Below are 264,309 nucleotides of genomic sequence, written 5' to 3'. Positions count from 1 at the left end.
TACCAATTTCCAATTTTTTGTGTGTTTTGGGGGTGGAGGAACCTGTGTGGTTTTTTGGCCTCTATGCACTACTAAGTCTTTAACCTATCATTAGCGTATCATTAACCATGTATCAGTGATTTGGTCATCTTAGTATTATTGATTTTTGTGAAATGTTACTATGCAGAGGGCACAGGGAAGGACATCTTTTATGATTGTGTATATGATGAATTTCATAAATTTGGAGATGGATCAACTATGTGATTTTAGGTATAAGTTTACTGAAATATTGAACATAATCCATCCTGCTTTTCCCATGGTTGGAATATATAAATATTGAAGGATTAATTACTATGTTCAGCTCAATTTAAAGTGGAAAACCTAAAACACAATCTTGGTAGAAAAGTGTAAAGCAAAATTATTCTTTGTGTAGTAATGTAGTAATTGTACAAATTTGTGCAAAATTTATCTTCAGATATTTAGTCTCATTAAATGAAATAATATATGATAGCTTATGATAAAATGTTTAATATGAAGTAGATGATCAAAAATATTAATGCCTCATAATATTATGGAGAAAATTTTCAACATAAAATAACAGGTATCAGTCATACCAACAACCAAGAAAATCACAACTTGTATAAGAAAAGACAATCGACTGATTCACCACAGATAAATCAGCTGTTAGAATTATCTCAGCGTTTAAAGCAGGCATCTAAAAAATGCTCTAATAACATGCTATAAATTCTCTTGAAATAACTGAATATCGGAAAATATCAGTAAAGGAAATGAAGTTATTTTTTAAAGTGCAAATTATAAAGTTGGAAAATATCATAGCTACTCTACTGGGTGGGCCAAATAGTAGAGTGGAGATGACAGAGGATAGAACCAGTGTCCTTCAGGACATGTCAATAGAATTTACCCAGTCTGAAAAACAGAGAGGAAAATAGACTAGGAAAAAAATGAACAGGGCCTCAAGGGCCTGTGGGACAATAACAAAATATCTAACATCTGTATCATGAAAGTCCCATGAGGGGAGGAAGAGAATGGAACTGAAAGAATATTGGAAGAAATAATTGCTGAAAACTTCCCAAATTTGTTAAAAGACACAAACCTACAGATTCAAGAATCTGAGCAAACCCCAAATGATAAAAACCTAAAGAAATCCCTTCTAAGATACACCATAATTAAGCTTCTTGAAACCAAAGACAAAGAAAAACCGTGAAAGAAGCCAGAGGAAAGTGACAAATTACCTGTAGGACAACATCAATTTGAATAACAGATGATATCTCATCTAAAACCAGGGCGAGCAGAAGGAAATGGCACAAAATTTGTGTGTGTGTGTGTGGTTTTTGTTTTTGGTTTTTTTTTTTTTTCGGGGGGGATGTAAATAACAAATTTATTTTCTCAAGGTGGCAGCAAAATTGGTTTCTGGTGATACCCCTCTCCTTGGCTTGGAGATGGTGACCTTCTGTGTCCTCACATGATCTTTTCTTCTCTTCTGCTGTCTCTTCCTCTTCTTTTTGTTTTTAAATTGAAGTATAACTGACCTGCAACACTGTTAGTTCCAGATGCACAGCATAGTGATTCAATATTTGTATAAATCACAAAATGATCACCATGATAAGTCTAGTTATTATGTCATCATACAAAGTTATTACAATATTATTGATCATATTCCCTATGCTTTACATTTCACCCCCATTACTCACTTATCTCATGACTTCTCTATCTCTTCCCTTTGAGCCTATGTGTGTCCTTACATCAGAAGAGTCTCTTATAGGCAGTATATAATTGGTTCTTATTTAGTTTTGTTTTGATCCTTTTGACTGGTGACTTCAATCCATTTACATTTAGAGTAATTGTTGATACCTAGGGATTTACTGATGCCATCTTATTAATTGCTTTTTGGGCCTTTTGTAATTCCATTGTTTCCTCCTCCCCTTGTTTTTGCCTATCTTTGTAAATTGGTGATTTTCCATGGTGGCATGCTCCATTTCCTCTATCTTTTGTGAATCCACTCTAGGTTTTTGCTTTGTGGTTATCATAAGACTTCCGTAAAACTTCTGATAGATAAAACAGTCTATTTTAAGCTGATAGAAAATTAAATTCAATCACATATAAAAGCTCCACACTTTTGCCCTGGCCTTTTATATTTTTGATGTTATACTTTACCACTTTTTTCAATTGTATATCCATTAACAAATATAGTAGCTATAGTTATTTTATTACTCTGTTCCTTTAACCTTTATACTATAGTTAAGGGGTTAATATACCATCCTATTACAGAATTAGAGTTTTCTAAATATGGTTGTATATATAACCTTACCAGTGTGTTAGATACTTTTGTATGTTTTCATTTCACTAATTAGCATCTTTTCCTTTCTGCTTGAAGTACTCCATGTAGCATCTATTGCAAGGCAGGTCTGGTGGTGGTGAAGTCCCTCAGCTTTTGTATGTCCAGGAAAGTCTTTACTTCTCCTTCATAACTTTGATGGATAGAGTATTCTTGGTTGGCATTTTTTTTCCCCATCAATATTTTGAATATGTCATTCCACTCTCTCTTGGCCTATACAGTTTTTCCTGAGAAATCTGCTGACTGACTAATGGGGTTCATTTTTAGGTTATGATCTTTTTTATCCTGGTTTCTTTTTAGAATTCTGTCACTATCTTTGATTTTTGACAGTTTCATTATAATGTGTCTTGGAGAAGGTTGTTTTGCATTGAGATGATAGGATGATGTCATGAACTTGGATGTCCAATTCTCTACCCAGGATTGAGACATTCTCAGCTATTATGTCTTTAAATAAACTTTCTGACCACTTCTCCCACTCTTCTCCTTCCAGAACCCTAATTATTCTAATATTTGTACATTTGATGGCATCCCATATATCACATAGGGTTTCTTTGGTCTTTTTCATTCTTTATTCTTTGTTTTCCACTGATTGTCTTGTTTCAAAGTTCCTGTCCTCTGGATCATTTATTCTGTTTTCCATTTGGTCTACTCTGCTGTGGATACTCTCTATTGCGTTTTTTGCTTTATTCGTTTGTTGTTTTTTTCTCAGCTCCAGGATTTTTGTTTGGTTCTTTTTTATTATTTATATTTCTGTTAAATATCTCATTTTGTTCATGTATTATTTTACTCATTTCATTGAATTGTCTACTTGTGTTTTCTTTTAGCCCCTTGCATTTCCTCAAAACAGCTGCTTTGAATTCTTTGTCAGTTAGATCACAAAATTCTGTGGCTTTGAGTCTGGTTATTGGAGGATTGTTATCTTTTTTTCATGACATGTTTCCTTGGTTCTTCATGTTCCTTGTAGTTTTGCATTGCTGCTTTCTCATTTGAAGTAGCAGAAAGCTCTTCAACTCTTTACTAGTTGCCTTCAGGTGGGATATACTGTTTGTTGGCCCTGTTATATCAGAGATTTTTCTCTGACCTTGTACGGATACACCTGCTATGCACTTCTTGCTCTCTCTCATGGTAGGACTCTTAGGCCTTTTTTGTCTTCTCCCGTTTTTTGTTTTCTGCCTCACCACACAGCTCGAAGGATCTTAGTTCCCCGACCAGGGATTGAACCCCAGCCCACGGCAGTGAAAGCCTGGAGTCCTAACCACTGGACTGCCATTCTCCCAGTATTTATATCTCACCAGGCTGGCTGCTGAAAACTTCTCTTTTGTTTTCTAGAAGGTGGAGCTACAGCTCAAGTTTGTGGTTTCTCCCTTGCCCACAGACCCTGGTCTATTTTTTTGGACAACGACTCTGCCAGACAGAGCTCACCCTCACTGCTGCATTCAGGAGTGCACACAAGGAGCCAGCCACAGACTTGGGGGAGGTGTGGGTTTAGCACACAGGGCATTGGTGGTGCCCTTGGGCCTAGTGGGGGAATCCTAGGGTGAGATACTCCCAGAGGGTCTTGGGTGGAATTCCTACAGAAATCCCGGGTGCAGTCATCAGGAACTGTGTTCCTTTAATGCCTTTTGATATTCTTTATCTTTCCTGATCTCCCTCCCCCCAGTCACGGACACCCCACCTCAGTACTCTGCATGCTACTGGAGAGAAACGGGTTTCTCCAGCAGCGTCCCATACAGCTGGAGAAGCTGAACACTCAAACACCACTTTTTTCTCTCCGCTATGGGAGGGGTCGCTGCTGGCTAGTTCTGCAGTGTCACCTGGGGGGAGTGGTGGCCCTGGCAAAGTTCCTCTTACCATCTCCTATGTGTCCAAACTCGTATGTGTTTATATTTTTTTGCTGCAACTGTGTGCTGGAATCTCCCTTTGGGAAGGTTCACTTCTACAAAGTCTCTGTTGTCTCTGGGTTTCTGCCCAAGTCAGCACTCTTTAGGTTTTCCCAACTGCAGCCTAGAAGGGGTTAAGCAGGTTCTCCGACTCTTGCTGTTCCTGCAGCCCATACTGAGGACTGTCTGCCTATCGCCATAGGCACAGGTGCGCAAGACTCCTACCATGTCCCGTGGCAGATGGCGCTGGATCCCTCAATTTGCAGAGGAACTTTTGTTGATGGATGGATGTTTAACTAGTTGTTAAAAAGGACAAACAAGAGACATGTCTTACACCACCGTGATGCTGATGTCACTCCCCATATAAACTTTAGAATCAGTTTGTTGTTATCCATAAAATAACTTTCCAGGATATTGGTTGGAATTGCTTGAATCTATAGATCAAATTGGGAAGAAGCATTGTTACTTTTATTTTAAAAGAGTATTTACAAATTATGAAGAATTTGAGTCACTCAATAACAATGAGCAGCTCCAGGATACAGATTATAAGGTTCTTTAGGAGTTGAATGAATTCTGTATAGTATAAACTATAAACCAGTATTTAAAGTATTGTCTCAGCTCTACTTTTTGTGTTTTTTTTTTTTGCGATACGCGGGCCTCTCACTGTTGCAGCCTCTCCCGTTGCGGAGCACAGGCTCTGGACGCGCAGGCTCAGCGGCCATGGCTCACGGGCCCAGCCGCTCCGCGGCATGTGGGATCTTCCCGGACCGGGGCACGAACCTGTGTCCCCTGCATCGGCAGGCGGACTCTCAACCACTGTGCCACCAGGGAAGCCCTCTACTTCTTTTTTTAAAAATTTTTATTGGAGTAGAGCTGATTTACAATGTTGAGTTACTTTCTGCTGTACAGCAAAGTGAATCAGTTATCCATATACATATATCCACTCTTTTTTAGATTCTTTTCCCTTATAGGTCCTTGCAGAGTATTAAGTAGAGTTCCCTGTGCTATACAGTAGGTCCTTATTAGTTATCTATTTTATATATAGCAGTGTGTATATGTCAATCCCAATCTTCCAATTTATCCCTCCCCCCGCTTCCCACCCCCGACCCCCCGTAACCATAAGATTGTTTCCTACATCTATAACTCTATTTCTGTTTTGTAAATAAGTTCATTTGTACTATTTTTTTTAGATTCCACATATAAGCGATATCATACGATATTTGTCCTTCTCTGTCTGACTTACTTCACTCAGTATCACAATCTCTAGGTCCATCCATGTTGCTACAAATGGCCCAGCTCTACTTCTCTGCTTCACTTCTTATTCTTGTTTTTCTTTGGCTTAACTGAATAAGCATCAACGGATGATCTAATAAGAGTAGTCTACTGTGTAGTTTTATGGAAATGACAGTGATAAATAAAACACAGTCCTTACCTTCAGGAGCTTCCAATTGAGCTCCTATGAAAATAATTAACTGTACAACTATGTGGCATGATGAATGTAGCAACTGTTCTGGGGAATGTTTTGGAGTGAGTAAGACAAAGTTTATTATTTGAGGTATTTCTCAGAGAGGAAATATGTGCCGGAGAAGACTAGCTGAAACTATTTTAAGCCTAGTGGAATTATGTGGATGAGAGATATTTTCATTAACTTTTTACTTTGGTAAATTTCATGCATACAGAAAAGCTTAAAGAGTATTTCAATGAACATTATATATGCCACACATAGGCTTAATGATTATTAAAATTTTGCTACATCTGCCTCCTTTCTTTCCCCTTTCTCTCTCACATATGTATCTGTGTATATATATGCCTATATGTGTGTTTGTGTGTTTGTTTGTTTTGTCCAATTTGGGATCCAACTAGGATTCAAACATTCCATTTGGTTGCATGCTTTTATTTTCTAGATTAACCCCTCTTTTTTCCATATGACATTGATTTATTTTATTTATTTTTAATTGAAGTATAGTTGACTTACAGTGTTGTGTTAATTACTGCTGTACAGCTAAGTGATTCAGTTATATATACATATATATATATATACATTCTTTTTTTATATATATTCTTTTCCATTATGGTTTATCATAGGACATGTTGTTTATCCATTCTATATATAATAGCTGACGTCTGCTAACCCCAGCCTCCCACTCCATCCCTCCCCCAACACCCTCTCCCTTGGCAACCACAAGTCTGTTCTCTATGTCCATGATTCTGTTTCTTTTTCAAAGATAGGTTCATTTGTGTCATATTTTAGATTCCACATATAAGTGATATCATAGGGTATTTGTCTTTCTCTTTCTGACGTACTTCACTTAGTAAGATAATCTCTAGTTGCATCCATGTTGCTGCAAAGGGCATTTTTTCATTGTCTTTTTATGGCTGAGTAGTATTCCATCATATATAGATACCACATCTTCTTTATCCATTCATCTGTCAATGGACATTTAGGTTGTTTCCATACCTTGGCTATTGTGAATAGTGCTGCTATGAACATAGGGGTGCAGGTATCTTTACGAATTATAGTTTTGTCCGGATATTGCCCAGGAGTGGGATTGCTGGATCATATGGTAATTCTATTTTTAGTTTTCTGAGGAAACTTTATACTGTTTTCCAAGTGGCTACACCAACTTACATTCCCACTAACAGTATAGGAGGGTTCCCTTTTCTCCACATCCTCTCCAGCATTTATTTGTAGACTTTTTAATAATGGCCATTCTGAGTGATGTGAGGTGGTACCTCATTGTCGTTGTGACTCGTAGTTCTCTATGACATTGATTCTTGAACAATCCAGCAAACTTGTTTTGTAGAACAATCTACATTCTGGATTTGTCTGGCTGCTTCCTCATAGTGCTGGTAACTGTATGTTGAATTTTGTGTGTCAACTTGAGTGGATCACAAGGTGCCTGGATATTTGGCCTGGATATTTTTTCTGGGTGTGTCTGTGAGGATGTTTCTAGAGGAGATTAGCATTTGAATTGATAGACAGTAAAGCACATTGCCCACCCCACTGTAGGTGGGAATCATCCAATCCATTGAAGGCCAGAAGAGAACAAAAGGGCAGAGGAAGAGAGAATTCACTCTCTCCGTCTGAATGAATTGAGACATCAGTCCTCTCCCGCCCTCCGGCTGGGATTTGTACCATCAGTGCTTCTTTCTCAAGCCTTCGGACTCAGACTTGAACTACTTCTCAGTCTCTATATTCATATAAGCCGACTCCTTGTAATAAATCTATCTATCTATCATCTATCTATCTATCTATCTATCTATCTATCTATCTATTCTTCTAACAAAGGGTACGACAGTGGCAGTGGGACGTCTCTTCCAAGATCAGGTTATGGAAAAAACTGTGACGTGGGCTCCATCTCTCTGTCTCTCCTTTCATGCTGGGATAGCGTGGTATGGGGAGAATCTGAGGCCCTCATTCCAACAATATTTAAGAAACTGAAGCCTGATAACAATTTTGTGAAAGAGCTTGTGAACAGGTTCTGCAGTGCAAGTAGAGTTTCGAGGTGACTGCACCCCTGGCCTACAGCTGTTGCAACCTCATGAGAAACAGCGAGCCAGGAAAACCCACCTAAGTCTTTCCTGGATTTCTGGTTGGCAGAAACTGCAGGGTAATAAATGTTGCTTATTTTAAAGATGCTGAACTTGAGTGTTACTTGTTTTCCAACAATAAGTATTTACCCAAAACTGTTCATCTCATGGTTTTAGCATCCACTAACAATCACTGCCTAACTCTATGTTTACCAGTTGCTATTCTTCTGTAAAGAAAGCTTTCTTTTATTTTTTTTCTGAGTTGAAAGATAATTACATCTTATTTGAATCAATAGTGTTATTTCCACTTCGAAAGCAAGATGGCAGATTCGGAGGTTCCAGGTTTTGGTACCCCTCACAGAAAGACCAATAAGCAACTATTCACAGACACAACTCTTCTTGGGTGGGGAATTCCCTGGCGGTCCAGTGGTTAGGACTCCATGCTTTCACTGCGAGGGCCGGGGTTTGCCCCCCCCCCAAAATTACACCTGTGTGAAAATCCTAGAACCCAGGGTTGAGGATGAAGCACCCCTTGAACAACAAAACTGAGAAAAGCCACATTAAGTGGGTAAGAGGAGTGGTTTCACTTTGACCATGTGCCTGCCCCTCCCCCAGGCTGGAACAGTGCCACACAGACAGCGTTCCCCTGCACCTACAGTTTCTCCAGCGGGGAAAAGAGAGCCCGAGGTTGACATCCTGCTTGGCAGGTATTCAGAAGTGCTTCCCCGGGGGCACGCTGCTGTCTCATCTCGTAGGAAACGCTGGGTGAATCAGCAGGGCTACACCAAATGGGGTCAGCTAGAAACAAAGTAGGAGGACAGGGCTCATAGCAACCAGTGCAGGGATCATGCTGTGGCACGGTGTTCCTGCTGGTGAGGGCGGCCGATCAGAGCCCCAGCTAGTGACTCCATCCACCCACGCATCTGAGCTAGTTGCTCCCCATCTGGCCAGGGAGCACAGTCAGCAGCTCTATCCAGTTTTGGTACACAACCAGCAGTCCCGCCAGGCCATGGAGCTCATTCTACCACCCCAAGGGCACAGGGAACCAAGCTAGCAGCCTTGCCCAAACGCAGAGCGTGCTGTCTCTCCCCCCCCATCCGGAGGAGCCTGTGTAAGGCGCCTGCACAGTAACCCTGTCAATCTGTAGAGCCTAGCCTTCAGCCCCGCGTGAATTGCAGCCTGTGGCCCCGCCTGTTTGTTGAGCATAGCCTGCAGCCGAACCTGGACAGAAAGCCCCGGTTAGTTACCCTGCCCAACGGTGGAGCAGAGCCTACAAACTCCCCACCAGGGAGCCCAGATAGTAACATTGTCTGACTGCAGAACAGAGCCCGCCCCCCAACATTAGAGCACAGGCAACAGCCCTGCCCAGTAGAGACCCCACAGCAAGCCCTGCTTGCCTGTGGGTGCTACCAGCTGACACATGCAGAACCCCAGACTGGGCTGTCTGGCGAAGGGTTTCTCTGCCAAAGTAAATCCGTAGGCTCTGGAAAAGGAGAACTCTTCCTCAAATATGCAGATAACAATGCAAGGATTCAAGAATCACAAGTAATCAGGTAAACATGACACCATCGAAGGAAACTAATAAAGCTCCACTCACCCTAAAATATTTAGAGTTATGAATTGAATAACAAAGAATTCAGAATAAACTCTTAAAGAAATTCAGTAAATTAGGAAAAAAACCACAGAGATAACTAAACAAAAATAGGAGAACAGTACATGAACAAAATGAGAAGTTCAGCAAAGAAATAGAAATCATTAAAGAAAAAAAATCAGAAATCCTGGAACTCAAGAAAGCAATGGCTGCACTGAAATATTCAATAGAGAGTTTCAACAGTCAGATGAAAGAATCAGTGAACTTGAAGATAAGCCTTCTGAAATTTTCCAGTCAGAGGATCAAGAAGAAAAAAAGAAAAAGAGTGACGAAAGCATACAGGACTTATGCAATACCATCAAAGGAAGCATCACTGACATTATGGGAATTCCAGAAAGAGAAGAGAGAGAGAAAAAGGCAAAATAAAATTAGTATAAGTATCTCTTCTGACCACAACAATATGAAACTAGAAATCAATAACAGGAAGTAAACTGGAAAATTCACAAATATGTGGAAATGAAACAATACACTCCTGAACAAATATGGGTCAAAGAAGAAATCAAAAGGAAAAGTCAAAAAGTTTTAAAGACAAACAAAAATAGATATGCAACTTACCAAAACATATGGGATGAAGTGAAGTAGTTCTTTTTTTTTTTGGCTGTGGCACGTGGCTTGCAGAATCTCAGTTCACCGACCAGGGATTGAACCCGGGCCACGGCAAAGTGCCGAATCCTAACCACTAAATCACCAGGGCACTTCTGAAAGTAGTTCTAACAGGGAGGTTTATAGTGATAAATGTCTAAATTAAGAAAAAAGAACTATCTCACATAAACAACCTAAAGTCGAACTATACCTCAAGGAACTAAAGAAAGAACAAACTAAACTGAAAGGTATGAGAAGAAAGGAAATAAGCAAGATTAGGATAGAAATAAATGATAGAAACTAGAAAAACAGACACCATAATGAAGTGGCAGTTATCCCTGGGATGCAAGGTTGACTTAACATACACAAATCAATAAATATGATACAGCACATTAACAAAATGAAGGATTAAAATTATATGATCATCTCAATCAATACGGAAAAATATTTGATAAAATTCAAATGACCCGATTAAACAATGGGCAAGGACCTGAATAGGCATTTTTCCAAAGAAGACATACAAATGGCCGACAGGTGTACAAAAAGGTGTTCAACATCACTAATCATCAGGGAAATGCAAATCAAGATCACAATTAGCTATCACCTCACACTTGTTGGAATGTCATTAAGAAAATGAGAGATAACAAGTGTTGAGGACGATGTGGAGAAAAAGAGAACCCTTGAGCACTGTTGTTTGGAATTTAAATTGGTAGGGCTAATATGGAAAATTGTATGGAGGTTCCTCTAAAAGTTAAAAATAGAGCTACCATGTGATCCAGAAATCCCACTTCTGGGTACAGATCCAAAGGAAATCAAGTCAGTATTTTGAAGAGGTATCTGCACTCCTATGTTCACTGCAGCATTATTCACAATAGCTAAGAAGCAGAAATAACCTAAATGTCCATCGATGGATGAATAGATAAAATAAATGTGGCATATATATAGAGAATGAAATATTAGCCACAAAAAAGAAGGAAATCCTGCCATCTGCAACAACATGGATGAACCTGGAGGACATTCTGCTAAGTGAAATAAGCCAGACACAGAAAGACAAATACTGTATGATCTCACTTATATATGGAATGTAAAAATCTCAAACTCATAAAACCAGAGAGTAGTATAATGGTTGTTGCCAGTGGCTGAGGGTGGAGAAAATAGGGAGGGACTGGTGAAACGGTACAAAATTTCAGTCGTAAGATGAATAAGCTCTGGGGATCTAATGTACAGCATGGTGACTATGGTTAATAATAATGTACTGTATACTTGGAATCTGCTAAGAATAGATCTTAAGTGTCCTCACCATAAAAAATGTATAAAGGTAACTATGTGAAGTGTTGGATGTATTAACTCACTTGATTGTGGTAATCATTACACAAAATATATTAAATCATCATGTTATACACCTTAAAAATCATGTTGTATGACCTTAGCATATATATAATTTTTATTTGTCAATCATACCTCAATAAAGGTGGGGGTGGGGGAGAAGTGTGTTGTTTAATCTTCAAGCATTTTGAGATATTCCAGAAATTCTAGGTCATTATTGTTTCACTTTTTTAAAAATTTCTTTCTCTCTCCTTTCCTTCTAGTATTCCTCCTGTGTGTATGTGACACCTTTTGTAGTTGTCCCACAGTCCTTGGAGATTCTGTTCCAGTTTTTTTTTTTCTAGTCTTTGTTCTCTTTGCTTTTTATTTTTATTTATTTATTTATTAATAGATTTATTTATTTTTATTTACTTATCTTTGGCTGCGTTGGGTCTTTGTTGCTGCTTGCGGGCTTTCTCTAGCTGTGGCGAGCGGGGGCTACTCTTCGTCGTGGTGCACGGGCTTCTCATTGTGCTGGCTTCTCTTGTTGTGGAGCATGTGCTCTAGGCATGTGGGCTCCAGTAGTTGTGGAATGCAGGCTCAATAGTTGTGGCTTGAGGGCTCTAGAGCAGAGGCTCAGTAGTTGTAGCGCATGGGCTTAGTTGCTCCACGGCATGTGGGATCTTCCCAGACCAAGGATCGAACCCATGTCCCCTGCATTGGCAGGCGGATTCTTAACCACTGCACCATCAGGGAAGTCCCTCTTTGCTTTTTAGTTTTTGGTTTTGCTTGATATATCTTCAAGCTCAGTGATTCTTTCCTCAGCTGTGTCCAGTCTACTAACAAGCCCATAAAGGCCTTCTGCATTTCTCTTATGGTGTTTTTGACCTCTATCATTTCTTAACTTTTCTATGCTTCATTAAGGTTTTTTTCTTGAGGTTTTATCTTGTTCTTTTGTTTGGAACACATTCCTCTGTTTCTTCATTTTGCTTGACGCTCTGTGTTGGTTTCTACGCACTGGATGAAACAGTTACCTCTCCCAGTCTTGCAGCGTTGGCCTTGTGTAGGAGATGAGCTTTATTGTTCTAGCTGTCCTAGCTCTTCATTGTCTCAAACCTTTGTGAGCCAAGCAGTTTATTTTACCTTTAACAGCTCCCCGTCACTGAGGCTGTACCAAGACCAGTCAGTGCCAAAGGAGAGGAGTCAGGCTGATTAGAAGCCAGACCCTCAGGCAGCAGCTCTTACAGAATGCAAACATACACAGTCCCTTGTCGGCAAGCATAAGCCCCACTGGCTACCAGAGCCAGGGAACCTGGAGGCGTCCTCGGGGTAGCAGTCACAAAAATCAGGGCTCCAGACAGTGCATTAGTTCCTTTCTAGGAGATACCCGTGAGCTGTGGCGAGGCAGAGGGACAGTATAAGATGGCGTCCCCTGGCCTTGATTCCTTGAGCCCCTCCGTAGCCTCTAGATGCATGCCAGTTGTAAAGCCTGCTCCTAAGCCAAAGCTCCAGGACAAACGCGTAGGCCTCTTTCACAGAAAGCCCGGGGGTGTGTTTCAGTCAGCCGTTTGGGCAGTGCCCTGGCGTGGTAGCCTGCCAAGAACTGTCTATGGGATTGTTGCAGTTCTGCACACGTGCAGGAGTGCAAGCCGCCCGGCCACCAGAGCCAAGGAATCAAGCTGCCAAAACCAGGGCACCAGATGTAAACACGGGCACCAGATACATAGAAGAGCTCCTCTCCGAGAGATGCTGGCACACTGGAGCAGGGCAGAGGTAAAGCATGAAGATAGCATGTCCTCGAGGTCTCAGGGAAGGTCTAAGGTCAGCCTTAGATGTGTCATTAATCAGAATGCCCCTCAGGCTGTGGCTATAATGATAAGGCGATAGGCTTCTCCAACTTGCTGTGGGAAAGACAGACCTCCTGGGCCTGTTGCCTCCTGCCGTGCCCCAGGGGTGGTAGGAGTTTATAAACTCTTTCTCCTTGGTTCCAGTTGTAGGACTCCTGGAGCATAAACCCCACTGGCCAGCAGAACCAGGTGATATAGAGGTGTCTCCTGGCAGCAGCCACAAAAGTCAGGGCACCTGACAAGGGTATAAGCTCTTTATGGGAAGATACCAGTGAGCTGGAGCAAGACAGAGGGAGAAAGCAAAGATTGCATCCATGGGTCTCCATTCCCTGAGAGCACCTCCATAGGCCCACATAAGTGAGCCAAAGCAGAAGCCTGTCCCTTAGGGCAAAGATCCTGATGAAGGGAACAGGGGGACTTCCCTGCTGGAGCAGTAGCTAAGAATCTGCCTGCCAAGGCAGGGCACACAGGTTTGATCCCTGATCCGGGAAGATCTCACATGCCGCAGAGCAACTAAGCCTGTGTGCCACAACTACTGAGCCTGCGCTCTAGAGGCCGTGAACCACAACTACTGAGCCCGCGTGCCACAACTACGGAAGCCCACGCGCCTAGAGCCCATGCTCCGCGACAAGAGAAGCCACCGCGGTGAGAAACCCGTGCACCGCAACAAAGAGTAGACCCCGTTTGCCGCAACTGGAGAAAGCCCGCATGCAGCAATGAAGACCCAACGCAGCCAAAACTAAATAAATAAATAAATAAATAAATAAATAAATAAATAAATAAATAAATACAAGTAAGGAAACAGGCCTCTTTCTCAGAAAACCTGGGGAAGCATTTCAGCCTGCTATCTGTGCAGCGCCCTGGGGTGATACCCCACCAAGAACTGTCTCTCTGTGGGACCCAGGAGCGCAAGCCCCTCTGGCTTCCAGAGCCAGGTTATCAAGGGGCATCCCTTGGGTGGCAGCTGCAGAAACCAGGTCACCAGACATACAAACTGGGGCACTGGACATGTATAGAAGTTCTTCCCCTTTGGGAGATATTGGTGCTCTGGAGAGCAGCAGAGAGGGTGGTGATGCACCCACTGGCTGGAGCAAGGTGGGGCGGGGGGGGGTGGGTAGTGCAAAGATGGTACCCACCAAAAAGAGAAAAAAGGGGAAAAACAAAAAAAGAAAGGAAGGAAAGAAGGAAGGAGGGGAGAAAGAGAAAGAAAGAAAAGAAAGAAAAAAGAAATGAAAGTTAAAAAAAAGAGGGAGAGCCAGAATATTGCACCCGCCAGCCTCCATCCCCAGAGAGTTTCCCAGCAGGCCTCTACCCCTCAGACCAACACTGTCAAAAGTAGCAAGTGAGTCCTTTTTCACAGAAAGCCTGGGCACTTTTCAAAGGGCTGCTTCTTTGCTGGGCCCTGGTACCCATGGGTCTGCGCACCAGCCCTGTTTGCTACAGCCCATGAGTCTCCCGTGTGCAGGCTCTGCTGGTCTTCTAAGCCAGATATTTGGGGGCTTGTCTCTTGGGTGCAGGTCTTAAAGGTTGGGGTGCCCAATATGGGGTATAGACCCTTCACTCCTCAGTGAGACGATTCGGGTTTTGAGTTCCCTTCTGTTGCAGATCCCTGCACTGGGGGTGGGGGATTTATGGTGAGATTCTGCCTCAGCCTTTCCCACCTGCTTCCATGTGGCTTCCCTCTCGTTTACCAGGTGTGAAGGGCTGCTCTGCCAGTTTTTAGCTTTCTTTCAGAGGAAACTGTTCCACATAAATTCGGTGTGTCCATGGGAGGAGGTGAGTTCAGGATTTTCCTATGTCACCATCTTGAACCAGAACCTCTATCATTTCTTTTTGGTTTTTTTCTTAGGATTTCCATCTCTCTGCTTACATTGCCCATCAGTTCCTGCATCCTGTCTATTTCATCCTTAGAACCCTTAGCATATTATTTATAGTTGTTTTCAATTCCTGGTCTGATAATTCCAACATTCCTGCCATGTCTGGTTCTGATGCTTGCTCTGTCTCTTCAAATTGTGGTTTTGTGGGCAGTGGAGCTGAGGTCAGCATCAAATTTGAAATATTTAAAGTGGATACAGAACTGTTTCAGCAACGCAGACAATTAAGTGTGTTGTCGGCGACGGTGCTGTTGGTAAAACATGTCTCCTGATACCCTACACAACAAACAAATTTCCATCTGAGTATGTACCAACTGTTTGGTTTTTTTTTTTAATTTTTTTTGCCACACCACACATAGTATGCAGGGATCTTAGTTCCCCAGCCAGGGATAGAACCCGTGGCCCCTGCAGTGGAAGCATGGAGTCTTAACTACTGGACCACCAGGGAAGTCCCTGTATGGACCGTTTTTGACAACTGTGCAGTCACAGTTATGATTGGTGGAGAGCCATATACTCTTGGACTTTGTGTGTGTGTGTGTGTGTGTGGTACGCGGGCCCCTCACCGCCGTGGCCTCTCCCGTTGCGGAGCGCAGGCTCAGCGGCCATGGCTCACGGGCCCAGCCGCTCCGCGGCATGTGGGATCCTCCCGGACCAGGGCACAAACCCGTGTCCCCTGCATCGGCAGGCGGACTCCCAACCACTGCGCCACGAGGGAAGCCCTACTCTTGGACTTTTTGATACTGCAGGGCAAGAGGATTATGACAGATAACCTCTGAGTTATCCACAAACAGATGTATTTCTAGTCTGTTTTTCAGTGGTCTCTCCATCCTCATTCAAAATGTGAAAGAAAAGGGGGTGCCTCGGATAACTTACCACTGTCCAAAGACTCCTTTCACGCTTATTGGGACCCAAATTGATCTCAGAGATGACCACTCCACTATTGAGAAACTTGCCAAGAATAAACGGAATCCTGTCACTCCAGAGGCTGCTGAAAAACTGGCCAGTGACCTGAAGGCTGTCAAATATGTGGAGTGTTCTGCACTCACACAGGAAGGCCTAAAGAATGTATTTAACAAAGCAATATGGGCTGCCCTGGAGCCTCCAGAACTGAGGAGCTGCAGGTGTGTGCTGCTACGAACGTCTCTCCAGAGGCCTTTCTGCACAGTTGGTGTCGGCATCATACTAAAAGCAATGTTTAAATCAAACAATCTTAAAAATTAAGATTCGTTTGTGCAATAATGACAAATGCCCTGCACCTACCCACATTCACTCCTGTGAGACAAGGCCCATAGGTATGGCCCCATTCCCCCTCTCTAGTTAATTTTGAGTGATTGTGCATTGTCAGAAAAATGATCAGTACTAGTTTTTGTTTTGTCATTTCAAAAAACTTTTTTGTTGTTGTTGTTTTTTTGTTTAAAAGCAAGGCATGCTTGTGATGACTCTGTAACAGACTAATTTGGGTTGTTGAAACAGTTCCCAGTTTCCACTCTGGAGAGCAATCTGGGATATCTAGCTTTTTAAATTTTCCTTTTTTGGGGGGGTGGGGCAGGGAGGTGTGTGTGGGATTTGTTTTTATTTAGTCATGTTTTTTTAATTCGTTAACCATTGGACAGCCCTTAAGGGGAGGAGGATGGATTGATTTCACATTCTACTTCCTAGATCTAGTTTAGAAAACATGTTCCCCACCTGGTGCTCTCAGGAAGGAGTATAGTAAACGCCTCATTTAACAATATACTCCTTTTTGGGAATTCCCTGGCGGCCCAGTGTTTAGGACTCGGTGCTTTCACCGCCGTAGGCCTGGGTTCGATCCCTGGTCGGTGGAACTAAGATCCCACAAGCCGCGCAGTGGGGCTAAAAAAGAAAAACTTTACATACATACACACACACATATATATATATACTCTTTTTGAAAGTTGCCTTTTCTCTTGACCCTTGAATAGGTCCAGTATTTGACGAAACTCATGAAAAGTGGTTGGAATCTGTCTTGCCCCTCCTCTGTTCTAGGATGCGCTATATATGTGACCCTGACTCTCAAGGAAATTGGTTTGCCATTTGCCATTGATTTTTTTAAAGTTAATTTCTAACTTTTTTCACTGACAAATGAAGAAAAGTACTGCACCTTCTGAAATACACAAAATGGATTGAGTATGCAATTAAAAAACATTTTTTCCCCTATCAAAAAAAAATTGTGGTTTTGCCTTTTAATTTTTTGTTGATATTGGGACCTGATGTGCTGGGTAAAGGGAGCTGCAGCAAATAGGCCTGTAGTAATGCAGCCGTGAGGAGTGGGGAGGGGAAGCCCTATTGTTCATGATTAGGTTTCAGCCTTTTAGGGAGCCTGTGCCTCTGAACTGTGAGCTTTAAGTGTGTTTTTTACTGTTTTCCTTCCCCTTAGGTGGGACAGAGTGGGCTGGAGTTGGGTATTTCCCTTCTCCCACCTGGAAGGCTATAGTTAAGTGGAGCTGGGTATTTCCCTTAGTCGGGCTCTTATAAGACCCCAGCAGATTAGGCTCTGATTAACTAGTTTCTCCTGAGGGCAGGCCTGGTGTGAGAGTGCCCTGGGGTATTTAAAAACAGGCTCCATTTCCCCTCTCCCTTCGGAAGCACGAGGGGGTTTTTCTCCCATGTTTACGTGAAAACTCTCAAGCTCCCAGAGTCGGAGGCCCCCCCTTTGATTGGGTCCTCTGGAGCTTTTAACTTCAGAGTTGTCTGCCCTGAGCCTCTAGCAATTTGTCAGTTGTGTTTGGAGTCTTCCTACCTCAGCCCTGCTTCCTGCCACGGTTCCTGCCCCTGCATCTGCCCTCCCGGTAAGCCAGTACTCCCTGTTGTTGCGTCTCCAGTCTTGGGAATAGCCGTGTGCCCTGTGTCCTCCCCTCTCTTATGGATCCAAGAAGAGTTGTTGATTTTTCAGTCCATTCAGCTTTTTAATTGTTGTTAGGGTAGAGTGGTGACTTCCACACTCCCTTACATGAGAAACCGAAATTGTTTTGCTTCTTTTTTTTTTTTTTTTGCGGATGGCATCTTTTTCTTTTTTGAAGTGGTCACCAGTTCTGAGCGCTCTACCAGTGACCAGAAGGGAGGGTTTGGGGGAACATCCTTCTCTCTTTTTTTAGTTGGAGGAAGTCAGCTGCCCTCCTCCCAGCCGCGCACGCGAACGTCAGCCGGGGCCCATGCAGGAATAATGCTGCTGCCTGTTCCGGGGGTGCCTGTTTTGCATTTTTTAATCGTGACACATAAAGTACATGTTGTACCCCTTGTAGTTTTGTGGCGGTATTGGTGGTTAGGACACAGTGTAAGATCCCTTCCACTGGGATTCAAGGTTGGTCTTTTGGTGGTATCTTTTCCAGAAGAGGGAATTTCCAATTTGAAGGTCATGTAGGGTGTGTGGTGGGAAAGGAAACCTGACCTGTTGATGATAAATATGAGTGTATTTAATAAAACTTTAACAATATTTAAGGATAGATATTATTTTTAAAAAAATTTATTGGAGTATAGTTGATTTATAATGTTGTGCTAGTTTCAGGTGTATAGCAAAGTGATTCAGTTATACGTGTGCCTATATTCGTTCTTTTTCAGATACTTTTCCCACATAGGTTATTACAGAATATTGAGTAGAGTTCCCTGTGCTGTACAGTAGGTCCTTGTTAGTTATCTGTTTTATATATAGTAGTGTGTATGTTAGTCCCAAGCTCCTAATTTATCCCTCCCCCCACCTTTCCCCTTTGGTAACCATAAGTTTGTTTTTGAAATCTGTGAGTCTGTTTCTGTTTTGTAAATAAGTTCATTTATATCATTTAAAAAAACTAGATTCCACATATGAGTGATATCATATGATATTTGTCTTTCTCTGTCTGACTTACTTCAGTGAGTATGATAATCTCCAGGTCCATGCATGTTGCTGCAAATGGCATTATTTCATCTTTTTTTATGGCTAATATTCCATTGTATAGATGTACCACATCTTCTTTATCCATTCCTCTGTCGATGGGCATTTAGGTTGCTTCCATGTCTTGGCTATTGAAAACAGTGCTGCAGTGAACATTGGGGTGCATGTATCTTTTCGAATTATGGTTTTCTCTGGATATTTGCCCAGGAGTGGGATTGCTGGGTCATATGGTAATTCTATTTTTAGTTTTTCAAGGAACCTCCATACTGTTCTCCACAGCGGTTGTACCAATTTACATTCCCACCAGCAGTGCAAGAGGGTTCCCTTTTCTCCACACCCTTTCCAGCATTCATTGTTTGTAGACTTTTTGATGATGGCCGTTCGGACCAGTGTGAGGCGATACAAGGATAGATATTAGATCAAATTAGGGTCACGTAAGGTCCAGAAGAGGTGAGAAATCTTCATTGGCCTGCCAGTATTATTTCATAATACATAATTATGCATAAGGGAATAATCAGTGTTGACTGGAGGGGGAGGATCTGAGGATCTCCAGGACCAAGTACAAGATTTGGGGCAGGTTGGGTGCCTCAGAGAGTTTGGCTAGTTTGAATTTAAGAGCACTGTTGGCCTGCTTTATTTTTCCAGAGGATTGAGGGTGGCTAAGACAGTGAAATTTTTGTAGCAGTGGAAGTACTTGTTGAATATCCTCAATAACCTTACTGTTGAAGTGGGTTCCTCTGTCACTAGAGAGGAACAAAGGGACCCCCACGTAGGGAAAATTCTTTCTGGTACCAGCTTAGCTACAGTTGTGGCAGTAGCCTGTTTGCAGAAAAAAAAAGCTTCTAACCATCCCGCAAACAAGGATATACATGTCCTTCTTTTTTTGTGTATAAAAAGGGAAAAGGGTAACGAGTAATTGAGGGGTCCAAAGGTGGAAGAAGAGGATAGAGTTTTTCAGGTTTTGAAACACAGACGTGGAAGGAGTCCCAGTTCGAGGGATCAGTGTTGGTTCCTTGGTCGTGGCATAGAGAGGCGAGGCGATCGTGAAAAAGCTAGGGATCCGGCTCAGCAATAGGCACCTAATCCCAGAAACCCTCAGGGTTGTCTTGGTCTCAGGGAAAGTGTCTTTTTTTTTTTTTTAATTTTTATTGGACTATAGCTGTTTTACAATGTTGTGTTAGTTTCTGCTGTGCAGCAAAGTGAATCAATTATTCGTATACATATATCCACTCGTTTTTAGAATTCCTTCCCATTAAGGTCACTACAGAGCTATTAAACAATAGCTAGCAACAAAACCAAACCAAGAGGGCTTCCCTGGTGGCACAGTGGTTGAGAGTCCGCCTGCCGATGCAGGGGACACGGGTTCGTGCCTGGGTCCGGGAGGATCCCACATGCCGCGGAGCGGCTGGGCCCGTGAGCCATGGCCGCTGAGCCTGCGCTCCGCAACGGGAGAGGCCACAACAGTGAGAGGCCCGCGTACCGCAAAAAAAAAAAAAAAAAACCAAAACCAAACCAAACCAAGAGATGGCCCCCAAAACCAAAATCAAATCCTTACCGTGCTACCACAGACAGTTTTCTGCAGCACATGGATCAGGGGCTGGACTCCAGCCTGAGATCCCTAAATCGCCCTTCAGGGAAGCGGCACAGGGGCTCAAAAAGCCTCAGGACCTGGGTGGAGAAGATGGGGGCCCAGAGGTGGGCTTCTAGTTCCATTCCAGTAATGGCACCAAGCTGTCAAAGACAAAAACCAAACAAGTAAGGAAACTGAGTTTATTCAGAATATTGCCATCGTGGAGAACAGTTCAGAATCAAAGGCAGGGTGAGTTTGCCTTAGACTGTTATAGGGAGGGTTTGGACAAGTTATAGGTAGAGTGGTTTACAGTTAGAATTGCTTTTGTAACTAGGGGAAGTCTTGGTCGGCTGACTAGGAAATGTGTATTTTGGTGTCTAGCTAGTTTGGGCGCACCTCTTTTTTTTTTTTTTTTTTTTGCCTCACAGCGCATCTTGTGGGATCGTAGTTCCCCAGCCAGGGATCAAACCTGGGCCTAGCAGTGAGAGCACCGGGTCCTAACCACTGGACCGCCAGGGAATTTCCATGGGTGTACTTCTAATCTCAGTTAATCATTCATGAGACAAAGGACTTGGAGTTAGAGACCCTGTGTCTGGCCTTGTTGGCAGGTTCAGGCAAAAATGGAAAGGTCTGTGTTTAACCTTCTCACAGGTAAATAAGGGGCTCCTCTGTGAGCCCTATGGTAGTCATGAGAAAGAGTAGACAATGACTCTCATCTAAGTCACTCGGGAGAAGGTGGTTTGCCGCAGTTACCTATTTCCAATCACAAAAGGATAGGATCATCTCCAGGGAGAAAAAAAAAAAAAAGGTTGAAGGGATTTCTTAATCATCGCTGTTTGCCCTGTGACACAGGGATTAGGTAAAGTTCAACAGTTGTCAGTTTCAAGGTTAATTTTTTTCCATTATGATCCAGTTGTTTTGGTAACATTTGTTGAAAAGATTTGTTGCTGCCAATGCTATGTTTCTAAAATGAAAACTTCAGTCCTCAGTTGCATTAGCCACATTTCAATTGTTTAAGAGCCACATGTGGCTAATGGCTACCATAATGGATAACCCAGACATAGAACATTTTCGTCCTCACAGAAAATGTTACTGAACAATACTGCTGTAGGCCTTACAGCACAGTGTCTAATAAATGTTTTGAATTTTGTGAAAAGCAGTCGAAAGCAAATTACACTGTTAGAGGCCCATATGAAAAAGTTAAAACTCAATGACTGAGCACAATTTATTTTGAGGATTTTATAGTGAAACAATGTTGATAAATACAAATATAAAAACACTTTAGTAAAGCGTACATTAGACCAGACTAATTCAAGGGATGTTTGGGTATGTATGATGCTGAACTCTTAGGATCCCACACAGTACAGGGTCTCTTTGTTAAATATTTTTATTTAAAATTCTCCTTAATAACTAGAATTCCAGAATCTTCAGTTGATTTGGGGATGGTAGTGAAAGGAGCTATACTGGATTAGTTATGAACATTCATATCAAGAGAATTAATGAAAATACTTCAGCACTACTTCTGGAACATGAAATATAGACTTTGTGAGACCACCAGAGCATCTGTTAATATTCTTGATTTGCGTATTTGAGAAAATTCATACATACTGCTGAGACCACAGTTGAACAGCCCTGCAGATATTGCTAGATGTTTAAAATATGATCAGATCCTTCAGAGTTTTCTCCCAGAGAGGCAAGTTTAAAGGCTGTACAGTGTAAAATCCAAAATACTGACAATACCAAATGCTAGGGAGGATGTGGAACAATAGGAACGCTCATTAATTGCTGGTGGGAATGCAAAAAAGTACAGGCCACCACTTTGGAAAACATTTTGGCACTTCCTTACAAAGTTAAACATAGTATTACCATGTGATCCAGCAGTCACAGTCCTTGGCATATACCAAAATGAGTTGAAAACTTATGTCCATGCAGTAACCAACACGAGTGTTTATAGCAGCTTTATTCATAATTGCAAAAATGCAAAGCAAACAAAATGTCATTTAGCAGGGAAATGGATAAGTAAACTGGTATACGTACACAATGGAATATTACTCAATGATAAAAAGAAATGACTATCAAGCCGTGAAAAGACATGGGAATCTTAACTGAATATTACCAAGTGAAAGAAGATATATTCCAACTGCAAGACACTCTGGAAAAGATAAAACTAGACAATAAAAAGATCAATGTTTCCCAGGGGCTGGGGGGCAAGGAAGGAGGCATAAGTAAATTGAACAGAGGATTTTTAGGACCGTGAAACGATTCTGTATATTACTGTAATGATGATAGAGGTACACGACATACATTTTTCAAAACCCATAGACCTGTACAACACAAAGAGTAAACCCTAACATTAAACTACACGCTTTAATTAATGATATATCAGTGTTAAGTTCATCACTTGTAACAACGGCACACACTAATGCAATATGTTGTAAACAGCGGAAACTGAGAAGGGGTGGAATATGTGGGAGCTTCCTGTAGCTTTCTGTTGGATTTTCCAGTAAACCTAAAACTGATCTTAAAATCCATTTATTAAAAAAACAAAACTCCCAAAACTTAAAGGTGTCTCTGCAGAAACCTGCAGGGTTTTTTCCCATTTTCCTACAGGCTCATGATTTCAAATGAGAGGTTGCTACATCTTTCATAAACGTTAGAAGAAAAGCTAAAACTTATTGAACCTTTACATTATGGGTACTACGTATAAGTATGTTATTCTACTAATCAACAAATATTTATTGAGAGCGAGTATATCCAGCCTACGTTTAGAGGTATATCACCTATGCAATTTAGTTCAATCGTCACACGCTATGAAATACTATTGCTATTAACGTTTTCAAAAACAAGAACTCTGAGAAGTCAAACAACTGATAAACACTAGAACGGGTATCTAAACTGAATTCCACACCGAAAGTTCGAAACCATAACACCGAAGAGAAGAGAATTAGCGATTTCTAACTCCGTCATCCGAAACAATGAACAGCCGACAATCTCGCGATGTTGTTGCGGCTACTACTACTCCCAACATGCAAAGCGGCTACCGTGCCGCAGCCCGTGCCGCAGCTGGTGCCGCAGCCTATGCCGCAGAGTCCGGAGGGCCCCGGCGTGCCTCGAGGCGCGAAAGGTAACCTGGGAGCCGTAGTTCTCCTGGACGCCTACTGGTGTTGCCAGCGCGGCGGTGGTGGATCGCTCGGTTCCAGCCAGTAGGTCCTGTGAGGGCGAGCTGAGGCGGAGAAAGGGCGTGGAACTGGAAACGGGTGAGTCGGACGCGGTCTACGCGGTCGAGGGAGGCGGCACCGCGGCTTAGGGTTGACTTAAATAAATGGACCCGTGCTGCAGTCTCTCCGGAGACACCGCGGTCTTAGCGTCAGCGAGCAGAGGGTGAGGAGGCGCCAGAGCCCGGTCCTTGCACCCGTACTCGTCCTCAGCTCTCCGCCAGCATCTCCACCATGCAGTCCCGGGAAGAAGCTTCGCGCTCTCGCCGCCTTGCCAGTCCCCGGGGCGGGAAGCGGCCCAAAAGGGTTCACAAACCCACGGTTTCAGCTTTTTTCACGGGCCCGGAGGAGCTGAAGGACACGGCCCATTCCGCAGCCCTGCTGGCCCAGCTCAAGTCTTTCTACGACGCGCGGCTGCTCTGTGATGTGACCATCGAGGTGGTCACGCCTGGCAGTGGGCCTGGCACGGGCCGCCTCTTCCCCTGCAACCGTAACGTGCTGGCTGCCGCGTGCCCTTACTTCAAGAGCATGTTCACCGGCGGCATGTACGAGAGTCACCAGACGAACGTGACCATGCACGATGTGGATGCCGAGTCCTTCGAGGTGCTGGTCGATTACTGCTACACGGGTCGTGTGTCTCTGAGTGAATCCAACGTGGAGCGCCTGTACGCCGCCTCCGACATGCTGCAGCTCGAGTATGTGCGTGAAGCCTGTGCCTCCTTCCTAGCCCGCCGTCTTGACCTGGCCAACTGCACGGCCATCTTCAAGTTCGCCGACGCCTTTGGCCATCGCAAGCTGCGATCACAGGCCCAGTCGTTTATAGCCCACAACTTCAAGCAGCTCAGCCAGATGAGTTCGATTCGGGAGGAGTCTCTGGCAGATCTGACCCTGGCCCAACTTCTGACTGTCCTGCGCCTGGACAGCCTAAACATCGAGCATGAGCAGACCGTGTGCCACGTGGCGGTGCAGTGGTTGGAGGCGGCTCCCAAGGAGCGGGGTCCCAGCGCTGCAGAAGTCTTCAAGTGTGTCCGCTGGACACACTTCACTGATGAAGATCGGAATTACCTGGAGGGGCTGTTGACCAACACCATGGTGAAGAAGTACTGTCTGGACCTTGTTGAAGGGGCCCGGCAGATGCGATATGGTGACACGTTGTGCAAGTCTCTGGTGCCAAAGCCAGAGAGCAGCAGCGGTGGCAGCAGCAGCGGCGGCGGCGGCGGCGTTAGCAGTGTCGTTAGTGGCGCTGGTGGCGGCGGCGGCGGCGGCTGCAGCAGCAGCTCTGTTGTATCGGTGGCAGAAAATCCACCCCAGAGGCTGGGTGTGTATGCCAAGAAGATGGTGATCTTCTTTGGACATCCCAGAGATCCCTTTCTGTGCTGTGACCCATACTCGGGGGACATTTACAAAGTGCCATCACCTTTGACCTGCCTTGCTCACACTAGGACTGTGACCACCTTAGCTGTCTGTGTCTCTCCAGACCATGACATCTATCTGGCCGCCCAGCCCAGGAAAGACCTCTGGGTGTATAAACCAGCCCAGAATAGTTGGCAGCAACTTGCTGACCGTCTGCTCTGCCGTGAGGGCATGGATGTGGCATACCTCAATGGCTACATTTACATTTTGGGTGGGCGAGACCCTATTACCGGCATTAAACTGAAGGAGGTGGAGTGCTACAGTGTCCAGAGGAACCAGTGGGCACTGGTGGCTCCACTGCCCCATTCTTTTATTTCCTTCGATCTGATGGTAATTCAGAACTATCTTTACGCTCTCAATAGTAAGCGCATGTTCTGCTTTGATCCCAGCCACAATATGTGGCTGAAGTGTGTTTCTCTGAAGCGCAATGATTTTCAGGAAGCCTGTGTCTTCAATGATGAGATCTATTGCATCTGCGACATCCCTGTCATGAAGGTGTACAATCCAGTCAGGGGAGAGTGGAGGCAGATTAATAACATTCCCTTGGTGTCAGAGACTAACAACTACCGGATTATCAATCATGGCCAAAAACTGTTGCTGATCACCTCACGCACCCCGCAGTGGAAAAAGAACCGGGTGACCGTGTATGAATATGATATTAGGGGTGACCAGTGGATTAATATAGGTACCACATTAGGCCTGTTCCAGTTTGATTCTAACTTTTTTTGCCTCTCAGCTCGCGTTTATCCTTCCTGCCTTGAACCTGGTCAGAGTTTTCTCACTGAGGAGGAAGAAGTGCCCAGTGAATCTAGCACTGAGTGGGATTTAGGTGGATTCAGTGAGCTGGACTCTGAGTCAGGAAGTTCAAGTTCTTTATCTGATGATGATCTGTGGGTTCAGGTAGCCCCTCAGTGAAATGCGCAGGGTCAGCAGAGTGTGTTATAGATAAGCTGAAACACTAAGGTGTTTTTACTGCTTTGGAAGGTATCTTAAAGAGACCCTTTCGTTTTGCTGGAAAAAAAAAAAAGAAAAAAAGTTGATTAATTTCAGGTTTGGTTTAGAAAGGGTATTGTTTGAAATACTAACGTAATTTAATGTTACAGAGTTTAAACATTAAAAGAAATCAACCTATTTAATAATTTACTGTTCTAAAAGTCCAGTGTTGATTGTTTAGTATGTTTATGTTTGATGACAATATAAGTTAGTTGTAATCAATAGTCTTCTATTATTAAATCTTACATTCTGTCTTGTGCCACAAATACTTCAACTTGAATTTTAATTTCTACAATAGAAAAACTGATTGGTTAGGAATTATTAGAGAGGGTTGGAAAGCATATATTTTCCTTCAGAACAGTGTAGTAGATTTCCAAAACTTTAAACTAGTGGGTTTTTACAAAATGTGTTCTAACACATATAGTCTGCTAAGTTTTAGTTCAGTTTTCTCCTCTTTTGTGAAAAAAAAATACATATGTTTAATGTGACTGAATGGTGATTTCATTTGTGATAATATATAGGATGGTCATAAGCTCACTGAAAGTAAAAACAAAAAAACAGGATTCTACTGTTTGAAAAGAAATTTCAGTTTTAAATCTGTAATATAACGTGTATTTGCAAATAGTGACCAATTTTCCATCTAAAAAAATTCCATTCTAGTAGTGTCACCAATCATCTAAAAACCTTTTAAAAAAAAAACAACCCAGTAACTTGCTTTGTAGGTTCATATTTTAAATCTATACTTGATACATGCTTCACTGAATCAGAGGAATAATCCTTTTTTCACTGGACATGATTGTGAAAATTTTTATCCACTGTCCTAAAAAGTTTATGTGATTCTTAAAATATTTTGGCTGTACAGTTTTGGTGTTTATCTTAGAAGATTTGTCAACAAGATGTGATTATTCTTTACTGTTTTGTGAGTAATATTGGTTTTGAAAGTATGTATTAGTTAAGAACAGTATTTTATTGAAATCAGTAGTTATTGTGTCTGTCAACTATAAGATCAAGTGCCAGCAAAGAATTTTCAAACTCTAAGTTGTGTATAGAACTGTTTTGTGTAGCATTGAAAAATTCTGTCAGTTTTGTAAGTCGCTAAATGTTATTATCAGCTTAAAGGTATTTTTCTATTAAAAGTTTACAGTTCAATAACATAAGTGGATGATAGCATTTGGGGCCAGTAGTGAAAGTATATTTCGTCTAAAATATTTCTCTATGCAGTGGTGTACAAGGCTATTTTATTATGGTATTTGTATCTGTTCTGTGTTTCTCTATGAACCATGCTCCAGTCTTTGTTTCTGTCAGCATATGTAAGGGAAAGAAAGTCCAGAAATAGAGAATAAATCACACAAGACTTACATTGTTAAATACATGAAAACATAAGTGCTTACCTCTTGAGGGTTTATTAGATATAGTTGTTATTGATACATATACATGATAAGTGACCAGATGTTTATGGTGTATAACTTTTTCTACACACAATCAGAATTATCTCCCTGAATCTTCATTCAGTGACATGATAATTCCTCTTCTGTGTTTATTCTCTAGTGACAGCGTGCTAACATTTCTTACACCCGGGCAGAGTACAGAGGAATGTGCTCTTTCTGGTAGGGAACTGGATTTTTTATTGAAATACCATAGGATGAAAACAGAGAGGAAGACGTAAAAGGTTGTTGTTTTTTTTTAAAGATATTTCTTAGCCATTTTGATGGGCTGTTTGAAGATTCTACAAGACATTCCTGTTCAACATTTTTAGTGAAATAAGATGCTTGCTTATCCTACCAGTATGTGTTCCTTCAGAAGGACAGACATGCTTTTAGTTGCCTGAGGCTCAGTTTTGTTCCATTTGACATCAAGGTTGTTTTCGGCACTGTCCTTAACACAAAGCTGTTTCTCAATAGGGTTATTTTTTTGGCCAACTTTTTCTTCACCAGGAACTCTTGTTGATAGCTTTTTCCTTTGTCGGGTTGAAATAGAACAGTGGTGATCTCAACCAGACTATCCTTCTGCAGAATTAAGGTGTGCAACTGATTGATAAAAGACAGATTCTCCAATTGTCATTTTCAACCTTTAAGTTAAGGCCTAAGCGAAAGAGTAGTAATATCTTGGTTTACAGAGAGATTTTCTTGGGAAGAATTTGGTTTCGTGCTATATTTGTGAATTAGAGAATAGTTGTTAATCATTATTTTACGGATAAGTGATTTGTATGTGATTAGTTACAAATAAAACATACTAGAATCTAGACTTTCTGATTTTTTAATTCATTGTTTCTGTTAAATGTATAAAACCCTTGCTTGTACAGTGAATGACAACTAGCAGTGTTGAAATCCCTTCTTGACTGGAAAGTACCCTTGTCTCTGTTTTCCAATTAATCAGCACATCTTTTAATAAATATGTTTGTAGGACTGCTATTTGTAAGATTTAGAATGATGTTAATTATCTTTCGTATCTGTCCCTGTAGTCTGAAAAGCTCAAAGGACCCCAATTTTAAAAAATTCTTTTAAGTTCAAACCATAAGTGGAGTTAGGATTTCCAAAAGGGTAAAGTAGAAATATTTGTACCTGATCTTGTTGAGAATCTGGGGAACACTTTTGATCTACTTCCAAGAAAAAGGCCGGTGTCATAACATCCCTGAAATTATAAAAGTATGACTGCTTCTGAAGCTCATCAGACTCAAGATAAGAGCACTTGTGACAGTCTCTCCTCCCCATACCCGCGTAAAACCTTTAACCCTTTCATCATTCTAACTAACTTTAAAGGAACATTTGTTAGAGCAAATATGATAAAGCAGGGAAGTATGAGGAAGCAACCTTACTTATAGAAAATGTGACTATCAGTAGAAACCTAAAAGAATCGGTGTCATTTTTAGAACCAACTAGAGGGTTAAATATATACAAACCAATTTTTTTTTTTTAATAATAATAAAAAGCAAAAGACACTGTTCACAGAAGTTGCCAAACCTCAGAGTACCATGGAGGCATAGGTTTGTGCAGAATAGGGGGAAGGGCCCCCCTCCTTTACTCTGCGCCCTTTGTCATTCTTATCTGTTTCATCAAACTTCCATTCCTCACATCTTTAACCTTGAGGACTCAACATGGTCCAAGGCACAGGGAGAGTAGGAAACAGATACTGTTGTATAACATTCCATCCATATCTGAGACATTTTGTCCTAAAACAGCCTAGTCTGTGGGGAGTCACCTGTCTATATTGGAGTCACCATTTTTCATTCTCACCTCTAAAGGTAAAATTGCTGCTCAGACCCACTATATCAATCAGGAATATTCTTTTGGGCAAACTATTCATTAATTGTAGGAAAACTAGTTTAAAAGGACTATGTAAATGTCAGGCAAAGTATTTCTTCCAAAACAGATATGTTTGTGCCTTGAAGAAAAAGAAGAGCCAGGACTCTCAGATAAATTAATATCACCTTAATTTAGATCATCTTAAGAAAATAGAATAGAATTTTGCTTTCGCATACTGTAACTGAAAAATTCAGCTGTGGCGCTCACTTCAGGTACAGCCTGATCCAGGGTCTCAATGTCCTCAGGGCTTTCTTTGTACAGAGAAGATATCATGGGGCAATGTGTTCCCTCATTTTGTGCGTTGATTAGAATATAGGGGCGGGTGTATGTAATGGAGACCTGTAATTGTGTAAGTAAGTTTCTCATATGAAATTTCTCATGTGAAAGTCCAATCTGTTGTGTTATCCCTCATCTAGAAAGTTGACTGGCACCCAGGCTTTTCTGTTTTCTTGTTCTGCTACCCTTGGGGTGTTGTCCCGACCCACATGGTCCAAGCTGGTTCACCCTTGTGTCCACATTCCAGCCATTAAAAGGGGAGGAAGGGGGAGGGGAGGACACGACCCTTCCCTGTGAGGGAAGTCGTGAGCATTGCTTCAGTTGCATGACACTGGCCAGATCTTAACTACATGGACATACCTAGCAGCAAGAGTGCCTAGGAGAGGTAGTCTTTGTTCTGGGTCAACATGTATCTAGTTAAACTTCAAGGGTTCCTTCTTACAGATTGAGGGAAAAGGCTATTAGGCTAAACAGCAGTCTCTATCACACCATCTGTCAGGCCAGGTTTTGTCACATGGCGGCCAGAGTGATAACACCATCCCAGCAGTTACTGCAGTCAAGGCAAGATGGCTAGGCCTCCGTCCTGCCCCAGAAACACTCAGAGAGCTCCCTGGGTTCCCGCTGCCGCTCTGTACAGAAGAGGCAAGGACACTTCATCTTGTTTTGATTAAATAAAGCCTTCTAGGCTCAGTGTGTACTGGTACCCTACATCATGAGCCAGTCTTATATTGGCATTATATCGTAGAATGTTCCAACTTCCTAAAAGGAAGGAAAAGAGTACTGAAAAATGGCTCTGTGTAATCGATGGCAGTATTAATTATCTTAAACAGCAAACGTTGCTTCTAATTAAAATGTGAGATATCAATTGTAGAGTAATGATGAAAACTGGACATTTCTTAGAGCAAAATAGGCTGTTTAGCAGCATTGTAGCATTTTCTGTGCCTGGATCATCTTTGCAGTGCTGTGTGAATATAAGCCACTCCTCTCCCCCTCTGTTGAAGCCCAGACCAATTAACCACAATAGTCTATTCAAAACTTAGTTTCTTGCTGAATTCTTTTTTTTTTTTTTTTGAATTCTTATACTGACTTCAGGTTAATCATAGTTCGTGCAATATACACGTATAGTGTCACTTTTTGTGTTTGTGAAAACTTCAAAACAGCTGCCAGAGAACATTTTGAGTAATTGCTTCTGTCAAGTATATAACTTTTATCATCATAATTTTCATTACAGATAGCCATACTTATTTTAAAAAGACTCAAACAACCTGATTTTCACGTGGAACCCTAACGTCCGCCCGCAAGTGAAGAGTAAGTAATACTTGTGTTAGTAGTTGTATTTCTATTAGTACATGAATGAAGAATATGACTCCATTCTCTATTTCATTTCTTGTCTAAAGACAAGATTTTTGATATATGCTGTGACTGGGTTCTTCTCCATATTCTGTACTAGATACTGCTTGTTTAGTATCCCACTCCCATTACTTTCCTGTACGGCCTCCTCACATGCTGGCATTATTCCATGTATTGATCTGTGTATTCTTTATTATATGTCTCCTGAACTAAACTGTGCACTCTTCACGGAGGAACCACGTCTGTCTTTTCCACAGCTCCTAACATAGTGCCGGGCACATCATCCACGTTCCATAAATGTTTGTTGAACAAAGAAAGAAATGTATTTCGTGCTTGTTTGCATTTATATGAGAAACACTTGCATTCAGAGCCCTCATCTTTTTGTCAATTTTCCAGCTATGAGGGAGAGCTATTATTAAACTCTTTTGTCTGGTTGTCATAGCAACCCACTGGCCTCCAGAGCTACAGGTTATTTCTGATGGGCATATTCTCCTAGACAACCAAACACGCAGTGTTTTCAATTATGGAGTAATGATGCTATTATAAATCACATTTCTGACACTATATATTTCTCTATCTTTTATAAAGATGGCAGAGGATTAGAACAGAGACAAATCTGTTCAAATCAACAAAGGCTAGGGGAAATTAAGCAGTATGACTCACATCTCTCAACCCTTTCATATTTCCTCCAAGTTCTCCACCTTTCCATAAGCACCTGTGAATTCACTTGGGTGTTCTGACCAAGTTGTTAAGGAAGTTTTGAAAGTTAATTGCTACAAGACAAACTCTAAAAAAGCTCTGTTACAGCTTAAATAGTTTCTTTTTCTCCTCCTTGTTTCTTCCTTCTTCCGTCCGTCCCTCCCTCCGTCCCTCCCTCCGTCCCTGCGTCCCTCCCTCCGTCCCTGCGTCCCTCTGTCCCTCCCTCCGTCCCTCCCTCCCTGATCTTAGTTCCCCACCAGGGATCGAACCTGTTTCCCCCTGCAGTGGAAGCGCGAAGTTCTAACCACCGGACCACCAGGGAATTCCCAGTCCTTGCTTGTTTCTTAAGTTTCATGTTAAGTTAGCAAATGATAATAGCCTTGCAAAAATTGAGATTTGCTCGGAAAAGTTTCAAAATGAGGTCTTTTCCAACCTCATTCTTCCTTCCACTCATATTTTAGTGGCAAGAATTGAGAAGAGTTTTATTAAACTGGGTTAGTCATCATAGAAAACTCATTATCAGTTCAATAAAACAGGGTTTTTCTGGCCCATTCAACAAGGCATGATTGTACTTTTTAAAAGGCAGAGTCTTCTTTTTTTTATTTTTTTTGGCTTCGTGGCTTGTGGGATCTTAGTTCCCTGACCAGAGAAGGAACCCAGGCCCTCAGCAGTGGCGAGCGCAGAGTCCTAAACACTGGACTGCCAGGGAATTCCCAGCAGAGTCTATTTTCTAATGATGGATACCTTAATGGGATTTTACATGTATGTTATGCTGTATTTTCTTTTCTGTAGGTTTTGGTCACATGCAGTATGGAGAGTCAGTGACCACCTAGTTCCAAGTAGATCCTATTGAAAATACTTCACTACACCCTTTCTCTGTGCAGTTCTAATGCTTGTGTCATACATACAGCTGTGATACCCATCAGGAAACTGTCCCATAACTTTATTTAAAAGAAGTGATACTGCATTTAGCTTACCTACTGGGCTTTGACATTATAAAAGCAGTAACACTTTAGTACATGCAACCATCTTCAACAAATAATATACAATGGGGATACTGTCAGGAAGACAAAGAGAAAGATAAGGAGGGATGGTATCGTCTGTAGTGTCAAGATTGCAGATTTGGGTACCTGAACACCTGGGGTATTTTGATTAACATATATATATGTTTTTAACATCTTTATTGGAGTATAATTGCTTTACAATGATGTGTTAGTTTCTGCTTTATAACAAAGTGAATCAGTCTGATTAACATATTTTTAAGAACTTCATTTTAGTCTTCTAGAAATCTCCATGCACTGTTACTCTTTTAAATAAGCTCTGAATCCTACACATTAGCTGAGATGTCAAAACTTTGAGACAGCTAAACCTAGATATCTGCCTATTGTAAAAATTGAAAATGGCCCAGTGGAAGGGAAGGATTCTCCAGGGCAGGATCAGATGTCCAGCCACACAGATCTTGCAACAATTCTTGACAAAATCACCAATTCCCAAGTCTAGTTCTGTTCTTTAGAAGTTAGGGTATTCAATAATTACTGCACCTTGATTTGGTTGGATTTGGGTACTGAGTCAGATTAACCAAACTATCAAGAAACAAATATACAAAAGCCGTAATATTGGTACATTAACTTACAAATAGAAAATAGAGCTTTTGCATTCAGGAGGGAGCCCCAGTGCCCGATTTTTCCCTTGGGAGTGAAGAGTTTGGACCATGTATCCACAAATTCGAAGGGTGCCACCCAAGGGCCTGCATCCCAAATCACATAGCTTGGGGAGCCTTGGGGAACCGACCAGCCAGACTTGTCATTTGCAAGTCCCCCAGGACCACATTAAAAAAAGGAGTGATGTCAAATGGGTACTCAAGTACTTCCATGGCTATTCCGCTCCCCGGGCTCAGCACAGAGGGGACAGGCAAAAACACTCCTCCTCTAGTTTCTCCCTGAAAGGAGCTTTACTGTATACTTTCCCAGCTACTGCCTGAAGGTCCAGCTTCTAATCAGCTTGTGTATGGATGTTGACTGGGATTCTCCCAGGAGACTGAAGGAGCCCTGGGCAGTCCCCCTGCTTGCTCTCTAAAGCTTGCTCCAACAATACAAACAAGTCTCCAGCTTCTCTCTGGAAGGAGCTTGTCCACACATCCAGCACCGCAACTTATCTGGCTGCCACCTGAAGGACTGGCTGCCAAGGTACCTTGCTCTGGAAGCCAACAGGGCCCAGCTTCCACAGCTACCCTGGAGCCCCATTAAACCAAGGGGCAGTTTGATACAGAAATGTCAGCAGGCTCAACACAGAGAGAACAGACAAAAATGCAAGGCTCTCAGTTTCTCCCTGGAAGGTATTTGCATAATTTTCCAGCTTCTGCCCAAGGTTTGGGCTTCGAATTAGCCCATACCTGAGAGCTGACAAGGCGTATAATTAGTCATCATGTGAGGGTCTGAACGGGCATGTGCATTCTCCTTCCTGTGCCTTCTCCCCACCTAGCTCACCCCGGCCATAAAGCCAAGTCTCCAGATACGCTGTGAAAAGAGTTTGTCAACGTATCTAGCACCCCACCTTCTATGGCTACAAGCTGAGGGACTGGTCCTAAATCTCCTAGCTCTGGATGATGATGGGGCTCAGCAGTTATGAGTCCCCTGAGACCACAGAGAACAAAGAGGCATTTTTATATGGGTGCACAAGTGTTCCCAGCAGTGATTCCCTCTGGCTCAGCACAGAGTTAATAGGCCCAAATACCCAGCTCCTGGTTTCCCTTTGATAGGGGCTGGACTGTAGAGCAAACTCCTGCCTTTCCCAGTTGCTGCCTGAAGGTCAGGCTTCCAATTAGCCTGCACTGGGGACCTGAAGGGACAAGCAATTCGTAGTCGTTGGGGAGCCTGAACGTGTGCGTGGGCATTTCCCATGCCTTTGGAACAATAATGGGTCTTGGCACAACCGAATCTGCTAGAAGCCACCAAGAATAAGGACTGTGATTTGGAAAAGCACAGAAGTTTGAGAGATGGGACTTCCCTGGTGGCGCAGTGGTTTAGAATCCTCCTGCCGATGCAGGGGACACAGGTTCGAGCCCTGGCCCAGGAAGATCCCACATGCCGCGGAGCAACTAAGCCCCTGTGCCACAACTACTGAGCCTGTGCGTCCTAGAGCCCGTGCTCCGCAACAAGAGAAGCCACCACAATGAGAAGCCCATGCACCACAACGAAGACCCAAAGCAGCCAAAAATAAATAAATTAAAAAAAAAAAGTTTGAGAGGCAATCAGGAGCTCAAGCCATGCCGAATGGCAAGATTCATCTCTAACACAAGGCTACTCTTTCTAAACTGGGAGAGGGGGAATTCCCTGGCAGTCCAGTGGTTAGGACTCCGTGCTTCCACTGCTCGGGGTCCAGGTTCAATCCCTGGTCAGGAAACTAAGATCCCACAGGCTGAGCGACCAAAAAAAAACCAACCAAACAAACCAAAAAAACGAAACTGGGAGAGGTGGCTGTTTTATCTGATGCACAGAAACCAACACAGAGAGTCAAAGAAAATTAAGAAACAGAGGAATATTTTCCAAACAAAAGAACCAGATACAACCCCAGAAAAAAGACCTTAATGAAATGAAGATAATGACTTACCTGATGAAGTGCTCAAAGTAATGGTAATAAAAATGCTTACAAGGTCAGGAGAACAATGCATGAACAAAGTGAGAATTTCAGCAAAGAGAAAACGTAAGATACTGTCTTATACTTAAAAATATTTTGATAACTATATTTTAAAACGATTTTGTATGTAATCCTATGTATTTTAATAGTTTTATTGAGATATAATTCACATGCTGTATAATTCCCCTACTTATAACATAATTTAATAGTTTTTGTATATTCAGAGTTGTACAACCATCATTACAATTAAAATTTTTTTTCCATCTCTTTAAAAAGAAACCCTGTATCCATTAGCAGTCGTTTCCCATTTTCCCTCAACTTCACCCCCTTCTCCAAGACCTAGGCAACCAATAATCTACCTTCTGTCTCTATGAACATTTCATACCAATGAAATCATATCATACAAAATGTGGTCTTTCGTGTCTGGCTTCTTCTACTTAGCATAGTGGTTTCAAGGTTCACCCATGCTGTGGCGTGTATCAGTACTTCGTTCCTTTTTATGGCCTGATGATATGCCATTATATATGCCATTATTTGGACGTACCATATTTTACTATACACTCTCAATAGATGGACATTAGGGCTTTTTCCACTTTTTGGCTATTATGAATCATGCTGCTATGAACATTCACCTACAAGTTTTTGTGTGGACATATACTTTCAGTTCTCTTGGGCATATATGTTTACCTTTTTGAGAAAGTGCCAGGCTTTTCCAAAGCTTCTGCATCATTTTGCAGTCCTTTCAGCAATGTAAGAAGGTTCCAATTTCTCCACGTTAACAATTGTTATTTTTCTGTCTTTTTTATTACAGCCATCCTAGTAGGTATGAAGTACATTCTCATTGTGGTTTTGATTTGCATTTCCCTGGCATCAAACGGGTGATGATGTTGAGCATTTTTCCATGTGCGTCTTGACCAAATGTATATCCTGTTTAGAGAAATGTCTTCTCAGATGTATTGCTCATTTTTCAATTGGGTTGTCTTTTTATTAAGTTGTAAGAGTTCTTAGTATATTATGGGTACCACTGCCTTATCAGATATATGATTTGCACATATTTTATTGCATTCTGTGTGTTATAGGCTGACTTCTGTCCTCCTCACAATTCATGTGTTGCAGCCCTAATCCCCCAGTACCTCATTTTGTGTCTGTATTTGAGGATAGGGCCTTTATGGAGGTAATTAAGTTAAAATGAGACCCACACCCAGGATGGACCCTAATCCAATCTGACTGGTGTCCTTATAAAAAGAGTTGATTAGGACACATACAAAAACACCAGGGGTACGTGTGCACAGAGGAAAGTCCGTGTGAGGATACATTACAATGGTGGCCATCTGCAAGCCAAGGGGAGAGGCCTCAGAAGAAACCAAACTTGCTGGCACTTGGACCTCTAGCCTCTAGAATTGTGAGAAAATACATTTCTGTTGTCTAGGCCATCCTTGCTGTGGTATTTTGTTATGGCAGCCTTCCAAACTAATATAGATTTTGATACTGGAACTGAGGTGCTGCTGTTTTAAATGCTTAAAAATGTAGAAGTGGCTTTGGAACTGGGTAATGGGTAGAGGCTGGAAGAATTTTGAGTGCATGTTAGAAAAAGCCTAGGTTGCCTCGAGGAAACTATTGGTAGAAATATGGCTGTTAAAGTTGCTCCTGGTGAGACTAATGCCGAAAACTCAGTCTCTGTACACCGGTGCCGAATTGACTCTTGGAGACAGAGTTTTGGGTGAAGTAGAAAAGAAGAGCTTTATTGCTTTGCCAGACAAAGGAGGACACAGCAGGCTTCTGCCCTTGAAAACTGTGTGTCCCCACCCAGGAGGATTTGGTGAGGAGTTTAATTTTTTATTTTTTAATTTATTTATTTTTGGCTGCGTTGTGTCTTCGTTGCTGTGTGCGGGCTTTTCTCTAGTTGCAGTGAACGGGGACTACTCTTTGTTGCGGTGCGCAGGCTTCTCACTGTGGCGGCTTCTCTTTGTTGCGGAGCACGGGCTCTAGGCACGCGGGCTTCAGTAGTTGTGGCTCACAGGTTCAGTAATTGTGGCACGCGGGCTTTAGAGCGCAGGCTCAGTAGTTGTGGCGCATGGGCTTAGTCGCTCCACGGCATGTGGGATCTTCCCAGACCGGGGATTGAACCCATGTCCCCTGCATTGGCAGGCGGATTCTTAACCACTGCGCCACCAGGGAAGCCCTGGTGAGGAGTTTTATAGCAATGATTCAAGGGTGGGGTTGATAAAACTAGGGTGTGTGCAGGGCCTGCACTCCAGTAATCTGGTCTCAGGTAATCTTTTTTTGTTTGTTTGTTTTTGCGGTATGCGGGCCTCTCACTCTTGTGGCTTCTCCCGTTGCGGAGCACAGGCTCCGGATGCGCAGGCTCAGCGGCCACGGCTCACGGGCCTAGCCGCTCCACGGCATGTGGCATCCTCCCGGACCGGGGCACGAACCCGTGTCCCCTGCATCTGCAGGCAGACTCTCAACCACTGCGCCACCAGGGAAGCCCTCAGTTAATCTTTTGATGAGCTTCTCTGGTTGCTTTAATCTGGCCTCAGGTGGTCTTCTCTGGAATGAAGAATCCTGACATCTTCCATTTGTTGGGGGTTTTAGTTCTGTAAAGGGCTTAAAGATATTGTTATGTGTGTCCCTTGAGGTGGGAACCAGGACCCTGCCCCGAGGCTGCACTCTTGTTTCTTGACTGCTCCTCCCTTGTCTTTGCATCCCCTCCCTTCCCTGATTAGCAACTGTTTGAATCTGCCTTTTGGGACTCAGGGAAAGTCATGGAGGCTAGAGTCTGTTCCCTACAAACAAGAAATGGGGGACATGGAAAGGCTTCGCCAGTAGCCCCACAGGGTGCTGCTTGGTTTCAAGACCTCAGATGGAAATAAGGAACGTGTTATTGGGCATTGGAGGAAAGCTGATCTTTGTTACAAAGTGGCAAAGAACTTAGCTGAATCGTGTTCTAGTATTTTGTGGAAGGTAGAACTTTGAGTGATGAACTTGGATGTTCAGCTGAGGAGATTTCTAAGCAAAGGATTCAAGGTGTGACTTAGGTTTTCCTTGTTGCTTGTAGTAAAATGTGAGAGGAGAGAAACTGAAGAAGAAGGAAATCTTAAGCAAAAAGAAACCAGAAAGTGAAGATTTGGAAAGTTCTCAGCCTATCCTTATTGCAAAAAATTGAGAAAGCATGTTCCAGAGAGAACATCAAGGGTATAGCAGAACAATCACTTGATAAAGAGATTATGGCTGTGAGTCCTGGATCTAATCAGCCATTTCAGCAGAGGCCAGGAAAGGGACAAAACGGAGGAAGGCTATTGAACTTCTGGGATTCGACAGAGGGGATGACAGAGCTGTTCTCTGTGAACATGCCTTATCTTTCAAGAAAAGGGAAGAATGACCCTGAGGGTGATTCTGAGACTGGGAGGGCTGCCACTCCCACAGGGTCCCTGAGTTTCAGCAGGACAGGCTGCCCAGGGCCTCAGGGCTGGAGCTGCTCCCTGGAGCCTGGGCAGGGGGAGTTGGGGGTAGGGCCACTACTTCAGTGGGCCTGAGGTCAGAGTATCAAGCCAAAGAATATTATTCTTGAGCTTTAAAATCAGGGAAGTTTTCCTGCTAAGTTTTGGGCTTGCTTGGGACCCATGACCCCTTTCTTCTTTCCAGTTTCTTCCTCTTGGACTAGGAATGTCCATTGTATGCCTGTCCCACCATTGTATTTTGGAAGCAGATAATTTGCTTTTACAGGTTCACAGCTTAAGAGGGATTTTTGCCTCAGAATGAATCAAACCTCAAGTCTCTCCCACACTTGATTTATTTATTAATATTTATTTATTTACTTTTGGCTGCCTTAGGTCTTTGTTGCTGTGCGCGGGCTTTCTGTAGTTGCGGCGAGCGGGGGCTACTCTTCGTCGCGGTGTGCAGGCTTCTCATTGCGGTGGCTTCTCTTGTTGCGGAGCACGGGCTCTGGACGCGAGGGCTTCAGTAGTTGTGGTACTCAGGCTCAGTAGTTGCAGCGCACGGGCTTAGTTGCTCTGCGGCATGTGGGATCTTCCCGGAACAGGGCTCGAACCCACATCCCCTGCATTGGCAGGCAGATTCTTAACCCCTGCGCCACCAGGGAAGTCCTCCACACTTGATTTAGATTAGACTTAGTTGAAACTTGGGACTTCACGCGGATGCCAGAATGGGTTAAGACTTTTGAGCTGTTGGGATGGGGATGAGTGTCTTTTGCATGTGGGACATACACGAATTTGGGGGTCCAGATGGTGAACTGTTATGGACTGAATAGTGTCCCTCTAAAATGTATATTTGAAAGCTTAATCCCCAGTACCTCAGAATGTGACTGTATTTGGAAATAGGGCCTTGAAAGAGGAAATTCAGTTAAAAAGATTGGATTAGGCCCTCCTAATCCAATCTGACTGGTGTCTTTATAATATAAGGAGATCAGGACACGCAAAGAAACAGCAGGGATGCACATGCACAAGGAAAGACCAGGTGAGGATACAGAGAGAAGGCAGCCATCTGCAAGCCAAGGAGACAGGCCCCAGAGAAAACCAAACCTGCTGGCACCTCGATCCCAAACTGTGAGAAAGTTAATTTCTGTTTTTGAGGCCATCCTGGCTGGGGTGTTTTGTTATGGCAGCCCCAGAAAACTAGTACCTCATGGGCTATTTTTTCACTTTCTTCTTCTTCTTTTTATTTTTTTCTTTTTTGGCCTCACAGTGTAGCATGCAGGATCCTAGTTCCCCGACCAGGGATCAAACCCACACCCTGCACTGGGAGTGCGGAGTCTTAACCACTGGACTGCCAGGGAAGTACCTCTCTTGATAGTGTCCCTTGAAGCACAAAAGGCTTTAATTTTTCTGAAGCTCAATCAATCTATTTTTTCTTTCTTGTGCTTTTGGCATTATGTCTAAGAAGGGAAAGCCCTATCCTTAGGTCATAAAGATTTATTCCTACATTTTCTTCTCCAAAAGTTTTATAGCTTTACATTTAGGTTTCTGATCCTTTTTTTTTTTTTTTTTTTTGCGGTACGCGAGCCTCTCACTGTCGTGGCCTCTCCCGTTGCGGAGCACAGGCTCCGGACGCACAGGTCCAGCGGCCATGGCTCACGGGCCTAGCCGCTCCACGGCATGCGGGATCTTCCCGGACCGGGGCACGAACCCGTGTCCCCTGCATTGGCAGGCGGACCCTCAACCACTGCGCCACCAGGGGAGCCCTCTGATCCATTTTTTAAATTTTTATTTTATTGAAGTATAGGTGATTTACAATGTTGTGTTAATTTCTGCTGTACAGCAAAGTGATTGTTATAAATATATATACATTCTTCTTCATGTTCTTTCCCATTATGGTTTATCACAGGATACTGAATATAGTTCCCTGTGCTGTGTAGTAGGACTTTGTTGTTTATCCATTCTATATATAATTGTTTGCATTTGCTAATCCCAAACTCCCAAGCCCTCCCTGCCCCTTCCCCCTCCCCCTTGGCAACAAGTCTGTTCTCTATGTCTGTGAGTCTGTTTCTGTTTCATAGATAAGTTCATTTGTGTCATATTTTAGATTCCACATATAAATAATATATGATATTTGTCTTTCTCTTTCTGACCTACTTCACTTAGTATGATAATCTCTAGGTCCATCCATGTAGCTGCAAATGGCATTATTTCATTCTTTTTTATGGCTGAGTAGTATTTCGTTGTTTGTGTGTGTGTATTCCACTGTGTGTGTATATTATATATATATATATATAAAATATCCCATTGTGTGTGTGTGTGTGTGTATATACATACTTACATACCACATCTTCTTTATCCATTCTTCTGTTGATGGACATTTAGGTTGTTTCCATGTCTTGGCTATTGTGAATAGTGCTGCTATGAAGATAGGGGTGCGTGTATCTTTTTGAATTATAGTTTTGTCTCAGTATATGCCCAGGAGTGGGGTTGCTGTATATGTTCCATTTTGAATTAATTTGTGTGTATGGTATTATGAAGGGGTCCACTTCATTCTTTTTACATGGGGATATTGAATGATTCCAGGACCACTTGTGGAAAACACTATTCTTTCCCCCATTGAATGGGCTTGGCACCCTTGTTAAAATTCAGATGACCATAAAAGTAAAGGTTTATTTCTGGAGTCTCAATTCTGTTTCAGTAATTTATGTGTCTCCCTTTTGCCAGCACCACACTTAGTCCTGATTTCTGTAGCTCTGTGGTAAGTTTGGAAATCAGGAAGTGTGAGTCCTCTAACTTTGTTCTTCTATTTCAAGACTGTTTTGGCTATTTGTAATTCCTTGCATTTCCATATGAATTTTAGGATCAGCTAAGGATTTTGATAATGATTGTGTTGCATCTAGATCAATTTGTTGAATATTTCTATCTTAACACCATTAAGTTTTCCAATTTGTGAACATGGGCTATCCTTCACTTATTTAGATATTCTTCAGTTTCTTTCAGCAATGATTTGTAGTTTTCAGAGTACATATTTTGCACTTATTTTCTTGAACTTATTCTTAAGTATTTTATTCTTTTTGATGTGGTTATGAATGGAATTATGTTAATTTCTTTTTTTTAGTGTAATCCTATGTATTTTATTTTTGGCATTTATTTATTTAGGCCATGCCACATGGCTTGCAGGGATCTTAATTCCCCAGCGAGGGATTGAACCCGTGCCTCCTGCAGTGGAAACGTGGAGTCCTAACCATTGGACCGCCAGGGAATTCCCTTTATTTCAGGCATTTAAACAGTTCTTCTGAGATGGGATCTATAGAGTTCACCAGACTATCAAATATGTTCAAAGGAAAAAAAATAAAATAAAAAGCCCTACTCTGCGTTGTAGCCAATGAACTTTATAAAACACGAATCTGACCATGTCTCTTCACTGATTAAAACTTGTAACTGACTGCCCATGGCCTCAGACGAAAGTCCAGTTTCCTTAACATAGCTTGTAAGTTCCTGTATGCATTGTCACTGCTTGCCTGCCTTTCTGGCCTGTCTCTGTACCTCTGCCTCATCCTCATACTTCGTGCTCTGATCTTAGTAAACTACTCTTAGATCCTTGAAAACACCCTTCTTCTTCTCCCTCGCCAAGACCTTTGCATGTGCTCGCCCCTCATCCTGTAACCCTTTTTTCTGCACCTCATGGCCTCACTAGTGCCGACTCACTCTTCAGTTCTCAGGTTAGACATACTTACTCCAGGAAGCCTTCCTTGACCCTGACATCTGGGCTGGGGCTTGTCCAATGAGCTCTCTCGGTCTCTAGTGCTTCCACTGACCATCTGTGTGTGTTAGTACTTGCCTGTCTGCTTATCTGTACCCTTACCGGATTGTAATCTTAATAAGAGCAGACATTCTGTCTTTTCCCTCTGTTTTCTCCTATACTCTGCTGGCAGGAACAGAACTTGGTCTGGAAAGTCATTTCTAACTCTGGTGTGTTTTATTATCCTCAAGTTTTTGTAATTTCCTCATTTCTATATATAATACCAAGGTTTCCCCACATTCCAGTCTAAAAACATTGGGACTGTCTGTGATGTTTGTCTTTATTACTAAGTTACAGTTAGTGGTCAAATGAAGTTGAATTTTTGTCTGTATTTTATCTCACATTATTGTTTGGCTCTATATTTCAACACTCAAAATGATAGATTTAGAAATTACCCTAAAAATCAACCAACCAGTTTTGCTTGTTTCAGTTCCACAGCATTCCTGATAGATGATCATTCAGATTCTGCTTGAATACCACCAGTGAAAGAGAGTTCATTATTTTGAAGAAGGTTCTTTTTTTTTTTTTGGCTGCACTGCACGGCTGTGGGATCTAAGTTCCCCCGACCAGGGATTGAACCTGTGCCCCCTGCAGTGGAAGCCTGGAGTCCTAACCACTGGACCGCCAGGGAATTCCCACAGAGTTCATTATTTCACTCTTCTAAATTTGTTTCTCCTTGCTTGGATTAAGAAAAGAAAAGGGGGAGAAAGAAAACCCACAAGATTTTCTAAGTTGAAGAAGAAGATGGAGTCCAGGATTTAGGATACCACTAGACATACCACCAATCCACCTACCTTTTTATTATTTGTTTTACATGAGAAATACTGTCATGTCATCTGCTAAAAATTGTGCAGATATTAGCCACACCATCTACTGGAAAAATCAGGTCAGCAAAGATTTCATGAAATGACTGCATCTGATAATGCTTTTCAATTTCAAGACCTCCTGTGTCATTATTTTAAACAACCCAGTGATTATAAGCCATAATGTAAATAAGTACACCATAATACTGGTAGGCCACACGTGATAATTCAGCATTATGGTTAAATCCCCTGTGGAGCACAAGAGCCCATAGCAAAGTAAGATATTGTACTTCGCATTGAAACAAGTATTGTTGTATCAAAACAAATTAGAAAACTTGAGAGTATTGTATAATAATTTTAAATATATTTTTTTCATGCTATACTTGAGGAAAGATGGATTCAATTTCAGGAGAATGAAGAGGTCTTGTGGGGATTTTCTAGTTTTAGAAATAGACTATACATGAACTCTCTTCAATACTCTGTAATGACCCACATGGGAATAGAATCTAAACAACAGTGGATATATGTATATGTGTAACTGACTCACTTTGCTGTACAGCAGAAACTAACACAACATTGTAAATCAACTCTACTCCAATAAAAAAAATAAAATAAATTAAAAAAATAAAAAAGAAATAGATTATATAGATTCTTTTTGGAGTAACAAGTTGTAATATACCTTATTTTGGGGGCAAAATTAGAATTCTTTTTATGTATATTAAGGAGCTCTTCAAAGACAATAAAATTCAACCTCTCAAAGCAAAATGTTCATACATTTTTTAGTCTATTCTTGATTGCTCACTTGCTTGCTGGATTTGAAGAACATTTTCCTTTTGACTCACAAATGTGTTTCGATGCTTAACCAAAGGTCTTTGCTTCACCCTCATCTAATAAGGGGAACACTCAAGATTTTATAGATTTAGACTGACATGTTCCTTTCATGTTCCAGGTTGGATTATTTTCATTTTGGTACACTTCCTTCCAGTCTTTTATTGAAAGTGTTTTCTTACGTAGATTTTATATATCATACTATAGATGTGATTTTATATGATTTTGCCATGCTTTCTTATTTCACAAAAAGTTCTCCCAACATAATTGTACATGTGTGCAAATTAATATGATAAAGAGGCTATATATATACAAGGGTGCTTATTACCGTATTATTTATAATAGCAAGATATTTAAAACGCCATTAATGTTCATCAGCAAATATTTGGATCCTAAACATATAAACAAAAATTCAGTAAACAGACATTTATACTCGGAATTATATGCAGCCATTAAAAAGAATGAGGTGGATCTGTGCGTTTTGATGTGGAAAGTTGTTGCCATTGAATTTGTTGTTATCTGGACCGTGTGACTTCTGAAACCCCTTCCTGTTTGGACAGCCTGAGACTGTTTGAAGTCGCCTAGGGACAGGGCTTTTCTACAAAAGCAAAAAAGTTTGCAGGTAGGTACTTTCCCAGACTCCTGGCAGAGAGCTTGTGGGCAAAATTTATGAGCATGTATGTTCTTTTCTAGGACTTTGAATCTCAAGAAGTGACACAAAGAAACAGGGTATTTAGAATTCTTTCTGGTCATGGCAGCAGTAGTGGAAAGAACATCTATGTGCTGGGGCAGGAGAGTAACAGCATATAAATAAGACCCTTTAATGTGGCTTTTTACTTTCAAAATTTGTATTACACATTTGTGACAACATGGATGGACATTGGGGGGATTATGCTAAGTGAATATGTGAGAGAGAGAAAGACAAGTACTACTTATATGTGGAATCTAAAACCAAAACAAATGAACAAACCAAACCAAACTCATAAATACAGAGAACAGATGGGTAGTGACCAGAGGGGAAGGGTGTTGTGAGGAAGAGTGAAATGGGTGAAGGGGGTCACTTGTATGGTGACAGATGGTAACTAGACTTATTGTGGTGATAGTGTATACAAATGTCAAATGTGTTACGTTGTACACATGAAACCAGTATGTTATATACCAATTTTACCTCAATTTTTAAAAAAAGAAAGAAAACATCAGTAAAAAAAAAAAAAAGGTATTATATACAGTTGGCTCAGAATTCAGAGAGTACAAAGGAAAGGTCCCGCCTCTTTTCTCCCATCCTTCTTATCCCTGTCCCGTAAACACCTCCTGGTTTTATTTTCCAATGTTCTTAATTTTGTGTGTGTATCCTTTCAGAAATATTTTATGGACATACACAACAGTATGTGAATCTTTCTCTTCCCCCAACCTTTGTTTTTTACTAAAATGGCATCATACTATATAAGCTACTTCTGATCTTGGAGCATATTCTGTATCCTAAGTCGGGAACCTGTTCATTCTTTGTTTTATAGCTACAGAGTAGACACTACATACACACATACAAAGGTATTATAATTCAGTCAGTTTGTATTGGTGGATATTTGGGTGATGTACAATCTTTTGCTCTTACAAACAATGCTGTTGTGAATACCCTTGTACTTGTGATCTTTCATGCCTCTGCCAAAATATCTGTAGGATAAATTTCTCAAAGGATATGTACATTTGGAATTTTGATGAGGTATTACAAAATCCGCCCCCCTCAGAAAGTTTACGCCAATTTATGCTTCCACCAGCAATGTGTAATGGTGCCATTTCCCCGAAATGTGTTATTAGACTTACTGATTTTGCTCTGACTTGATTTTGACTTTAGTTCTAGCTGCCTGAGAAATCTTGGTTTGCCTGCACATTTTCTGAGCTCGTTCTTTGCCTTTCCAACAAATTCCTTTTTCATTCTTTCTTTTTTTTAAAAAATTAACCAGAGGAAGTTTCTGTTGTTTGCAACCAAGAATCTAGACTGGTATGATGTCTATGATACATTGTTCAGAGCAAAATCAAGTTGAGGAATAACATGCTTACGGTGATTCCCATTTTTTTGTTTTGGCCGCTCTGCCTGGCTAGCGGGATCTTAGTTCTCCGACCAGGGATGGAACCTGGGCCCACTGCAGTGGAAGTGTGGAGTCCTAACCACTGGACTGCCAGGGAATTCCCTGGTGATTCTCATTTTTATAAAAACAAAAATCAAAACAAAATCACATGCATGTAGGTGTCCAAAGGAAATATCTGGAAGGATACGTTCTAGACAGTGGCTGGTTACCTCTGGATACAGGAGTTGTCAGAGGAGGTTAGGGAAACACCTTAACTTTCTCCCTCATACACTTGATTATTATTGGAATTTTTTACAATGAGCATATATTACATTTACCTAGAGCCCACACTCCTCAACAAGAGAAGCCACCGCAATGAGAAACCCGTGCACTGCAATGAAGAGCAGACCCTGCCCGCCGCAACCAGAGCGAGCCCACGCGCAGCAACGAAGACCCAACAGAGCCAAAACCAATTTATTTTAAAAAGACATATTTCTAAAAGAAAATATGTCATATTTGTACTATTCTGTACCTGCTTTTTTCACTGCTCATTATGTTTTTGAGATATATCCATAATAGTCCATGCAACTCTGAATCATACATCCCAACTGCTACTATTTCTTTTTTTTCTTTTTTTTTTTTGCAGTACGCGGGCCTCTCACTGTGTGGCCTCTCCTGCTGCGGAGCGCAGGCTCCGGACGCGCAGGCTCAGCGGCCATGGCTCACAGGCCCAGCCACTCCGCGGCATGTGGCATCTTCCCGGACCGGGGCTTAGAACCCGTGTCCCCTGCATCGGCAGGCGGACTCTCAACCACTGCGCCACCAGGGAAGCCCTACTATTTCTGTCTTTAAAAAAGAAGAACTTTCATTGACTTTGCCAGCCACTTACTTCCCTGTTTTTTTGCTCTCTTCACCCTTTTGGCAATAAAATTCCCTGAAAGTGTTGTCTACATTCGCTGACTCTTAAGTTTTCTCTCAAACTCTCTCAACCCACTGCATTCAGGCCCCCTCGATTCCACTAGCAAAAGACCTGGGTGTGACAGCTAAAAATCCTTCCCCTCTAGAGTGGCTGTATTGCTTCATGAACGGCCAACGAGAAGCCTCACGTCTCAGCTCCTGGCAGTGGCTTCCGTGGTGGCCCCACGGCTTTAGAGAACCTTCTTCAGCTTCTCTGGATCTTTAGGACCTGGGGCCAAGCACCCTTGCAGACCGGCTCAGCTCAAGAGGTGATGGTAATTCTGCTGCCTCTGCCGCTGTGTGATAGTCTTCGGAACACGGCACACGTGAAGACGCTGAATCTAGAAGTCCATTCTGACAGCGTGGGATGATTGAGTAGGCAGGCTATTTCTTCCAAGCTGTTCTGGTCTTGCTAGGTCACTTGGAAGAACTTCCAGGGACACCAGATCAATGCTGTTTTTGCTTGCCACCTGTGTTTTTCATTGTCCCTGAAGCCATCAGAAGTCTCCTTCAGTCCCTCTGCTGCCACCAAACTTCACTCTGTATGACAGACTCTAGGTCCATCCACGCCTCTACAAATGACCCAGTTTTGTTCCTTTTTAAATGGCTGAGTAATATTCCACTGTACATATGTACCACATCTTCTTTACCCATTTGTCTGTCGATGGGCATTTAGGTTGCTTCCATGACCTGGCTATTGTAAACAGTGCTGCAATGAACATTGGGGTGCATGTGTCTCTTTGAAATATGGTTTTCTCTGGGCATATGCCCAGTAGTGGGATTGCTGGGTCATATGGTAATTCTATTTTTAGTTTTTTAAGGAACCTCCATACTGTTCTCTACAGTGGCTGTATCAGTTTACATTCCCACCAACAGTGCAAGAGGGTTCCCTTTTCTCCACACCCTCTCCAGCATTTGTTGTTTGTAGATTTTCTGATAATGCCCATTCTAACTGGTGTGAGGTGATACCTCATTGTAGTTCTGATCTACATTTCTCTAATAATTAGTGATGCTGAGCAGCTTTTCATGTGCCTCTTGGCCTTCTGCATGTCCTCTCTGGAAAAATGTCTATTTAGGTCTTCTGCCCATTTTCTGATTGGGTTGTCTGTTTTATTAATATTGAGCTGCATGAGCTGTCTATATATTCTGGAGATTAATCCTTTGTCCAGTGATTCGTTTGCAAATATTTTCTCCCATTCTAAGGGCTGTCCTTTCGTCTTGTTTATAGTTTCCTTTGCTGTGCAAAAGCTTCTGTTTCATTAGGTCCCATTTGTTCTTATGTCCATTACCCTAGGAGGTGGGTCAAAAAAGATCTTGGTGTGATTTATATCAAAGAGTGTTCTTCCTATGTTTTCCTCCAAGAGTTCCATAGTGTCCGGTCTTACATTTAGGTCTCCAATCAACCCTGAGTTTATTTTTGTGTATGGTGTTAGAGAGTGTTCCAATTTAATTCTTCTACATGTAGCTGTAGAGTTTTCCCAGCACCACTCACTGAAGAGACTGTCCTTTCTCCATTGTATATCCCCACCTCCCCTGTCATAGACCAGTTGACCATAGGTGCGTGGGTTTATCTCTGTGCTTTCTATCCTGTTCCATTGATCTATGTTTCTGTTTTTGTGTCAGTACCATATTGTCTTGATTACTGTAGCTTTGTAGTATAGTCTGAAGTCAGGGAGTCTCATTGCTCCAGCTCCATGTTTTTCCATCAAGACTGCTTTGGCTATTCAGGGTCTTTTGTGTCTCCATACACATTTTAAGATTTTTTGTTCTAGTTCTATAAGAAATTCCATTGGTAATTTGATAGGGATTGCATTGAATCCATAGATTGCTTTGGGTAGTATAGTCATATTCACAATATTGATTCTTCCAATCCAAGAACATGGTATATCTCTCCATCTGTTTATGTCATCTTTGATTTCTTTCATCAGTGTCTTATAGTTTTCTGAGTACAGGTCGTTTACCTTCTTAGGTAGGTTTATTCCTAGGTATTTTATTCTTTTTGTTGCAGTGGTGAATGGGATTGTTGCCTTAATTTCTCTTTCTGATCTTTCAGTGTTAGTGTACAGCAATGCAAGAGATTTCTGTGCATTAATTTTGTATCCTACAACTTAACCAAATTCATTGATTAGGTCTAGTAGTTTTCTGGTGTCATCTTTAGGATTCTCTATGTATAGTATCATGTCATCTGCAAACAGTGACAGTTTTATTTCTTCTTTTCCTATTTGTATTTCTTTTTTTTCTCTGGCTGCTGTGTTTAGAACTTCCAAAACTATGTTGAATAGTAATGGCGAGAGTGGACATCCTTGTCTTGTTCCTGATCTTAGAGGAAATGCTTTCAGTTTTTCACCATTGAGAATGATGTTTGCTGTGTGTTTGTCGTATATGGCCTTTATTATGTTGAGGTAGGTTCCCTCTATGCCCACTTTCTGGAGAGTTTTTTTTTATCATAAATGGGTGTTGAATTTTGTGAAAAGCTTTTTCTGCATCAGTTGAAATGATCATATGGTTTTTATCTTTAGTTTGTTAATATGGTGTATCACATTGATTGATTTGCGTATATTGAAGAATCCTTGCATCCCTGGGATAAATCTCACTTGATCATGGTGTATGATCCTTTTAATGTGTTGTTGGATTCTGTTTGCTAGTATTTTGTTGAGGATTTTTGCATCTATATTCATCAGTGATATTGGTCTGTAATTTTCCTTTTTTGTAGAATCTTTGGTTTTGGTATCAGGGTGATGGTGGCCTCATAGAATGAGTTTGGGAGTGTTCCTTCCTCTGCAACTTTTTGGAAGAGTTTGAGAAGGATGGATGTTAGTTCTTCTCTAAATGTTTGATAGAATTCACCTGTGAAGCCATCTGGTCCTGGACTTCTGTTTGTTGGAAGATTTAAAAAAAATTTTTTTTTAACATCTTTATTGGAGTATAATTGCTTTACAATGGTGTGTTACTTTCTGCTTCACAAGAAAATGAATCAGTTATATATATACATATGTTCCCATATCTCTTCCTGCTTGCGTCTCCCTCTCTCCCACCCTCCCTATCTCACCCCTCCAGGCGGTCACAAAGCACCGAGCTGATCTCCCTGTGCTATGCGGCTGCTTCCCACTAGCTATCTACCTTACGTTTGGTAGTGTATATATGTCCATGCCTCTCTCTCGCTTTGTCACAGCTTACCCTTCCCCCTCCCCATATCCTCAAGTCCATTCTGTAGTAGGTCTGTGTTGGAAGATTTTTAATCACAGTTTCAATTTCATTACTTGTGATTGGTCTGTTTATATTTTCTGTTTCTTCCTGGTCTTGGAAGGTTATACCTTTGTAAGAATTTGTCCATTTCTTCCAGGTTGTCCATTTTATTGGCATAGAGTTGCTTGTAGTAGTCTCTTAGGATGCTTTGTATTTCTGCGGTGTCCATTGTAACTTCTCCTTTTTTATTTCTAATTTTATTGATTTGAGTCTTCTCCCTCTTTTTCTTGATGAGTCTGGCTAAAGGTTTCTCAATTTTATTTTTCGCCTCAAGAACCATCTTTTAGTTTTATTGATCTTTGCTATTGTTTTCTTTGTTTCTATTTCATTTATTTCTGCTCTGATCTTTATGATTTCTTTCCTTATACTAACTACGGGTTTTGTTTGTTCTTCTTTCTCTGGTTCCTTTAGGTGTAAAGTTAGATTGTTAATTTGAGATTTTTCTTGTTTCTTGAGGTAGGATAGTATTGCTATAAACTTCCCTCTTAGAACTGCTTTTGCTGCCTCCCATAGGTTTTGGATGGTCGTGTTTTCGTTGTCATTTGTCTCTAGGTATTTTCTGATTTCCTCTTCGATTTCTTCAGTGATGTCTTGGTTAGTTAGTAACGTATTGTTTAGCCTCCATGTGTTTGTGGTTTTTACGTTTTTTTCCCTGTAATTGATTTCTAATCGCATAGTGTTGTGGTGGGAAAAGATGGTTGATATGATTTCAGTTTTCTTAAATTTACTGAGGCTTGGTTTGTGACCCAGGATGTGATCTATCCTGGAGAATTTTCCATGTGCACTTGAGAAGAACGTGTAATCTGCTGTTCTCGAATGGACTGTCTAATAAATATCAATTAAATCTATCTGGTCTATGGTGTCGTTTAAAGCTTGTGTTTCCTTACTAATTTTCTGTCTGGATGATCTGTCTAATGGTGTAAGTGAGGTGTTAAAAGTCCCCCACTATTATTGTGTTACTGTTGATTTCCTCTTTTATAGCTGTTAGAATTTGCCTTATGTATTGAAGTGCTCCTATGTTGGGTGCATATATATGCATAATTTTTATATCTTCTTCTTGGATTGATCCCTTCATCATTATGTAGTGCCTTTCTTATCTCTTGTAACATTCTTTATTTTAAAGTCTATTTTATCTGAAGTGAGTATTGCTACTCCAGCTTTCTTTTGATTTCCATTTGAATGTAATATCTTTTTCCATCCCCTCACTTTCAGTCTGTATGTGTCCCTAGGTCTGAAGTGGGTCTCTTGTAGACAACATATATGTGGGTCTTGTTTTTGTATCCATTCAGCAAGCCTGTGTCTTTTTGCTGGAGGATTTAATCCATTTACATTTAAGGTAATATCGATATGTATGTTCCTATTACCATTTTCTTAATTATTTTGGGTTTGTTTTTGTAGGTCCTTTTCTTCTCTTGTGTTTCCCACTTAGAGAAGTCTGTTGTATAGCTGGTTTGGTGGTGCTGAATTCTCTTAGCTTTTCCTTGTCTGTAAAGCTTTTGATTTCTCTGTTGAATCTGAATGAGATCCTTGCTTGGTAGAGTAATCTTGGTTGTAGGTTTTTCCCTTTCATCACTTTAAATATATCGTGCCATTCCCTTCTGGCTTGTAGAGTTTCTGTCTGAGAAATCAGCTGTTAACCTCATGGGAGCTCCCTTGTACATTGTCGTTTTTCCCTTGTTGCTTTTAATAATTTTTCTTTGTCTTTAATTCTTGTCAGTTTGATTACTATGTGTCTTGGCATGTTTCTCCTTGGATTTATCCTGCCTGGGACTCTCTGTGCTCCATCGACTTGGGTGCTATTTCCTTTTCCACGTTAGGGAAGTTTTCAACTATAATGTCTTCAAATATTTTCTAGGGTCCTTTCTCTCTTCTCCTCCTTGGACCCCTATAATGTGAACGTTGTTGCGTTTAGTGTTGTCCCAGAGATCTCTTAGTGTGTCTTCATTTCTTTTCATTCTTTTTCCTTTATTCTGTTCCATGGCAGTGAATTCCACCATTCTGTCTTCTAGGTCACTTATCTGTTCTTCTGCCTCAGTTATTCTGCTATTGATTCCTTCTAGTGTATTTTTCATTTCAGTTATTGTATTGTTCATCTCTGTTTGTTCTTTAATTCTTCTAGGTCTGTGTTAAACATTTCTTGCATCTTCTCGATCTTTGCCACCATTCTTTTTCCGAGGTCCTGGATCATCTTCACTATCATGATTCTGAATTCTTTTTCTGGAAGGTTTCCTATCTCCACTTCATTTAGTTGTTTTTCTGGGGTTTTATTTTGTTCCTTCATCTGGTACATAGTCCTCTGCCTTTTCATGTTGTCTATCTTTCTGTGAATGTGGTTTTCATTCCACAGGCTGCAGGATTGTAGTTCTTCCTGCTTCTGCTGTCTGCCCTCTGGTGGATGAGGTTGTCTAAGAGGCTTGTGCAAGCTTCCTGATGTGAGGGACTGGTGGTGGGTAGAGCTGGGCATTGCTCTGGTGGGCAGAGCTCAGTAAAACTTTAAACCACTTGTGTGCTGATGGGTGGAGCTGGGTTCCCTCCCTGTTGGATGTTTGGCCTGAGGCAACCCAGCACTGGAGCCTACCCGGCTCTTTGGTGGGGCTAATGGCGGACTCCGGGAGGGCTCACACCTAGGAGTACTTCCCAGAACTTCTGCTGCCAGTGTCCTTGTCCCAACCGTGAGCCACAGCCACCCCCTGTCTCTGCCGGAGACGCTGCAGTACTAGCAGGTAGGTCTGGTTCAGTCTCCCCCAGGGTCACTGCTCCTTCCCCTGGGTCCTGATGCACACACTACTTTGTGTGTGCCCTCCAAGAGTGGAGTCTCTGTTTCCCCCAGTCCTGTCAAAGTCCTGCAATCAAATCCCACTAACCTTCAAAGTCTGATTCTCTGGGAATTCTTCCTCCTGTTGCCGGACCCCCAGGTTGGGAAGCCTGATGTGGGACTCAGAACCTTCACTCCAGTGGGTGGACTTCTGTGGTATAATTGTTTTCCAGTTTGTGAGTCGCCCACCTAGTGATTATGGGATTTGATTTTCCTGTGATTGCACCCCTCCTACCATCTCACTGTGGCTTCTCCTTTGTCTTTGGATGTGGGGTATCTTTTTTGGTGAGTTCCAGTGTCATCCTGTTGATGATTGTTCCGTAGTTAGTTGTGATTCCGGTGCTCTCGGAAGAGGGAGTGAGTGCATGTCCTTCTACTCTGCCATCTGGAACAAATCTTGAAGTTTTAAATAAAAAAATTAGGACCTTAAAAACTCTGTCCCAAATGTCTCAAATCTACAGTGTTGTATTAATTTGCTGGGGCTGCCATAACTAAATACCACACACCGAGTGGCTTTGATAGCAGGAATTTATTTCCTAACAGTTCTGGAGGCTAGAATTCTGAGATCAAGGTGCCAGCAGAGTTGGTTTCTCCTGAGGCACCTCTCAGCTTGCAGATGGCCACCTTCTTGGTATGTCCTGGCATGGTCTTTTCTGTGTGGGTGTGCATACCTGGTGTCTCTCTCTGTATATCCTAATCTCTTCTTTTTACAAGAACAATAATCATATTGGATTATGGCCCATGCTAATTGCCTCATTTTAACTTAATTAACTTAAAGGTTCTATTTCCAAATTCAGTCATATTCTGAGGTACTGGGGAGTTAAGGCTTCAACATATTACTTTGGAAAAACACGATTCTATTCATAACAAGTGCCATTTAAAATTGGTAGAGCCATAGCTTTAACATGTAAAGAGCTTATAGTCATCACTCCAGCCCTCACAAGAAGAAATAAGTTGAACAAACTTAAAAATCAAGAACTTTTCTTAGATCAGTCAGAGGACTGAGGTCACAGGACAATCCACCATTCCCCCAAATTGGAGAGACAGATAAATACAGAGAACAAAAGTCAGCTTACCTGAAGTAGAAGCACTGGAACCAGGACTGATAGAAATATTCAAAAAGTAATTGATGAATTGCTGGAGGCTGAGTGTGGACTAGTTTAGAGTTAACTCCTGGGAGCCCAGTCTTTAATTTTACTCTCCGGGAGCATTGCCTCTTCTCCTGGTGAAGACCTGAGAAGAGTTCCCTCTTGTTTGGTCTGGGAAAATTAATCCTTTTGAAATATGCCCAGGGGAAGAAGCATTTTGAAATATCCCCAAGAGCATCATTTTTCATATTAAGGCCTGCTATCAGGGGAAACCGCTTTACCAGAGCCATAGCTAATGTGAGCAGGGAAGAAGGGAAATATCCAACTCCAGGACCCTCCAATCTTCCTGTATCACCTGCGTGGGGAAGAGGGGAAGCTGAGAAGCATTTGTGAAGGTCGCAACCCAGGGAAACAGGCTCACAAAAAGACTGAGACTTAATCATCAGATTATAGACTGCTTCCCTTGCGCTAAACTTTACCACCACATTGATACGGTTCCAGTATAGTAACAAAGGATTTCAGCTGAAAGAACTGCAAAGGCTCAGATCCTATTCAAGAAGGAATTTCTAGAGGAATTATCTGAACAGGAATTTAAAATAACTATGATTGATGTGCTAATGGCTCTAATGGAGAAAGTGGGCAACATGTGGGAACAGGGAGATGGAAATTCAAAGATTCCAAAGGACATGCTAGAAATAAAAAACACTGTAAAAATGAAGAATGCCTTTGATGAGCTCTTCAGTAGTCTGGGCATGGTCAAGGTAGCAGCCAGCTTGAAGGTATGTCCATAGAGACCTCCCAAAGTGAAATGCAAAGAAATAAAATGAAAACAAACAAACAAAAAACAACCACAGCCACAACACTGGAACAGAATATCTGAGAACTGTACACACCAAGAGTAAATGCTAATGTAAGCTATGGACTTAGGGTGATAATGGTGTGTCAGTGTAGGTTCATCAGTTGTAAACAGTGTACCACTTGGGTGAAGGATATTGATATTGGTGGAGGCTGTGCATGTGTGCAGACAAGGGGCATATAGGAACTCTCTGTACCTTCCTTTCAATTTTGCTGTGAACTTAAAACTGTTCTAAAAATTCCCTTTTACCTAAGAAAACGGAGGCATAGAGAGATTAAATAACTTACCTAAGTCTTAACCAAGGTCTATTAGGTACAGAATAGGAATCGGCAATGAGTCAGTCTGGCACTAGAACTTTTGTCTTCAACCAGTGCACTTTTCTTCCTTTTTTGAATCTTGGCTGCTTCTTTTACCTAACAATGTATCTTGCAGATCAATCCAAAAAGCGCAGGGAGGGCCTCTGCAATTTAACCAGTTTTTTTGTTTGTTTGTTTTTTTATTGGTTGCGCTGCGTGGCATGTGGGATCTTAGTTCCCCAACCAGGGATTGAACCTGTGCCCCCCGGCAGTGGAAGTGTGGAGTCTTAACCACTGGACCGCCAGGGAAGTCCCCTAACCAGTTATATATATATATATATAAGGTGTCATTTCCATCCCTGCAGTCCTCGTGAATATTAAGTGCCTCAAAACACTGGTTTTAAACTTGCTGTTATGGGAACGGCTATAAGGCGGCAGGATTTCTTCATACCTAACTCTAGTCACTTGGGCAACCAGAGCCTTAGAGGAAGTCGTGTTCCTAGGTTGAAATTAGAGTGGAATATGCCAGAACAAACACCCAAAACCTTGGGTCTCATTACTACTTTTTTTTTTTAATTTAGTTTTTATCAGAATAAAGTTGATTTACAATGTTGTGTTTTTTCTAGGTGTACAGCGTCTCGTTCAGTTCCACATATACATATATCTATTCATCTTCGGACTCTCTTCCCATATAGGTTATTAGAGAGCGTTGAGTAGAGTTCCCTGTGCTCTACAGTAGGTCCTTGTTATCTATTTTATATGTATTAGAGTGTATATGTTAATCCCAACCTCCTAATTTATCCCTTCCCCCCAACTTTCCCCTTTGGTAACCATGAATTTGTTTTCTGAGTCTGTGAGTCTGTTTCTCTTTTGTAAATTAGTTCATTGATATCAATTTTGAGATTCCATCTATAAGTGATATCATGTGATATTTGTCTTTCTCTGACTTACTTCACTTAGTATGATCATCTCCAGGTCCATCCATGTACCTGCAAATGGCATTACTTCATTCTCTTTTATTGCTGAGTAATATTCCATTGTATATATATACATACACACACACACACACACACACACACACACACACACACACGTCTTCTTTATCCGTTCCTCTGTTGATGGACATTTAGGTTGTTTCCCTGTCTTGGCTATTGTGAATAGTGCTGCTATAAACAAAGGGGTACATGCATCTTATTTTTTCTGGATATATGCCCAGGAGTGGGATTGCTGGATCGTATGGAAATTCTATTTTTAGTTTTTTGAGGAACCTCCATACTGTTCTCTACAGTGGCTGCACCAATTTACATTCCTGCCAACAGTGGGTTCCCTTTTCTCCACACCCTCTTCAGCATTTGTTATTTTTAATGATGGCCATTCTGACTTGGTGTGAGGTGAGATACCTCATTGTAGTTTTGATTTGCATTTCTCTAATAATAAGTGATGTTGAGCATCTTTTCATGTGTCTGTTGGCCATCTGTATGTCTTCTTTGGAGAAATGTCTATTTAGGTCTTCTGCCCATTTTTTGATTGGGATGTTTGGGGTTTTTTTGTTGTTGTTATTAAGTTGTATGAGCTGTTTGTATATTTTGGAAATTAAACCCTTGTCGGTTGCATCATTTGCAAATATTTTCTCCCAGTCCATAGGTTGCCTTTTCATCTTATTTATGGTTTCCTTTGCTGTGCAAAAGCTTATGTTTGATGAGGTCCCATTTGGGTTTTTTTTGCTTTTATTTCTCTTGCCTTGGGAGACTGACCTAAGAAAACCCTGGTACGAAAACATCAGAAAATATTTTGCCTATGTTCTCTTCTAGGAGGTTTATGGTGTCATGCTTTATATTTAAGTCTTTAAGCCATTTTGAGTTTATTTTTGTGGATGGTGTGAGGGTGTGTTCTAACTTCATTGATTACATGCAGTTGTCCGGCTTTCTCAACACCAGTTGCTCAAGAGACTGTCTTTTCCCTGTTGTATATTCTTGCCTCCTTTGTCAAAGATTAATTGACTGAAGGTGTGTGGGTTTATTTCTGGCCTCTCTGTTCTGTTCCATCGGTCCACGTCTGTTTTTGTGCCGATACTACACTGTTTTGATTATTGTAGCTTTGTAGTAATTGTACAATTACCGTGGTATTGTCTGAAGTCTGGAAGGGTTATGCCTCCTGCTTTGTTTTTTTCCCTCAGGATTGCTTTGGCAATTCTGGGTCTGGTATGTTCCATATACATTTTAGGATTATTTGTTCTAGTTCTGTAAAAAATGTCATGGGTAATTTGATAGGGATAACATTAAATCTGTAGATTGCTTTGGGTAGTATGTCCATTTTAACAATATTAATTCTTCCCATTCAAGAGCATGGGATATTTTTCCATTTCTTAAATCACCTTCAATTTCTTTTATTAATGTTTTATAGTTCTCAGCTTGTAAGTCTTTCACCTCCTTGGTCAGGTTTATTCCTAAGTATTTTCCTTTTTTTGGATGTGATTTTAAAAGGGATTGTTGTTTTACTTTCCCTTTCTGAATTTCATTTTTAGTATAAAGAAATGCAACCGATTTAACAGTTTTATATTGATAGACCCTAAGGTTTTTTCAAATTGCTTATTTAGAAATAAGATTAGCCTTATGCCTGTCATTTCTAACATGTGTGAGAGTACCTATAATAAATTTCTGGAAGCGGAATTACCCAGTTAATAGATACGTGCTTTTAAATTTTGGTATTTTGTTTTGTTTTGTTATTTTGTGGTACGTGGGCCTCTCACTGTTGTGGCCTCTCCCGTTGCGAAGCACAGGCTCCGGACGCGCAGGCCCAGCGGCCGTGGCTCACGGGCCCAGCTGCTCCGCGGCATGTGGGATCTTCCCGGACCGGGGCGCGAACCCACGTCCCCTGCATCGGCAGGCGGACCCTCAACCACTGCGCCACCAGGGAAGCCCAAATTTTGGTATTTTGAAAGCTTTATTAGAAGTTGTATCCATGTGTACTGTTCTACAAATGTGCATGTTGGATATGGAATGGTAAAAGTAGGTGTGGCCACAAGAGACGAGAATGAGGCTTGGGAGGAGGAAGTTTATTATACTCACAGATCTCAGAGAGGAGGTGATCATGTGCCACTCAGGGCTACAGGGGAAACACCAGATTTGGCAGAAGATGGGAGCAAGGGGAAAGTCTAGGCCAATGTCTTCAACAGAGTTTGTTTGGAAGAGGCGATGTAGGGCAGAGTAAAGTTTAGGATTGGCTCATTTGAACAATTCAAGTGGTCTCTGGGCTATAGAAGTGGCCTCTAGTTGCCTGGTATCTGCCCCTGGGATGATTTTAGAGCAGAGGGAATATTTTATTGGTGTGTGAGAATTAGATAAGGAGGTGGTTGGGGCCACAGACTTGGAATTGGCTGGTTTGTATGTGAAAGATGTGCTCCTAGGCAAGCCCTTTGTTCTAAGAAGGGCTAACCTTGGCAGAAGCAGTCTCTCAGCCTGCAAACTTTTTGAGATGTAAAAACATAATAAAATACAGAAAAATTTAAAAGATTAATGCATATACTTTAATAGTGTACAAGATCACCTATTTTCTCACAACTTCACCAACATTAACAAATTGATGTTTGGTAATCTGGTGAAAAATGACATCCAGTTGTAGTTTTGAGTCATCTTATTTCTTTTTTTTGCTCTTTTTCTTCTCTTTTCTCATTCATTCACTAAAAAATATTAACTGCTTACAATATGCCATGTACTTACGATGTGGGCACCCTCAGAAAGCTTACATTTTAAGAAACAAATAGGGCCCATTAGAGAGAAAACTACACAACTTTAGAGAGACCTAAGAAAACTGACTAACTGAAAGGACAATGTTGATAGATGAGAAGAATCAATGTCAAAAACAATTATGCCAGCTATTACCAACTCAGTAGGTGTGGTATGGGATCACAGAGTTTTGGGGGGAAGGCAGAGGTGGCAACTTGAAATAATGAATAGATATGAACATTTTTAAACCGAAAGGTACTATGAGGGTATCTGCTTCACCAGATGTTAAAACATACTATGAAAACACGATAATGAAACCAGTGTGGTGCTGGTACAATAACAGACAACCAGAAACAAACTCTAGTTTATGTATGATGTGTGAGCAAGTACCATACTATTTTAATTATTACAGTTTTTCAATACTTAAAAATCTGGTTGTTTCCCCCAGTACAGTTTTCAGAAGTTATAAAAATTGCATTAAAAAACAAAAACTGCTTTTGACTGTTTGGATTATGCTTCTTTGAATACGATTTCATCCAGAAACCAGACCTCATAGATCCAGGTGTCATAAGGGTTATCCACATATACCCACAATATTAACATGCTTAGCGAAAAAAAACGCAAAACAAAACAAAAACCCACAGTGGCCATGGGGGAGGGGGTCAGAGATTACTGGGACTTTTTTTAAACACTTATTTCTCTATTGTTTAGAATTTTTATATATAATAAAAATACATTGACTTTATAATCTCCTAACCATACAAAAATATAGGCAAAACAACATAATAGAAAGGTGTAATGGTAGACATGATATCAAATATTTAACTTCTGCAAAAATCCAGTAATTGAAGCTGGTATATTCTCTACTTATTCTTTCAAAGCAAATAGAAAAGTATTATTTTTCATGATTTGATTTACTAAAATTTTTGTGTTTGTCAAGTCTTTTCTGAGCAATCCTTAAAACCAGTTTCAGTTTAAGGTGAATTGCCTTTAAACTTCTGAGAATACTGTCTTGTTATAAAGGTAAAGGAGATAATTTAAAGAATGCATCAAAGAGAAACACTTTACATAATGAGGTGTGGTTTTAAAAATGTCCTCAGATTGTTTATTTTGTATGAGCTAAATATGTGGGTAAAATATAGCAGTACTCCATTTATATCTTATTATCTTTTCCAGTTGAGGACAGTCAAGCACCAAAGTGCACTGCTTATTAGCTAGATGACAAATGGGCCTGGAGAATGTAAAATACTTCTCTATAACACTATACATTCGTGAAATAGCCAAGTAAGTATACTGAACAAATATAAAGACAAGTCTCCAAATACTATCTGTCTCACCAATGCTAAGTTGACACTGATCAGTATTAGAAGAAAAAAAAACCAATATTTAATTTACTCTTTCATAAAGTTTTTAATAAGCTATAATTTTCTTACATGTACACTAGTAACCTTAAAAAGACAAATACTACCAAATGTTAACTACTGTACAATTTATAAAAAATATAATTTTAAGAATTTGGAATAATAAAGAGAAGGTACCTACTTCAAATGGATTAAATAAGAAAATGCCACTTTTTAAGAAATTTCACCAGGAAATGGGAAATTTCCAATTTGTCTAAAGGAACACTAAAACCTTTTACTGAAGTCAGAGACCTTGCTATTTTTGTTCAAGAATTCATCTACACAGTTTCAAATAAACCCTAAAAAATATTATCCAGTACATATAAGGCCGCTACACAGAGTACATGACGGGAAAAAAGGACTCCGTCAGAATGAGAAGTCGTGAAGAACAGAGATATGTCTTGCTCACCTTTACATCTCCAGTTCCTAGCACAGTGCCTGGCTCAAGGTGAAAATGCTTAAGCAATGGTTGTTGCTTTGCACTGAACCAGGCAGATACACCCTTCTACCTTTGGTTCGATTTTCATTCCATATTAAGCACGACCTAAGCTTCAGTCCTGGTTCTTGGCCCTTGACGTTAAACTGAATAAAGTAAGCCAATATGCATACACTTTCTACATCAGTTCTTCTGACAGGATCCTCAGGACTGACTCATCACGGGCTGTGAATCTTCTCTTATGTGGTCTAATTCTTATTTCTTGGATAATATCTGCATGCAAAAGTAATGCATTTTCAGTGCGGTACAAGTATGTTCATATGAGTAAGAATGGAATAAAGGCCTTTCTTTTCCATGTTTTAAATAACAGATACATAGCATCTTATGACATAATTAGCAATTTTTAGACACTGAACATAATACACTGTATTACAATGCGATGTGGTAGGCTTCCATTTTAGGAACAAAAATCAATTTCACATGAAAAAAGATTTATTTTACATTTAGAATAAGTCTAAATTTTTAGCATTTAAGTACTGTAAAATAAACAGAGAGGAGCTTTTAAGATGTATTGTCTCCATCCTGTCCAAAAAGCCCGTACAAAAAGCTTTTTTTACAGTTATTGATCATCACCTCGTTGCCTTAAATTTCTAGATTTTCCATTTTCAATTCTTCTCTTTTTGAAGACTGGGGCCACTCCATCTGCCACGACTCCAAGAGAAGTGACTGTTTTTTCTTTAAAAACCACTTTGGGTTCCCCACCAACATCAGCCTCTGAAGTTGATACATATTCATTTTCAGTGCTTGGAAGTTCCAAATCTACCTTCTCACTGGAACAGAAAGTAAAAATAGAGCCATTATTTGACAGAGTAAGATAAACTTTCACCTAATGTGTGAGCCCACCAAAGCCTCAAGGTCATCTTTCTAATGATAATAATAGAAGTTAGAAGCTGGTCGCTTTGGAGTAGGAAACTATTTTAAAACACTGATTTTATAGTATTATTTAAGATACTGAGCACCTGTTTATGTGGACACATGAGGAAAAGTCCCATCTATTCTTTTGCTCCTGTTGGGTGTATCACTGACGGAAATGCTTGTACTTATGGTTAGCAGTATAAGTTACACAGGTGGATAAATGAGAAGTATCTTTGGAAACGGATTTTGCTGTGGACTGACAAGGACTCTGGAGGCTTACACAGCACAAGACGAAAACCATGGAATCCCAATGTTCTGGTGTAGCAGACTCCGTGAGACTGTTTGCCTAGCATCTCTTTTCTAGGACTAGCCCTTCAACTATCCACTTGGTTAGTATGAATAATCAGACGACTAGTACAGAGCTCAGTACCTAATTAACATGAACCTATCATAGCACGCTACCGTCTACATAGTCAACTGGTTTGTGAAAGAGTAAGTCAGTCACACCACACCCATCAGTCCCACCCATGAGCTTTTTGAACATGGACCAGAAAGACCATTATGCTTAATGCTCTAGTGGCTAAGAATGTAAAACCTGTTGGGAACCATATATCCTCCTGTTTAGAGAAAGGAGTTCTGCAGAGATAGAGAGTAAGGCTGGCATACAAAGAAAAGTAGGATGGGAGATGGAGAATCCTGCCAGTGTTTCAGGCCTGGTTCCAATAATTCGTGAGGCCCAATTCCTACCCCTCCTACAACTTGTAGGCAGAACCTTTCTGGGAATCTCTGAACTAATAACCTCTTTTTTCAATTTAAGGTAACTCAAGTTTCTGTCACTTGAAACCAAAAGATTACCTGGTCAGCATGAAAGGAAGAGTGATGACGACAGGGAAAAGGGAATAAAAAGTAAAGGTATGATTTAAATGTTAGAAGTCCCAGATATTATATTTCCCAGTTGAGAAACCCCACCTAAGAAGAGTGAAGATTATACAGATCTACACTCCCCAATCTCAGAAGAACCCAGGTAATGTAGTCATTCAGCTTGATTCTTGGAAATAAAGGGAGAAAACCCTTTCCTGGAGGCCAGGAGAAGTTTGAAAGGTTATGGTAGATCTACAGTAGTAGTTAACTCTAATAACAGCAGCTATAGTGAATGTCTACTATAAACCAGACAATGCACTAGGCACTTGGAATAGAAATATTCTCTTTTTATTTGGGGTCTTCTAGTTAGTGTCTTTTTTAGCACTAGAACACCTTTTAACTTTTTTTCCCTTTTGGGAACCACCTCTTCTCCCTTCTGAGTTTTGAGCTTAATTCAGTTCAGGTCCAGTCAGAATTCACAGTGGTTAGCTCAGGAATAGGAACTGGGTATGTGATGAAAGCTAAGCAGGATCACTTTTGGAACTCGCAAAGCAGCACCTCTTTTTTGCTGGGATCTCTAACTGTAAGTATGATATAAGCCTAAAGCTTTGCTATCAAGTGGGGAGAGCCTGCGAGAAAGGCAGTCAAGTCAGAGGAAAGCAGAGACAAAAGTCAGAGACATTCACAGTGATTTCTCATCAACTACGGCTCTTGACAACTGCAGTTTGGAGATAACATGATTTTTAGGTGTTTGCTTAGAATTTAAATTTAATATATGCTATTCAGTTCAATTATCTTAAAAGTACATGATAACAAATTTGCTTCCCTCTCACACAGACCATGTAGAAAGGTCTGTGGTGGTAGAATTGAGAGATCTTTTTATGTTCCAACCTATATATACATGGGTTAAAAAACAGGTTTAAAAGAGGTCTCTAAGCATTGTAATAATTTTTAAAAATGTAACAATAGTTAGGAAATTTGCTAGGATTGCAAAAAACAAAATAAAGAATATAAGTACAAAGGATATAAGAACAAGGAAAATTTCAAATCAGTCGTGGATAGTTCAAAACTAGAAAAACCAAAACCAAAAACTATTCTATATAATATAAAACTTGAGGAAGAAGCTATCTTAGTAGATCATGATGTTATATAACATTTCCTCAAAATCTGATGAGGGGATGCAAGAAATAGGAATTCTCACTGGAACAGGTCCTAAATTTGATTTGTTTTGAATAGAGACGCCTTCCAAACTTTATTGTATTAAAAATATATGTTAAATGCCATTTTTGTTTGCTTTTCCTACTTCCCTATCTTCCCTTAGATTGCCAACAATGGTGCTTTCCAAGAAGGCTAGCAGCCCCTGAAGTTGATGGGGTATTCATTCTTGGCTTTGTATTTTTATGTTTTTACAGGAGTGGAAACTGAGGCTTAGAGAGAAGTTAAATAACTTGGTCAACTAAACTGTTACGGTAGTAATATTACTTGGATTAAAACCCAGGCCTGTGTTGATCTAAAACCTATATTCTTCCCCCTAGACCACTCTGCTTCTGGGTGAAACTAAGAAATTCCATTAGCCAAGCAGAGAAAGATTTTGAGTAATGAAGAACAGTAGGGTTTGGTCGCTGGACAAATGAACCTCTGTCCAAGAAAATCTATGAGAGACTCATTTAATTTCACAATCTTGGTGTTTTGTGTTGTATTTTGATAAAGTGATCAAGTCATAGTATTACTTCTTAAGTGGGATTACGGGAGAGATAAAATAGAAAAAGAGTCCATTTTTGAAATCATGGTCCTAGGGAATTCCTAAGTGGAAGCTAACAGAAGTGGCAGTGAAGTAGGATATACACCTGTGTGACATAATCAGAGGAAAAGAAGTTTGTATTTGAAAGAAAAGAGTCTGCAAATAAAATATCTTACAGAGAATACACCTTTTCAAATAACTTTAGAACAGTTACAAAAAATAATTACATAAACACTTCCTCAAAACCACGGTCATTTCCAAATTCAAAATGTAAAAATTGTAAAGGTTATAATACTGAACACAATGTAATAAAGGTGGAAAAAACCCCAAAAAACTTCCACCTATGTAGAGATTGAAAAATAAGTCCTTTTGGAAAACCACCAAGTCAAAAAAGAGTAAGCAAAAACACAATATTAAATTGTTCCAAAAACAATGAAATCAAGGAATCATCACCCAAAGTTTACGTGATATATGGACAGAATTATATTCAGAGACAATACAGCTTTGACTATTTTCATTAAGAAATAAGAACAGAGCCCTTCCTTACCTCCTGTCAATAGTCTTAAGTGTTCATCTGAAGAAAGAACAAACACAAAGAAACTTAAGAAAAGTCAGGGGAAGAAAATTACAAAAGTAGAAATGAAGAAACAGAAAATCCATTAATAAATGGATATGTAATAAAATAAGATATGTAAATAAAATGTAAATAAAATGGATATGTAATAAAACAGTTAAAAATAAGAGCTGATTCATTAAGGAAAAACAAATTTAAAAAGCCTTTAGTGGAGACCCCAGTCTTCATTCCCACAAAATGATCAACAATTAGATAGCTACCCATGAAGAAAAACAGCTCTAGGAGAGCTCTGGAGTCCATTTAAGAAATTTAAGCAACACAGTGGAACAAAAAATACCATGAGAATAATTGCAAAAAAAGATAAGAAAGACAACTTCACTTTGCCTGCATCATCCCATCCCCCGAGCTGACACCGCTCAGAGACAAGAGGAAACCTCCCAGTTGGAAACAGTTCCCCTCAACATGAAAAGAATAGTGGGTGGGTGACCAGCTGATGCAGCCTTTTGGGCCACTGCAGGAAGGTCCTGCTTAGGTTTCACTCCACGCACAATGGCGAAGGTGAGACCTACAGAGACTGCTAGGAACAAGGAAAAAAATCAGGGACTACCAAGAACAGCCATGCAGTGGGAGTGACTGCAGTTCACAGTGATCTGCTCTACAGGCAAACAAAGCAGCTTTTGCCACTGAAGAAAGAACCAACAGACACCACAGCTGCTTCAGATGCCCTGCAGATTTCACCAGGTATTGTGCTGCACAGCTATTAGCTTTCACTTATGTCAGCTGCCTCAGTCCCTTTGCCCTTGCCACTGCCAGAGCCCGGGAACCACACTGCAGTCAGCACAGGCCTCTGTGCAAGATGGCAGCCTAGACTCCCATGGCTGACCCCACTGCCATTTGCATGCTTGGGGCTAGCCCCACCAACTCTGCACTTGCATGGTGCTGCCCTGACACCCATCACCAGCCTCTACGGCAGTGCTTACCCCTCAGGGGGAGATTGTGCAGCCATGGGAAAGCACCCCGACAGCCAGGGTCCCTGAAGCTGTCAGTGAACGTGTAGTTGACTCTGGCCCTTTGCTGCCTGCCTGGCCCCTACTACTGTGTGTCTGCAACTGGCCCTGACCACTACATACACAGGCATCTGTAGCTGGCCCCGCAGCCGAGTGCATGTTCACCACCAGAGCCGGCCACCACCACTGCCTGTCCTGGTCTCCAGCTGCTGGACCTGCAAGTGCTGCTGAGGACCCCAACAGCCCTTGCAGCCACTATGGACCCCTTGCAGTGTTTGCCAAGAACCACGCAGTTGTTGGATTCTAGTGACCTGAGCTAAAGTGATGACAACCCCCCAGACCCACTGCTGCCACATGCCCCCTTGGCGGCCGGTACCACCAGACTTGCTCCAGTGTGCCCCACCTGCAGGTGGAAGTTTTCCCATAGTGACATTAGTCTATAAAGTCTACAAGAGGTTATTCCTTTTTCAAATGTGTAGACACCTACACAAGGCTGCTAGGTTCACCAAGAATCAGGGAAAAATGCCTCTACCAAAGGAATACAGTAAACTTCCAGTAACTAGCCCAAAGAAATTGAGACCAGGAACCATCCAACAAAGAATTCAAAAAAACTGTTCTACAGATGCACTGAGGACTATAAGAGAATACAGGCAAACAATTTAATGATATCAGGAAAACAACAGAAGAACAAAACGAGAAATTCAAGAGAGATAAAAACATAAAAAAGAACCAAACGAATTCTGGAGCTGAACAGTACAATGACTGAACTGTAGCATTCAATAGAGAGCTTCAACAGCAGGCTAGACCAAGCAGAAGGATCAGTGAGCTTGAAGACAGATCATTTGAAATTCTGTAGTCAGAGGAGAAAAAAAAGAGTGAAAAGGATGAAGAAACCCTATGGGACTTTTGGGACACAATCAAGAGAAATAATGTATGCATCCTTGGAGTCTCAGAAGACGAAGAGATGGAAAAAGGGGCAGAAAGATTATTTAAAGAAATAGTGGCTGAGGGAATTCCCTGGTGCGTCAGTGGTTAGGACTCTGTGCTTTCACTACCGAGGGCGCAGGTTCAATACCTGATCGGGGAACTAAGATCCTGCAAGCCACATGGTGTGGCCAAAAAAGAAAAAAGAAAAAAAAGAAACAATGGCTGAAAACTTGCAAAATGTGGGGAGAGATTTATGGGTCCAAGTTGAAGTTAGTAGGTCACCTCAAAATTTCAATCCAAAAAGATCTTTTCCAAGACACATTTTACTAAACCTGTCTAAAATCAAAGAATTTTAAAAGCAGCAAGAAAAAAGAATTTCTCTCATACAAGGGAATTTCATAAGGCTATCAGCAGATGTTTCAGTGGAGACCAGGATGATATATTCAAAGTGCTGAAAGAAAGAAAGAAAGAAAGCTAACCAAAAATACTTTACCAAACTAAACTGTCCTTCAGAAATGAAGGTGAGATAAAGACTTTCCCCCCCCAAAATAAAAAAACCCGCTGAGGGTATTCATCATCACTAAAAGTGCCTTATAAGAAATGCTGAAAGGTTGCTAATTACCAACATGAAAACACACAAAACAATGGTAAAGGTAAGCACAGAGTCAGATACAAAACAGTTTAATAATATAATACGGTGTCCTGTTAACTACTTAACTCTAGTATAAAGGTTAGAAGACAAAGGTATTAAAAATAGCTATAGCTAAAACAATTTGTTAATGTATACACAATATATAAAGATGTAAATTGTGACATCAAAATAATACTGTAAATCAACTACGCTTCAATAAAACATTAATGGGGGGGCAAGTGAAAAGGTACTTTTTGTATTCAACCAAAGTTGTTATTAGCATAAAACAGACTGTCATATATACATGATCTTTCATATAAGCAGCATGGTAATTACAAAGCAAAAACCTAAAACAGACTCACAAAAATAAAGAGAAGGAAATAAAAGCACACCATTATGGAAACTCATCAATTCAAAAAGGAGAGAGGAAAAAAAGGAAAAAGGGAACTACAAAACTGCCCCAAACCAATAAGATGGCATTAGTAAGTCCTTACGTATATTAATCTAAATGTAAACAGATTTAATTCTCCAATCAAAAGGTACAGAGTGGTGGATGGATAAAAACACAAGAACCAACTATATGCTGCCTACTAGAGACTCAGTTCAGATTTAAAGACACACGTAAGCTCAAAGTTAAGGAATGGAAAAGGATATTCCATGCAAACAGAAACCAAAAGAGGGCAGGGGTAACTATATTTATATCAGACAAAATAAAACTTTAAGCCTAAAATGGTAACAAGAGACAAAGAAAGTCATTATATAATGATAAGGGGGTCAATTCATCAAGAAGATGTAACAACCTTAAATATATATGTGCCCAACACTGGAATATATTAAGCAATAACTAACAGGTATGAAGGGAGAAATAGACAACAACACAGTAACAGCAGAAGCCTTAAATAAACCACTTTCAACAATGGATAGATTATCCAGAGAGAAAATCAACAAGGAAACATTGGACTTGAACAATACTTTAAACCAAATGGACCTTACAGACATATAGAGAACATTCCGTCCAACAGCAGCAGAATACTTTTCAAGCACACACAGAACATTCTCCAGGTCAGATCACATAATAGGTCACAAAATAAATCTTGGCAAATTTAAGAAGACTGAAATCATACCAGGTATTTTTTCTGACCCAAATGGTAAAAAACCAGAAATCAATAACAGGAGGAAAGACGGAAAATCCACAAATATATGGAAGTTAACACACTCCTGAACAGTTAATGCGACAAAAAAGAAATCAAAGGAACTCAAAAAATATCTTCAAACAAATGAAAATGGAAACACAATATACCAAATCCTATAGGATGCTGCAAAAGCAATTCGAAGAGGAAAGTTTATACTGATAAATGCCTACATTAAGAAAGAGATAGATCTAAAAAAAACAACCTAACTTTACACCTCAAGGAAGTAGAAAAAGAACAAACTAAGCCCAAAGTAGCAGAAGGAGGGAAATAACAAAGATCAGAGCAGAAATAAATGAAATAGAGACCAGAAGAATAGGAAAGATAAGAAACCTAAAAGCTGGTTTATTGAAAAGAAAAACAAATTTGACAAACTTTTACCTAGACTAAGAAAAAAAGAGAAGACTCAAAATCAGAAAAGAAAGAGGAGACATTAAACTGATACCACAGAAATAAAAAGGACTGAAAGAGACTACTGTGAAGAATTATACACCAACAAATTGGATAACCTAGAAGAAATGGATACATTCCTAGAAACATACAACCTACCAAATGAATTGTGATAAACAGAAAATCTGAACAGATCAGTGACAAGGAAGGATACTGAACCAATAATTAAAAACCTCCCAACACAAAAAAGGCCAGGACCAGATGGTTTCATTGGAGAATTCTATAAAACATTTAAAGAATAATTAACGTCAATCCTCCTCAAACTCTTCCAAAAAACAGAAGAGAATATTCCCAAACTCATTACAGGAGGCTGGCATTACCCTGATACCCAAGCCAGATAAGGACACTACAAGGAAGGAAAACTATAGACCAATATCCTCGATAAATATAGATGCAAAAATTCTCAACAAAATATTAGCAAACTGAATTGAACAGCACATTAAAAGGATAATACACCATGATCAAGTGAGATTTATCCCTGAGATGTAAGGACAGATGGTTCAACATTTGCAAATCAATTGATATTGATTGAAACTGAAAGATAAAAATCTTATGATCATCTCAACAGATGCAGAAAACACATTTGACAAAATACAACATCATTTCATGATAAAAATAACCAATTGGGAATAGAAGGAACATAACATCACAAAGCCAATATCATACTCAATGGTGAAAGACTGAAAGCTTTCTCTCTGTGATCGCAAACAGGACAAGGGTGCCCATTCTTGCCACTCCAATTCAACATAGTATTGGAAGTCCTAGCCAGATCAATCAGGCAAGAAAAAAAAAGGCATCCAAATTGGAAAGGAAGTAAAATTATCTCTCTTTGTAGATAAGATGATCTTATATATAGAAAACCCTAAAGACTCCCCATGCGCCCCTCCCCCTCCAGCAAACTGTTGGAACTACTCAATAGATTCAGTAAATTTGCAGGATACAAAATCAAAATACAGGAAATTCCCTGGAAGTCCAGTGGTTAAGACTCTGCACTTCCACTGCAGGTGGTGCGGGTTCGATCCCAGATCAGGGAATTAAGATCCTGCAAGCTGCACAGAGTGGCCAAAAACAAAACCAAAATCAAAATACAGAAATCAGTTGCATTTGCATACACTAGCAACAAAACATTTGAAAAAGAAAAAAGAAAACAATCCCATTCACAATACATCATAAATGATAAAACAGTGATAAATTTAACTGAGGTGGTGAAAGGTCTGTATACTGATAACTACAAGACACTGAAGGAAATTGAAGACACAGACAAATAAAGATATCCTGTGTTTATGGATCAGATCAATTAATATTGTTGTAATGTCCATACTACTCAAAGCCATCTGTAGATTCAATGCAATCCTGATCAAAATTCCAATGGTATTTTTCACAGAAATAGAAAAACAATCCTATAATTTTTATAGGAGCCACAAAAGACCCCAAACAGTCAAAGCAATCCTGAGAAAGAAGACCAAAGCTGGAGGCATCACACTTCCTGATTTCGAACTATACTACAAATCTTTAGTAATCAAAACAGTATGATACTCTCATAAAAACAGAAACATAGACCAATGGAAAAGAATTGAGAGCCCAGAAATAAACACTCACATGTAGGGTCAACTAACATTTGACAAAGGAGCCAAGACTATTCAATAGGGAATATATATTCTCTTCAATGACTGGTGTTGGAAAAATTGGGTAACCACATGCAGAAGAATGACATTGGACCCCTGTCTTACATCACTCACAGAAATTAACCCAAAGTTTATTAAAGACTTAAACATAAGAAATGAAACTGTAAAACTGCCAGAAGAAAACATTTAAAAAAAGCTCTACCTGACACTCGTCTTGGCAATGATTTTTTGGATATGACACCAAAAGCATGGTCAACAAAAACAAAAATCAACAAGTGGGACTACATCAAACTAAAAGCTCTGGGCAGCAGAAGAAATAATCAACAAAATGAAAAGGAAACGTACAGAATGGAAGAAAAGATTTGCAAATCATATATTTGCTAAAGGGTTAACATTCAAAATATATGAAAAACTCATAACCCAATTACAAAATAACCCCAAAGAATCCAATTAAAAAATGGGCAGAGAAAATGAATAGACATTTTCTGAAGAAGACATACAAATGGCCAAAAGGTACATGAAAAGATGCTTGACATCACTAACTGACAGAGAAATGTGAATGAAAACTGCAATATCACCTCATACCTGTTAGAATGGCTAGTATTAAAAAGACAAGAGATAACAAGTGTTGGTAAGGATGTGGAGAAAAAGAGATACCTTCAGCACTGTTGGTAGAAATGTAAATTGGTACAGACACTATGGAAAACAGTATGGAGGTTCCTGATATTAAAAACAGGACTACCATATGATCCAAGATTCCCACCTCTGCATATACATCCAAAGGATATACAAACAGGATCTTGTAGAGATACCTGCACCCCCATGTTCACTACAGCATTATTCACAGTAGCCAAGATATGGATAAAGAAGATGTGGTATATACATACAGTGGAATATTATTTAGCTATGAGAAAGAAGGAAATCTACCATCTGTGACAACATGGAGGGACCTTGACAGCACTGTGCTAAGTGAAATAAGACAGAAAGACAAATACTATATGATATCATTTATATGTGAAATCGAAGAAATCCGAACTTACAGAAACAAGAGTACAGAGGTGGTTACCAGGTCTGAGGAATGGGGGAAATGGGGAGATTGAGCAAAAGGTACAAATTTCCAGTTATAAGACTATTTGGGGGAATCTAATTTATAGGATGGTGATTATAGTAATCATACTGTGTTACATACCTCAAAACTGCTGAGAGACTAGATCTTAAATGTCCTCACCACAAAAAAACCAACCAACCAACCAAACAGAAACATGGTAATTAAGTGTGACATGGAGGTGTTAGCTAACACTATTGTGGTAGTCATTTTGCAACATGTCAATCAAATCAACACACTGCACACTTTACTTATTTATTTATTTTGGCTGCACCATGCGGCTTGTGGGATTTTAGTTCCCCAACCAGGGATTGAACCCAGGCCCTCGGCAATGAGGCTGTGGAGTCCTAACCACTGGACCACCAGGGAATTCCTATGCACACTTTAAACTTACACATGTTATATGTAAATCATAGTACCTTAACACAGCTGGAAAAAAATTCTTTAACAAATATCATCCCAAAAGAATAAAAAAGTTTACAATGTGAAAGGATTTAAAAATTGAAAAATTTAAACATACAGGAAGTTTAATGTATTACCATATGTTTTAAATTTTAAGCCCTTGATGAAACACAAGATTTTAGGGGAAAATGTGAATTACAGAAGCTGACTAGCTGAAGCTATTTCCTACCCCTGCCCCCCAACGCCAGCTGCAGCATGTAACAGTGACTGAGTGCTTAGGTGTCCTAGGCACCGAGTATGAACACAGTGATAAATGTGTTAACTTGTTTTTTTCTAATTTATTCCTCACAATAAATTAGAAATTAGGCAGGAACTATTATTATCCCATTTTACAGATGAAGAAATTGAGGCTCATGTAGATTAGGCAACTTGCCTAATGTCACATAGATAGTATCCAAGAGACTAAAAAAGCTATCAAAACTTACCTCCCCCTAGAACTCCAGGACCAGAAGATTTTACTAGTGATTATTTAAAAAAACTTTCTAATCCCAGGGAAACTCTTAACCATTTTAGAACATTAAAGAAATGGAAAGCTACCTAATCCATTTTATTTAGCATAAGTCAGATACAAAAATCTCATAAAATTATCATACATTTAACGAACAAAAACAAAACTAAACCATAGACCACCATTTCCCAATCAGTTTTCCACATCAGAGCTATGGCTACTGAAATTCACCAAAATCTATTTCTGATAATAATCCTTGAACAATCCAGAAATAAAGCACACTTCCTTAACATAATAAAGATTATCTATCTTAAGCCAATAGTCAATATAATCCTCAACATAAATTTTAGAGACATTTCTATTGATATCAGCAACAAAACAGATGTGTAGAAATGCCCACTCCCCTTATTATTATATAACATTGGGCTTAAAAATGTAACTAAAATAAATACGACATGAAATAAATAGGAAGTAGTATCAACAGAAAAAAATAAAAAATATTTGCAGACAAGTTCCTACATGGAAAACCCAAGACTCAAAAGAGTAAGTCTTAAAAATAATAATCAGCAACATAATTGGACACATAGGCTTTTTCACACCATAATTACTGGTTTACAAAATAATGGAAAAAATGGACTAAATCTGCAATTAAAAATAGCAAAATATATGAAAATTTATTCAGGTACTTAATAAACATGTACTAAGCACCTATTATGTGCCAGTCACTGTTTTTAGTCCTGGGGTTACAGAAATGAATCAAGTAGACTAGGTGGCTACTTAGCTTACATTCAAGAAATGCAAGCATGAGACTTCCAGTACAAAATGACTTGAGTAAAAAGAGGCATGTACAACATTTTTTGATGAAACTATGAAATATTGAAAACACATCAATTTTTGCCAAATTCAACAAGTATAATTTATTTGTAATATTTATATAAATATTGTTGAACACTTGCAAATGATTTAATTAACATGGAAAAAATGGGAAGAGACTACTTAAGAAAATTTGGAAAAAAAAATACAGGGATACACCACCAGATATCAGAACATACCATATAAAAGGATATAGTTAAATCATAATAATTAAGGCTTTATGGTACTGTCACAAAGATAGATGGACCAATGGAACAGAATAGGTAGCCAGAAACAAACGGATAAATTTAAGAATTAAACACAAGATTTAAAAAAAATGCCACTTAAAAATGGGGAAGAATGGTACTGGCAAAATTGGTTTGCCAGGTAAGATAAAAAATTATTTTACAATCTCATCTTGGGACTTCCCTGGTGGTCCAGTGGTTGAGAATCCGTCTTACAATGCACGAGACACCGGTTCGACCCCTAATCAGGGAACTAAGATCCCACATGTTGAGGTGCAACTAAGCCCACTTGCCACAACTGCTGAGCCTGTGTGCCACGACTACCGAGCCCACATGCTCTGGAGCCCACGTGCCACAACTAGGGAAAAGCCCGCACGCCACAACTAGAGAAAAGCCCGTGCACTGCGATGAAGAGCCTGCGAGCCACAACTGAGACCCGATGCAGCCAAAGAATAAATATTTTTAAAAAATCTCATCTCATACAATGTATCAAAATTATTAAAGATGGATTAAATAACTACATAAAAGATGGATTAAATAATTACATAAAAATGTGGGCTTCCCTGGTGACACAGTGCTTAAGAATCTGCCTGCCAATGCAAGGGACACGGGTTCGATCCCTGGTCAGGGAAGATCCCACATGCCGCGGAGCGGCTAGGCCCATGAGCCATGGCCACTGAGCCTGTGCATCCGGAGCCTGTGCTCCGCAACAGGAGAGGCCACAACAGTGAGAGGCCTGCATACCGCAAAAAAATTTAAAAAAAATAATAAATAAGTTAATTAAAAAAATCTCATCTCATACAATGTATCAAAATTATTAAAGATGGATTAAATAACTACATAAAAGATGGATCAAATAATTACATAAAAATGTGGGCTTCCCTGGTGACACAGTGGTTAAGAATCCGCCTGCCAATGCAGGGGACACGGGCTCGATCCCTGGTCAGGGAAGATCCCACATGCTGTGGAGCAACTAAGCCTGTGCGCCACAACTACTGAGCCTGTGCTCTAGAGCCTGCAAGCCACAACTACTGAGCCCGAGCGCCACAACTACTGAAGCCTGTGTGCCTAGAGCCTGTGTTCCGCAGCAAGAGAAGCCACAGCAATGAGAAGCCTGTGTGCAGCAACGAAGACCCGACACAGCCAAAAATAAATAAATTAAAAAATAATAATAATAATTACATAAAAAAGAAGTAAGATTACACAAACCAGGAGGAGATACAAGTATAAACTTGACTTTTGGATGAAAAAGGGTAGTATCAATAAAACAGATCACAAAGGAAAAGAAATCAGACTAAACATTACAAAGTTCTACACATCTAAAACCATTATAAGCACAATTAAAAGTCAAACTACAAATGTGGAAAATCCACCATAACTACTACTAATAAATGGTTAGCGTCTGTACTACATAAGGATCTTATGCAAGTAAGGAAAGACTAATACTTCAATAGAAAAATATGCAAAGACTATGAACAGACAATTCACAGAAGAGTAAATACAAAACACTGATAAATACAGGTATATGAAAAAAATGTTTCAACCTCACCAGTAAATCTACTTAGGAAGTCAGACACAATCCATTACATATTAAACTGGCTGCTGTTAAGAATAATGGCTTTACAGTAAACTTATCACATGGAAAACAAAATACTCAAATTTTAAGAAATCTCAACTTTGAAGTACAGGAGATATTGGTATAGGAAGGCCATCCTATTGTAAGTCACTTAGGAAATCACTTAGGGGCTGAAGTAATCAATGCAGTCTATTATTTCTGCAACTTCAACATATTACAGTCAATATACTTACGGTCCCTGGCACTATGTAGCATTAAATACACATTTCCTAATATTTCATTAAGTAAAATAAGAGCTGAATATTTAATAAAAACATTTTAATAGTTCAAAGCTATATTATGGTACAATATCACTAATGAATCAATTCTTATTAGAACAGTATATAAAGCTGTCCAAAACTTGTATTACTCCGTCTTCTGAAAAAACATGACCTTTTCATTAAAGTACAGTTTTTTGGTTTGTTTTTTTTGGCTGCCCGCACAGTACGCGGGATCTTAGTTCCTCGACCAGGGATCAAACCCAGGCCCCCAGCAGTGGAAGCAGAGTCCTAACCACTGAACCGCCAAGGAAGTCCCCTAAAGTACAGTTTTAACAATGAATAATTTCACTTTAAAAGTATGCATGGAACAGTTATATTACATTACCATTTCAAAGCATTAATGTTTGGAGAAAAACTGCTTAATTCATATAAATACTTTTTTCCCACCTGAAGATATTTTTTAAGCATTTAAGAAACACCAATGTGTGAAGCTGGGGGTGACATTTTCCTTTCGTTGTGTAAATGATCCTAAGACAACAGCTGATATGAAAACATATCAGCTATTGATATGTATGTAAATGTAAACCAGGTATCATCTTTACCATGATCTTGTTTAGTTGATAAAACTGCCATTTTTTGAATAAAAACTTAAAAACTTAGCTAAGTGTCACAAGCCATTTTCAATACAGTAACAAAACAAGAGCTTTTTTCTTGCCTTTAGATAGATCCCATGAAACATGTACTGAATATGCAGGTGTTTGTTTCTCTGATAGAATAACGATGGTTGAGTGTGAGAATGCACATGTGTGTATGGTATGTTAGTGTGGGAATGTGTGGTCAATAGAAATGTCGTGTCTTAGTAAGAATTAAAACAATCATTAGTTTACTTTAAAAAAATAAACCTTAGCTTACATTTTAAAATATTTAATTAGAAAAAACAAAACCATTCTAGAAATAAAGGAAATGAGCTACACTTTTAATGAGCACCTTATTCCTGAAATTAGGTACTGCAATTTATGGAAGTAATGGGACGTAAAATACCTGTAATAACAGTGGCATTAAGTTTCAGGTACTTACCGGGATTCAACCTCTTGTTTAATTTCTTGCCATTCTCCATATGGGTTTGATTTTTTATGAGCTTTGGGTTTTTCTTCACTTGGACCTGATGAATTCTTCCCTTGGGTATTTTTTTCTTTCTGTGTTTCTGGTTCAGTTCCTTTATCACTATTTTTATTTTTTTCCTGAAATGTCAAAGTTAAGAAATAACAAACTTCAAGCAAAACTGCCAGGACCAAAAATTTCTTTAACGTAGTCTTGGTATTGATTTATAAATAATACATTAACTCAGTAGTTCAAATTTGCATGTAATACAACAAACGTACATAAAAGAACTCCTTTAATGCTTGATTAGGTTTTTCATTAAGTCTAAAATGCTAACACATCATGGCCAAGGCTGTTTTTTAAAATAATATAACACGATCCTATTAATGTTCTACCCCCCTCAGAGACATACACTGGCCTTTTTATCCTCTCTTCTCCACTTTACTGGGTCTCTCCTTACTTACATGTCCAACAGACCTCCCTTTATACTGTGCCCCTTTTGAATTTAATGCCATGTCACTGGACCCTTCTATACCCATTATCTATTTAAAGAACTCCCTCAACAAATTAGTGTTAACTGAAATCCATCTTCATGTTGAGGACACTGCCAAAACCTCACTGGCCTGTACAACTGGTAATGATGTGAAATTGGAAAAAGACATACCCCTGAGGTAGAAATACCTCCCAAGGAGCCCCTGGAGAGGGCTGGTGCTTTTATCATCTGGGATAACAAAGCCCCGTGGCCCGGTTTAGCATGTGGACCATGCATTAGATTTCAGCCTCTTCGTAAACTTGCACAACCATGGGTGGCAGTCCTGGAACACTGTTTCGTTTGCAATTCTTTGAATGGATGTTAACTCATTCCCTTATGCTGCTGATATCACAGAAGTAGGAGACAGCATCAGCTTTCTCTTAGCCAACCTGACTGCTTCCAGGCCACGACACTTTTAAAGTGAGGTCATGCAATACATGCCTCCTCCTCTGAGGCTCATACCACCTTCTATATAGTTCTCTTCCATTCTTCCTCTCATGATCTAATGACCTCTGGCCACTACTCCATATATGTGCTTTTTAATGTTCACACTTAATTGTATGTATGTTTTTTCCTTTATTTATTTACTTTTTGGCCATGTGGCATGTGGGATCTTAGTTCCCTAACCAGGGACTGAACCCACGCCCCGGCATTGGAAGCGCAGAGTCTTAACCACTGGACCGCCAGGGAAGTCCCCATTTCTCCATATCAAGCGATGACTCTGGCAACTCTGTATGTTCTCTGTGTTCAAATTCTTGTCCTCCACACTGTAAAGCAACTATACTCTAATAAAAACGAAACAAAACAAAAAACCAAAACTCTTGTCATCCCAGAGCTTAAAAATTCCCTACCCTCAGTTTTGTGACCCACAAAACCAATGACTTAGGCCTTCACTATATTTCAGCCGCCTAATAAGATATTCTCCTCATATGTAGTACCTGGTGCATAGGTACTATTCAAATATTAGATCCTCACACTTATGTTCCTTTTAATTTGAATGAGGTCATCACTCAAAAATGCCCCACTTACGAAATCTTAAACTCCAAAAGCCCACCCTCTGACCACAATGTTATTCTTTTGGCTTTCTGGCTCGCTTACTTCTACAATACCTCCTCTATCCAACATCATTACCATCTCTACTACCTTAATTTCCTGTGTTCTGAGTTTGTTAGTCTCATCTAGACTTTACATTCTTCGTTATCAGGCCCCAGCCCACAGAGAATCACGTTATAAACATTCTTTTGCTAGCACCCTTAAAATATCTTTGTCCCTATGCCTGTCTATCGCGTAGGACCTAAAAATCTCCAACACAAATCTATCCAACCATTAGTTTGTCAAGTGTTACAAAAAAAAAATCACACAACCATACAAACTGATGAGATTTCAGAATTTATGACATCCAATTTCAGCAGAGACTTTAACACTGCTTAGTAATGTGTCTCCAGTTATTTCTTCTCCTGGTCCCCTTAGTGATTATTCAAAATACATATTCAGCTCCACAGGGCTGAATTAATAATTTTATATTCATATCATGGAATACTATCCATCCATTATTTTAGTACATGAAGACTTAACGATGTCTTTGTGACAGATTAAATTGGAAAGTGATAATAAAACCTTATTACAGTATGACTCCATACCTTGTTTAAAGCAATGTACAAGTCTGAATAGAAAATTATAGACCAAAACCATCAAGGTATTATACTGATTTCTCTGGGAAACGGCAGGATTATAGTTTGTCCTTTTTTGTTTATCTGTATTTTGTAATATTTTGTTTGCTTGAAGTTAATAATATCTGTCCCACATTGGATGCTGGGTTACCTAAATTTCACTATAAACATTTTAAGATATCTGCTACACAAGGGCTTTCCTGCTGCTCTTCTATAAACTGGATACATCCCTCACCCTAAGTTCCACCAAGATTTATGGGGCAGGTTGAGAAGTTGCAGGCAATGACAAGACCCTAGGTAAGGCTGGAAGTGCCCTCTCTCCAGCATCCTGGATATTCCTTCACCTCTCAGGCCAGTACTCAACCATGGATCAATGCTATGTATCTCGTCTGCTTTGGCACCCAGGCTCCTGAGTGTTCCTGGAAAGGTCACAAAAGCAGGAGGACTAGCTATACTATTAACACTATAAAAATGTCTGTTCTACTTTCCCACCATGGTTGGGCACTTAGCACCACCACCTGTCAATCCTCTTACTTACTTCATTTCTTCTCCCACCCTGGCTCAGTGATTATTTTAGTCTGTTAATGTTTTCAAGCTCCCCAAAGCTTCTCAGTCTCAGCAAGCAATCTTGATTTCTTTATACATGAGTAAATTGAGGCTAGAAGGCAGGACTCTTCTTTCCTGACAGCAAATCATCCATAGTCATACCTTACAGAAAATGAAAACCTTACCACCTTACAGAAAATGAAAACCTTACCTTCTTACAGAAAATGAGTTTATTCCTTGTTCAAGACCAACCTATCCACTTACCCTTGTTGGTATTCCGTTTCTACCTCCTTTGGAGTCCCTCTTAAGGAAACATCACCACCACAAATCTCTCACAATTAAAAGTCAGTATATAGCCACCATCTTATCATCTAATTTCTACTTTTCATTACATATCCAAACCACATATACACTGTGAAGCACTTTTCATCCTCCTGTAATCTGAGTTTTCCCACCTAAAACTCTGGTATAACTGCTAGAAGGATATCAAGGACTTCCTTACTGCAAAATTCAATGGACATTTTTCCTTTTCTAGACCTAGTTAATCCCTGATGTTCTCTACTCCTTTGGCTTCTGGGATACTGAATTCTTCTGCTTCTCAGCATACCTTCCTAATCATTCTTTCCTCATTCTGCCTTGTGGGCTCCTCTTTCTCTCCTGTACTTAAATGTTTAATATTCCCCAAGGTCATTTTCCTAGGTTACTTCACCCATTCTGAGACTTAAATTACTACCAGTATGTTGATGATACTCAAATTAACATTTCTAGCCTAGACATTCATACTTGCGTGTTCAGACAGCTCTCTGAATGTTACAGAGGCATTTCAAACTTAGGAGGTCTAAAAATGAATTTACTATATTGTTATCAAATAGATATCAATAAATGATACAACCATTTATCCGGGTGCCAAAATGCATCTCTTGGTTTTATTTCTATCTTCTACCAGAAAGCTGAAGAAAGTCTGTAGATCTTTTCATAAATTAACGAACTGCTGTAAAGAGTAAATCAAGAACTTACCTTAAACTTTATTTTTAGTTTTTGCATTTCTGTAGAGACCTCTCCTTTTTTTCCTCCCTTTTCTGCTTCTTGTTCCCCATCAGAATCATTATGTGAATCTGATGATTTGGACTCTTCTAGGGTGCCAAGTGACTTTTCATTGACTTTACTAGAAAGCAGATCGCCAGAGTGTGGAATGAAATCATCAGGTTTTTCCCATCTGGATTCTATTCAACATATTTTAATAGTCATGTTATTTAGTTACCAATTCTATTTAGAAGAATATCCCCAATATAATGTTTCCTGAAACTTACAGTATATTAAGTGACAACACTGCATCTGTTTCACACCATCACTTGATCAAGAAGATAATAAATAAGAGATCCCAAAGGTCTTGCTATTATCTTTCAGAAATTAAATTCAAGCAATCTGGATTCACTAGATGTATAAACTACAGCCCCAATGGAAAGAGACCTAAGAACTGGTAATACTTTCTGAGGACTCAAAATTTAACCAACACCAGTTTCAGAAAACATCGTAATGGGCACACATGAGATTTCCTGAAATTTATTTATCACAAAATTTCCCTGGGATCTTCAGAAAGTGGAATAATATGGCGAAGATCTGAATGAATATAATTTGTCATTTTATAATAAGGGGAAAAAAAAAAAATCTCAGTTGAACTCTACTGCCACCCAGTGGTTTGTTGGGCTTTTAGTAAAATGATAGCAGTTCTAATTATCTGCAGTTACTATTTTTAGTTTAATAAAAGGGACAGGGAATTCTAAAATTTATTGTTCAACTGGGAAAGTTTTAAGAGTAAAGGGGGCTCTATTAATAATCACATTGATCCAGACATAAACTGAAACTGTTGAGGGAAAATCAGTATGTATAGTCCCTTATTAATTACAGGGTTCTTTCCAGCGCTAATGAAAAAAATTACTTTTTCCTTGTCTTTATTTCACACAAGTAATAAAAGAACTTACAAGAAATAATTGGTTAAGCATCTAATATGTACCAGGCACTGTTTGGGGAACTTTAGAGACACATGACCATCATGAACTCACAGAGTACAGGATCAGCTCTACTTAAGAGCAAATATAGGCTCAGTGACTTACCCACAATCATAGGGCTGGTAAGGGAAGCTGTGCGTTGAGCTCACTCAGATCTAACTCTATAGTTATATGTTATTTTATCTTTATAAGGATTCAGTACATCAAGTTTACTGAGGTAGAAGCATTGTCATCATTGGGCAAGCTGGGTATCTACTTGGAGATCAAAAGGGCCTTTTCCTCCTAAAAGACTTAATGCTATGTAGCAGTCTTTGGATAGCAGGAATTAAAAAACAAACAAACAGGGCTTCCCTCGTGGCGCAGTGGTTGAGAGTCCGCCTGCCGATGTAGGGGACACGGGTTCGTGCCCTGGTCCAGGAAGATCCCACATGCCGCGGAGCGGCTGGGCCCGTGAGCCATGGCCGCTGAGCCTGTGCGTCCGGAGCCTGTGCTCCGCAACAGGAGAGGCCACAACAGTGAGAGGCCCCGCGTACCGCAAAAAAAAAAACCAAAAACACAACAAACAAACAAAGCTCAAAGTTACACCAATACTATAGCTATTTTGGTAAATTTAATTGCAGAAGAAACCAACTATAATTACTGGCAAGACTAGTTTTATGAAATTAGATAAAATCTTAATTTGAAAAACAGATAATAATTAGGTAACAATAATTATGCATGTTTTATAAATATTTATGTAACTGAAAATTATTAAATTAGTAAAAGTGAAAATTAGACAGTCTTACTAGCCACTGCTAAAATAGCTTCAGTTCTGCTTTTTAAAATAGGAGAAGGCAAGTTGAATGAGGTGATCTTCCAAGGTAATGATTATATTTCTAAAATAATCCTGATAAAAACCAATGATGGTAGAGAAAGTAAAAATGATTTTCAAAGCAAAAAAATTTGTGAATGCAGTATCACTTGAGAAGAACAACACATGGCTCAGTATATTACAGAAATCTTTTTGCCTTTCCATTGTATTAATGTTTCTAAATTATAAAAAATACATACTTGCTACAGAAATATGTTTATCACTATACTAAAATTCTCAAGTTCAGACAATTCATCAGCAGGCTAATAAGCAGTGTGAGGTACAATTTTAGACAGCTTAAGAGATAAACAAAGGTAATACGTACCCCCTGTTTCTGTATTATAATAATAGGTATAGCCATTTTCACTTAAACCTTCTACCCAAATGGTCTTCACTGCCGTCTAATGGGAGGAAAAAAACCAGCATAAACTGAAGATGTGGTTATATATTAGATAACTAAGGCAGACTCAGCCAGCCTTTCCTTTCCTCTTGACACCTGGCAATTAGGGGTGGTGGTACTGATCATGGCCAGGAAGCTTGATTTGTGTTAATCGTGAGCCACCTTTCAGGGAGGGAGGGAATGCCTTGCCTCTGAAAGCCAGGAACAGTTCTTTGCAGACTGACAGGGACATGTAAATGGCAACTGACTGCAAACCAACTAATAATATTTGCCCTGCGTGGACTTTTAGGGTAGACATCACTTTTCCACCACCATCCACCCTTTTAACAAAAGGACTATAGAAAGAAAGAAACAAAGGGGGTTGGGGGGACAGGGAGGCTTATCTGGAAGTAAATTTGCTTAATCAACCCTACAAAAATCCCAGAAGCCAATCACTTAAAAGGATTTAAAAAAGACTATTAATGTGCTTCAGTTACCTTTTTTAAGTTTCCTTGAAATCCTTCAGGTTTCTCCCACTGAGATGCTTAAAACAAAATATACTGCATTTGTAAAATCTTCCCCAAAAAATTTAATTTGGCAAAAAATTACAAGATATTCAACATGAATGAAACACTACGTGTCTACAGTTTAAAACATAATTGAAAAATAAAAAGAAACAACATACATCCCAGTAGTACTGTGAAGAATACATGTGAATGCTATGTAACCAAGAAGGAAGGACAGAATGAAGGATAAGAAGTTACTGGTACTTCACAAGAGTTATTAGAGCTAGGTAGGGCTTCTCTTAAAGATTTCTTGGAATTCAGGCTTGATAAATTTTGACATCTTGGGGCAGGGGAGAGTGAGAGATGGAATGAATGACTCCAAAGAGGAATAAGATGAAGAATGCAGGAATTAAAAACAAATATTGCTGAGAGCAAGAGTATATAAAGTAGGATGGTGAACAAAGTCAGCAAGGAATAGGCGCCAGAAGGGAGAAAAAATGTAATTAATAAATAATTTCTATGTAAATTTGAGAAAGACTTATAATCCCCAGCATACAATTATTTATGGTTCACTGCTGAACAACACGCACTTCACTTATGGCTCAGTGCAAACTCTCAGAGATTGTTACTATTTCTATGTCGTCAAAAACTGACTGTGATTCTAGAGGTCTTAATAATTCCCATAATACTGGTAGCCCAAGGTTTTCTTCGTGATTAACTCTCTAATCTCATTTCCTACCTTCCTGACCATTCTTACCTTTTCTTCTACCCATTCCTTTAATATATGTACCACCCACCCTTTCTACTTCTTGTTCTCTTCTTTCTCCTTGTGATCTCATACACTCCTAAAAGTTAAAATATTTACAAAGCTTTATTGAGAAAATATAAAGCTATAATTTATTTGTAAGGAACCCACTATTAAGTCTTTAATTATGACCTTGAGTCACTATGAGAAGGGTACCTTTTTAAAGGGCACGTAATTTTTTTACCAGTGGCAAAAACGTAAAGTTAGTCTTTCATTGTTTAAACGTTCCAATATTAACTAAAAGTCCTAACACAAAACAGTCAGTTATCATTCTCTACTATTTTTATGCCTAAATGACTTACCTCCTGTGATAAGATCATAATAGTAATGGTAACCCTCAGAGGTTATGCCTTCTACCCATCTGCCCTTTGAAGGGTCTTTTTTCTTTTTCTTCTTTTCTTTCTGCTGATTTGATGCAGAGGTGGGTGGCATAGTGCTGGTTACTGGTGACACACTTGGATCTGAAATTTCTGAAGAAAGATGAGAGAAGGGTGAAGTAGCTGATGTAAATTTTTTTTCCTGTTATAAAACACTAATAATTTTATTCCAATTAAAAGCCTGACAAGATTCTTTTGGGAACTTGACACGTTATTACAAAGCCTATTTAGAAAGCTAAATATGCAAGAATATAAGAATATCCTGGAGAATTGTAAAAAAGAAGTGATAAAGGGAATCTAGTCCTACTAGATATTAAAACATTCTGAAACTCTGATTAAAAAACCAATAGTGTAAAACTGATCCAGGAGTAGACAAACATATGACTGAAACACAACAGTACAGAAACAGTTCCAACTGTATATTTCTAGTATTTCTTATTAGAGAAAAAAAAATAATTTAACAAACAATGTTGGACTGACTGGTTAATTATTTGGAAAAAAGTAAATTTATTCTCCACTCCCTGCTCCTCCCATGTTTTTACATCAATATAAATTTCAGATCAAAGATATTTACAAAAAAACCAAAAAGTAAAATAATGTTAAATTTGAATGCATAGAAATTCAAATATTTGGTATGGCAAAAATAAAAACAACAAGGAAAACGTAAGACAGACAAATGATAAATCTTTACAACAAATATGACAGAGGATTAATGTTCCTAACAAAGATCCTTTACAAATCTAACATTCTAACACAAAAATGGGCAAAAAGGACAAAGGTACTTTAACACTTAACTTCACTAATATCCAAAGAAATGCAAATACATACAATTTTTTTTGCATTAGATCAATAATACTGAAAAGAATGAGCAATCCACAGTTAGTCAGTATGATCTATCGGATATTTACATGGGTATAAAAAATGGGTAGTTTTTATGGCTTTGCTTTTTTCCAAAGGAATAATTATTCCCAACATTAGTTAATAAAATAATTTTATTTCTAGAAAAAGTATAAATCAGCCCAACATTTGTGGAGACAGCTTGATTTCATCAGTCAATATACAAAATATATTTACACTTTAAATCTGCAATCTCACTTCTAGAAATTGAGCCTACAGAGATAAATGTGAAAACATGCCTACATAAGGGTGCTCACTGAAACACTCTTCCTAACAGTAAAAAACTCCAAGGAACCTAAATGTTAATCAGGAAGAGACTAGTTACATAAATTATGGCATTTTAATGGCATCCTATTATGGCATTTTATACCCTTTATTGAACACTTGTTACAAGTGGTCACAGTAATGAACAATTCATACCATTATGTTACTTAATTTTAGTAAAAATCGAAAGTCGTATCACTAGCAAGAGGCTTATTCTGGTTGACCCCAAAGCTTGTGTTTCTAAACACTCTGTAGCCACTAAAAATAATGTGTATCTTTAATTATTTAAAAGAAAAGACGTATTTGACATATCATTTAGGGAATAAATAAAACCATCCCCAAACAGACCACAGCATAAAATGTACAGTATAACTTTATTAAAAAAATTCTAAAGATGTCTGGAGAAATCTTAAAAGCAGCTAGTTTTAAAAACTCTTTTCTTTGCCTATACTGTTTCACTTTTAAAGGAATACATATTCTATTTAGAAAACAAGGCTATTAGAAACATTTGATAGGAAAAATCCAATTAAATATAAAACACTAAGATTTATTTGCTCATAGGGCAGCATAACAGAATCTCCCGATCTACCTAATTGATGAGATGAATTTTCAACTACGTCTTTAATTCTGCAGGAATGCCTACAATCCTTTTTCCCCTTAAAATGAACATAAAGCTTTAACCTTGTAGAAATACTACTACCCCCGCCTTTTAACTAATAATGTCAAGGATATTTTAAAAGTCTGGTCACGGACTTCCCCGGTGGTGCAGTGGTTAAGAATCCGCCTGCCAATGCAGGGGAGAGGGGTTTGATCCCTTGTCTGGGAAGATCCCACATGCCACGGAGCAACTAAGCCTGTGTGTCACAGCTACTGAGCCTACGCTCTCCAGCCCATGAGCCACAACTACTGAGCCCACATGCCACAACTACTGAAGCCCGTGAGCTCTAGGGCCCACGTGTCACAACTACTGAGCCTGCGTGCTGCAACTACTGAAGCCCACGCTCCGCAACAAGAGAAGCCACCACAATAAGAAGTCCTTGCATTGTAACGAAAAGTAGCCCCCACTCGCCACAACCAAAGAAAGCCTGTGTGCAGCAACGAAGACCCAACGCATCCAAAAAAAAAACTCTGGGCACAACTGTTCTTATGTGATGAGGGCAACGCCAATTAACTGTTACTCTGCTTAAAAAGTTAATCAAAAGCAGTTTTTGTTAGAAAGTAAAGAATACTGTTCCATGTTGACTACTGCAACCATTATGCAAGATCAACAACTGAGATCTGGTTTCAGGATGATGGATTTGTCATGGAAGAAATGCTTTATAGAAAATTACCAATTTAAAGTCTAAATTCAGTGACAAGATAGATATACTCCACTTAAATAATGCCTTTTATCTGGAAATGAGTTATCCTCACACCCTCAAATTATCTACCTTCTTGCTGGCGGGCATGTGGTAAAATGGGAGCCTTCATACACTGCTGGTGAGAATGTAAACTGGTTCAACCACAGAGGAAAAGTATGGAGGTTCTTCAGAAAATTAAAAAATAGGTCTACTATACCATCCACTAATTCACGTCTGGGTATATACCCAAAGGAAATGAGACTGGATTATGAAGAGATATATACTTATTGCAGCGTTATCACAGCTAAGTTATTCATAGCTAAGATAGGAAACAGCCTAAATGCCCATCAGCAGATAAGTGGATAAAAAAAGATGTGGCATACACACACACACACACACACACACACACAATTCAGCCATGAGAAGGGAGGATACCGTGCCATTTGCGACAACATGGATGAACCCTGAGCACATTATGCTAAGTGAAATAAGCCAGATACGGAAAGACAAATACTGTATGGTATCACCTATATGTGGAATCTAAAAAAGTCAAACTTGTAAAAGACAAAGCAAAATAGGGGATGGGGGAGTGGAGGGATAAGACTAATATTGTTTAAGGGTACAAACTTGCAATGAATAGTAAGTAAGCCAGAAGTCTAATGAACAATATAATGAACATAGACAATGATATCATACTATAATTATGTAATATGATAAATATTGCTACAATGGCAATCCCATTACAATAAATGTATCAAAGTAACACACCATGTTATATACATGTCCAATATATTCAATAAAAAAATTAAAAAGTAAAAAAAAAATCTACCTTCTAGTAGTAAAGTCACTTAATTTGTCCACACAAGGTTAATTCACTATAATTCAATTATATAAATAAACATGATTCATAGTTTTGACCATATAGATAAAGTGAACGGGGGTTATAATGCAATGCCAATTTTTTAAATGAATAGATCCATTTAGCCAAATAATTAGAATACATAAAAACTCAAGTGTCTCGGAAATGAACCGCTGACCTACGATAGAGCAAGGACTAGGAAACCCCAAGAGTAACACAGTTGTTGTGAATGGAGGTACTGAAAGATGAAGATTTAAAAACAAAACAAAAGTGCACAAGCAAAAGTCCCACAGTCTCAATAGGGCTGTGATGTACAGGCAAAGCACTAAGAGTATACCGAGTGTACAACCTCTCTATGGAAACAATAAGAGCTCACTGAGCATGACCTCTGATGTTACTTTTAAAACATTCTGGCTCCTTTTTTACCTGACTCTAAGCCAAGCCTTTTCAAATCCTCTTGGTATGCTTTCAGGGCAGCTGCCTCCATTGCAGCAAACTCCTTTGATGCCTTTTCTTCTTCCTTTGCCTTATCCAGGCTTTTCTGTTTAATCTGAGCAAGACACATACAAAAGTGAAAGCTAGATAAAGGGCTGATATTTACATAGAGAAATTGGCAAAGAAAGAAACAAACTAGATTACCTCACTGATCCTCCTTGCCACATTTTCCTTATGATTCTTTCCTCTTTCATGAAATTCAATGCTCTTGAAGATAAAAAAAAAAAAGAAGATACAAAGGAAAACTACACATAATGTTCACAGCAAAGTAACAGTAAATATATGGAACATAACAAAATTGAATTACAATTGGCAGAAAAGATAAAAATAATTCTAATGCAAATTGGTCCTTTTTATCAAATGATGCTAAGGAACTAAACCACATTATTTATTATTATGCCCTCTGACTAGGTTTCCTTTGGTGCTTAAAATAAACTATGATGACCACATTAATAGAGAAATATACAAGGTACCCTTGATGACTAATCTAGTGAATATGATTGTAAAGAGGACTCAAACAAGACATGAAGCCAAAGGAGGAGTGGAAAAAAAAATCTTAACTTCAAGAAACACCTCTCAACATAAAATGTCAAAACCGGCAAATCTCCAGAATTTGTACTGCTCTACTTGTCACATTAGGTAAGAGGCACAGAGAATAAGCAATGATTCTTAGAACCTTATTCTTCCAAATTGCGAGAAAAGTAGATGTTAAAAAACTCCTCCTAAATTGTAAACAAATACTATTACTATGTGGTAATGGTACAAAATGTAAAACTTCTATGCAGGGCAACCTGGCACTATCTGTCAAAATTAGGCTGCTGTAATAGGGAACAAAGAAGCTCCTTATACACTGATGATGAAAGAGCTCCAGCATATGGTGTCCAGTTTAAAAAAAAAACACCTGTGATGCACGGCAGTGTAAACAGCATGCTACCTTCTATGCGTGCTGGAATCAGAACCTGTATCTATATGCCTATAGAAACAATGGAAAATTTAAAAAGTGGTAACCTATGAGGAATGGTGGTAAATGGATGGATGGGGACAGAGTCGGTGAGTGAATGCTATTACCTATTTAACAGCCAGAATGCTCCCTAAATTACAAATGTGTTGTTGTATGCAGTAAGAAATTTCTGGTAACTTTTCAAAATAAGTTTTGTCAGTCAATTCTTATCTAACACATTTCCTGATTATTCTAAAGTACTGCTGTGAATTCCTCTTTAAAGTGTGACTTCATAAAGCAAATATTCATCCTCTATTTTTCATATATTCGTTTCCTAAAGTTGGTTATATTACACAAAGAATATTTAAGGTCTGTTCAAAAACAAATTAATTTTGTTTCTAAAGGTTAAATCAATGTATATTAGCAATTCAAGAAGATGAAGAAAGACTATCCTAGAAGGAATTATTTACTCTGGATTGGTGGTCCCCAAACTTTTTGGCACCAGGGACTGTGGAAGACATTTTTTCCCTGGGGTGGGGGGTGGGGGGTGTTGGTTCAGGCGGTAATGTGAGTGATGGGGAGCGGCTGTAAATACAGATGAAGCTTCACTTGCTCGCCCACCACTCACCTCCTGCTGGGCAGCCCGGTTCCTAACAGGCCGTGGACCAGTACCACTAGAGGCCTGGGGGTGGGGGACCCCTGCTCTAGATCACTCAAAAACACTGAATTGCTTGGATACTTCCAGGGAAGAGACTATCAGTGATTTGTGTAGCTTTTAAAATTTGTGGCTTTTTTTTTTTTTTTTTTTAGGATGGCTAAGTCAAACAAAATAGTCAAGAACTTTAGCAACTATTCAAAAAGACAAAAAAAAAGCAAGACAAAACTGAACAGAAAAAATCCTTAAACTCTTTGCAGATAATAGTAATAAATGTCTATCAAAGAAACATAACACTGTTAAAGATGGGGCTACTGTTCTTCTGTGCATCCCACTCTACCAAATAATAAGGATATGAATATACATTTAAAAGATACCCTACCGTTTATGTACTATGTACATAGAGTATGACATGCATGAGATGGGGAAAAAAACCAAAAATCAATGGTGCTTTTTGTTTCATGTCTTAAAAGCTGAATTTGGACTAAGACATACAGTAATAATGTGCTTAAAGGTTCCTATTTTCATATTCCATGACAAAGGTAACAATGTTCTTTCAAATTTAAGCATTTAGAGATATAAAGCTCTGCATCAAACATATTTAACTATCTCTAAAACAGAAAACATACAAGAAAAAGTACAATAATGTCGCTTCTTTCTACATATTAAGGGCTTTCTGCTTTTACTTTTCTTTGTATACGACAACATTACAAACAGCACCATCATAACGTAGGTGTTTCATAAACATTAATGCGATTACCCACGCAATGTCCAGTTCCTTAATGTGACTGAAGGGCCACAGAGAAATAATTTGGCTTAGTACATAATCAAATTTGGGCTGATGAAAAAGAAGAAGGCTCACAGCTTTCCTACAAGGAATGCAAAGACAACAAGAATTGTTCGATGTTTTGAAAAATCAAGAGCAATGTATATGAAACTGTTTTGTAAGCTCTGAGTTTAGATCAAAAAGGAACATTTCACATGAATACAATATTATGAGAATCTTTAATAGAGAAATTATCATACAGGCCTATTGTCCGCTATCCAGCACTTGCAGTAATCACAGAATTTCTTTGGTTGGGACTTCCAGTAGTCTGCCCTGGAAAAGGAAAAACAAGTTTAAGTTTATTTACAATTTAAAAAGGTAAATTTTTGCATGATTTACAACTTCTTAAAAAGGCCGAAATATAAGCCTCTGCTACTGAATCTTGACTTGTTACACACAGCACCCTGCTTTATTATTTAGCTGACTGAAATCAGTCAACTGAAATTCTGTTGCCAGTAGAGTGGGAAAAGTCTGCAACGGATTTAAAACGCCCTTAAACAAAATAGCTTTTTAAAAAATGCCTCATTTGTTACTGTCATCAATGTGAAGAAATAAGGAACATCTTGGAGAAGATTATCTATTCTTTCCATTCCTTTCTGGCATTTTTGGAGATTACTGTTAATTGAAACATGAAGAAACTCATAAAGTTCACTTTAAATCAAGTTATTTCTACCCAAAGAACAAAACATAAGACACCTCTGGTGGGAGGCCGTGGTTCCTCTGAGACTATCAGTTAATACAGTTTGTTCTTGAGCCTCATGGCAAAAGAGAGTTAGAAAAGCCAAAGGATCCCTCGGCCGGCAAGACCAAAAAATAAAAAATAAATTCATAGGCTAACCAAGGCTGGCCGCTTCTAGTAGGCGGAGGAGGCAGCGGTGGCCGCAGCCCAACCCTACAATTTCACAATACCCCACGGTTCAAGCGCTACAGAAACCAGAAGGATGCTCTCGGCCCCCAACCGTGTAGGTGGCGGGAGCGCTCCGTCGCTTTGCGGCGGCCGTCCAACCTCCAGGGGCCGCCAGCCTCCCTCCCAGAGCCCGTGCTCCAGGCCCCCAGGGCGCTCTTCGGGGTAGCATCCCCACCCCACCCAGAAAACGGGCCCCGCCTGTCCGCTGCCGACCCCGAGCGAGTTAAAGGAGCGTCCGTCACGCCCCCCGGCCGAGGGCGGGGGGAGAGGGGTGGTGGGGAGCGAGAGACCCGGAGGGGGAAAGGGCCGCCCGGAGAAACAAGACCTCGTTGTTTAGAGCCTGAGACCCGACTCACATGACAGGACCAGCCGCTCCGCGGGTCGCTCCGGGCCCGGCTGAGGCTCGCGTTCCCCACGCGGGGCGAGTCGGAGCCCAGCTCACCGCGAGGCCCACCGCAGCCTCCAAGCCCGGACACCTCCCTTCTTCCCTCGGACCAGTGTTCCACGGTTCCCAACTACGGGTGCCCAGACGACTCAATCCGCGTTCGAAATTTCCTCTCCTTCCCCTCCCCCTCCAGGGGCGGTACTCCCGGCTCCGGAGAGGTGGGGTTGCTATAAACGGGTTGAGGTCACGGAGAAGGGGCGAAAGCGCGACGGGACCTGAGCTGAGGGACGGGAAGCTCAAGCCTCACGTCCCCGCGTCATCCCGCCTTCTCTTTTTTTCCCTGAGATCCAGAACCTCCACCCTTCTTCTAGGCTCGCTGGCTCGTGGCCGAGGAGCTCGCGCGCCGCCTCCGCCCCGAACGCAAACAGCTGTTCCCAGAGACGTCGCCGCCCTCAACTTTGCCAACTAGTCCGCACGCACTTTGACCAGCAGAGCAGCCCGGACCTGTAGGCTGGGGGCCGTTGGCGGAGTTAAAAAAAAAAGAGGTGAAACAGCTGGTTTCGGAGCCGAGAGTCGCTTGGCTCGGCCTTGCCTCAGAACTTTCCTGAGGCGGCGGAGCGACCCAGCCCCGCCCCCCCGGACGCCCGCGCGCTCGGGTCGGGCGCGTTCCCTGGCTCGCGAGCGCGTGGGCAGCGGCGGTAGCGACTCGGGTGGCGCAGGGGCGGCGGCGGCTGGAGTGGCGGTGGGCGGTGGAGCTGGGGAAGCGGCGGCGTTTGCGCTTGTCAGGTGAGTCACCGCAGCTTCGTAGCAGCACTTCCCATATGGTCTAGCGGTTAGGATTCCTGGTTTTCACCCAGGCGGCCCGGGTTCGACTCCCGGTATGGGAATGTTGTATTTGTTTTTAGAAGTGGACAGGGGGGACTAACTCATTTTTATTTCCAGTGGCTCTGGCTCTTTTTTCCTGCCCCCTACCCCAGGTGATTTCGTGGAAGACGCGCGTTCGAGTAGTTGTTAGTGACGCCGTGAACTGGGCTGCGGCTTTGGGAGACACGAGTGCCGCGCCGGGCGGGCTGGAGGAGCGAGTGTACTCAGGGTTCCTCTGCTCCTGCCGGAGGCTGGCGGGGCTGAGCGGCGGGGAAGGAGTTTCACTTTCCCCGGGGCCGCCCTCCCGCCCCTCCGGCCCCCGGCCGTCCCTTTCCAAGCGCTCGGGAGGTGATGATTAACTCTGGCCTCGCCTTATCTGTCCCCAGTGCCCCCCTCGGGCCCACACCCTCCTCCTCGGCCGGCCCCTTCTGACGGTCCCAAGCGAAGCGGGGCGTGTTGCTCCCTGCCCTCGGCGCCCGGGAGCCCGCGCCCGGCTTGGAGCCCCGTTGTCTCGGCCGGGTGTTGACTAGAAACACCCCCGACACAAAGCAGCCCCCTGGCAGGGGAGGGGGGGACGCAGGGAGGCGCCGAGGGCTGTCCGGAGATCCTCGGTGCCCGCGGGTGCGCTCTCCTGACCGCGCAGCTGCCCGCGGCAGCCGGATTGGCCGCGTGTCCACCCCGGGCTCCCGCGGCGCCCGAGCCCCGCCCCGAGGCCGGCCTGCGAGGTCATCCCAACTTGACATCGGGGGCACCGGCCGTAGTTCTCAGAAAGTACCCCAGACTCCGGAGCCACAGACTTGAGTGTTTCTGCTCGGGAAGGCCTCTGGGGAAGGGCGTCCGTCCCGTTCTCCGCCCACGTCCGCCCCCCCCCCCCCGCCAAAACACACACACACGCTGTGGAGAAGAAAAATACCACTAGGATGAGATGTCTTTAAAGAAGAAATGTGACTTTCCAAAAGGGTCTAACGTTTTGAGCGCCGCGGATAGAAAATCCTGGGGTGGAGGTGGGGCTTGGAAGAGAGAAAATTGGCCGGAGACTGGGGAGGGGATGTTATAACAAAGTTTCACTGTATTTTTAAATATAGAAGCCCTGTGTTTATTACAAAGAAGGGGCAGCTGTGTCAGCAGCATGTGAGCTGTAAATGAAACAAAAGCGTTATCTTAAATGCAAGCTGAAATTAGAAAATGGGGTGAGCTCTGATGTTTAGTCTATTGGGCCTCCGGGAACAAATGAAGAAGGAAAAAGTGGCTCTTGTGGACGGGTCTCTGGTCAGTGCCATTACGCAGAGCAGAAGGATTAGTTGTTAGTATGTGCCTTCCCAAACTGTGTTTGATAGTTTTAACTGCAAAGTGAATTTTGAAATAATCTGTTAATGTGGACAGTATGATTAAGGATGAATTACTTTCACATTGTAAATAAACTTCCACAACTAAAAATGTTTTAGATCATCTTCATTAGTTCAAATATTTGAACGTTTTCTCTACACCAAGCATCATCAGATAGTCTTGGAAGTTAACTGATGTTCAGGTTCTTCATGTTAGGAGGTTTTGGAGAGAATCCTGCATGGAGTCATATTTTGGCCCTTTTGATTAGCTGTATGACCTTGTGGTAGATCTTTCACCTTCTCTGTGCTCTGGGTTTAGAGCCATAAATTCTTGATGATACATACCACTCACAAACTTGAGAGTTAAAAGAATTGTTGAGCAATTCTTGTGTCGGTAATAAGAGTGGAAAAGTTTCATTTAAATAGAGGATCGGGTCATTGTTCAGAAACCATTTACTAAAGAATTAGGCCTGAGTGTGGAAGGAAGGAAAGATCCTTTTGCCTTAATTGCCTTCAGAAGAGCTTCAATCTTGACCTCGCATTTTGTGACGACTTGGTATCAAATTGTGCTAAAATGGATGTGATTTTCAACTGAGCACCCGGTATAATTGCAAATAGCTTTATATATATTTGAAGGTATGCTGAGAGGGGTAGTTTGGTGACAATATATCTGTCCGAGACATACACTTATATATTGTTGTGTACCAGGCACAGTTGGCTAGGGCAGCATCTGAGTTGCAGAATTCCTTCAAGAGCACATAGGTGAGAAGTCACTTCTACTCAGGGAAGAGGACTAGAGACCAGACAAGGAAGGGAGAGTGTTTGCCCTGGACCTTGAAGAACGGGTTGGATTTCTCCTGGTGGGGAATGTGTATCAGAAAGCTGAGGTTGGGGCAACAAGTGTGAGGCTGGCTAGTAGCCTGGCAGGGTGGGAGCACACAGTGCCTGGAGGGAGAGCCATGGGGGTCAAGTTGGGATGGTAAAAAGGGAATTTTAACTGGATAAATTTTGACTAGGTAACAAGTTGTTTTATGGCATTTATGTCACTAGACTTTTTAAAACATTTTGCGTCTCTTTGAAGAAACTAAATATAGCATAATATGTGAAAAATTCTTTTTTTAATGAGTCAAACAATATAGAAACATGTAGAATATTTTGTGCCCATGGGTTTCATTTTAGCAATTAGATATTAATTTTTAACCAATGGAGTGGAGAAAATCAATTAACATTTAAAAGAATGAAATCTAGGTTTAGATTATTAGAATGATCTGCAACTGTATTCTTACTGGAAATAGTCTAAGACAGAGCTGCTAGTTACTGTCGGTGAAGCATACACCTTAAATTGGTCAGGACTAGGTGATAACTTTGTAAGGATTCATTCATACGCTTGTGCCTTGCTTCCAAAACACCATTGGTAGTCATGTTTTACATGTTCTCTCTTGAGCCACAAAATAAAGTGATACTAAATGAGTGGTGTGGATTACCCAAATAGTCTCTTTACTATTTGTTACTATTAGGTGCAGCTAGAAGATGTACGACAGTTCAGTAAACGTTTGCATAGATGAACACCTGTACGTAAAGAAATATAAGGGTTGGGAAAATGACGATGGCATTTTAAAATCCAAAGACTTTACCGTGGTCTCTGAGCCTAACATTGTCTAGCCTCTACTTGGGTCCTCAACGCCACCTCCTCCCTCCTCTCCCTTTTCATTGTACTTTAGCTGCACTGGCTTCTTGCTTTTTGTTCCCTGAATGTGCCATACTTGTTCTTTTCTCAGTCTTATGTCTTGCTGTTTCCACTGCCTGCAGTATTCCCCCTCCAGCTCTGCACATCTCACTCCTGTCAGCGTTACCTCATCAGAGAGGCCTTTCTGTCTACCCTCACTAGAGACTCCCTTTTCTGGTTACTGTCTGGTTACTTTATGCTGCTTTATTTTCTTCTTTTGCTTAACTGAAATAAACATGTTTGTTCCTGTTTATTTCTTGTCTTATTCTACTAGAATATAAGTTCTGTGAGAGTAAGGATACTGTGTAGTGAGATCACTCTTGTTCTGTAAGAGTCAAACAGTAATGAAGAAGTTGGTACCGTCATAGGTTGCTGGGGGAAATGTAAAATGGTGCAGCCACTTTGGGAAACTGTTTGGCAGTTCTCTCAAAATGTTAAACATAGAGTTGCCATGTGACCCAGCAGTTCCACTCCTAGATGTATACCCTAGACAGATGAAAACATGTCCATGCAAGAACTTGTACACAATTGTTTATAGCAGCATTCATAAGCAGAAAGTGACAGATAACCCTAATGTCTGTCAACTGAGGAATGAATGAATAGAATGCAGTGTACCCATACAATCAAATATTTTTTGGCAATAAAAAGGGATGAAGTACTGATATATACCACAGCATGGATCAGTCTCAAGAACATTGTGCTAAACAAAAGAAGCCAGGTTCAAAAGACCACATTTTGTATGAGTCCATTTATATGAAATGCCCAGAATAGACAAATCTGTAGAGAAAGAGGATAGATTATGGTTGCCTAGGATTGGCCGGGGTGGGGGAGGACGACACGGGGGATGGGAAGTGATTGCTAATGTAGGTACAAGGTTTCTTTTTAGGGTGATTAAAGTGTCCTAAAATTACATTATGATGATTGTTGCACAACTCTGTAAATATACTAAAAAACATTGAGTTCTACTCTTTGTGTGGGTGAACTTCATGGTATGTAAATTATATCTCAGCAAAACTGTTAAAAAAAGATCGAGGCAATCAAAAGATATAGAATATTTGGTCTACATTTTACGTTTATCATTTGGATATTAAATATTTAAAAATAATAATGGAATGATTTAACACTGCAACTCTAGCTCCTGGATAGTCCAGGAATGTAGCAAGAGCTCAGTAAATAACAGACGAAGGAGGTTGAAGTATACAGATAATTATGATACAGTGCATAGTGTGATAAATGCTTAGAGGAGACTAAGCCAAGGGTTACAAGGGTTTGAAGGTCTCTAAAATGTCACATCTGGGTTTGTGTGAAGAGAATGGGGAAAGGCCTCTAGGAGGCAGCATTTGAGATTGGCTTGGAAGGCTGCTTATGCTTTGCTGGTGGAGATGATTGAGCGGGAGACAAGGCTATATATAAGAAGGAAGCAAGCAGGAACAGAGGTCCCTAAACAGTTGCTAGCACATTTTGGCTGAGCTGAGAGTACAAATAGTATACGAATGGACCAGTAGTAGTAGTAGTAGTGTAGTAGTATAGTGTAAGAGTGCAAGAATAGGCTACGGTCTGTAGCAGACAATGTCAGTGCTGGCAGATCTCCTCTGATGTCTTTTTATCATCCCTCCCAACCCCTAGTGTGCTTCTGATGGCTCATACTTGGGAAGAGTTGTATCCCTTGCTGGCCGAGAGCTGGAAGTACCTGGGGGTTTATCCCCCTTCCCCTAATAGCTCTCAACCCGAGACTGTCCTGTCAGGAGAATATCTTTGGAGCAGGGACTTTGACTTTTCCCCCCGTTCTGTATCATCAGCACTTGGGGCAGTGCTTGGCACTTGTTGAGCATTCAGAAAATATTTGAATGAATGAATGAATGAATGAATGAAAACCAGGAAGTTGCAAGGTATATTCAAAGTGAAGTTTATTTCCTAAATCCCCTTGACTCTTGCAGAGCACTTAGGAGATTTTGGAAGGTTCTGATTGTGAAGGTCCTTGAATTTTGGAGTAAGGAGTTTACTTAGCTAAAAGAAGGAATTTCTGGTAATATGATGTGTGTTTTAATGAAATTAATTTGGCAGTAGTGTGCAGGATGAACTGGGGGATGGAAGGGTTGTGTCTGTGGTGTCCACACTGACCGAGGCTGGGGGGTCTTCTGCAGTACAGTAATAATCTAACAACTCTCCTTGCCTCTAGTGTCTCCCTAAATAGGGTGGTGGCAAAAGAATATAAAGGATTAAATAGAAGAGGTGCATTGAAGGAAAAATTTAAGATGTCAGGAGTATAAATACTCCTCAAAGAAATAGGGAAGTTAGGAAGCATAGATTTTTTTGGAAAGGACAGACAATTTTTGTGATTGTTGGCCAGACAGTAAATTATTATTGTCCACCAGTGTGTGTGTGTGTGTGTGTGTGTGTGTGTGTCTGTCTGTCTGTCTGTCTGTCTTTTTGATCACTGAAATTGTACCTTGAATTCAGAGACAAAATTAAGACTGTGAGACTGCCACCCTGTGGACAATATAACTTAGAACTGAAATCCTCAAAAATTATAATAAAACTTGATCCACTTGAAATTAACTATTATAGAACTGATTATGGTTCTTCCATATTGGTATATGTGGTTATGCTCATTAAATAGAAAGTTGAAATTAGTTTTTTTTCTGAACTTTTTCTGGGGCTTTTAAATAAACGGAATTTAAATGAAATCAGTAGCTTTAAAACGTTGCAAAGAAATTCAGGAATGCCTTTTAGATGGCATACTTCTTTCTCTAGAAATTTCTTATCAAAGAGTGTGTTTTTTAAAACATGGTGGCATGTATGCCTGTTGTAAGGTGGTACCTTTTTCTTGTACTTTTTATCCTATTTTATACATATGTCCTTGAGAGTTATATTTCTTGAAAAATATGTGAGGACTTCCCTGGTGGCACAGTGGTTAAGAATCGCCAGCCAATGCAGGAGACATGGGTTCGAGCCCTGGTCCTGGAAGATCCCACATGGTGTGGAGCAACTAAGCCCGTGCACCACAACTACTGAGCCTGTGCTCTAGAGCCCGCGAGCCACAACTACTGAGCCCGCATGCCACAACTACTGAAGCCCACGGCCCTAGAGCCTGCGCTCCGCAACAAGAGAAGCCACCACAATGAGAAGCCCATGCACCGCAACAAAGAGTAGCTCCCACTCACCGTAACTAGAGAAAGCCCGCGCGCAGCAACGAAGATGCAACGCAGCCAAAAAAAATTAAAAAATAATAGAAACACTTGTTTTGAAGAAAATAAATATTTAAAAAAGAGAAAAATATGTGACAGTGTACCACATCATTTTTTTCCTCCTAAGTGAAAGTGGCTTTCCCTTCCCATTTTTATAGAGTAGGATTCTATTGTTAGAAATTCGCCATGCTTTGAAGAATTGCCTTCATTGTATTTTTGTAAATAACTTGGCTTTTATTACAGGTTATTTTTTTAGAAGGGCAGTCTGCTCACAAATTAAACTGGTAAACTAGCTTGAATCAAAATGAAATTGTGGGTGTGAAAAAATTGTTTGCTCTCTGCAACTCAGGAAATGGTTTTGTCTAGAACTCTGCAGAATAAAACTTCCCCAGCAGATGAGCTGCTTACAGCCTAATGTTGTAAATGGCTTACACGCTTGTTTTCCCTGAGGAGTCTGGAGGGGTGGGGTCGCCATTTAGCGCTGGAAGTTTGTGTTAGCGGTAAAGCAGAAGTGGGCTGAAGCCCCATTCTGAGATCACAGTCATGCATCCTTTCTGAATGTGATATCCAGGATGAGGAAGAGAACGAATGGCGCATCTACTGAACCCCTACCCCCTTCACTTTAGGCACCTTATGTTTTGGTCATGGAGAGATTTTCAAATATAATGTTAATGGTTTAAAATATTCAAATATTTCTGAGTTATTTTTCTCAAAAGTGTAGCATGACAAACATGATAATAGACTTTCAATATTAGGTTTTGTTTAACCTTTTCAAAGTAAATAGATGAGATTGTGACTTTTCTGAACTATTTTTTCCTACATTTATATCTTATATTCCACAGTTTATGTATACTGTGTGATTTGAAGTAGACTATTAATGGTGAAAATGCAAATGCTTATCTAGGTCTGCAAGGTACATTGCCATATAAAAAACAGTATTATTTAGGTACTGTTTAAGGAAAGTAACTTTCAAAATACTTCATGGTCTATTTGCTCCTTTCCTAAGTATTGGGACAAAGAGCCAGTAAAATTAGAGGTATATTTCTGTTTTCTAACCTTCTTTAATGGTTTAACTATCATATCATTTTTAAAACTATGGAATTGAACTTATATAAAGACATTTTTAGCTTAATATTTAGCCTGCACTTAAACTTTGTTATCACGTGGTATCTGCCTTTTTAATGCTAGAATGGTGATTCTTTTAGGATTAATGGTAGTTAGTGTTCCCTTTTACTTTCCAAGCATGGGTTCATTTTCATAACTAAGTATAAAACATTTTGTTCTTTGAAAAATAATTCCAGCATAGATGACTTGAATTTTGATAATAACAATAACAACTGTCTCATGAGTTTTGTGTGTCTGTTGGGTGTGTGTTTACAAATCATAATAGGTCTTTTATTTTAGAATGCAAACTATTCACTATTAAATAAATAACTTTGATTTGAACCTTTTTTTTTTTTTTTGGCTTTATTTTAGATGTCTAGGGAGGTACTTAGCCTAGTGACTTCTAGATCCAGAGGGTCTTCTAGATAGTCTTAAATATTGTAGTTTAATCTTTTAAAGTTTCTTTTGGGTTCAAAATCCCAAGATCAGGATACATTTCCGATTTAGGATGTGTTGATATATTGCTTTGTGTGAAGCTTTTTATCTGTTTCCAGATTTAATTAAACACTTAATTCAAGTTTTCAAGGTTGTAATGGGATTTGTTTTGCCCCATCTGTGCTTATCACTGATACCTTCCTATGCCAAGGGACCCAGTGACCCTATTACCTGGGAAGGATGGGGCCCTGCCACTGAGTCATCCCCTGAGTAGGGCAGGCACTGACCCAGTCGCAGAGCTGAAGTGGAAAGGAAGAGTATGACGGGAAGGGTCTGTCCCAGAAAACAGGTGGCAGGTAGGGGGAGGGGAAGCATCCTGATGGAAGGCCGAACATAGGCTTAAGGAATTCAAAACTTCTTGCAGGCAGTTGGCATCAGGAAATTTCAGATATGAGAGGGAATGCCTTTGCATTATTTATTCTCCCTGGTTTTTTTTGCCCTTTCACATGAACCACAATTGTTTTTTAATTAACTGATTTATTTTTTTGGCTGCGTTAGGTCTTCGTTGCTGTGCGTGGGTTTTCTCTAGTTGTGGCGAGTGGGGGCTACTCTTTGTTGCGTTGCACGGGCTTTTCATTGCAGTGGCTTCTCTTGTCGCGGAGCACGGGCTCTAGGCATGCGGGCTTCAGTAGTTGCAGCACGCGAGCTCAGTAGTTGTGGCTCGCGGGCTCTAGAGCACAGGCTCAGTAGTTGTGGCGCACAGGCTTAGTTGCTCCGCGGCATGTGGGATCTTCCCGGACGAGGGATCGAACCCATGTCCCCTGCATTGACAGGTGGATTCTTAACCACTGCGCCACCAGGGAAGTCCCCTGAACCACAATTTTATTGTCCCTTAAATCCTGCTTTGAAAGACTGTTTCTTCTTTTCTATTTTCAATACCTTCTAGAATTGTCTTTTGCTACTTCATGGAGCATATTTTAAGAGGGCTTTTTACAAGTTTGTAGGAAAAAGAAAGCACATAAAGTTTAAATAAAAGTAAATCTGCCACCTCACGCTCATTAGGATAGCTACTATCAAAAAAACCCAAAAAACAAAAAACCAAATAACAAGAGTTGGTGAGGATTTGAGGAAATTAGAGCCCTTGTGTTCTGTTCATAGGAATGTAAAATGGTACAACCACTATGGAAAACAGTTTGGTGGTTCTTCGGAAAATTAGAAATAGAATTACCAAATGATCCAGCAATTCTATTTCTAGCTATATACCCCAAAGAATTAAAAGCAGTCTCAAAGAGATGCTGTACACCCATGTTCTTAGTAGCATTATTTACAGTAGCGAAAAGGTGGAAGTAACCTAAGTGTCCATAAGTGGATAAATGGATAAACAAAATGTGGCATACACTTACATGGGAATATTTTTCAGCCTTAAAGAGGAGGGAAATTCCGACACGTGCTACAACATGAATGAACTTGGAGAACATTATGCTAAGTGAAATAAACCAGTCACAAAAAGACAAATACTGCCATGATTCCACTTACATGTGGTAACTAGAGTAGTCAGAATCATAGAGACAGCAGTAGAATGTTGATTGCCAGGAGCTGGGGAGAGGAGGAATAGGGAGTCACTTAATGGATACAGAGTTTCAGTTTTGCAAGATAAAATGAATTCTGGAGATTGGTTGCAAAACAATATGAATGTATTTGTTACTACTAAACTGTACACTTCAGTGATTAATTTTACCATAATTTTTTTAAAAGGAAAATTTGTATTTGGATATGCAAATTGTAAGAGAGTAAAAAGCATCTGTAAGGAGATTGAAGTTACTTGATTTGGTCAATATTTAGATGCTTGGGATGTAACAACGAAAAAATCAGACAAGATCCTCATGAAGCCTACCTCTTAGTGGGAAAGATAGACATTGATTGAACAAGTAAAAAGTGTGTTTGAGTGTTACATGCAGAACAGGGAGACAGCTAACGAGTAGGTGGAAAGGCGGCTGTAGTGAAAAGGCTTCCCTAAGGAAATGACATTGAAGTGGGATTTGAAGGATGGGTAAGCACTGGCTAGGAGAAAGAGAGGGATGGTAAGTGATGGGAGGCTGAGGGAGTAGCATTATGGAAATGAGGAAAGAAAGGGTATTATGCTTTGGAAAATGGAAGAAGGTGCTGAGGGCTTAATGTGAAATGTGATGGGAGATGAGGATGGCAAGTATCAGACCATATAAGGCATTGTAGGTCATGTTAAGGATTTTGAGTTTTACCTTAAACAGAGTGGTTAGACATTGCTGTGTTTCAAGCCAGGGAGTATGGAGGTGAAATGGAGTGGAAGTAAGAAAAAAAAAAAGTGTCTTTTTATACAGTGTACCCTTTAAATGTAAATTACCTCCTTAATCTGGTGCTTGAATGTCAGAAGGAAAAGTGGTTCAGTTACGTTTATTCAGATGATATATTGGTTGCCAGTGTGGCCTGCTAATGTGGTAAGATGTACTTAAAGGGTGAATTTAAGGGAATTGTCAAGGGTAATTGAGTAGAGGCGATTTTTACCTTTATATTCTGACTTGTTAGTTGAAACCGTAGAAATGGATGAGTTTGCCAAAGGGAGAGTCTGGAGTGAAAAGAGGCTTTTCAACGGAACCTTTAGGACATCCAGTGTTCAGTCATGAGATAGAGGAAGTGGGGCAGAGAAAGCTGAGGAAGAGTAGTGCAGCATTGGGGAAAACCAGGAATGAGACTTACGAGTCTAACAAAACAAGCTCTGAAAGTGTTAATTGGGTTTAGCCCAGTGTGGTCATTGACCTTAGTTAGAAGAGATTTAGTGGCATAGTACAGGCAGGATTAGATTAGATAGAGGAGAATGAGTCAAAGAATGGGTGGGAAATGAAGAAATGGAGTATAGACAAATCTTTGAGGAAGGTTGGCTGTGAAGGGAGTGAGAAAGGATGGTAGAAGGGATTGAGGTGTATGTGACAGTTGGGGTGTCAAATAACGGAAGCTTTTTTTTTTTAAAGAAAAGCTTGAATTAAAATAAAAATCTTCTTTAGATCTGTGAAATATTTGAAAAATGTATTACACACATTGCTGATTCCCTAAATAGGATCTACTGAATACAGATGTGAACCCATTGACTTAATCTAGATATGGTATTGTGGGACTGTGTACACACAGGTGCAATCAGACCTGCCTGGTGAGGTACAAAGGTCTGTTTGTCACTATACTAATTTCTGGTCATCTGGGCAGTAAATATTGCAGAATCCTGGGTTCACTTAAGACCAACTAATTTGAGTCTTTGGTGTAGGACTTAGAAGTGTATGTGTGTGTGTGTCTTTAGATGATTCTTATGCATCTGTTCTGTGGACTGTCTTTGGAGAATCATCCCAAGAATGTTTTACTTTGAAGTCTTCTGAATCCTTTTTTTTTAAAAAAAAACATTTATTTATTTGTTTGTTTATTTTGACTGCACCGGGTCTTAGTTGAGGCATGCAGGATCTTAGTTGCGGCATGCCTGTGGGATCTAGCTCCCTGACCAGGGATCGAACCGGGTCCCCTGCATTGGGAAGGCGAAGTCTTACCCACTGGACCACCAGGGAAGTCCCTGAATGCTTTTTAATAGCTCTATCGTGAGGATTAAATGAGGTATGTATGTCAAGCACTTAGCAAGGAAAGATTTTCATAATTTTGTCTGCCTGTATGATTGGAGTAGTGGTAAAGTGTTTTTGTTTTTTAGCATGAACCTAGCTTGATCTTTTTTCCTGACTGTAAGGGTAATACACATGTCCCCCCCGCACCCCCCCTCCACCCCACTGTAAGTCCTTCTTTAGCCACTTTTCATACTTCTTCTCTCCTCCCTGCTCTCTAAGGGCCATGGTGCTTCCTCCTATTGCCTTGCCTTTGTTCACTCCTACAACTTCCTCTGCTGATAGTACTCTGCCCCAGCCTTTTACATGACTGCCACCTTATCATTCAGGTCTCAAAGCAGCTGTCATGTTTTCTGAGAGGCCTTCCCTTATCTAAAGTAAGTTTTATTGGTCACCCTTTGTCACTTTGTTGATTTCCTTCATATGTGGGCAGGGACTATGTTCAAATTGTTTACTTGAGTCCACAGGTAAACTGACTATATTCTGAGTCTACAGAAGAGTGCCAGGCACATAGAAGCTACTTAAATACCAAATATCACAGACGAATAATACAAATCATAAAAATTTTACTAATGGGCACAAGTACTGTTAGCTTTCAGTTGATCATTACTTCAAATACTGAAATGTGGACCATATATGTATAAATGTCAATTGTGCAGTGATACATACTGTTTCCTGACTTGCATATTTCATGTAAATATATTGTGGAGATTTTTTTTTGGTACACTGTTTTATATAGATAATCATTCTTAACAGCTGAATAATATGGTACGCTCCATATAATGAGATATGGTTTCTGTGACACCTAATTTATTTCACAGTTTGTTTTCAATTTTTTACTGCTTTGAACGATGGTACTGAATTTCTCTCTGTATCTTTGTATATGTTATTTGTTTTGTTAGAATAAATTACTGAGACTGAAAAGGTACATAAAGACCTTTTGGGGACTTCCCTGGTAGTCCAGTAGTTAAGAATCCACCTTCCAGTCCATGGGATGAAGGTTTGAGCCTTGGTCATGGAACTAAGATCCCTCATGCCGCAGGGCAACTAAGCCCTCATGCCATAGCTAGTGAGCCTGAGTGCTGCAACTACAAAGCCCGTGCTCTCTGGAGCCTGTGTGCCACAACTAGAGAGAAGCCCGAGTGCTGCATTGAAGAGCCCACGCGCCGTAACAAAAGATCCCGCGTGCCGCAACTAAGACTGGACACAGCCAATAAATAAATAAATCTTTAAAAAATATAAATTAAATGGATTAAAAAAAAGACCTTTTGGTTGTGAAATTGCCTCTGGAATGCTATTCTTATACTCTCAAAAATAGAGTATGAGACCATTTATTTCCCCATACCCTCTCTAATCATTTTACTTTTTGCTAATAGGTGAAAAATGGTATTGTTTCTCTGCTCTGAGGTTGTGAGAATGAACATCTCTTGTATTTGGCCACATTTTGTGAAGTGCCTCTTCATGCCCAATGCCCATTTTTCTAATAAGAGTGTTTTTTTTTTTCCCCCAGGAAAAATCATTTAATATTCATTTGCCAAGCACAGGGTATATTCAATTTGTGGGTTAACACTTAAAAAATACAGACAAGAGGCAGAAAATATTGATTTTAAAAGAAGAAAAGGGGGGAGGACATTTAAAAATCCATTTAAAATTAAAACTTTTCACAGAATCTCTAAAGTGGATCTAATAAATCCTGTGTCTCAGTATAAGAAACAGGCTTAATAAGAGTGTTTGATTCAATTAATAATAGTGTTTTCTTTCCTCCACATTTTATTACGAAAGTTTTTAAACATGCAGCAAAGCTGAAGTTTTATAATGAACACTCATACACCCACTATCTAGATTTTATCATTAACATTTTATAATATTTGCTTTACCATACTTTTATCCTTCTATCTAAAGTAAATTGCAGGGACGTCCCTGGTGGTCCAGTGGGTAAGGCTCTGTGCTCCCAGTGCAGGGGGCCTGGGTTCGATACCTGGTCGGGGAACTAGATCCTGTATGCATGCTGCAACTGAGAGTCTGCAGGCTGTAACTAAGGCCGGGCGCAGCCAAAATTAATTAATTTAAAAAAAAAAAGTAAATTGCAGGCATTAGCACATTTCCATCTAAATACTTTAGCATGCTTATCACTGACTATAGTTTCAATATCTGTTTACTTTTTTTCCTTTTGAGGTACAATTTTTGTAAGATTAAATCCATGAATCTTTTTAGTTTAAACATTTTATTTCAATTTAAAACAATTGGATGTTCATTGGTCAACCTTTGAAGAGGACAAGGCTGTTTTCTTTGAGAATGAGCTCACTGTTGCATTTCCATATTGTATTGCCTTATATATTGCCTTATGTATTGCCTTTCTTATTGGCTAAGATTTCTAGTTGGTTTTTTAAATGGAGCAAGAACTTTAGTTTTTGTAAAGCATTTGTTGAGTTTCAACAAATGTTTTTGCCTGGGTAAGCCAAACCTAAGACTAGGTTTTGTTTCTTTTTTCTTTTTTTTAAAAAAATTTGTCATATGTTCCCCCTAGTTTATCCTTTGCCTTACCTTTGGTTATGGTGCTTTTGGATTTTTATGTAGTCAAATGTCATTCTTTTCCATATCTTTTTTTTTTTTTGCTGTTTGTGTCATACATGGAAAGACATTTCTTACCGAATAGTATATAAATGCTTATATTTTCTGCTGGTCCTTTTTTTTTTTTTTTACATTTAAATCTAATTGGAATAATGTGATATAGGTTTTGTTTTTTTTTAATGATTAGCAGTGGTTTGAAATTGTTAGCTAATACTGTCTAATGAGCCCTCTTCCACTCTGTGGGTTTTTTTTTTCCCCAGACAAAATAGGATTTAATGTTTTTGTTGATGCTGTTTTTATTATAACCTAAGTTTGTATAGTATCAGATTTCTTTCTTTGGTAGTATCAGATCTCTTTTTAAAAAAAATTATTAAAGTATAGTTGATTTACAGTGTTGTGTTAACTTCTGCTCTACAGTGAAGTGACCCAGTGATACACATACATTCTTTTTTATAGTATTTTCCATTATGGTTTATCCCAGGATATTGAATATAGTTCCCTATGCTATCCAGTAGGACCTTGTTACTTATCCATTCTATAATAATAGTTTGCATTTTTTTAAAAAAAATTCCTCACTTTTCTTATTTTCTTTCAGATGAACTTTAGCAGAGTCTTGAAGGATGGGGTGAAAGGATGGTGGGGAAACAACAGCAAGAGCCAAGGCAGAGAGATCAGTAAATCCTGGGGACTTGTTTCTCTAATTTGTAATTGTCTGAATTCTTAATCTGTGTAACAGATGACACATGCTTATTTTAGTATCCTTAAATTTGGGAGATGTCTCTAGGGTGGTTCAAACTAAATTCTAAAGTTCAAAATGTTTATGAGGTTTTAAAAGTTTGGGATGTTATAGAAAGGGCATAGGATTCTAGGGTGAGAATGGTTTTAAATCCCTGCTTTAAATGAGCAGGTCATAATTTTTGAGCAACTATATGCATCACCTATGCTGTTATTTTTCATGATTCTGTGGGTGGACTGGCTGCTTCTTCAGAGCTGACTCAGCTAGGGCTGGATGCATAATGTAGGGTGGTTTCACTTACATGGCTGGGACCTCTCTGTGTGGCTCTCATACTCTGTGGTGGCAGAAGGGATCCTAGCAGCAAGAGAGGGTAAGCCTCTGTGTGCCTCAGCTTTTCAAGCCTCTGCTTGTGTTTTATTTATTATTAATCCATTGGCCAAAGGAAATCACTTGCCCAATTCTTCATTTAAGGGATGGAGAAGTAGACTCCGCCTCTTAATGGGAGAAGAGGCAAAGTCAGTCATGTTTCACATAGGGAATTTTAAACAAATTAGTAGCTATTACTGCAGCAATTTAGCACAGGAGGTAAAGGCCTTAGCTACCGGGATATCTAACATAAAAGGCAGTGAGAACAGGCTGTGCAAGACCTGGGGGGAGGAATGCTTGATGTGTTCATGGGATAGCAGGGAGATATCAGTGTGACTAGAAGAGGGGGAGCAAGCGGGAAGTAGGAAGAGATACAATCACAGAGGCTGGGGCAGGGTACGATCTTGCAGTCCTGAACAGTTACGAAGACTTTTTTGTGTGTGTGAAAAGAGGCAGTATGGGAGGGTTTTGAAGCTGGAGGGTGATATGATCTGACATATCTTTTTAAATGGATTACTTCTGATTGCTGCTTTGAGAGTAGACTGTAGAGAGAGAAGCAGCAATCAGGAGTAATCCATTTAAAAAGATAGGTCAGGCTGCTTGGACTGCCTCAGTGATTGATGCAGGTAAGAGATATCAGTAACAATGAAGTTGAGTGTTAGGGTTTTATATATATTTTGAACATTGAACCAACAGGATTTCCTGACAGATTGGATGTAGGTATATGACAGTCAAGAAAGCCAAGGTTTCTGGTCTGAGCAGCTAGAAGTATTGAATAGCCACCAAGATGACTGGAGAAAACTGTGGGTGGTAGGGTACTTTTTGAAGGGAACATCAGGAATTCAGGTTTGGATATGTTAAGTTTGCCAATCAGACATTGGAATGGAGTTGTCAAGTTTGATAGAGGAGTCTGTGGTACAGGAGCGAGACCTGGAGATAGAAATTTGAGAACGTTAAAATACTTAGAGCATCATATATGTCCAAGAAGTATTTCATAAAATAAATAAATCTAAAACACTTAAAAAATTTCAAGTTTCATCTGTACAAGTGGTATGGTTTCAAGTATGGGAGAAGAGCAGCAGAGCAGTTTGGATGTAGCTAAAATGTGTCCTTTGTGATGAGAGTAAATTATGAGTTCAAAAAGTCATTAATTGGGCTTCACTGGTGGCGCAGTGGTTGAGAGTCCACCTGCTGATGTAGGGGACACGGGTCCCTGTCCGGGAAGATCCCACATGCCATGGGGCGGCTGGCCCGTGAGCCATGGCCGCTGAGCCTGCGCGTCCGGAGCCTGTGCTCCGCAACGGGAGAGGCCACAACAGTGAGAGGCCCGCGTACCGCAAAAAAAAAAAAAAAGCCATTAATTGTCTGAATGGTGGTGTGAAACATGAATAAATAAAGCCTGTAGTCTAAATATTTTATTTGAATATTCCTCTTTACTGAAACGTTTACCAACTTGTTTCTAATTTGAGAAGTTTATCGACAGGATGCTGTATAAGTAAAAGCCTGAAAAGGACAGAAGACGAAAGTTCAAAGAAAGGGCCACTGATTAGGATAATCAGTCCTAATCTATTGGGGAGTCTCCTCCTTTGTTCTGTCTCTAATTTTATTTGTAGACTTAACATAATGCGATGTTCAGGTGTAAGCACTGGGACTAATCCAGAAGCTGTTCTCCTTTAACAAATGCAGAGCTTCGCTGCTGTGGGCTTGACCATTAAACAGGGCTGCCAGACCCAGCCTAACCAACCTATTCATCGGAATTGGACTGTTCAGGAAAGTGAGAAAGGGGCCTCGCTTTTTGTGTAATTTAGACTTGCAGAAATGACCTGGGAATGGCATGGACTGTGTGGAAGAGAAAAAAGCAGATTTATGATTGAGACAGTATTTAGTTGAACCTCCAAATGTTTTCATTCAGCAAATATTTATTAAACACCGTTGTGGGTCAGGAATGCTATCTGGCTGAAATAAATGACCAATGAGACATGTAAATAAATGATGAAAAAACAAAAAAGAGTGTCTTCACCAGATATTCCAGCAGAGTAATAAGCAAGAGGAATTATAAAGGAAATCAGTTCACCTTTAGGTCCCCGAAAGCTAGAGTGCTTTGCATATTTTAGCAGTGTATAAATGTATGTATGAATGGATAAACAATGTGATTCGTTTGTCTATTAGATCACTTACAAAATACTGTGGGAGCACAAAGGAGGAAGTGACCAGTTCTTCCTTCTAATGGTGAAAGAGAGATTCCCCAGGTGGGGAAGGCCAGCAAATGTGGAGTGAGAAAGTGTGACATGCTCTCAGTTAATAAGTTCAGCAAAGCTGGATTATAGGGTGAATGTTGGGAGGTGGCATGGTCACAGGTGAGGCTGTAATATGGTAGACCAAAGTCAAGATGCAAAAATGTATTGGAATTTACTCTGTGGGTGCTGGTAGGCCATTGAAGTTTTTTGGGTTTTTTTAATAAGAATATTAGGAGGTAGAATTTATGAGAAATTCCTTTAGGAGGACTTCATTCTTTTTTTTTTTTTGGCCGTGCCACATGGCTTATGGGATCTTAGTTACCCTGACTAGGGATTGAACCTGGGGCCCCAGCAGTAAGAGCGCTGAGTCTTAACCACTGGACCACCAGGGAATTCCCGGAAAGACTTCCCTCTTGAATTGGAAAATCAAATGTTGATAGAATTTTTAAAGTTATAAACATATACACTGAAAGTGAGCACAGCTAGTAAGTCATATAATTTATGGTAGAATCTGTTTTATCCCTTTCAGATAATATATATGATCTTAGTGCAGGTAAGACCTACACTAGGTAATCAAACTGCACCAGGGTGATCAAAATATGCAGGATGGCATTGGTTTGTTCTTGAAAGAGAAAGAAATGTATTTTTGCTTTATGAAATTATTGCAAACCTTTTTCTTAAAGATTCTGGCATTTAACTTACTTTGAAATGATTTTAGGCTCATGGAAGAATTGCATTAATAGTAAAGAGAGTTCCTGTATATTTTTCATCCATCTTCCACTCATGTTAACATCTTATATAGTCACAGTACAATGATGAAAACTAAGAAATTAACATTGGTATAATACCGTTAGTTAAACTGTAGTAAGATTTTTTTTTGTTTTTCGCGGTACGCGGGCCTCTCACTGTTGTGGCCTCTCCCGCTGCAGAGCACAGGCTCCGGACGTGCAGGCTCAGCGGCCATGGCTCATGGGCCCAGCCGCTCTGCGGCATGTGGGATCTTCCCGGACCGGGGCACGAACCCGTGTCCCCTGCATCAACAGGCAGACTCTCAACCACTGCGCCACCAGGGAAGCCCTGTAGTAGGATTTTTATAGTTTTTCCACTAATGCCCTTTTTCTGTTCCAAGATCCACCAAGGATACACAAATTGCACTTAGTTGTCATATATCCTTTCAAATCTGTGGTGGTTCCTTGTCCTTTTTGACCTTGACACTTGGAAGAGTACTGGTCAGGTATTGTGTAGAATGTGCCTCAATTTGATTTTGTCTGATATTTTCTAATGATTATGGACTGGAGTAATGAGTTTTTGGGCTACTGGAGTTAAAAACAATTTGTGTTTTATTTTTTAACTTAATCATAAAGTAAAATTGATTCCTTTATTTGCTGTACAATTCTATGAACTTTAATACAAGTTTAAGTTTGTGTAGCCACCAGCAAAATCAGGATATAGAACAGTTCCATCACCTTCATGCTCTGTCCCTATAGTCAGTCCCACCGTCCCCCCAATCCATCCCCTACAACCACTGATCTGTTCATCATTACGGTTTTGTCTCTTTGAGAATGTCATGTAAATGGAATCGTATAGTATGTAACCTTTTGACACTGGCTTCTTCTTTCACTCAACGTAATGCTTTTAAGAGTTATCCAAGTTGTATTTATCAATAGTTAATTTCATTTTATTGCTGAGTATGGATGTAGTATTAGTATGTTTGTTTATTCCCCCTTTTTGGATAGGTATTTGAGAACACATTATGTGTCCTGGCACTATAATAAGCAATTTACGTCAATTTTTTGTGGATTTTCAGGGCTAGTTGCTAACGTTAGTTTCTTCATTTCTCTATTTTGACCAGCAATGTAATTAAGAGAAATTGAAGTTCTTGTTTCTTTAACATATCCTAAAATTCCCCTACTTTTCTGTTTATATTTGGTTCTTTCTATTAAAGAGCAAAAGTAATAGCAAGGTGAATTTTTTTCACGTTGCTTGGTTTTAATCTTCGGGGCTGAGCCTTCTGTGATTCAGGCCTACAGCAAAAACTCAAGCCAAGTAAGTCATTGGTCCACAAGGAATGATGAATTTATATTGAGTGCATTTATTTATAAGAAAGCCATAATACTTAGCTTTTTTATTAGTCTCCTTGTAAGTAGGGCCTTTAATTTGTTTTATAGATAAATAAGAAATATCAAATAAAAATAGACATAGTCTAAATCAGGGTAGTGTAAAATAAGAGGCTTGACCTCTATCGTGTTGTCTTAAATTTTACTAATGGCAAAAGGTAGTTGTCTTTTGTTTTTAAGAGCATGGAGTTTTGGTGTATTTTAAGATGAACTTTTTGGGACTTGTGTTAAAAGTCTATTTGCTTAAATATCCTACTGCTATAAGATAAAAAAATGTTTCTAGAATATTAGTATAGGTTTTCTTTTTCTTAAAACCTTTTATTAGTAAAGTATAATAAGTGTAATTGAATTTTTGGAGGACTTTATAAAGTTTCCAGGTTGTTCTGAATATCTGGTAATTTTACATACTACTTTCAATAAATTATATAAAAATTTGAGGAGGAGACTTCTCTTTTAAATGTAACCTTAATGTGATTTTTGTTTTCAGTTCCTCAAACACTATTCAGAAGCCTCAGAGAGGCTATGGAGTAATAAAATGTCAGAACTAAAATGGATTTTCAGAATTACCAGATCTCTAGACTCTCTCAATATTTTACAAAAAAAGGAAACTGAAATCCCATAGTGGTGTGCAGTAACTTGTTCACAGTCACGGTTGTAGAAGCTGCGTGATACAGTTCCTCCCCTCAAGTGGGTAACTGGTTTATGAATGTAGACACAGAGTTGTACAAAATTAACTGCAATACAAAATGAAATGTTCTGGGCAATAAGAAAGGCAGTGCTTTTCTTAAACAACAGTCTCTCCATCACCCCAAAAATCTTTTCTTGACCCCTTCACAACAAAATTACTTTCTGTCTTTAGTTTCTCACCCCTCATTCTCCCCTAAACTCTATCTGATCAGATGTTTTGCTTGTTTCTTTTTCACCTTTACCACACCATGAAAATTCTTCTTTCAAAATCAGCAGTGATGTCCATGCTGCTAAATCAACTGTCGTTTTCCTCTCAGACCTCATCTCATTTGATCTGTTGTCAGCATTTGGCACAGTTGCTCATTCCTTCCTCCTGGAAGTACTTCTACTTAAATTTCAGGTTAATGCCACATTTGCCTTATTTTCCTGCTGCATTTCTGGGTACTCCTTTTCAGCCTTCTTTGCTAGTTCTACCTCATCTCCCCTACCTCTAAATAGTAGAGTGTCCCCAAGCTTCTGTCATTGTTACCTTTTATATCTGTAGCTTTAACATCAAATAGATGTTAATGACTCCCAAATTATATATACCTAGCCCAGACCTCTACCCTGGGCTTCAGGACTGTGTGTTCAGCTCCAGGACAATAATACCATTTTGACATCTTTACTTGGATAGCTAATGAGCATCTCAAACTTAGTGTGTTCAGTAACTCCTGATCTCCCCCTACCCAAAACCATCGCCATCTGTGTTCACCTTAATGTGTTCAGTAACTCCCGATATCCCCTTACCCCAAATCTATCACAGTTTTGGCATCTGCCGTCTTCCAGTGGCCAGAAACTGAGTTTTGAAGCCTTATTTCCCCCACAACCCACTTGCTGTCCGTTCAGAAATCTCGTTGGATATTCCTTAAAAACATACCCATAATTTACTCATATCTTCTTCTTCTGCCTCTTTTGTCTAAGCAATTATCATCTTTTCTGAGTTATTGCATAAGCTTCTCCTTTCTTCCATCCCTGGCTCACTGCAGGTTTTTTTGCAACACAGCAGTCAAATCTTATGACTCAGCTACTCCAAACTCCCCTGCTAAAGTCTCCAAACAGTGAGGCTCTCCCTTAGTTTCTAGTGCTCTTCCTCCTTCTGTTACTCTCTTCCTTATTTTCTCTACATGAACCACACTGGCCTCCTTGCTTTCCTTGAATATATCAGGCAAGCTCCCTGTTAGAGTCTTTGCATGGGCTTTTTTCTGCCTGAAATGTTCTTCCTTAGATGTGTCTTCATGGCTAGAGGTCTTTACTCAAAAGTCACCTGGCAAAAGGAAGTCTTCCCTAGCTAGTTTGTGTAAATTGTCATATTCTTCTCATTGCTGTTTTATTTTTTCTTATTCGTCCTTATCACTAACATACTACACATTTTATTGTGTCTTTTATTTATAATCAACATACTATATACTTAGTTCATAACATTTCTCTCTTCCTGGCTAGAATGTGAGCATCATGTGAGTAGGGGTCGTTTATCAACAATGTGTCGTCTTCTTCACTGCTGTATAACAAGGGCCTAGAGAAGTGCCTGGCACATAGTAGATGCTCAGTGAATATTTGCTAAATGAATGAGTGCCTAAGAATACCTCAGATCTGTTACTAACTTGACATTGGTCAAGTCACCTCTCTGTAGACCTCCTTTTCCTATTTTTAAATGAGACTAGATTGTATCAGTGTTTTAGGTTTTCTTAAAACACTGAAGACTTAAATGAATGTAGTATCAAGTTTCCTTGAAGATTTTTATAAGAATTCAGTTACTTAACAGAAAAGTTTAAAAACCACTGGACTGAATAGAGGATCTCTAAGTTTCCTTTCAGCCTTGTGGTCAGTTCTTGTAATAATAGTTATAAGTGGGGCAACAGAGGGAAGCCTTCATGTAGAGAAGGCATTTGAACTGAGATTATGAAGGATGGATGAGTAGGCAGAGATAAGGGAAAGGGTAGGAAATAAGGTAAGTGCTTTCCAAGCCCAGAAAAGGCAAACAAATAGGAATGGAGCAATCCAGGTTTCAGTAAGGCTGGAGAGAGAGAGAGAGAGAGAGAGAGAGAGAGAGAGGGAGTGTGTGTGTGTGTGTGTGTGTGTGTGTGTGTGTGTGTGTGTGTGTATGGGGGTGGGGAGGGAGGGAGGGAGAGAGAGAAAAACAGAACCGAGATAGACAGTGGGGAAGAGGTGGAGAGTGGGGAAGATAGGACTGGAAACAGGTAAAGTGAGGTCGGATTGTGAAAACTTTGAACACCATGATAAGTAGTCCAGCTTTTTGCCTCTAGGGAATCAAAGTTTGTTTTTCAGCCATGAGTGATCATCACATCACTCACAGAGTTGTTATTTAGGAAGATTTCTCTGAGAGTGGTGAAACGTGAATTGAAAGTACGCAGTTGGTGGTAGAGAAAGGGACAGTTAAGATGTTGTTGAGATATTATTTTTCTATGATATGTTGCTTTTACCTGAAGAATAGCAAAGGAGGAGCTGAAGTTTCACTCTCATCTCTATAAAAAACAGAAGATTTCCTCTCTACAACATTTGGAGGTTGCTGAATCGTAAGGTGACGAGAGTCTTTCTGAGCGGCTGCTGTGTGAAGAGCACTAACTACATTAGGTTCTAGGGCTCTGTAGCAGCAGAGCAGTGGTTCTCATAAGCCTGGGCTCTATCCACACCACTGAATCTGTTGCTAGGAGTAGGCATGTATCTTCAGAATTTTCTTTCGGTAATTCGGAGGTGCATCCCTGTTTACAATCCACTGAAGTAAAAAATATATTGTCTTCAATATTGAATTTTAAATTGCAAGAGATAATTTCATGGTGATATAAAACTTGAGATTGCACTTAGCATATTACCTGGGAGCATTATAAAGAATATAATTGTACAGTCAAGTCTTGGTTATTTTTGACAAGAAAGGAAAGTCTAACACCCAAAATAACACATACAATAGAATCTTGTAACATAGTTACATGAATTCAACTATATCAAATCATGGGTCAAATCAAACAACCTAAGTGTCCATTGATGTATGAAGGGATAAAGTAGATGTGTATATATGTATACACACACATACATACAATGGGATACTACTCAGCCATAAAAAAGAATGGAATCTTGCCGTTCATGACAACATGGATGGACCTTGAGTGTATTACGCTGAGTGAAATTAGTCAGACAGACAAATACCATATGATTTCACTTATATGTGGAATCTAAAAAACAAAACAAATGAACAAACAACACCAAACCAAACTCATAGATACAGAGAACAAATTGGTGGTTGCCAGAGGGGAAGGGGGTTAGAGGGTAAATTAAATGAGTGAAGGAGGTCTAGTTATAAAATAATTAAGTCATGATGATGTGATGTACAGCATGATAACTATAATCACTAACACTGTATTGCCTTTTTGAAAGTTGCTCAGAGAGTCTTAAAAGTTCTCATCACAAGGAAAAAATTCTATGGTGACAGATGGTAACTAGACTTACTGTGATCATTATGCAGTGTGTACAATATTGAATCATTACATTGTACACCTGAAACTAATATAAAGTTTTATGTCAATTATAACCTGTTTGAAAAAAAATCATGGGTGAAATCATGTCTGTTAAAAATATTTTCAGTGTACAGGTAAAATCCTGATATGCTAAAATTTCCCTTCAATGAACTGTTTGAGAAAAGTTATTCATTCATGTCTGAGTTTCTGCTATGTGTTGGACCCTGTCTTAGTGGTAGGAATACAGTAATGAACAAAGCCAGGCAAAGCTGTGGCCCCTTTTGCCTTTGGTTTGCCTCTGAAAACACACAGACACTTGACCAGGAGGACGTTCTTATGGATGAGTCTTATAATCTGAAGGGGGAAGGGGGAGGGGGTCTTGGTTTAACAAATCTAGTGATAGATAATAGAGAATTACATTTAAGCTCACATTTGGAAATGCTGCACGTTGCTCAGAACCTGGGATTACGCTTTGGAGGTTTTAATATCAACAAAATTAATGCTGTCCCACTGAAAGATTTATAACACTGAATCTTGGTCTTTAAATTTTTATTTTTATATTTCAATAGTAGGGAAGAGTGATTTTGGTCATTTATCATTTTAATGGTTTGATCTTTTCTTCTTCCATCTCTGGATGGAAACATGTTAGCTGCAGATCCAGAAAGATTCAAACCATGCCTTTTTCTTAGCCCAGGGTTCCTAGATATGAAACTTAGACTGTTCTGTATTTTCACGTACTAGAAGTTCTCAAATTTGAGTTCAAGGAGAAGAGGTAAAAATAAAAGGGAAGAAGAGAGTGCTTGCTTACACAGTAAATTCTTTTCATAAGTTCTATTTTTAAACAAAGAAATGAACAGTGTCTTAACTTCAGTTGGCATTTAATAAATTCATTCAGTTGACATCTTTCTCAGCTAATAGTTCAAATATAAATGTTGGCAATTCCCCCAGGTGTGACAGCTCTATATTAAGATATATACTGACTTTGATATATATCTAATTTTAGAAACAAATATACCCACAGTATATACAGGTGCATTATATTTCCATCACAAGTCTAAGATGCCACATTTTATTTACAAATTTAGAGACCTAAAGTTTGTCATCCTGAAGTATTTGATACTGGTTGCTTCTACTATGAAGCATAATAATAACAGCTAATGTTTATGAAGTGTTTATTAAGCGCCTAGTACTGTATTGTACATGAACTGGATTTCTTTTTCAAGTCACATTTGTTGAGGTATAGTTCATATACAGTACAATTTGCCCTATTTAGTTATACAGTTTTGCGATTTTTGACATGTACAGGTATTATAACCAATACCACAGTCACCATATAGGATATTTCCATCACCCCAAACAGTTCCCTTGTTCTCCTTTGTAGTCAACCCGTTCCCCTCATTCCCATCCCCTGGCAACCACTGATATAATTTCTGTCTTTTTTGTTTTGCCTTTTCTAGAATGTCATATAAATGGAATCATACAGTACGTATTTTGAGTTTGGCTTATTTCATTTAGCCTTATGCTTTTAGATTCATCCATATGGTATCATCTGTCAGAAGTGTAGAAGTTAATACCTTTTTATTGCTGATAGCATTCCATCGTATGGATATACCACAACGCGTTCATCTGTTCACCAGTTGGTGGACATTTAAGTTTCCAGTATTTGGTGATAATGAATGAAACTGCTATAAATATTTATGTATTTTTTTTAAATAGACACATATTTTCATTTCTCTTAGGTAAATATCTAGGAGTAGGACAGCTGGATTGTAGGATAAGTGTATGTTTAACTTTATAAAGAATTGCTAAACTGCTTTCCGAATAGGCATTCCCACCAACAGTGTGTGAGAGCTGTAGTTGTTCCATATCCTCACCAGCCCTTGGTATTGTTAGTGTTGTTGTTGTTGTTTTTAATCTACTGTAATGGTGTGTAGTGGTATTCTGACTTTAATTTGCTTTTCTCTAGTGAGTAATGATGCTGAGATCTTTTCTCTGCTTATTTACCATCTGTATCCCTTCTTCGGTGAAGTATCTGTTCAAATAGTTTGACCATTTAAAAAATTGGCTTGTTTTCTTATTTTTGAGTTGTGAAAGTTCTTTATATATTCCAAATAGTAGTATATGAACTGACTTTAATTCTCACAATAATTCTTTGAGTTGGAGGTGGGTACTGTTAGAAGTAATTTCCCAGGATTACACAGCTAATAGGTAGCAGAGCTAGGATTTGAACTCAACCTGTGCTGAACTGTTTGCCAGGTTTTTTTTGTTTGTTTGTTTGTTTGGTGGAGATTGATTTTTGGGAGCTGTGAATAGAACCAGGATCCAATTCCTGTAGGTGGTAGGATAATGCTTATAGAGACACCCCTGAGCAAAGGGGCAATATATTACAGTAGCAGCTCTGGATCGCCTCTTTGGGAACAACTCAGATGTTTGTTTCTGTTGAAGAGGGGTGATTATTTTTACTTTACATCTTTTACTTCACTTCTACATACCGGTGGCCAAAAGTACTTTTAAATTACAGTCCGAATATCTGCCATTATCAAGTAATAAGGTACTTGATACAAAAGGATTTTCTCAATAGCAGAAGCAAACCCTTTTATATATCTATACTTCATAAAAAATTTCACACATTTGATGTTAGTCATTTGTTTTTTAAAAACCTTTATCATAATAATGCTGACTTCTAGGCACTTACTATTTGGTGATATCCTCAGGGAGTATGTAGAACTTACTGACCTTTCAGAGTGGCTTTGGACCCCAGTACTTTTAAAGTTATAGTCATAGTGTTAGATGTTTTTAAAAAATCTTTCATTATCCACTCTGTCACTTGTTGGTTCGACATCATCCTTTCACTAGTCCCTTTTTCACCACTTATAACTTCTAATTCTGATTAGGTAAAAGATAATCAGATTGTTAGGCTTATTTGTGGCTATTATCTAAGATAAATTTTAGCTCTGGGAAACGACTTGGGGGATTTTCCAGTGAAAATTTCCCGTGACTGCTCAGAGGATCTTTTTCCTTGGTGTTTGGGTTCCAAGTAGTCATTCTGGATAAATGAGCTCTAAAGCAAGTTAAATATAACATTTGTCAGTAGAAAATGTGATGTATTTTTCTTTTTAGCATAATTTTTATTAATAATTTGTTAGATCGTGGAGATGATTTTAGTAAAAATATTAGTCAAGCAGTGTTCAGTGGCATGGATAAACAGGTACTTAATGGGCAGAAAGTTAGTTTACAATCATTATGTTTTGTAGCAGTTTGTAAAGTTCCTGTCAGTGACAGCTTGTCCTCTCAGCTGTGCCTCTAGTAAGGCAGAATAATTACTTCCAAGTAATTAACTAAAGGAAGAAAACCTTGCTAAATCTTATTTACTTTTTGTAAAAGATAGGATGAAGCCTAGCTAGTGAGTTGCGCTTCTTCATTTCAAGTACTTTTGGAAGTACTTAATGCTTTTAAGCCATTCTGATCAATTTAAGCTCTTAGAGTAAATTAATAAATACTCGCCCAGAGGACAGAGTAAGTAGCTGTAGTAATTACCGTTTCCACTGCTTGGGCACATTGTCAGATGTACGATGACTTGGAGAGCAAACTGCACTGGCCATATGTTTTGTTGACACCCTGGGGCTCACCAGAGCTGTAACAGGGTGCTTTGCACAGGGTTGGCTTCTATGTGTGGACAGTTTTGTTTGCAAGGTAAAGAAAACTGTGGCTATCACTTGGCAGTAGTAGAGTTATGAACAGTGATTGCATTGATAATTTGTTTCAAATAGAGTTTTGTGAAGCTTGCAATTCTATTTAAAATCATTTTGCTATATTGAACTTCAGTTCCTTTCTAATCCCAAGTTTGCTTTTTTATTCTGAAAACCAGATTAGTAATTCACACTTACTTTTCCATTGAACTTTGAATTTTCTAGTGGATTTTATCTGTTTAGCGAATGTATAAATTTGCATGTGGTATTACAGTGTGCTAGCTTTTCCAGATTACATAGCAATATACCCCTTTTATATGAGTTAATGAGTTGCCAGGTTAGACTCAGCAGGCCATTGTTACATTAAAAGCCAGAAAGTTTGCTGTCTCTCTTCCATTCCCTTCCCTACTTTTTTTTTCTTTCATAGTTTTATTTAGTTGCTATATTAAAATAACTTCTAAAAATGGAGATTTTTATTTTTTAAAACAACATAGAGGTTTTTCATTTTGCTCCCTTACAGATTCTATCTCACTGTTAATTTTAAATTATGGTAATTAATCCGAGCTGAGTAATGGTTTAATCAAGGTAGACCTTGCTCCTTGGCTGTGCCTCTCTCCTTTTTCTACCCCTCTCCCCGTTTTCACCTGTGGATTCGCATGTCTGACCTAGCAGAGTAATTGGGTCCAGGGCAACATGGGCGTGCCTCCCTTAGAAACACTCAGTCTCACATATGACTCATAAGCTGAAGCACAGACACCACTTCCCCAATCTACAGGAGCCATTTTAACAGCACAAAACTTGCCGGATTGCTTTTTACTTTCAAGCCCAAAGGACAGTATCTAAAGAGAACGAGAATATTTGAAGGTAACTTGTTAAGATTTTGCGTGTTTGCTTCTGGCTGTTTCCTGAGCCTGATAAACGGAGGGTGGTTCTTACCTGTCGAAGGACAGGGCTGAATGTGTTCTTTAACTCTCTGGAAAAAATGTGTGTAGTCAGTCACATGCCTGATTGAACTTCACTACTAGGGGGAAACAAAGCATTCAAGTTCTGGAAAGTTTTAGATCTTCTTGGTAAAGCATTTTTTATATTTTGTGTGATTTTTTTTCCCCCCATATGACTTGAGAATAAAGGAGATTTTTCTTACTTTCTTTTTCATACTACAAAGCAAACTAGATCAAATTCCAATTTTTAAAAATGTAATTGTATTTGTGAGGGTACCCTGTAATTTACAATTAAGTAAACTATATTATTCACCTGTGATTTGGATGTTAAGAAAGAAGTTCAAGAGCGAAGATTTTGTTTTGGCGTTTTAGTTAAGGGGAACTTTGGGACACCTCCAGTCATAGGTGTTGCTCATTGACTGTAGTGCCCTTTGTAATATCCTTTTTTCTTTCTTTAAAGTTAATGAAATTGTACTAAACACTTAATTTTGAAAACTATATAAGTTTGAGTAAAATGAATGGTCATTTAGATAACAAGTTAAAGTGATTATTAAATAAAGAGTAAGAAAGGCTAGAATGATTCATTTACTATTAGAAAAAAATAATAAAGTTTTATAATTCACACTGGAAACTTATTCTGAGTAACAGCCTTAGAAGCATAGCTAGTTTCTGAGGAAACGTAGTATTTTGATTTGTGTAAAAAGAAAAAGTAAAGAGTATTAACCTTCTGTCTATACAACTATTCTTAAAATTTGCTTGTTTGGAGTAAAAAAAAAAAATACCTAGAAAAGGTTGCTTAGTTTTTTCCTGAAATATTTCTCATTATTGAAATTAGGAGATTCTGGTGTGCCTTGAAGTTCTAGGTGCTCTGAGAAGCTGGATGCAGCAGTATATTGCTTACGAAAGTTATTTGTGAAACTAAAATTTGAATGAAAGTAAAATTTGAATATGCAGTGATTCCAAATACAGTTTTTAGAAATAAAATTTGCCAAGTCATTTATTATTGAATGTAATGATATTTAGCTAGTTCTTTGGGAATTCGCTGCTAATAAATTTCTAACTGCTTCAAGGCCTGTCAGATGAAAGTGAAGATTTCTAGGCAGTCAATTATTAGTTCTTACTCTTTGAAAGGATTGTTCTTATCAGATCTCAATTTGTGGTCTTATAAGACAGGCACAAGCAGACATTTTACCAGTTCAGCTCTGAGCCATTTGCTGTCATCTTTGTTTGCATATTGCTGGTTTAGTCAGCTTTCGAGTAAGCAGAGGTTGTATTTACTTCTAGTGTGCTCTGTGTGAAAAATCTAATGAAACTTTTTTGCCTTTCTTTCTCTCTTTTTTCCCTCCCTTCCTTCCTCCCTGCCTCCCTTCCTTTTCTTTCTTTCTTTTTTTTTTTTTGAGTTTTTAAAGGCCAGCGACCCACAGAGAAAAATCAAGGGGCACACAAAGAAGCAAATAATTAAGATTTTATTTATTAAAGAGAAGTAGAAGAATTTAGTTTCTTAAAATGAAGACATTGGTGCAATTCAAATAAAAATAAATACCAGTCATATATTTCAGTTTCTTATTATGTGGAGAAGACTGAGGTTGGGCTTCAGGGAAAAGGGAGGAAAAAAAAGCATAGAAGCAAAGGAAGGCCAGTACGACTTATTAGGCAGTCCCCTTCCCATCCCACCCCTTTCCTTTTATAAGGTTGAATATGAGTTTAAAGTGAGTCATCAGAATTAAACTTAGAATTACCAATTTGAAGAACTTAGCGTTAAAAAAGACTGAAGATCATCCAACTGCCTCACTTTTATAGTTGAAGAAACAGTGGCTCAAAGAGGTCTTGTGACTTGCTCAGGGTTATGTAGTGCTTGATGGCAGGCCTTCCAGCCTGGAGCTGCTCCTGCTAGCCCACACCAACAAGTGATGCTTTGTTTGAAATGGTCTGTATTTCCTCAAGAGTAAATAAAGCCTTAATTAAGTTGCTTGGTGATCATTTTGGTGATAAGGTATGACCAAATGAATTAACTAATGATTTTGAAAATGTGTTCAAACTAAGTTTCCTTTTTCATCAGAGAGAGGATGAGCCATTTGTTTAATTTCTACAACAGCTTTTTCTCACTGCTATTAGAATTTTTTCATAGTTGAAGCATTGTGACATTGCATGTTTAAGATGGGCCTCAGGGAGATGGAAATACAAGGACTTGGGAATTTACGTTGAACTTCCAGATAGAAAGACAGGTTTATTTCCACCTTAATTTTACCTCATATTGTTTTGGGAGGGCATATACTGTTTAGTATGATACCTTGTTCTAGTAAAGTGTGTGTGTTAAACTTTGCATATGTTTACAAAAATCTAGAGGTCTCTAAACTCTAACGTAAGTACAATCTTGACTTTAACCTTCCCCTAATTAATAATCTCATTCCATTTGTTGTACCCTACTCTTCTTCTTTGAAAGTTTACTTTACATACCAGGCACTTGAGTCTTAGAATCTGGGGAATACAAAATCTTTGTCTATTCACTTTTTGATGTGTTTTATTATGGTGGTTGAAATTTACTTCAGATCTGCCTTTCTTTAGATTTTTTAAATGCTTTGCATATGACTGTTGAATCTTTTAAATTTCCAAGTCCCCTAACCTAATTCAGTGTCAGATCCTCCACAGTGTGGCCATCATTGTTCTAAGCAACGAACAGGGCACAGAAGGCTAGAAAACCTGGGCTCTCGTCTCACAAACTTAGATTCTTACTGGGAAAACGTAGGTGAAATAAGTAAAGAATGGAACCAAACCACTGAGTTGTTAAATTTCGGTTCAGACTGTTTGCCTAGAGGTGAAAGGTGACTGAGACTTAAAATAGGCAGAAAAGTCTATGAGTCTTTAGGAATTAAGAGTATTGAAGAATGAATAGCGTTTGTGTAGGTTAAGGAGAGTGTCTTCAATAAGAATAAGAATATAAGCTCTTAGAGAGCAGAGATGTTTTATTCTATTTCTTCACCTTTTTCAACCTTTGACAGAGTATCAAGCACAAGTGTATAGGCCGGTGTTATTTGCTGCATTAAACCCTTGGCTGCTCAGTTGGGCAGGTCCTGTTAAAGTTAGTGGTAGCAAATCTTTAAAGGACATGTGGCCTTCAACTTAATCTCTGATGCCTGCACATTGTAACCAAAGAAGTAATTAACACCTGCCGGGTAGTATACTACCTTTAAAGTAGTAATTTTTGACCTTTGGTGTAACAGAGAATCACCTGACTTCAACTTAGAGATTTTGGTTCCTTAGGCCCTGGGGTTTGACTTATCCATCTGCAATTTTAATAAGTACTCTAGATGACTGTGATGCACAGGCTGCCACACTTTCTTGGAGAGTTCGCAGGCTTAAGAGCTGTGAAGAGTGATTAATCAGTTACTTAACATTTTAATATCTGAATTTTTAAGGAACAGTGGTATTTTGAAGCCCACAGCCTGTAGTAAGTAAGAAAAGGCACTAGAACTTATTTAGCCTCGTCTCCCTACCCTAGTTATCCCTTTGTCTGTTCCAGTTTTTTGCTGTGATATATTTTTCAACTTTGTGGCTCTCCCTGTTTCCTTTTCTCTAATTGTACTTTTTCTCCTCCGGCTCCCCATTCACTACCGGCTTGACCACAATATATAATAAAATTAATTATTTTTGTTTTTCAGGTATGATTAGCCTCTTCTTTATCTCTCAGCGAACCATCACACTCTCTCCAATGTTAGTTTTTTTTTTTTAGTTCCCTTTGGTGCTTTATGGTATCTCTCCATTCTGTTTTCCTTGGGTTAGGGCCAAAACAGCCCCTTCCTGATTTAGGGTAGCATTATAGTCTTTGAAAACCCTTCTCTCCTGGGAAATACACTATTAGTGTTTGTAATTGTTTGAGTCTGGCAGGGAGTAACTTTTTTTTACCGTTTGAGTTTCTTTGGACATTTAACTGCATAGTTGATTGCATATTTGTAGGCTTTGCATTACATTACGTCTCATCTAATGGGACATAGGTGTTCACAGACTCTCATAGAAATGGGAAGAAGAGTCCCATCAGTTGAATGGTCTGAATATAATTTTGCTACCATCAGTTGGCCAGAATATTTTGCTCCTTTGCTTAGGAGCTGCCTCATATAAATGGTAGGAATTAAATTAGTAATATCATTGAGTCAACCTAAATGATTAGGGCAGTTTTCAACTGTCTGAGCAATCTTCCTCCCATTAGTAGAAGAGGAACTCCTAAAGAGCAAGTTATTTGTTACCTCTATCTTTGTGTCTTGTCAGACGATCTGTATACTAGAGTAAAAGTGGCTATTGAGCTATACTACAAATGTGTAGGCACCCCACCCTTTTTGAAAAAAATAACTCCTGGGCTGTTTGCTTTGTTGGTAGAGGTAAACTTCTCTTTTCACTTTCGTTCTCTTACCCCTGTAGGAATTCAGAGCTCTTCTTTCATTTGTCTTTTAATGTTGAGTAGCAGGATATCAGCTCTTTTTTATCTCCATATTTTGTAGCTTGAGATTGGTTGCCAGCATCAAAACAAACCAAAAAAAAAGCACAACAGTAAACAATATGAATGCCTTCTGGAGTTTTTATGAAGATTGATTTAATAATTTTTATATTAAAAAGCTATCAAAATGATGCACATTGTTAAAAATCTAATAAAAAGCCTTTAGTGAAAAGCAGCCTCTCTACCCCTTCCCACTCTCAGTCCTGCTGCCTAAAGGCAACCCCTTATACAAGTTTTTGGTTTTTTGATTTTTCAAACTTGTATTTTCTTGGATCTATCTTTTTCCAGTCTTCTACCCCATGGAATAGAAGTTCTTCAAGGTAGCAGGAACCAGTGTGACTTTACATGATATAAAGTCATGTAAAGTTCATTTTCTATGTGATAGATGCTCAGTGGTCATTGTATTTGTGCAGAGTTGTATGGTACAGTTTTACAAATCTAAATTAAAGAAAATTGGTTATTTTCTGTGTTTTACAAAACAGTCCTGTAAACAGTGAAACTAGAAAATTTTACAATTAAAACTATAAAAATGAGGTGTTGATTTAATAACTGTTAGTTTATATGCATCTTATTTTTGATACCAAAATACTAAATGGAAGCTGAGTATTGTAATGGAGCAATTCATTATCCTTTTTTCTTTAAAACTGAAATGTGCATGTAGGGGAATGTATAAAACATACACAGTTTAAATGTAATTACATAGTGTTTACCCATGTCACAACAGAAATAGAGCCTGTTTATTAAGATAGAAATCCCCCAGCGGGACTTTCCTGGTGGTCCAGTGGCTAAGACTCCCTGCTCCCAACGCAGCTGGCCCAGGTTCGATCCCTGGTCAGGGAACTAGATCCCTCAGGCCTCAACTAAAGATCCCGCATGCGGCAATGAAGATCTCGAGTGCCACAACTAAGACCCGGCACAGCCAAATAAATAAATAAATATTTAAAAAGAAAAAAAGAAATCCCCCACTCTGCCCATGTTTGTTTCTCCTTAAAAATAACTATTATCCTGATTTTTGTGATAAGCTTTTCTTTATAGTTTTACCCCTTTGAACTTTATTTAAATGGATCACACCATATATATTCTATAGTGACTTGCTTCTTTCATTTAACTCTATGAGCTTTATCTTACTTAATTTTAATTGCAGTGTAGTATTACATTGTCTGTATTGGAATGTATTTATTCTTTCTTGTTGATGGCAGTAGATTATTTCCAGTTTGGGAACACTCTTGCACATAATTCTTGGAGCATACGTGCAAGCATATGTGAAGAGTTTACAAAGAGTATGGAAAGAATGAATATTTAAGATACTTCAGAGTTTTTCATTATCTTTCCTAGGAACAGATGCCTGCTATTGATGCCTTCCTACCCATTCAGCATCTTACTATGGTGTTTTGCCCTGGGGACTAAAATCTTCCAGGACCCTAAACAAATGGGCAGTTGATGCCTTTAGAGTAAGTTGCAAACATTAGTATATTTGACCAGTAAACACTAAGCAGTTTAGCATGCCTGTCATTTATTGACTAGAGTTTAATTAGTTCAAACATAATTTTGAATAAAAAACAAATTTTGATAGGACATTATAATCCCTATTATATACATAAAAATATTATTATTGATATGTATGAAATAAAGGTATAAAAATATAGACAGTTGGGGCAACATCAATTTTAGAATAGTCGGAGGAGATTGGTGAGGGATATATAGAAGACTCTAACTATATTTGACTTTTTTATTCTTGAGAATCTGAAACAAATTATGGAAAAGTGTTAATGTAATGTGAAGCCGGGTGATGGGTATGTCAATGTATTCTTTCTTTGGTTGAACTATTTCATAGTAAATTGTGCTATATAAGGGGTAGTTTATTTTTGCCCCACATTTACATATAACTGAGAAATAATGTTTAATTTGTTGAGGAGTAGAAGTTGATTTAAAAAAAAAGTGAATAAACTCTACATCAGTTAAAAAAAAAATCACCATTTCAGTGAAGGAGATTAGGTAGATTCAGAATTAAGTTATAATAGGACCATGTGTCTGTCCCACATAACTAACAAGATGGCTCTGGGCATACTTCTTTTTTTAATAAATTTATTTTATTTATTTTTATTTTTGGCTGCGTTGGCTCTTCATTGCTGCGCGCGGGCTTTTTCTAGTTATGGCGAGCGGGGGCTACTCTTCTCTGCGCAGACTTCTCATTGCGGTGGCTTCTCTTGTGGTGGAGTACGGGCTCTAGGCGCGCAGGCTCAGTAGTTGTGGCGCACAGGCTTAGTTGCTCCGCCGCATGTGGGATCTTCCCGGACCAGGGCTCAAGCCCATGTCCCCTGAATTGGCAGGCAGATTCTTAACCACTGTGCCACCAGGGAAGTCCTCTAGGCATACTTCTGATGAGTAAATGATAATTTCCAGTTGAGATCCATTGGAGCTATAGTTTGCTAGAAATAATTTAGTCTTTAGAATCATCACACATTCAAATATTTTTCAAAAACACATTTTAGAACAAAGATTCATAAAACATAATTGATATAGTATTAACTGACACTGATAAACTTTTAAGTAGCTAATACCCAAATCAGACTTTTACATCTAACCAGATTTATTGCCATAATTAGTGTTTCATCTTGCTTCCTGATATGGGTGTCATCTTGTTTCCTTAAAATTCTTACTATAATGATAGTAATTCTTGCATCTTTAGTGACTTTTTTTGTTATAAACTTGATATGGAATCTTTATATAAGATTTCCAAAATTTAATAATGTAAATGTGGGAGTTGTTATAAAAAGGGAAACATAGATCTTAATCCAGTGTTTTGCTTTTGCAGTCATCTCTTGGCTCTCTTTTTTGAGCTCTTTTTCACAGTGTCCGTATAAGTAGTGGCAGGGACAAAGAGGAACAAATGAAAGTAGAAGTCATAGGATTTTATAGTTGGAAGGGTTCTTAAAAGTCATGCAATTCAGGGGGCTCCTGGATTTGTTATTTTTATTATTATGTTCCTTTTCATCCTATATAATTCATTGATTTCATTCAACAATTATTTACTGTCCGTTAGGGAGAATTCTTGATGCTGGGGAGTACAGCAGACAGAGATTTTCTTATGGCAATTTAGAACATATCCATGCTGATGGAACCAATGCCGTATTTTGTGTTTTTGGCCGCACTGTGTGGCATGTGGAATCTTGGTTTCCGGATCAGGGATTGAACCCGTGCCCCCTGCGTTTGACGTGCAGAGTCTTAACCACTGGACTGCCAGGGAGGCCCCCAGTGCTGTGTTGGTGGCGGTGTGTAGCCTGTACCTTTTAGGCAAGGTAGAAAAGGTTAGACCCCCAAGCTTCTTGTTAAGATCTCTACACATGGCATTCCTAAGGTGGGCTATAGCCTTTGTTCTGCAGAAGGTCAGAACGCTTTGTGAGAGGCATCACTGAAGATGGGCTGCGTTTTGCATCTTAGATATTTCTGTTTGTTATAATTGAAGCCTAATAATCATGATTTATCTTTCTTTGGTAATAATATTTTTCTAAGCACTGAGTCCTAGCGAATGTTTAACATTCCTTTCCAGGTAATCTTTGTGTTTATTTAGAATTTTATGTCTTAAAGAAGCTTGTTAAAGCATGCTGGAAGAATATATACAGTATTATACTATTTATATAAGGTTAAATATATACCACACAAAACACACATATATTAAAGCATAAAGAAAAAGAATGTGAAGATTTTAGATTTAAATTAGAATAATCTGAATTAACGTTATATGTGTTTTAGTTTGAGAGACAGTTCATATTTAGAAACAGAAATTTGTGTTATTTGTTTATTCAGAACATTTTATGGCATGAACTGTTAAGCTGGGTGTTATATTTGATCCTTTCGTCTTTGGATCAGAGACAAATATGTGGGCTGTTATAGGATCATTTATAACCTGTTAGTCTTCCGAATAAACTGAAAGGAAGGTGTACTGTTCGTCTGCACTTGGAAGAATAGAACAGCTGCTCACCATTGTTAGCATATTTGATGGTTGAGAAGTGGTAGACGCCAGGTTCTCTGCAGATGTCCTGAGACTTTTCTGACCATTTTCGGGTGGTTCGACCCAAGCATCAGAGCCAGAGGCTGTGGGAAGGGAGCTAATGTGTAAGGAAATGGACAATTCCCTTAGGGTTCAGGGAGCATTTATTCCCTAGATACTGGGGACAGTTGAGGGTAATACATTTACAAGTAAGAGCAGAAATATACTAAAGATATGCTAGGAAGGCACTAGTAGCTCTTAACACTGTTGAAAAGAATGAACTAGATATTTTCATTGAAAAATACTGAATAAAAATGAAATTGTTTTCCAAGATACTCATTTAAGAAATGTTACTTGCTTTAGGAACATGGTGCCATGTTTAAAGCTGATTATTACATGTATATTAAATTCTCTTTAGGAAAGAAAGACCATAAGATGAGCTTACTTGCAGTAAAATATTGAGTCATTGTGGACATTGACCTAGAGACAAATAGCACTATATATAGCCTGGTGAAATTGTAGTTGTGGTAACTTATAGCTTAGGTAAGAATTGACCAATGGAGAAGATGGCTGTATTGTGCCCAAGTTTTTATGGAATATGACGCATATGAGTGATGAATTGAGGTGATTCTTAGGAATTATTAGTTGGGGGGGCAGCTAGGCATGAAGAAAAGTGAGCATCTCTGTTTTAGTTGTAATTAATTGCAAGCTTGCTTAAAATGACTTAAAACAGTAATAAGTATTCACCTATTGGGAATGGAGTTCTATTTGCTTTGCGTATAGTTGGAGAACATATGTGAATAGATAATGTGAGCCATGTTTTGGATATACTGAGAAGAGAGCAAGGGAGTGGAGGTAGTTTGATTGGGGGGGAACACAAATTGTAATCGGGGAGAAGTGCTCACAAGAAGCCATGGTAAAAATGACCAGAGATCAAAGAGGCAAGGTGTCTGTCCTGCTGTTTTGAGTCAGTTGTTCAAAGTTTTTTTTTGTTTTTTTTTTTGTTTTTTGGTGGTAGTTATCTTTTTTGAGAGGTAAAGGCAGGGTGGGGAGAGCATCTTCTGTCTAGGTGGTCACATGTTATTTACCTAACCAGTTGGGTAAAATAGTTTGGGGGCTGTTCTGTTGTTCAGAGACTTGATTTTTTTACTCACTCATTGTGGTTTTCAAGTCTTAATTTGTAAGGTACTTACTCCTAAGAATACTTCTTAAGAAATCTATTAATAACGAGTCTTCATGTGTGTAATGAACTTAGATCCCAACCTCAGAATACCTTTTTAATTGTTCTGTTTTCATAAACACTCTTTACCAATTCTATCTTATACTTCTGACACCAGGCTTTGATACCTTTTCACATAAACTATTGGACTATTTATAAAACAAGACATAAAGATGTAGCAGAGAAGGCAGGAAATACTTGACGTTTGTATGCCATATCTTGTTCTCTGCTTCCTGTCAGTTAAACCACGATGAGAGGAACAGAGACACAGATGTACAATTGCTGCTCTAATTTCCCATTAGGGAGACCAGTTAGGTATAAAGCTTGTTTCATTAAACTTTTGTCACTTGTTGATTCTAGGCATGTTGTAGTCTTGTTTTGTGTTATATGGGTTGTATGGATCACAATTAGATGTTTGATATAGAAAATATAAAATGTGTTTACTTTTGTGAAATTTTTATAGGTCATAAAAGACTGGCATTCAAATTTGTATCTATGGTATACATGCAATATGAAATGATAAGCTAGTATGTTGGTCTCAAAATTTTGACAAGCATTAATTTATTTTTGTATTTTGGTTTATCAGTATTTTTTAAAGCTTTTAGAGCACTTTATGGTTTACAAAGGAAAATCTTACTAGGTACAACTTTAAGATGATGAAAGGAAGGCCACAGAGGTTGACTTATCCAAGAAAATAAAGTTAGTAAATGGCAGGACTAGAGTTTGGATGCAGGTCTTCTGATGCTAAATCTTGTGTCCTTTTAGGAAAAGGTTTGTTTTCATTAAATTACTATTTTACCTATTATTCAGTGATTTAACCTTTTAGGTTTTCCTTAGCTTCTTCTATCTGCAATGTCCCCCCAGCAAATAATTACTGAATAATATGGGAGAATAAGCTTTGTAGCCACTTCTGCTACATCTTTTGTCTTAGCTGATAGACTGATTGCCCGTAGCGTCATAGTGTTTCTTCCCTGTCCTCCCTTACCCACTGGTGTCTGGCAGATAGGTCCCTAGTGAGCACTTGTGAAATAAATAAAAGAATGTAGATAGTACTGATATGATTTCTGAAGGCCACCTAGTATATAGGAAAAGATAATACAGGGGGAATTTTCTCTTCTTCCTTGAAGTGTTTATATTTGTGAAGGGAATGCTTTAAAAAAATTCCAATAAACTTTTTTGGTTGTTGTTAAATTTCAATTAACTCAAAGTCAAATTAAAAATTAAAGTGAAATAGAGGCCCTGAGGTTTGCCTGGAAGAAGTCAGCCATTGGATTTAGCTGTATCTATTTTCACCTCAAATTTTCCCTTCGCCTCTCCTTATGTGCCTACAGATGGTCTGAAAGGTAAGAAATTCTCCCACAACTCTTACTGTCCACTTCGAGTGGGAGAGGTCGCATTTTCTGTGTCTAGTTGCCAGGGATCGAGAGGTAGCTGGAAGTTAGACATGGGAGGAGAGGGGCAGAGTTTCTTCTGTTCATGGGTTGTAAGATAACTGTATTGCGTGACAGTCTCACATTTTTAAAGCAGAATATTTTGAGGGGGAACATCAAGATCACCAGATTAGAAGCCCTTCAAAGGCAGAAGTTTTGGTCTGTTTTGTTCTGTGCTGTATTCCTGCCACCTAGAATAGAGTCTAACATGTTGTAGGTACTCAGTGGAGTGTATGAATAGATGAATGAGCATGAGCTGAAGTCAGACGTGGTCAAACTCTCTCTGAGCATCTTGAGTATTCCTTTGACAAATAGTTACCATGGGCCGTCTGTGTAAGCTGTGGGAGTATGGTGGTGACCATGACAAAGTCCTTTTGCCCTTATTTGGTTGGCTTTGTCAATGCATGGTTATTACTGATATGAAGATTAAATGACAGATATAGCAACATACTGTAGCATAAGGCCTGGCACATGTAAATAGTAGCTATTATTTTCTTCTTATTTATTTCTAATTTGTTATCATCTCTTTCTTAAATTCCTTGAGGATAAGTATCATGGTTTTTTCGTATCTGTGCAAAAACATCAGTGGTTGTAGAGATGTTTAAGAATTACGTAAAGTAGTATATATGTCTTGCTTTATAAATTGTAAAAGCACTTATTAGACACTAAGATATTACCAACAAATGATCACGTAAATGGACCTTATTGTGCTATTGTACAATTTCTGGATGTGTCTTCATGCTAAAGTATTTTAAAAAATCTAATAAGTGCCTGTTATATCTACTAAAGCAACTTTGAATTCTTGAACTTTCAAAGAGTAAGGCAAAGCCATAAAGCAGAAAATACTTCTAACAAAGAGCAAGTTTAATGCAGCTAGACATTTTTACAGGAGTATCTCTCTTTTAAACATCACCCTGGAAGGAAATAGATTCCTTGAAAGTTGGTGATAGAAGTCTCTATTAAGTGACTAAGAAACTTTCATCTGTCATGGATATCATATCCTTCTTCACTAACTGAATCAGCATCATCTTTTCAAAATACTTAATACTAAATGGCAATATACAATCATCCATAGATGCAGTGAGTTCATATATTTCAAAGTTTCACTGGTATCCAAATGGATGTAGGACAATTTTGATGTTCAATTGAATAACTTGTAAGAAAGGTTATATCGTAATAAGTCATATCTTTTTGAAAATTTTATTTTCCTATTTCTCCCTTCTTCCAATCCTTAGGCAGAGAACAAAAAGTTGAAATAAACTAGTGATTTTTGTTTGTTTTAAATAACTTCCCCACACCCTGGGTAGTTTAAAAACCATTGTTGAGAATCTCTATTACAAGTAATTAATGAAGAATTTAAGGAGGACAGTGTACACATCAGTGGCTAGAAGTTATCAGTGTAGCAGTCAAGCTATGGAATGTTTGTTTAAACTGTCCTCATCATTTTTAGATGGTAGTTGCCAGATCCCACTTGCACTGGGCTTTGTAATCTTGGGAGCACACTCTGTTGTTGCAACCGGATATGAAAACCTCCAGGAACTTTGCACTTCTTCTTTCCAAATCAAGCCTAAATTCCACTGCCTGACTTTCAAGACCCTCCATAATTGGTTTTGCTTTGCTTATTTAACCACATTTTCTACTATTTCCCATTGTCAACTCTTAGCTCTGGTCAGGCTGTTAACTATCTCCAAACTTACTTTGGTAGGTTTTGATTCTCTTTATTCTTCTGTGTCTCAGCCTTCTCTCTGTCTCTCTCTCTGTCTCTCTCTCTCTCTCACACACACACACACACACACACACACATGCACGCACATATGTACACATGTATGCACATATAAGCAAACATGCACATACACACACTTTCCCTTTCCCTGTGGTCTCTCCACATCCTATGTCACTTTAAGGTTGAGTTTAAGTCCTTTATTGTCTAAAGTGTTCCCTTGATCCATTTGACCATCCCCTTTTCTGAAATGCTACAGTATTGATCAGCTTTATGAGCGTTTAATTAAATGCTAACTTTTGGTGTTCAGTTGTTTTCTCTCTTGGTCTTGTTTCCTGAACTAGATTGTGAGCTTCACAGGAACAAGCCCATGCAGTATCTCTTTGTCTTTCCCACAGTGCTGAGCTGAGGGGAAGTTCACTAAATAGTCACCAATTTTTTTTTTTACCACCAAGTCAATCAGTAGACCATGGTTTCTTCTGAAAATGGATGTTGTGGAAGGCCTAAAAATTGAACTGTTCTGTATTATAAATCTTTTTTTTTTTTTTTTTTTTTGCCACACCATGCGGCTTGTGGGATCTTAGTTCCCCGACCAGGGATCAAACCCGTGCCCTCGGCAGTGAAAGTGTGGAGTCCTAACCACTGGACTGCCAGGGAATTCCCTGTATTATAAATCTTTATATTACTTGTGAATGATATTTAAAGTTTGCTTCAACTTAAGATATGTACAATAGGAAGATATAAAGTTACATGTGTAATTTATACTAAGCCCATGCCCCTCCACTTTCTCATCTCTCATCTTGTGGTTTTACTGCTTCTAGTTTTTTTGGTGTCATTGAGTTTAGCATCTTAGGTGAGAGCCAGGTACTTAACGAGGATGATTGTAGGAAGAATCCCATTTTAAGGATCTTGACATGTAGCGCCAGAATCGTTTGATTATATCCAAACTTATTTAAACTAGATTTCTATTATTTAAAGAAGAAAAGGGGTATGCTATGAAATTGGGGATATTCTCGCACATAGTGAGCAGGAAGTTTTGTGCACAAGGATCTTTGAGTCCATCAAACTTGTTGGTGACTTGGGAAAAGGTGAAAATGCTTTGCATCTCTAGAGTTTATATCCTTAAGTCTGGTCCCACTGTGACTTGGAAGAGGCCACTAAAATGCCACAGGTATAAAAGGTTATGATCACCCAAGAAGATGTGGAGAGATCTGGATTGAGCCTATCATTCAGCACAGATGAAGCCTGGGAAAGGGTAGTACATACAGGGTGCTGGGGGGAATTGGGGCAGGGCCGACTTGGGCTTCTTTAATTCGGGGGTGGGGTAAGGGGGCCATGAGAGACTATAAAATGCAGAAATGCTGGTGTACCTATTTTTGGGATGGGAGTGAAGAGAAGTAAAAAAATTGTGACAGAGGTGTCCTTTTTAAACTTGGTCCGTGAACATTCCCAGTCAGTCTTCTGGTGCAGGTGATCAGATACCCCGTTTTTACAAATCTGACTGGCTGCATTTTTCTCATACCTTTTGGGACATCATGAAGAGCCACTTCAACCCTGTTAATGAATTTGAAGTTTTTCTTATAGGCAGTGGAAGCCACTGCTTAGGTTTTTTTTAATTAATTAATTTTGGCAGCGTTGGGTCTTTGTTGCTGCACGCGGGCTTTCTCTAGTTGTGGTACATGGGGGCTACTCTTCGTTGCAGTGCGTGGGCTTCTTATTGTGGTGGCTTCTCTTGTTGCGGAGCATGGGCTCTAGGCGCGCGGCCTTCAGTAGTTGTGGCACGTGGGCTCAGTAGTTGTGGCTTGCGGGCTCTAGAGCACAGGCTCAGTAGTTGTGGGGCACGGGCTTAGTTGCTCCGCAGCATGTGGGATCTTCCCGGACCAGGGCTTGAGCCCGTGTCCCCTGCATTAGCAGGCGGATTCTTAACCACTGCGTCACCAGGGAAGTCCCTTTTTTTTCTTTTTAATTGAAGAATAGTTGATTTACAGTGTTGCGTTGATTAGTTTTAAGTAGAGAAGTAAGTTGATCATATTTTCATTTTTGGTTAATTACTCCTATTGCGGGGTGAAGAACCACAAGGGGAGCTAGAGTAAAGGTAGTAATGACCCATCAATTGAACACAGAGCTCCTATCACCTAATAATACAATCTGTGGCCATTAAGCTTTTCATGTAACCTTTGATTTTGTTTTCACCTGATGGTGTGTCTCTTCCTAAGAGTGAAACTTCTCATGACAGAGTAACAGTCTTTTCTAGAAGAGTATTGTGCAGTGTGGGAGTTAGAGATGGCAGGAGCTGTGTCCTGTAGCAAAATCTCCTGTGGGACTTCACAGCAACATCCCTGGCTTTTCCCCTTCACTTTGGGCCAGAAGGAAACACTGTTATTGATGGGAATCTGCCATATTCTCAGGTGAGGGAACCATTGGACTAGAGCATATCTTTTCTCTGATGATAATATTAAACAGGGGAATAAACAACCACAGAAATGAAACAGTTTTCTTGTGAGCTGATTCTTGTTTGTTACAGAAAGGAAAATGTTAACTGCCTGATCAGGTCTTGCTGATAAGCACATTTCAGCATATTTGTGTTCCCGAGCTAGGTGTGTTTTTGTCAGAGTTTAGATTTTGCGTGCTGGAGGGAAGAAAGTTCCTTCAGTCAGTTTATTTGCATAATAAAAACACCAATAAATGACATTTTTGACAATTATCACTTTCAGCCACTTGGGGAAAGTAAATTTTTTTTTTCATGACCAAGGTTAAAAGACTATCTGATTATTGTTGGGTGTTTCTCTTTGGTTTTAAATTCTCTTGTTTTCAGAACATGCTCAGAAAAAGGGTTAATCTTGAGACCACAGGTAAGAACAGGTCTAGGTATGTGATATGGTTTTGCAAGGTGCTACAAATGCTGCCTGAGTGTAATGTGACACCAGGTAGGCCCAAGTGGCCAATGATGGGAAGTGGAGAACAATGTGAAAGAACCGGCCTTTCAGGTCTGGGGAGTGAGTAATTGCAGCCTGTCCTCTGAGTACTGGAACTGTTCTGGGGTGTCAGCAAAAAGGCCAAGCATAGAGAAGTCAGCCTGTTCCCTTGATCATATTGACTTTGTGGGGTTTTTGTTGTTGTTGTTGTTGTTGTTTCACTTTAGCATGGTTGAAGCTAAGGTGAGCGTATTCAGGTTTCCAAGGCCTGCTTTGGCTTTGCATATATCACCAGAATACAAAAAACATCAATTTGTGTTTCATTCACATGGAAATAAAAATATACTTTTGAAAAAGATCTAAGTACTTCACTTCCCCTGCCCTCCCCCTCAGTTTCAATGAAAGATGCCTAAAGCAGCAGAGCTACTTAAAAGATACAGATGGTTATATATATGGTACTTATATGATTCCAAGAACATATTTTTAAACTTTTTCTACATTTTCTTGAATTCCTTGAATATTTGAAATGAGTTAAAGGTGGTAGTAGAGAAACATTTTCTTTTTGAATTAAGAGAACCCTGAATGCAGTAGGGAATGATTTGCTCCTCTGTGACATTTACTTGTATTTTTTCCTCTTCTATTTTGTGTATAGAGTACATGATTTAGAGAGTGCTATGCAGTGAGATTTATTTTACAATTAGTGTCTTTTTTTGTTTGTTTGTTTCCTTATTCAGTAGAAACTGAGGGACTACCCTTGTTGGGGGAGGTTAAAGTCTGGTTACTTAACTGTAACTACATTTTGATGTGTTTATTATTTTTTTTTCTTATCTACAAGTTTTTAGTGTGATAGCAATAGTGTCTTCAAAGAACTAGCAAGAAAAATGTCAATAAAATTTATTTTAAAGTATTTTAATGAGTTATTGTGGTAGCTTTATAAAAAGGCTTACTGATGTTTCCTTTTCACTTTTTTAGGCTGAGTGGAAGGTAAAGCAAGATAGTATGATATGATAGAACTTGGAAACGAACAACAATAGTAAAATTTTAAGATTTAAAGCAATGATAGAAAAATCTAGAAACTCCTCTTTTTCAGTTATTCCACATAAAAATGTGGAAAATGATTTACCAGGTAGCAAATGTGTGTAAGGGATTTCTTATTTGTCCAGATATTCTACTAATGAAAAATACTAATGAAGTTCTATTAATGTAGAGAATTGGGCTGGGAACTGGGGAAAAGTAGAGAATTGTTGCTTTCTTTGTCATTAACTGTCTGTGTGACCTTGGACAAGTCAGACTGGGCTAGGCCCAAATTCTCTTAACTGTTCAACAAATGCATTGTCCTAGGTAATCCTTACATCTTTTTTAGTTCTAAAAGTGTATGATTCCACACTTTTCAGATTGAGAATGGGCAGACCCTTGGAAGATTGTATAGAATTTATCTTGTTACCACTGATTTATTATTTTCATTTCTGCTGGGAGCTAATATAAAGCATTCTACCATACTAGAAAACAACTGGAAAGGCCTAACTATGGTCTGTTACGGAAGAATTCCATTCATTACAGTTTATGGATTTATTGCTTGCTTCTCATTTCTAACTTGAATAGCTTCTCTTCTCTCACGTTTCTTACTCTATTTTCTTTAATTTTTATTGTATTTCTTCTAGTTTCATGGTTTTTCCAATATACTTCCTGTTCTTATGATGGGTGTATCTGTATGCTGAAAAGGGTGGTTTATCAGGTTACCACTTCATATAAAAATACTTTCCGTTCAGGTACTTGGCATCTGGGGTTACTACATAGTTCTAGTTCTTTAGATACTCCTCGCCTTATAAATACACAAACACACACACACATACACACACACACAGTCTGAATACTTTATTAGAGATAGTCATTCAAATTAAAGGTAGTCATTCAACCACCCATTGCTCTAAGTTGGTGTATTTTACCTTCTTTGGGCCAGAACTGTCTAATCTAAAAACTTGTTCCTCTTTTATTTGATTGGTTCCCTTTGTCAGTTTTCATATTGAGCGTAATGAGTTAGTAGCCTAATAACTTCCAAAGGTTGGCAGTGATTATTTAAAAATATCATTATGAATTAATGGGTTTATAGACCCTTGTGTTTAAGGCCCTTTTGAAGGGAACTTAAATTTGCATTCAATTAGGGATTAGAAGGCAAGTGTGAAAAGTATTAAAAACTGATTTTGACTATCATATGTTTATAATACCTGAAATCTTTTATAATAAGTTATATAACAATTAACCATTGAGTTGGTTGTAGTAGCCAGTAATGTGGCTAAGGGTTTTGTATTTACAATCAGTAAATTCATTTTGTTTGGATTAGGGACATAATGGAACTCTGTGTTGAGGGAGCCTTGCCAGACAGGGTGTGGTCCTAACCTTGAAGCAACTGGATTTATCAAACAGTTGCCAAATTTTTAGGCACTGGAGTAGAATTATACTTTTGTTGATAATGGGGCTATAGTGTTCTTTGTTGGAGTCTAGCAAATAGCTGTGGTAAAGGAGACTCCTAGGGAGTATGGAAATGAGACTTAAGGAATAATTTGTTATCTGGCAAGCATGTGTTACATATCTCTTGCACTGTACATAGATTATAATGAAGCTAATGTTTATTGAGTAAAATTTATATGCCAAGCATTCTGCACATACATTCGCATCTCGTCTTCACAGAAACTCTAGATGTTGGTATTGTTATGCCCATTTTACAGAATGAGAAAACTGTGGCTTATACCTATTTTGCAGAAAGAAGAGACTGACACTAAGTAAGTAACTTGTCCAAAGTCACAGTGCAGAAGATTCAAACCCAAGTGGTCTGATCCCAGAGCCTGTGCTCCTAACCGTTTCGCTTGAGCTACTACTTTACCTTAAATTTGAAGCTTGGTTTGGCAATAAGCGGTGAGGACCTCATTGATGAGACATTCCTTTGGCATGTCTCCTTGAAGAATAAGAATATGGTCCTTACTGAGTTGAAAGATATGACAGCCAGCTTGGGGAGTTTTTATTATTTGGTGGATTCCCAATTGGATGACTGCACAAAACTGTGAAGTAAGTTAACTGTCTGTGTCTTTGTGTTGAATTAATAGTTTTCACTTTTTACTTGTTATTTTATAAAGACTAAGTGACACTTTGAAAATGAAATATGTTTGGGAACTATTAATACAGCAAAGTGTTCCTGAATATAATACATATAGCTAATGGTTAGTGATTCAACCAATTTTTAAATTTCCTGAAGACCTTATAATTTTGTTAGAGTAGAAAAAAGGCCTCTGCTTTACGCTGAGTACCCATGTTTTTTCCACACTAGAGCAGATTTGAGGAGTAAAATGATAAGTTTAGTTTTGGACATGTTGTAGACATGTTGACTATGAGGAGCACTGACACGGACTTATCCAGTAGACAGTTTAGTGAGTGGATTTGGACATCGGGAGCTGAACTAGAGAAGGAAGTTTGTTTTTTCTAATTTGATATATGTATTTACTTAGAAACCTGTGTTCTAGGGAATTCCCTAGCATGGCAGTTCAGTGGTTAAGACTCCGTGCTTCCACTGCAGGGGACACGATTTCCATCCCTGGCCGGGGAACTAAGATCCTGCAAGCTGCATGGTGCGGCCTAAATAAATAAATAAGAAGAAGAAAACCTTAAAAAGAAAAAGAAACCTGTGTTCTGAACTATTACAGCATAAAGGATTTGGGTAGATTTAGAGGCTGTGTATTGTAGTCATGGACAGAGTCCTGATTGAGGAGATGAAGATTCTAGTTATAATTCTGTTAATGCTTTCAGATTGTGAGACCCTGGACACAGAACTCAGTTTACTCATGAAAAATTGAATCATTGATCTAGGTGTCCAGTCTCATCTCTTGCTGAAAAAATTTTAATACACTGAGGCTGTGTTACTTAAGTACCTCTAATATGTAAGGGTGGTACCTCTGGATCAGGAATTAGAAAAATTCTTCCCAAGAACCACCTTGGTGCCGTAGGCTGTATAACTACTCAGAGAAGAGGAAGAGCAGTGGGATAGAGTCAAAGAAGACAGAGGGTCAGAGGCCTAATGAAGCCAATAAAATAATGCAGGAGCTTTCCTTTACTTACACATTTTCAGTTTATGAACTTCTATATAGAAATGAACAGAGTAAAGGTATCTCTTCCTATCCTAACAAAGGCTTAGTGATCATGGGCTGTCATTTCAGTTTCGGTTGATTACTGTTGGTTCCTAGTGTGTACTGTAAGATATAGGTATGTTGATTGCTTGTCCTTATTTTTGAGACTAAAAAAAACCATTTATTAAAGAACAGTAGCACTGTGGAAGTGCTAGTAAGAAAAGGTTTGTGACTGCAATGGAAAAGAAAGTGAAACTTTACACAGATGTGTTCACACTGGTCATTGGGACAGTGTCACCTTTGTATTTATGAATAAATGGATTTTGGAATAGTCTTTTGGAATCTAACCTTTTACAGAGAAACTTTTCTGTCAGGAAACATCCCTTGATTCTGGTTATACTTTCTTACTGTGGTTCTTTAAGTTTAGAATAATGATTTCCGTCTTATCAAAAGTATTACAGTAATTCTTTCAAAGAACATACATAGAGCGTAAATATCTATGATAGATTTTCAAAACAATATCTGTCATTAATATTATCCTTTTTATTATTAGTATTATATTATTATCATTAATATAATCCTTTTTATTTTTATTACCAAACCGCAGAGGTTTGGTAGGTACAGAAGAAACTTTAGACGATGGTTATTTACCCAGAGAAGTTTTGCTCTAATTATTTTGGTGCCTGGTACATAGCTTTGCAAACAATAGATACTGAAACACGTACTCAGTTGAATTAGGGGGACGTAATTTTCAAGTGTGAGAAGTGTACAGTTAGTGCTAATTTGGTGGTAGGGGCAATAAGTACTGTATTTTTGAAGGCCCATGTAGGTCAAGGCATAGAGGTTGGGAGGCTCTGTGAAAGAAATGGGACTTGAGCATTGAAAGATAGAGAAGATGGGAATGGGTACTGAGAAGTGGGAGGGGAATTCCAGGAATGGGGAATAGTAGAAGTTGAAAATGGAGGTAAGAATGAATGTAGTTTGTGTGGAGGACCTAGGAAGGAAAGCCTAGTACAGAAGAATTGGGTGAGAGTTTAAAGGAAAATATTGTATGTATGTTTTATGTTTCTATGTCTGTCTGATGAATTTTGGTCAAAGTACTTTCCCCCGCACCAGACATGGTGCAGTACTCAAAAACTACCTAAATAGTAGTGCTAAAAATACTTTCCCAGTGTTGGAGTTGAAGTCTTTATTAAAAGAGATGGAGTGGGTGTGGGAAACTGCTGGATTAGAATTTAGTGAGTAGAAATATTGAATTGAATTGAATTCTTAACTTTTTTTTTTGATTTCCTGTTAGGGAAAGCACAGTCATCCATGATGACCCCCTAGAGTCTGCAACATATACGAAATTGGCTTTACTGAAATTAGGAAAATGAGTATGTGATTTAGCTAACACATACTGGCTGGATTTAAGTTTTCAGGGAAACTGATTCACAAGATCAGCTTCATTCCTGAACTTGTCTCTTTAAAATTAAAATTGTAAATGCTGTTTCAAAGAACTAGGTGTTATTTAATGTGCTTATTTTTATGTCTTTGTCTTTTCATGTCGTATTTATGGCCATAACCATATGAAGCAATATTTAATAAAATTGTGATAAACTTTTAATTTCCCTTTACTTTTGTTAGTAGTGGTAACTTTAAAAAAAAATATTGTTAAATATGCAAACATCTTTGGCAGGCACTCTTTAAAGCTTTTCTCCCTCTGCTGCGAAATTGTTTTCACTCTTAAGTTGCGTTTCTGTTTTTCTATTGTAAAGTGCACTTCTTTGCATGTTCTAATTTGCCATGACGTGGTCAAGTGCTGTTTCCTTCCTGTTGCTTGCAAGCCTGTGCTAGAGATAAGGATACATTTCAGTGCATTAAAAAAGAAGCCACCGAAGACAGGCTTAAGCATGGTAAAGCATTCTACTTATCAGAAACCTTTTTAAAGAACAGAAAGAGTGAGCTTTATTTGTGCTTATTTTTAAAAGCTCTTAAAATAGCACTATTAAACTTTAAATGTATTAGACAGATTTTAAATCCTTATATATATTAGGCCTAACAAGGATACTGTCTGAATGTTTCTATTAAGGCAAAAATATATGTTATGAAATTACTCATGGAGTAGGAATTCCTATGTGTGTGGTTTGCTAGGTTAGTAGGAAGAAGGAAATTGTTTATATATGCTTTATTACAATTACAAAAACCTAGTTATGGCTGGGTAGATTTTTTTTTTTTTTTAATAAATAGTACTTTGTAGTTTAATGGGGGTTCGGGTGGGGGGAGAATGGCTTCAATTTTCAGTAATGAGAGGTGATCTTATCTTAGCAGGAATGAAATCTTAAAAGAAAATATATGTCTAGTTTTTTTTTTAAAAAAAACAACCCTGTATTCACTAGTCATGTTGGCTTTGTTTAAAAACATTAACAAAAAAATGCTTTGGAGACATTGCTGTCTGTATTAACTGTTATATTCAAAATAGTATGATTGCTTTCTCATAACTAACTTATGTTTTTCAGGTCAAGAAGTTCTAGAGAAGAAAAATTTCAGAAAAATTGCCTCAATTTAAGTAAAATCCCAGTGAACCAAGGAAATTTGAAGCACCTTCCTTAAAGAAAACCTGGTATACAGTAACTTCACAGACTTAGCTTGGGTTGTTTACACAAATTGGTCACTGGACTCTGCTGCCTGGTACTTGAACCTGTTTGGAATTTTTCTCATGTGGATCTAAGGGGAATGCTTTATTATGGCTGCTGTTGTCCAACAGAACGACCTAGTATTTGAATTTGCTAGTAACGTCATGGAGGATGAACAACAGGTATGAATGAGACTTAGAGAAAATTGGATTTTTATAAATTTATTATTTTACTTTTTCTATTTGTCTCAAAATTATTTCCTTTAAAAGACAGTAGGAGAAACTTTATTAATGTAAAAATTTAGATATTAAAAATGTGGAGGTAATGTGATTTTATGTGTTAAGTACTAGTTAATTCATTAAGAAAGAATCTTATCCTTAGCTTTGATGTGGTAACAAGGATATAATACTTTTGGGGTTAGCTTGTTTTTCTGTAAAATGAGACTTAACAGGAAATACCTTAAGTAATTATTTCAGAGTACTTTGAAAAGTTCTAGATGACATACTGACAAGACATGTAAATTTTTCTTAGGACTGGTGATTGTAATAGTTGCTTGCAATTACACAGTTTTAATATATGTGGTTAATTAAGATTTATAATCCTGGGCTATTCCTTCAAGGGGATGGAAAGATGTTAGCAGTCTCATTATCAGACATCATTTCGGTCCAAAGCATGTGACTCTGAGGAAGTTACTTAGCTTCTCTAGATCCCGATTTCATCATCTGCTGAATGAAGGGATTGAACTGAAGAATTTCTAAACTGGCTTTCTTTTATTGAATTTATACAAGATGTGTAAATTACTATTTCTAGAGTGTATGAAAGAGCCAAGAGATAATGAGAAAAGGACTGAGTTAATTCTGGTCTCCTCCCTCCCCACGAGAGGTTCTTGGGACTTCATAATTTACTTCATTTTGAACAGGTTATTTGGGAATGTAAGACGTGATGTGAGAGAAATCATGTGTTAGAAAGATTCATTGTACTGGGAAAAATATTTTGAGGGCTAGTAGACTTAAAATAATGTCTAATAAAGTTGATTTAAATATTGAAATAAGCCTAATCCTAAATATCTAACTTTAATAGGCCAATTATAATGTATCATGCTTTTATTCTAGGTGATTCTTACTTTTGGCAGGGTATTGTAATTTCTTAGTTCTTTGTATTGTACTGTTGAGTGAAGAGACAGAATAAAACATTTATAAATCTACAAACGGTGAGAATTTCGATTAAGGTGCTGTAAAATCAAGGTGAGCTTTGGCTAGGGAGGAAAAAAGTGTGAGGGAGAAGATTGCATCCCAATTAAAAATAGTTTATGGATTTAATCTAGGGACAATAGAAAAGACATTTTAGAAGGAGAAAGTGTTTTGAATTTGTTTTAAAACAGTATGTTTCTGTATACGTTAAGGTTTGAAAACCGTGTGTTTACTGTGCAGCCCTCGAAGATGAAACATGTGGTGAGGTTTGTTCTTGGGATGTGGCCACAGGGGACAGAGCTCTAAGCTGCTCACTGGTATATGCTTCCAGTGCACTGGCTTTGACACTCTTTAACCATAAGAAATACGTTTTACATCATGGTGCAGCATTCATACATGTATCTATATAGGCTTAGAATAAGTTTTCCAAGACAGTACCTACCCTTACCATCTGTGATGTACTTAGTTTAACTTGCAGAGGTTATTAATGACTTTGGATAGGGAGATGCATTAACATCACAATGCACGTATATATTTTTTCTTATTTATTTATTTATCTATTTATTTATAAAAAGTTATTTATCGTTTATCTAACAAAATGAATATGTATTAGTTTTTTCAGATATTATTATAAGGACTTAACAAATGTGAAACATGGGGCAAATACTATCATCCCTATTTTACAATGAGGAAATTGAGAGAATAGATAGGTTGAGTGACTTACCCGAAGTCATACATACAGTTGGTAAATATTGGAGCTACAGCTTGAACCCAAGCAGTTTGACTCTCACTAATGATGTTGAATACTCTTGCCATGATGTACAGTGATTGTACTATATTATAATCAGTTGGCCAGGTTTAGGGTTTTTCCAGCTGTGGCCATGAGCACAGCAAACTTAACTTGATGCTTGCAGGGGTAGATCCAGTAGTGTCAGATTTATTAGCATCTTATCTATTAAGTAGATGTAGCTCTACTTTGTTGTTTTTTGTTTCCTTAAATTTGTTTTTGGTATAAAAGTCATAGCATGCCAATTATAAAACAAGTCATCTAATAGAAAAAGAAAGTAAATAGTGAGAGTCTCTTTTCACTTACTGTCCCTAATCCTGTTCTCCCCAGAAGATACCAGTATTGACTATTTGATGTGTAATTTTTTGGACAAAGGCCTAAACAAAAGAACAGTATACATACATACCAACCTATATACACAGGTTGTTTTTAAGATACAAATGAAAGAATGTAATATCTTTTTTGTGACTTATTTTCACTTAATGTATTATAAATATTTGTGTGTTTGTATGCCGGCTCTGCATCATTTATTTTTCCACATGGTGGATGGATTATAATTTATTTTACCAGTATTTGATCATGGGCAATTGGCTATTCCCACTAGTTTGCTAATATATTATAAATGAATATCCTTGTTTGGGAGGCAATAGACCTATAATGGTTAAGAGCTCAGATATTGGAGTCAGAGCACCTGGATTTGAATCTTTGCTCCACTACTTATTATCTCTGTGACCTTGGTCAAGTTACTTAGCCTCCCTGTGTCTTAGTTTCCTTACCTGCAAAACAGGGATCATAATAACAGACTTGATATTGTAGTTAGGGTTGTGACAATTAAATGTGTTGATGTATATAAAGTTCTTAGAACTGTGCCTGGCACATAGTAATATTTACTGAGCACTGTCATTACTTCACGCGCACGCACATGAAGTGTGTAGTGTATCTTTGTACACTTGTATGACTATTTCTGTAGTAAATTTTTAAAAGTAGAATTACTGAGTTTACTAAAAGTATATTCAAAAAACTGTATCAGTTTCTACTACCACTAACAGTATATTTCTCAAACCGTCACTAACAGAAATCCTTTTTTTGTTCAGTCTTTTGGGTGAAAAAAATTACATTAAAAAAATTACATTTTACCATTTAATTTGCATTTTCTTGACTACTAGTATTGAGGTTGTGGGATTGTTCCATTAGCTTTATTTATTGTTGATTTGAATTTTCTTTGAATTAATAATATCCTTTTGCCTGGTAGGAGTTCTTTATACATTATGAATTTACATCAGTGTCATTGTCTTCTAATTCACTGTACAGTTAATGGTTAACTCTCTTTTTATGACATGTGATGCAGATATTTTGCCCCAATCTGGTACTGTCTTTTAACAATATGATATCTTGTGCCCTATAGAAATTTTAAATATTTATGTCATAAAATTTACCAGGTTTTTTGGTAATTTTCGTTTAGGAAAGCTTTTCTTACCCCTAAAACTATTAAATATTCTCTTATATTTTCCTCTAGTATATTTTATAGGTTTAACTCCTTAGTCCATATGAAATCTACTTTTTTAAAAAAAAATTAATTTATTTTATTTATTTTTGGTTGTGTTGGGTCTTCGTTGGCTGTGTGTGGGCTTTCTCTAGTTGCGGCGAGCGGGGGCTCCTCTTGGTTGCGGTGCGTGGGCTTCTCACTGTGGTGGCTTTTCTTGTTGCAGAGCACAGGCTCTAGGCTAGTGGGCTTCAGTAGTTGTGGCTCACGGGCTCTAGAGCGCGGGCTCTAGAGCGCAGGCTCAGTAGTTGTAGAGTATGGGCTTAGTTGCTCCGCGGCATGTAGGATCTTCCTGGACCAGGGCTCGAACCTGTGTCCCCTGCATTGGCAGGTGGATTCTTAACCACTGCACCACCAGGGAAGCCCTGAAATCTACTTTTGTAGGATGTGAGGTATAGGGCTCTGACGACTCTCCTCTCCCACAAATGGGGATATTGGCCCTTCACCATTTATTGAGTGTTTTATGATTTCCACACTTAGACTGCTGCCTCTGTTGTATACTAAATAACCATATGTATAGACTTTAGTTTTGAACTTGCCCTAGTGTGTTTTATTCCATTTACCTGTTTTGTATTGTGCCAATCTCACATTGCTTTCATTAGTATCACTTCATAGATTTGATACCTGATAAAGATATTCTTCCCCCCTCCAAAATTGGGATAGAGTTTTGAATGAATTTTAGAACTGACTTGTTAAGTTACATAACTCTGTTGGGATTTTGACTTTTCAAAGTTAAGAAGTATTTGTATCTTTAAAATAATTTGTTCTGTTTTATGATCCTATATTGGTTTAATTGGTTGGTCTTTATAAAATCACTGTTTGAAGGTATCAGATTAGAATGTATTTCCTGTTTTTAGTTATGGTCTGTGGTTGTTAATGTAGTCCTCTAAAGAAACTGACACCATTAATGTGTGGTTTCCACCACTTTGATCATTTTCCCTTATATCAATTCGTACTCTTTTCAGAATTGCTTGGAAGAACTTTAGGCAGGAATGAGGAGAGGGGTGTTGGAAAAGAAATATCAATATTGTTATTTCTGACAAGCCATTTAGAAGTCTGTTCTTGCTATCCATTCCAAACTGGGCCCATTTGTAGGTGAGAGCGAGGTACTTCTGTGGGAGAGCAACACTGTCAGTATTGAATTACAGTATACTTTTATTTGAAAGTGCCTTGGTTTGACCTTATTGAACAGGTATGTTTGCCTGGTGAATGTATGAGATAAAAAGAAAGCTGAAGGTTGTGGACCTAAGTATCTAAAGAGGAGGAAACTTGACTATATGCTCAAATATTCCAGAAGTTAATTGAGTGAAAAACAGCTGTTACTTTAATACTTTTTATAATTTTGATATATCATTACACTATATGTTTTTTCAGTTGTTGGTTCTAAAAGTAGAACTTAGCAAATCATAGTTATTTGTGCTTAACGGACTTAGCTCACTAGGGAGAACCTTGGTGGCATGCTGGGGAAAGTAAAAAAAATATTTTTATAGAATCCCGTCCCAATGTAAGAAGGTGGTCTTATGACTTTCATTCTTAGGGTGTAAATTGGCTCACTCTGCTGATTCCTAGAAGCTAAAGTGTAAACTGCTGTCTTTTCACCAAGCTGCCCGTTAATTCTCATTCAGTGTTTGGCAATCACTACCCAGTGTAACAGAGGTCAGCACAGAGTGCTGTGGATACAGAGAAAGGAGCCTTTGACAGCACTGCAACTTTGGGAAAGCTTCACCGTGGAAATTACATTTGAACTGGACCTTGAGGGAAGATCCAGTTTGCCTGACAGATGAAGAGGAGGAAGTGTTTCAGAACAGTGGACTGTACCAGAAGTTTTGATGTATTTCTCTTGACTATAATCAAACTAAACACCTTAACTTACGGTTAGAAGCTTTTCATAGTGTGACTGTTTCATGCTCTTTTCTTTCTTGTACTACATTAGTTTTGCCAGCCTACTGTATGATTTTCCCAAATGCTTTTCTGCTTCCCCACTGTTTGATCTTCCACATTCATACCTGTTACCTGTTTAAGTTCTAATCATCTTTCAAGATTCTAGGACAAAACCTACTTATTCCAGGAACTTATCCTAAAATCATCCCTTCAGGAATTAACAACTTTATCCTGTTATTCCTACATGACTTAATGTCATTATCATACATTTGCCCGTTAAATTTTTATATATACATTATTAATTTCCCAGATAAATGCTAAACTACTTGAAGAAAGGGTTGCCTCCCCCCCTTAATATTCCCCATGCCTTTAACATAATTTATCATATATTTATTGGTTGAATCCTCGTAAAGTTTCTTCTTCCTTCTCTTAATCTTGTTGGTAAAATGGTGTGGGACCTATATCTGTTCAGTTATGGCCCTTATTACATCAGAAGCCCTTTCTTTTGGTTTGTTTGTTTTGCTTTTGTTTTGTTAACATCTTTATTGGAGTATAATTGCTTTACAAAGGTGTGTTAGTTTCTGCTTTATAACAAAGTGAAACAGCTACACATATACATATATCCCCATATCTCTTCCCTCTTGCGTCTCCCTCCCGCCCACCCTCCCTATCCCACCCCTCCAGGTGGTCACAAAGCACTGAGCTGATCTCCTGTGATATGCGGCTGCTTCTCACTAGCTATCGATTTTACATTTGGTAGTGTGTGTATGTACATGCCACTCTCTCACTTTGTCCCAGTTTACCCTTCCCCCTCCCCGTGTCCTCAAGTCCATTCTCTAGTAGGTCTGCGTCTTTATTCCTGTCTTGCCCCTAGGTTCTTCATGACCACTTTTTTTTTTTCCCCCATACAGGTCCATCCACCTCACTACAAATAACTCAGTTTGTTCCTTTTTATGGCTGAGTAGTATTCCATTGTATATATGTGCCACATCTTCTTTATCCATTCATCTGTCGACAGACACTTAGGTTGCTTCCATGTCCTGGCTGTTGTAAATAGAGCTGCAGTGAACCTTGTGGTACATGACTCTTCTTGAATTATGGTTTTCTCAGGGTATATGCCCAGTAGTGGGATTGCTGGGTCATATGGTAGTTCTATTTTTAGTTTTTTAAGGAACCTCCATACTGTTCTCCATAGTGGCTGTATCAATTTACATTCCCACCAACAGTGTAAGAGGGTTCCCTTTTCTCCACACCCTCTCCAGCATTTATTGTTTGTAGAGTTTTTGATGATGCCCATTCTGACTGGTGTGAGGTGATACCACATTGTAGTTTTGATTTGCATTTCTCTAATGATTAATGACGTTGAGCATTCTTTCATGTGTTTGTTGGCAATCTGTATATCTTCTTTGGTGAAATGTCTATTTAGGTCTTCTGCCCAGTTTTGGATTGGGTTGTTTGGTTTTTTTGGTATTGAGCTGCATGAGCTGCTTGTAAATTTTGGAGATTAATCCTTTGTCAGTTGCTTCATTTGCCAGTATTTTCTCCCATTCCATCAGAAGGCCTTTGAATGAGAGGTGATATCCTGCCCCACAACTCTCTTGACTACAGTACTTTTTTTTTCTGGGACCTGTGTGTCCACATTCTCACTTAGTGCATGGGCAGTATGGCATGTCACTGCAATTCCAAGACCAGAAACAAATATTCATGGAGTTTTTTTCTTGAAAATTTATTTAGAACTATTGTGTTAAATGTGTTTAGTGAAAACTACCTCAAATAACTTAAGATTTGTTATTGCAATAATCAGTAAGTAAATATCCATTTAGAGTTTTCATGTTTCTTGGGAGACTCGTTCAAGTTGTAGAGAGGGAGTTTTTGACATGGTTGTATCTTGAGAACGAGGTTGTATTTTGTAGACTGAGAAAAATATAGATCACATCAACCTGCCATTTTTTAGCTGAAATGGTAAAATTCTGTTAGGCCAGGGAGTTAGTGTACCTTAGAGTAGAAGGAATGTGTTGACAGCACCAGTTCTGTGTGTAACAGCACCAGTTCTGTGTGTAACAGCACCAGTGTTGTGGAGACAGGAAGTTGGAATGATGCTACTAACCTGTGCGTGGACATGGTAGAGCTTCTGTTATTTACATACAGTTCCAGATTATATTGACCAGTCTATCTGTTCCTGTTGTCCTCATTCTTAATTTTGCCAGGTCAGATTTATCAGACCCATTAAAAGTTTGACCATCTGTGAAACTAACATACAGAGATTGCTTGTTTCTTTTCTGTACATTTGGAAAAGCCTTCATCAAAGGAGTTATGCTATAGAGCCCCCATTACAAGCCTTCTTATCTTTGGGAAAAGTCTGACTTTGCATAAGGCCTAAGGCCCTCTTCAGGTTATATGAAGGGCCAACCCTGCCTGTGGCCTAGAGTTTGGCCTGGCTTATCTCCCTGCCGACTACCGGCAGCAAGGAAGCTGATGGTTGTTAAGAAAGAAGAGTTGGTGAGGGGAGCAGGAACTTACTATCACTCTCTTTTGCAGAGTCTTCCTCTAAGTGTCCCCCAGCCATCACACAGAGGCTCCATGACAACGTCTTAAAAATGAATATGGATGAGATCATTGCATAGGGTAGGACATGGACTGGTCTGGCTCCAGAAACATTCAGTGCTGAATTTTAGTAACTGATGTTTACTTAGCATTTTGTTCTGCGTACTTTGTGCTTTACAGGGATTGTCCTAGTTAATTCTTACAACAACCTGATGAAATAGGTATTCTAATTCTCAATTTACAGAAGAGTAAAGTGAGGTTCCGAGAAGGGGAGCAACTTGTCTGTAAATGCTAAAGCTGGGAATTGCAACCAGCTTGTGCCTTAAACAACTATATTTGGATAATTCCAGCCACTAATACGTGTAAGTGGTAAAAAAGTAGTTTTAAATGTGGAAGAATTATTATACTTGCATTTGTTATGTTAGCAAAAAGAAAATGTTATTCATTGTAATTTGTTAGTGTAGTTACAGGTTGACAGTCTTCATGCCTGATAAACCTGTGTATTTCTTTTTTTAAAACAACAGTTTGTTTTGTTTTGTTTTTGCTTCTTATTTTTTATTTGTTTTGGCCGCACCGCACTCGGAATCTTAGTTCCCCGATCAGGGATTGAACCTGGGCTCTCAGCAGTGAAAACACCAAGTCCTAACCACTGGACCGCCAGGGAATTTCCTAAATAACAGTTTTATTGAGATATAATTTATATGCCATATAATTCACCTATTTAAAATGTGTAATTCATTACACATCTAGTATATAAATGGCATCCATCACCATAATCAGCTTTCAAACATCTTAATTATCCCAAAAAGAAACCTCTACTCATTAGCGGTCGTGCCCTATTCTTTCCCCCACTCCTAGCCATTAGCAACCACTAATCTACTTTTTGCCTCTATGGATTTGACTATTCTGGACATTTCTTATAAATGGCATACAATATGTTATCTCCTATGACTGACTTCTTTCACTTAGTAGAGGGTTTTCAGGGTTGTAGCATGAACAAGTACCTCCTTTTTGTTATTGAATAATGTTCCATTGTATGGATAATACCACATTGTATTTATCCACTCTGTATACCTTTCAGGAGAAGCTATTTTTTCAGTGAGGTTTGTGTTGGTCAGTTTTTTTTGAGGATAGACTTAGCAGTCTCTGTTCTCCCAGATAGCACTCCATCTCCTAGAGCACCCTTGCTAAGTAAGGAAATTAGTACCTCTTTGATGTATCTCAGTTTAGCTATGTAATCTTGACATTTTTTTGCCCCCATTCTGTTTCACTTAACACATAACACGTAAAGGATAAGCCACTATATATACAGGTGGTGTTACTGTGTTACTGGCCTTTCCTGTTTTAAAAGCCATGGTCACCTTCAGTACTATTTAGAGAATACTGATGAAGATAATGTCCTTTGATTTAGTGAAATAAAAAGAAAACTGATAAATTAAAAGAAAAAAAAACTGTTAATGGTTTGTTAAAGTGTGAATTTAACAAAGTGATACCCTTAATAATGTTCATGAATCTAATATGCCTAATATGAAATAAGCTAGAATACAGGCAGGATATTTTTTTTTAACACGGTTATAACCAAAATTCTCAATATTAGGCAATTCTTTTCTTGGAAAGAAGAATTGTAATGACTTGGTGATACATTTGTGAGCTTATCTGTTTCATCTGTTCCCACCTCTTGTCAATTAAGAGTCTTTGTGATGTAGCATCAAGTGTATCAGCTTGGGGATGAGGCTCCACAGCTTACTAGCTGTATGATTTCAGACAAGATTTTAAATTTCACTGAGCTTTGATTTCCTCCACCAAAAGTGAAAGTTACTTCCCAAGGTTATGAGCAGTCAATGTTTATGTAAAACATTTAGCAAGAGCGTAGGGCAAAGGAAGTAGTCAATAAATGTGGCAGTTGCTGTATTAGTGACCTCAGGTAAATCAAGAAAAGGCATTAAGGTTTGTAGTGTTGCACTGTGTACTCCGCATCACTCAGTTGTTTTGGATAAGTGAGGTAATGAAGGCAATTTTTATGACTTGGACACCAGATAGACAAATACATTCACCCTTTTTTTTTGTCTTAAAGTTTTCCTATTTCTTCTTTGATACTTGAGAATGACTGACTTGTTTCTAGAATAAGCCAATAAACTTTTCATTCAGGATTTTAAAAATCTGGGAGATTCATTCTGTAGGGGAGCACTCTCCTTTAACATCGTAGCATGTTAAGTTTATTTTGATGTAGTTTGATCTGGAGTTCAGTTTTTTGCAGTGACTCTAATTTCTGTCATTGTCTGTGATCATCTAGTGTGACTTTTGATTCTGGAAAAGGCTTTGTTGTAGCTAAACTGCCTATGTTCACGGATGCCCTGGCTCATTTTATTCTACGAGTTGTGCATATATAAGATTCTTGTCAAAGTTCATCTTTTAGAAGTAGGAATTACCTCTTTAATTATGATTTTACTTAAATTCTTTGAGTTATACAGAATCTGCATGTTTAAAACATTTATCAGTCTGGTACTGACTGTTGTGATGTTGCCTAGTTAGTTTGCAAGTAAACATTTAAACCTGGTTAAAATTTATTACACCTCCTAAAATTTACCTTTTTTTTTTTTAACCTCGTAATTGATTCTGTTCATACTTAGACAGACAGACAGACACACACACACACACACACACACACACACACCCCCAGTATATTAAGCTTTTAAAGTGGGCACTCTAGTAAAAAAAAAACTAAGATTGTTTTCAGTGATTATTTTACTTTTTTGAGATGCGTGGCCAAGTTGTAATTTATCCTGACTGAAAAAAGAAAACCCTGGGCAAAGACTAAAGAAGGCCAATTGTCATGAAAGACCTAAAATGAGATTAGACTTAGCTAAATCAACTCCACAGGGGTTTACAGTGGAATTTCAGACATTATCTTGGGGAAGTCTGGAGAAAAGACCATTTTACTTAGACCTTTCTGTTTTTCATGGTGCTGTGCAAGAGAAAAGGCTTCTTCAGAAACACTCATCTCTACTGGAGTCAACAGAAATAAAACAAAATTTTTCAGCTGTAGCTTTAACACAGTGTACATTAAGAAAAAACAAAAAATATATATATATATATTTAAACCCACACTTTAGCTGAGATGAAACTTCTATTATGACTATAATTTATCTGTAGGATCCTGTACTTGTGGACTCGAGTCAGATTGCCTGGGTTCAGATTTCAGCTCTGCCTCTGGCTGACCAGTGGCAACAAAACAACAGCACAGTGTTGTGGGTTAACTGGCATAAGCCATGTGAAGTGCTTAACATAGTAACTGCTTTCCTCATCACCACCACCACCATCGCCACCACATTAAGAATATCGTTTTATTTTTACTTTATTCTATTTTATTGTTTAGTGAGGAGCTCTCAAAAATAGAGACTGGAGGATACAACATTGTAATGAGTTCCTTTTTAATCAGATTAAGGAAGGACTTTGACTACGTTAATTACCAGGAATTTGAATCATTTTTCCCTTATACCAAGCCCCTGGCTGTAACATAATATTTATCTACATCATGGTATAAAAGGTACGTAACCCATGAAAACCTAGGATATTGGAGAACTGAGGGGGCTGATAGAAGCATGTATTAAAATTTTGTGCCTTGATGCTGCTTTGGATGTTTACCTGTGTGCCAAGAAAACATTACCTGCTGTATTGTTGAGTAAAGTGTAAAAATAACACTGCCTAACATTTTGTAGAGCCGTTTATAGTTTACAGAGTCTTCTCTACGTACTCTTTGATTCTCACAAATCAACCTGCAATACAGTGTTCTTTCTATTTCCTGTAGTAGACTATTATCTTGAATTTATTAGTGGATAACTAGAAGCACTATATTAGAATCCTGTAATAGAGTCCTAGGGCAGGGTTACAAAGGTACGCAGAGTATTGTTCAAAATAACCTGGCTTATTTACTAAAGGTACCTAGATTCCTATTCTTTTTTTTTTTTTTAAATTATTTATTTATTTTTGGCTGCATTGGGTCTTTGTTTCTGCGCGGGGGCTTTCTCTAGTTTGCGGCGAGAGGGGGCTACTCTTTGGTGCGGTGCACGGGCTTCTCATTGTGGTGGCTTCTCTTACGGAGCATGAACTCTAGGGGTGTGGGCTTCAGTAGTTGTGGTGCACGGGCTTAGTTGCTCCACGGCATGTGGGATCTTCCCGGACCAGGGCTCGAACCCATGTCCCCTGCATTGGCAGGCAGGTTCTTAACCGCTGCACCACCAGGGAAGTCCCGTCCTACTTTAATAACATTCTTTTAGAATATCAGTTAGTAGATGGTTTGTCTTATTATCTGTTTATTTCCTCATTAATTTTTTTGACAGAACTTGATTTGTTTATATTTCTATTAAGAGATGATGCAGAACTGTGTAGGGATTTTATATATTGCTTTAGCTAGTGCATTGAAGTATTTTTAAGTTTTCGGAATGTTAGTAGTCAATGTTTGGTGTTTTGTTTAAAATGAAAATGTACTAGTAACAACAACAACAAAACCTGGGGAAATTGCCAGGGAACAATCTCCATAAGCATAAAACTGGTAGGCCCAAAGCCTTCCGTGGGTGAGTTATCTTAAACTTCAGTGAATCATTTAAACAGTTTCAGTTCAGAGAGAGAAGTTCCCTAATTCATTTTTACAGAGCCAATATAACACTGATGCCAAAAACTGGCACAGTATACGCATACACACATGAACAATAGACTAATTTCAAGACGGATATTTTGGTTAACTATATGAGGTAATATTTATTGTCTCTTAGCTTTACCAAGTCCTGTAGGTGATGTGCATTCTCTCGATCCTCACAATAAACCCTGGTACAGTATGGCAACTGTTTTCCCCATTTTATGAATAAGGGAAGTCTTTGTAAAGAGGAATCTCGAGAGGTTTGAATGAAGGAATGAGTATTGCCCAGAAACACAACTGTAAAGTGGCAGCGCCTGCATTGGAGTTGAGTCTTTGACTTGAGAAAGTCCAAAATCTTAACCATTATGCTAGGAGAGATATAAGAGATAAAAGGAACTTTGAATGAAAGAGAGAATCTGGAAGAATATTAAGTAAATAGCCTTTTATAGGGATTAAAATTGTGATAAATACACATTATTTTCTCCCTAATACATTTACATGTTAAAAAATTTTTAAATTAGATTCATGTACTACACTTTCAGTCAGGAAAACTGTTTATAAGTTAGACCAGTGTGTTGGGTAATGTGCACTGCAGCTCCTTAAGACTTTTCTGCCTGATTGCTAAAACTGCTTTTCATTTTCTTTTAAAATAAGACTAGAAGGGATAAGCTCCTATAAAGAGAACTTGAGTCAATCAACAGAAGTATTCTCATTTGCAGATAATGAAGCTGTTTTAATGACAGATTTTCAAAGTATGCCAGGAATCTGGCTGTGAAGAATCCTTCACAAGAATTTAGTGCTGAGTCCCAGAGACCAGCTATACAATCCTGGCTTGTTTTATGTAATACATTAATTCCTGAAATCATTTAAAATGCACTTTGGAAATTGGTAACAGTGGTAGCTATTGGGGATGGGGAACTATATAGAAAGGGGGACAGTAATGTTTTACACTCTTGGAATATAAATATGTTCATATATAAATCTATTCCCCAAAATAATTTTTTAAAAATGTACCACGGGAACTTGTATGAAGGATTTTAATTTTGACTCATTTCGTTCACCAGTCACCCTAATTTTGTACGTGTATATCCACATAGATGTGCTGTGTCTAGAGATTTTCTTTAATATTATTATGGTTCGTAGGAGGGGATGAAGGAAGACCATCCTAGTGTTTGATCTGGTCCCAGTCTCCTCCCCCTAACTGCTCTGCTTTCACTTCTGCCTGAGAATAGTGCTCAGAGCTGAGAGAACTAGAGTACAGTGAGTTGAAGGTATTTTCAGGTTCTTTTTCTCCCATCATATGGACCTCTGCTTTTTAAGCTTTTTATTGAAGTATAGCATAAACACAAAGATGCACAAATCATAAGTGTACAGTTTGATAAATTTTCACAAAGTGAACACACATATGTATCCAGCTTTTGCTTTTAGTTGGAGCTAAATGGTTGTTGCTGGGAGTAGATGGTTTATGTTTCATGCAGCAGTTTTCTAAAAGGACTCTTCTTACTAAAAACAAAACAAAAGGGACTTCCCTTGCGGTCCAGTGGTTAAGACTCCGTGCTTCCAACGTGGAGGGCGTGGGTTCGATCCCTGGTCAGGGAAGTAAGATCCCACATGCCAAGTGGTGAAGCCAAATTAAAAAACAACACAAAACAAAAAAACATGGTGTCAATGTACGATTGTAGTAAGCCAAGTCCTGCCCCCCCCAGCTTTATTACATATAACATTGTTTAAGGTGTGTACAATGTGATGATTTGTGTGTTTGTATATATGTATATATAGTAAGTCAAGTTTTAAGAGTGTTTATTTTTATCTAAGTCAAATATTGAAAGATTTTGATCATCAAAAAATTCATTGAATGCTTGCTATATGCCATGCAGTATAAGTGATGTGTTTACATGTTATTGAATTTTTACAACAACTCTAGAAGATACTATTATTCGTATTTTAGATGGACACAAAAACCAAATCCTAGAGAGACTGAATCATTTGCCTGAGTTCAAGCACCCAGGGCATGGTGTGCAGTCTGGCCTTAAATAGGATAATTCTGACTCTAGGGCCTGAGTAGTTACTGTTATATCCTGTTCTCACCATGTGTATTTCTGGTGCATTTGCTGCATGGTAAATATTGTCAGATTGTGTCCTGATAGAGTAAGGGGTGGGGTTTTTGTTTTTTACATCAAAGGTGGAGGAAGTCATTTCAAAGCAGTGTCTTCATAGGATGAGGCTTCGGGACAGCATTCTGATCGGAAGAGAGGGCACAAGATAAGTTTTTACAAGTGCGCTGTGCTTAGTTAGTTTGCCTGTTTTTTGGAATGGGAGATACTGAAGGTATCTCCCATACCCCACTCCTGGTATCGCCTTGACCGGAGGCAGAGAGATGGCATAAACTACTGGAAAGGTGCTCATTTAGCATCTTATCTTTAAAGAGGATTATCTCCATTGGGGAATTTTTCTTTTCTTTTTCCTTTTAGCCGCGCCTGCTGCAGGGCATGCGGGATTTTAGTTCCCCAACCAGGAGACCAGGAATTGAACCCGGCCCCCTGCAGTGGAAGCACGGAGTCTTAACCACTGGACCACCAGGGAAGTCCCTCCATTGGGGAAATTTTTAAAGACTGTTTTTAACCAGCTTTTTGTTTAGGAAAACATTTGGTAGATACTTCATTTTAAGCAGTTTCGTAGGCGATCGGCAGGACGTTTCACAACAGCGCGGACCAGATTGAGCTCTGCTATTGGAGGAGCTTGGCAAACAAGTTATTTGAAAGTTCTTTTGCTTTTTTATATCCGAAAACTTGTTGAATAAACTTACTTAATAGAGTTGGAATAATGATCCATAGTTTCTTAAGTATCTGCCTAGGGCTTTGGATCATGGTATACTGAGGAAACAAGCAAGCCTACTCAGGGTAGTAACATATTGTACTGCTTACAGATTGGTCACTTTCCTCCTCTTTTAACTTGATGGTGTTTCCACATATATCATCAGCCACAAATGGCAACTACATAGTGGACAATGTTGAAATTTGGGGAATTGTTTCTCTTTCCTGCTAACACTTGGTTTGATTTTTATTACTGCTGCTAAAAAAAAATTGTTAATTTTGCTTTCATCACATGTCATAAATTTACCTGAAATTAATAAAAAGGGAAACCGGTATACGTATTTTTCTGTCCAGACCTGTTAACACCTTCACTAAAGTTACAAAACAGTCAAAAGTCAGTTTTTCACTACAGTTTAATTTGCTGTGGAAGTAGAGGCTTTAATAACTCTGATCTTTAACAGATTTTAATTCTAAGAAGCGTTCCCTCTCTCTTCTCACCCATCATTTGTGATTTATTTTAGTTCTATTCCAAAAGCAAATGGGAAAATAATCTGCAAGTGCCAAATAGCAGAAGATCTCGTAACATAATAATACAACTGTTTGTCTCTTTGGATTACTAGTATCTCAGACATTGGCATAAACAATCAGAGTTGACTCAATTTAGGGAATGCAGTTTAGAATCTTGTAATTCTTTAGAGCAGTGGTTCTGACCCCTACATACTCATTGAAATCACCTGAGGAGCTTCAATAACATGCTCTGGTTACATCCTTAGATATTCTGATTTGTTTGATCCCATATAGGGTCAGGGACTGATATTTTTAGATGTTTCCCAGTATATAGTCAGGGTTGATAACCACTGGTAGTTTACTGAGATTCCCTGGTTCAAATAAAAGGTACTGAAGAGGCGATGCTTATTGAATCTAATTATTTAAATGAGGAGAGGGTTTAGAGCTGATTTAGAAGATTTGGATAAAAAAATTTTTTTGAGTAGCCAGCCAAATGAAATGTAATATTTTTGTTCGGGCATCAATGAAGTGTTGACTCCCTCATTTCTTAAAAGGAGGTAACAGATCTTATTGCTAACTATTAGAAATGTGGCCATTTTATGACTAGCTCTGACCTTCCTGAAACTCTCTTTTTAAATAAATCTTGGGAAGGAGTCTGGTCAAAATGATATAGAAAAACTAGGTGGATAAAGTTTGATGGTCTTCAGCAAAGAAACTTGAAGAATAATGTCTAACCTTAATTTATGAATAGTAACAAGAATATATATATATCTATCTTTACTGCCATAAGCTGCCATAGGGTAAAGGGAGCTGGTTGTCATATGAGAGATTTAAGCTAAATAAAATGGAGTCCTGTTATGGGCTGAATTGCCCTCCACCCCCAAAATACATATGTTGCAGTCCTAACCTCTGATATCTCAGAGTGTGACCTTGTTTGGAAATAGGGTCATTGTGGATGTAATTAGTTAACATGAGGTTATACTGGAATAGGGTAGGCCGCTAATCCAGTATGGTTAGTGTCTTTATAGGAAGAGAAAACTTGGACACGCACATATACAGGGAGAACACCATGTGGACACGATGAGGGTCATTTACAAGCCAAGGAGAGAGGCCTGGAGCAGATCCTTCCCTCAAAGCCCTCAGAAGCAACCAACCCTGCTGACACCTTGATTTCAGACATGTAGCCTCTAGAATTGACAGACAATACGTGTCTGTTGTTTTAGCCACCTAGCCTATGGTGCTTTGTTACAGCAGCTCTAGGAAACTAATACAAGTCCCAATATTTTATTTATTAAAAAAATTTTAAATCTAGGAAAATTCAGCATTTGGAATTTGGCAATTTTTTCATTTAAGAGGCTAGGGTCCATTTCTTTATATGGAATGTTAGAATGTGTGGTTATGAAGTTTTTAGGTTCCTGATGATTCAGTTACTAGTCAGTCAGTTTAGTCAATCAGTTTATAAGGCAGGAGTTTACCATGAGCCCAGATCGGCAGCTGGAGTTTCTGGAGCGTGTGTTTTCCTTCTGTTTATGGTAATAGAGGGAGAGATTCTTTCCAGTCACCTGAGAGGGGTTTCCTAGATCTATTTTGTATATACAGATTCAGGCTTGTTACCTAAGATTCAGAGTTGGTCTGTTTATTGTATGTGAATTAATAGCACCCTGGAGAAATTAGAGATGAACAACTTTGAATATATATCTCAGTGGACTAGAAAAGAGTGGCCTATGTTTTTCATGAGAGGAGCAAGTATCCAGAAGGAGAAGACAGTATGGCTAAATTGGGAGTGATCCTGGGAAGTCCCTGGGGACCAAGAGGGACTGGCTGTGCCTTCAAGATAGTTTATAATAGATTTGGATCGGAGAAGCCCTGAAAAAAGATAATATTGAAAGTCATACTGCAAACGCAGCTCCTTGCCTATTCTGTTTTTCTAAACAGAGCTAAGTAAATATGCCAAAAAAACAAAAACAAAAACCAATCCCAAAACAAAATGGCACCATGTTTAAGGCTGGTTATAGTAGGGAATAGGTAAAGAACATGGACTCTGGAGTCAATTTAACAGTCTTCCGGGGACTTCCCTGGTGGTGCAGTGGTTAGGACTCCGAGCTCCCAATGCAGGGGGCCTCAGTTCGATCCCTGGTCCAGGAACTAGATCCCACACGCCTGCTGCAACTAAGAGTTCGCATGCCACAGCTAAGGAGCCAGCAAGCTGCAACTGAGGAGCCCACATGCCACAACTAAGGAGCCCGCCTGCTGCAACTAAGACCCAACGCAACCAAATAAATAATAAATAAATACTAAAAAGAAGTCTTCCACTTACAGTAAATTATTTCCTTTCTCCTTGAGACTTCATTTTCCCATGTATAAAACAGATAATCTTATGTGTCTCCTTAATTGGATTTTGTGATGATGAAATAAGGTGGTAATCCATGTGAAGCAATGAGCAAAATGCCTGGTGCTAATAATATTAGCTAACAGCAGTAGCAAAGCCAGAAGGTTTGTGACCAGTTGTGCATGCGACTCCCTCCCCCAGTTTAGTCCATAAGAATGAGTAATCTCTTCTACTGTAATGTTATCAACAGGCAGTTTTCAAATCCATACCTTTAAAATACATCTTAAAAGCCGGAAGTGCCCTTGGGATCAACTGGTGCTCTTCTTTCATTTAAAGTGAGGAAGATAAGATCATGATAGTAGGATTGGAGAAGGCCTTGGGTCTCCTGGTTCACAGTCTTTCTTCTTTACTACAGGTTGCCACTCTCTAAATCACACAGCCACATGTCTCTCTTCATTCTTAAGTAACCTTTTGCTTCCGTGGAAACTATTTTTTTCTCTCTACTTTTTGTGTGTTTGAAATTTGTCTTAAACAGTTTTTAAATTATTTTAAAATTTGAACTGAAATTAAAAATGATTGTTTAACGCAAATTAGAATATGCTTGATTATCCACAGAGTGCCTCTGTTAGGGAACAAAGAAATTGGCAAGAGTGGTTGCTTCCGGAGAGGGGCACTGAAGTAGATGTAGCATTGATTATAGTGGTATATGACAGGGTGTTCTAACACCTGTACATCTAGAGACTAGAGTCATCAGCTCCAATCCAGTTACAGAGTAAGAGAATAGGACAAGGCAGAAAGTAGTAACACGTATCTGTAGTTCTTTGAAACTTGGGAACTTTATAGGTTCAGAAAAAATTTTGGAGATATCCCTCGTAATAGCCACACTCTAAACACTCACTACCCAAACTTAAGGAACCAAATAGATGTGGGTAGGGAGAAATACTTCGCTTTCATTTGAGGGCTTCTCCTGTGAATTGCATCGACCTGCCTCTGTCTCTGACTTAGTGGTGATCTTGGGTAAATTTTTTAACCTAATTCTTTATCTGCCAGTGGATAGAAATGATAAGCCCTGTCCTTACCTGGTACATGGAGTTGTTGCGGCTTAAAATGAAATCATGAGAATTAACGCAACTCTGGGCTCAGCCTTGTCAGAAGACGAGGAGCTTAAGTTTAGCTCTTAGGAGAGAAGAGGAGAAGTGCTGTCAACAAGCATGTGCTCATGCTAAGTTGGGTTGCATGTGCAGCATTCACTCTCAAAAAAGAGAAGGGCAAGCCAATGACTATACTTTGGCTACTCTATATGATACTCTCTCTAGTGCCTCCCTGTGTGTGTTTTACATTGTAATGTTTGAGCCTCTTTCTGTTTTAAAACTTATGATTTGGAGAGCCAGTTCCTTCTAACTTTCCTCTTTTCTGAAATAGGAAGAAACATTTTAAAATAAAGCAATCCAAATATGTTTTAGTATTAATGTTATCTATAAATTTCAGAACATAACATTCTTGAAGGCACAGATAGTATCTGTTTAGTACCTATGATACCATATATTTAATTTAGGTAATTAAATTCTTATATAAGAAGTAATATTTAACTTCTGTGCACTGCTACAAACATTAATTTTAAAAGATTGAGGCTGCTTAGTTATAATGAAATCATAAATAATATTTTCAATATATATATATTTTAAGAAACAGGATATTTACATGAGCTATCTTCCCATAAGATACTTATTAATTATGAAAGGAAAAATAGTAACTTTATGGTAGAGAAGCCTGGTAGACCCCACCCTAACTGAATGATCAAAGTTAATATCACTAGTAATGGGACAAAAAGGTATTTTTTGACCTCCTGATAAGATGTATTTGAAAGGACACAAGATTACTTTTTTTTATTCTAGCCAAAAATGCAGACTGAATCTAATGATGAGTTAATACCACAAAAACCCAAATTGGGGGACATTTTATGAAACAAATGGCCTGTATTCTTCCAAAGTGTCAAGATCATGAAAGACAAACTGAAGAACTGCTCCAGATTAAAGGAGAAGAAGTTGTTCTAGATTAAAGGAGTTGTCATGAAGAAACATGATATTTACTAAATGAAACGTAGGATCCTGATCTCAATTTTTTTCCCCATTTTTTGAAAAAAAAGACATTAATGAGATGGAGAAATTTGAATAAGGTCTATAGATTAAATAATAGTACTGTATCAATGTTACTTTCCTGGTTTTGATAATTGTGCTATCTTTGTATAAGATAATGGTCATATATTTAGAAAATATATACTTAAGTATTTAGGGTTAAAGGAGCAGTATGTCTACCACTTTCAAATAAGTCAGAAAAACTATAGATATAGAAATGATAATATAGAAAGAGGATGATAGACATGATTAAGTGTTAAAATTTGGGGAATGTGGATGAAGGTTGTGGGAGAATTCTTGGTACTACTTTTACAACTTTTTAAATTCTGAAGTTTTTTAAAGTAAAAGAGAAATGTAATGACATCTTAATCGTTTTTTTTTCCATCAATAGACGGTTTAGTGTATATTAGTGGTTTAGGGGATGATGGGGATGATGTGGTTTAGGGGTTTGATGGTGGTTTTTTTTCATCAATAGACGGTTTAGTGTATATTAGTGGTTTAGGGGATGATGATTTGCAGAGAAATGTTGCTATGAAAGTGTAACAAATGAACAGAACCCTTACCATATGACAAGTAGAGCAATATAAAACAAGTTAATAAATGTCAGCATTTTTACTATATTTAAAAAGTAATTCTTTTATAGATAGCCCTTATTATATAGTATTATGATTCATGTATACTTAGGTACATTCAAAACATTTTTTTATTTGGCTTTCACTTTTAACATTGAATTTTTTCATGACTAATTAACTGATTTTTGAGTAGGCTGTTAAAAATCCTCTCTGCCTCAGTTTCCTCATCTGTAAAATGAGATGGCTAGACTAGAGTTCTTCCAGTTCTCGACTTCCCTGATCTTATAACCAGATAGAAAGTGAAAGTTAATTTTCCCATTTGAATCAAAAGCAGTTAGTTGTGAAACACGGCCTGTGTGCCAAGTGACAGTGTAATATTTATTAAGCTCACAGATTTTTTTCTGTCAAAGAAACTTTTGCTGAGATTTTAGTTGTACATTTTATTTGTATGCCATTTCTTATGCATTAATGATGCTAGTTTTTTTAATTTAGTGAGCTTTAAAAACATACTTTTATGGAACTTCCCAATGAAAACTTGGCTGTTAAGACCCAAAATTGGTAATGAAAGTTTTATTTGGTCTTAGTAGATATATATTCTCTGTATCATAGAAAGGTTGTCAATATACAAGTAGCTGATGATGTGAAAACTGAATTGTGTAAAATAATTTGGGTTGTATTTAACAAAAGCAAAACTTTGTTAATCCTTTTTTTCCTTCGCCCCTCCCAGCTTGGCGATCCAGCTATTTTTCCTGCCGTCATTGTGGAACACGTTCCTGGTGCTGATATTCTCAATAGCTATGCGGGTCTAGCCTGTGTGGAGGAGCCCAATGACATGATCACTGAGAGCTCCTTGGATGTCGCCGAAGAGGAAATCATCGATGAGGATGACGACGACATCACCCTTACAGGTGTGTGTGCCTCTGACAGCACCTTCCTTCAGCATAGTTTTAGTCAGTGGGTTAGCCCTGTGATTTGGGGGATATAAAAAGTTCTTGACTCGGTTTTGAGTAACTCCGTTACCGGCGGAAGCTAGAGCCCTGTGGGAAGAAGGAAATGACGTTTTCTTTCTCATCTGCCTGTGCTTCATGGTGCTCGCTTATCTCCTCCTCCTTCTTTCCTAAATAGACAGAGATGAACGTGACGAAATAGAAGGTGTGTAAGAGGAACCAAACCAACTCGGTTCACCAAGTTTTCACTGAGCACTGTTTGTGTGCCTAGCTCTGTACTCCTGATAACAATGAAAGGTTGTTTGCAGGGCAAAAGATAGGAATATTCTTTTGTTACTGCTGCTGCAGGAAGCAAAATAGGAGGCCGTGACCCAAATGTAGGATAAGGTGCCGAGGTTTAAAGATTTGTTCAGTCAGAACTAGTAGGATATTTCACACTGAATGTAAGTGTTGAGGTGGTGCTTTGTTCCATCAGTTTTAGAAACTGGTGCATGCATTTGTAATTTTATACATTTACATTCATATATCTTGGCCAGAGATGTTGGAGGTGTTTGAGAAAGTTAATTACTTAGAAGCAAAGATTATTTGAATATTTATTCTTCTTTTTTTTTTTTTTTTAGTTTTATTTATTTATTTATGGCTGCATTGGGTCTTTGCTGCTGCCTGCGGGCTTTCTCGCGAGTAGGGGCTACTCTTCGTTGTGGTGCGTGGGCTTCTCTTGTTGCAGAGCACAGGCTCTAGGTGCGCAGGCTTCAGTAGTTGTGGCACGCAGCCTCAGTAGTTGTGGCGTACGGGCTTAGTTGCTACACCTCATGTGGAATCTTCCCAGACCAGGGCTCGAACCCGTGTCCCCTGCATTGGCAGGCAGATTCTTAACCACTGCACCACCAGGGAAGCTCTGAATATTTATTCTTAAATTAAAAACCAGAAATTAACATTAGTCACAGTATTATCAACTAAACTTGGACTTTATTCCACGCATTTCACACTAACATCCTTTTTCTATTCCAGGATCCTATCTTGAATCTCACATTGCAATTAGTTGGTAATTTTTCCTAGTCACTTCCAGTCTATGACAGTTCCTCTGTCTTTCCTTGTCTCTCATAACCTTGGTGCTTTTGAGGAGTACTGGTCAGACACTGTACAATGCCCCTCAGTTTTATTTCTGTGATATTTTCTCATGGTTGGAATGAGATAAACCATTTTGGGCAAAAATACCTCCCAAATGGCATTGTCTTCTTATCATTGTATCATATTAACATAGTAGATTTTTTAAAAAGTACAGATTTAATTCTCACAGCAGAAAAAGAAAACTGAAATTAGAGAAGTTAAATGACTTGCTTATGTCATGCACCCAGTGACTGAGTCATTGATAACGTTGATGAACAACACTTAGTTTTTGTACTGTCCTCTTATTTTTTACAAAGCATGTTCTCATATATTCACATTTTTGTTCAGAGCAACCCAATGAAAGTTTTTGATAAATCTATATTTGTTTCTCGCTTATCAATAAGACAGTTGGATTAATCATATTAGAGGTTTCAACTCATCACTGACTGTGTACTTCGTGTTTTGTATAACAGAATGACCACCACTATGCATGTATGTGTTGTGTAGCTAATGGGGTTTTCGCCACAGTGTGTTCTGACCTACTTTCTTGATGCCTTAGGGTAAGGCTATACTCTTTGTGGATTGGGAACCAGGGTCTTCCCTGAAGGGGTGTTTATTCCTGGTTTTAGTCCCTAAGGAAGATACTGGCCCTCAAAGAAGAAGTGGAGACTGGGAAAGCAGATCTTGGATCTTTAGGGGAAGGAATTATTTCTTCCTTCCAGTTGTTCACTCTCTTGGGCTTAGACTTGAAGATAGCTGATGATGAGATGCAGACAAGCTCCTTCCTTCCTGGAAAACAGAACTGGTATGGAATGGATCCAGAAAATAAGCCACATCTTGAAAATCAGAATTGCTATTTGCATGTTTCTTCTCTCTTGCCTTTCTTAACTTCCAACCCAAGCCTTCGTTTAACTCTTCTGTACTTGTTCGAGTCACGTCATGAGAAATGAAAGGATCTTATAGCCCTCCTTAGTCCAGAGTGGGGGAGGGGAGAGTACTGCGCTTTTGAGAAACTACAGGGAAGATGATGATGGGGATAGGACAGTTTATAAACTAATTATGAGACCTAGGTAGCACTTCAGGTGATAAGGAATATTGTTAACATTTTTAGGCATGATGATAGCATTGTGTTAGATTCTTCATCTTTTAGATACATATGCTCAAATACTTAGAGATAGAATACAGTGTCATGGATTCCTTCAGAGTAATCCTGGGGGTCAGGGTGTGTGTGAGGCGACCTTGAGCAGTAAGTGGAGTATGGATGAAAGATCGACTATGTTCTGATAATGATTGATGCTGAGAATGGATATGTGAGAATTCATTATATTATGTCCCATAATTTTGATTCTGTTTTGAAATTTTCAATAAAAAGGTCAAACTACTTTTATGGACTTGAGGGTTATATTAGATGGCAGCTGTCATTGATAACCCCTAATTTCAAATTTTCATGTTCATCAGAACACTTTTTTTTTTTTTGGTACGTGGGCCTCTCACTGTTGTGGCCTCTCTCGTTGCGGAGCACAGGCTCCGGACGTGCAGGCCCAGTGGCCATGGCTCACGGGCCCAGCCGTTCCGCAGCATGTGGGATCCTCCCGGACCGGGGCATGAACCCGTGTCCCCTGCATCGGCAGGTGGACTCTGAACCACTGCGCCACCACCCAAACACTTTCATTTTTATCATTTATTTATCTCATATCAAGTTTGATATAAATTTTAACCTTTAAAATGTATAATGATAAAATACTACTTTTATCTGTTTATATGTTGGGGTTTTATATAACATTTCCTTTGAAACAAGGCTGTGCTATAAAAAATTTATGAAGAGCTTTTGACTATGAGCTTTATCTATGTGGAGATCCTTCCATTACCAGTCTTGAGTCTAAAATTGAAATTATTAAAGGAGATGGACCCCTTTGGACCCCTCAGCCAGCTATCTGGGATCCAGCCCCACTCACAGGTGGGCCAACAGCAGCTTTTAGACACCCTTGACCCCACGGCCAGCTGTATAAGGAACTGGCCCTGCCCACCAGCAGGCTGACACTAGATCTTGGGATCCCGAGCCCCACAACTACCCACTCTAGAACCTGGCTCTGCCCACTTGTCAGCCAACACTAGCCCTGGGACCACCTGGGGTCCCTGGCAGCCTCCACGCAAGGCAGGACCTGGCAAACAACTGGAGCACAGGCCAGCCACACCTACCAGACCATCCACAATAGTTAGCCTATCACAAGAGAAGGGCCCACGCAGTCCACTAGGGAGCACCCCAGAACACACAGCTCTGGTGACCAGAGGGGAGACCACTGCTGGGATGCATAGGACGGCACCTACAGAAGGCCACTTCTCCAAGGTCGGGAAATGTAACCAACCTACCAAATACATAGAAATAAAAAGAGCAAGTTAGATAAAATGAAGCGACAGAGGAATATCTTCCAAATGAAGGAACAAGATAAAACCCCAGAAGAACTAAGTGAAGTGGAGATAGGCAGCCTGCCCTGTAAAGAGTTCAAGATGATGATCGTAAACACGTTCAAGGAACTATGGAGAAGAATGGGTGCACAGAGCAAGAAGTTAGAAGTTTTTAACAAAGAGTTAGAAAATGTAAAGAACAGCCAAACAGATGAAGAGTCCAGTAACTGAAATGAAAAATACACTGGAAGGAATTAACAGTAGACTAAATGACACAGAGGAACAGATCAGTGAGCTGGGAGACAAGAGTAGTGGAAATCACTGAAGTTGAACAGGAAAAGGAAAAAAGTATAGAAAGAAATGAGACAGTTTAAGAGACCTCTCAACAACATCAAGCGTGCTAGTATTTGCATTTTAGGGGTTCCAGAGGAGAAGAGAGAGAGAAAGGGGCAGAGAACATGTTTGAATACATAATAGCTGAAAACTTTCCTGACCTGGGAAAGGACACAGACATCCATGTCCAGGAAGCACAGAGAGTCCCAAACAGGATCAACCCAAAGAGGAACACATCAAGACACATTGTAATTAAAGTGGCAAAAATTAAAGAGAGAATTTTAAAAGCAGCAAGGGAAAAGCAACAAGTTACATACAAAGGAACTTGCGTAAGGCTGTGAGCTGACTTTTTAGCAGAAACCCTGCAGGCCAGAAGGGAGTGGCTCAATATATTTAAAGTGGTGAAAGGGGAAAACCTACAACCAAGAATACTCTGCCCAGCAAGGCTTTCATTCAGGTTTGATGGAGAGATCAAGTTTTACAGACAAGCAAAAGTTAAAAGAGTTCAGCACTAACAAACCAGCTTTACAAGAAATGTTAAAGGGATTTCTCTAACCAAAAAAGGTCACAACAAGAAATATGAAAATTATGAAAGGAAAAATTATGAAAGGAAAAATCTCATTGGTAAAGGCAAATATACAGTAAAGGTAGTAAATCAGCCATGTATAAAGCTAGTAGGAAGGTTAAAAGACAAACATCGTAAAACCATCTGTATTCACAATGAGTAGTTAAGGGATACACAAAACAGAAAGACGTAAAACATGATGTCAGAAGTAGTAAACGTGGAGTTGGGGAATAAAAATGCAGGGTTAAAATGCGCTTGAAATTAAGTGATCAACAACTTAATAGGTATATTGCTATATACAGTGTGGAGAATACAGTAAATAACTAGGTAATATCTTTGTATGATGATGTGTCTTAACTAGACATATTGTGATCATTTTGATCTGTATAGCAATAGCACATCACTATGTTGAGGAACTAACAGTGTTGTAGGTCAGGTGTACTTCGAAAACAAATAAACAAACTCATAGAAAATGAGATCAGATTTGTGGTTACCAGAGGCAGGGGTGGGGGGAATGGGAATTAGACCAAGGTGGTCAAAAGGTACAAACATCCAGTTAGAAGATAAAAAAGTACTAGGGATATAATGTACAATATGATAAATATAATTAACACTGCTGTATGTTATATATAAAAGTTGTTAAAAGAGTAATTCCTCAGTTCTTATCACAAGAAAAATTTTTTTGTGTTTCTTTAACTTTGTATCTGTATGAGATGATGGGTGTTCACTAAACTTATTGTGATAATCATTTCATGATGTATGTAAATCAGATCATGCTGTACACCTTAAACATACACAATACTGTATGTCAATTATAACCTCAATAAAATTGGAAGGAAAAAAAAGCCTTGTGGGTTTTATTGTTGCTTACAAGAAATTTTTGTATTCCATTTAATGAAGGGCAAACATTTTCTCTATATTTTTAAAAGCTTGTACTTTTTTTTGGTTTTCATTCCTGTTTCATGTAGGAGCCACCAATTTATTTTGTATTTCCTGACCTAAGCACTGAAGCTAAGTGGAGTAAACAAAGTTTTACAAATTAGATTACTGATATTAACCACATTAAACTTGCCTTACGTTTTTGAAATTCAGAAGGTAGCATGATTTCTATAGATAGTTGTGGATTGATTTCTATATATAGTTGTGGAATGATTTCTAGTGTATATGAAGTTTAAAAAGCAAGGGTCAGTACAGCACGAATGGTTACCTATTATTTAAGATAGGGGAAAGAATATAAATGATATGTATGTGTTTGCTTACATTTAAAAATAGAAAGATATGGGCTTCCCTGGTGGCGCAGTGGTTAAGAATCCGCCTGCCAATGCAGGGGACACAGGTTCGAGCGCTGGTCTGGGAAGATCCCACATGCTGCGGAGCAACTAAGCCCGTGTGCCACAACTACTGAGCCTGTGCTCTAGAGCCCATGAGCCACAACTACTGAGCCCGCGTGCTGCAACTACTGAAACCCACATGCCTAGAGCCCGTGCTCCACAGCAAGAGAAGCCACAGCAATGAGAAGCCCGCACACCGCAGCAAAGAGTAGCCCCTGCTCTCCACAACTAGAGAAAGTCCGCGCCCAGCAATAAAGACCCAACACAGCCAAAAATAAATAAAATAAATAAATTTTAAAATAGAAAGATAAAAGCAAAAGCTAATAAAAATATTTTAAACTTAGTGGTCACTTTTTTTTTCTTAAACACTTATTTATTTGGTTGCGCCGGGTCTTAGTTGCGGTACGAGGGATCTTTTAGTTGTAGCATGCAGGATCTTTAGTTGTGGCATGCGGGCTCTTAGTTGGGGCATGCGGGATCTAGTTTCCCGACCAGGGCAGGGGTCGAACCTCGGCCCCCTGCATTGGGAGCATAGAGTTTTAACCACTGGACTACCAGGGAAGCCCCAGTGGTCACTTTTGAAAGATCCCATTTATTATTCTGAAAATCAGTAAATAACGGAAAAAGAACCAAGCGTTTAATTTGCCTTTATTGTATGAACCGTAGCTCAGGGTAACCAGATAGTTTATGACAAAGTTCTTCCTTATAGAGAATTCTAGCTAATAAATGCTAGAGGAATGATAAGATTAGAATTATCACCATTTTGAAATCCCTAATGAAACAGTGCTTCTAGGTAACTATCATCAGTAACTTCTAAAGCCATTAGGTAAAAGGCTGATGGAGAATTTTATGCTGGATAGATCAGGTTGACAACACCTGAACCTGCTTCTCAATCCTCGAAGTACTGAAGAAGACCCACCTACCTTCAAAAGGCCCATTGAATCACACAGCATCACCTTTGAAGTATTCTTGCCAAAGAATTGAATGCGAATCAAATCAATCTTCTAGATGTAACTACCAGTTTACGGGAAATACACGGGGGGAGGGATATGGTAAGTGACACCACAGATATATAATCAGCAAAATTTAGAATGTGGGAAACTACAAACAGATGACCCTGTTTCTCCTAAGATAAACAACAAAAATGGAAAAAAGCCAAATACTAAGGAAGGTACGTGCCACCAAATGTAATGCATGAACTTTGTTTGAAATCTGGTTAACAAACCAACTTTTTCAGATTAAAAAAAATCTGAGACAGAAATTTCAATATTAAGTGGATATCTGATTTAAAGAGTGATTTTTAAAAGATGTGATCATGGTATTGTCCATATACTGTAATATTTACGATTGAATGATAGGCTCTCTGGGGTTCACTTTGAAATAATCCCGTGTCTGTGTTGGGCCAGGGAGTATAGATTAAGGAAGATTGACTGTTAAGCATTGAAGCTGGGCCCTTGATACATTCAGTTCATTATAAATATGATTTCCTATATGTTTGTATATGTTTGAAATTTTTCATTATAAAAAGCTTGATAAAGAAGTGATTTGAAATTCTCATTGTATTTCCTTAATTGATAGGCAACTGAATAGATATACATACTAATTTTATCATTTTCATCGACCCAGTAGACTTTAAAATATTTATAAAACTTATTTATATAAATGAACATTTAGAGTTATATAAATGTTTAGAAGATGGTAATTAATTATGGAGCTACCTGTGCCTTACTTGCCTGATTTTTTCAAAAATTTAGTTTTAGAAGGATATTTTCTTCTATTCATAGAATTTCAAAGCCTTGACAGAGGAGCAATATGCTTTTCTTCTTTTTTTTTTTTAAATAAACTTATATATTTATTTATTTTTGGCTGCCTTGGGTCTTCGTTGTTGGGTCTTCGTTGCTGTGCGCGGGCTTTCTCTAGTTGCGGTGAGTGGGGGCTACTCTTCATTGCCATGCGTGGACTTCTCATTGCGTTGGCTTCTCTTGTGGCAGAGCTTGGGCTCTAGGCGCGCAGGCTTCAGTAGTTGTGGCTTGCGGGCTGTAGAGCACAGGTTCAATAGTTGTGGCGCACAGGCTTAGTTGCTCCAGGGCATGTGGGCTCTTCCTGGACCAGGGCTCAAACCCGTGTGTCCTGCATTGGCAGGCAGATTCTCAACCACTGCGCCACCAGGGAAGTCCTGCAATATGCTTTTCTACTATGCCTTAAATCTACAAGATTTTAAATAGGAGGCTTAAGGTTTTAAGAGTAAGTGTTACAATGCCTTATTTTAGTCATTTTGCTAGACTTTTTGAAGTATTTATCTTTTCTGGTTTTAACTATTATGGAGGAATTGGACTTTTAAGCACTTTTTAAAAAAAATTCTTTTAACGTTTTTCTTGGAGTATAATTGCTTTACAATGGAGTGTTAGTTTCTGCTTTATAAAAAAGTGAATCAGTTATACATATACATATATCCCTGTATCTGGCCTCTTGCGTCTCCCTCCCTCCCTCCCACCCTTCTAGGTGGTCACAAAGCACTGAGCTGATCTCCTTGTGCTCTGCGACTGCTTCCCACTAGCTATTTTACGTTTGGTAGTGTATATATGTCTATATATACACTACCACTCTCTCACTTTGTCTCAGCTTATCACTTTGTCCCAGCTTACCCTTCCTCCTCCCCGTGTCCTCAAGTCCATTCTCTAGTAGGTCTGCGTCTTTATTCCCGTCTTGCCCCTAGGTTCTTCATGACCGTTTTTTTTTTTTTTTTAGATTCCATATATATGTGTTAGCATACGGTATTTGTTTTTCTCTTTCTTACTTCACTCTGTATGACAGACTCTAGGTCCATCCACCTCACTACAAATAACTCAATTTCGTTTCTTTTTATGGCTGAGTAATATTCCATTGTATATATGTGCCACATCTTCTTTATCCATTCATCTGTCGATGGACACTTAGGTTGCTTCCATGTCCTGGCTATTGTAAATAGAGCTGCAGTGAACATTGTGGTACATGACTCTTTTTTTTTTTTAATTTTTTTTAATTTAATTTATTTTTTTATGCAGCAGGTTCTTATTAGTCATCCATTTTATACACATCAGTGTTTACATGTCAATCCCAATCCCCCAATTCATCACACCACCACCACCTCCCCCCTGCCGCTTTGCCCGCTTGGTGTCCATACGTTTGTTCTCTACATCTGTGTCTCAATATCTGCCCTGCAAACCGGTTCATCTGTACCATTTTTCTAGGTTCCACGTATATGCGTTAATATACGATATTTGTTTTTCTCTTTCTGACTTACTTTACTCTGTATGACACTCTCCAGATCCATCCACGTCTCTACAAATGACCCAATTTTGTTCCTTTTTATGGCTAATATTCCATTGTATATATGTACCACATCTTTATCCGTTCGCCATGACTCTTTTTGAATTATGGTTTTCTCGGGGTATATGCCCAGTTGTGGGATTGCTGGGTCGTATGGTAGTACTATTTTTAGTTTTTTAAGGAGCCTCCATACTGTTCTCCATTGTGGCTGTATCAATTTACATTCCCACCAACATTGCAAGAGGGTTCCGTTTTCTCCACAACCTCTCCAGCATTTATTGTTTGTAGATTTTTTTTTTTTGCGGTAAGCGGGCCTGTCACTGTGTGGCCTCTCCCGTTGCGGAGCACAGGCTCCGGACGCGCAGGCTCAGCGGCCATGGCTCACGGGGCTAGCCGCTCCGCGGCATGTGGGATCTTCCCGGACCGGGGCACGAACCCCTGTCCCCTGCATCGGCAGGCAGACTCTCAACCACTGCGCCACCAGGGAAGCCCTGTTTGTAGATTTTTTTGATGATGGCCATTCTGACCAGTGTGAGATGATATCGCATTGTAGTTTTGATTTGCATTTCTCTAATGATTAATGATGTTGAGCATTCTTTCATGTGTTTGTTGGCAATCTGTATATCTTCTTTGGAGAAATGTCTGTTTAGGTCTTCTGCCCATTTTTGGATTGGGTTGTTTTTTTGTTTTTGGTTTTTTATTTTGCAGTACGCGGGCCTCTCACTGTTGAGGCCTCTCCCGTTGCGGAGCACAGGCTCCGGATGCGCAGGCTCAGCGGCCATGGCTCACGGGCCCAGCCACTCCGCAGCATGTGGGATCTTCCCGGACCGGGGCACGAACTCGTGTCCCCCGCATCGGCAGGCGGACTCTCAACCACTGCGCCACCAGGGAAGCCCTGTTTGTTTTTTTGATATTGAGCTGCATGAGCTGCTTGTAAATTTTGGAGATTAATCCTTTGTCAGTTAAGCACTTGTTTTTGATAGAATATATAATTAAAATTTAATTGATTTATTTTTCATTATAATTAGGGGAAGTAGTTTCCTAACGAAGACTGTGAATCTCCTAATGAAGTTTTGTGTATCTTGGTATGAAAATGAAAAGGACACCTACTTTTAGAATTAAAAAACTAGTCAAAAATATATTCAGGTGCTCTAGAGTGCTTTTTGTAGTAACTCAGAAATGTGAGCACTGGCCTTAAGAGGAAAAGCTTAAAGCCTTTAAAAGAGGAAGACTCTATAAGGGTTAAATTGCTGTTAGAGAAATCCAGGCTAGATTAAAATCCTTGCCTCTTTTTATGTTGGCTGTCTTCTTGTTCCTTATCCTCCCTGTGACCTATAGATGTTTGGGTTCAAAGATATTAGCGGAGGGAATGGAGCCCAGAATGTTGGAATTCTGCAGATACATCTTTCATATCTGGAAGAAGGAGGTTCTCTTCTGGCTTGGCAGGTTGTGGGTACTCCCAGTGTTAGCCAGTATTTTATGAGAGAAAATGTGCTTTGTTGGGAGTTTTTCCTAATTGAGAGGAGCTGACTAGTATATAATCCAAGATCCAGAACTTCTTTGAAAGCATCATTCAGGAATTGTCTCTGATCTCTGCTCCTTCAGCAGACCATGCCTTCCATTCCTATTGTGGGATTCCTCCCTTGGGGAGGCAGTCAGCCACATTAGTCTATTTGTAAAGCAAATTACTTAATATGCTGTTATTATAATAATCTTTAGCTGTTACACATTTTGCTTTCTAATGGTATAGACTAATTATCTCATTTTCTTTAAATGCATAACACTTCTTCTCATGCCCTTGCTTCTACTATTATTCTTGCTTTAATTTCTCTCTCTTCCTCTCAAAGTATTTAAATCCTAGCTATCTTAAATGACTCAGCCTAAACCCATCTCTTCAGGAAGCCTTCCTAACTTATAATGATATACAGTGCCTGTAGTCAGTCTGCTCTATACTGTAAAACTGATCACTTTGTTATTTTCTTAGACAGTATCTAAGTATCTGTTACCAATAGATAAGGAAAAAGGTCATGTCCTATACTATTGTATCTTCCACATTTCCTTGTACAGTTACTTAAGAGTGATAGTCATTCAATATTTTTGCCAGCTGGGGATTTGCAATCAACGAAGAATTTTGTAGATTCTTGGAAATCTTCAGTCTAAAAGAGAGTGTGAACTGTTTAGGAAATATTTAGGATAATAAATGTTATAATATTCTAATGGAAAGTTAAGGTAAATTTCAAAGAACTACAGATTTCTTGGAAATCTGGTTATAATCTTAATAATGAAGAGGAAAATGATTTTGTTGCTTCTCTGAATTGAATAGGAATAGGGAGAGGACAGTGTATAAATGATCACTTTCATTCATTTGATTGAGAAAAAGAACTTTTGCTTTAAGTACTACGTTTATATTTACTTTCTAATGTTTTGTAAAATTAAAAGGCTTATATTCATTGAGTTATAAACTATCAGTCCAACCCTGAATCTGAAAACCATGATTTTATTTATATATATATATTTTCAAACTTTAAAAAATAACATGTATAATTTTGTCAGTATTGAGGGGAAAATGTAGCAAGTAAGTACAAGGGATTATGGATGATAAATACCACATTCAGGAAACTTGAGTTTATCCATGCAAAGAGAGCATTGGTAGCTCTATTTAGTTTCTTGGTGCTGATCCTAGAACTGAGGGGCTAAAAGCCATTCAAGGAATTCGCTGTGCAGCTATTTCGGACACCTCTCTGGGATGCAGAGAAGTGTCTAGTGTCTAGCATGTATTTGGATTAATTTTCATTTGTATTTTAATATTTTTAAAGAACAAAAAAATAACTTGGACTAGGCACAGTTCACAGTAGGGAAATTAGTGTTCTATGTTACGCATTAGAGAAGAAAGGTACCAGAATACTATAATTATCAAAGAGTGTTTAGATTCTAATCATGTGACTACGACTAAAACTTTTGGTGATGATGGCAATTCACTAATTATAGAAGAATGGAAGAAGATTCAGAAATTAACAGAGACTCATATTCATTCCTGTGAGTGAACTAAGAGTATTGCAATCAGTGTTAGAGCTGAAAGGGACCTAAAACTATCAACCCAGTCGTTTTAAAGTATGGAGTCAACAGAAACAGCATGACCTGCCCAGTGACATCTTAGTTTATTATTCATGTAAATACAAGAATTATCAGAAATGACTGGTGTTTTCCTCCTAGAGTACGAGTTCTATTTTGCTTACTTTTTAATCTCCCAGTGTCTTGCAGAGGTTTTTGGTTGTTGTTGTTGTTATTTTTAATAAAACCCCCGCATCTTGCAAAGTTTTAAATGAGAAATAGTGATTTTCAGTATAGATTTTATATGTTGAGACAAACTATTGTTACCAACCAGAGTATTAAGTGATGTATCCTGGTTCAAGAGATGAGAATCAATGCTTTTTAATTCATTAATTTATTTATGTATTTATTTATTTACTTAGGCCATGCCACACGGCTTATGGGATCTTAGGTCCCCGGCCAGGGATTGAACCTGGGCCCCTGGCAGTGAAAGTGCTGAGTCCCAGCCACTGGACCACCAGGGAATTTCCGAATCTGTGCTTTTTAGAAGAACAAATGTCTTGTAGCTAATTCTGTTTTCTCTTTAAATGTATTGTAGTTGAAGCTTCCTGTCATAATGGGGATGAAACAATTGAAACTATCGAGGCTGCTGAAGCACTCCTCAATATGGATTCTCCTGGCCCTATGCTGGATGAAAAGCGCATCAGTGAGTGTTGTGTTATGACTGTTCATGTTTATATGCTTTTTTTTTTGAAGTATAGTTGATTTACAATATTGTGTTAATTTCTGCTGTACAGCAAAGTGATTCCATAATACATATGTATACATTCTTTTTTGTATTCTTTTCCATTATGGTTTATCATAAGATATTGAATACAGCTCCCTGTGCTATAGTAGGACCATGTTTATATGCTTTGAAAAGCTCTTCTTCCATCTCTCTCTCAGATGATAAATATCAAGAGACCAGAGACTATGTTTTATATTTTTTTGGTCCCAAGTGCATCTTAAGGTACAGTACTAGTTGAGGCACCTTTGCTAAAGTGTTCAGTTAAACAAGATTTTTTTTTTTAATTTAGGGAGTGAGGACATTAAGGATAAAAAAGTAATTTAGTTGTCAAATAGCAGATTATGCAGAATTTCTTCTTAACCTCATTTGTGAAGTATTTAGGGCCCAAACTATTATAATTTAGTGATCTTTAGTCAATATTGATCTTTATTGATCAATAAAAATTGATCTTTAGTCAGTATTCATCAGTGAATAGGCAAAAATCCATTGCAATGTTTTCTTAGACTTGATGGCATAAAATTCACTGCCACATTTATTGATCTGCTTTTAAATCCATGTTCTCCTTTGGATGTAGTCAAACTCATAAACTTAATTATTATTAAATCAATTTAAGATGTTTATTGAATATTTTCTATACGCACAGCAATGTATCAGGCAATAACATGTTATGGAAATGAACAGATCTTGTTTCTTTCCTCAAGCTGACAGTTTTCTTTTGAAGATAGTTGTTTATGTAAATAACTGTAAAAGCCAAAAATAAAGGCCATGAGAGGGATAGCAGAGTGTTCTGGAAGGAGAGATTTCTCTAGCTGAAAACACCTGAGACAGGCTTTATGGAGGCAGTGTTTTGACCTGGGCGATTAGTAACAAATAAGCTTTTCATGGGTGGAAGAGACAGGAAGGGGCATTCAACATAGGCAGAGGCAGACACAGACCTGTAAAAAAAAAAACAATGAAATGTTTGAGATTCAGAATGCTTTGGTATAGCTGAAGTATAAGCTTCATAATGGTTTGTAGATTGTGGAACCTCAGAATGGCATGCTATGGAGTTTGGGTTGTTCCTATCTTTCTTCCCCTGTAAACTATGGGAAGATACGTTAATTTTATTTTTCTTTCTAATCTTCAGGGTGTAAAGTTTTTATAGAGAAGAATAATATGGTCAGGCCAGACTTAGGTTTTAAAGAAAAACTTTAGCAGCAATGTGAAGAATGGAGAAGACAGACAAGATAGACTGGGGATAGGAAGTCAGGTAAGGGAGGCGTTGAATAGTCCCATCAAGCCTGGACTGCCTCAGGGTACTTGACTTAGGGCAGAGGAAATAAAAAGCAGGGACTAGATTTCAAAATCTTATTTCTATTTTAATCTTCAAAGAAACAGGAAATATTTTATGAAATTATTTTGATTTATAATACAAAGTTGATTACAATTAGTTGATTTTATTTCCATTAGATAATAATATATTTAGTTCATCTGAAGATGACATTGTTGTTGCCCCAATCACCCATGTATCCGTCACATTAGATGGGATTCCTGAAGTGATGGAAACTCAGCACGTTCAAGAGACATATGCACATTCACCAGGACGCTCATCACCAGAACAACCTAAGAGAAAGAAAGGTGGGTGGTTAATTTGTTAAGGGAAAACAGTCAACTCTTGATGTGGAATCTAAATATAACTTTTATTCAAGGATATTTCTACCTGAATTAAAACTTACGTGAGAAAAAATTGAATGTACAAAACAGAGTTATTTCTTCGTATTAGATGAATTTAAAGAATTATTTTATACTTTTTTATACATTTAAAATACTTGGTCTATCTCACAGAAAAGGGATTTTCCAACTTTCTAAAGCCTCAATCTTTTATCTAAACTCTTTTATCCAAGCTCAGAAAGAGCTCAGGGGTAAGGGCTGAGGTCAGTTTCCTTCCGCAGAACGTAGTTTGAAAACCACCAGCGTAGATTCCAGTATAAGATTCCAGTGGGAAGAATACAAGTTGGGAATCAGCAGGTAAGTAATTGAAGAGGGAAATGTTAGAATGTGTTAGAGGGAATTTTAAAGTTTTCACAAATTAGGACCATACTTACATTCTAACACTGACACTCTTCCCATTTCATTGCCTTTTGATTCTACTCCAGCTTGTTTGATATTTTGAGTTTAATATCTTGGTTGATGGCATCACCAGCCACCACGTAACCTAACTTCACATGAAAGTAAGGGAAATTCCAAGAGCCAAAAATGCAGAGGAAAATAAGAGTGACCTGACATTGCAACAGCTCTGAGGGCTGAGAAGGACATGTCAGTCTGGATGTCCAAGGGGCTTGGTTTTATTGCCCACATAGAGGCAGATGCTTAAGTCTTGGTCCAGTGCAAGATGGGCTATTAGACAGAGACCTCAGCATATAATTGGGATCCCTTAGCTATACCCTAAGGGGAAAAACAGTCCACCCTTTGGCACAGACAGATGTTAAGAAGCTTGTATTTCTTAGCTGGGTGGAAAAAATTTTTCCTTTGAGAATTCATAATCCTAGGTTTGTCTTAACTTAGGTTTATGATTAGATTTTAAACTGTTACTGACTTTAGGAATTTCCAGTCAAGTAATTAACATAACAATGGCCCCAGGCTGGCAGTAACTTTGGGCACCAGGCGAAGCTCTTGTAAAATTGCTTTGGCACCTCATACGTTTAATCCAGGCTGCACAGTATTTCTTCAAATAAAACCCTGTTGAAGGTGAACTCACATTTCAGTATCACAGAATGCATAAGAAAGATACTTCCTGAATGAGAAGCAGCAGACATAGAAAACCCTAAGGTTAGTTTGCTAAGAACCTCAGATAATAGGATTATCAAATAGAAACTTTCAACGAATATGATTGTAATTATTAATGCAAGGGAATAAAAAGCATTGTCAAAGAATGAGACTATTAAAAAATACCAGGTGAAGCTTCCTCTTCTAGTCCAGATGGAGTAACAGAACCTGACTTGGCAACAATTTTTTGGATATGTCACCAAAAGCACAAGCAACAGAAGCAAAAATTAATAAGTGGGACTACAATAAATGAAAAGACTCTGCACAGCAAAAGAAACAATCAACAACATGAAAATGCAACTTACAGAACGGGAGAAAATATTTGTAAATCATATATCGGATGAGGGGTTAATATCCAAAATATATAAACAATTCGTATAACTCAATAGCGAAAAAAAATCCAATTAAAGAATGTGCAGAGGACCTGAATAGACGTTTTTCTAAAGGAGACATACAAACAGCTAGCAGGTACATGAAAAGATGCTCAGTATCACTAATCATCAGGGCAGTGTAATCAAAACCACAGTAAGATACCACCTCACACCTATAGAATGGCTAGAAAAAGTGATAGAAAAGACAAGAGATAGAGTGTTGGTAAAGATACGGAGAAAAGGGAATCTTTCTGCACTGTTGGTGGAAATTTAAATTGGTACAGCCACTGTAGAAAACAGTATGGAGGTTCCGCAAAGAGTTAAAACTAGAAATACCGTATGATTCAGCAATCCCACTTCTTAGGTATATATCCAAAGGAAGTGAAAACAGGATGTTAAAGAGATACTTGCACTCCCATATTCTCTGCGGCATTATTCACAGTAGCCAAGATTTGGAAACAACTAAGTCTTCATCCACAGATGAATGGATAAAGAAGATGTGATATATAAATACACAGAATGGAATATAATTCAGCTGTGAGAAAGAGGGAGATGTCAGTCAAGGGGTACAAACTTCCATTTATATGATGAGTAAGTTCTGGGGACTAATGTACAAGCATGGTGACTATGGAAATTTCTAAGAGAATAGATCTTAAGTGTTCTCAGAAAGAAAGTGATTATTATGTGAAGTGATGGGTATGTTAACTAACCCTACTGTGGTAATCATTTTGCAATATATAAGTATATCAAATCATCATGTTGTACCCTTTAAACTTACACAATATGTCAATTATATATCAATAAAGCTGGAAAAAAAAAACCCAACAAAAACAGAACCTGGATTTACCCTCCTGTTTGAAACAGCTAAAACCACAGATAAAATATATGAAGCAGTGGTACTAAAGAAAGTGGTGGACATCTGTCAACAAAAGTGAGTGATCCCTGGGAAACAGGAAACCAATGAGGTGAGCCCTATGATTACCCCACCTTCCTGCATGGAGGAAATATTTTTGGAAAACAGTTTGAAAATTCCTTAAAGAACTTAATGTATACTTAACATGTGACCCAGCCATTCTACTACTCAGTATTTACCCAAAAGAAATGAAGCCATACATTTAACAGAAAAACTTATGCATGAATGAAGGTTCTTAGCAGCTGTATTTGCAGTAGCCCCAAACTGGAAACGACCCAAACGTCCATCACCTGCTGATTGGATAAAGAAATTTGTGGTATATCCATACAATGAAAGACCACTCAGCAATGAAATGAAATGTACCATTGATACATAAAACAAAAATGGATGAATTTCAACATAATTATGCTGAGGGAAAGAAGGCAGACTCCCTCCCCCTCTGCCAAAAACAAGAAGAGTATGGTTCTGTTTATATAAAATTGTACAATTTTATATAACTGTAAATTAATCTATAATGACAGAAAATATATGAGTGGATTGGGCAGGGTGGGGAAAGGTGAGATGTGAGGATTACAAAAGGACACAAAGCATTTTTGGGGGCGAAGAATATGTTTATTATCTTTGAGTGTAGTGATGGTTTCACAGGTGTATACATATGTCAAAACGTATCAAATTGTAAATTTAAACATAAGCAGTTTATTGTATATCAGTTATACCTCAATAAAGCTGTTTTTAGAAAGTGAAAGACTAACATCCTATTTAATGGTGAAAGGCTGATATGATAAGGAACCAAATAGAACACATAATATATGGGTTAAACAGCAAATGAGTCACTGCTTAAGAGAATTAGTGAGCTCCAATACAGATCTGATGTAGAATAAAAAATACGAAAGAGTTAGAGATGTGAGGATTGCGTGAAAAGGTCTACATGTTTAATCAAAGCTCCAGGAGGAGAGAATGTGTAGAGTGAGGAAGAGTCAGTATTCAAAGATAATGACTGAGGAATTTTCAAGAATGATGTTAATCCCAGCATGGTGAATCCTGAGTAGCATAACTAAAATAGATCCAAGCCTAAATATGTTATGGTAAAAATGTGGAACATCAAAGACTCCCCTCCACCCCCCGTCAAAAAAAGAAAAGAAAAAAAAAAAAAGAAGAAGCAAACCAACCAGGGAGGATCTGCATTACCTGAAGAGGATTGATTATTGGATTGGCAGCTTACAAGCTCCCAGTAAAGGCTGGAAGGGCTGGATATGTTCAAAGCACTGAGAAGAAATAACTGTTACCAGAATTTCTATACCCAACTAATCTGTAATTCATGTGGAGCTGTGTACATTGCCACCGTGAACAGTAAGGAAGATGATGGAGAGGATGGATATTGGGTAGGCTACTGACAGTATCTGCCATGACTAAAACGAGTGGAGGAAAACTGGGGGATAAAGAAAATATCTATCAGAGCAAGTCAATAAATAGCATAAAGTAAGATGGGAGGAAGGATAGGAGCTAACTGAAGTCTGGCTTCTCTCAGTCCTTACTGTCATGAACACAGTTAGCTAGAAGTCTCGGTGTCATGCAGAGGTTCTCTGCAGATGTCTGCAGTGATGGAAGTTGAGACACCAGGCTCCTACGGTCTACGTTTGTACATCTGGTAGTTTCAAGAGGAACCTGGCCTTAAGAGTGACTTTTTTGACCCTCTTTTCCTTGACTCTTACCTTAACTTCAGAAATGTTTTCCTGGGAATTCCCCAGCAGTCCAGTGGTTAGGACTGCATGCTTTCACTGCCCAGGGCCTGGGTTCAACCCCTGGTTGGGGAACTACAATCCCGTAAGCCACGCGGCATGGGCAAAAAAAAAAAAAGAAACGTTTTCCTATTCAGTTTGTCTTGGGATGTGTTGTCACTAACCTTGTGACTTTAGCTCTAGGATTCTGCTTTTCTAAATTACTGCCTATATTATATTACCCCAGCATTCACCCTTATGATCTAAGATCAGAGAGTCAGCTTCAAGAATGTAGGGGTAAATGGTACTAACTAAAGTATCTATTTATGCTTAATCTTCATTGTCTCTCATATACAGGGTGGTAGTCTGTTCAGACAGCATCATCAGCTTAACCTAAATCATAGGCAACGTTGCTGCCGAGTTGTGGTTCTAGATAAGTGGCAAAAACAGATCACAAACACAGTTTTAGAATAGTTGGTTGACCCAGACTAAGGCTGCACAAAATATAGTTTAACCCTGTTGCATTGGACTTGTTTAGGACTGGATGATGGATAATCATAAAGTAAATTTGTTTGCTGTAAATTGAAAGAAATATAGAAGGATGAGATGTTTAAAAATACACAAGAAAATAAAAATGGACTATGTGGTTCACAAAAATTTAGCCTCACTTACTTTTTATATCTCTAGAAGTTTTGGGTAGTTTCCAGTATTTGAGAACTAACCAAGAGGCAGACAAACTGTGTGGCTTATTTTTTGAGCCCAAGTTTTATCAGCATCAAGAATATTCCCCCAGATTTTAAGAAAGCACTGTCAGTATTGTCACCTCAAAGACAAAATGTAAAGTTTAAACTTAACCTCATTTTTACAAATGAGCCAAAGTATCGTTTTCTACATAGAAGTGTTTGTGATCTAACCTAAGTTAATGTCAAATTTTTACTGAAGTTATTTTCCTTTTAATAAATAGCACTTAGGAGACCAATATATGTGTTCCATGTATAAAATATTTGGCACTTGAAATTTAGGATACATGACAAAACAGCATTTATAAACAGCTAAATTGTCCATTCCCTCTCTCTTTTGAGGGCAAATATTTATGTAGAGCCATTGTGATTTCAGGGAGAAAAACTAAACCACCACGACCAGATTCCCCAGCCACTACACCAAACATATCTGTGAGGAAGAAAAACAAAGATGGGAAGGGTAAGTACTACTACTGTAACTTCCCTATAATACTTATGGGTCAAGTAACATTCAGATTGCTTTAAAATGTCTGCATATTTTAAGTAGAAACCACCAGCTTTTATTGAAATGGATCTTATTGCTGCCACATGCTTATAAGGTACGGTTACCACCTTCTGTAGAAAGACTGGTGATAATGTAGTCCAAGAAATCCATCTAGGAGATTTTCACTTACCTGTCAAAATAATCCATCTTTTCATTTTTTTTTTTTTTTTTTTTTTTTTGGCGGTACGCGGGCCTCTCACTGTTGTGGCCTCTTTCCCGTTGCGGAGCACAGGCTCCAGACGCGCAGGCTCAGCGGCCATGGCTCACGGGCCCAGCCGCTCCGCGGCATGTGGGATCTTCCCGGACGGGGGCACGAACCCGCGTCCCCTGCATCGGCAGGCGGACTCTCAACCACTGCACCACGGGGGAAGCCCATCCTTTCATTTAATAAAGAGCCTCTTGGAAGAATTCAGCCACGTTAGGTTTTCAGTTCATAGACACTTTATTATATTGTCTTGGAGTTTTAGTATTTTCATAACTGCTGCCTAAATTTGAAGAAAATTATTAAGGCTAATCTTCTGGCTCTTTATATAAAAAGAACAACTATTGAAAGGTTTTGTACAACTCTATCTCAGTTTCTTAGGCGTAATAATGGTTCTTAAAGAGGCTGAAAAAAAAATTTGTCTCAAAGTGCTTTCTCCCTGAGTCATTACACATCTAATTGGCAGGATTGCTCTGTTCAGACATCTTATACGGGACTAATAAAAAGATCTATGTTAGACCCTAAAAATTATGACCATTATATCACCAGTACTAACTGAACTGTGTAGTATGTTTGTATAATTATAGATGGAACTTAAGAAGCCCTTTAGTTGTGTTTTATTGTGTTCTTTCAAATGAAATTTTGGGCAGTTAAAAAGAAATTGCTTTTGTTTCAGGAAACACAATTTATCTTTGGGAGTTTTTACTGGCACTGCTCCAGGACAAAGCTACTTGTCCTAAATATATCAAGTGGACCCAGCGAGAAAAAGGCATTTTTAAATTGGTAGATTCTAAAGCAGTGTCCCGGTTGTGGGGGAAGCACAAAAACAAGCCTGACATGAATTATGAGACCATGGGAAGAGCCCTCAGGTACGTGAGGCTTCTGTAGTTCACTGTGTGACCAGTAGCGGTTCCTAAATACTGAAAAGTAGGTGACTTCTAAAAAGTGCGTTGGTTAAAGAAATGGTGAATTTTATTGTTGAAGGGCTGAAACCTCACTGCTTATAGAAATGAGTATTTAAGTTGAAATCTTATTTCAGTCTGGGAAAACGTTCTCCTTCCTCCCCCTAAATCTTCATGCAAACGAGATATTTTATTTATGAAGGGATCAGAAAATGTTAAGCTGTCATCAGAAATTGTAAATTGACCACAAGGCTCACGTTTTGAGTCATTAAACTTAAGTTCAGCACAAAGTAACAACTAGTGGTAATGCAGGTACTGAGTAAGAGGGTGCATTTTTAAACATGAATCTCAGGTATGATGTGTAATATATTGTGTTGGAATAAATTAATGCTTCGAGTATAATATTAGCCATTGTGAAAATGTTGAACAAAAGTATCACTTAAACCCACTTTTAGTTTGTTTTTCTTGTGATCATGTCATTTAGTCTTCAGGATCTGGGTATATTTGAGAAAGATTTATTAGAAATATCAGTGATCTGAGAACTCGGTAAACTTTTAAAACCAGAACTATTTAGTTACAGTTGGCATTTTATTTTTTAACTCACACTTTTTAAGTTCTTGATTTAATTAAAATAAATGACAGAATTTGAATCACTTCTATTCGTACATCATTAAGTTTTATACAGAAAATTGTTTCAGAGTTACTGAAGCAGATTTAAACAGGTTAGGGACATTATAATTATAGTAAGCTATGGAAGAGAAATAAAATAGCTACCCTTCATTTAGAAAGTCTTTTCTCACCTGTTTGTTTCTAGCTTTAAACTTCTGTTTATGATTAGGAAATTTTTATTGTGTTGAAGATTACTTTAGTTTATGTATAACTGAATACAATATTGATGAAATTGTCTGCTTTGAATAGGTACTATTACCAAAGGGGTATTCTGGCAAAAGTAGAAGGTCAGCGCTTGGTGTATCAGTTTAAGGATATGCCGAAAGACCTTATTTATATAGATGATGAGGATCCAAGTTCCAGCATAGAGTCTTCAGATCCATCACTGTCTTCAACAACCACTTCGAGTAGGAACCAGGCAAGTCGATCGAGAGTATCTTCAGGTCCAGGGATAAAAGGAGGAGCCACTACAGTTCTAAAACCAGGGAATTCTAAAGCTGCAAAACCCAAAGATCCTGTGGAACCTGCACAGCCATCAGAGGTTCTTAGGACAATGCAGTCCACACAGACTCCATATCCTACCCAGCTCTTCCGGACTATTCATGTAGTACAGCCAGTACAAGCTGTTCCAGAAGGAGAAGCAACCAGTAGCATGCAGGACGAAACATTAAATTCTTCCGTTCAGAGTATTAGGTGAGAAAATTAAACTTACTGGTGCAGATCATTGTGCGATGTTTCTGACCAGAGTCGTCTTTAAACGTGTCAGGATTCAGAAGTGAAAATAAAACTTATATACATGTCAAGCTAGAATTCTTGGTCAACAGATTGTTTCAGCAGCGTTGCATCAGTCCTGTGATTGTATCAATGATTTCTTATTTTTATTTATTTATTTATTTTTTTTAAAAGCACTCTTTTTTTTTTTTACAAATTTATTTACTTTATTTCTCTTTGGCCGCGTTGGGTCTCCGTTGCTGTGTGTGGGCTTTCTCTAGTTGCGGTGAGCGGGGGCTACTCTTCGTTGTGGTGCACGGGCTTCTCACTGCGGTGGCTTCTCTTGTTGCCAAGCATGGGCTCTGGGTGTGTGGCCTCAGTAGTTGTGGCGCATGGGCTTAGTTGCTCTGCGGCATGTGGGATCTTCCCGGACCAGGGTTCGAACCCATGTCCCCTGCATTGGCAGGCGGATTCTTAACCACTGCATCACCAGGGAAGACCCTATACCTTACTTTTAAACTGTGACATTACTTGATGTTATTCAATCAATTTGAATCAGTTCTCTATAGCTTTGTGTAACTGAATTGATCCATATAAGAAGGGATCCACATATAAGAAAATCCAGAGAATAGTTTCAGATCTTTTTTCAAACAAAGTTAGAAGCTGTAAAAATTTAACATAAATTTACATATCATGACCCTTTGGAATGCATTGAGTTCTAAGAAATCCACATTAGTCTTTGGGAAGATACTATCTTCTCAGATAGTATCCAGAATAGTTCTAAAGTTCAAACAGTTGGAGGCCAATCGAAGGTCCTCTTTTTCGGGCTTTTAGAGTGGCAGAGTTGGAAGAATAGTTTTGTGGTTTAATCAAATCTGCCTCATAACCCCAGAAAAGACATGAAACAACAAATTAGACTGCTCTATTGCAGACACTTGGGACTGGTCTTGACTGATTTAGAATGGGGAAAAGGGAGGAAGGCAGAAAATTAGATGGACATTTTCAGGTTCTGTTTTTCCATTTCTACTGCCATGAATTTCCAGAACATGAATTATAATAAAATATAGGAGCCCCTCCAAATCCAGTAAAAATGATTCTTTGATTATTTTCATTAGCTGACTTCAATCTTACAGTTGTATATTCTAGAATATAAATGCCGGGTTTTTGTTCAATTGATCTTGAAGTATACATTACCTAGAATCAAAACAGACTTATAGACGATTCAGTCTTCCTTGTATGTTCCATTTAAACTTTTGACAAGTTTGATTTAAGAGAATTGAATTCTCTTAAATCGTTGACTTGTAAGGAGTATAAAGATCACATTTTTTCCATCTTAATTAAAGAAGTACTTATTTAACTCTGTATTTTCCCTTTAATGTTTTATTTTCCTCTAAGTTCTGTTGGTTACTTATGATGACTGAATATCTAATGGAAATTATGTGGTTCCTCGCGTTGATTTCTATGCTCTTTGTCATCTTATCATTGTATGTATTTGTGTTGATATGAAACATACAATGGCCACAGCTGATCACTGGGACTCCCTTCTTGGACTGATTCAGTTGTTTTTTAGCATCTCTAATCAAAGTTTCCTTTTTAGACCTAGAGAATAAAAACAAACCAGAAGAAAAACAACAAGAGCAACAAAAACACATACCTTTAGCTCTGAAAGATAGTAAATTGTGTATTATATTGGATAGTTTATTACTCTGAATGTCAATTTCTGAGTAAGACTCACTGCCAGATATTAAAACATTGTAATTACACTCCCCACCTCTGATTTTCAAACCGTCTTTGGTGTACCTTTCAGAATCTTCATTTCCACAGTCTCAGAGTTCTGTGGACTCTCTGCCTGCTTCCTGTTTCTCCTATTTTTTTCTCTGGCAACCTACATGTTACCGATGCATATCATTATGTGATGTTTCTGACCAGAGCCATTCTTTGTTTAATGGCTCAAGAGTCAGCATTCGTGATAGTGCCTTCTTGCAGCTTTTGTTAGATCTGTTTTGCACACAGAGTACAGTTCAATTTCTGTAGCCTCCACTGCCAGCTCTCACTCTACTCATAATTCCTTCCTTGCTCTCCAGCTAAAGCTTACTTCTTGCCTGTACCACATTCTGGTACATAAACCAGGTGTTTCAGGTGACTTTAATGCCTGTCTCCTGCTATACATTTAAATCTGTAGGAGCTAGATTCTATTCATTGTTCTTTTCCTAACACCTAACATAGTCTGACATATAACACACCCTCATATTTATAGAATTTATTTTGAAGTAGTGTATATGATCATTCTTTATCTCCTTTTAGAATAATGAGTTCTCTACGTGGACTACTTATAAAATGAAGAAATATAAAATTTAACTTTTCAAACTTAAAGACAGTTTTTTTCTTTTCTTTTCTTTTTTTGACCATGCTGTGCGGCTTGTGGGAGGGATCTTAGTTCCCTGACCAGGGATTGAACCCGGGCCCATGGCAGTGAAAGCGCTGAGAACTAATCACTGGACCGGCGGGGAATTCCCAAAACACAATTTCTTCTTGTAGAAATTATTATGTATTTATATGAATGTATGTATGTATCCACATACATTCTTTTTTTTTAATATAAATTTATTTTATTTATTTATTTTTTGCTGCGTTGGGTCTTCGCTGTTGCACATGGGCCTTCTCCAGTTTCAGCAAGCGGGGGCTACTCTTCCTTGTGGTGCGTGGGCCTCTCGTCGCAGCGGCACCCCCCATTGCAGAGCACGGCCTCCAGGTGCGCGGGCCTCAGTAGTTGTGGCTCACAGGCTCTAGAGTGAATGCAGGCTCAGCAGCTGTGGCGCACAGGCCCAGTTGCTCCACAGCATGTGGGATCCTCCCGGACCAGGGCTCGAAACCCGTGTCCCCTGCATTGACAGGAGGATTCCTAACCACTATGCCACTGTGGAAGCCCCACATACATTCTTAATCATTCATTTGACTTTAAAAAAAATTATTTTCTCATTTGGTTATATTTTATTCCCCCCCCCAATCCTACTTATTTTCACTGTAATTATCCCAACTTTTAACTATGAGAAATTTCAAAATATGGGAAGGCTGAAATAGTACACCGAACAACTACACCATCCACTTGGATTCACAGTTGATAGTATTTTGCCTTATTTGTTTCCTCTCTATATTTATTTATACCCTTTTTTTCCTGTTTGTCTATTTGTCAAGTCAGTTGACATCACCATGACATTTCACCCCTAAATACTTCAGTGTACACTCTTTAAGAATAGAGACATCCTAAATAATCATATTATCACTCCTAAGAAAAGTAACAGAAATTTGGCTATATCTTTCTTGACTACTTTTTAATAAAATCAAAGACCTTTGAAATATTTTTTTCTATAGTTGAGGGAAGGTCAAATGATTATGACTTAAATTTAGATTATTAAATTAATATACAGCAAGAGATGATACTTTCAAAGAACTCTATATTCATACACTTTACATATATTAATGTATAGAAAATTCTTATTGCTCAGTGAGGTGTAGGTAATATTCCTGTTTTACAGTTGAGGAAACAGAGTCAAGGAGAGGCCACGGAGCCTGGTCACCTTTAGTAAGTGGTGAAGGTAGTGTTTTAATGCAAGCAGTTTAGTCTAAAGCAGTGAACTTAATGAGTTGCCATACTGTCAGTTAATTCACATAATCACATGAATTATCACTTACCTACAATGAAGTAGCAATATATTTTTTCTCAAGTTTTTCCTTTGCTCTTTTCTTTGTATCTCACATAATTGCACATAGAGTTATCCCTCAGTATCCTCAGGGGATTGGTTCCAGAACCCCCTTTGGAGTCCAAAACCTGAGGATGCTCAAGCCCCTTATGTAAAATGGCATAGTATATGCATATAAGCTCCATACACCCTCCCATATACTTTAAATCATCTGTAGATTACTTATAATACCTAAAACAGTGTAAGTGCTATGTAAATAGTTGCCAGCATGTGGCAAATTCAAGTTTTGTGGTTTGGAACTTTCTGGAAACTTTTTTTGGGGGGGCGTGGATATTTTCCACCAGAGAGGTTGGTGGAATCTGTGGATGTGGAGACCGTGGATATGGAAGGCCAGCTGTATCTATATTGAAATTGATTAAATTTCCTTAATTGATTTAGGGTATATATGCTCAGTTTTACAAATTTTAACTTTGGCTTCACAAAAATAAACTTCTGGTAAAATATTTTCCTAAAATTCTTCCTTGGTAAATCTGCAAGTCCATATACCAACCCAGTATAACTTATTTCTCTATAATGTTTATCCAAGTACTAATAGTTTGTCTTAGGGTCTTTTAAATAATTAGCCTCTAAAAATGTATAATGTATACATTATACATTTTAAAGCAGTGTAATGGAGTAGGAAGAATGTGGGCATAACCTTCTCGCCCTCCAGCCTTGTCAATTATTAGATGTGACGCTGGATCACATTAACTAACTATTCTGAGTCTGTTTCCTCCTCTATAAAATGAAGATGATATTATTTAAGCTTACAGGTGGTTGTAACAATTAAATGACACTTTCTGACATCTGATATTCAACAAAAGCCAAATATTATATTGTATATGTTTCTTAGCTTCAGAAAGTTTGAGGAATTTTAAATTACCAATATTGTACCAGTTGGTTACAAGCAGCTTAAGTTTTTTAAAAGTAGTTAACTGTAATATAACCTTTGTTATATAATATAATGAGACACAACTGACAGTTTAATCATTAACTAAGAAAAAAAATAATTTAAAATTCCTGTGTTTAGGAAAAGGCTGTGTAGTATTTAATCCTTTAATCTCTGAATTTTTTATTAGTGAAAATTTATTGTTTTAGAATTTGTTCAAATAAGCTAATATATTTACATTGCAGATATATATATATATATATATATATATATATATATATATGTCTCAGTATATATATTTTCTGGCAGATGGCAGTCAGGTGTTCAGGAAAGGGACATCTTTTTCTGACTTGAATAAAAGCATTGAAAGTCTAGTGATAGCCCTGATGAGCAATAGGGAAATTTTCCAAGTACATTATTGCTCATGCCACATCTGAGAGAAGGAAAGGGGAAGGGGGAGGGGTATGTATTAAAGGTTGTTAACTCCCCACAGTTTAAAGATCTAATAGAAGGTATTCATCTTTGGCTGAAGTTATTCAGGACTTAAGAAGTGACAGTATGTTGTAATGGTTAAGCACATAGGCTCTGCAGTTGAATGACCCCTTTTCTTATCTAACTGCTCACCTTATGCAAGCTGTTCAACTACTTTGTGCATTAATTTTTTCATATGGAAAATTGGGATAATACTTATAGGGTGGCAAGGCTATACATACTTATAGATACAATCTGTGTGCTTCCTATATGCCAAGTTCTATTTTATCTATACATACATGTACATGAACTCTTGGCATGGGAAGCCCTTGGGTCTTTTTTATTTAAAAAATGGTATCTGTCAGCTACCATTTGCAGGCTTAGATTCCACCCAAGATATCCTGATTCAGGTGGGCAGGGAAGAAGGGAGGCACAGTGTATTTTGGAAAAGTGCCCTAGTTCCCGAAGTTATTCTGTATCCTTCCTACTCATCCCTTGCTGCCCAATAGTATTAGTACATCTGGCCATACCCTGCCAGCCTATTAAATCTTCATTACCTGACTCATATTCTCTTCTAGCGGTGTCCTTCAAGAGAGCTGCCGATCTCCTGCTGTAGACTACTCCTCACAGTGGTGACTATGGTGGCAAACTGAACTTGGGAATCAGTATCCTACATGTATGGGTGGGCTGCAGTTACCGTGCGTCTTTCTGCTTCCTTTGAACTTCTTCTGAGTTGTGCTGAGTCATCTTTCCATCTAGCCCATTTGTCTTCTCCTCCAGAATTTCATTTCTCACATGTGACAGGCCACATAATTGTAACTTGCTAAAATTTACCTGTGATAGTCTCCTGGCAATAATTAACATTTGGTTTACGGGGACTAATCCAGCTCCTAGCCATTTGGAGTAGCAATCATCTCTCTTTTGTAAAATAGCTTTATAGAATTCAGAGGAAACACAGTTGAGATCCAGATGCTGAGTTTTTTCAACAGCATTTGTTTTATATTAACAATGGCCATAACTGTAAACTTCACAGCTGTGAACTTTTAAAATTAGATTGACTTATAATATCATTTATGTACCACTTTTCTTCAATAAATGGAATTAAAACCTTACATAAACTGGATTTTACGTTAAAGGATTTTTTTTATTTTTAAAATTTTTTTTGCGGTACGCGGGCCTCTCACTGTTGCGGCCTCTCCCGTTGCGGAGCACAGGCTCCGGATGCGCAGGCTCAGCGGCCATGGCTCACGGGCCCAGCCGCCCCGCGGCATGTGGGATCTTCCCGGACCTGGGCACGAACCTGCGTCCCCTGCATCGGCAGGCGGACTCTCAACCACTGCGCCACCAGGGAAGCCCACGTTAAAAGATTTTATGTTAAAATTGTATCTTTATGACTAAAATTTGTGAAAATTACTTGAGCTGAGAAAACTGCTAAAACACGCCTCTATTTTTGCCAAGGGTTGGCCTTATTTTTTGTTCTATCTGCCAGCCTAAAGAACCCTCATGAGTTAATTATATTCATGACTTGTTTTATGTAATATGAACCGTGAACTATTAAAATTCTTCTAATAATTCTGTCTTATACATTTAAGATTGTTTTTTACTTTAGTTAATTGAGCGTTTTCTCTATATATAGAAAAACAGGTTGAAAACAATTATAATCATGTGAAGTTTGGTAATTTGGTTGGGTATATTGATGACATTACCCCTCAAATATTAAAATGATATTGAGTCCAATATGTTTATTTAAAAGTCCCTAACTTTCTTTCAGGCAGCTTATACATAACTTCCTTGGGAAACATTTTGATACCCTCCTCCCCCAACAAAATTGCTTCCCCATTTGTGTTAATATAGCACTTAGTATAGACTTTTTTTTTTTCCCACCAGATGGTATCATAGTTAATGGACTGAGAGATTTGTGTTGGGCATTAAACATAGAGTGTTTAATGCAGATTCTGGCGCAATGTTTATGTTGTGTTGAAAATATGGGAAGGAGCATTTGAAATGAATAACTCATGTTTTGTCAAAGTGAGTTGTCAAATGTTAAGTTTTAAACAATGTAGAATATGCTAATTTCCTCACTTTTATTTCATAATCTCAATAGGACTATACAGGCTCCAGCCCAAGTTCCTGTGGTCGTATCTCCTGGGAATCAGCATTTGCACACAGTAACACTTCAGACAGTGCCAATCACAACAGTTATAGCCAGCACAGATCCATCATCAGGTGCTGGATCTCAGAAATTTATCTTACAAGCCATTCCATCATCACAGCCCGTGACAGTACTGAAAGAAAATGTTGTGCTCCAGTCGCAGAAGCCGGGCTCTCCTCCTTCCATTGTCCTGAGTCCTGCCCACGTACAGCAGGTTCTTACTAGCAATGTTCAGTCCATTTGCAATGGAACCGTCAGCGTGGCTTCATCTCCGTCCTTCAGTGCTACCACACCTGTGGTGACCTTTTCTCCTCGCAGTTCACAACTGGTTACTCACCCACCTGGCACTGTAATCACTTCAGTTATCAAAGCTCAAGAAACAAAAACTCATATACAGGAAGTAGAGAAAAAGGAGGTTGAAGATAAATTGAAAGAAGGCACTGGGGAAACTGAGCAGCATTCACAGCCTTATGTGATGGTGGTATCCAATGGATTTACCTCTCAGGTAGCTATAAAAAACGAACTGCTGGAACCCAACTCTTTCTAAGTAATATACCAAAGGAATTACAGATGGTGGTTTTTTAATTGAACATTTTCAGTTGTATGCAAACTATTGATTGATTCTAAGGTAAATTCTCCAAATGTTCCTAATTTTATAGTAACTTGTTAAAAATAATAACTTAGAGTTAATTTTGACTTTGTTAGATGAGGGGAGGAAAACCCAGGTGTTTCCTTTTGTTCTTCAAATGTTTCAGAATTCAATTGTGAAGGAACAGGCATTTTATACTATGAAGACATTCTTTTGAGATTTTTTCCAGTGGCTATATCATAAGCATTTTTAAAGTTTCTTTTTAAATTTTACATTGTATTCGCTTTTTTGAGTCTTCTGTAAATACAGTACTTAAATATGACATCAGGAAATTTATATAGGAGCTATTTTCATTCCACTTGTATAGGTTAAGTCTTGACTCTTTCAAATGCAAGACACCTATTTTATGCCTTGTTAAAATTATGATTTCACTTAGATCGACTTTAGTTTGTTGCACTGTATATTGAACTATTACTATGTAAATTATAACATTAAAAATCGAAATGTGCCCATGATATGGCTGAACCTGTTTCAGAAGCAGGATAATATAAAAGTATCAGCCTAAGAGTGGCTCTCCTACTAACTAGTTGTATAACCTTGGGCAAGCCACTTGATCTTTCTGGGCATCATAAGAGGAGGGATGTATTGGATTAGATTAGATGATCTCCAATTTCCTATCTAGTTCTAAATTTTATGATTCTAAGCCCTATGTTTTAAGCTTATCTCCTACTGTAAATATAGCTAAAATATTGCAGAAAAATTAATGACCCTACAAAATTCATTTTGCTGTTACCTGTTAAGATTTGCTCTGAACCTGAATTCCTCCTAAATACTTTGTTCATTAACTCTTTAGGCCACTGTGCACTGTGGTCCACTAGTAAAAAACTTATGTTGCTGAGTGCTAAATGATATACTGCTATTCTGAAAGAGTCAGGGCTCTTTAAGGCCCCAGAAAGCAACCAAGCCTTGGGCTAATCTGGCTGAGTAGTCAGTTGCTATAAAAGCATAATTGCTTTATATTTTGGATCATTTTTTTTTATTGAGAGTGGGGGGAGGGGAATTGCATACAAAGATATACATTATATATCCCAGTTTCTGAAATGCAATAGTTTTTAGATTACTTTTTCAACTGTAAATAATGTACATTTAATTTCACAAGAAAAATTGTTTTCTGCAAATTTTCTAGTATAGCAAAAAGAAATTTTTGTAGTTGAAAGAATCATTATGTTTAGAGGTCTAATGTTATATGTTTTCATGTTACAGAGTGAATTTGTATTTAAACAAAAATTTAAATTTTGGAATCCTCTAAACGTTTTTGTATCTTTAATTGGTTTATTATTAAATAAATCATGTAAAAATCCTGTGTTTTTGTTTTCAAGAAAATGTTCCTTAAGAACAAGTATACAGACAATGTTGCTAGTATTACAGTGTTATTCAGCGTTTATATAACAGCCTCCATTAGTCAGATTAGAATTGCAGAATGTCATCCTCTCAGTTTTCCTTTCTACCATGCCAAATGGCAGTTTCCGGACACGACACAATGGATTACAAAGCTCCAAAAATTAGAAAATAAAATGTTCCCAGCGATAATATTAAACACACTCTAAAAAACAAGTTTTCTAATTAGAAATTAGATCAGTTAATTGTTAAACTTGGAAAACACAGAAACAGAAAAATGTAACAAAATTAAAATCTCAATCCAATACGCCTATACCCAGTAGTAACTTCCACTTATTCATTTCCTCATGTCAGTTAATATTCTTCCCAAATGTGATTTTTTTTTTTTTTTTTTTTGCAATACGCGGGCCTCTTACCGTTGTGGCCTCTCCTGTTGCGGAGCACGGGCTCCAGACGTGTAGGCTCAGCGGCCATGGTTCACGGGCCCAGCCGCTCTGCGGCATGTGGGATCTTCCCAGACCGGGGCACGAACCCGTGTCCCCTGCATCGGCAGGCGGACTCTCAACCACTGCGCCACCAGGGAAGCCCCCCAAATATGATTTTTAAAGGAGCATTCTTATCTCTGAAGATGGAGGGAAACAGAGAAGAATCTGAAGGAAAAGACCTTGCTAGTTTTCTCCAGTTTACTACCTTTAGCTCATACCCTTCTGTTCCATTGTTTTTCTATGACTTTCCATTCTTCATCACACCTAGTATAAAAATGTTCAGGCTTAACCATTTCTTTGAGTCTTCATTTCCTTATGGAGGCTCCCATGTTACAGAAAACTTAAATTTGTATGCTTTTCTTCTTTAATGTCTTTGTCAGTTTGAGTTTTAGGCCCAGGCAGGGACCCTAAGAGGATCAAGGAAAAGTTTTCCTCCCTTAGAACTCTAGCCATGCATCCCCTAATATAATCTCCCAGTACTGAACTCCTGAACAGGGACATAACTCTTACTCAGTACGTGGCCTTTCTACATCAAGTCATTGATTCAACACGTATTAAGGAAGTACCTGCAATGTTACTGTCACTGTCCTTAACTTATAAACCTGCTGCTTTCCTCACTTTCCATTCATTCTTTTTCTTAAAAATTTCATTGAAGTATAGTTGATTTACAGTGTTAATTTCTTTTATACCGCAAAGTGACTCAGTTATACATTTATATATTCCTTCTTTTTTTGGCCACTCGGCATGTGGGATCATGGTTCCCTGACCAGGAGCCAGACCCGCGCCCCCTGCAGTGGAAGTGTGGAGTCTTAACCACTGGACCACCAAGGAAGTCCCTATATCTTTTTCATATTCTTTTCCACTGTGGTGTGCTGCAGAGTATTGAAAATAGTTCCCTGTGCTATACAGTATGACCTTGTTGTTTAAACATGCTATATGTAATCGTTTGCCTCTGCTAATCCCAAACTCCCATTCCTTCCCTCCCCTAGCCCCCCCACCCAACCCACTCCTTGGCAACCACAAGTCTGTTCTCTGTATCTGAGTCTGTTTTTATTTCATAGATATGTTGATTTGTACCATATTTTAGATGCCACATATAAGTGATATCATATGGTATTTCTCTTTCTGATTTACTTCGCTTAGTATGATAATCTATAGGTCCATCCATGTTGCTGCAAATGACATTATCTCATTCTTTTTGATGGCTGAGTAATATTCCATTGTATATATGTACATCTTCTTTATCCATTCGTCTGTCAGTGGTTCTTTAACCCACTGTAGTAGTACATTTGCCCTATTACCCTGAAATTACTGTTGCAAAAGTCACTAAAAAGGAATCAATTTCCATATTGCCAGATTCCCCCCTTCTTCTCTTTCTTGACCTCTCCAATATTTGATAACCTTTTATAACTCACTGTTCTTTTAAACTCTCTATTGCCTTTACTTTTGTGCCCAACTCTCTCCTGTCCTCTTCCTGCCTTTATAATAATTTCTTAATGTTCCTCTTGGGTTGCTCCAGAGACTTTTTCAAAGGTTAGAGTTCTCCCAAGTTTTATCTAAAGATCACTGTTCTTCTCTGTTGTCTTCACCTTGTCCCCCTTCAATGTGTTCTTCCCCAGTGCAACAGGGGTGCACTTAATTGTACCAAACCATTCAGTGGTTTCTTACTATCCTCAGCTGGATTTGAAGCCCTGCATGGTTTCACAAAACTCCTTGATCCCACCAGCCTTATCTTCAAATTTTACTCTCCAAATCATACTGTCAGATAGGATTTGGATGCTTTCAATTGCAAGGAACCAAAAAACCCTATTCAAAATTATTAAATAGTACAAAATTAGAAGTCTAAAGTTCGGAGGTTTCCAGGTTTGTTAATTCAGGAGCACAGTAGTGATATTGAGCAACCAGATTTCTTCCATCTTTCTGCTTTTCTCAGTATTTTGGTTTAGTTTCCAGGATGGCTTCTGCTGTGGTGCAAGATAGCTGCAGTAGTTCTTCTATGTTTCTGTTTATCAGTAAGGAGACCTTTCCCAGAGCACCCTGAGCAGCCATCTCTTCAGAGCTCATTGGCTAGACTGGTCATATATACCCCTTCCTAAACCAAGTGCTGGCCAAGGAAGCAGGATTACCATAGATGACTTAGTCATGTGTTGGGGAGATGGACAGTCAAACAAAATTGGACTCCATAGCAAGGAATAAGGGAGGAATGATGTAGTCTACTGTCATCTATACACAGCCTTCTTCCCACACATATACTTCCAAAAATGCTCACACCTACAGGAAGCATGATTTCTCTCCTAAAGAGAGATCAGCTGAAGTGTCATCCAGCTACTTGATCCAGTTTCATGACTAGGGTCTTCAAGGTGATTTGCAGTCCTCTGTTTCAGATCACCTGTGGCCCCTGCTTTCTTGTCCTCCACTGCCACACCAGCATGAGCACTGGGAATAAATCTCTTTCCAAGGCTTCTCAGCTTTAGAATACATTTCTTGATGGTGTGAGTTTGATGTCCTGTCTCAGGGTCACCATTTTCCCAGTCTGGAGTAGTTGTCTTCAGTGCCTTGCATCCTTTCTTTTCCATCTGGCGGGTGATACATACTAGAGTCTGTTTTATAGCATTCCACTTCCAAATACCAAACTGTCTGTCAGTTTGGGTTCTTGGTCGTTAGCAACAGAGATGGATTCTGGTTTTCAGCATAAAAGAAATTTTATTAGAAGAATATCATGCAGTTTACAGAATAGACAAAAAGACTAGAGAATCGGGGTCAGTCTGAGTCACACAGTTAAACAAATCGCAAAACCATATTGCACAACTGGTCCACTTGTAGCCACTGTTGCCAAGCACCTAAACACCGAGCTTTGTACCACTGTCTCTACTGCTTCCGAAATTTGAGAGAATAGAATTTGCATCTAGAGAGAATAACCAAGGTCCTTCCTTGACTCCTTACGTTAACTAGCTACCAATTTATGTGACTGGTTGCCCAAAGAATGACCGATGTCCTCTATCGGGGCAAATCTAGATTTTTATGGGGTACACAGTTTGGTGGTTGGATGGGTGAGGGGAACTTACTTAGGAAAAACAGAAAAGTAGAATACCAACTTAGAGGGTTTGAAGGGGCTTATGCAAATGAACAGCCCTAAACGCTGTACTTGCCAACTCTTTGAGCTCCCTTTACTTTCCAGACCTCTGCACTTGCTGTCACTCTGCTTGGCACAGTTGCTCTCATTCTATTTGGGTAAATTCTATCTTCTACCTTCAGGCCTCCGCTTAGACATTACTTCCTCTGAGAGCTTTCTCTGAGTTCTTAAAAGTTCCCCACTACTGTCATAGAGCCTTTTAGTTTCTCATTTGGGCACAGATGACACTATAATAATTGACTGCTGGTATGTGTGATTCCAACACTACATTATAAAGAGCCAAGACTGTAGTCATTTTAGTACCCTCAGTCCCTACTGTAGTATCTCCACATAGTAGGTACAGTACTCCATAGTTATTAAATATGTGACTAAGCTACATACATGTTCTCCTTACCTGTTTTTATGTTCGTGTTCTCATGTTGCTAACCACCATCTGTGTGCCAATGACTATCAATTCTTACCTACAGCTCCGAGCTTGTTTTACAAATAGCTTTATAGAGCTATAATTGACATACAATAAGTGGCACATATTTAAATAGAGTATAAAACGAAATCATCGCCATAATCAAGTAGTGAACCTACTCATGTTTGGTGAACATTAGCCTAAAAGTTTCCTTGTGCCCCTTTGTAACCACTCCCTTCCTTCCTGCTGATCTGCTTTCTGTCTACATAGATTATATTAGTTTGCATTTTCTAGTATTTTATGTAAATGGAGTCATATAACATGCGCTATATTTTTGGTCTGGCTCCTTGCACGTAGCGTTAACTTTTTTGAGATTCATCCATGTTGTAGTCTGTATCAGCATATTTTTCCTTTTATTACTGAAAAAATTCCCTTGTTTTCTTATAGTATTCTATTACATGGATATACTAGTTTATCCATCCACCTGTTAATGGACATTTGGGTTGTTTCTAGTCTTCAGCTATTATCATTAAAGCTGTTAGGAATATTCCTGTACAAATCTTTATATTGGACATGTATTTTCATATCTGTTGAACAAATACCTAGGAGTGGTCTGGCTAAGTCATACGATGGTTGTACCATCTTACATTCCCACCAGCAGTGTATGAGGCTTTCAGTTGCTCTGCATCCTCTTCAACATTCTCTTTTATATTCAATATTTTTGCCATTTTAATGGGTGTGTAGTAGTATCGCATTGTGGTTTTAATTTCCCTAACGACTAATGATTTTGAGCAATTTTCATGAGCTTACTTGACATCCATGTATCTTCTTTGATGAAGTGATTGTTCAGGTTTTTTTGCCCATTTAAAAATTCCCTTGTTTTCTTATTACTGAGTTTTGAGAACTCTATATATTCTGAATACTAGCTCTTCATCAGATATGATTCACAAATAACTTCAAAGTGCAGAAACTTCTAAATTTTCATAAAGTTTAATTTATCAACTTCTTTTATGGATCATGCTCTTGGTGTCATATCTAAGAAATCTTTGTCTAACCCAAGGACACAACGATCTTTTTTCTAGAAGTTTTATAGTTTTAACATTTAGGTCCATGATCCATTTTGAGTTAGATTTTGTAGATGGTGCAAGGTATATACTGAAGTTCACTTTATTGCTTTTGTATATCCAATTTGTTGAAAAGACTATCCTTTTCAATTGAAAAGTCTGAAAAGACTATCTTTTTCAACTGTCCTTTCTGCCCTGAATTACCTTTGGACCTTTGCTTAAAATCAGTTGTTCATACACATACGAATCTCTGGACTCTCTTTTCTGTGCTATTGATTTGTCTATCTTTGTACCAATACACAAGATTGATGTGTTGAAATCAGGTAGTGTTAGTTCTCCAACTCTGTTATTTTTCAAAGTTGATTTGGCTATTCTGAGTCTTTTGCATTTCTATTTAAATTTCAGAATCAGTTTGTCAACTTACAAAATGGAAAAAGTCTTTGGGATTTTGATTGGGATTGGGTTGAATCAATAGATCAGTTTGGGAAGAACTGACATCTTAAGTCTGAATCATGAGCATAGAATATCTCTCCATATGTTTAAGTGTCTTTAATTTCTCTCAGCAATATTTTGTAATTCTCAATGTATATGTTTTGCACATCTTTCGTCAGATTTAATTTTCAGTATTTAATATTTAATGCTATTGTAAATGTCATTTAAAAAATTTCAGATTCTGATTTTTCATTGCTGACTTTGTTTTAATCTTTCCCCCTATTGAAGCATAAAGTGCACAAATCTTAAGTGTATAAGTTGAAAAAATTTGATATGTGACTACATTACTGTAATTGTCACCTAGTCAAGATATATAACATTTCCCACATCAGGAAGTCTTTCTTCCTCATGGCCCTTCCCAGCCAGGAGATCACTCTCTGACGTCCCTCACAATGTTTTTTATTTTCATATAAATGGAATCAACCAGGATGTACTCTGTCTGGCTTCTTTAGCTCAACATTATGTATGTGAGGTTCATCCATATTGTTGTGTGTACTGGTAGTTCATTCTTAGTCTTTGATCTCTAGTATTTTTCTTCTGTGAAAGGACATTTAGGTTATTTCCAGTTTTTGCTACTGTGACTAATGCTGCAATCAATATTCTTGTACACAAACTTAAGTATTCTTTTCTCTTGGGCATATGCCTAGTGGTAGAATTACTGGGCAATAGGGTTCATGTATGACTAGCTTTAGTAGTGTCAAAGTTTTCTAAAGTAGCTATACCAATTTATACTCTCCCTAGCAATACGTGAAAGTTACAGGTGTTCCATATCCTTGTCAATGCTTGGCACTGGAATTCCTTTTAATTTTAGCCATTTTGGTGGGAGTGTTTAGTACCAAATTATGATTTTACTGTCCCTGATATAGCTATTGATGTAGAACTTCTTTTCGTATGCATATTGGCCATTTAGAGAACATCTGAAAATCAACCAAAGTAATTAACATTAACTTATTAAAGAAAAAATAAACATGGACATTTCAATAAAGGCAGAAAAAGCATTTCATATTGAATGCTTTCTCCCTAATGTTACAATCAAGATAGGAAGTCCATCATCACTACTTTTACTCAACACTATAGTAGACATCCTTAGCCAGTGACAACCAGCAAGAAAAATAAAAGGTATAATGATTGCACAGGAAGATGTCAAACCATCTATCACAGATCACAAGACACTGTGATGACTGAAATTCTAAAAAAGTCTACAAAGTATTAGAAATAGTAAGGGAACTTAGCAAGATGGTTGAATATAAGGTCAATATGTAAAAACCAGCAGTGTTTCTATACACTAGCAACAAATATTAAAAATTTAGAATGCCATTTAAAAAGCATAAAAACCCTCAAATACCCAAGAATAAATTTAATGAAAGATATGTAAGACTTCTACACTGTAACCTACAAAACACTGCTGAGAAAAATTAAAGACCACTTAAATAAACGGAGGGGTGTATTATATTCATGGATTGGAGGAATCAACATAAAGATGTCAGAAAAAAAAGAAATGGAGGCAACCTAAATGTCCATCAACAGATGAATGGATAAAGATGTGGTATACAGATATACAATGGAATACTACTCAGCCATAAAAAAGAATGAAATAATGCCATTTGCAGCAACATGGATTGGTAGAGAGATTACCATACTGAGGTAAGTCAGACAAAGGCAAATATCATATGATTAATATGTGGAATCTAAAATATGATACAAATGAACTTATTTACAAAACAGAAACCGACTCACAGACATAGAAAACAAACTTATGGTTACCAAAGGGGGAAGATGCGGGGAGGGAAAAATTAGGAGTTGGGGTTAGCAGATACAAGCTACTATATATAAAACAGATAAACTACTGCATAGGATAGGGAACTATATTCAATATCTTGTAATAAACTACAATGGAAATGAAAAAGAATATCCATCTATCTATCTGTATCTGAATCAGTCTGTGTACACCAAAAAGTAACACAACGTTGTAAATTAACTATACTTCAATTAAGAAAAAATTAGGATCAGTTTTCCCCAAATAGATTGATCTATAGATTCAATGCAAGCCCAGTTAAAATCCTAGCAGGATTTTTTGTCTTGGGGGGGTTCTTTTTTTGTTTTTTGTTTTTGTTTTTTGAAATTAACAGGTTCTAAAATTTATAAATAAATGGAAATAAGTTCTATAAAATGTATAAAATGTAAATACAAAGGCCTTTGACTAGCCAAGGCAATCTTTAAGAAAAAGTTATAGGGCTTCAAGACTTATAAAGCTACATTAAGATAGTGCGGGACAAGGTTAGACAGACCAACGTAATGAGAACCTGGAAACAGACCCTCATATATGTGGTCATCTACTTTACAACAAAGGTGCCATAATCATTTAGTGGGGGAAATGGCAAATGACAGCTTTTCAGCAAGTAGGGCTGGGTCAATCAATCGGCTATCCATAAGGGGGGAAAAGGAAACTTGATCCCAACCTCCTACCTTTCATAAAAATGAATAAACCTGTCTGTGAAAGGTAAAATAGTCAAGCAACTAGAAGAAAACACAGGTGACTATCCTCATGGCTTTGGAGCAGACAAGGCCTTACATATGACACAAAAAGCATTGATCACAAAAGGAGAGATCAGCAAACCCAGACAGTTTCACCTCAATTACTTCTGTAATTCTTACGATCCCCTACAATCACTAACCTATTTAAGAGTCACTTGGCCTGTAATACAGCAGTTGTCTCCCAACAACCGTTCTTTTCCCTTTAATCAGTCTTCCATAGTACAGACAGAATAACAAACATAAAAATGCAAATTTAACTGTTACTGCCTTTTTTGAGTAAAAATCCTATAACGGGTTAACATCTTTAAGAGAATTACATCCAAACTTCTCAGCAGATTACAACTAGCCCTTTATGATCTGGCAGTTACCTGCCTCTCCACCACCCAGTCAGTCTGCTTCTAGCTTGAATTTTGGCTCTACCAATTTCAGAGTTCACATTATCACTTTCTAACATTCGGCCTATTCTGCCTGAATTGCCTTTTCCATTTCCTTCACTAATTCGAATTCATCTTTCCAGACTGAGGTTCCGGTACAACATATTTGAGTATTCCATCCGTATACCTTATATTCGGCTGTGTCCCTTGTTGCTATCACATCACTGACTATTGCCCTTCTTTGGTTTTAGCACTTTGAACAAAACTGGCTTTAAGTTCTGGAAGGCGTTAACATCACTGAATCCCAGGACTTAGTTTAGATACTGGATGTGGCAGACACTCGAGTTCAGTTATTTGTTTACCTCTACTAAGAGCCGCTCACTCCCACTCCTTCTTGCTCTGCCCCCCCCCCCCCGGTCCCCGTCCCGTGGAACTTGCTGGAAGTTTCTTCTATCTGAATTGCACGGGTCAAAGGGCGGTGACGGAAGGCCTGACCAAAGAGGTGGAAAGTAAAGCAGCACTGAGACAAATTCAGGCCACCTTTCTCCCTTCAGTGCCTTCGGATGGTACACGTTTTTCTTCTGTCTGGGAAGCCAAGTAGGAAGAAAGCCTGGGCCTGTGTCGTTCTGGGGAAAGGAACAGTCCCCCCGCACCGGAACCAAAAGGTTTCCTCCAGTCCAGCCTCTGCAAGGGCGGAGCGACTTCCGGCGAGTCCGAGTCGTTTAGGGTTCCCAGCGCCAAGATCCCGGCATCGACGCGCCATCCGGAACTCGCTCCCGGAAAAGAACACGTAGCCGAGAACGTCACGGGTCACGAAAAGCTTAGCTGCCTCCGGGAGCCATGATGAGAGCTGCAGAGAAAAGGGAGCTCGATGTGCCTTGTGTTATTATTACTAACAGACATACAAACGACCCCAAACGCCACACGTTCCTGAGCGATAACAGTACGACACAAACGTCCTTTCGACCTACCACCCACTGAGGCTCTGCGGCTGTGTGGGTGCGCGCTGGGACTGGTTTACGCCTCCGCCTGCGTAACCATGGCTGCAGGGGGCGGGGCCTGACAGGCTGCTCGCCGGCCGGGGGTGGGGGCGGGGTGGGCCAGGAGAGTCGGTCCTCCAAGGTCCCAGCCCAACCCGCGCCCGCGCTTCACCTCCCCTCCCCTCGCGGCACGCTACGTGGCTGCTCATTGGCTACGTAGGACGGAAGCTCGGTTGGTGTTTCTCCAGAAGTTTCCCCCTTGGGCGTCGGCGGAGGTGGTAACCTCGGTAGGAGCAGCTCCAGCAGCGGTAACAGTAACTATTAGAGATGGCGGCGGCTGCTGCGGCACCTGCAGCAGCCCAGAGGTGCGTGTTTTTCCTTCTCTTTGCTATCATTTGTATCCCCCTTCGTCTTTCTTTAGTTAGAGAGCCCTGCTGAAGTCGTTGTTTTCCTGGCAGGTTTTTCCGGAGCTTCTCTGATGCTCTGATCGACGAGGACCCCCAGGCGGCGTTGGAGGTGAGAGAGCCGGTTCACTGTGCTCTGGGGAACGCAGCCGCGTTGGGTTCCGGCCCACCCCGCCTCTTCCCTGCACTGTCTTCCTGGGGTCGGGGCTGCTGCTTTTCCTGTCTCAGCCCCGATGTTGACAGACTCCGCCTCTCCCTTCTGTGTCCCGCAGCGGCCCGGTTACGCTTCCCATCCCTAGTCCGTTCCTGCATCCTTGGAGCTGCTTAGTAAAACCTGCTCTCCATTTTGGGGGTAGAGGTAACATTCATAGTTGGTCTGAAAGGGTTTGTTTGTTTTTTAAATGGCATTTGTGACTGAGAGCAAAAAGTGAAATCTAAGGCTTGATGTTTATTCATTCGGTTTTTCGTTTGACAATCATCCTTGCCATTTCTGTGTACCAGGTTTGTGCTGAGTGCGTGTATGAACTCACACTATTGGAACAGAAACCTTTTCCCGTGTGTGCCCGAAAATTTCCAGATGTCCAGTCACTGTTCATTATCCACTCATTTGTTTATTCCTCAAAACAATTTCTTGGGGGCAGCTGTGTGGAAGGCACTGTCTGCTCTGGATTAAAGTCTTATTTATGTATTTGACTGACTTGGAAGGCACTTTGTGTTTGTGTTAAGTGAAAAACTATAACGCTGTGAAGGAAAGCAAAAGAGCAAGAGCTAAATAATAATTTGAAGTAATAAAGAGAGCCCAAACTAAGAATACATGATGTAGTGGGTCACAAAATTTAGCCAGGGGTTTCTTGCTTTGAAGCATAAAAAAGAGGAAACTTTGTTTTGCTCTTATGGCTTAACATATGTAAGGTTAGGAATTTGAGGCAAGAGAACCTTTTTCCTAGCTATGACTTCTAAAAGAAATTTGTTCCGTGGTTAGTAGAGGAGTCATGACATTTGAGAAGAGGCATGAGGGAGTGAGCTTGGAAGCTCTGGGGAAAGATTATTTCAGGCAGGAAGAGGAGTCAGTGTCAGGATGCTGAGGTAGGAATGAAGTCAGCTGTGCAAGGAGCAGCAAGAAGGCCCATTTGGTTAGAATGGGATGAAAGTGGAGTAAGAAATGAGGTGGGGAGGAAACCAGGGCGTGGGTCCTTTGGGGCCTTTTAGGTTGCATTATGCTTTTGGGGCTGGGATACAAACACCTTCAAATAAAGTGGTTAATTACTCGGTAGTGCTGTGATGTTTCCTAGTGATGCTTTTGGGATCACTATTAGAGTAATGTTACCAGAGGCACTGAGAGTTTTTCTCCATAATTCCTTATGTCAGCTAGATAGCTGTTAATTTTCAGAATCTACCTTTGTTATGGTCCTCTTAGGCCCCGTGCCTCCTTTGGAAATCTAGTTTATATAATAGTTGCTATTAAAGGATATTAATGTAATGAATTCTTTGTCACGTTACATCTCAGTTACTTTTAAAATTATTTATTGAAGTGGGATATCTAACACAAATATTAAGTCTGTACTAATGAACTTGAAGTTTTACATGTATGTATACCACCCAGATCAAGATATAGAATACTTCCATTCTCAAGGCTTTCTCATGTTTTTCCCCAGCCAATAATTCCTCTTACCCACCTGTTCTGTACTCTGTCACCATCAGTTAGTTTTTCTTGGACTTCATATAAAAAGTATCATACACTAGGTATTCAGTTGAGTGTAGATACTCTGTCTTGCTTTAATCATTATGGGAGATACATCCATAAGTTGTTTGCTTTTCACTGCTGTGTAGTATTCCACTGTATTAATATAGCACAGTTTATTCTAACAGTGAACATTTGGGATATTTCCAGTTGTTAGCTAGTATGAATAAAACCACTGAATTTTCTTGTACATGTATTTTGGTGAACACATGCAGTCCTTTCTTTTGGGAGTGCATTTGTTTTTTTCTTTCTAGGAGTGAAATTGGATAGTGTAGGTGTGTGATTAGCGTTAGTACATTTGTCCGTAAAGTGTGGCTCTTGGACCAGTAGCATCAGCATCACTTAGGAACTCAGAGAAATGCAAATTCTTGGACCCCACCCCAGATTTTGTTTTTTTTTTTTTTTTGGCTGCGCTGCAGGCATGTGGGATCTTAGTTCCCCAAACAGGGATCAAACCCGTGTCCCCTGCAGTGGAAGCACGGACTGCCAGGGAATTCTCCACCCCAGATTTTCTGAAAGTACTTATGACTCCAGTAGGCCAGTACTCCTTACCCGTGCCTTTTACAGAAGAAAACAGACCAAAAGAAGTCCAAGTGATCTGTCATAGAGATGTATGCGGCCAGTTAGAGGCAGAATAGGGGCCTCAGGACACGTTTCCTGATTCTTAGTCTAGTGCTGTAGAATAGCGGCTTTCAAAAGCATGATCCCCAGACCTTCTGCAGAAGCATCACCTGGGAATTTGTTAGAAATGCAGATTCTCAGGACCTACCACAGACCTGAATCAAAAACTGGGGGTGGGGAGAATGATCATGATAAGAACCAGCTTGTGTTAAGAGGAAATGTTCTTTTTAAAACTTAAGATAACCTTCTCACAGAGATAAACAGGCAAATGTTAATTACTAAGTAATTGGTAATAATGAGTAGGGCCGGAACCTTGATGAGAAGTGAGAGTCTGTTTCCCTCTAGATTTTCCCAAGGGTTGGTTTAACAGTAGCTATTTTAAAATTAAGGTCGCTTGATATTACATCAGTTAAAATGTCACATTTTTATGTAAGACCATCAATTAAGAATAAAGAGAAAGTGTATCAAGCTGATTACATTTTTCACTCATTAAACAAACAACGTTAGTGGCAAATGCTGTACTGGGAGCCAGCGAGCTAAAGATGAAACTACTGTAGTGAGGGAGTTTGTAGTCTAGTGGAGAGAGACAGGCAAGTCAACAGATCATTAAAATATAAGTACTCCAGTGGAGTGGTGTATCAGGTACAGTAAAGAGCATAGCAGAGGCTAACTGGGGAAGTAAAAAAAACTTTGCAGAGGAAGTCTCAATTCAGTAGAGGGAGAAAACATATATGTGGATTATGAGAATCTTTTGAGGCCCAGTGTGAGTAGTGCTTAAGAGCATGGGCTCTGGAATCAGACTGCTTGGGTCCATATCCTGGTTTCAAGAAAGTTCCTGCTATCACTTTTCTGGATCAGATTTCCTGTCTGTAAAATGGGATTAACTAGGACCACTTGAAAGGGTGATTATGAGGATAAGTAATGTAAGGTACAAGGGTGAGGCCCTTGAGGTAGACATCTTATAGATTCTTCTCTAGGTTCTAGCCACGCTGGCTTGCTTTCTGCTACTCAGATGTGTCGAGCTCAGTCCTGGTGCAGGGCCTTTGGACTTGGCAGTTCTTTTGCCTAGAACGTACTCTCTATTGACTACCTCTTGTTTTGCTTGGAAATGCTCATCACTCTAGATTTCTCTGAAATGTCACCTTCTCAAGGAAGATGTTTTCTCTGACGACCTTATCTGAATTGGGCCCCAATGTAAGCTTCAAGAGTGCAGGGGTTTTGTGTATCTGTTTACCACTGTGTTCTCAGCGTAGTGCCTGGGATGTAGTAGGCACTCAGGTGTGTTAAATGACTCCTACCACAATTCTTGGAACAACTGTGAGGTGCATTTACAAGGACGCTGAGGCTAAAGAGATTAACTTGCTCAAGGTTATCGAGTTTAGAAGTGACAAGTCGCAGGTTCAAGGCATCAAGGTCATCCTCTGGAGGAGTGGGTAGGATTGGGGTGTATGATATAATTGCTTGGGAGCTGACTTTGAAGTAGTTGACCACAGATAGCTTTGTTGAGGGCATGGCTGGTTAGCATAAAGTATACCAGTTCTACATGGTTATGTGATTTTTCTCCAGGGGTGCTTGCTAGTTTAGGAATGGAGAAGGCTTGATCCTCTTGTTTATCCATGATTGGGGTTTAGCTGTGACTAGAAGAAAATGGCAAGTGGAGTCAGGCTGAGATATCCAGAGCTAAAGGCCTTTAAATGTTAGGTCAGTCTGAGCAGTCTGCTTTTGCTTATAATCTTAACAACAAGTAACCTTTTTGGATAGCATTTTAAGAGAGCCTAAAGCTCTATAAAGATTTGGAAATTAATTTTCTAAGATCCAAGTCTTAAACAATTTTAATGACTTAAAAAGGAATTTTCCCCCTCTCGTTCTGTGTTATCAGGGTACTTCCTTTATCATTATCTTGTTAAAGATTTCAGTGTAATTATATTTTACACTTCATGGGTTTCTTTTGTGAACTATAACACAACCCATTTTCTGTGAGAAGTACTATATCTTTGGATACGTTTTGTGTAAGCCTGATTAAATAGCACTTTGCTGCCGTGATTCAAATGTTGGCACTGAAGTCCTTGCCTTTTGAGATACCTCTTTAGTCCCTTTGTATTCTAGCAGCCAGCAGCTGTTGTCACAGAAACAGTAGAACACTGAAAACACTGCCACAAGTCAGATGTAGTTAAGACAACCACAAGTAATTATTTTAACGTCACTTTTTCTGGTATATTCCTTATTCAAAATAAATTTATTGTTGTGTTTTATTCATGACTTACAAGTTGGTGTGTTATAATGTTCAGTTTGTGTTGAGTGGTTTTTTGGTAACTTTTTTTATTGATAGCCTAATAAGTCAGTTGCTTAGTTTATTTAACTGAATGACCATAACTGGTTCTCCTTAACCAACAATTGGTTTGTGTTTTTAAAGGTCACTTGCAAATTGGTTCAAAATTCAGAAGTTTATACCTGACTCCTAAAGAAAAGGAATATTTTATTCATCTTTGAACCTCCAGTGTCTGGCCTATGTTTATTCCATAATATGTGTTTAAAAATACTTTTTGAAAAACAAACAGAAAAACCTGACTACTGGAAAAAATAAAAATACTTTTTGAATTGATGATCCAGATATTATTATAATCTGTAACAGCCTTTTTGACCTATAATGTACATTTTCTTGGTGAGGAGAGGCTGGAAATGTGGTTTTATGATATATTTGAGTAGATATGTAAGAAGCCATCAGCTGTTTTCAAAATTGTTTGAAAGCTTAGTGGAAGATGGTGTTTTTAGCTTAAGAATTTCAAAGTATTAGAAAATCTTGTATTAATACAAATGTTAGATGGTGTGTGAAAGAAACTTGGAGTAAAATTTTACCATGAGGCAATATTTAGTGGTTAAAATTTGATTTGGAGTCAGACAGACCTGGATTTGAATCCTATCTCTGGCGCAGTCACTGACTAGGAAGTGAGGGAATGGATTTTCTGTGCACATGTAGGGGAAGAGCATTCTAGTGAGAGGGAGCAGCAGGTGCAGGGTCCTGAGATGTTCGAAGAACAGCAAGGAGGCCATTGTGGCTAGAATGGTGGCGCAAGGAGAAGAGTTTTAAGAGGTGAGATGAGAGGGAGAGCAGAAGGTTATATCAAGGAGGGCCTTGCAGATCATTGGAAGGACTTGGGCTTTTGCTGTGAGTCAGCTGGAAAGATGTTGGAAAGTTTTGAGCAGAGACATAGTAACAAGATCTGATTTTCATTACTGCTTGGATCAGGGTGATAGGGGTTAAGATAGTAAAAAGTGGTTTAGATCTTAGGTATGTTGGGTTTTAGGTTTACGATTACCAAGTATAGTGTACATTGCTTTGTGAGAATCACACTGCGAGGTTCAAGCAAAGCCACATGTGTGGCTATTGAAGTAATTTTGCCTGTTAAGAAAACTACCAAGTCCCTAGGGTGTGTGGGCAATGGGTAGAGAATCAAAGCCTTCCTGTTTGCCTGCATTTGTCCTTGGCTTCACTGATCGTGCTCTCTCTTCTTGCATCAATATTGTTCCAGCTACCACTTATGAACTGTGACTGACCAGACTGGCAGTTTTAATCGCTCTGTTAATTCTTGATCAACTGATAGTAGCTATCTATGAGATATTGTATCTGGGCTTTTGACAGAATGCTGTAATTTCTTAGGCCATTGATAAGAGGATAGGAGAGGGCCAGGTAAACTTGATTATGTATTTATTGGTTCCATTAACCTCTCTGAGCTCTAGGTTTAACTTCCATTTAAAAAATTTTTTTTATTTTTGTTTTTATTGGACAGCTTCACATTTTCTAGGCATCTCAAACTCTACATGATCTTTGAATCTTCTCCAAATTAGAAGGAGAAAATCAGTGGTGGTCAATGTATATGAACTAAACTCTTCAGAATAAATGAGGTGATAATAATTACCATTTATTGAGTTCTGCTGTAGGCCAGGAACTGCTAAGTGCTTTAGGTAGATATTACATTCAGTTGTGGTCTTTTGAGGGGAGAAGGGAGGAGAAAGGGGGATATTGATCTTCTTGGGAAGAAAAGCTCCAAGCTTGTTTCCCTGTTACCTTTCCTCCAAATACTTTATGATAATAGGTTATTTGATTAAAAATCGTGTTTAATTAGAATTCGATGGCTTTTAAAAAACATTTACTGACACTCAACGTGTTTGTATTTGTAGGAGCTGACTGAGGCTCTGGAGCAGAAACCAGATGATGCACAGTATTACTGTCAAAGAGCTTATTGTCACATTCTTCTTGGGAATTACCGTGGTAACTTTTCTTACAAAGTATATTGACTCTATAAGTTACTTACAAATTTTGCCCAAGATACAATGAATCAAATAAAATAAAGGTTATCTTCCAGGATTTTTAACTTGGTCTTTCATACAAGGTAAAGTAGCCGAAATGTGACAAACATGTTGAGCATCACCCATTTAAATTTTATGGTTGCCCGTTCTTTCTTCAGTGGGTGTAGAATTTGTACAGATTTCATTCATGGTTACTGGATATGCTAACAAAGAATAACATCAAATTTACTATTTTACAAAGTATTTAAATGACTTCCCTTGTTTTATTTTTTATAAAAAGAATGTATTTCTATATTCTGTAATTTTAATTATCTGGATAGATAATCTGAGTAGGGAGAAATTAAATACCTTGAGTCAGATTACATAAATGATGTTAATGAGAAAATTAGATGAACTTTGTGATACAGAGCTTTATTCATTGCCTGAAGCGCTTTAAGAAGGAAGTTCAATATTAGGTCATTAGGAAGGTATGAGGGTAATTTTATTTTGGATTAACTTTTCCTAATTTAAAATCATTTGTCCATTCCACCAGCTTGAAAACTTAAAAATCAGAGGCTAATTCAAATTTTGTCTGTAGTATTTGTTAGGATCCATAAGTAACTGACTAAAAAACCCATTTTTTTTCATATGCAGATGCTGTTGCTGATGCAAAGAAATCTCTTGAACTTAATCCAAATAGTTCCATTGCTCTGCTGAGAAAGGGGTATGCAGTAACTACTCTTCTTGCTGGGTCTGGACTATAGTTTCTTGAATGAATTAATTGTAAGCTTTATGTAAATAGTAAATTCTGTATTTATACATTTTATAGCTGAGATAGGATTCAATTTTAGGTATATTTTATACTTTTATTGTAGTATAGTTAGTGTATATATATATATATAGTTTAAAATAGTGATGGTTGAAGGCAAAGTCTAGATGAAACTCTTGGATTTCACATCCCCTTTTTGCTTCATCATTTGGGATTTACTGTATTTAATTGACCAGGGAACATCTGTTCCTCACCCAAGCTGGACAGGCTACATTTAATGAAGACTCTGTTATCTGTGTACTTTATATCCCAGTTTGTTTCTGTTGATAAGTGTGACTTTATTCTTTAAGAATCAGAAACGTCTTTAATTCCTTAATATAACTATATTTTGGAATAAGCAAGTATATACAATTAAAATCAAGAAATTCCTTCTGAAATGAGTTCCAAAATTGGATTCTAATGGGAATTATACTAGATATTATAGTAGAGTATTTCAGGAAATCTCTTGGCTGGCTTATTAACATATACTTAAATTCTTTCTTTTAATAGTAGGGAAAATAGTTTCTTTTTTTTTATTACTTAGAAAGAAGGCTGTTTTTCATGATCTCATGTGTGTGTATTTGTTTTTAATATTCTCATGCAGGATATGTGAATACCATGAAAAAAACTATGCTGCTGCTCTAGAAGCTTTTACAGAAGGACAGAAATTAGATAGTAAGTATTAGAATTATATATTAGTACACTAATCCATTATACCTATGTGTCTTAAATACCGTAGCTGAATTTTGTTAGTGTAATCTCAAGTTAATTATAGAAACCCAGCTTTTTTCTCTTCTCGATGACATTTCGTGTTGATTGCAGAATTTGAATTTACTTAAAAATTGATTAAATTGGCCTTTCTTTAGCACTTAAATCACAGATAAACTACCATCAGAAGCAGAAAACTATATAAACACTTAGTGTGCTCCCAAGTACTTAGTCTGGCTTTATTTTTTTTCTAATGGATAAGTGAAAGTATAATTTGCTCTCACATTCAGAAGTCTATTTAAGTTATTATCCAGATGGCTGAGATAATGAAATCTTACAATGAAAATTTTTATTGAGAAATGAAGTGTTAAGTTTGGGGTAAAGTATGATAGGGTATTGAAGAAACATGGAGGTTTGAGAGCATTGTGAGTTTCTAATATCACCTTTTTGAGAGAAATAGATGAAAATTATCACAGCAGTATAGATATCTGTGCATAATATATAGAAATTGTAAAAGCCAAGTATCGAAAACTCTGCAGAGTACAAAAAGGTTGTAAGTAATCTCATAGATAGTTACAGTACATACTCCTAATTGTGTACTATCATTTTATCTTCATCTTATGATAGAGTGTTATCACAATTCTCTAAAGCAGTAGCTCCTAACCGGGAATGGTTTTGCCCCATAGGGGACATGGAGCAGGCTTCAGTAGTTGTGGCTCGCGGGCTCTAGAGCACAGGCTCAGTAGTTGTGGTGCACGGGCTTAGTTGCTCCGTGGCATGTGGGATCTTCCTGGACCAGGGATCGAACCCGTGTCCCCTGCATTGGCAGGCAGATAAAATTGATTTTTTAAAAATCAGAATTCTTCAGGATGAACAAGTAACTAATAGGTTTAATATTAGGATGGCTATAAACTCTGTTAGGACAGATATTTTTGTCTAATTCACTGTTGCATCCACAGTGCCTAGAATAGTGTTTGGAACATAGGTATTCAGTAATTATTTGTTGAATGAATATGTGAGGCTGTGCGGATGAGTGATGTTACAGCCAGTTTGTTCTTTCTAGGTACAGATGCTGATTTCATTGTCTGGATTAAAAGGTGTCAAGAAGCTCAGAATGGTAAGTGTGCAGGTTTCCCGTGGTCTTTCCGTTTAAAAAGAAGTAAATGTTTGACATTTGTTTGTTTTGAACTTTATAACTTATAATTTAAGTAGTGGATGTTCTCTTAGGTTGGGCTTTCCCAAGGTATTTTGATTTTTTACCTCATTCGATATATTGAAAGGGAAATTTGGATGGATTTGTTTTGCAGTGGTATTACTGGTAAGAAATTACTGAGGAGTCTCAAGTGACTCCAGGATGCAGTTAAACCCCTTTCCCTTATTAGGTATGCATGGAGAATTGGTTTGCTTAATCACTGTTTGTGCCGTAGAAATCATATATGTAATTTTGCCTATACATGTACTGTTACCTGAAAATGTTTCCTTTTTATGTTTTTAATAGGATCACAGCCTGAGGTGGTAAGTCCAAAGGTTTTATCCTTTGTGTGTGTGTGTGTGTGTGTGTGTGTGTGTGTGTTTTATTTTTGGCTGTGTTGGGTCTTCGTTTCTGTGCGAGGGCTTTCTCCAGTTGCGGCGAGCGGGGGCCATTTCATCACGGTGCACAGGCCTCTCGCTGTCGCGGCCTCTCGCATTGTGGAGCACAGGCTTCAGACGCGCAGGCTGAGTAGTTGTGGCTCACGGGCCCAGCCGCTCCGCGGCATGTGGGATCTTCCTGGACCGGGGCACGAACCCGTGTCCCCTGCATTTGCAGGCGGACTCTCAACCACTGCGCCACCAGGGAAGCCCCTATCCTTTGTGTTTTTACTTAATTATATTATTACTAAGTATATTTGAGGCTGGACTCGGAATGAGCTTTCTGTCAGTTACATATCTCTCTAGGGCAGTTTTACTAATTTTCTTCCTCCAAACGCTGTCTCTTCCCTTCTTACTTAGGGACAACTTGGAGGCCACCATTGACCCAGGACAAGTTCTTTAGATTTACAGTCTGAACTGGCACACGTAGTTTAGAAAAGTTTGGATTGGTTAAGAGTCACTTTGTTTCTCAGTGGTCAGTGTAGAATGTTTGTAGCAGAGAGGCCAGCCATAAATGGTGTAAGACAATATCAGGAAGGCACCAAGGATATAGTGCTTCATATGTTTTTCCAGAGCAGTTTGATGCCATTGTTAAGCCTGAAGGTTATACTATAGTCTTAAAAATGTTTTTTTAAATGTTATTGTTATTTTCAGCTTAGAGAGTTACTGAATCTTGGAACTGGACATTTTATATGTAACTTTCCAAACGTATCTTCAGAAATTTTTCTGTTTTTTATCCTTCTTTTAATTTAGAAGAAAAACGGTTTTTTGTAACTGAAACTCATAAAATTTTAAAAATGCTGAGTAACAGGGAGATCAGCTCGGTGCTTTGTGACCATCTAGAGTGGTGGGATAGGGAGGGTGGGAGGGAGGGAGACGCAAGAGGGAAGAGATATGGGGACATATGTATATGTATAACTGATTCACTTTGTTATAAAGCAGAAGCTAACATCATTGTAAAGCAATTATACTCCAATAAAGATGTTAAAAAAAATAAAATTAAAAAACAACAACCGAGTATTCTGATTCCTGTGAAGATGAGTATTATTTAACAGTTATGGATACCATGCTCTGTAAGAAGTTTTCATGTAGTTATTCCATATCAAAGTATTCCATATCAAACTATAACACTGGGTAAATTAATAATACATGCATTTTTAATATGCAGTTACTAAACTAACTTGTAAAAATCTTTCTCTTTGAACTTGTCAAAATCAGTCTGCATCCCAGAGGACTTATCAGTCAAAAATCAAGTAAGTGTTTGTTTTTCATGATGCGCGATAAGTATGCCTAAAGGGAAAAAACCCTGTTGTTTAATAGTAAGCAAGTCCTTACCTGTGATTTAAGTATTTCTTAGTTTATAAAAGATATCATATTAAAGCCTTGAAAAACTAATTGTAAGACTGTTAACTGATTTGAATTAGTGTTTATGTTAAGGTTAAAATCAAATCAATTGCCAATTAAAACTTACTTCACCTGATTCCACATTATGTCACCTTTCCATGTATTAAAGAGAGTCTCTTCCATTTAAGTTATTGCTGTTACCTAGGTAAATAAGTTAGTAGACTTGATAGAATTGTAACTCTACCTGCCTTTTATATGTGGAGTAAATTTTTCATAGAATAATTTTGCATGAGTTGAAAGTCACTTGCTGAGGGCAGCAGCTACAATCATGAATAAGTATTTAGCAAGGATTTGAGTTATTTTTAGTTGTTCATTAGCTGTGTGTACAGCTTGTATTCTTAGTGTAACAGAAAGAAACACAAGGCATTAATCTCGAGCTTTGCATCCTAACTGAATTTCAAAGGAAAACTGTGAGTCTTTTAAAGATCCAGTGCTTTTGACGTAAAATGGCTTGAAAATGTTAAAACAATTTACTCATGTTCTTTCTGGGGAGATACAGGATGACTCTCCAAGTACCTAGTAAACAAGGAACTTTAGTGACAGGAGCAGGGGTAGGGTACATAAACTTAATAATTGGAGCATTCGGAGTATAAAATAATCCCACATTGATGTAATAAATATACCATGTATCAGGGTACTGTGCTTAGTCCTGGGAATGTGATAGTGGCAGGATAGATAAATAGCTCTGCTCTCATGGAGTTTATAATCCACTCTAATTTGAAAGTGATGATATATTTTTAGAGCTTTCAGTGGGAAAGATACACATAATTAGAATCTCTAGGCACACTAATCTTTCCACATACTTTGAGATTGGAGGAAGGTACTATATTTAATATTGTGCCTGGCAGAATGAGTTAAATTATTTTAATTTTAGCTCATTTGCTTCTGTTCCCTCTGCTCAGGGCTGTTTGCCCTCAGCTTCAGTAAAGAGATCCTGGAGTGCGGGGTCAGGTTGACCTGGGTCCAGTGTAACACCTGCTACTGATGTGCCAGTTGCCTCACCCTTCTGAGCTTACTTTTTTTTTCATCTGTAAAATAGGGATGGAAGTGTTTACTTCTTAGTATTAGGTTGAAATGAGAGGATAAAACTGTTGGTGTATTAGAATTGTTACCTGTTAGAATAAATTTTATCTTTAAAACTAGCTGTGCATGTGGCCTCATGCTGTGTGGTGTGGCCAAAAATAACCAATTAGCTTAAGCACAACAGTATTAGAGATATGTTAGAACCTAGAAAATTATGTAAGTATTTATTAAATCCACTGGAGGGGTTTTGGACATCATCAACCTTACTTTTCTCTTCCCTTAGTACAGGTCATATGAAATTAGTTACATAAAATTGTTTCTGTGAATCAGCAGCTGCTTTGCTATTTTGTTCCTCAAGGTGGCGCTCTTGTTGTTCATCAGATTATATACAGTTTTTATCTTGACAAAACAAGCAACAACTTTAAGAAAATTTAAGTTCTCTTTTAAGTTTCCTTTTTCTTTTTTATAGGTATGACTGGTATCAAACAGAATCTCAAGTAATCATTACACTTATGATCAAGAATGTTCAGAAGAATGATGTAAATGTGGAATTTTCAGAAAAAGAGGTTATTATAGTTTTTGAATTATTTTTGGTTGAGGTTAAATACGTTTATTTGTAAATATAAATATATATTGCAGAGTAATCTATAGCAGTCTATTAGATATATATCATTTTTTCCTGAGGTAATGTGGAAAATGCTGATGAAAATCTGAAGCATTGCTTTTCCATTTGAATCATTTTAAGTTTTGAGATGAGTATGTATACTGTAGGTTATAGCTAGGTGTGCATTGTTTTCTCTTTCTTTAGATTTGGAATTCAAAGCAGAATTTGGTTGACAAATATAAAAGACATTAGTAAGATACGTGCTTTGGTTACACATATGTGTGGTATACTTCATGAAAAAGATCCACTTAATTTTTGTGACTTATATATCATAGAATTTACTAACCATATTAAATGAGTATAACTTTCAATAACTTGGTTTCTTAGCATTTAGTAGAAAACCTTGTGATAGATATTTAAGAGAGTTCATGGTAGAACTAGATGTTTTGCACATGAATATTTCTTTGTTACGTACTGTATTATTTTGTTCTTGTAGATTGAGTTTCCTTGAGATTTAAATGTTCAGTATGTGTTATGAAACATACTCTGTTCTGCTACTTAATTATGTATATGAGAATTCATGCGAAGGATACCAGATTTTTAAAAGATTATTTTGAGATTCTTAAGTCTGATATTCCATAGAAAGTTTTGAAAATAATCTGCAGCAGTACTGAAGTTCTGTAATTGTAGTCAGTTTAAGTACTTTACCCTTCTTTAAATAAATTTATAAAATGTACTACTAATTTTGTGATCATTAGTTGTCCGCATTGGTGAAACTTCCTTCTGGAGAGGATTATAATTTGAAGCTGAGACTTCTTCATCCTATAATACCAGAACAGAGCACATTTAAAGTACTTTCAACAAAGGTAAGATAATTGAAAAGGGTTGTCAGTGGTAATCTGTGATTGTGAGCTTATAGATCCTTCCAGCCACATATCTTTAAATTAAATACAAACAATAATTTTTGAGTAATTTTTCCACCTTCCCAAATTCTAGGAAAATGGATTGTAAAAATCTAACCTCAAAAGTGTTTATATGCTTATTAAGATAGGTATAATACTTCTCAATAAAGAGGTTTTCATAAAAGATACAGTGATCAGCATTTTTTTAAGATTTGATACTGACAGTGTCTCATGTCTTGAACTTGTCATTTTGGTCTGTTGTGATATACAAATACTTCTCTCACACTTTCTTATGCAGTTAAAAATACAGACTACTATAAAGATGAATCTGCTTTCTTGTTTTTTAGTTAAGCTGACTTTTAGGTTACTTTGTTATGAAGGATTAATGAATAATTTAAATTGCTGTTTGAGTAACCATAATTTTTAGATTCCTTTATATTTTCAAAAAGAAGTAAAAATATGCAATAGAATTAAAATTCATGGTATATATCAGCTACCAGTCAAAAGATGTAGTACGAGTAGGTAGAAGTATAATTTAGCAGGAATAATACTAAGCTGAAAATCAAAAAATCTGACTGGTTCTTTGCTTGCCCTGTTAACTTAGAGTAGTCACACATAGGACAAGATTTTCAGCATCTATAAAAATGAGAGGGATATGGACTGTGAACTCTGAAATCCTTTCATCTGTAAGATTGTATGAAGGTATATGATGAGTTAATGAGAAAGAATGATATAAATTCCATTACTATACCTTTTTTATGCATATGTCCTGCATGCAACACAGTGTGTTATTTAACTTTTGAGTTTAGTTGTGTGAATTTTCCTATCATAGAATAGAATCAGGGTTGGCCTGTGTCATGAAGAATGGTAACTGGGCCTGCAGGAAGAAGGGGACACCTGAAGAGGGTTGGAGCAGGAAGTAAAGAAGTAAAGAAGCAGTAGTTTTTGCATCTAGTTAAAAATGATCTGCTCACTTATCTATTTGAAATGTACAAAGTACAAAGCTGTTTACTTAAGAGGCAGAGATAGGAAACAGTTGCTTGGACAATAGAAAGTGAGAAAAAGGGTGACATACTGTGAAGATTTTCATCTTACTGGCCCCATCCACATTGGGTAGAATTTAATAAGATAATATTGGGTACAATAAGCACAAAACTATAACTAGATTTGAGAGGGAGATAGGTCAGAAAATTAGGAGTTTGGCATTTTTGTACATCTTTCTATTGAGAGGTTGTTAATGCATGTTTTTTTGAAGTAATTTAAATGTAAATTGATTTGTGTGATAGATGGCAAATAACTTAAAAACCTGTGTTACTGAGCCACCTTGTATAATGGAATAGTGTGGTTGGTGAGTACACAAGTATGTGTGGCTACAATTGAGGATTTAACTAAGCAGTGTCCTGTCTTACTCTTTATTCTCCTTTGAATCTTGTGCTTATTGATTCTAACCATTCCCCAGCCCCTCTTACTGTGTTCCCAGTTTACTCTTTTTGCCCCTTGCTCCTTTCTTTAAATGCTACATAACTCCTTTCCTTTCCTGTATACTAGTTTGTTTATATGTACACATTTATTTCCCTTACTCTTTTTTTTTTTTTTTTTTTGCGGTACGCGGGCTTCTCACTGTTGTGGCCCCTCCCGTTGCGGGGCGCAGGCTCAGCGACCATGGCTCACAGGCCCAGCCGTTGCATGGCATGTGGGATCTTCCCGGACCGGGGCACGAACCCGTGTCCCCTGCATTGGCAGGAGGACTCTCAACCACTGTGCCACCAGGGAAGCCCTATTTCCCTTACTCTTAGTAAGTCTTCTGAAGATAAGAAGGTGTCATATTTGTGTCTATGTATGTGCTTCATGTAGGGTTACCAGATACAGTATAGGATGCCCAGTTAACTTTCTGTTTTTATTTTTCTGAATTTTATTTTATTTATTTATTATTTATACAGCAGGTTCTTATTATCTGTTTTATACACATCACTGTGTATGTGTCAATCCCAATCTCCCAGTTCATCCCACCACCACCCCACCCCCGCTTTCCCCCATTGGTGTCCGCTTTCCCCCCTTGGTGTCCATACGTTTGCTCTCTACATCTGTGTCTCAATTTCTGCCTTGCAAACCAGTTCATCTGTACCATTTTTCTAGATTCCACACATATGCGTTAATATACAATATTTGTTTTTCTCTTTCTGACTTCACTCTGTATGGCAGTTTCTAGGTCCATCCACATCTCTACAAATGACCCAGTTTCGTTCCTTTTTATGGCTAGTATTCCATCGTATATATGTACCACATCTTCTTTATCCATTCATCTGTCGGTGAGCATTTAGGTTGCTTCCATGACCTGGCTGTTGTAAATAGTGCTGCAGTGAACATTGGGGTGCATGTGTCTTTTCATTTTCGACGTACCACAGTTTATTTATTTATTTTTTTAAATTAATTTATTTTTTAACATCTTTATTGGAGTATAATTGCTTTATAACGTTGTGTTAGTTTCTGCTGTATAACAAAGTGAATCAGCTATAAGTATACATATATCCCCATATCCCCCCCCTCTTGCGTCTCCCTCCCACCCTCTCTATCCCACCCCTATAGGTGGTCACAGAGCACCAAGCTGATCTCACTGTGCTACGTGGCTGCTTCCCACTAGCTGTTTTACATTTGGTAGTGTATATATGTCAATGCTACTCTCTCACTTCATCCCAGCTTACCCTTACCCCTCCCCGTGTCCTCAAGTTCATTCTCTATGTCTGTGTCTTTATTTCTGTCCTGCCCCTAGGTTCTTAAGAACAATTTTTTTTTTTTAAGATTCCATATGTATGTGTTAGCCTACGGTATTTGTTTTTCTCTTTCTGACTTCACTGCGTATGACAGACTCTAGGTCCATCCATCTCACTACAAATAACTCAATTTCGTTTCTTTTTATGGCTGAGTAATATTCCAGTGTACATATGTGCCACATCTTTTTTATCCATTCATTTGTTGATGGACACTTAGGTTGCCATGTCCTGGCTATTGTAAATAGTGCTGCAGTGAACATTGTGGTACATATGTCTTTTTGAATTATGGTTTTCTCAGGGTATATGCCCAGTAGTGGGATTGCTGGCTCGTACGGTAGTTCTGTTTTTAGTTTCTTAAGGAAACTCCATAGTGGCTGTATCAATTTATATTCCCACCAGCAGTGCAAGAGGGTTCCCTTTTCTCCACACCTTCTCTAGCATTTGTTGTTTGTAGATTTTCTGATGATGCCCATTCATTCTGACCAGTGTGAAGTGATACTTCATTGTAGTTTTGATTTGCATTTCTCTATTAATTAGTGATGTTGAGCATCTTTTCATGTGCCTCTTGGCCATCTGTATGTCTGTATGTCTTCTTTGGAGAAATGTCTATTTAGGTCTTTTGCCCTTTTTTTTCAATATATAAATTTAATTTAATTTATTTATTTTTGGCTGCATTGGGTCTTTGTTGCTGCGTGCAGGCTTTTTCTGGTTGTGGCGAGGGGGGGCTACTTTTCGTTGCAGTGCGTGCACTTCTCGTTGTGGTGGCTTCTCTAGTTGCGGAGCATGGGCTCTAGGCGCACAGGCTTCAGTAGTTGTGCGGCACATAGGCTTAGTTGCTCTGTGGCATGTGGGATCTTCCCAGACCAGGGCTGGAACCCACGTCCCCTGCATTGGCAGGCGGATTCTTAATCACTGCACCAGCAGGGAAGCCCTTCTGCCCATTTTTTGAGTGGGTTTGTTTTTTTAATATTGAGCTCATGAGCTGTTTATATATTGTAGAGATTAATCCTTTGTCCGTTGATTTGTTTGCAAATATTTTCTCTCATTCTGAGGGTTGTCTTTTGGTCTTATTTATGGTTTCATTTGCTGTGCAAAAGCTTTGAAGTTTCGTTAGGTCCCATTTGTTTATTTTGTTTTTATTTCCATTACTCCAGGATGTGGGTCAAAAAAGATCTTGCTGTGATTTATGTGAAAGAGTGTTTTTCCTGTGTTTTCCTCTAAGAGTTTTATAGTGTCTGGTCTTACATTTAGGTCTTTAATCCATTTTGAGTTTATTTTTGTGTATGGTGTTAGGGAATGTTCTAATTTCATTCTTGTACATGTAGCTGTCCAGTTTTCCCAGCACCACTTATTGAAGAGACTGTCTTTTCTCCATTGTATATCCTTGCCTCCTTTGTCATAGATTAGTTGACCATAGGTGTGTGGGTTTATCTCTGGGCTTTCTTTCCTGTTCCATTGATCTATATTTCTGTTTCTGTGCCACTACCATATTGTCTTGATTACTGTAGCTTTGTAGTATAGTCTGAAGTCAGGAAGCCTGATTACTCCAGCTCTTTTTTTTTCCATCAAGATTGCTTTGGCTATTTGGGGTCTTTTGTGTCTCCATACAAATTTTAAGATTTTTTGCTCTAGTTCTGTAAAAACTGCCATTGGTAATTTGATAGAGATTGCATTGAATCTGTCGATTGCTTTGGGTAGTATAGTCATTTTCACAATATTGATTCTTCCAATCCAAGAACATGGTATATCTCTCGATCTGTTTTTGTCATCTTTGATTTCTTTCATCAGTGTCTTATAGTTTTCTCAGTATGGTCTTTTACCTCCTTAGGTAGGTTTATTCCTAGGTATTTTACTCTATTTTGTGGCAATGGTGAATGGGATTGTTTCCTTAATTTCTTTCTGATCTTTCGTTGTTAGTGTATAGGAATGAAAGAGATTTCTGTGCATTAATTTTGTATCCTGCTACTTTACCAAATTCATTGATTAGCTCTAGTAGTTTTCTGGTGGCATCTTTAGGATTCTCTATGTATAGTATCGTGTAATTTGCAAACACTGACAGTTTTACTTTTTCTTTTCCGATTTGTATTCCTTTTATTTCTTTTTCTTCTCTGATTGCCGTGGCTAGGACTTCCAAAACTATGTTGAGTAATAGTGGCAAGAGGGAACATCCTTGCCTTGTTCCTGATCTTAGAGCAAATGCTTTCAGTTTTTCACCATTGAGAATGATGTTTGCTGTGTGTTTGTCATATATGGCCTTTATTATGTTGAGGTAGGTTCCCTCTATGCCCACTATCTGGAGAGTTTTTATCATAAATGGGTGTTGAATTTTGTCAGAAGCTTTTTCTGCATCTATTGAGATGATCATGTGGTTTTCATTCTTCAGTTTGTTAATATGGTGTATTAATTTGCCTATACTGAAGAACCCTTGCATCTGTGGCATAAGTCCCACTTGATCATGGTCTATGATCCTTTAAATGTGTTGTTAGATTCTGTTTGCTAGTATTTTGCTGAGGATTTTTGCATTTATATTTATCACTGGTACTGGTCTGAAATTTTCTTGTTTTGTAGTATCTCTGTCTGGTTTTGGTATCAGGGTGATGGGGGCCTCAAAGAATGAGTTTGGGAGTGTTCCTTCCTCTGCAACTTTTTGGAAGAGTGTGAGAAGGATGGGTGTTAGCTCTTCTCTAAATGTTTGATAGAATTCACCTGTGAAGCCATCTGGTCCTGGACTTCTGTTTATTGGAAGATTTTTAATCACAGTTTCAATTTCATTACTTGTGATTGGTCTGTTCATATTTTCTATTTCTTCCTGGTTCAGTCTTGGAAAGTTATACCTTTCTAAGAATTTGTCCATTTCTTCCAAGTTGTCTACTTTATTGACAGAGTTGCTTGTAGTAGTCTCTTATGATGCTTTGTATTTCTGTGGTGTCCATTGTAATTTCTTTTTCATTTCTAATTTTTATTGATTTGAGTCCTCTCCCTCTTTTTCTTGATGAGTCTGGCTAAAGGTTTCTCAATTTTGTTTATCTCCTCAAAGAACCAGCTTTTAGTATTATTGATCTTTACTGTTGTTTTCTTTGTTTCTATTTCATTTATTTCTGCTCTGATCTTTATGATTTTTTGCTTCTACCAACTTTGGGTTTGTTTGTTCTTCTTTCTCTAGTTCCTTTAGGTGTAAGTTTAGATTGTTTATTTGAGATTTTTCTTGTTTCTGGAGGTAGGATTGTACTGCTATAAACGTCCCTCTTAGAATTGCTTTTGCCACATCCCATGTGTTTGTGTTTTTTACCTTTTTTCCCCTGTAATTGATTTCTAATCTCATAGCATCGTGGTCAGAAAAGATGCTTGATATGATTTCAGTTTTCTTAAATTTACCGAGGCTTGATTTGTGACCCAGGATGTGGTCCATCCTGGAGAATGTTCCATGCACACTTGAGAAGAAAGTGTAATCTTCTGTTCTCGGATGCAGTGTCCTATAAACATCAATTAAATCTGTCTGGTCTGTTGTGTCACTTAAAGCTTTTGTTTCCTTATTAATTTTCTGTGTGGATTATCTGTCCATTGGTGTAAGTGAGATGTTAAGTTCCCCCACTAGTATTGTCTTACTGTCAATTTTCTGTTCTATAGCTGTTAGCATTTGTCTTATGTATTGAGTTGCTCCTTTGTTGGGTACACATATATTTGTAATTGTTATATCTTCTTTTTGGATTAATCCCTTAATCATTAGGTAGTGTCCTTTCTTGTCTCTTGTAACATTCTTTATTTTAAAGTCTATTTTATCTGATATGAGTATTGCTGCTCCAGCTTTCTTTTGATTTCCATTTGCATGGAATATCTATTTCCATCCTTTCACTTTCAGTCTGTATGTGTCCCTAGGTCTGAAGTGGATCTCTTTTAGACAGCATGTATGTGGGTCTTGTGTTTGTATCCTTTCAGCAGACCTGTGTCTTTTGGTTGGAGAATTTAACCCATTCACGTTGAAGGTAATATCGATATGTATGTTCCTGTTACCATGTTTTTAATTGTTTTCAGTTTGTTTTTGTAGGTTATTTTCTTCTCTTGTGTTTCCCACTTAGAGAAGTTCCTTTAGCATTTGTTGTAGAGCTGGTTTGGTGGTGCTGGATTCTCTTAGCTTCTCCTTGTCTGTAAAGCTTTTGATTTCTCTGTCAAATCTGAATGAGATCCTTTCTGGGTAGAGTAATCTTGGTTGTAGGTTCTTCCCTTTCATCACTTTAAATATATTGTTCCACTTCCTTCTGGCTTGTAGATTTTCTGCTGAGAAATCAGGTGTTAACGTTATGGGAGCTCCCTTGTATTGGTCGTTTTTCCCTTGTTGCTTTTAATAATTTTTCTTTGTCTTTAATTTTTGTCATTTTGACTACTATATGTCTCAGCCTGTTTCTCCTTGGGTTTATCCTGCCTGGGACTCTCTGAGCTTCCTGGACTTGGGTGGCTATTTCCTTTCCTATGTTAGGGAAGTTTTCAACTATAATCTCTTCAAATATTTTCTTGGGTCCTTTCTCTCTCTCTTCTCCTTCTGAGACCCCTATAATGTCAGTGTTGGTGCATTTAATGTTGTCCCAGAGGTCTCTTAGGCTGTCTTCATTTCTTTTCATTCTTTTTTCTTTATTCTGTTCAGCAGCAGTGAATTCCACCATTCTGTCTTCCAGGTCACTTATCCGTTCTTCTGCCTCAGTTATTCTGCTATTGGTTCCTTCTAGTGTATTTTTCATTTCAGTTATTGTATTGTTCGTCTCTGTTTGTGTGTTCTTTAATTCTTCTAGGTGTTTGTTCTTTAACTCTTTGGGGTCTTCGTTAAACATCTCTTGCATCTTCTCAATTTTTGCCTCCATTCTTTTTCCGAGGTCCTGGATCATCTTCACTATCATGATTCTGAATTCTTTTTCTGGAAGGTTGCCTATCTCCACTTCATTTGTTTTTCTGGGGTTTTATTTTGTTCCTTCATCTGGTACATAGTCCTCTGCCTTTTTATTTTGTCTGTCTTTCTGTGATTATGGTTTTCATTCCACAGGCTGCAGGATTGTAGTTCTTTTTGCTTCTGCTGTCTGCCCTGTGGTGGATGAGGCTATCTAAGAGGCTTTTGCAAGCTTCCTGATGGGAGGGACTGGCGGTGGGTAGAGCTGGGTGTTACTTTGGTGGGCAGAGCTCAGTAAAACTTTAATCCACTTGTCTGCTGATGGGTGGAGCTGGGTTCCTCCCTGTTGGTTGTTTGACCTGAGGTGACCCAGCACTGGAGCATACCTGGCTCTTTGGTGGGGCTAATGGCAGACTCCAGGAGGGTTCACCAAGGAGTACTTCGCAGAACTTCTGCTGCGAGTGTCCTTGTCCCTGTGGTAGCCACGTCTTCCCCCTGCTTCTGCCGGAGTCCCTGCAATACTAGCAGGTAGGTCTGGTTCAGTCTCCTATGGGGTCACTGCTCCTTCCACCTGGGTCTTGGTGGGCACACTACTTTGTGTGTGCCCTCCAAGAGTGGAGTCTGTGTTTCCCCCAGTCCTGTCAAAGTCCTGCAATCAATTCCCACTAACCTTCAAAGTCTGATTCTCTAGGAATTCTTCCTCCCGTTGCTGGACCTCCAGGTTGGGAAGCCTGACATGGGGCTCAGAACCTTCACTCCAGTGGGTGGACTTCCGTGGTATAAGTGTTCTCCAGTTTGTGAGTCACCCACCCAGTGGTTATGGGATTTGATTTTATTATGATTGTGCCCCTCCTACCATCTCATTGTGGCTTCTCCTTTGTCTTTGGATGTGGGGTGTCTTTTTTGCTGAGTTCCAGTGTCTTCCTGTCGATGACTGTTCAGCAGTTAGTTGTGATTATGGTGTTCTTGCAAGAGGAATTCGCAAGACACAGTTCTTGTCTTTTTTTTTTCTTTTCCTTTGTGCTTCCTCTAGTTTCACTTGTTCACAGGGTGCTTCAGGCACAGGCCTCACACCTGGCATTTCACATCAGTGACTATTGAGAAATGGCTGATCTGACATCTCAGCTTGGCGGGCTGGCAAACTGAATAATTTTTAAATATAAGTATGTTTCATTTGCTAAATTTGGCATCCTTAGCCATATGGCACTGTGTGTAGTGAGTGAGTGGTCAGTAATTGTTCAGAGAATGAATTTATATTGGATTCTGATGTTGGCCTTATGAAGTTGGCAGGTGTTTTCCTGCCAAGAAGTATTTTCCTTCTTAGTTTTACAGGTGAAAAGAAATTGAGGTTCATGGACTTAAAATGCCTTCCCCAAGTTCACAAGTTACTAAATTGTTCAGTGTGGCCCAGGAAAAATACTTATCCTTCTGTAAAGCAGTTGCTTCTTTTCATAGGTTTTTCTGTCTGGACTAAAGAATTTATATTTGTAGGATATATTCGGGAGGATGATTATTTTTATTGTCCTAACCCGAAGTAATATATATTACTTTGTTAAACTACCAGTTTTTAAGCTGTGTTTTATGGGATACAAATGGAAAGAATTGTACTTAATTATATCTTAATGGAAATGATGAAATTTTTGAATCTTTTTTATACAGCAGAGGGAGACAATGTTAAAATACTGAAAATCTTTCTCTGGGTTACTGAGTCTTGTTTAGTGATGACACTAAAAGGGAAAAATAGTAATTTGCTTTTCGTACGTTTGCAGGCGTCTTGAATCATTTATGTGGTTGGATAAAAGGGTGCATTTTGCTTGGGAAAATATTCCTGAAATTAGAGATTCTGTAAAATCTATGGTTTAAAAGGGCTATTTCTTTGCCTTTTGAGAATCCTGTTTTCTTTCTCACCTTCAAATATGCATGTTGCGGGCTTCCCTGGTGGTGCAGTGGTTGAGAGTCCGCCTGCCGATGCAGGGGACACGGGTTCGTGCCCCAGTCCGGGAGGATCCCACATGCCGCGGAGTGGCTGGGCCCGTGAGCCATGGCCGCTGGGCCTGCGCGTCCGGAGCCTGTGCTCCGCAACAGGAGAGGCCACAACAGTGAGAGGCCTGCGTACCGCAAAAAAAAAAAAAAAAAAAAAAAGAAAAAAAAATGCGTGTTGTATATTTATGTATAACCATTAGTTAAGTGTTATTAATTCAAACTAAATCTAATTTGCAATGAAAAGAGGAAGAGGTAGTATCCTTAAAATACTGAAATAGCATTTCTTAACTAAATTTTTTGGTTTTTTGGGGGGGGGGGTGGTGCCGCACTGCTCAGCTTGCAGGATCTTAATTCCCTGACAGGGATTGAACCTGGGCCCTGGCAGTGAAAGTGCTGAGTCCTAACCACTGGACTGCCGGGAATTCGCTTAATTAAATGTTTTACAGTGTAATATGTAATATGTTTTTCTTAGTCAGAATTTATATTTTTTTAGTACCTTTGGTAGTTATTTCTACGTTTTACTGAATACCAGCTTACATATCTGCCTATTAATCCATTTTTTTATTAAGAAGCTGTAATGATTCTTTTATTTCATTTTGTTAATATCGTGACAATATTCTCTTATCACAATCACAGGATTATAACTTCAGTAACAGCTATGCTGTGAAATATTCAATTTAAAGATTAATATTCACTCCCTGTAAGAAAAAATTAGAATTCTCAGAATCCTTTGGAGTAAATTTGCCCTTGTGGAAATGTTCTTGTGTTCCTATTTTTAGTCAAAGTAATTTTTTGTATTATATCAATATAAAATATGAAGGCTTTTAACTGAAATTGTGGGAAATAAAAATGTGTGTCTTAGAGACAAAGAGCCCCCTTCTGCCTTCTTAACCCACTGACATTTAAAATTCCTTTACTTGATATTCATAGAAGAATCTTAATTATGATATAATGGGGTTGGAGGTGTCCCGGCAGGATACTACTGCTTTTTGAAACACACAGATGTGTGTGGGGTTTTGGATTCTTGTTTTGTTATGCCTTTTTGATATGGTCGTGGTAATAGGGTTTTTTTTGTTGTTGTAGTTGTTTGTTTTTTTAAATAACTTTAGTTGCTGACATCCACAAATTGTAGAGCTGCCTTTTCTATTAATGTATATACATTTATTTTCAAAAGAAAAGGATTTTACTGTCCATACTGTCTGTAGCTGTCTTGTTAAACTTATTCATTATGGGTATTTTTTTTATGCCCTTAGATGTTTTACAGCAAAGTATTTCATGATAGGCACTTACTGTAGCTTATTTAGCCAATGCCATGTTGTTTGACCTTTGGAGAATTACAGTAGGTAACTGTTTTGATTGCTGTGTATTATCCCAGGTAATCCTCACAGTTACTGAATGGTGTAGGTATTGTTATTACCTTTTTACAGGTATGGAAACTGAACCTAGAGATGTAAAATAATTTGCCCAGATTTTCAGCTGATTGTAACAATGATGAAGATATTCATAATAGCATTCAGTTGTTACTTGCCAGACACAATGCTATATTGTTTTCATACGTGGTTTTATTTAATCCTCAAAAGAATGCTAAGTGAGGTAGACCCTATTAATCCCATTTTACAAGCGAAACTGAGGCTCAGTGTGATTAGTCATACATCCAGCAAGTGGCACCTATTTGTGACTCTTTGGAATTACACAGCTGACTGTTTTTGACTTGTCCTCAACCTTCAACCTCTGCTTATTTCTGAGGAAATAAAATAAGTAAAACTTCTAGCAGAAAAAGACACTTCCAGCAAGTTACTCTATTTATTGGCTCTCTCATCTCTAAAATATAGGTGGTTTTCTCCTCTCACTTTCTGTTAAGTGAGATGATATATATGAAGCACTTAGTACATGGGGTATGTAATAAGTGCTCAATAAATATTACTGCTATTATTATTTAATACTGATGATTTAGTTTTTATTCAGGTTGTGAAAGCAATAAATGCATATCATAGAAAATTTGGAAAAATGTAAGTGAGCTGAGAATGTAATCACTCAGTCTCATTACTGATGACATTTTGGCATACTTCCTTCCAGATAATTAGATATTTCCCAAAACTTAGGTCTGTCACTACAGATGATGGATGCTGGAATTTTTTGTTTATGGGAATGTATCTTCTGATTGATTGCTTCAAGAAGAATAGAGGTGGTGGTCTTATGCACCAGCATAGTGCCTGGCTCACAGTAGGTACTCAATAAATACTTGAACTGAGCTTCTAGAACTTCGGAGAAGTTTATTCAGTTCCTCTTCATTCATTACCATCTTTTGCATTAAAAACAATTATAGGGCTTCCCTGGTGGCGCAGTGGTTGAGAGTCCGCCTGCCGATGCAGGGGACACGGGTTTGTGCCCCGGTCTGGGAAGATCCCACATGCCGCAGAGCGGCTGGGCCGTGAGCCATGGCCACTGAGCCTGCGCGTCCAGAGCCTGTGCTCCGCAACGGGAGAGGCCCGCGTACCACCAAAAAAAAAAAAAAAAAAAAAAAAAACAATTATAAAATGATTTGAGTGTAAAAATAAAGACAGTAGATGTGCAGTCTGGCCTCAGGGAAGACCGAGCTATTCTAATATTGGACAGAGGGTTTTGGTACAGCAATTAAATGTGCAAAGAGCTGAGTGAGAGAATACTGGAAAAGCTGCATTCTAGAGATCAGGAAACATTTATTGAGTGCAGACTTGAAACAGATGGTTCTCAAAAGTCTGCCAGAAAAAAATGTTTACCAGTAAACTGCACAGCCCTCTAGTCTCTGGGAAAGATTCCTTCACCATCAATTTGTAGTAGTAAGTGGGAGGTCACTTACCTCTTTTTAAGAAGGTAGTGTCTGGAAGAGCCTTGACCCTTTAGAAGTATGACTTTTCTTTAAACCTGAAGTTCCATTCATTGGAAAAAATTAAACTCTCTGCTGTGCAAAGGAGACCTTAGAAGTGGGTGGTAGTACACATAATATTGAAAACTGACAACCCAACAGAGGAGGGATTCTTATTAGTAGTTTGTGAATGCTGCTTTGGGATATTATGGCACATTGAAAGCCTTCCCTGTGCATATGAGAGCAACATTCAAGCAAACTACCAAAGATTTGTTTGTTTGTTTGTTTTTTAATTGGAGTACAGTTGCTTTACAAAGCTGTGTTTGTTTCTACTGTACAGCAAAGTGAATCAGCTATACATATTCATATATCCCTTCGTTTTTGGATTTCCTTCCCATTTAGGTCACCACAGAGCACTGAGTAGAGTTCTCTGTGCTATACAGTAGGTTATAAACTACCAAAGTTTTAAGTTAACTTTTAAATTATTTTTGACTTAAATAAAAATAGAATGGCTGATTAATGGTCCCAATAAAAATATCTGAAATTGTACTGGTGGTAATTTGAGAAGTATCTGTCAGAATCATTTTTAAAAGCATATATAAGCATTAAAAGTGAAGTAGGTGTAAAAAGGAATTCATAGACTATTAGTCTCTCCCCCCTTTTACCTATTAAAAAAGCTGTTTTAAATGCTTTATTATGTGCACCTCTTTTAATGAATGGATTAAGTATAATTTCAAGTTCAGGTCAGCATGTCTCAGTTGAAACAGGTTGTGACTTAGGGCTTTGGCTTTATAAAGGCCTCTTTGTTCATAGTGCACAATTATTTAGGTTATAGAGGCTTTCAGAGATGTGAGTGCTCTTCATGTGAAACAAGGGACTTTTTATAGATGGTGCTTAGCTCAGGAACACGTGTGAATATACGGTGCCCCGTGGCTGAGGTTAGTTAAGGATAGTTTTGATGTACACACTGTTTGTGAGGTCTTCATTTCTGGATGAGTTGAAAATTAAAGGAGCAAGATGCAGTTTTAAATTTTAGTATAATATTAATAGTCCTTTTCAGTAACTATTTCTGTGTCATTGCAGCTGTTGGATTTCTGACCCTTTTTGATAAATATCCCAGCAGTGACAGCTTAAAATAATCAGAGTACTTTCACTTAATACTGTGTATGAGAAAATATTGATAGTATTTTACTTTATAAAAGTTAATCATAGTTCATTTTAGGGAATTCTGGAGATCCTTTTAAATGTTTGATTTTATTTATGTAGAATTTAAACATGTAAATTACATTAAAAATGCTAATTGTTTTGCCCCTTTTCTAGTGAGATTTGTTTCCTGCTTTTCTCATGAAAACATTTTTTGTTACATTTCTATGCGCCTTAAGAAAATACCCTTCCATTCCATCACTTCATATCTGACTGAAAATATTGGCAGATTTCTTTTAGTGTTTTGTTAAAGTATTTTAAAATGCACATTTTAAGGATTCTCCCCCTAAATGCTGTTGGTAGAAAGATTACCAGTAATTGTTAATTTAAATGATTCATCTTCCCCAAAGGGGTCAAAGAACCAAAGTGTGACACAGTAGGCTTTTCTTTTTGTAAAGTCTGTCTTCTGGGTGTTTTTCTACTTACAAAACTAGTAATTCTTTTCTTAGAAAAAGCATTAGAATATAAAATTCTAATTTGATTCTTAAACCATTTCCATAATAATTATAACTGTGTTTACCAGCACTGTACATGCTTATTTTTGCTAGGCTAAAAATGAGGGCGAGAGCATTATTTGAATAAGGAAAGCATAAGGTAAGTGCTATGCGAGTGTATGTTACGGTTAAGGGTAGATTCTAAGGGAGCAGCCTTGATTAGAGAGTTAAAGATGCTTTTAGGATGCTTTTAACATTTCATTGTAGTAAATGGCCTTAGTTTAAGCCTTCCGAAGCTCCTCATGGTCTGTAAAAAATATGTAAAAATGTTAGCATAACTTGTGTTACCAAACCAGGTCCATTTACCCAGTGCACAGCAAGCCAAACACTGGGACACCGGGATTTGCAAAAGGGAAAGGGTTTGTTCGTGAGGCAGCCGAATGAGGAGATGGGAGAACAAATCTTGTATCTGCCTCACCAGAGGTGAGGGGCTTGGGATATTTGTGGGATAAAGAAGCAAGGGGGTCTGAGGTGTGGGAAACGATGATGAAGTGAGGTCATTGGTGTTCTGTGTAGGCATATCTGAGTTACATGCTTCTTCATGGGATGCATGTTCAGAAAATGGCGTTAGCATGATTTGGGGGGGTGAAGATTTTTGCCCTCTGATGTCAAAAGGTCATCCATGAGATACTCGAGACGGCCCAGTTGAGTGGTCAGTGGTCTTGACTGGTTTGGACTGGGCAAGAGTAGCTCCATGTTCCTGGAAAACAGTTACCATTACTATAATGCCCCATATATCAGAGGTGTTTTATATAGGGGATGGTTAAAGGAGTCTTGTGATATGTTGTTCAGGTTACATGAAACTTGGAGGGTATGCAGTTTGCAAGAACAATAAAAGTGAGCTTAATCAGTGAAGGCAGGTTACAGGATGTTATTTATCAAGCAAGTTATAGTTTAAGGGATCTACCTGGTGGCTGCCCTCAGTTTCACTTGTATCATTTTTATACAATGGAATGAATTTCTCTACTCTAAAACAGGTTAATGTACATGGAAATATAGTAATTCCTTTAGAACATGGTTTTTCAGTGGTGGGCACTGTTAACATTTGGGGCTGGATAATTCTTTGTCATGGGAATTGCCCTGCATGTTGTAGGATGTTTAGTAGTACCCCTAGTCACTCCTCACTCCCACCTCAGTTGTGATGACCCAGCAGTGTCTCCAGACATTGCCAGATTTCCCCGGGGGACAAAATTACCCCTGGTTGACAACACTGCTTTAGAAGAAGAAAAGCATGTGGATTTCAAGACTCTTAATTGTAGTTTATAGTGTGTATGTATATTGTTTTTGAAGGGTGGCTTTTAAGTAGAAACAAAATAAATGTTTCAAGTTTTTCGAATTTAACTTGGTATAGTTTAAGGAAACTGAGGACACTATTCTTATAAAACATTGATAAGTTAAAGAAATTGCATTTTTTTCACTGTTTTGTGTATTTTACATTGAATAATAGATTTTATTTGGTGTTTTCTCTAGATTGAAATTAAAATGAAAAAGCCAGAGGCTGTGAGATGGGAAAAGCTAGAGGGGCAAGGAGATGTGCCTAACCCCAGACGGTTCATAACAGGTTTGTTTTCTGGCCTTGATGAGCTTTAAATTCATATTGTGTTATATAGTTGAAATTAAATAGTAATGAGTATTCTATTTTCATTATTTATGTTCCCAAGATAAGATACATTGAATATAAGGAGGTTGCTCTGTAATGAAAACAGAGTATTTCTTATGATGGTTCTAACTTCTTAAACTCCATAAGAATACAGATAAATGGCAGCAAAAGCCCAGAGGGAATTGGGATTTGTTGTTTATCATGTCAGTTTGTGACATCATTTGGGGGTTGTTTGCTTTTGTGTGTTGGCCTTTCCTATTTTTTCTTTCTGTGTTTTACGTGAATTAGTAGTTTACTCTCTGCTGATGTATTTCCTCCTCTTCCCTTCTCCCCTCTTATTTATTCCTTTCTGTTTCTTCTAATTATGTCAACTCTAATTTCCTGGAATTTCAAGGCTTCACAGTGAAAAGTATCTAGCCCATTTCTCCCTCTCTCTCTCTGTCTATGTCTGTATGTCTGTGTCTCTCTGTCTGTCTCTCTCTCATGTTTTGGCTTTGCTGGGTCTTCGTTGTGGTGTGCGGGCTTCTCTACTTGTGTGGTTCAGTAGTTTTAGCACACAGACTTAGTTGTGTCATGTGGGATCTTGGTTCCCCGACCAGGGATCGAACAGGCCCCCAGCATTGGGAGCGTCGAATCTTAACTGCTGGACCATCAGAGAAGTTCCCCATTTCAGTATATTTCTCTCTCTTTTTTTTTAAATAAATTTATTTATTTATTTTTGGCTGCGTTGGGTCTTCATTGCTACACGCAGACTTTCTACAGTTGTGGCGAGCAGGGGCACTCTTCATTGTGGTGCACGGGCTTCTCGTTGTGGGGTCTTCTCTTGTTGTGGAGCACGGGCTTCAGTAGTTGTGGCTCATGGGCTCTAGAGCACAGGCTCAGTAGTTGTGGCTCACGGGCTTAGTTGCTCCGCAGCATTTGGGATCTTCCCAGACTGGAGATCGAACCCATGTCCCCTGCATTGGCAGGCAGATTCTTAACCATTGCACCACGAGGGAAGTCCCTCAGTATATTTCTAAGAGGTGGAGGCAAACAGCTAATGAAGGCCTAAGGCAGGCTTAGGGGTAGAATAGAAAACTAAGGTTGATTGCTTATCCCTTTAAGGGACAGACTATGTTGTGGTCAGTTCTGAGCATAGGCAATAGGCACATAGGTATTTTTCTAATGGAATGATTAATCTGTAGGACACACTTAGAACTACAGTCTAAGACTATTTTATAGCAATGGCCTCATTAATGAATGGAGAGAAATTTCCTTTGATTAGAGATAATGTTCTGATTTGATGACTGAAAAGAGGTAACTCTATAAGTTTCAGCTACTTTTAGATTTTTCACTGCTTTCTTCTATAACAGAAAATATAATTTCCTTGTGGCACTTTGTAGAAAACACTAAGTTAGCCAACAGATCATTTTTAAATTTTATTTTGAAATGATTTTAGATTCTAATAGAAGTTGCAGAAATAATAGAGTTCCCATGTACCCTTCACCCAGTTTCCCTGCATGATAATATTGTAACTAACCTATAGCATGATTAACAAAGCCAGGGAATTGACACCAAAAGATAATTTTTAAGAATTGAAATACTTCAAGTTGGTATATAAGCTGTTTATTAAGCTTCTGCTTCCCACTTTATATGAAAGGTATAGTAAAGATATTATGCACTCTTCTTGGGGCTGACTCCCAGATACTTTTGGATTGAGGTTTATATATAGCTTAAAGCATTTTTTAAAAGAAATATCAACACTTTTAATATAGTATATCACCTAAGTCTAACAGCAGCCCTGATATTAGGTAGCCTAGTATTGTTCTTCCTATTTTACAGGCTCAGAAAGGTTAAGCAACTTGCCTAAGATTACCTAGCAGTTTTCATTGTCTGGGACTAAATCCAGCCATTTAGAGGCTGGCTCTGGTTCTTCTACCCCATGTGTGATACTGCTTGTTGCTGCATTTTTAACAATGGGAAGTCTCTGCTGACATGAGTATCTTTGCAGTTATTTGATATCAATATTATAGTGAATAAGCAAGGAAGTTAGGTTACCTGTCAGTAGTTCATCTACCATCTCTACAGGTGTTAACGTTTTTCTGAGATTAAAGATTTTTTGGTGTTATAGTTACAAACTCTCTAAACTCAGTGCCTTGGAGATTCAAGATGCTATTCCTCCTGACCTGTTATATTTTTGTAAGGAGTTAATATGCTTGTCAGAGTTTTGACAAGCTGGAGACTGCAGATAAAGGCAAGTTGATTAACCTATCTGGGTCAGCTTTCTTATCTGTGAAATGGAGATTAGAACTGTGCTCCCATCTGGCGAATCAGCATTAGGACTAATTAAACCCATGTTTCCTAGGTTCTTAATTTACCATGGCACGCATGTTTTTGTTTTCCTGGCTAGTAGTGAAAATGTACAGAAGATAGAGGAGATTACTTGTAGAGGAAGGATAGATAAAATTTGGAAAACAGTATGCTTGCCATGAATAAAACTGTGGTGTGCTGTGGTTTTGTTTTGTTGTGGGGTGGGGGTGAGATGAGCAGGGAGGGAGTTGGTTTACAGGTGAAGAGAAAGGATGGAAAAGCAGAATGAACAATTAGTAGTTTCTCAACTATTTTGAGAAAGGGCATATATAGAGCTCTAGGCAGCAGTGCAAGAGGGACATTTAGACTAGCATTCATGTGTCCTAGTATACTCATAGGGAAGTTTTGAATCAGGTTTTTTTTAAAGCTCTATAGCTGTACTGTCCAGGGTAGTAGCTGCAAGCCACCTGTACCTGTTGACTACTTGGAATATGACTAGTCTGGATTGAGATGTGCTCTAAATGTAAAATACCTACCAGATTTTGAAGACTTAGTATGAAAAAAAGAATATAAAATATCTTAATATTTTTATATTGATTTCATGTTGACCTGATATTATTTTGCATGTATTAGGCTAAATAAAACATATAATTAGGATACATTTCACCTGATTCTTTTTAGTAATGTGGCTACTAGAAATTTTTAAATTATGTATGTGAGTCGCATTTGTGGCTTACATTATATTTCCATTGAGTAGTGGACAGAACTGCTCTTACAGCTCTTAAGTAACTGTTTAGTTACTTTTTAATTATTTGTGTGTGAAGATCTTGATTCCCTTGGTCTTTGGGGCAGCGTTGGCAGTGCCTGAGTCCCTGGGTTCGTTGCCTCTCTGGCTGCAAGCAGCCTCTGTTTATCCCAATGTGCCCTACAAATATTATCATTTTCTATGTGTGCATGATGTGGGCACTGAACTCTAGATCATCACGTGTAGTATTTTTCAACATTCAGGAATTCTTTATTGTTTTCTCCTACTGAAGTAATCTGATATTTTTAATGTGGGGAGAGGATCGAGTCTTAACTCACTGGCAGATGGCCTGGCAGTTCAATACTTCCAGCTTATTTCTACTCTGAAAGATATAAGTACCTCAGGAAAAGCCACATTTTTAACATTTATTAAAACTGTTTAGAGAAATTTGTTAATGAAGCATCTTTTTTAAAAATTACTATTTTTAGAATTGTTTGTACTATCTTTGCACCTGTTTTGTAAACATAAAAGTTCCTGTATGCTTCTCACCCAGTTTCTCGTATTATTAACATGAAGGATCTGTTTTTTAATCTAATTTTGCATAATGTACCAAAAGTTTACACTTTGAGTTATTTTGCTCAAAAGAAATTCCCAGATTTTACATTATGCTAACTGATTCAGTTTTTAGAAGTGTAAATGTTAATTATTGATTTATATATCAGAAAGACATTTATTACAAACATGAAATTCAGTGACTTAAAACTGTTTGCTAAGATGTTGTATACATCATGGTCAGAAAGTTACATATGCTTGACATAATCACATGTTGATTAATCACTTTTGTCTTTTTCTACTCCATAGATATAAAGAACCTGTATCCATCATCATCTCATTATACAAGAAATTGGGATAAATTAGTTGGTGAGATCAAAGAAGAAGAAAAGAATGAGAAGTTGGAGGGAGATGCAGCTTTAAACAAATTATTTCAGCAGATCTATTCAGATGGTTCTGATGAAGTGAAACGTGCCATGAACAAATCATTTGTAAGAACATAAACTTTAAGAAAATCTATTGTAGTAGTAAATTTCACAAATTAAAAAAAAATAAGTATGTAATTTGAGATCAGATTGCATGTACTGTAGTTGGGAGACCATTTTGAATGGACTTTGTCTGAACATTTGTTCTTGCTCTAAACTTAGAGTAATTACTGAGGAAGTTGGGAACTTGTGGAGGAGGTGAGAAACAAATGGTATATTCCAAATAAATTTTTTCATCAGGGAGTTAGAACTTGGAAGTCTTAAGAAATACCAAGGTTATAGTTAGTGGATGATATAGAGTTATTCCAGTTGGATTTATCACAATAGCTGAGTGAGCTTCCGGTGTTTACCTTCTGGTATCATGTATAATCTCAGTGTCAGATGAAGAATATAGAAGGGAAACTTCCAGAACAGTGTTTGCCAAGTAGAAGGTGCACATTAATTATTCATTGGTTTGTTAGTAATTTCTGTATTGATTAAGGAAATTCAGACTTTTTGCCAGGGCATGAATACCACCTGAATTAGGCATCAAGTTCTGAGATTTTAATGACTAGTCATCACTGTAGAACCATGTAGATTTTGCTTGAAGCTGTAATCATTTGACTTCTACCCGTAGCTCTGGAAATGTCACTGTCTTCTTTTAAGGTGTTGATATTTACAGTAGAAAGTTAAAGTTAATATTTAATAATTAAAATTAATATGTAGGTAATAAGTGTGTTTGTGGCTCAGATATTCCATGTAAGTTACCAAGTGGTAACTGATCATGATTATGCTTTTCACTATTGCCTTAAAAAAGTTGTTTTTAATTAAACTTTTTATTTTGAGATAATTGTAGACTCACATGCAGTTGGAAGAAGTAATAGAGATCCCTTATATCCTTTACAGTTTTCCCCAGTAGAAACGTCTTGCAGAATTATAATATTACAACCATGATATTGACAGTTAAGATAGAGAACATTTCTTTTTTATTTATTTGTTTATTTATTTATTTTGGCTGCATTGGCTCTTCGTTGCTGCACGTGGGTTTTCTCTAGTTGCGGCTAGCGGGGGCTTCTCTTCATTGAGGTGCGCAGGCTTCTCATTGCAGTGGCTTCTCTTGTTGTGGAGCATGGGCTCTAGGTGCGTGGGCTTCAGTAGTTGTGTGTTGTACTAGATATACCTAAGTATTGGGTTCTTTTTTTGAGTGATTATAAATGGTATTACATGTTTAATTTTGGCATCCATGTGTTTGTTGTTAGTGTCTAGAAATACAGGGGTTTTTTTGTTTTGTTTTTAATGTTTATCTTGTATTTATCTTGTATTTACCATGTTGAACTCACTTACTGGTTCTAGGAGATTTTTTTTGGTAGATTCTTTGTGATTCCTTGTGATTTTCTATGTAGACAATTGTATCTTCAAATAGGGACAGTTTAATCTCTTGCAATTCCTATACACTAACAACAAAAGATCAGAAAGAGAAATTACAGAAACAATTCCACTCACCATTGCAACAAAAAGAATAAAATACCTAGGAATAAACCTACCTAAGGAGGTATTTCAGATAGGGACAGTTTAATTTCTTCCTTTCCAATATGTGTGTCCTTTATTTCCTTTTATTGGCTAGAACTTCCAGCACTATGTTGAATAAGATTGGTGAGAGTAGACACCGATGCCTTGTTCTCCATCTTAAGAGAAAAACCATTCAGTCTTTCACCATTAAGTATAATGTTAGCTGTGGGTTTTTGTAGATGCTTATCAAATTAAGAAAGTTTTGCTCTATTTCTTTTTTTCTGAGATTTTTATCATGAATGGCTGTTGACTTATCAAATACTTTTTCTGCAGTATTTCTGCATGTGGTCAGTACGATTAGGTGATTTTTTTCCTTTAATTTGTCAAAGTGGTGATTTTATATGATTAATATGATTGATTTCTGCTGTTCTACTGTTGAACCAGCTTTGCATCCCTGGGATAAACCCCAGTTGGTCATAGTGTATAATTCTTTTTATATATTACTCAATTCTATTTTTAAATACTTTAAGCATTTTTGTGTCTATATTTATGAGGCATGTTGGTCTACAGTATTCTTTTTTGGTGCTTTTTCTGGTTTTGGTATCAGGGTAATACGTCATAGAATGGATTGGGAAGTGCTCCATCCTCTTCTTTTTTGGGGGGAGGGTATTTGTAGAATTAGTCTTGTCTTTAAAGGTTATTTGAACCAATGAAGCCATCTAGGCCTTGATACTTCTTTTTTTGGGAGATTTTAAATTATGAATTTCGTTATCCCAATAGCTTATAGGACTCTTCAGGTTGTCTATTTCATACTGAGTGACTTGTGGTAGTTTGTTTTTCAGGAATTGGTCCATTTAAGTTGTTAGTGTTGGTAGGGTTCCCTTCAACTTTGAAGGGAACTGCAGGGTCTTTTGATGACTGCAGGGTCTGTAGTGATAACCCATTTCATTCCTATAATGGTAATTTGTGTCATTTTTTTTTTCCTTTGTCTTGCTAGGGTTTGTCAATTTTATTTACTTCTTTTCCCCCAAAGAATCAGCTTTTTGTTGATCTTAAATTTTTCCTCCTATTTTTTTTGTTCTAAATTTCATTTATTTCTGCTTTTAATTATTTTCTTCCTTATGCTTGCTTTGGGTTTATTTTGTTATTCTTTTTTTAATAGGTTCTGTGGATATGAGCTTAGATTATTGATTTGACCCTTTTTCTTTTTTCTGTTATATGTGTTTATGCTATAAATTTCCCTCTCAGAAGAATTCAGCTGTCTTCCACAAATTTTGATGTTACTTTTTCATTTTTATTCAGTTCAGTATATATTTTGATTTCACTTGAGACTTCTTATTCTAAGTATATATTCCACTTGAAAAGCATGTATATTCTGCTCTTGTTGAATGGAGTGTTCCATAAACGTCACTTAGATCCTGTTGATTGATACTCTTGTTGATTTTCTGTCTTACTGTTCTACTGATTGAGAGAGGGTCTTCAGCTATAATTGTGGATTTATTGATTTCACCTTTAAGTTCTGTCAATTTTTGCTTCACATATTTTGCAGCTCTGTTGTTTGGTTCATATGCATTTAGGATTGCTATATTTTCATGGTGGATTGACCTTTTTATCATTATATAATGTCATTCTCTAGCTCTGGTAGTTTTCTTTGCTTTGATGTTAATATAGCTGATTCTTATGTCTTTTGGTTAATTTTTGCATGATATATCTTGTTCCGTCCTTTTACTTTCAACCTGCCTAAGTCGTTTTTTAAACATTTTTAATTTTATTTTAACAATTTTATTGGAGTATAGTTGATTTACAGTGTTGTGTTAGTTTCAGGTGTACAGCAAAGTGATTCACTTATATATATTCATTCTTTTTCAGATTTCTAAGTCATATTTAAAGGGAATTTCTTTTAGACAGCATGTTGGGTCATGTTTTTTTTTTTAATTTATTCTGCCAGTCTCTTTTAATTGATGCATTTGGACCACTTAACTTTTAATGTAATTATTGGTACATTAGGACTTACTTATGTCTACCATGTAAGTTTTCTGTTTGTTCTGTATTTGTTTTTCCTGCCTTCCTATGGGTACTTGAACAGTTTTTAGAATTTCATCTTGATTTATCTATAGTGTTTTGTAGTGTATCTTTGGTTGCTCTAAATTTTATATTAGCTATATTATACTTAGTTTATCATAGTCTCCTGGTGTTATTTTTTTTTGACACTGAATGACGTATAGAAACCTTACCTCCCTTTATGTCCTTTTACTTTTTCTCATTTATAATTTTCTTAAATAATTCTTCTGTATATGTTTAGAAACCACATCATACAGTGTAATAATTTAGAAAACGTAGAAGAAAAGCAAACTCTTGCATTTATCTATATTGTGACCTTTTTCTTTCTTCCTTTCTGACTTTCAGGTTTCCATTGTTTGTTTCTTTTTTTTTCTTTTTAAACTCCTGAACACATTGTCTCCTCTCATTTTTTTAAAAAATATTTATTCATTTTATTTTTGGCTGCATCAGGTCTTAGTTGCAGCATGCAGGATCCTCTGCTGTGGCTTTTGAGCTCCTCATTGCGGCATGTGGACTTCTCTCTAGTTGTGGTGCTCAGGCTCAGTAGTTGTGGCGCGTGGGCTCTGTAGTTGAGGCACGCTGGCTCTCTAGTTGTGCCCCACATGCTCAGTAGTTGGCTGCACACAGGCTTAGTTCCCTGACCAGGGATTGAACCCGTGTTCTCTGTACTGGAAGGCGGATTCTTAACCACTGGACCACCAGGGAAGTCCCTCCTTCTGTTTGGAGAACTTCCTTTGGGCATTCTTTCAGAGTAGATCTGTCCATAACAGATTCTTTCTATTGACAAGGATTTCTTTGGGTTTATACTGGTTGGGATTTACTCAGTTCCATGTATCTGTAGGTTTATGTCTTTTGCCAAATTTGGGATCTTTTCATTCATTATATCATTGAGTACTTTTTCAGACCTTCCTTCTTTGTTTTCTTCTTCCTGGAACCCGATGACACAGGTATTGGATATTTTGTTACAGTACTATACATTCCTGAGAACCGTTCATTTTATCTCTGTTTTGTCTCTGTCATTCAGATTGGGTGATTTATATTGTTCTGTTTTCCAGTTCACTGATTCTTTGCTCTATTCTCTCTATTCTGCTCTTGAGCCGTTCACTGACGTTTTTATTTCAAGTGTATTTTTCAATTATAAAACTTTCATTTGGTTCTTCTTTATGTCTTCTGTTTCTTTACTGAGGTTTTCTATTTTTTTCATTTGTTTCAAGCTAGTTCATAATTCTTGTTGAAGCATTTTTACCCTGACTGCTTTAAAAATGTGTCAGATAATTTTAACATCTCTTTCATCTCTGTGTTAGCATCTGTTGATTGTCTTCTCTTTTTAAACATATAATCTGAAATCTTCCTGGTTCTTGGTGTTTTTCACCAGTGCCAAGTGATATTCAGTTGAAATCTGGACATTTTCATGTTACAAGACTCTGGATCTTATTTAAACCATCTGTCTTAGATGGCTTTCTCTGACAACCCCTCTGGCAAAGGAAGGGAAGTCACTACCTCACTATTGCCAGGTGGAGGTAGAAATCCAGGTACCCCACTCTACCTCCGTTGACACCCCAGGACATCTCCTTGTTACTGCTGGGAATAGGTAGGAATTCTAGCTCCCCACGTGGTTTCCACTGACACCACAGGCAACAGAGGAGGCCGGTTTGTGATAGCATAGCATGGGTGGAAGTTTAGGCTCTTCATTCAGCCTTCACTGGCCTGGGTGGGGATGGGACCACAGTTTTTTACTGTGGTGTTTAGCTAGAGTGATTATTGTCTAAAAGTTTCCTCTCTTTCTGTTTGTCTTTGTCCATTGGCTAGAGAAATAAAGCTTTTGTTGGGGCTTTTTTTGTTTGCACCCTTTGGCATTTCCAGCCTCTTCAGTTCCAGCTCTTGGAAAACATAAGGCAAAAAGAAAACCCAAAGAACTCACCACCGTGTTGTTCCTTGGGTCCCAAGGTCCCTAGCTGATTTGTCTTCTTTTCACCTTTTAGAGTTGTCTTATATTTGTTATTTATATAACATACAAGGTTTTTAGTTGTACTTAGTGGGAAGACTAGGAAAAAGTACACTCAATGCCTCCAAAAGGAGAAACCAGGATTTTGTTAGTTTGTTTTGCCGCGCTGTGCAGCTTGCAGGCTCTTAGTTCCCCCACCAGCGATTGAATGTGTGCCCCCTGCAGTGGATACGTGGAGTCCTAACCACTGGACCGCCAGGGAATTCCCTGAAATCAGTTTCAGTGTTGACTTTTAAGAACTTCTGGACAAAATAGTGTGTGAGATTTCAAAGTTATATTAGAGAATCTGTGTCCATTTTCATACAGAAACTTTGCTAAGTGTAACTGAACCATACGTATGCATAAAATAAGCCATCTGTTTGGCAGCATTGACCTGGAACATACCAAGGGCTTGCTTCTGTCTTTGTGGGGGAATACAGGCATACCTTGGAAAACTGTGGGTTCAGTTCTAGACCACCATCATAAAGCAAATTTTGCAATAAAGTGAGTCACACTTTTTTGGTTTCTCAGTACATATGAAAGTTATGTTTACACTATGCTGTAGTCTACTGAGTGTGTAATAACATTATGTCTAAAAAATAATGCATGTACCTTAATTTAAAAATTCGTTATTGCTAAAATATGCTAGCTTTATCATCTCAGTCTTCAGCAAGTCATAGTTTTTTGCAGTAGTAACATCAAAGATCACTGATCACACATCCCCATAACAAAGATAATAACAGTGAAAAAGTTTGAAATATAAGAGTTATCAAAATGTGACAGACATGAAGTGAGCACATGCTGTTGGAAGAATGACGTCAATAGATTCACTTTATGCAGGGTTGCCACAAATCTTCAGTTTGTAAAAAATGCAGTATCTGCAAAGTGCAGTAAAGTGAAGCACAATAAAACGAGGTCTGCCTGTACAAAGAAACAGACTCTATCTTATCTCTGATCTCTCTGTCTAATTGGGCAAAAAGATCAACATATACAGAATAATCATGGAAGTGCTCAGTTGCACTGCAGTCCATAAGAAGAAAGGGGAAAATAAATGTCATCAGCAAATATGATCAGATTATAAATTAAATCTGCTTCCTTTAGTTCTCTTAGGAGTAGTTATTATATAAACTTGTCCCATTTTATTCAGTATTTTATTTGCAGCCTACTGTGTGCCAGGCTACTGCACTTAGATCTAGGATATAAGTATTGGTAAAATATGTTTCTTTCCTTTTAGAAACTCTCAGCTTTAGTTTGGAGCCACGGGTGGGAAGCAGGTATGAGAAGGCAGATTCGTAAAATTTTATCAGTGCAGTGTCATAGACAAGTCCTACAAGAGTAGCTAGAGTCCTGACTAGGGTCAAAGAAGGCCACAGAGAGATGGTGACATGTCATGTTTGGAGGATAACTAAAGATAAAAAGAACCGGGACAGAGGAGAGCATCCCGTGCAAAGGAACCCATGGAAAGGAGCTTGGTAGAGAGTGTGGGGCATTGGGATTATTTTGAGGCTCCAGTGTAATGGTAGCATATGTAACTTTATACATTCACCAGTAACATAGCTGATTATTTTCAAATGTTTAGATTTTAACAATTTTCTGTTCTTTGCTGTGATCCAAATCAATGAATTTTTATTGCATTAACAGTTACAGCTTTATTTTTTAAATGTATTTATGAATATGCTAGGTTTGTTAGTAGGTATTATACTCAGTGGGTAGTAAATAGATGACCAGTGCTTTACTGGGACACTAACTTTATGTGTCTGTGTATGTATGTACCTTGATTTAAAAATAATTCCAGCATATACTTGTGTACATTTGACAGAGAGAGAACATTAAGAAGGGGCTCTTAAAGTTCTCTCCAACTAGAAAGAGTTTACTTCGCAAAGTCTTCACTGTGCTCAGCAAAAGAGATTACATTATCGTTTTCTTTGGGAGCCAATTTCATTGGGTTGGCCAAAAAGTTCGTTCGGTTTCCCCAGTAAGATGGCTCTAGTAGTGCTTAGTTGTCTTTAGCTTCATTCAAAACAATTTTGTTAGATTGTGTTGTGACAGCTGTCATATCAGGGTGCATTTTTTTAAAACTTATCAAAATTAGTGAATTTTTGTGTAGCCATTTTAATATTGAAGATGGAAGGAAAAAAGCAACATTTTCTGCATATTATGCTTTATTATTTCAAGAAAGGTAAAAACGCAACTGAAACACAAAAACAGATTTGTGCAGTGTATGGAGAAGGTGCTCTGACTGATCAAAAGTGGTTTGTGAAGTTTCGTACTGGAGATTTCTCACTGGACGATGCTCCATGGTTGGGTAGACCAGTTGAAGTTGATAGCGGTCAAATCGAGACATTAATTGAGAACAATCAATGTTATACCATGCGGGAGATAGCTGACATACTCAAAATATCTAAATCAAGCGTTGAAAATCATTTGCACCAGCTTGGTTATGTTAATCGCTTTGATGTTTGGGTTCCACATAAGTTAAGTGAAAAAAAGCCTTGAATGTATTTCCGCATGTGATTCTCTACTTAAACGTAATGAAAACATTCCATTTTTAAAACAAATTGTGATGGGCAATGAAAAGTGGATGCTGTACAATATTGTGGAACAATATTTCACTTGTGGGGCCAGTGAAATAAACCACCACCAACCACACCAAAGGCCAGTCTTCATCCAGAGAAGGTGACATTGTGTATATGGTGAGATTGGAAGGGAGTCCTCTATTATGAGCTACTTTTGGAAAAGCAAACAATTGATTCCAACAAGTACTGCTCCCAGTTAGATGAACTGAAAGCAGCACTTAATGAAAAGCGTTCAGAATTAGTCAACAGAAAATGCATAATCTTCCATCAGGATAACACGAGACCACATGTTACTTTGATGACCAGGCAAAAACTGTTACAACTTGGCTGAGAAGTTCCCATTCATCCACTGTATTCACCAGATTATTGTACCCTTGGATTTCCATGTATTTCAGTCTTTACAAAATTCTCTTAATGGAAAAATTTCAATTCCCTGGAAGACTGCAAAAGGCACCTGGAACAGTTCTTTGCTCAAAAAGATAAGTTTTGGGAAGAGGGAATTATGAGGTTGCCTGAAAAATGGCAGAAGGTAGGGGAACAAAATGGTGAATACGTTGTTCAATAAAGTTCTTGGTGAAAATGAAAAATGTGTCTTTTATTTTTACTTTAAAACTGAAGGGACTTTTTGGCCAACCCAGTACTTTCACCTGAAGGTGGTTTTTCCACATATACCTCTGTGCTGATTAGCAGGGAGACATGTGCTTTATGGCAGTGTGTGTGGACGTGGTCCTCCTACCTAACTAGAGTTTCCTTTTCAGGTTTTTACACGATATGGTAACTTATCTGGAAAGCCTAAGGTTAAACCAGAATACTGTCTTGTGTATATTGAGCCAAACATAGCTTATATTGGGGACTCTGTGCTTGGAATGTTTTTAGAAAAATATCCTGTTTTGATTACATGGGCCAATAATTAATCCATTTTTATTTTTTATTGCAGATGGAGTCCGGTGGTACAGTTTTGAGTACCAATTGGTCTGATGTAGGTAAAAGGAAAGTTGAAATCAATCCTCCTGATGATATGGAATGGAAAAAGTACTAAATAAATTAATTTGCTATCACCGTATTGCATATGTTCAGCTAACGCCCATTGTGTATTAATACTGCATTCTTGAATTTTGAACACTGAGTACATCTTTTTAAAGGATTATACCTCTTTACCTCTTTGTGCTTTAGAAATTATTTTCCTTCAAGTGTTCTAAGAGTCTAATGAAGAATGAAGATCATGTTTTATCACTTTTGCCCTTAAGGACTTCAGATATGCTGAAACGGAATGAAGTATCATTTGCTACTAGATAGATTAATTCTTCCTAGTTGTGGGAGTGGAGAAATTGTTAATGGGATATCTTGGGTTATTGCCTTATTTTTGATGCAGTATTCTGTTAATAATTTATTAGACGTGGCAACTTTGGGTGAGCATAGATTTCTCAATTTCAGTGTTAAATTGTTTGCTTTTAAAAACTGCTTTTGAATGGAGTTGTAAATACAATTTTTCTATGAAGAAGTTTGGTTTATTTACCTTTTTCTTAAGTTTTTAATGAAAACTTTGAGAAATTATTTATCACAGGGGATTCCCATTTGATTATTTTTATGGGAAGTATTTGTAATTGCACTGAGAATTTTGGTCCTTACCCTTCAAATTCCTGTATAAAACATTGACACCTGAGTTTATCATGCTGCAAATTTAACTGTACTGAAGGCTAATCTGTGAAGCGGGGTCAAACAGTAATTTAGGAGAGCCCAACTCCACTTCTTGCTGCTTTTGCCACAGCAGGATTCCCAAAATTACAAGACTGGTGGTTTGGTTTGTTTTTTTTTTCTTCTTTTTTTCTTTATTAGAAAATCTCTCTTCTTATAGCCGCATGCTTTTGTTGGTTTAGGGCAGCTACTGAGAGAGTAATATGTATACATTTAGTATCTATTCTGTTTATAGAATAAATAGATACCATGGGAATACAAAAACTAAAAGACATGATCGTTGGCTTCAGAGACTTTATAATCTAGCAGAGAGAGAAAATTAACATTCAGGAAGGACTTACGAATGGTTGAATGGTGAACTTATTACAAATACACTTTTGAGATAGAAAAAATATCTATCTGTGATTAAATGTTCTGTGATTAAAACTATTGACAGTCTAAGCTGTTATAAAGCAAAGGCCATGGATGACCTGTAGGTGTGATTCCTTTTCTTGTAATTTCGGAACCATAGAGGGTGGTGTCTATTAGGTCTCACTAACATTTTGTGGCAAGGAAGTACTCTATACCCTCATAGCTGAGGATAGGGTAAATGGGGGGCAAATTAACCGCCATCTCCAAAAAGAGTGGGAATTCAGCCTCTTCCTTCTAGTCATTTGACATGTGTAGGGGAGTTCATAAGGAAAAAGTGGTGGGGTGATACCAGATCATGCCCAGACTCGCTGTTACTGCTTGTTTATGCATGTAGGGGTTTTCACTTGTCCTTCTGCCCACTTAGAGTTACAGGCTACTTTTTTTGATCTTGAACACTGAAGGAAAAGGCAAAATTAAGTTCTTGCATGTATGAATTTCTAAAATTTTCTCCTTAGGAAACAAGATAATGATTATGTTAGGTTTTCTCAGTACCGTTAGTCCCCAGGGGTAGGGAGGCTCTTCTACAGAGATGGTAAGTCAGGGGCATACCCCAGAGACGAGACTCCTGGCTCTAGCAAGTCTCTGCCACCCACTAGCTTTAAAATCTTTAACAGGTTTACAGCCTTCCTATGTTTTATTAGTTCCTTTATCTGCAAATCCATAGAGTCTTAAAGTTTAATTAAAAGTCCATGATTCTAAATAAGGAAGCATTTTTGCCTCTTAAAAGCAACTTTTTTCTTTCTTAGGAATGACACTATTATAATAGAAGTTGGGTTTTTTTAAAAAAGTTTCTAGTACTAGTTTTGCTTTTATTTTAAAGGATACACTGTCTAAAGTGTGTTTATCTGTTGTCTAGATTTGCTTAAGGATGTCTGATTCAGGATTTTGCTGAGCCAAATGGAGTTCCTAATATACATGACTATGTTATATTACAATGTTACCTTGTCTAAATACAATAGGTTTATGGGTAAAGAAGGGAATTTTGAGAAGTAGGTTAGACTGCTTGCCCTAAAGGACCACTCTAAAGTACTGCTTCTCTTTCACCATTCTAGACAATGAAAAATTGTAAGTCCAGAAAGTTAAAAAAACTTCATTTTGAGCCTTTACCTTTATTCTCTGCTATCTCAGCTTGGCTATTAATTGGTCCCACTTTCTTTCTAGACTCCCATTTCCTTCCTTCCTCCTTCCCTCCCCCCTTCCCCCCTTTCTCCCTTCCCCCCTTCTCCCACATGGCTTTCAGGATCTCAGTTCCCCCACCAGGGATTGAACCCAGGTCATGGCAGTGAAAGCCCAGAATCCTAACCACTAGGCTACCAGGGAACTCCCTAGACTCCCATTTTCAGTTCTCAAATCTTGGTTCTCTTTGTGCTCTAGTTACCCTTTTGTTTCTTTAGAATGTACATTTTTCTCTTAGTATTTATTTTCCTTTTTGAGGTTCAGTCTTGGAATACATTTTTTTCTATCTTTATATGGAATGGAAGAAAAGGATGGTTTGCACTAATAACTACAGTTCTCCCGCACTCCGTCCCCACCCCCAAAATTTCCATTCCTTTGATTTGAGATATTCACTAACTGCAGAACATTGAATTGTTATTCTCTCCTTGAGTCTGGAAAAACTTTTATTTTCTTAGCAGGCTAACTATATAGGACAGGGAGAAAATAATTGACCTGTCCTAGATAAATTTTTTAGATAAATTTCAAATAAACATTTAAAATGAAGCTATGGGCTTCCCTTGTGGCACAGTGGTTAAGAATCCGCCTGCCATTGCAGGGGACACGGGTTCGAGCCCTGATCCGGGAAGATCCCACATGCCGCAGAGCAGCTAAGCCCTTGCACCACAACTACTGAGCCTGTGCTCTAGAGCCCGCGAGCCACAACTGCCGAGGCGCACACACCTAGAGCCCATGCTCTGCAACAAGAGAAGCCACCACAATGAGAAGCCTGCGCACTCCAATGAAGAGTAGCCCCTGCTCACCACAAATAGAGAAAGCCTGCACGCAGCAACAAAGACCCAGCACAGCCATAAATAAATAAATTAAATAAATAAATAAATAAAAATAAAATGAAGCTATGTCACTATGCTATTATGAATAGTTTAGATAGACATTTTAATTTAGTTCACTACTGAAATGTGTTTTGGCTATCCTTTCCCATTTTACCTTTTCTCCTTCCCCAATTATCTACATATCAGATTAGGTCGTTGATCTGAGAAATACATCACTGACCCAGAGCAGTATTGCCTATTAATTGACCACCTGATCTGCTTAGTGCACTTTAATTTTATTGGGATCTTCCTTGTCCAGGTTAGTGTGCATGTCTCTGACTTGTAGCTATTACTGATATTTCCAAAAATAGGTAGAACTTTTCTGGGTGTTAACGTGGTGTTTGTTACTAGAGCCACTTTTTTTTTTTTTTTTTGTAACCAGCTAGCTGTAAAGAAGTTTACCTTGACACTCTTACCTGCTATTTTAGCCCCATATTTTAGCATCCATAACAGCATATGGATATCTGTTATCTCTGCCTTGGAGGAACCAAGGAGAGGAAATAATAAAAGCTAAAAGGACAAAATAATGGTTTCTGTGCCAGGAAGAGTCATGTGTAGTTTTAAATAAGGGCCATCTTCAACATTGATCTGGTTTATTTTGTCTCCAACTATGCATATTCTCTTGTAAGACCATTTTACACGTATCAAGAGGTTTTATTTTGGAAACATTGGGTACTGGTGGGTAAGTTGGAGATACTGCTTTACTCAAAAGTGTTACTATTTGGTGCCACATTTGTGATTTGCCTTCTGAAATTAATTTAACTCTTAGCCTCTCTTCCTACCTCAGTAAACTTATCCCCCAAATCAGCTAAAATCATACACATTGCTAGCCCATGCAGGCAATATCAGTGATAGCTATTCTGTACTAGTGCTTTTTATGGGCCAGGTGTGCTTTATATGTACTACCTCGTTTATAACAGCCTTGTGAGGTAATGATAGCATCCTGTCATTTCAGATAGAAAAATGAGGCCCAAGTTAAGCTCTTTGCCTAGTTCAGTCCACTGATAAGTGATGGACCTGGGATTTGAACCGAGGCCTGTCAGAATTCAGTTCCCATGCTTTTAACAACTGAATGAATTGGGTGGACGAGTGACTTTTATTAATTAATCAGCTGTCTCACAATGAAGCAGAGGATGTGCAAGTTGAATTTTTTAATTCTTGTACATGAGCTGGGAAGTACATTTCTTAAAGATCAGAATGTTATCATGAGTTTCATAAGTAGGAAAGCTTATTAGGAGTCCAGATCTCTTGCCTCTTGTAAAGGTAATACAAGATACGCTTAGAACTGTTACAGGTGAAAGAAGACTGGCACATCATCCTGGTCAAATTCTTGTTCTTTAAACTTGGGAGCTCTCACGCTAGTTTTCCTTGTTCAAATACTAAAATTGTTTCAAGGGTTTTTTTTTCCTATTTAGATACGTGTATTAGGATCAGTGTATCACTGATTTCTTCAATAAAATTGGAATGATTCAGGTTTAGTCCCTTTGTTCCAATCATGTGAACATTTTTTATATATTCTGAATTTTGCCTTGTCTGGAGTCTTCTAAATGTTACCTTTGCTGTGCCTTCAAATTTGATTTTTTAATTCTTATTTTTGCATTGAGACTTCTCATAATAGCTCGTTGACTTTATTTTCTCTTATAGGATTCAGTTATACAAAAGATGTTTCAAAAACAGTACTCTTGGCCCAAAAGCAATTTTTACATATCAAAAAGGAGTAAGGAAGATAATCTTCAGTGCTTGTATATGGGCTTTTAAAAACCATGCTCTACAGTGCAACTACAAAAGCTCTAAGTAATAGTAAACTGTTATACATACTGTGTGCTTGATGCTCTGTTAAGTGCATTAAAAGGCAATATTGCATAGTAGTTAAATGGTGGACTCAGAAGACAGCCTGCTTGAGATCAATCCTGGCTACACCGCTTACTAGCTGTGTGACAGTGGGCAGGTAGTTAATGTCTCTGTGCCTCAGTTTTCCTATCTAAATTGGGCTAATATACCCACCTCATGGACGTATGTGAGTTGAATGTGTTAATACAGTTCTACAATTATTTATCCTAATCCAGAGGGCTCTAAAAACTAGATTTGTGTGTGTGACTCAGTGGTTAAAAAAAACAAAAACCTGTCCTAAACTTGCAGTTTGAATAGTCATATTTTCCTGCAGAAGTATTAATTTGTTTAATAACAGTGCTACCACAGATCCTGCTGAGGATATTAAAAAGTCAATAGTATAGCTATACTAAATTCTAAAATTCAGAATCCTGAATTCAGAAACACATCTGGCTCCAAAGTTTTTGAATAGAGTTACATGTACCTGTATATGTAAAGTGCAGAGAGCGGTGCTTAATGTATATGCATTTAGGCTGCGAGGTTTAAATACTGTGGTGAGCCTTTTTGTTCGAAGTTCAGTCCTTCAAGATTCAGGATTCTGTCTGAGGAAAGTATATCAGCTGCTTAAAAATCATTAGTATAATTTAAAAAATTATAGTGAGAGCATAAAAGTTCGCAGAAAAGCTTTTATTTTGAATGAGTAGTTATTTTAATTTACCTAAGCAGAGCTTAAATATGCAAGTATTGCCAGCAGTACTTTAAAAAGAATCATAAAGTAGGAACTTCCGTGGTGGCACTGTGGTTAAGAATCCACCTGCCCATGCAGGGGACACGGGTTCGAGCCCTGGTCCGGGAAGATCCCACATGCCACGGAGCAACTAAGCCCGTGCGCCACAACTACCGAGCCTGTGCTCTAGAGCCTGTGTGCCACAACTACTGAAGCCCGTACACAGTATCGAAGAGTAGCCTCCACTCGCTGCAGCTAGAAAAAGCCCGCGAGCAGCAACAAAGGCCTAACGCAGGCATAAAATAAGTTAATTTTTAAAAAAGGAATCATAAAGTATAGTGGTGCCAGAACACACAAACTGTATGTAGAATGTTAAGGGACTTCCTTTCAGAAGTTCTTTGATTTTAATTCCACTTTAACTTAAATTCAAGACAGTAAAACTATTAGGGCTTATAAAAACAAGTCGCAAAATCATGCTACTTGTAAACCACGGATTCTGTCCTGTTATTTCCATCAGTGTAGAGAAACTGATAGTTTTTTTACAAGAGTTCATCAGTCTATTCCCTCTCTACCCTGCTTCCTGCCCCTCAGACAATCAGTGGGGAGCAAAAAATATGTGCAGTCCTTTGTATATAGACACTAGTACTATACATTCAAGTTTGGGGGTCTTCTCTCCCAACTACCGCTTTTTGTCACTCATTTGTACTCGAACATTGACCTTTTCTGTGACCTAATTGACTACAAATGAACACTTTCCTAAGTTAGCTAGCTTAACTTAGTGCCTGTGAAATATGCTAAGAAATTGAATGTATTTCCTTGGAATTACTACTTACTATTTTGCTATTTATTAGTTGCAAAATGATCAATTTATTTCGACTACCACAGAGGTAATGGTCTCATAGCAGAAAGGACACTAACACGTGAATTTGGAATCTTAAAACCCCAGTTTTGATATGTTAATAATGGTGTGTTTTGAGGACAAGTGACTTAACCCTTCTGAACTATTTTTCTCATCTCTAACACTAGATGATAATTACCTGTCAGGACTGTGAGGACTTAACTAAGTCCTGACTCAAAAGTATGTGACCAATAATTGTCACTTAGTATAAGTCCTTGATTTTTTTTCTCAGTGCTGTTGAGTAGTAGAATTCCTAAAAGGAAGGTAACAAATCTGACTTAGCTGCTATTCAAGGGCAGCCCCAGCCGTGTTTTTAGCTGTATCTGTCACTGTTTCACTGTGTACCTAAGCTCCAGGCACACAGGAATAGTCTGTTTAGGGGTTTGCATACTTTCCATGTAAAGGGCCATATAGTGAATATTTTAGGCTTTGTGTGGCACATAAAGACTCTATTGCATGTTCTTCTTTTTAGTTTGCAGACCTCTGTCTGAACATCCCATGTATCTTTATTCCTTCTTCCATCAAATGGAAGCTGGAAAGCTTCAGTTTCCTATTGATGTGTCAAAACTAAGTTCATATGCCCCCTCCAGGAAAGCTGTTTAATCTTGTGCTACTCTGTCAGTGACTGGCTTTGTAGCAGTTGGATTGGGTTATTTGCTTATGGTTGAGACACCCACTAGATCCTTTGATAGAATCAAACCAAAACCACAGTGTCCTGTGAGCGTGTTTGAGAGTTTGTTCATTATCAAGTCACTACAGTTGACTCATTTCTTCCCTCGTGACTGAGCTGCTTTGGGGAGGGTCGAGGGGGCTGGCTTTGAACTTTGTACCTGCAGTACCTGGTGCATAGAGAAGCTTTCAGAATTTGGTAGGTGGTCTTAACGCTGCACAGAGGAATGCCCTTATTTTCTTCTCTTCATTCTTTTAAGTGTCCTCAGTTAGAATACTCTTGTTAAATCCCCCCTTCCATCCCCTCCACAGGAATTCACTGCCACTCCAGCTGTGTTGTGGTGGAGGTGCCTTGTTGATGCATCTGTTAAGGCACCGCTCAGAGTTTCAACCAATTTTAGGGTTAGTTGCGTGGTGTCTGTGTTACCCTGTGTGTCCTACTTCATTACGCTGTTATTTACTTATTTTTGGATCTTTGATGCCGAGCACAGTTCCTTTCACATAGTAGACATTCAAGTATTGAAACTCTTGTTGCACACTAAAGAATTAGTTTTAAAAACTGTACTTTGTTTATAATATGTGCCCTTGAAATTATTTATTCATCAATATAGATAGAATAGTAATTTAAAAATAGATATTTAACCCTGGTCATGAGAGCTTAATCTCAGTTATCTACATCACTAGAGGGAATAGCAATTATATAACTAATCAAAAGCCATGTAAAACATTTTTTTGTGTTGCCATTTAATTTTCAGGTTGCTTTTATTCCCCCCGATTGTTTTAAAACCAAAATATATGTGTTTCCTTAAAGAAAGGACTGAAATTTACTTTCTAATTAGGTTAGTCATCCTTTGAGAAGAAATTTTGAGCCCAAGGAACTTGGGTAAAGGAGGCCAGAGTTTTACAAACCCCGGAGTTGGTTTGGGCATATGCGCAGGTCTGGAAACTTAAGAGTGAGCCGAGCAGTTTCATTTATAAGCATACCAACTTCTGGAGGCAAAAATTTGGACTGCTTACTAGTACCTTTTTTTTTTTCTGGAAAATCCACAAAGAGATTTTGAGCTACTGAATACTACATGAACCTCTTCGGTGAGGGTTACGTACTTTATTTTTTTAACAATATTAATACCTTTGCCGTCTTTCAAAAGCCATATACTTTTTTTTTTGGATTGGGTTTTCACTTTAATATTGGTAATAGAATAATATATAGAATAATATAGGTAAGTGACAAATACATGTTCATGATATCATACCCATTCATTCATTCATCAGCGTTGAGTGCAAGGTATGTGCCAGACACTGCTCTGGACACTAGGGATACACTGGTGAACAGATGCCCTGCATTTATGAAGCCTAATTTACGGGGGAGATGAGCAGAATGTATGTTAAATGATGTTAAGTGCTAAGGGACGAAACTGCACGTGCGAAGAGGCCCGTAGGTGGTTGAAATTTGAGATAGGAGACCAATTGAGAACTCGGGGAGCCGACTGGAACTCAGTACAGACTCGAAGGAAGCAGAGGGAGCGGTGGAGATTCCTGAGACGGAGCACCGCCAGCAGGAGAAGCAGCAGACGTGCAGGCCTCGGTGTGCGTGGGCGCTAGGAAGGCCGCGGGGCTGGTGCCGACTTGGTGAGGGTCGGGATTGAGTGAGTGGAGGCAGTGGGGGCCTCAGTCACGTGGGACCTTGCAGGTGGTAGAGGTGACGTGGTGGTAGCCAGTGCCAGGGCTCGCCCCAGCTTAATGTGGAATCCTGTTGTCCTCAGTGCTGTCAAAATTTTACTGGTTATCGTCCTTTTTAAAAATGTTCTGATTTTTATCAAGTGTATATACGGTCGAATCAAATTTAGTTTATAGATCTAGCAGGGATTGCAGTGGAGTTTTGCTCTGAACACCTGATGGTATTGATGTGAATGAATTTGAGTCGTGGTATATGAAGGCCTCAGGTTCAGTACTTCATTGAAATATTTATTTCTGTTCTTTTAACACATTAAATTACAGATAATGTCACATTTTAGTGTAATCTGTGTTTAGCAAAGCTGTTTCCTGTTCTGGAATATAAGTATGGTTACAGCATACTAGATGCTGAGACAAAATTGGATTAATTAGAATGATTGGTTGTGGACAGGGACTTAATGAGTGTGGCATAGGATTTTATGTTTAATAGAATTGTCAAAATCAGATCAGCAGGCATGTTTTTATGGGCCGTCTGCCAAGACTAGAAGTCGCTTTGGTACCTGTACTCCCTTAAACATGTGTTTGCATTCCATTCCTTGTCAACGTGAGACAAAACAAAGAAAAATAAATTCAGAATTTTAGAGCTGGCATGAATCTTAAGTAGTGTCTGGTTTTACAAATGCGTTTTCCCAGAGCACTCTCATACACGTTTTTCTTCATAAGAGTTCTTCAGCTCACACAGATAGTTGGTGATAGAATCAGAATTTAACTTGGATAAAACTTGTTTACCCCAGTCTTGTACTGATCTTCTGACAGTTGTCCCAAGTATCAGGCAACTAAAAATTCCAGCATTGGGAAGATACTCTGTATAAGATAGTGGTTCTCAAGCGTGAGGGTGAGTGACCCTCACCTGGGAAGCTTGTTTTTTTTTAAATGTAGGCTTTCTCTGTTTCCTTCCTGAGATTTTGAATCAGTAGGTTTGTGATAGGGCCCAGTAAATCTGTGTTTATCATGACCTGGTGACTTTGAAGTATGTGACCTGGGACCTCGCCCTTAAACAAATGATTTCGCAGAGTAAAGGTGAGAGAAAAAGTGAGGTTATTAGCACTAATCATCTCTGATGTCTTATTTCTGAAAAATTTTAGAAAAAAGTAAAAAGCTACTTGAGGTCTTGTTCTTTTGAAGAATTTGTTTCCCTCTCACATAGATGTAAAGGCAGAGGAGAGATGCTTAATGATTATTTTTGTTCCTCTGTCATCAGAACCTTAGGGTCATTATGATACAAGCCATTGAATCCATATGACCACAATGGTACACCACATGATGAAGGGAAATCTTTTTCAATGAAAGTGAAACAAATTGAGACTATTTGGACAAGATGCTAGTTTATCATTGCTGAGGTATTACTAAAACTGAGCAGAGAATATTAGAAGAGTCAGTATTCATGGAGTGTATATGGAATATGATAGTACTGATTGATGATAAGGCACTGTGTCTTGCAGCTAATGTCCTGCTAAGAGAAAATTTATGCTTGGTAAGTTTATTCCAGGTCTTTGACTATGTCAGTATAAAGTAAATTCATTATAGAAAGATGGATAATAGTCTAGGTTAATGGAATATAGGTAGTTGAAAATTTTTAGTAATTAAATAATCCACACCTTTGAAAGGCTGAAGAACAGGAAGCTAAAGAAATCATGTTTTGAAAAAAAATGTATTGCAAGTAAATTTGCAAATACAATGCTAGTTTTAAGAAAAAGTGTATAGAGGTTATTTCTTCCAAACTATCTCATTGCTATTAAAATTTTTGTAGCCATGTTACAGATGAGAAAAAGATTGATTCAATTACAGAAATTTGATATGAAGAGAATATTTGTAAAGGAAGAGGCACAAAGAGAACAGGAATATGACATATCTGTAAAGTTATTAGTAAGCTCATTTGTTTAAAGGAACTTAAAATGGTTTTTAATAATTTGGTGTTTTAACCTAGTGATTTATTTATAGCTTTGTAGGTATACTGTTTCCAGTCCCATTACTTATCTTTATCACTATGGTAATAACATAGACCCTAATAAAGACTGACGCCTGTGTATTTGATTTAAAAAATATTAAGACATGGTAAAGGTTCAGTAAACCAAACACCTTAGCAAATATTTGCTGGGTCAGGTTATACACGCATAAATGTATATATAGATGTACTTACCTTTTACACAGTAAGTACCCAAAAATTGTATGTAAATTGATTACTTTTGAGTGTAGGCAGTTTAAATAAAACCTGTGGTTGAGTCCCTTTATTGTTAAAGGTCAGTCAACACTAACTTAGTCTTGTAAATTTGATTCTAACATACTGGGCTTTTCAAAGTGAAACCTGTATATGCATATAAAATATGATCATGCATATATGTACCAAAGCCCTTAAAAGGAATTCAGCTTTCTTTTATAAACACCAAAACTCACTCTGCCTGTAAACTGTTTTTGCTAAAGTTCGCATCACCGACTCTCAGATTTGCACCTTTCTGTCTGCATACGCTACTAGGACTATTCTGTGCATGTAGATTTTTGTCAGCTCCCTCCTTCCCCCTCAGTAAATCCGTTAACTTAAAAAAAAATGTGACACTTCTATAGAATAAATGTTCATAAAGCAAATTAGCATATTCAGCTTATACAGAAATACAAATTATTCCACTCACACAAGGAATTTCTACTTTGTAAAAATGTAGCTTGTATTTTGGAGTGTAATAAAATCTGGTGTAAGAACAACTGTTGAGTGGGTTAAGTGATTATTCTGAATATATTTACTTTTTTAGTGTCAACAGTTATTTGAGGTGATGGTGGGAAGGAGGTATGAGGATGAAGTTAAACAAGTTTTTAACATTGCAGTGGAAGTTTGTTCCATGGGATATGTTCATGTAACATAGAACACTTACTGAAGCCCAGCAGTACCATTTCTTCATTTTCTCTCTGTGCTGACACAGCAGCATCTGTCACATTCAAGACTACTGAGTCAAACTAGGGCCTTAGGACCTTGAAAACGAACCTGTGATGTCCATTAGGATTGGTTTATGTCACCACTGAGAATTAATTAAAGGACAAGTCAAGATTCAGCACAGCAAACTGGGCAGCATTTGCAGCTTTTGGACTGGCCTGGTTAGAGGTTATTTAGGGATTGGTACCAATTTGCAAGAAGTTTGTATTCAGCAGTGTCCTCTCTTCCGTAAAGTACACTTCTTCCTTTGTACACTTGATTCTTCTCTTTCAAAGTAGACCTTCAGTTTTCTTCATTGAACACAATTTGAGTCTCTTTTGTCATTCCTATGATTAATCCAACCTTGAGTTTCCCCTCTGCCCTTAAAACATCCATTTCCTTTCATGTTAAGTTGACTTCCTTGGGTATTGAATGACTTTTCATAACACAGCATAATTCCATTCTCTGTTAAGTAAATTAAGTAAATACACCTCCTGTATTTCATTTAATTGTGGTGCTTTGAAAAGGAAACACCTTTTCAAGAGGCAGCCTTCCTTCCCTATGACATGCTCTCCTCCTTGCTAAGTCTGGCACCTCTTCAGTTCTCACATGGAAAGCTACCAAGGGGATCCAGCTAAAATGGAAACCAGCCTCCTCCTTGCTGGAAACCTTTCATTGGTTTCCTATTCCTTATCCCCAAATAAATTCAATTAACATGCAATATGAGTAAGATACAGCTCCTGCCTACATTTCCTTTTCTTTTTTTTGGCGGGGGGGGGAGGCACACCTTGTGGCATGTGGGATCTTCCCAACCAGGAATCGAACCTATGCCCCCTGCAGTGGAAGCGAGGATTCTTAGCCACTGGACCACCAGGGAAGTCCTACATTTCCATCTTGATATTGCCTACCTCAGCCTGAATGCTCTGTTTCCCTGCTCGAACCATACAACCTCACCTCTACCTGACCTATTCCCTCTGCCTGGAATGCCCTTCCTTTCACCACCCGGGGCTCTCCTGCTCATCCTTGAGTACCCATTGAAGGCATTCTTTCTCCAAGAAGCCCAATGATCCCATCTTCATCAAGGCCTTTGGTGTACCGAATCCCAATTATCTGTTCTCTCATTAGACCACAGGCTCTTGTGGGGTGGGATCACTGGCTCAATCTTTTTTTTTCCTTTCATTTCCAGAACCAAGTACATACAGTTTGCTGGGTGGTGAGGTGGGAGATGGTGTGCAGAACCATTGGCACTTACTTGCTTAGTTAGTAGAGTGACAACCATTTTGAAAACGTGTAAGATTCGTAGCTGCAGGAAGTTGCTGCTGCCTGAACAGTGTGATCATTACATATAATTCAATGTGTATCTTTCCTTCATCCCTTTTTTCTCCAAAGACTAGCTTGCTGTACACTCCATTAAATGCAGGTATATGAGTGTTCATCTGATAACCAAGTTTTAAAAATTCCGTATGACTTTACAGATGTAAATTGGCAACACTAGATATACAGTAGTATGGTGTATATAGACTATGGGACTGTCATGGTATCAAGACCTTTCATCTCTGAATCTTTGTGTTGTTTTGGAAAACTTTTATTTTCCTTAAGAAAGTTCTTAATCTCTTAAACTATGAGAGTCAAAACTAAAATGTCAAAAACATGAAATACCTGCTCATCTTCCTGATCTAATATTTCAGTTTTTAAAGACAGTCCTTGTTCCTGAGATTCTTTATGTCATTATAGATACATAAGCCATTCCTCCTCAGCCATGTCTGTCAAGCCACACTGCCAGCCCTGTTACTAGGAGAGTAACTTATTGGTAATTGGACTACATCAGCAGCCTGATTTGTACTGCAAAGGTAGAAATCATTATGCTGCTTCATGCCCAATGACCACTTTCTGAAAGCAGACTGAAAGGGTGTGAAGACCTGGTTTTCAGAATGTCAATGAAAGTCCTTTCCCCACAAGTCTGATTTACCTTCGCCTACATTTTCCTTTATCCTAATGCTTGCTAATTCTCTTTTCTTGGGGGTGACTCTTAACAGGGCAGCCACCCCTTAATCACATGTCAGCACATAGTATAGATAAAGAATTTCCTACGAGCTGCCTTATAATGTTCACTCTCAAATGCCATTGTATGTCTTGTTTTCCCTTTTCTGTCTATGTTTTTATCTGGGAACTCTGGGGGCACATTTGCAAGACTGGGAAAGAACAATAAAGGTTAAGAACAACTGAGGAATTATGTACAAATAACAACAGAAGACAACTTAATTGTTTTAGTGACGATTTAAAAGGAACCCAAGTGTACAGTTGAGATCTTTGACAAATTGTAAAT

The 264,309-nt window shown here is 38.5% G+C and overlaps 4 protein-coding genes and 1 non-coding gene across 16 annotated transcripts; 4 read left to right on the top strand and 1 right to left on the bottom strand.

The window, feature by feature from the left end:
• Positions 1 to 23,629: 23,629 nt before the first annotated feature.
• On the top strand, positions 23,630 to 28,493 carry LOC111175366 (kelch repeat and BTB domain-containing protein 6). The gene has a single exon (XM_022574942.2). It carries the CDS (start codon positions 23,911 to 23,913, stop codon positions 26,002 to 26,004), a length of 2,094 nt encoding a protein of 697 aa, XP_022430650.1. The 5' UTR covers positions 23,630 to 23,910; the 3' UTR covers positions 26,005 to 28,493.
• A 31,130-nt stretch (positions 28,494 to 59,623) lies between these two features.
• WBP4 (WW domain binding protein 4) lies at positions 59,624 to 91,775 on the bottom strand. Its single transcript, XM_089899487.1, is given in 11 exon segments — positions 59,624 to 61,930; positions 77,047 to 77,210; positions 80,836 to 81,041; positions 83,003 to 83,078; positions 83,554 to 83,600; positions 84,670 to 84,837; positions 88,531 to 88,654; positions 88,744 to 88,806; positions 91,221 to 91,293; positions 91,442 to 91,532; positions 91,535 to 91,775. Coding segments are annotated over 11 exon segments (1,299 nt in total). The 5' UTR covers positions 91,611 to 91,775; the 3' UTR covers positions 59,624 to 61,719.
• A 777-nt stretch (positions 91,776 to 92,552) lies between these two features.
• Positions 92,553 to 197,490, top strand: ELF1 (E74 like ETS transcription factor 1). 11 transcript variants are annotated; one of them, XM_089899481.1, is made up of 11 exons: positions 120,452 to 121,362; positions 139,964 to 140,266; positions 143,817 to 144,115; positions 165,598 to 165,778; positions 178,521 to 178,628; positions 180,159 to 180,326; positions 185,633 to 185,716; positions 186,679 to 186,871; positions 187,823 to 188,266; positions 193,963 to 194,016; positions 195,489 to 197,490. In XM_089899481.1, the coding sequence occupies exons 3-11, from the start codon at positions 144,044 to 144,046 to the stop codon at positions 196,081 to 196,083; spliced, it is 1,899 nt and encodes a 632-aa protein (XP_089755607.1). In that variant the 5' UTR covers positions 120,452 to 121,362; positions 139,964 to 140,266; positions 143,817 to 144,043; the 3' UTR covers positions 196,084 to 197,490. The 11 variants fall into 11 exon arrangements, with proteins under 11 accessions (XP_089755610.1, XP_089755606.1, XP_089755611.1 ...); XM_089899482.1 differs by lacking the exon at positions 139,964 to 140,266 and adding an exon at positions 127,264 to 127,379; XM_089899479.1 differs by lacking the exon at positions 139,964 to 140,266 and adding an exon at positions 122,849 to 127,379.
• On the top strand, positions 93,128 to 93,199 carry TRNAE-UUC (transfer RNA glutamic acid (anticodon UUC)). The gene has a single exon. It is a non-coding gene; the product is annotated as a tRNA-Glu (tRNA).
• A 9,740-nt stretch (positions 197,491 to 207,230) lies between the features above and the next one.
• Positions 207,231 to 250,573, top strand: SUGT1 (SGT1 assembly cochaperone of MIS12 kinetochore complex). 2 transcript variants are annotated; one of them, XM_022574950.3, is made up of 13 exons: positions 207,233 to 207,354; positions 207,448 to 207,505; positions 213,935 to 214,025; positions 214,697 to 214,766; positions 215,455 to 215,525; positions 216,622 to 216,675; positions 217,057 to 217,073; positions 218,406 to 218,440; positions 220,084 to 220,180; positions 220,977 to 221,084; positions 236,763 to 236,853; positions 240,788 to 240,969; positions 250,010 to 250,573. In XM_022574950.3, exons 1-13 carry the CDS (start codon positions 207,317 to 207,319, stop codon positions 250,109 to 250,111), a joined length of 1,014 nt encoding a protein of 337 aa, XP_022430658.1. In that variant the 5' UTR covers positions 207,233 to 207,316; the 3' UTR covers positions 250,112 to 250,573. The 2 variants fall into 2 exon arrangements, with proteins under 2 accessions (XP_089755601.1, XP_022430658.1); XM_089899475.1 differs by lacking the exons at positions 240,788 to 240,969; positions 250,010 to 250,573 and having other exon boundaries at positions 207,231 to 207,354; positions 222,772 to 236,853.
• Positions 250,574 to 264,309: the final 13,736 nt, after the last annotated feature.

This window comes from Delphinapterus leucas, chromosome 18, assembly GCF_059928025.1.
Source record: "Delphinapterus leucas isolate spDelLeu-1000000601 "Yukka" chromosome 18, BTC_Dleu_Yukka2, whole genome shotgun sequence".
NCBI lineage: Eukaryota > Metazoa > Chordata > Mammalia > Artiodactyla > Monodontidae > Delphinapterus > Delphinapterus leucas.
Note: the sequence above shows the minus strand (reverse complement) of the source record. Positions and strands in the feature narration are given on the sequence as shown.

Coding starts and splice junctions, on each gene's coding strand:
- LOC111175366 (XM_022574942.2), top strand. CDS start 23,911: ATGCAGTCCCGGGAAGAAGCTTCGCGCTCTCGCCGCCTTGCCAGTCCC.
- ELF1 (XM_089899484.1), top strand. CDS start 144,044: ATGGCTGCTGTTGTCCAACAGAACGACCTAGTATTTGAATTTGCTAGT. Junction 185,717..186,678: donor GAAAAACAAAGATGGGAAGG/GTAAGTACTACT, acceptor CTTTTGTTTCAG/GAAACACAATTTATCTTTGG. Junction 186,872..187,822: donor ACCATGGGAAGAGCCCTCAG/GTACGTGAGGCT, acceptor TGCTTTGAATAG/GTACTATTACCAAAGGGGTA.
- SUGT1 (XM_022574950.3), top strand. CDS start 207,317: ATGGCGGCGGCTGCTGCGGCACCTGCAGCAGCCCAGAG. Junction 236,854..240,787: donor CCCCAGACGGTTCATAACAG/GTTTGTTTTCTG, acceptor TCTACTCCATAG/ATATAAAGAACCTGTATCCA. Junction 240,970..250,009: donor GTGCCATGAACAAATCATTT/GTAAGAACATAA, acceptor TTTTTATTGCAG/ATGGAGTCCGGTGGTACAGT.